General features: G+C 29.5%; 3 protein-coding genes, 2 long non-coding RNA genes and 2 pseudogenes across 6 annotated transcripts; 6 read left to right on the top strand and 1 right to left on the bottom strand.

Annotated features, from left to right (window-relative positions):
• Window positions 1-45,729: 45,729 nt before the first annotated feature.
• On the bottom strand, window positions 45,730-134,334 carry LOC126855607 (septin-2-like; annotated as a pseudogene).
• LOC126855698 (ubiquitin conjugation factor E4 B-like) lies at window positions 79,352-82,870 on the top strand (annotated as a pseudogene).
• On the top strand, window positions 89,375-185,560 carry LOC126855608 (uncharacterized). The gene is made up of 2 exons (XM_050603421.1): window positions 89,375-90,562; window positions 184,383-185,560. Exons 1-2 carry the CDS (start codon window positions 90,210-90,212, stop codon window positions 184,693-184,695), a joined length of 666 nt encoding a protein of 221 aa, XP_050459378.1. The 5' UTR covers window positions 89,375-90,209; the 3' UTR covers window positions 184,696-185,560.
• On the top strand, window positions 101,076-178,740 carry LOC126855606 (uncharacterized). 2 transcript variants are annotated; one of them, XR_007688260.1, is made up of 9 exons: window positions 172,915-173,106; window positions 174,550-174,660; window positions 175,327-175,574; window positions 175,656-176,098; window positions 176,333-176,464; window positions 176,916-177,057; window positions 177,242-177,403; window positions 178,000-178,304; window positions 178,398-178,740. XR_007688260.1 is itself a non-coding variant. In XM_050603420.1 (6 exons), the coding sequence occupies exons 2-5, from the start codon at window positions 102,870-102,872 to the stop codon at window positions 178,225-178,227; spliced, it is 690 nt and encodes a 229-aa protein (XP_050459377.1). In that variant the 5' UTR covers window positions 101,076-101,251; window positions 102,849-102,869; the 3' UTR covers window positions 178,228-178,304; window positions 178,398-178,740. The 2 variants fall into 2 exon arrangements, 1 of the variants encoding a protein (XP_050459377.1); XM_050603420.1 differs by lacking the exons at window positions 172,915-173,106; window positions 174,550-174,660; window positions 175,327-175,574; window positions 175,656-176,098; window positions 176,333-176,464 and adding exons at window positions 101,076-101,251; window positions 102,849-103,027.
• Window positions 104,135-106,169, top strand: LOC126855630 (uncharacterized). The gene is made up of 5 exons (XR_007688273.1): window positions 104,135-104,337; window positions 104,452-104,578; window positions 105,281-105,422; window positions 105,668-105,804; window positions 105,956-106,169. It is a non-coding gene; the product is annotated as an uncharacterized LOC126855630 (long non-coding RNA).
• Window positions 156,406-157,518, top strand: LOC126855626 (uncharacterized). Its single transcript, XR_007688269.1, has 3 exons — window positions 156,406-156,538; window positions 156,878-157,019; window positions 157,211-157,518. It is a non-coding gene; the product is annotated as an uncharacterized LOC126855626 (long non-coding RNA).
• A 7,387-nt stretch (window positions 185,561-192,947) lies between the features above and the next one.
• Window positions 192,948-195,653, top strand: LOC126855604 (uncharacterized). The gene is made up of 2 exons (XM_050603419.1): window positions 192,948-193,978; window positions 194,752-195,653. Coding segments are annotated over exons 1-2 (705 nt in total). The 5' UTR covers window positions 192,948-193,977; the 3' UTR covers window positions 195,456-195,653.
• Window positions 195,654-203,131: the final 7,478 nt, after the last annotated feature.

The following is a 203,131-nucleotide window of genomic DNA, read 5'->3' as shown; positions in this document are numbered from 1 at the left end:
GTGATTAGAAACAACTATTCGTTAAAATAGATTAACAAACCAATGGAGAGGAGGAGCAAAAGGGTTTAATAAACGTCGGACAAGACCACGCGACGCTCTCTCTAACGTTCCAAAGTTCAGTCTTTCGGGCAGTCTCCTTATACTCGGTCGAGAATATAGCGCCAAGAGTGCCGTGTCCTCGCGAAAAGACTTTGTGACGTACCTTAAGCACTCAAGACTTTATCGTGAACCGATTCCTGCCCTCAGTGAAATTCGCGTTAAGATTTTATAGTGCGTTTAGTGTTACAAAGACTGTCCGAACCAATCAACCTTATTGTGAACACTGAGGCAGTCAACCTCCACCCGACGAGCTCGAGAGCCAAAATCTACAGGGTCGATCACGTTATTTTATCATCGCACTCAACAAGTAGTAAGTGCTTAAATTCTTCAACTAATTAATCCAAATAATTCTTGGTTAACCATCCGACTAAACCTTATTCAAAATCCTGTTATATTGACCATTAACAATTTAGAATTATTTATTAAAAGTAAATTATTATTATTACATTTCCTTCCCATACTTCCGAAATTCTTTATCAATCACCAAGGGTCGTTCGCATTTTGCGGAGCTACCCGTGATTCTCTCACTCCTTCTCTCTCTGACTTTCTCTTACTCTCTCACTCATTCTCCTTATAAATCATCAAGGGTCGTCCGCATTTTGCGGAGCTACCCGTGATTCTCTTACTCTCTCACTCATTCTCTTTATCCATCACTAAGGGTCGTCCGCGTTTTGCGGAGCTACCCGTGATTCTCTTACTTTCTCACTCTCTTTATAAGTCACCTAGGGTCGTCCGCATTTTGCGGAGCTACCCGTGATTCTCTTACTCTCTCACTCATTCTCTTTATCCATCACTAAGGGTCGTCCGCGTTTTGCGGAGCTACCCGTGATTCTCTTACTTTCTCACTCTCTTTATAAGTCACCTAGGGTCGTCCGCATTTTGCGGAGCTACCCGTGATTCTCTTACTCTCTCACTCATTCTCTTTATCAGTCACCAAGGGTCGTCCGCGTTTTGCGGAGCTACCCGTGATTCTCTTACTTTCTCACTCTCTTTATAAGTCACCTAGGGTCGTCCGCGTTTTGCGGAGCTACCCGTGATTCTCCTACTCTCTCACTCATTCTCTTTATAAGTCACCCAGGGTCGTCCGCGTTTTGCGGAGCTACCCGTGATTCTCTTACTTTCTCACTCTCTTTATCAGTCACCAAGGGTCGTCCGCGTTTTGCGGAGCTACCCGTGATTCTCCTACTCTCTCACTCATTCTCTTTATAAGTCACCCAGGGTCGTCCGCGTTTTGCGGAGCTACCCGTGACTCTCTCACTCTCTCTGACTCTCTCACTCTCTTTATCAGTCACCAAGGGTCGTCCGCGTTTTGCGGAGCTACCCGTGATTCTCTCCCTCTCTCACTCTCTTTTATACAGTTACTCAGGGTCGTCCGCGTTTTGCGGAGCTACCCGTGACTCTCTATTATCTCTCTTATTATTTAGTTACCAAGGGTCGTCCGCGTTTTGCGGAGCTACCCGTGACTCTTTTATAATATCTCTCTCTCATTATTCAGTTACTCTGGGTCGTCCGCGTTTTGCGGAGCTACCCGTGACTCTCTCGCTCTCTCACTCTCTCTTTCTATTAACTACCAAGTTTGTTGCAAACCTCCAAGAATTATTGCGGATTTATTTTTTTGTTATATATATATATATATATATATATATATATATCCTCAAACCGTTTTTTTATTTTTATTTATTATTATATCCTCCTTCAGTGGAAGGAGCAAATAGGAAACGATCCTCCCGTGCGTCGGTAAAGCGTGCGCGTAACCGTCGAAATAGACGGCTTAGGAAGAGGTTGGCTCGGGCTCAGGCGGAAACTAGTACCTTAGGCAATGTTAACATTGATATCAACACAAACATAGCCACTACCGACACTCCTCGCTCCCCAACCCCGTTACTTCTCCTCCACCCCTCTCTACCCATTCAAGATCGGAGTCGCCCACCCCCTCGATCATTATTTTAGGTGACTCCCCCTATTCTTCCCCTCATCGCCCCCCTCACCAAGAAGACCCCCTCGAACTACGGGGTACTGACAGCGAACCAGAGATAGTATCTACAGAGACCGAAGACTCGTCTCGGTCCGAACGAGAGCCGTCATCCCACTGGCCAAACTTTTCTGAGGATTACCTCTACTTCCGGACATTGGCCCAGTTCCCCCCGATATACGACCCTCTTCCGGACGGAGCCATTTGCATAGGGCCCGGTCCGGTGGACCGCGAGGAATTCCTGACTGCACTGACCAAGGCCCCACCAGACACCGTAATCCCGTGGTTCGTCCCGGGGTCTCACTATCCTGTCGCTGTTCCCATAGAAGTCCTCTGGAGACAATTCCCCTGTATCCTAGAGGAGATCTCGTAACACACACACACACACATATACACACAAAGACACATAAATATTAAATAATAGTTAATAAGCGATATATATATATATATATATATATATATATATATATATATATTAAATGTTTAACAAGATAAACTTAATAATTTGTTCTCATTCTTTGCTCACTTATTTGCTCTAATTTTTCTTTTATTATGCAATAAATGCAAAATTTGATATGTAAACAATAATACTCTTTTTCTTTGCTTAATCCCTTTTCCTCTCTCATATCCCGAGATCGCACAAGGTCCCGTCCCGGGTAATAAGGATTTAGTTCCTTTACCGAAAAGGGGACCATCGAACGAACGGCCTACTGACCGAGTAAAAGCGACCCTTCCGGTCGTTGACCTGTCACAGGCCCAGGTCAATTCGTTCGACTCCGAGACACTCGTTGTCTAGCGTTTGTCTAGCGGAGTTAAGTGGGTTACGCCCTCCCGCTGACTCTGACTCTTAAGGGTCTGGACGTAACAATAGTATAATAAAATTAATTTGCAAATTATCAGAATTTAAAATTCTCTCTCTCTCTCTCTTATACATTATTATTTAAGAAAAATATTATTAAAATGTAATTAAAAATATCTTATAAATGTAAAATTTTAAAACGTCTTGTATAAATGTAAAATATTAAAAAATTATTATATAAAAATAAAAAGACTTAAAAGATAAGAAAGTCCAAAGAAACAAAATAGCGAAAAGAAATACAAGAATGTTAATTTCAAATTATTATCTTATCTCAGGTAACAAGAATTTATAAAATTTCTTAAAAGCTGTAACTCGACTATGTTACATTTTATTCATATTAGCAGGTAAATAAGATATTTGACAAAGTTGAAATTTTCAATTCAGATAACATTGAAAGAAAGCCATTTAAGTCGTAAGTCATAAATCTTTTCTCTATTATGTAGCAATAGTTTAGAAAATATTTTCTAGAAAAATGTTGCACATGCATGCCTTCATTCATATTGATAAGGACAAAGAGGGATATACCTTTGTTCTTTCCTGTGTCCTGATTGGTCATTGATCATTAGTCAAAGTTAAGGTACGTTTATAACTCGAAAGAAAGACTCTCTCTACAGTCTTAGTACATCTCTCAAAACAAACAGATAAATTTTTAAGACAATATTCGTAGAAGACGCATTACAATAAGACCAAGAGAAAGTTAGAGCAAGCAATCTCATGCTTACATTTGTATATAAATAAATATAAAATATATATAAAAATTAAATTAAAAATTAGTGATATGTTGCACTAGTGATATTAATTAATGAAATCAGTGATACAAAACCGTAAGTAACATTTATCGCAAGATTTTTTGTGCATTGTTTAATTTTTTGCGACGGCTCCAATAATGAAGTTTCCTCACGGTAACTATTTATATTCTGGAAAATGAGAGCATCAGCATCGTAAATTTAATGAGATTTAGCTCAACGAGTACAAAATTCCAAAAATTGTTACATGATAATGGATTGTGTGAAAGAAAATTTTGTCAGAAGTATTTTAATTTTTATATTAATTTTATTCCGTCGATTTTCGTGGTTCAATGGAGTATCTCCGGAAACATTAATAGTCAACAAATAAAGTTAAAATTATTATGTTGTTGTTTTATTTAATTTAAGTTGTGCCAATTGTTTTTTATTAAATATAATTAAAACTGTTTCAGATGCTACAATTTAATACAATTTTAGTAAAAAATCAAAATTTAGTAAAGCCGAAATCTTCATGCATTTAAACTCGATGAATCACAATAATCTATGTTCAATTTCAAGTTCCACGCCGTTTGATAAACATAGCTTGCTATTGCTTGTAGCTAATTATTTATTGTTTTTATAGATTATAATTAATCTTTCTTGCCTAGATTTTATTTTTAAATTATGAATAAAAAATTATCTTATTTTTTATTATTTTTTATAATATGTTAAAAATATCTATGTGAGTCGTTTTTTTTAAATAAATTAATTTAACTTATTAAAAAAAATTTTTATCATTATATTAATGCACTTTTTCATTTCCATATTATTTTGATATTACGATTAAAAAGAAGTATATTTTGTAGTGAAAAAAATAAAAAAAAGCACTATTTTAAAAGTTCTTATAATTTTTTATAATTTAATTTTACAATTTGCAATAATAGAATTATATATAAATATTTATCTAGTTAATAATATTCAAACATTTTTTTTTCATTTATTTGTTTAAAAATTATTTTAGTTTCAAGATTTACTTATATAATATTCTCTTTTTTATCTTTCATAAATAATTATCTTATAAAACTTATGAAATGCCCCTTTTTTGAAACTTTTTTTCCAATCCTATGATTTCTAAAATTTTATAAAGCATTATACCTAGTATCAATCAATTATACCTAATAGATTATATCTTTGCAGATTGTATAGTGAATATTCCTTTTATTTAAAAACTTTTTTTTAATTATTATTTTTATTTTATGGCATGTATATAAAATGGCATGTATGTAAAATTAAAATATTCCTGCACATTTAATTTTTATTCCATTTCTCTCATTTAAATGCAATTTAAAGAAATAAATTTAAATAATGCGAGATTATCACAGCAAGTGCATCGCGATAACATATTGTGTATATGTGTATGTTGTACAAATTGATATTAATTGCTATTATCTTAATTATAATTCGATTAAAAAAGTTAATATATTTATACATCTTTTTTTTTAATTTATTGAAAAATCTATATTATTGTTTAATATAAATTTTCAAATTTGTTCCGAATATTAATTTATATGTAACTATGAAATTAATATATAATATATACTTTAAAAACTATATTTTCTAAAATTTATAGCTGATATTATAGCTGATATGGCATTGTTTAATATAATTTATAAAAATTTTCTTTTTTAATTTTAGCTATTCTACTATGGAAGAAAAATATAATACAGAAAAACAAGAGAAAATATTTGGCCATATCGATTTCAAAGAAAAAATTAAAACAGGATTATATTATGTCCAAAAGTTACAGTATTATGCATTTATAATGTCCAAAAATAAATTATATAATATTGACAAAAAACAATTGGAACTTCTTTTACGTTCAATTGCTGAAAATTCCTTGACGTATTATTTTGTGTGGGATGAAATAAATAGAATTTTTGCACAAAAATCATGGTAAAAAATTTAATATAATAAATTGCTTTTAACATTATAAATTATATTATGTTATATTATATTATTGTAATGTAATTATTATATAATTAATATATAACTTTTTTCAGCCAGCTGTTTTCCGATTTGACACGTGAATATAGTTTTAAATTAATTTTTTATTATTTGAAACAGTGTCGATTTATACATAAGCAATTAAAATTTATGAATATGCCGGAGACAAAATTACTTTTGGAAAAACAACTTACGATTGTAGCACAATATTTTTACCCTCATGTGTCTTATTCGGTCATTAAAACATGGTTAGATGATGTAACACAGACAGTTATATTTCATGTGAAAAATAAATATCCATCTCATTCAATTTGCTCTACATCTTTAGAGCAATTTTCGTCGTGGAAAGATAACAATGTTAATGATAATTTTTGGGGCGAAACGGAATCAAGGCAAATAATGTGTGTTATCGAAAAATATATATTTTCTAAATTAGAAATTCATAAAATCTATCGATTATTAATGATATCAGATCTCGAAGCCAAATATATAAAAAATGTAAGTTATTTTTAAAATTATGTTAAATTATAATAATAATCTGTTATGCATTGCGCAAATATAACTATAATTTTATATCTTATAAATATTTAACATATCTATAACTTTTCTAATATATAATTTAAATTTTCTAATTATCTATAATTAGTTAATAATCTATAATTTAACAGATTGTAGGATGTTTTCGAAGATATCTATTGACTGCTATGTGCCACATCGTAGCTAGAAGACTCGGCATATATAGCGTTCTGATGATAATAAATGAAGTAGATATTGCAATCGTATGGAAACCAAAACAGTAAGTAATTTTAATTTATTGTTAAAACTTTTTCAATCTTTCTGGTATATATATACACAAACTTTTTTTATAAAGATATCTCTATGCTTTCTTAAGTTATTAATTTGTTTTAAACTAATAAAAGAAAAATTTGTAGCATAACATGATTTCTTTTTGAACATTGTACAAAACGTTAACGCGCGCGTTATATACACATACAGAAAAATAATTAAAATTTTTTCTTTTGATAAAAAATTAAAGTCATCTTGAGATTTTTATACGGAATAATATAATTTCTATTATAAAAATGTTTCTTTTATTTATTTTCTACATAAACATATTCACATATTTAGATTTAAAAAAAATTTTTAAATTCTTTTATAAATTGTATTTCATTGATAAAAACTACTAATTTTTTATAACTTTAGATTAAAACGTATAAAATAACAAAATAAATTTTTGTGACAAAACAACAAATATAATTTATTTAGTCAAGCTTAATATATAAAAAGTATAATTTTTTAAAACATGTTACAAAACTATTTTTTATTTTAAACTAAAAAAATTTGCTGTCAAATCTTTTTAATAATTTTAAAAATGTAACTTATTGCGCAGTTGAAATTTATGCACAGCATTTTTAATCAATCTATCAAATGCTAGTGCAATTATCAGTGTTAATTACAATGAATATTTTTTTTATATGTTTAAAAGGATATATATATATATATATATATATATATATATATATATATAATGTATGTATAAATGTTTTTTATATTTTCAATGATACAAATAGTTGGTGTATTGGAGAGTATTTTTACGTAAGCGATGATGTCAAGCTTTATCCGTCAAACATTATTAGAGGGAGATACCCGAATAATGGACTTTTATCATACTATTCAATGAGTTCATTAAATAACATTTGGGTAATTATACATATTAATTTAATAATAGTTAATAAAAATAAATTATTTTTGTTAATAATATGTTAATTTAATGGTTTTCAATATATTTTATTAGCATTGAGTAAAATAAATTTCTTTTTATTTTTTTTCAATAATCGACATTTTTTACATGTTTTTTTAGATAACACAGAAGATGATAACATTCTTTTATCAAAAATTACTTAATAATTATAATTTATATTATAAATGGAATTTTAACATCTTTTTTAATTTTTTATATCGATGTTCCTTGAAAGATAATAAAAACATAAATATTGAAAATGAATTTAAAAATATTACAAATACGATAAAGGTAAGTTATATATTATGTAATGTATATTATATAATTTATAATATTATATAAATATATAATATTATATAATGTAATTTAATATATTTATATATAAATATAAAATATGTTATTAATTATAATGATTTATAACTTAAGTAATTACATTATTTTTAAAACTGTTTGTGTGACGAAATATAGTGAATTTGAATTTTGTTATTACTTTCCACAGATTAGATATAATGCTGTGCAGAAACAAATAAAAGAAGGCCGAAAAGGTTAAGTTTTCGGTTGGCATAATTGTAACGCATAGAGATTATTCCTCTAATGCAAAAATCAATCATAACGGCGTAATAATTGGATGGCATCCTACATGCAATAAAAATTTTTGCACAGATTAAAAAGAGTAATATGTTTCCATATTTGTGTTTATATAAACAATATCATGTCTGCATATGTCATCAATTTGCAGACAGTACACAAGAACCGCATTATGTCATTCTCACTGAGATAAATAAAATATGTTACATTGAACAAAGTATGAATATTAGTAGCATTCTTATATAATCTTATAAATCACATATGAATTTTATGATCATTCACCTGTACAACGTTAAATATGTTTTATTATTTTAGGTCAGCTATCGATATAGTTCACCAAGAGAAATTGATAACGTAGAAATTGGAAGATGCTTTTCTAAATTCGTAGGTACTCATTATGTACCGAACAAAAGCTTAACAGAACGTTATCCAAACGATACCGCTGCAATAGACAAAATACTTGCTAAACAGTAGTTTTCATCATAATGTATATAAACAAATTTTTGTATGTGGATGCAGAATATCATTTTGTAAATCTTACATTGTAAAAATATTTTTTGTAAATGTTGTTTAATTGACTTAGAAAAATAATTTATATCGCATAAAATTCTGTGTATAACTTATTAATATACTTAAAATTAAAAATTAAAATGCTAAGTTTTAAAAAGAGAGGTTTATTGTAAATAAATGATTTCGATATTTTATACATAAAAATATTAAAAAGTTTTCATAAATAAAAATTGTTAGCCTTAGAGATTCTCAAAATATGTAATTATAAATGTTTTATAAGCATTTTAAAAGATGTATTACTAATTCTATGACATTATTTAATATAATTTTTGAAAGTTGAAGTTTTTTGTCTTATTTTTAGATGTTTTAAAGCGAAAGAAATTATAACATAAATACGCTGAAAAAGAATTGTTTTATTATCTAAATTTTAAGGAATAAATAGAAGCAAAAAGTGCAAAATATATGAGAATCTATAATATTAAATATTTCTGATATCTTACAAAAATTTTTGTATTTTAATAAATAATAGAAAAATATTTATTTTTGCATCTCACAATTGTGAAAATTTTATGATTTATTATCTTGTTATTAACATGATTTGAATAGAAATTTTACACATTTATTATGATAAAATTCAAGAACCTAAAAATTGTTATTAACATTGCAAATTAAAGTAATTATTTTGAAGTAATTATTGTAAACTTGTATAGTAAATGTAAACTTTCTTCTGGCACCGAGCTGCAATTTAGAGAAGATATTACTAAAAAGGTAAAAAAGGCCAAGTATACGTGCCAGTTGTGAAAAACTATTATATGCATTTATGAAACAAAGTTAAATTATTGATAATAATAACTTATAAAAATATATGTTACTTTTCCATCAAAAGTAGTATAGGGGCCACTATAGCGAGACAGGAATGTCCCCCTTTTCCCCCTTGGCGCCAGCCCCCGCTGTGATCCCTTCCCCCTGTCCCCTGGGCAGGTACCTGAGAAAAAGAGTGGGGACTCGTGGACGTCCACGAGGCGATTTTTAATTTTAAAATTTTTTAAGAGTGGGGAGTCGTGGACGTGCACGAGGCAGTTTTTTATTTTTATTTTTCCTGGGCTGGAAATACTCGGGCTGGAACCTGGGTCTTCTGCTTTTCTGGTCGGGGTCCTAGTGCGGTGGGCTAACTGAAATCTTACAAGAGTGAGAGTTAGATGTGGCATTTAAGCGAAGAGTAGGTCTCTCCGGCCCGGGGACCGAGCGCTCCGATTGGTTTGTCCTATAGTGGCCGGCTGTTTGATTGGTTCCGACGAGCTGGAAAAACGAGAGAGAAAATAGAGTGAGAGAGAGAGAAAGTGGACAAGATGTCCGAGGTGTCAGAAGCCGGTAAAATATCGGCCGCCGAAGACAGCAGAGATGTCCCATTGCATTCCTCCTCCTCCTCCTCCTCCTTCTCCCCAGCCCTGTGGAAAATCGAAAAATATCGCATGACATACGGTATCTCTCGCCTTCGAGCGTCCTTACGGAAAAACTTCGAACTGCAGCGAGCGCGTCGCCCGCGTCTCTCCTTCTTGCTGAAAAAGAAAAATCACCTAGTGCGGAATTATCAGTTATCAAGATATACAAACGTAATACGAAGCGTTCATGATCGGACATGATCGTCCACGCCGGTCGAGTCATGCAACGCAGGTAGACGCGATGTCGTCATCGGAGGCGATACGCTAAACTTATAAATAACAATATAGATTTTTTATTAAAAAAGAATATATAAATTAATCTTAAAAAATTATATTTTTCATAATAATAGATAGTAATTTGTAGACATATACACAATGCAATTATTAACTGTTGCTGTAACTATTGCATAACTAGCAGCTATAACTATTGCCGCGATAATCTTATCGTTATGCTTTTTCCTTCAATTTAAATAAGAGAAATCAAGTAAAAACTAAATGAAAAAAAATATTTTCTATACTACACATACTATTAAAATGAGAATAAAAACCGGAAGGAGATTTTAAGATACAGCAAATCACATAACCTTTATAATCTTCAAATAGATATAATGGATTACTATAATACATCTGTAGTACCAAGCATCAAAAGTTGAAAGTTGCAAAAAGATTTGATTATTTAAATGAAAAATATAATTATTTATGAAAAATAAGAAAATATTTTAAAAGTAATATTTGAAATAAAGAAATATAAAAAAGTCTGAATATTATTACATAAATAAATTTTTATACATAATCAACACAACATTATTTCAAATTTTAAAATTAAAATATGAAAATTATAAGATCATAATTTGAATATAGCGTACTTTATGTTTTATATATAAAATGAAATAAACTTCTTCTTAACCATAAAATGAAATAAAACAAATATAATAGAACTGATTAATACAACAATTACAAAAATTTATTTCTGATCTTCTGAACATTTTTAATAATTTAGAATAATTTATTGTAAAATGGCACACATTGTTAAGCATGTTATAACCAAAGGAAATACTAAAACATAGAATAATACTTTATGCTTATAATTTAATAATAAATCTTAAGTAAAGAAAAGTTGAAAATATAATCTATGAAAGTATAATCTATGAAAATAATTAACTACGGATAATAGGAAGCTATGTTTATCAAATAATTTGCAATACATTTATGAATATATAGATTGGATAATGACTCATCAAACCCTCAGATGTATGAAGATTTTGGTTTTACTAAATCTTTATTTTTTACTACAATCCTATTAAATTGTAACATCATAAACATGGTTAATTTTCACTAATTCAATCAAACACATACACACAATATAAATTATTGAAATAACAACTAATAATTTTAGTTTTACCTTTTTACAATTTTCTAATTTTACTATTGCTTTGTTAGTGCACAAAAATCTATCGAGTGTATATATATAAATTAGATTCGATAGATATAAAATAGATATAAGAAAATTAAAAATAGAAAAATATCTCTGATAAAATTTCTTTTCCCAAAACTTGCAAAGCAATGTTATTTGCCGGAATCTCTCACACTTGCACTTAAAATTCACAATATCCTCCATGCTGATGGTTTTGTTTTCCAAAATAATAGTAATTCCCTCTTCGTGCAATTGTGTTATAGTAGCCACTGGAAAAAATTTAATATATATAATAATTCACAAAACAACTGGCAACAAGCGTTATTAACTTTTTTTCACTTTTTCGACTTTGTAACACTTTATACATATATATAATATATTTGTATGTATATGTAACGAATTATTGATGGATATAATGATGAATATAACAAAAATTGATGGATATAATAGACTGGAATTCTGATTTACATAAAATAACTCTGCATCATTTCCATTGTTTGTATCATTGAAACTATAAAGAAACATTTTTATATACATATATGTGCGTTTAAACATATAGAAAGAATGTTCATTGTAATTAAAATTTATAATTTTTCTAGTATTTGCAATGGACTGATTATAAATGTGTAGAAATTTCAGTTGTCGCAACAAGCTACATTTTTAAAATAATCGAAGAAATTTGACATAATATTATTTTCAATATCAAATAAAAAATAATTGTCTAATATATTTTAAAAAATTATATTAAGTTTCTTTTAAATAAATTCCATCGGTTATTTTGCATTTTATCATTCCATACATGTTAACACAAAGTTATAAAAATTAACAGCTTCTATCGGTAAAATATAATTTATGAAACTTTATTTTTTTTAATCTAAATCTGTGAATATATTATGTGTGAAATAAATAAAAGACACATTTTTGTAAAAAAAATCATATTGTTTCATTTAAAAATTTTATAGTGACTTTGATCTTTTACCGAGAAAAAGTGATTATTATTATCTTTTTGCATATGGATATATAACGTACGATAGTATAATGTGTTAGTGTTCGAGAAAAAAATATTTTTATGTTACGATCTTTTGTTTCATCAAAACAAATTTTATTATAACAAATAAATATTCTAAGAAATCATTCTAGAAATCTATATAAAAATTATACAAAGTGTCTGATAGTAATTGCCCCACCCATAAAAGTAGAGCGGATTAAACCAAACAGGAAAGTTCTTTAACATTTTTTGTGAAGCTTGATCCGCTCTATCTGTACGGTAAGGCAATTATTATTAATACCTATATATTGAAAGAGTTTTAGCAATACACTAAAGTCATATTTACTATTTTGGTTTCCATACAACTCCAATTACGTTATTCCTATCTTCATATGTTTTCAGAAAGCACAGTATGCCGAGTCTTCTAGCTACGATCTGATACGCGATAATTAATAGATATTTTTGTAAATATTCTGCAATCTATATTAAATTATATTAGAAAAATTGCATATTGAAAATTGATAAAATATGAAAATTATATAAATATAGAAAATTCAATATAATTAAATTTGTGCAGTGCATTATGGATTACTATCACAATTTAAAATAATTTAAAATTACTTACATATTTCATATCTTCGGCTTCAAAGTCTAATGTTGAGGAAATTAATAATTTATGAAATTCAGGAATCTCTAATTCGGAAAATATATATTGTTTGAGAACACACATAATTTGCCTTGATTCTGTTTCATCCCAGAAATTATCATCAATATTATAATCTCTCCAAAAAGAAAATTGCTCTGAAGCCGTAGTTGTAAATTGAATGATTACTATATTTATTTTTCAAACGAGATAGTACTGATTGCTATTTCATCTAGCCACGTTTTTACAGACACATGTGGTTGAAAATATTGCGCTATAATCGTAAGTTGTTTTTCCAAAAGAAATTTTGTCTTCCGCTTTAACATAAGTTTCATTTGCTTATGTATAAATCGATACTGTTTTAGGTAGTGACAAGTCAGCTTCAAGTATTATTCACGCGTCAAATTGGGAAACAATTCGCTGAAAAAGATTTATATATTGCATATACAATAATTTCATTAATTTATAATGTCAATAACGATTGAATTTTTTACTATAATTTTTGCGCAGAAATTCTTTCTATCTCATCCCACACAAGATAATACGTCATGGAAATTTGAACAGTTGAACGCAAATGGTGTTTGAATTGTTTTTGTCAATATCAGTTAACTTATTTTCGGACATCAAAGACACATAATTTTGGAACTTTTGAAAATGTTATAATCCTGCGTTTAGTTTTTCTTTGAAATTGATTTGATGAAATATTTTCTTCTATTTCGTTTTGTTATATTTATTTTCTGCAGTAGGACAGCTAAAATTAAAAAAAAAAAAACAGAAAAAGGTTTTATTTATATTAAACAACGCACACAATATCAACAATAAATTAAAAATGATATGTTTTTAAAGAATAATTAAATTTTATAATTATATATAAATTAATACTTAAAACAAATTTTAAAAAATAAATAAATATATAAATTTTTTTATTTAAGAAAAACGATATGATTTACTTTTTTAACCAAATTATAATTATCACAATAATAACAGATCTATATAATCTGATATTTTTTCGTGTTCTTGAAAAACGAGTAAGTTTCTTGGAAACTTGGTATTGATCGATGTATATTACAATGACTAGTCAAGTCTTTACAGGCATAAAAATTTCGGCTTTACTAAATTACTTTTTCTTATTACATGACGATTTCTTATTACAATTATATTAAATTGTAACATCAGAAATATACTTTTTATTGATTCAATAAGCATACACACATACACACATACACAGGCATACACATGAAATAGATATAAATAAATTAATTTCAATAAATTAAATTATATAATAATAATATAAAGTACTTATAAATAAAAAATACCTCTGATAATATTTCCTTCCGCAAAACTTGTTGGATAGTGTTATCTGCTGAAGTCTTTTGCACGTGGACTGAAAATTCACGATATCCTCGAAGCTCGTTCTTCCCAGAATGATAATAATCACATCGTCGGGCAAATCTGTTATTGTAGCCATTAGAAAAATTCAGCAAAATAACTGACAATGAGTATTATTTATTGGTTTCGTATCACAAATTTTATTTATATACTTATATACATATATAAATATAAGTATATGTTTTACGTCTGAAACGTGCACCACCAGTTTGATATGACGTAGACTCAGAGCACTTTGCTCAGCGTTGTAGAAATGCTTCGAAACGTTTAAACAGATTTCTAGTTCTCTATGGTTTTGATTGGTCAAAAATAAAACTGAAAAGGTAAAGCAAGAATGAGTAATTCTTGGAAAAAAATTTCACAACAATTTCTTTTATCACTTTTCTAGAGATTTATGGCGTTTAGGCGTTTTGTTTTAATTATTTCAAAGAGATTTTTCGCTCTTTTCATATTTTCGTTTGTCCATTGTTATACAATGAAAAGATAAGAAAATTTTGTTTAGGGATTTTAACTGATGGTGAATTTTGGGGAATTTTGAAAAATTATGTGGTTAACAAGAAAAGATTTCTTTTTCCTATAAATTATTTTCAAAATTTGAAAAATTATATAATGTTAAAAAAAATTACTCGTAATCTTGAAGGCAATTTCATAATTCAAGGATGACATCAGTTTTAAGAGATTAATTTTCGGAAATAGTAAATCAAGAGAAATATACAGGGTGTCCCATAATTCGCGGATCATCTTTAGTGTGCATATAACGCATGTTAAACTGGTTAGGAAACTCTTCTACCATTTTGCAATTTTAAGGACAATTAATAAGAAATTAATTAAAAGATAGGCCAATCCGCGCTTTGTACAAGCACGCGATGAAAGACATCCTACTGTAATGCGATACTAGGCGCGCAGCGAAGCTGGTGAGAAGAGTGTCCTACATGCTCGTACGTAGCCTTCGTAGAGCAATTAATAATGTTTAATTATTTTATTATTATATATTATTTAATTCTTAATTTTTGAATTGTAAAACGTAATGTTCTCACACACTTACAAAGAGACAACATTTTTTCTTAATCAAAGATTTGTCGAAATTAAATCAATTATTATCTTTTGTTTCTTTGTTTGTTCAAATTTTGAGAAAGAAGTGAAATTGTGTGGTTTTAATAAATTATTTTATTTTTCAAAATACAAAAATTTAAAAAGTAATCATAAATTACATATAAAACAAAAATATATCCACTTATTAAGTTTTCTGTAAGATTTATAATTTGTTAATATTAGCTTATTGCCATAATGTACGATGTAGGCGTAATATATAATAAACGATGAAATAAAATCAGATGGGCACTAAAAATTAATATCACTTGACTTAAAACAATCAATAACAGATAATAGATATGCGTATAAGTATAGTTATGAGCCTGCGAGTTTTACATGAGATTATTGGCAAACTTTGATCGCTCAGAAATTATTGCATTGTCTTAAAATTTTTGTATTAGAATTTTTTACTCTATTTTACCTCTAATACACGCTAATAAAGTATTGTACGGAGGTTGTGAGATACCCTGCATATGCAATCAGATTCATAATGAGAGCTAAATTGAAAAATATTGTTGAGGAAACTGTTGTATATTTTAAAATAATAAAAACTACTGTTTAGTAAGTATTTCAGCTATTGCAACAGTATCATTTGAATAACATCTTCTTAAGCTTTCATTCGGCACGTAATAAGTCCCTTCAAAATTGGAGAAGTATCTTCCGATTTCTATGTTACTAATTTCTTTTAGTGGACACATCAATGGTTGATCTAAAATGAAAAAAATATATAAGATATAATAGACTTTTAAGAATATAATTAACATAAATAAAATAAAAGGTTAATACAAGCCAAGCGCGGTAATTGGGGCGCAAAGATAATTTATTATAATGTCAATTTAATAAAGCATAGAGAGTAAGTTTCGGTTCCATTTTTCAGCTTAATTTCTTCATTCATCTTCAAGCTATATTAATAAAAAATAACCAATAATAAGTTAACATCGATAAAACATTGAAATAAAAATAAAGGCAATAAATGCATAGCTAAGTTAAAGATCAAGTCGACATGAGAGGACTACAATAATATTTTATTCTTTTATTTATTTTTTTTTATTTTATTTATATATATTTATTTCTATCGCTTTTGACTTGATCGCTTTTAACTTAGTGATATATTTATTGCCGTTATTTTTTATATTAATTAGTCTTTTATTTTAATTTTTCACCAGTGTTAATTTATTATTGATTAATTCTTTGTTAATATTATTCTCAAGATGGCCCAAAGAATGACACGGAAACATATACTCTGTGAGTGTATATATATTGACACATTATATTAAACTATTCTTGCGCCTTAATTATTTGTATTGCCCTGTTATTTAAAAATAAAAAAAATATATTTTACATTGCACAGATAAAAGATTATAAAACATATTTTTTAAAAGAACGCTACTACTAATTATACCTTGTCGCACATAACACATTTCATTATTCTCAGTGAGAATAATGTAGTGCAGTTGATGAGCACTAGTTGAAACTTGATTACATTCACAGATATGATAATGTTCAGAGCATTGTCGTAGATGTGGGAACTTAATAGACTTGTCTAATTTATCTTGAAACTTTCTGTCATATTTACGTCGCTATCCAATTATTACGCCGTTATGATTATTATAGGGATCTCGCCATGTATGCGATACAATCATTCCAACAGCAAATTTAACTTTTCTTGCCCTTATTTTTAATGATTTCTTCTCTGCGTTAGATTTAACCTGTAGAAACACAATAGCAAAATTTAATCGATATCTTGTTACGCAAGTAATTTTTAAAATATAATGACTCAAGTTATAAGTAATTGTAATTAATATAATTTTTTATATATTGCTATATGAATATATTATATAATATGTTATAATCTACCTCTATTGTATTTGTAATATTTTTATATTCAATTTCAATATTTATGTCTTTAATGTTTGTCAGAAAATATTGCCCTATAAAATTGAAGATTTTGAAATTCCACTTGCAATATATATTATGATAACATTCTAGTTTTATACGGTAAATTATCATCAACTCGCGTATCATCTAAAAAAGACAAACAATATAAAAAATTTGTCTACAGACAAAAAGGAATTGATTATTCTTACTCATTAATTTTAAATGTATTGAGATTTATTGAATTAACGTGTTATTTACAAGATTTATAATTGACTGTTATTTTTATTAAATTAAATTATTAACATTTTATTAATTACTTAAAATTAGTATAAAAAGTTATCAACTCAAATATATTCTGATGGCTCCATCAGTAAATATTCATTATTCGAGTATCTCTAATAATGTTTGATGGATAAAGTATATTGAAATTCTGAGACATACAAAAATACTCTGCATTATCCCAATTGTTTGTATTATTGAAAATAAAAGAAGCATTTATGTACAAGGTACACTTAAACATTCTGGCCAGACTTTGAGATTTTATAGGAAATTTGTTTCTGAACAAAAATTTCCTATAAACAAAAGTTGAAAAATACTTTCCTACAAAGTTATAACTCAAAACCTCTGAAATCATAGTTTTGTATTTTATATTTTTGCAAATATCAGAGAAAGAATGCGTTTTTAACAAAAAATATCAAAACAAAAATTGTAGATAATTAAATTATCTTTTAAATGAAATATAAAATGATTGTAGGATATTTCATAGGTTTTGAGATAACCATTATCAAATGTACAAAATAATATTATTTTGACTATCGACAGTAGAGGATTTTAAAAATACTCATATATATATATATATATATATATATATATATATATATATATATATATATTGAATGAGTTTATCTAATAAATTAAAATTATGCTTACTATTTTGGTTTCCATATGACTGCAATAACTATTCCATATATTCTCAGAATGCAATGTATGCCGAGTCTTCTAGCTCATGATATGATACGTGACAGTCAATAGATATATTCGAAAACATCCTGAAATCTATAATAAATTATATTAAAAATTTGTGTATTAAATATTTATAAAATACAAAAATTATATTTGCACAGCCAAAAACAAATTATTATTATAATTTAAAATAACTTACATATTTTATGTATTTGGCTTCAAGATCTAATGTTATTAATAATTGATGAATTTCTAATTCCGAAAATATATATTCTTCCAGAATACACATAATTTGCTTTGATTCTGTTTCATTCCAAAATTGTCATGAATATTGTTATTCCGCCAAAAAGAAAATTGTTCCAAAGCGGTAGAGCAAATTCAATGAGCGGGATATTTAATTTTCACAAGACACAGTACTGCACTATTCCATCTAGCCATGTTTTTACGGTCGAATAAGACACATGTAGCTGAAAATGTTGCATCACGATTATAAATTGTTTCTTTAAAAGAAATTTTGTCTTCGGTGTAATCATAAATTTTATTTGCTTATGTATAAATCGATACTGTTTCAGATAGTAAAAAATTAGCATAAAGTAATATTCACGTGTCAAATTGGAAAACAGTTTATTGAAAAATTTACATAATAAATATAAAATTAGTTACCTTAATAATTATAATATCAATAACAATCCATTATTAACTTTTTCACCATGATTTTTGTACAGAAATTCTACTTATCTGATCCCACACGAAAAAATACATAATGGAATTTTCAGCAATTGAACGTAGAAGGCTCTCCAATTGTTCTTTCATCAGAATCACATAACTTATTTTCCGACTTCATTCCGATTTCAAAATCGCATAATATTGTAACATTTGGATATAATATAATCCCGCTTTAATTCTTTCTTTGAATTCAATATTGTAAACTATTTTCTTCTGTTTTTCTTTGTTATACTTTTTTTCTCAGTAGGACAGCTAAAATAAAAAAAAATTGTTAAATAATATATAACGCTAATATACATATAATAACACAATAAATTTTAGAAAATATACTTTTAATATTAATTTATATATACTTTTAAAGTATATATAAATTTAATAATTATGTATAAATTTATAATTATGTAAATTATGTAAATTTTATAATATACATTAGTGTTCAAAACAAATTGAAAAATTCACAAATAGCGATATGGATTTTTCTATTTGTAAAAAATATATAATTTACTCCTTTAATCAAACTATAATTACAATAGTAATAGATTTGGCGACGCCATCCAAGATCAAACTCATAAAATCAGTAAATAGATCTTTTACACCCAACAACTTTTGTCTAAAACAGTTTTTATAAAACTTATATTTATTCAGATATTTTGAAGTTCGACCTTTTCGAACACTCTGTCTGCCGTAGCGATGTAACGACCTTAGGTCCATTTGCAAAAGTGATTCTTTTGGTGCCCCCGACTGTGAAAGTCTGTTGGTTGAATTTCCGAACACCCGTTATATTGATTATCTTTTACATGCGTAAAGATTTCGACTTTATTAAATCTCGATTTTTTTACTGCAATTTTATTAAATTGTAAACATCCTTAATTTTCACTTTTTAGATACACACACACACGCACACACACACACACGCACACACAGTCACACACAAACTTAAATTAAGATAACAACATAATAATTTCAACTTTTTACTATTTTTTTTGCATTAAATTTGTTAAATTAACGAAAATCGCCCTAGTGTTAAATAAATATAATTAAATTAAAATAAAGAATTTATAAATAAGAATATACCTCTGATAATATTTCCTTTCCTAAAACTTGTTAGATAGTGTCATCTCCTGGAATCTTTACACGTGGACTTAAAATTCATGATATTCTCCAAGCTGATGTTTTCTCTTCTAGAATGATAATCACATCGTCGGGCAAGTATGTTATCATAGCCATCGGAAAAAATTCAACACACAAAACAACTGGCAAGCGTTATTTACTGATTTTGTATCACTAATTTTATTTATATACTTATACGTATATATAACAAATCACGAATGTATAAATGCACAAAATTTAGTGTAGCTTCTAAGACTGTCGCCATGTGACTATAACGTGTGTTCGTACTTCGTTTGGAGTAGATTCACTTTGCTCAATGTTAAAGATGTTTCGACTGACCAACAAGAAAGAGCAATTAGATTTGTTGGTTTTGATTGGTCGACGAAATTAAAAAGTCAGATAAAAGAATGAATAATTCTTTCTAATCTCTTTTCATTGTTCTAAAGATTTATGGCGTTTTATAGATAAGATTATGCTCTAATGTTATTTCAAAGAAATTTGTTGCCCTTTTCATATTTTCAATTGGCCTATTATTACAATAAAAATTAAGAAAGTTTATTTGAGAATTTTAATTGGTCAATAGCTAAAATTTTGAGAAATTATTAAGTAATTAACTATAAATTTTTTCCCTATCACAAATTATTTTTGAATTTAAAAATTATATATAAAATATTAAAAAGAATTAATTTTTTCTTTTCTTTCTTTTTTTGATAATATAAATAAATTTTAGATTTTCCATAAATCTTTATCTTATCTCTACTTCACGTCATTATGCTTTTATCAAAATTTCTTTTTTTTTGTTATGTTTTTCTATTGACTTATTCTTCTCTAGATATGAATATCAATAAAACTTTCGTTACCTGAGACTAAAACAATTATTTTATATACAATTATTTTAAGTACTTTTTAATCTTTACTTTCTTGACCAGTCTTCTTTATTTTTTAAATCTTTTTTTATCTTTGTCTAAGAAAAAGATCCTCGTATCATATACAATTACGCACATCGTATCATGTACAACAAAGAACAGACTGATTCGTTATCTAGTACACAGTCTCCTTTAAAATAGTTCTCTCCTTAAACAATGCAATTGGTCTAACGTTTTTTATTGTTGGAACGGTTTTCAAAATTATTCTTCGTGAGATTATTTGAAGCGTTCCATTATATACATATATATATATATATATATATATATATATATATATATATATATGCATATTTAAATATAATATATTATATTATACAATATGTAATAAAGTACCTTTATTGTTTCTGTAAAGCTTCTGTACTGAATTCCAATATCTTTATATTGCTCTAAATCGTTTAAACTTTGGCTTTCATAATTATATAGGATTTCAGACAGGATATTTAAATTTCTTTTAAAAAATATGTTATTATCTGATTATTGAAATATGAAACGTGACATTATCAATCGTATTATCTGAATAAAAGACAGATTTATAAGCAAAATTTAATTACAAATATAAACGTACAAAGAATTTTATTATTTTTATTCATTGTTCATTTTAAAATTTCATTTATTTATCTATTATTTATAAGATCTTTAACTGAGAGATTAATTACAATAATTGAAAGATTGTTCTTTTTATTAACAAAATTAATGAAAAAGTTGCCAACCTGTATATTATTGAGTGAACAATTTTCAGAGTTGGAATTTTCATCTATTCTTTCGTTTATTTAAACACGCTCTTCATTCAAATCACTGAAAATAATAAAAAAATACATTTATATGTACATATATATATATATATATATATATATATATATATATATATATATATACGTATACATAACGTATACATACATGTACGCAAATACATATATAAAGAGTGTTCATCGATATCAAAAATTTTTCTAGTATTAATAATAAATTGATTAAAAATGTTATGTATAAATCTGTATCTCAAAATTATTACATACAATTGCATGTAATTTTTTTTATATACATACATAGATAAATATATAATTAACTTTTATTTTGTTTATCTAATAGATATGTTTATTTATGTGAATATGTATATAAAATAAATTTAAAAAATCTAATTTTATAAAAGAGATCTAGTGCTGAAATTATACTTACATTTCTGCTATGAGATAAATATAATCATCAAACATTGATTTCAAAAAACTGCATATGCCAAATCTTCTAAGTACGCATTGACAAGTAATAACTATTAGATGATATTCAAAAACGTTCTGAAATTTATATATTATAAATTATATAAAAATTTTATATTATGCAAATATTTATATAAAATATAAAAGACAATTATGCTCGTGCAGTGCATAACTAATTATAATTTAATAAAATTTAAAATATAAATTACATTATCCAGAAATTTTTCTTGTATATTGAACGTCATAATTAGTTGACGTAATTTATTGACTATTATGGATCGGAAATATAGAGATAAAAATATTTTGGATTTATCATCCATTTGCTGGATTGTTTCTGTTCCTTTCCAGAAAAGATTTTATTTTTATTTTATATTATATATGTAATATAAATTTTTATATTTTATAGAGACATAAATTAATTTTATTAACTAAATTATCGCAATAGAGTAAAGAATAATAATCTGTAAACATATATGCGATACAATGTGTTACTAAGACTAAATATATAAAAATACTTTTAATGTGCGCGTACAATTAAAATAAAAGAAAAACTAAAAAAATTTAAATAAAGAAAGTATTTAATTTTAAACATCCTTTAATAATTAAAACTGATTATCATGCTTTATAAAAATATGATATATATAAAATTTGCAAACTGTTAAGAAAAAGGTTATATCATAAGTCTTAAAGAATATAATTATTTATAAAAATTAAAAATAATATTAAATAAGTAAATCTCAAAACAAATTAAAAATCATAAAACAATCAAATGTAAAAATGTGTTTTCTTATTTGAATATTATTATAAATTACTGGTCAAATCAATTATTAATCAAATCTTTGAATACATTAAGATTTTACTCTTATAAGATTTAATTCTTTATAATAATATTTTATAGGGTAAATGTTACGTTTAGGGAGGCAGCCCCGATAACCTTGACCTTGACTATGTTGTTAAAGTCATCTTCATGAGTTCATTCATTTATGTGTGCTAAATCGAACGCGTAGGCGTGGGAAAATAGAGTTTCTTCCCCTGCACCCTTCTCTAAGAAAAAACTATTAACAACATAAGTTATTAACAAAATAAGTATTATAGATACAATTTACATCATAGGAAGCACGGGTGCACACACACACACGCGCGCGCGCACACACACACACACACACACACACACACACACGCGCGCGGGGGGGTGTAATGAAGGCCTTCGGCTACAATGTAGCATGTACTTTGTAAGTTGCAAAGCGAGGTCCACCCTGGGTCCCACCTACCGGTGGGGATGGTGCGGGAGGGGCCGAAGGCCCCTTGTATCCCCGTGTGTGTGTGTGTGCACGTGTACACTTTTTCTTCGTTCATTCATGTGCAAGCAAGTATTCCTCGCTACGGCACACGTGACTATCATTTCACGAATTATATCGCAGAATTTTTATTTAAAAAAATACATAATTTTGACGAACGCATTGAGGCTTTTTTTAAAATAATGAGTTCTATGTATTCATTAGATCGTTTAAATACTGATTAAAATTCTCATTTTTTTCATACTCATCGATTATTTCTTATATCAGATTCCTATGTCCATTCATGTATTTATTTATTCCACACATTCAATAAATAACATTTTAGTTAATAGCGTGTAGAGGGAATGTACACAATGTAATTCTGTGTACAGAAAGCTCTGCGCATGTACACAGTTCACTTTTTAATTTTCAGTTGTCTTTGTATTGTCCTATACAATGAAAATCTAAAAAAGGAGGGTATGCAGTTCAGGTAATTCGAGAAACATATAGAGATCGTTGAATTTGCCTTTTTCAGTTTTATTTGCTGGCTTTTGAAAATCATAGTAAAAATAATTTTAGTATTCAGGAAAAGGACATTTGAGACATATTTTAAACAAAAGAAAGTAACGATTGATTTCATCACTTTCTCGAACCATCTCAGTAAATTTTTTTGATAATGTTTTTAATAAAGTTTTGGCTTTTATTTGCACTAAAGAATAAATTAGATTTTTTTTTATTTTGGGAAAAAAGCTTGGTTTTTTTATAATGATTGGAAAGGAAAGAAACTGCAGGTATTGTATATATGCATACATAGAACGACTTTTAAAAAAAACAACGCAGATGAAAATATGCGATAACTAAAGATTAAATGCGCTAATTAAAGATAAAACAATAATTATAAACAAAAATGATTTTTATGCTGATAATTTGGAAATGATAATGAAGCCTACATAAACAATGAAAATTTACAACATACAAAAATGATGCATCACAAATCAAAAGCAAAAGCGAGGTATCCTTATCATTTAAATATAGCTTTTATTATGATTCAATCAGTGAACTTTCTCTTATACTGAAATGCTCATTTATAGATAAAAGCAAATGTGACGAGAGAAAGAAAGTAAAACAATGTAAGTCTATTTTTCTTAATGCTCTGCTGTAGAGAGAAAAAATAAATCATACATATATACAGAGAAAGAAGATTACATGTTATCTGTTATTTGTTTCTCTTTTTGTATCTGTCTTCTTACAATACATTGAACATTTCGATACAAATTACCCTAAAAAAATTACCTTTTTAAAAAATGCGCATTGGGGCGGCGATGATGACGGAGATGTATCTTAAATAAAATTTTAGACATTTTGACTTTCCATTATATTATCTCCGTTCATGATATAGATAGAAAAAAAATAAAGACATTTTTGTTACATAATTCAAATCCAAGCTATCAATTGAGCCTACTAAAAATATGATCGGTTCAGCCGTTATTGAGGTCCGATAATCTAATATACTCTAATATACCTTGCCGATTTGCATGAAGATACCCGAAGTGCTTCGCATTGAACTTGGCGCAAGACACTACCGTGTCTCTTGATCTGAAATCGGCAATAAATAACAATTTGAAATTTGCATCTTTTGTTTTTTATCCCTTCTTTTTATTCTTGAATATATTGTTTTTATAATTGTTTTCTTATTTTTATATGAAAAGGTTGTAAAAAGAATTGCAGTTACGAAATGTCTTAAAATATAAATTGAAATAACTTTTCAAAAATGTTACATTTTATTCTAATTTCTTCAAATAATTTACAAAACGGTGTATATTTATAAATCATAAATTTTGATTGCTTGTTAATTAACTTTGTTATTTTTTGTTATAAACTTATATATTCTTAATTTTAAACTAACTTAACATTATTACTTATAACTATAATAATCTTTACTTAAAAAATATATATTTTTCAAAAAGTCTTTTATGCAGAAAACATTGAAATTCTTTAAATACAATAATTATTTCAAAATCTTGCATTTTAATTATTTAATTAAGATAAATATCAATCATATATATATATATATATATATATATATATATATATATATATATATATAACTTAATATAAAGATTAATATGAAATCTAATTTAATGAAAATATCATCAAGATTATTGAGAGATTTTTAAAACGTTATAAATTATATTACAAAATTTATATTGTGTGAATATTTATATAAGATATAAAAGACATGATTATACTCGTGCAGCGCATAATAAAATATAATTATAGATAATTTAAAGGATGAATGAGTCACAAGCAAGGGAACAACAACTGTTAAATAAATTTAAAAGAATAGATTTAATAGAATTTAGAATATTACGTCCAGACTCTTGGAAGGATGAGTCACAAGGAAGGACGCAATAACTATTTCAAATATCCCGAAATCAAACGTCTTACGGGCATAAGAATCGGGTCGAGCGAACTCGAAGGTTCGGAAAACTGGTAAACGACTAGATCGCTGTTATTCTGTTTGTTCGAACGTTCACTCGGTAGTCCCTTTTAGTCAGAGAATTTAATCCTTATTATTCGAGATGGGACCAAATGTGATCTTTTTGGAAATGAGAGAAGAGAGAAAGAAATATTTTTAATTAATTAACAAACATTTTGGTTTATTCAAAAATATAAGAAAAGTTTAAATTTATACATGTTCATACATTTATACATAATAAGAAAAACTAATCCTTATCTGAGCGTATGTGTGAATGTATATGTATGTGTTCATTTATTTGCGAGTGTTACATTTATGCGGAAGACGTCTGTCAGAGTGAGTAAGGAGCAGATTCTATCATTAATATTTAATTCTGACCGGTTATTATACAATAATTTTGTTAATAGGTAAATAAAATTAAATAAGACTGATCTGAATGTAATGAACGTACAGAGCGTAAAGAGAGCGAGGACTTTTGAGTAGCTCTTTTTATAGGGCTTTTTTTAAACGTGTGTTTTAATATTTTGAAGGAGATTGAATTAGAAATTATCTCAGTGTCCTCATTAGGCGGGGCGTTTCTCCTCTTGTGCACGTGATTTGATTAGAAAAAGTCTTATTTCTTTATGATTAGGAAAGAATTTATTTTTCTTATGATTACTTTTATCAAATGGTATGACTCTATTTGTTAAGTATTTCGTTAGAAAAATTTATTATCTTTTCGATACTGCTTTATTCTTCCGCCGGAAAATTCTACTGCAAGGGACATTTATCAATTTTTATTTATTCGAGAGAATCGGCACGGTTACTCATAGATATACAATTATTGACAAGTGACTAAGAGTTTACGAAACGCGTAGCGTAGGATGCTTTATTTATTAAACGATTCATTTTTATCATCAATAGACGATTGCCGCAATTTCACGGAAGGAAGAAATCATGGAGCTGCCAGGACGTAACAAATGTTGGGGAAAACTCAACATTTGCAAAAAGAAAATAATTTCTTCCTTTCGCGGTTTACTAAAGTACAGTAATTTGTGTGCATTTTGCGCATGCTGATTTGCTTATTAAGAAAAAGGAAAGAGAAGGCAAATTTTAAAATCCTTTTTTTTCTTTCGTCCTTCTTTGGCAAGAATATATATTTTTTTAACTTGTTTTCTTAAATTTTTCGCAACAATGTTTGTAAGAATTTTCACAATAACACTAACTCTTCTTATACTATCGATAATTTTTGTCGCAATAACGGTAATTCTTATTTCATAAATTTATTTTAAAATTCTTGTTACAAAACTATCTTTTCTCATGTATGTCATTGTAGAATATAAGAAGAAAAACGAGATATCATTGTGTTACCTGCTCAAAGTCGACGCTCTCAAAGTTTTGTCGCCTTGGTATAAGGGATTTGTTTCGTCAATCTGCTGGTTATCTTCCAATCATGATCGTTGGTTGTTGCAGAGTTGCACTTGTAGTTGCAGAATTGCATTGTTGCAAAGTTTTCATATACGCTGTGCCGCTTGGATTTTATTTACTGAGATTGCTCCTTTAATTAGCTGTTGATTGAAGGGCCATATGTTCGTCTGCAGATGCTTCACTTGCTCGAAGCTGGATAGTTTATCGCCAAACAGCATAGCGATTGCTTATTAGTTGCTGGAATCGATGATATGATTTTTCCGTAACATATCTTCTAGTTCGTTCTTCCTTTCTATTTTTCCCTTTTTTTGATGATCAGGTAATATTACTCTAAGTATATATTTTTTATTAGAAAATATAGTTCTGGTTATTTTATATACATAGTATATAATAACTGATCTAAATGTTATGTTAATAATGTTTCTTTTAATTGTAAACTTTTGATTGTAATTATTATTAAACGTGGTAATATTTTTAATGTTTATATGCGTTTAATACTAAAAATATATGTGTGTGTATATAATATATGTTTCTATATGTTTTAGTATATTGATTAATACGTGATATAATGTAATACATTCGCTTATGTTCTTTCTTATTTTAAACGATGGGAAATAATTTTACCTATAATGTGATTGCTAAGTCAAATTTGTTCTATTATTTCGTATGTTCTCTTATGTCTGGTAAAATATAATTTTTCTTTTTTCTTTGTTAAAATTATTATTATCGTGATTCGTTTTCCGATTCTAAGTCCATCTGAGAATTCTCATAATTATTTATTAATTTTGATGTATGAAATTCGTAAGCGGCTTGGATGTACAATTCGACTATTTTTTTTTTAATTCTAATTTTTACGTTATTTTTATTTAAAATTTCTAAAATTTTATAAGGCCCAGTATACTGATCTCCAAATTTAACTGGTTTTGGACCTTTTAATAAAAATACTTAATCTGCCGTTTTAAAAATTTGCGGGTTGATTTTTCTATCGTAATAATTTTTTCATTTAATTTTGACCTGAATAACATTATCGCGTGCTTTTCCCTGAATTGCGTGAAGTTGAGTGACAAAATTTATTAAATATTCATCGTAATTTGCTAATTTATCTTCAGGAAGTAGAAGTTCGTTTGATAGAATACGTGCTATCTTTCCAAAAACTAGTTCGTAGGAGTGTGCTTTGTTGCTTCATGTACACTTGTATTATAATTAAACATGGCAAGGCTGATCCATCTCTCCCATTGTTTTTGTTCGTTCGCGTATTGTTTTAAATATTCGCCTAATGCGTGATGTGATCTTTCTAAAGATCCGTTTGACTGAGGTTTGATAATTTTCCTCTCCAAGGATTTTTGAGTCATTTAATTTTTTATTTTTCCTTTTGATTTTATTTTCATTTTTAATTTAATTTTGATTTATTATTTTTTCTTTGTCTTCATGGAAAATTTCTTTGATAATTCTTTTCTTCATTTTGTTTTCATTTATTTTATTCTTATAATTATTGAATTCATCATATATAAATGCGTAATTAGTTTCGTCTTTTTCGTTATTTGTTATTAATTTTTTCTTCTTTTTCCTTATTTATTTGTTTTTGTGGCCTGCTCAGACCTTCAGGATTTATGATCGTCTAACAATTCGCCCAACGATTTTAAGCGTAAAGTCGGGACATGTACTTCTGCTTCTTCGTCCAAAGTATTTATGACATATAAATGTGCTTTTCCCGAAATGTTTTCCACGTTGGTATCTTCCAAATAAATTCCGTGTGCCACCTTTAATCGAGATATATAGCCCACCTTTAATTCAGGATTTTCTATCCGTACATAAAATAATGATTCGGATCGCGGAGCTACTACGATGGCTTCAGGTGATAAGAACGGTACGTTGATTCCGGAAACATTTAAATGCCCTTGCGTAGTCTATTTTTGATGAAGTTTGTTTCAAGAAATCATTTCCCAATATACCGAATTTTGAAATCGTTAGATACAATATGAAATATTACTGGTATTTCAAAAATAATTGGCGTGATTTCACCTAAGATGTATACCGGATAATTATTTATGCCATTTAATTTAAGAATATTCGTGTAATTAATATTTATTTCTTCAGGAACAAGATTTTCTTTAGTTATATTCGGTCCAGATCCAGTGTCTAGCATAACAGTTATACGCGTAGTCAAGTTATCAATATCTATTTGGACGGCAGGCACCCGACTCTGTTTATCGAGATTTAAGGTCACGGGCCTTATGTTCGTTCCGTTCTTATCCATTTGGCTACCTGGTCTTTGGACGGGTGCGGCTCGCGTTCGGACCCCTGCTGTGCACCCGATGTCGAGGGGCCGTTGTAGTTTCCCTGATTATTTTCCTTTTTCCGAATATTATTTGCACGACGTAATTTGCAATCCTCGAGAAGATGACCTTTGCAATAGCGAACAAAATAAAGAGTTCTTCGATCCCGTTTGTTGGTTTATTCTCGCTCGACAATCTTTAGCAATGTGTCCGAAATTGTCGCAAATTTGACAAGTTACGCGAATTTTATTTTCTGCAAAACGTTGTTCGTTTCGTTTCTTCCAGCAATTGTTTGCAGAGTGACCGGGTTTTTCGCACCATTGGCAAATTACTGAGATTTTATTATTACTAGTATTAATTTATCGACAGGATTTAGCATTATGACCGGATTTTGAACATAATTGACAAATTATTATTTTTCCTTGAATTGCATTTATTGGTCGATGAAGTTTTGGATCGCAAAAACGGTATTTCTCTGCACCGTGCCCGCGTTTTTACAAATCTGATAGGTAAGAATTGAGGTCCCTAAGTCTGTTTACTAACTTGTTGATTTGTTTGTAAATATTTCTTACAGTTACTACCTACATGGCTTTCCTTATAACAAATCTGACAAATATCTTTTACCCTATTGATTTTCTGTCTACCTGCACTATTGTTTGTCCCCTGTCGTAAATCTCTTATCGCTCAAAACTCTCTTTCTATTTTTAAAGCGTCGGTTATTGTCGTGTACATCTAAATTTTTTGTAATTCGCTGCTCGATTTCTGGTTTTAATCCTCTAATAAAGCACTTGCACATATCTTTTTTAATGAAGCTTTAATATTTTGGTCCGATAACAAGGTTTCTGAACTTCTATACGCCTCTAATATTTGTTTTCCAAGCAGCTTGACTTTATTACCATAAGTAACATCTTCGTCATTTTTGATATACACAACCCAATTCCCCTTGTAATTGATAGACATTTTTAACTGGTCCATAAATTTGTTTTAAATATTTTGTTAATTGTGAAACATTATCGAAATCGTGATCTTGTATGGTTCGACGAGCTTCTCCTATTATTCTAGGAGAGGCTTGTCGATTTTCTGTTATAACCCGAACTATACAAATTGATTAGTAAACATTGTAAATATAAGTTCAATGCCTTGTACTGTTTAAGAATTATTATGATTATAAAGAGTAAAACAATAAACGATTCCGCTCTATATTTAGATATTTTCCCAAATATAGAATATTCTAAAAAAAATTATTTTACAAAATTTTTCTTAGATAAGAGTTATTAAATATACAATTCTGTTTTATTGATTTAGAAATATAACTTACCTTACGCCAATCTTTTTAGCTCCATTTACAGAACTTAAAATTTCAGTTATTTCACTTCACAAACATGTGGAATCTTTTAAGATAAACGAAGATGTCAACTTTCCGCTTAATAATTCCGGATTCTTATTTATGTATTCTGTTAATAGCGTTCTTTGCTCATGTGTAATATTTGCACATCTTTTTTTCTTTGCAAGTTATTCATCTACAATATAGAACAACATTCATATAAAAAAAGTGATAAATGTATATATGTAATTACCTTTAATATAAAAGATAAAACATGTTCGTCGATTGTATAAACGTGCTATTAAATTTGAGAATTAGAGTAAAAATAAATTAATGTCTAATTATTCGCATTGAAATAATACATAGCATTGATCGATAACAGATTTTGAATTCGATCTCATTCATCTCATGTCTTTTAAAACAATGCAAGATTAAGAGTTTGATAAAAATTAGATATTTAAGATCAAAAACGAAATTGCAAATAAATTAAAAAACAAGATTACAAAAAGAATTACAAGATATAACTCATAGTAAGCACAAATTAGGAAAAAGATAAGTAAAAGAAAAGATTTGGAAAAAAATTAATATATTGTGTCCAACAAAAATATTTCACTAAAATTATTTCTACAATTTGTTAAGCCCATGTTAGACTGTGTATTGAAAATTGAAGATTGAAAATGAAAGACGTTCAACAAATCATAACAAGAAGAATTAAAATTTCTTCATTCTTATTAATCAAATTTCAAACTTCAATTTTCAATGCGTAGTCTGATACGGACTTTACGTTAATAAAACTAATTTCTTAATAAATTATAATACAATCTTTCAAATTTACAATTTATTAAAAAGATTCAATATATTTTTGTTTATTTTAACTTAAATAATAAGTGACGGTGATTCGAAAATAACAAGACAGCTGTGTTATACAAAATATTGCATCGTATATTTAACAGCTGATAATAATTATATATATTTAACAGTATATATATATATATATATATATATATATATTTATATTTATATATATATATATATATTTATATATATATTTATATATATATTTAACAGTATAATATTTAACAGTGATAATAAAGGCAGTAATACGTAAAAAAATATCAATGTAATATAAAATATAAAAAGTTTGTTTCATATACGAAAATAAACAAAAATTATAATTATAATTAATAAATTATGTACAAAAATTTATCCCATTAAGATGCATACCAGCAAGAATGCTGATGATTTGTGCCATCAGATCTGAATTTTGTATAACTGACAAAATAATACTGACATTGATTGTGACCATGACACAGTTTGCTCATAGAGCGATACTACATAGAGCATTGTGCTTATTAAATATACTTATATTTGTACTTTTGCTTTATTGCCTCACTATAACCCCTGAAATAAGAGAAAGGAAATGTGTATGCGAGATGCTAGAGCGAACAATGAAGAAGGTAGGGAATGCAGTGAGCTTACAAAGCATGGAACCAGAAAATGGAATTCTGACCGCTGTGGAATTCTGACCGCTGTGTTTCAAAAGCATGGAACAAAAATGGAATTTCGACCGCTGTGTTTCAAAATCACTGTCATTATTGAAAACTTAGTTAATATAACTAATTGTAAGTATAATATAAATTAGCATTAAATAAATATAAATAAGTTTTATAGATTTTCAATACTGGGAGTAAATTTTGAAGCACGGATTTTCTCTCAAAAAATCAACAAAAATTATTTTGTTTATAGTTACCATTTGTTCATTTGAAAATATTTTCTGCAAAACGAGCTTTTTCGTAAAATAACTACATTTTTACAAAGTTTCCTGCATTTTGGACAATTTTAAACTTTATATTCGAATTTAGTAGGTTCAAAATAATATTATAATAAAATAATATATACCAATGTAGACCACAGATACAATTTCCTTTATAAATAAATTTTGATTTTATTTCAATACCGTTCTTTGGTATGTTCTATTTAATTACATATACAAGCAAATAATAAATCTTTATTGTTGAATTCACACTGTAAAAATATGTGTATATAAAAATATGAGAAGTCTTCTTTTATAGTTCCCATTTAAAATTTAAAATTCTTTATATAAATTTAAAATTCTTTATATAAATTAATCTGTATTGATTTATATAAAAATAAATTTTATATAAATCCAATTTATATGGCCTATATTAATATGCAATAATGTATAAAATATGTCAGTCATACGCTAAATTATATTTATATTATTCGTAATTATTCGTTATTAAAAGCTTCTTTCTACCAAAGATGCTTCAGTCATCTTTGTGCATGCTATTTTTCACATAACTCTATTTCAATACAAAAGATAACATAAGATATTATTCAATTAACACGTGTCTGTTCTCTGAGATGATATACAACCATATTTCAATCTTTGCCATTTTGCTAGTTTATCTCTCACAGCGATTGCCAGTGTCTCACAGCAAGTAAGACAGCCGTCTCATTATAATAATTAGAGTAAGGTGTATAAATCTAATATAAAATAAATAAGTCTAATATAAAATAAAAATTCAAAACTAAAATGCAAATTATTTTATATATAGTATTACAAATAGATTTCCTCTCGCAATCAGTGCTTTTGATGGTGATGGAAAAATGTGTAGGGAGGAAGAAATACCCTTCTTTTCCAACTTAAATATTCTATATTTTCAAATACAACATAAACTGCAAAATAGAATTTTATTAAATCAATTTTATTACCTTCAGATATATAAATTAAATTGCGAAAAAGTATTTGGTCGAATATTGCAATGGAAACTAAATCAAAATAATAAATTGAACTTAAATTTAATCTTACTTATATTTAAGTTTATCTAACTTAAGTTTATCTAAATTTATTTTCTTGCAGCAGTTTGATTATATCGAACTATATTAACAGAAACCGTTATTAAAATCTGTTATTTCTCCGAAATTTCGCCTGTTCGTCCAACCGTCTTTTTTTACGTTGTACAATTTAGTTTCTTTTCTTCGATCTCCATATTTAATAGCTCTAAATTTAAAATAATTATTAAGGAGAATTGTCTTAAAAATCGATTATTACAAATGTAATAATCATCATCATTTTCAATTTTGTTATTTGTAGAAGTGGAAAATATGTATTATTTTTTAAGCAATCTAACTTTTCAGTTTTTCCTTCCTTTCTTTAATAAGCTAGCACTGGTGAAGATAAAAGATGCTTATAATGTTATATTTGCACGTACTCCACTAATCTCTAATATATTAATTTAATGTACTCATAGCGCAATGAGTTTTCTTAGGCACATTCACCATTTATATAGTCATCATAAGTATTCGCTAAAATTTTCTGTTGGTTGTGGATCGTTACCGTGATTTCATTAAAATTATCAATTGCAAGAAGTGACGGCGGAAGAATTTTAACGGCAGCGTGTATAAGTTAAAATATTATAAACATAATAAATATGTACAATATATGAAATATATGATATATTATAAAAGATAAACTAATTTTGGCTAAAGTAACGGCAAAAATATTATAGTCAAGATGTAAACAAATGTCAGTCAATTTTCTAGATAATATCCTTAACAGTTTCCTACATTCTAGCAATCGTTCCACTTTTGAATTTTTATACACAAATCTACATAACTTTTGCTCATTAAAATTCAGCATGATACACAATTGTTCGTCTAATTCTGGTTGTACAAACTGGTTTTTAATATCGACTGTTAAATAATGAAAGATGACAATTGTTTCATTGGCAAATTTAAAAAGTAAAAGCTTTTTCTCATCTGCCACTAGTTAGTGCTACGTCTTATAAGTTAGAGGAACAAACTGAGCAGAATCAATCCTAATTAATATTTTATTTGTTGCTCATTTGTTGCTAAAAGTTGCCAAAGAAAAAATTTTCCATTCAAAATCGGAGTCAGGCTTTCAATGTCGGTATAAAACTTCGTGAAATACGACGCCAGAAATGTTTTGGATATAGGGTATGCCATGACTTTACACTAAAGAATTTCCATTTTTCCCTGTGTACATTAAAACAAGAATATCAATGTAATATAAAATATAAAATATAAAAAGTTTGCTATACAAAAATAAACAAAAATTATAATTATAATTAATAAATTATATACAAAAATTTATCTCATTATTAAGATGCATACCAACAAGAATGCTGATGATTTGTGCCATCAGATGTGAATTTTGTATATAATCTGACGTAAACACGATGACACGTAACAAAATGATAAGCGAATGATCCATATTGCTTTCCATTATTTCAGGACAGAATCTGTAAATAAAAAGTTCCGTTATAATTATTAATAAATTATAGATAAGCATTATGTATAATTGTGAGATTTGATAAAGTAATAAAACTTACTCAGATGTGAATAACAAGAATTTCACTATGTTTCCTATGTACCATTCCGGTAGTGCGGTGAAATTGCGCGTAACTTCCTGAGACAATGGAAGTTCGAGAAGAGGATTACCCGGAGCAGTCTGCGTCAGAATACTCAGCAAAACTTTGGCCATTGATGCATAAAAGTGGAAGCATCTTTCCAAAAGATGGGATTTATCAAACCTGCCTCCACACATAATTTGGATTTAACCAATTGCTTCAACTCTTGCGTCCATTGTTCTTCGATGAAGTCTTCTAAGCCCGTTAAAAATTATCTTCCCGTTGGATTTTTGCAATTTGGTATTCGTCGACCTTTTTTGTTCTTCCTGTAAGTCTCGCAATCTTTCCCGATATGTTTGCAATGCCGGTAATAGCGCTATATGATGATAATGCAGCGTGAGGAACCAACATTTTGTCATAAATGTCATGGTTTCATCCTTCTATGTGTTCTCCAATTGTTTCTGCAGCTTCTTGCAAAGTGAGTAAGTCTTGTGTCCTTCTTTATTTCGATAAATGTTGAAGAATTAAATGGATACAGCGGGTCTACAGTATTCAGCTCGATCTTCATAGAGAACATTTGTAAAATCGATAATAGATTCAACATGAATCCATCTTTGGTTAAAGACGAAGCATCTTCCTTCGTCTGTATTTGCGCGCGTTTCTCGTTGTAACGCAGCAACACCGTCAAGTATTCAAGGAACCAAGTTGGCCAACTAACTCTCTTTTCTACTAATAACTATTTTAAAATACAAATATAATAAATTTTAATAAAATATAAAGATAAGCAAAAGACTGCGTTCTTATTTTTCAGAGATTGTTATATTTTCGGCATTAATTACACACACGCGCACACACACACGCACGCGCGCTACACACACAGTATATATATATATATATATATATATATATATATATTAAAAATATATTTAATGGATATGATTTGATTGATGAAAAAAACAGAAGAAAATAAGAAATATATTTAAGGAAAAATAACTATAAAAATTTTAAAAGAAAGAGCAAAGAATTGAAGCAGCTTGAAAAGTTATTTATGCGTTAATATACAGTGCGTGTCAAAAGTTATGAACAGCTAATTATTTTAAAAATGATTTATTTTAAAAATGTTAAAACAAAAGTTGTAGAGGTCAAAAAGCTATCAGATGCTGATAGCTTTTTAATTGATTTTCATATGATATTAAGAAGCGTTATCAAGATCAACATAAAAATATCTTAACATAAAATCTTAAACGGAACCTTCTATTTTTCACAGCATTGTTGTGTCTCAGGGAGGCACGGAAGTTTTGGATGTTGTCGACCACTTAGACTTAGGAGCCGGGAAGTAACAGAGGATGTTTTTAAGAATTATAGTTCCGTTTTTTTTCACTTTTAATAAATTTTATTTGATTTCTTATATTTGAATTACTTCTTCTTGCTTTTCGTTCTTCTCAACAGAGAATGCGTATCGCGGTAGAATTACGTTGTTGACACGAGCCTGATATCTCGATTACCGTTGCGAGATCAGCTGTTGCTTCCTTTATAATAATTCGTTTCATGTGATTGATTTACATGATGCAGTGGATGATAGTCGATACTGCTTCAATTGCAGGAATCGATTGTATCAAATCTTTCCATGTAATATGTGCCCAATTTGCACACAATAAAAGAAGAAAAATATGGAAAACACCGAACAGACTAAACACGATCTGTTGGAGCTATTGCACCAAGTCGCTAAGCGAATATTTCGCGTGGGCATAACGATGCGAAGAATTTATCAAACAGCTCGAAGAAGAAAGCAATCGTGTCAAGCGTCTGCGACTCTCGATCGGAGTTCAACAATCTTTAGTGACCAGAATCGCGCGACTCGAGGATGTAAACTCGATCACAGAGACAGTTTATACCTAATGGTAGTGATTATAGTGGTAACAATAACGCGGAAAGACTCGTTTGGCAAGAGATCGATATCGCGTTCGAAAATCGGATATTGACCGGTGTAGTGATTAACACAAACTATATGGAACGTCAATTTTTCGAGGACTTCAAAGACATTGTGCTCGGACACGAGCAAAACGTGATAAGAAAAATTTTAATGTGAAGGTGAATACTGTGTTCAACAGCGAGTTTGTGACAGGTGACAAGCGCGCAAATAAAAGCATAAATACGAAAAACTATTTCGCACGTTCGATTTATGCGAATGGTTCGAGCGGTGCGTTATCGAGTCCACTTTAGCGTCGCTCGAAGAATTTCAAGAACGCAACAGTGGGTGAGCTTTGTCGCGAATACTTTAACTATAAACATAAACAAGTATAATCCAATGCGCGCGAGATGTCACGTAAAATTAGCGCGGGAGATAATGAAGAAGAGGCGGTAATAAACGTGCAGTCTAATGACAATGCGTGTTTCGCGTGGTCAATGATCGCTGCTCTGCATCCAGCTAAATTAAAGTGGATCGAGAATCATCGTATCCGCATTACACGATAGTATTGAATCTCCAGGACATTGAGTTTTCAGTAACTGTTAATCAAATTAAAAATTTGAAGTTTATAATAATATTTTAATAAATGAATATAGTATCGAGGAAAAGAACATTGTTCCGATACGTCTAAGCGAGTTAAAGAAAGACAGACAAGTTAATTTGCTATACATGCAAAATTTGCAAAACATCGGACATTTTGCGTGGATCAAAAATTTATCCCGGCTCGTGAGCAAGTGAGCAAACATAATGGTCAAAAATATATTTGCGATTGGTACGTATATTTTATATATTTTTTCTTTTTGTTAAATATATGCATATAAAAATTAATTATTTCTATTTTTACAGATGTTTACACTATTTTGGATTGGAGAACAAATTACAGTCCTTGGATTGTCGAAAAATGAATGAGTGCGCCATCTATTTACCGAACGAAAACGACAAGAAAGAAACTCGAGTTTAACAATTACAATAAGAAAGAGTGGCAGCCTTTTGTCGTATATGCTGACTTGGAATGCGTTTTGAAAAAGACAGAGGGAGAAAAAATTACATGCGTGTACGAGGACACATTATCCGCGTATCATTCTCGTCATAATACCGATTGCGTTTCACGGTTCGTCGAAGAACTTAAAATTTAGCGCATTGCGTAAAATTATTTTAATCACAAATGTCCTCATGGTAAACGAGTACGCGATCATTGCCATCTGACCGGGCGGTACTGAGGTCCCATGTATTCAAATTGAAATTTAAATTATAAGGAAAATATAACTCTTTTACATTTCAATAGGTTTTCATAATTTATCCGATTACGATTTACATTTTTATCAAGGAAATAGCTACAGCTACAGTTCGAAGGGAGAATTGAGTTACTACCGATAACAAAAGAAAAATAAGTATCTTTTACAAAAATGTTAAACTTGTAGAAGAGGAATCAAAAGTTATATTAAATTGCGTTTTATAGATTCATATAAATTTCTTTCAGCCAGTCATGACAAATTGGCATTTTTTTAAATAAAGACAAACTTAAAATTTCAAAATCGAACTTTCATAATGTACAAGAAGACAATTTCAATTTATTAACACAGAATGGCGTCTTTTCGTACGAATATATTGACTGCGTCGACAGACTGGAAGATACATGTTTACCACCGCGCGATTCATTTTACAGTTCTTTGACGCACGCCGAGACTGTCTGGAAGCGGTTCTCCATTCAAGCGCTAAGAGAATATACAGCGATCTTTACTTAAAACAGATGTCTTGTTATTAGCAGATATTTTTGAAAATTTCCGCGAAATGCATTAAAAGTTATGGCCTCGACCCCGCGTATTACTTTGCTCTCCCCGGATACACGTGGGATGCCATGTTGAAACATACAAATATTACGTTCGAATTACTTACTGATATCGATATGATTATGCTTATCGAACGATGAATACGCGGCGGTTTAAGTCAATGTTCCGACAGACACGCGTATGCTAATAATAAGTACATGCTAATAGTAGTACGATCCACTGAAATTTTCATCGTATTTAATGTACTTTGACGTCAATAATTTGTACGAATGGGCAATGTATCAATCATTGCCTTATGCCGACTTTCGATGGGTTGACGACGTGTCCAATTTTGATACATCATCGATCGCGCTCGATTCGCCTATAGGCTACATCCTCGAAGTTGATCTCGAATATCCGCAACATCTTCACAATGCACATTTTGACCTACTGTTTTGCCCGACATGCGATAAACCTCCCGGTAAACGGGAGGACAAGCTCCTCGCGACATTATAAGACAAGAAGCGTTACGTGATACATTATCGCAACCTGCAGCAGTATACGCGTCACGGTCTTCGCGTAGCAAAGATTTATCGCATATTGCAATTTTCACAATGGCTCCGCGATTACATCAAACTTAATATAAAATTCCGAACACTCGCGAAAAATGATTTAAAAAATTTATACAAATTAATGAATAACGCGGTATTTGGCAAAACGATGGAAAATGTGCGCAATCATGTTAAGGTAAAATTATTAACAAAGTGGGATGCAAGGTACGGTGCAGAAGCAATGATCGCAATTTAATTTCCATAGTAAAAGCGTGTTTTCTGAGAATCTGATTCGTCGAATTGCGGAATTTGGAAGTAAAATTTAACAAACCAATTTACGTCGGTATGTGTATCCTCGATATTTTTAAAACATGTTTGTACGAGTTTCATCACAAATATATGTTACCATTATATCGCGACAATTCTCATGTACATCGAGACAAATAGTTTAATTTATCACGTCGAATGCGACAATGTATATGAGAATATAAAACGCGATATCGATAGATTTGATACGAGCAATTATCCAGCTGACAACGCATACAATATACCGCTTGTAAATAAAAAGTACCGGGCTTATTGAAAGATGAAAATAATAGCGTGATCATGATCGAATTCGTTGGACTTAGAGCAAAAAGAGGCGAACAAATTTGGCGAGAGGCGATCAGGGTATAAATCCATTGGATGCGGCGTGATGTCGCGAGCACGACATTGCATATTCTCGGAGCACTGATCTCACCGAGAGATCTCACGCGGCTGAGGATATTCGCCGAGAGGGCGCAAAGACGCATCGTCGCGAAACATTCGACTCTGGGTGAGAGAACCACAGCCACAACTGTTTGGACAGTGAAGCTAAGACAAGGATCAATATGGGTATGCAGACGAAAACAAAACAAAGACGGAGAGAAAGACGGTGAAGAAACGGATACTTCCAACAGCGAAACGAAGTGGTGTATTGCCGATTTTACCGATATTGTGCTTGGCAAAAGCGGTGAACGATAGCAAAGCCGCGCGGCGTCAGCTGAAGGAGCTGCAAAGCCACAATCGCGCGATGGAAAATCACGGGCTATATCTCGCTCTCCGTACAAATATAGATAGTGGCTGTATCTCTGTCCGTACAAACATGGAGAGGGAGTAGTAACGAAGAAAAACATCAAAGAGGTGTTAAATAAGCCTACGGGCGTGACAACGAACATAGAATTAGAACAACTGGCAAAACGTATGCGGATACCATTCTTTAGGGGCGTTTTATGCGTGATTCTTTTACCGATCGGTGGTATACATCGAAACAAGATGCGCATCGTGCATTTGGATAACATGAAAAGACCAGGTATTCATTGCATGGACTACGCAAAGAGGGAGAATCGCGTTATATATTTCGACAGTTTTGGCAATCTTCAACCACCGAATGAATTGATGCGATATTTCGAGCAGAACGTGATGAATATACAGTATAATCACACATCTGTTCAAATTTACGATCAGAGCATCTACGGACAATTGTGTCTGCGAAGTTTCTTCGTACTGTCGACAACGATCATGATTGTGAATTTAAAGCCTAATGCTCCGTTAAGACTCAGTATTTGTTAAACAGTTTTTTCGATATGTCTACGACATTCATGCTGACTGAAAAGAATAGCGTCCTCGCGGCACACTACCAGCCATAGATTTGAGCGATGGTGATTAGCTCGTTCTAACGAATTTTGAGACTTATCATACGATGCCAAACGTGAATTCCTCGAATAATAAATTTTATTTTGATAAAATGATACGGAAATTACGATTCTCGAAGGATAGTATGAGATACATGCCATACATGAGTTTTTGAAATGTGCAATTTTACGAAAACTACAGAATATTCGATAATGTGTCCGTGCTAATTATAATACGATGAATAGCGAGATATCTTTCAGAATAAACTTTGACAAACCCAACAATATTGGATCGCTGCTAGGATTTTCGAGCCGTATACTGCAACCAAGACAGTGGCAATCAGACATATCGATTAATATCATCAACGTAAACATTATTCGCATAAAGTGTAACGTAAACGCGAGTGCGTACAGCAGTGGCAAACGCGTTCATACGATACATGAATTTTCACTGAGCGTGCCGCCAGGATAAGATATCGGAAACGCCTGTAGATCATTTACTTGCCGATCATCGCGCGGAGCATTACGGATCTAACGATATGCGTCACGGATCAAGATGGACTATTACTCGATTTTCGAGGAGAAGAGACCACCATCAGATTGCACATATGACAACAACGAAATTAGCGTGCGATACATGAGATGCTCGTGTTGAACGACTTGAAGAAGAACGCGAGAGATAATAATAGCTTTACGATATCAATTAATGATATTATCCAATCATTATCATCATTAGGTTGTGCTAAAAAGACGAGAAAGAAGCTCAGCGCGTCAAACGTTGAATTTTTACCATCTTTGGGATTCGCAGTACGAAATATCTGAGAAATCATGACAGATATTCTTAACATCAGAGGCCTTAACATCCGGTCTTTGACGATCGTATCGTCAAGATCGAGACTCATACTTCAACACGATGTTTGAGTACAGCGATAACATATAAATATCCATACAACAGAATCTGTATACATTGCCGTATGAAAGTTTTCTATACATCGAAGGAAAGCTAACAATGAACAAACCAGCTGAAGGATCTTATGTGTCACTGGGAAATAATTGCATCGCGTTCATGTTCGATGAGATTCTACAAATTCGACGGTGTGGAGATTGATCGTAACAGAAATGTGGGAATAACTAGCACACTCAAGAATTATGTAACGATATCATCCGATAAAACTGTGATTATGAAGAACGCCGGCTGGGATACTAATACGAATGGATACTTTAATTTTTGCGCATCATTCTACATGTTATTGGAATTCTTTGAAGATTACAAACGCGTAGTGATTACATCGTCACAAGTTGATTTTGATACGATCACGTAACGACAACAATTGTCTAATTGGAAATTTGGCGTTGGAGCCTGTGATTAACATATTCAAGATACAATGGCTAATACTACACGTTATATTGAATGAGATCAACAGCTGTCGATGCTGCACACCTTGGAGAGCGGACCTCAGCATAGGTTTACGCTCGTGGGATCTGTACGAGTTTCCGCTATTGCAGCATACAACCAAACATTCGTGACCAATTAAGACCGCGACTCTGCTGGAAAAGTCGCGATACGTTGTCTTCGCTCTGCAGACAGGCCGGAAAACGTTATGTCCGAGGATACGAGTCAATTCGATGATTGCAAATTGAACAACGTGAAACTCTGAACTTGAAATGTTATCCGTACGATGATATGAATCTAGATTTCGATAAAAATAGATGGTCGATTCTGTACGACATGTTACATTACCAGCGTTTCTACAAGAACTATTACGGATACGAGTATTTCGAGCCGTTTCTCACCGTCACGTAGTGTCTACTTAATGGTCCGTTTGTGATCATCGATTGCTCTCGACAAAACGAGTCGGTCAAGAGTGCAACCGTGGATGTAAGATTGAAATTCGAGTGTAAAGAGAACGTGCCGATGAATACCACTGCGTACTGTCTCATGATACACGATCGTAATTCAATATCCATTGACCGTTGTGCGCAAAATCACCTAGTGTGGTGAATGAAACGATATAAAACCTATAATACATCAGGATCAATTGCAGTCTTCTTTTCGATGTGCTGATATAAAAAATTATGTCCATACCAACGTTCGTGGATCTGAAAGGATTCTTCGTCGGGATGAAATTAGTCGTAAAGGAGGTGGTGGTATTGAGAAAGGGGACCGTTTTGGCGCATTACATTTTTATATATCCTATGCCATGGAATCATCTTACAAGATCCGACAAGTCATGTGCTTCCTGGCTGATTGCGAATCACTATGAATTACGATGTGAAGACGGAAGCGTGTCGTACAGCATAGCTAAACGTTTGATTATATCGGCCGTGCTTGGTTGACAGAAGAGGATGATGAGATACCGACTCTTGTACGGCAAGGGATGTCAGAAACGAGAATGGCTGATGGATTTACTTGAGAATTATGCGAAAGAAAACCTAATCATCGAGACTTTGGATGCTGATTATGAAGATATTGAATCTTTATATAATCTAAATGTTACTAATACTATATGATGGTTACTAATACTAAACATGTTAAGAATTGCGCATTACAGAATGTATTAAAAATATTTAACTGGTGCTCGCAACGCCAAAAGAATTGCAATATTTTTAAAAATAAAAATTGTAAACATTAACATGTTTTATCTCTTATTCTTCCCATTCTTTTCCCCACAAGTCGTTGTTAAGAATTCTTTTCAATTGGCTGTCTCTCCCTTCTCCTAAATTTTTAAATTAATAAACTTTTAATTTATTTTTAATTTTTAAATTAATAAACATTGATCTCTCACCACATCATACTTGTCTTCACCTTCTCCTAAATTTCAAAGCATTAATGTCCCCATCACATCGTAGTTTTAAAAAATAAGCATCACATATGCTCGGGTAAATTTTATACGATCAGTGTCGTGTCGACAGCTCTACTTCTCATAACCACTCTAATTCTCATAACCGAAAGACAAAAATGTATTCCGCTGAAGGAAGCAGCAATAGTGGTAAACGCTCCGCTGAAGGAAGCAGCAATACTGTTAAACGCATGAATTATTATGTTCCTCGAGATAAAATTAAGCCATACAAGAAACCGCTTGTTTTGTAAGTATCACGAAATGTTTCATATATTTTATATATGTTTTTTCCATACTTTTCCATATTTAATTGTATTCTTTTAAACGTGATAACCCGTGGTATACCACGAATTTTGGTACGCAGATTTGCATTGACGCGTACGGCGTATAAATACTTAGACATTGGAATCAGTGTGGGATCTGAGTTTTTATGGAATTACATCTTGGCCATATTCGAGGAAATCACATAATATTACTTATGAAACGTGGGAAATGTTCATCAAAAGACGTATCGATATTGAGTGATTTCTGCAGTCGAATACACCTTCGTCGCTAAAAATTCAATATTTAAAAAGGAGCATGTTAAAATACATGATGCAAATTTTGTAAAACTTAAAATAGACGATTCTTGCTTATACATGAAACCAGCAACTATATTATTTTTATTCGAACTTGAACATTACGTTAATCACGAATATTTAAAATTGTACGAGAACACAGAAAACATAAATGCAAACTTTGATCAATTTGTTCGGTGTTTACAAAGTAATATGTCTAGTGCCATGAGAGAACATGCAGTCAAAATTTTGCGCGATGTTTGTAATAAAATATCTTTTATAGATTGCGAATTAGTAGCTTATGCTGTAGATGAACTTTGTGTGAAGCCTTAAAATGAGGTGATGTATGAGTAATATAAATAAAAATATGTAAAAATTAAAAAGATAATTATCTATTTTTCGGTTCCTTGTATGCATATAAGATAGATATATAATTGCGGCGCGACCGGTGGACGAGGAATAGCGATGTGTTTGCGTGGACGTAGAGAGAGATAGCGTTTGCATGTATAGTGAGATAGGGTAGTGCGAGGCATCTATAATGTGTGGCAAAGGATAGCGCGAGGCGTTCGCGTGGACGTGGAAGAGGGATAGAGCTAATGAGATTCTCAATGTATGGAAGAATGATAGCGCGAGGAGAACATAAGACGATGTGTTAGAGAGGGATAGCACGGGGCATTCGTAAGACGGTGCGTTAGAGAGGGATAGCGTGAAGCGTTTGTAAGACGGTGCGTTAGAGAGGATAGCGCAAGGTGTTCGCAAGGCGATGCGTTAGAGACGATAGCGTTCGCGTGGACGTAGGAGAAGAATAGCGCTAGCATGCATGTGATAAAGGGATAGCGTTCTTTGTCCATATTTGAATGATAGCATGCATGTGTAGGAGAAGGAAAAGAAGATGTAGAAATAATTTTAAAACGATTATTTAATAATAATAATAATATTTATTTATATAACTCTATGTGTATGTAAAATACATATAAATGTGTGTGCGTGTATAAAATAAAAAAATAATAATATAAAAATAAAAAATAAGATTATAAAAAAATAAAAATTTTATTAGAAAATTATAAATTTAAGATTATATATTTGTTTTATTATAAGATTATAAAAATTAAAAACGAAGACGCTCTACCTGAAACAGAAAATAATAATTTTTATTAGCTAATTATAATATTAATTTATTATAATATTAATTTATAAATTTTTAAAAAGATACATTATTCTGCTGGGGTCGCCCGACTCTCTTCCTCTTCCTCCTTCGACTCCCAATAATCTTTTTTCTCATACTGCTCAATTTCGAATAATTGGCGCAAATAAAATATATCTTCAAAAATATGGGGATTTACGTCAACACATTCGCGGCCCTCTCGTGTATCGTCAAAATAAATTTAAATGCGATCAGCAGAAATTTTCGCGCCACCATCTCATATAATCTCTGTATATTATATCGATGAGAGCAAACTGAAATATAATATTTAATTAATAAGTATCACAAATACACACAATATATACATCATGAAAATACTGAACACTTCGTACTCGATTATAAAACATATTTATTGCAACCACATTTTTAGTCTTACAACCATTTTTAAAACTTAATTCACTGCACGTAATTGACTAAACCGCTGTCGAACACTTTATGATGGACACGAAGTTGATACGATCTCGATTACATTAGCGCTCTAAGATGGTGAGAAAAAAGATGATGTGAAATATAGCGTACGCGTATAGGAAAAGGAAAGAAGAAGACACCGCGAAAGGAATAGCGCTAATATAGATGTAAGAGAAGGATAGCGCTAATGGTATTTTGGCAATGTGTTAGAGAGAGACAGCGTCCACGAAGCGTTAGATGTAAAAGAGAGATGACGTGAGATATTTACGTACAGGAAAAGGATAGCGTTCGGGTTCGAGAGGCATAGCGTCCATGTGTGGAAAATATGAATGTGAGAAAGACGGTGTTCCTAAGACACTGAAAGAAGGATGATGTGTATATCTGGATATTGGAAAAGGAAAGAACGAGGCACAGAATAAATAAATAGGCGCAAATAAATTAGTTAAATTGGCTCTAAATTAAATGTGTTAAATTATTATGTATTTATTATCTGTTCTAATTTTATTCGTCTTATGGTTATAGATTTTTGAGTATTTAAATCATTTTGTAGTTTCGGTTTTTCTTTGCTATTCTCTCAACTGAACTTTGGTAATATAATCTATAAAAAGAGAAAGAGAGAGGAAATATTGATAGCTTTAAAAATGCTTGAAAAAGGGTACATACATAAGCATTGATTTAATCGCATTATAGAATTCAATGAGAGTATCATTTGTGCGCATTTATGAAATAAAACAATATGATAATTATTATTTTTTATATTTCCAATTACGTTCCCAAATGTATGAATGTGAGAAGAAGTAACGTTCGTAAGACGCTGAAAGAAGAATGATGTATATGAACGAAGTATAGCGTCTGGGTATAGGAAAAGAAAAGAACGAGGCACAGCAATAATTAGCACTTTTTAAATTAAAAATAAATACAATTACATTTATTTAACTAACTGTGTGTAAACAAATACATATAAATGTGTGTGTGTGCGTGTGCATGTGTGTGTGTGTGTGTGTGTGTGTGTGTGTGCGCGTGTGCGCGTGTGTGTGTGTGCGCGTGTGTGTGTGTGTGTGTGTGTGTGCGTGCACGCGCGATGTTGATGAATGATATTAACTTTGGTATCCAGTTTTTCATGCATACTACATCAATGGACTTCAAGCTAAAAGTATAAATATATATATAAGATTAAAATAATTTATTTATTAATAATAAATGTAATTTATATAAGACTAATGGATACTTACCCATGATCAGTAGGACATATGAAATAAAAGGCAGATGTGGATACGACTATCATGATAAGTTGCAAGATTACGTTTCATTTTTAATTCTTCCTGCAAATAAGCTTCAAATTGTGCATCTATATAATCAACAACTGCTTTAAAACTGTCTTCCTTATTAATTTGATCACCATAACCAACTGTATCAACAATAGTTAACTTTAGTTTAACATTACTTTCTTGCAGTTCATGCTTTAAGCTTTACTGATGGCAAATTATGAGGGCTAGGACTAGATTCAAAACTTGTATTAAAGAGGGAATCCATAAGCGTGGATTTCCCAAGTCCAGTTTCACCTATTGAAATATATAAATTAAGTTTAAATATATATCATAAATTATTACATAGATCTATATTAAATAGATATATAGTATAATATAATAAAAATTATTAAAATTAATTTAACATTTTTCATACCAATACAGAGAATATTGAATAGAAAATCCATTTTGTACTGATTTATTCACCAATTGATGATTATTTTGCTACATAAAATTTCTTTTATTTTGTTAAAAAGTTTTTATTGTAATATATTTTTAAAATTTCTTTTTAAATTAATAATTGATTATAGGAGATGTATTTTTCTACATGTATACTAAGTACATATTTCAATATAGAAATTCAGATTTATTACAAATTAATTTAGGAATAAACATTTTTGATTAAATATATTTTTTCTTTATTCAGATTTCTACATAATATGAATCAAATGTGATCATATAATCCTTAGAAAAATTTTTGGTATGTATTTGATTAAATATACTCTAATAAAATATACAATAATGTAAAATCAGATATACAGTAATTAAAGTAATAATACTATTATTATTAGATAATGCAATTAAAATGTGTGATTATATTCAAATGGTATAAAAGATGTATGTGATAAAATATTCTTTACTTCTTTTTGCTTTTGTCTAACGTTAGCGTATGATGCTGGGGTTGCTGCGCAAACTGCGCTTTTCGTCTATTAAATTCCAGTACATCATCTTCAAGTTTCTTACGACTTTCTTCTAATTTCTTTTTTTCTTCTGTATGATCTTTCTTTAATTTATCAAATTTATTGTGCAGCTAAAGTATAAAAAGATCAATAGAAAATATAACAATTAGCAGCTATACTAAAATAATAAATATAATAATTTAGCATAGATTGATACAATGAAAAATTATTACCTCTTTTTCTGCCTCTTTTAATTCAGCTTCTTTTCCTTAACTCGAGCAACAAACATCTGTCGCATTTCATCTTCTTTTTGCTGCAATTCTTGTAAATGAATGGATCTCTTTGCTTCGCATGTCTGTTGAAAACTTACTGGTTTATTATCACTATCAACATCACTGAAACCCATCTGAAAATTCATAACAAGCGACAATAAAAAATTTCCAATTTAAAATATTAAAATTTTAAAATTTTCGACAAACAATATAACATACTTGTTCTAATCTCTTCTTTCGATAAAGTTCATAATGACGACAGTGTGTTTTTCACGCATGTCTTCCATATTAGTGCTTATCAGCATCTCGCGTAATTTTACAAAATCACAATGAGATTCGTTTTCAACTATAATGTTTTAATATATAGTATTAATATACAAACATTTTGATTTTTGTTTCAAAGTACAGATACTGTGAATAAAATTTATTACTTTACCTTGGACTGTACCCCATGGATATTGACGGGAACGCATCATTTTGTTGCCTACGCGAACAAAATCCGCACACACGCACACGCACATGCACACGCACATGCACACGCACACGCACATGCACACGCACATGCACATGCACACGCACATGCACACGCACACGCACACGCACACGCACACGCACACGCACACACACATACACACACACATCATTCAACATCATTTCTGTATATACATACACACCTAAAGGAACATTATTTCTGCCATTGCGTGTATACAGGGTATCCCGAAACTTTGACACACCCAAAGTGTAAAGGTAGATTGGGCCAAACTGACTCGAAAAGTCCTGTCCCACATAAACTTCGATTCGGGATGGCTGCTGTTCTCACTCTCAGGCTTCTATCTTCTCATACTCGTTCGCGTCGTGTTCGCAACGAAATCGCAGGAAAAATGACGAGAGAGGATATGTGTATCTCTCACTATCATCTCGAACTTTGATATATGTGTTTTATTACTAGGAAATTCCTTTCCGTTTAATACATTTTCGCATTAAGAGAGTTTAAAAGAGTTTTCCATCTCGAAAAAGAATTATTATATCCTATTTATTAATTATAAATATTTTTTTTATATGCTTCCTACAATCATTTTATTGAAACATTTTTAATATTGTTATACATAACTATAACAGGATATCTAGATCTGTACATACAAAGCTGTGTGTCATAAATCCAAGGGTGTTGGCTCTCTTTGGAATCATCACATAACTGTACATCAAGTTGAGCATTCCTTCAATGCATTTCATTCGTTTATCGACACAATTGCTACTTTCTTTTCTTTCTCTCTTTCTCTTTCTTTCTCTCTCTTTCTTCCTTTCTAAAATACAATGATGACACATAATTCTAATTATTAGATGGAGTCTATGCTGCGTACTCTAAAATTGTCAGGTCATGTTGGATTTGACAGTTTACCCAGTCAATTGGTGAATAAATCAGTACAAAATGGATTTGCATTCAATATTCTCTCTATTGGTATGAAAAATGTTAAATTAATTTTAATAATTTTTATTATATTATACTATATATCTATTTAATATAGATCTATGTAATAATTTATGATATATATTTAAACCTAATTTATATATTTCAATAGGTGAAACTGGACTTGGGAAATCCACGCTTATGGATTCCCTCTTTAATACAAGTTTTGAATCTAGTCCTAGCCCTCATAATTTCAATTATTAGATGGAGTCTATGCTGCGTACTCTAAAATTGTCAGGTCATGTTGGATTTGACAGTTTACCCAGTCAATTGGTGAATAAATTAGTACAAAATGGATTTCTATTCAATATTCTCTGTATTGGTATGAAAAATGTTAAATTAATTTTAATAATTTTTATTATATTATACTATATATATATTTAATATAGATCTATGTAATAATTTATGATATATATTTAAACCTAATTTATATAGGTGATTCATCAAATAGTAATTGTTTCTAATCACGCCCTTCGATTTTTCCTAGGGCGTTGCTCTAGATTTTTAGATCATAGGTATTGGTGAAGACCTTCGCTGAGTTTTGACCAATGGAGAGTAGTTGCTATCGGGTAAGGGTGAGGCTTTCGTTTTACGGATTGAGTCATGCCCAGTTCGCCTTATTCTTCTAGGTTGACATTTTACAAATTTATGATAAACAGATAACATAAGAGGGTGGTCTGGCAGGCAAGCATGTGGTGTCAAGTGTCGCGAGTTTTCAACTCCGGATCATCTGCGAATTGTTCTGGACCTCGCTCTCCTTGTTTAGAGTTCTTGGGTCTGATACTTGAGCTTGAATATCTCGCTATCTGTTTGTCATTCGCTTCCACATGGTTTTAGATTTCTAACGTTTGACCGTCTGTTATCTTTTGTTTAAAATTCTCGAACCTTCAGAGTTGTAACGTTTAAATTTATAGATCTGCTTTTATATTTGACTTTCGACAGCGAGATTACACAGTCTTGCTTCCCAGACTTCGCCTGCTTATTTTTTCTGTCGGACGTAGTTACGTTCTATTTCTTAGAACGTAAATTTATGTCGTTAACGGATTTTTGATGAAAGAAAACAACATGCTGTCTGCAGGACGCAATAATTTATATATTAGAAAAAAAGTATTCGTGAAGTCTACCGGACGTAACACTATCGTGAATTCAAAAAGTTCTAGAATTTTCGAGAGGCGGTTTTTCGAACTATCGGGTCGACTATAACAATGATTTGCGATAATAGAACTAAAAATGTTGTATTTTTGTTTCTCTCGGATGACCGCTGCGAGGCCTGCAGCGATATCATATCGATGCCGCGGGGCCTCTCGTGATTTGCTGTGCGAGACTGACACAGCGCTATCTAATAGGCGCTCTGTTCTGGACGGCAGCGAACGCGCTAAATTTAAGGCGCGCTTGAGCCGCGCATTATCGCGGCGCCGAGAATTCGCGCAGTTAATGGCTTGCATTTGCGAGCATTGAGTTCGATTTCGAACAAAATAAAAAATCGTTACTAAAACCGTTAAATGCAATAAAATTTTTACCAAGAATATTATTTAAGTAGCAATTTAATATTTTTGACGCCCAAAATAATTTTGGTTACTTTAAATTCCAAAAAAATGTTTTTAATTTCTTTCAAAATTTTATCAATACTAACAAGTATGTATGTTGCATAATTTTTTGATGCTTTACAACTGTGTATATAAGTTTGAACAAACAAAATATTGGGGAGGTCCCATTTGTCCACATTCCCGATTGCCTACAGCTTCGTTTGCCTACAACGTTTTGCCGACAGCTTCAATTGTCGACATTCCCGATTGCTTACAGCGATTGCCTACAAGCATTATTGTACACATATAAAAATTAAAATACAAACATACGTTTGTACACATGTCATTATTGTGCACATACACATTGTACACATGACATTATTGTGCACATACACATTGTACACATGACATTATTGTGCACATAATATAAGAAATTCATATTAACGTTTTGTACACATGACATTATTGCGCATATACACATTGTACATATTCGTATGATGTTAGCCGACGACTAACACTTTTATAAAATAATTATGTGTGAAATCAATTGTATTTTGTAGATGTAGTGCATTTATTTTTGTTTGTTAGTTTATAATTAATTTTTAATTAATTATTTAATTGTAGACTATGAAAGTAGCCGACACGTACTATAAAATTACAAAAATAGATGTAAAATCGATTGTATTTTGCTTGTAGATGATTGTGCATTTATTTTTGTTTGTTAATTTATAATTAATTTTTAATTCATTATTTAAAGTTTGAAATATATCAAAGTACATGCATGGACAGGAAGCACACGTGCACACACACACACACATACTAACGGTAGGGGAGGAGGTGAAAGGGGGCCTTTGGCCCCCTTCCGCACTCATTCCGCTGATAGGCTGGGTGGACTTTGCTTTACATTATAATACAATTGATTTCACACATAATTATTCAAAAAGAGTTAGTCGTCGGCCAACATTATACGAATGTGTACAATGTGTATGTGTGCAATAACGTCATGTGTACAGAAGGTTAATATGAATTTCTTATATTATGTAGGCAAAGCCTAGACGAAGCCTTCTCAGAATATCTCGCGTTTGAATATATTGCCGCTAAATATGCAATTTTTGCGTATTTGTTGTTGCGTAACCGTTGAACTTTGACAATGTATAAAATGCATTTAAATTAATCATATGGTTGTATTGTCTATCACTCATTTTTCCCGGAAGTGACGCTGTTATATTTTGAGTAGTTATTATACAGTTCATATCTGATTTAACATATAGTATGGCACGTTTCGCTCTATGATATAAATTATCATCGAATTATCCAGTTTTCATAATTTTGTTGTTACTAACATCGTTTTATAGTATTAATTTCAATAAAAATTATTTAAAAATTGAACGTGGTTAGTACAAATTTTTCTATTTCACATATCTTTTTTAATTTTTAGTAAATAATCTTAAAGATTTTTTCTGTGTGTAACTGAATTATGTGCACAATATAGTGAGCATACTTAGAGCATATACAAAATAATGTTTATATATTTATGTCTTCTTTTTCGTCTAAATATTCTAAACATCTGCGTTATGTTTTTATTCTGCTAATTTTTTATTTAATCTGCTTTTCTATCTTAAAACTTAAAATACATAAATTTTTGCATTGTTTAATAATAACAATGCTATATTTTATGTTTTACTCCCGACTGCTGCCAACCGTAGGTTGGCGAAAACGAGGAGTATGTACGTTTCACCGAGCTCGGATCCTTTGTTATCGGAGTTCTCGATAACTACAGCGTAGTTTGATACAATCTTTTAAACATAAGGTTGTTATTAATCAAGGAAGATAAAGAGCGTACTATTATCGTTATTTATTTTATTAATAAAAAGTGAAAAACAATATGATTTCGTCTACACGTCCTCTCATTGGCTGCCGATTATATCTAAGAAGCAAAATAATTCACCAATGAGGTTCGTTCTAAGCATGCGTCTAGAGAATAAATTGGTAACATTTGTATTTACATGTAGAAGTGATAATGATGGGATGATGTTAGGTTGGACCGTAACCTGTCACACGTGTTGTTGTTGTGTCAACAGTGTATAGTGTTGTGTCAACAGTGAAATAGATATATAGATATATAGGAGGAATAATTATTATATATGGATATATCGAAAGAAAATATGAATTCACAAGTAAGTTTTTTCTTCCTTCTTTTTTCTATTTATGATTATTTATTTTTTTGTATTTCTATTTATGATTATTTATTTATTGTTTTTTTTATTTTCTATAGGAAGAAGATATGACATACATGGAAAATATGAACATTTCTAAAAAAAGTAAGTTTTTCAATAATTAATTTAATTATAAAAATTATTTATATAATAAGCTTCTGTGTAGATATATTTAATGTCTACGCAGACAGAAATATACGTATACCCTGGATATATATATATATATATATATATATATATATATATATATATATATATATTACAACAATAAAGGATAAAAAATTACACTTACCATATGCTTCAATGTACAAAATATGTATCATATATTTTTCCAACTATTTCTGCTGTAATCATTAATAAATATAATATAATAACGATATATATATATATATGTATATATATAAATAATACATATACGTATAATGCGTTTTTCAAGTGATTAAGTGAATCGGTAGTGATCTATTGTGAATAAACGCGATCATTATAATCGTTATAATCATTAATCAATTTATCGATTCACTGCATGAGTATAAAAGTGTAAAAGTATCGATACAAAATAATTGATAAAAAGTTTGTGCTATTCGCGGCCGTGCAGCAATTATTTGTTTAATTATTTTATTTATGAAAAATCTCTACAAGGTAAGAATAAGTGAGTGACTGAACGAATGAGAGGTCGAATGAATGAGTGAGCAGCGAGCGAGCAAGCAAGCACCGGTGTGAAGTTAGCACCGCATTTTCAAAAATCGAAAGTTTTATAGAGAGTTCTATTTGCACCCCAAATAGTTCTATAGTTCCTGATAGGTTTTAGAAATAGTTCCGGCAAAAAACCTAAAAAAATTGCATTTTGAAAATATGAGGTGCCAACTTCCCGTGGCACCGCAAAATGCGAAAAATGCCATTTAAATCGTCGTATCCTATAGTTCTCGAAGAGTTCTACAGTTCCTGATAGATTTTAGTAATAGTTCCGGCCTCTAAATATTTTTAAACAATTTTTGAATCTCAGAGCTGGCACCTCATCTTCCGCTAAAAGTGGCCAGAACTTTTTCATCTTTGGTTTTACAGCTCCGGACGTTAATAATAATCGATAGAACTCTTCGGGGTGCAAACGGAACTGTCATCAGAACTCCGAAATCCCCAAAAAAATTTTACCCCTCGGGACTTTGAAATTTTCTAAGAGCGTATAACTAAAGTGTCCAGAACTTTTTCATCTTTGGTTTTACAGCTTCGGACGTTCATAATAATCGATAGAACTCTTCGGGGTGCAAACGGAACTGTCATCAGAACTCCAAAATCCCCAAAAATTTTACCTCTCGGGACTTTGAAATTTTCTAAGAGCGTATAACTAAAAGTGTCCAGAACTTTTTCATCTTTGGTTTTACAGCTTCGGACGTTGATAATAATCGATAGAACTCTTCGGGGTGCAAACGGAACTGTCATCAGAACTCCGAAATCCCCCAAAAAATTTTACCTCTCGGGACTTTGAAATTTTCTAAGAGCGTATAACTAAAAGTGGCCAGAACTTTTTCATCTTTGGTTTTACAGCTTCGGACGTTGATAATAATCGATAGAACTCTTCGGGGTGCAAACGGAACTGTCATCAGAACTCCGAAATCCCCAAAAAAATTTTACCTCTCGGGACTTTGAAATTTTCTAAGAGCGTATAACTAAAAGTGGCCAGAACTTTTTCATCTTTGGTTTTACAGCTTCGGACGTTGATAATAATCGATAGAACTCTTCGGGGTGCAAACGGAACTGTCATCAGAACTCCGAAATCCCCCAAAAAATTTTACCTCTCGGGACTTTGAAATTTTCTAAGAGCGTATAACTAAAAGTGGCCAGAACTTTTTCATCTTTGGTTTTACAGCTTCGGACGTTGATAATAATCGATAGAACTCTTCGGGGTGCAAACGGAACTGTCATCAGAACTCCGAAATCCCCAAAAATTTTACCCCTCGGGACTTTGAAATTTTCTAAGAGCGTATAACTAAAAGTGTCCAGAACTTTTCATCTTTGGTTTTACAGCTTCGGACGTTGATAATAATCGATAGAACTCTTCGGGGTGCAAACGGAACTGTCATCAGAACTCCGAAATCCCAAAAATTTTACCCCTCGGGACTTTGAAAATTTCTAAAGTCTCCAAGAGGGTCAAAACTTTTGGGGATCTTTGAGTTCTGATGACAGCTTCCGATGTTGCAATCTCGATAGAGTTCTATCGATTATTATCAACGTCCGAAGCTGTAAAACTCAAAGATGCAAAAAGTTCTGACACTCTTAGTTATACGCTCTTAGAAATTTTCAAAGTCCCGAGGAGGTAAAATTTTTGGGGATTTCGGAGTTCTGATGACAGTTCCGTTTGCACCCGAAGAGTTCTATCGATTATTATCAACGTCCGAAGCTGTAAAACCAAAGATGAAAAGTTCTGGACACTTAGTTACGCTCTTAAAAATTTTCAAAGTCCGAGGTAAAATTTTGGGATTTCGAGTTCTGATGACAGTTCCGTTGCACCAAGATCTATCGATTATCAACGTCCGAGCTGTAAACAAAGATGAAAAGTTCTGACACTTAGTTATACGCTCTTTCAAGTCAAGGTAAATTTCGAGGATTTCGGAGTTCTGATGACAGTTCCGTTTGCACCCCGAAGAGTTCTATCGATTATTATCAACGTCCGAGCTGTAAAACCAAAGATGAAAAGTTCTGGACACTTTTAGTTATACGCTCTTAGAAAATTTCAAAGTCCCGAGAGGTAAAATTTTTGGGGATTTCGGAGTTCTGATGACAGTTCCGTTTGCACCCGAAGAGTTCTATCGATTATTATCAACGTCCGAAGCTGTAAAACCAAAGATGAAAAAGTTCTGGCCACTTGTAGTTATACGCTCTTAGAAAATTTCAAAGTCCCGAGAGGTAAAATTTTTGGGGATTTCGGAGTTCTGATGACAGTTCCGTTTGCACCTCGAAGAGTTCTATCGATTATTATCAACGTCCGAAGCTGTAAAACCAAAGATGAAAAAGTTCTGGACACTTTTATTTATACGCTCTTAGAAAATTTCAAAGTCCCGAGAGGTAAAATTTTTTGGGGATTTCGGAGTTCTGATGACAGTTCCGTTTGCACCCCGAAGAGTTCTATCGATTATTATGAACGTTCGAAGCTGTAAAACCAAAGATGAAAAAGTTCTGGACACTTTAGTTATACGCTCTTAGAAAATTTCAAAGTCCCGAGGGGTAAAATTTTTGAGGATTTCGGAGTTCTGATGACAGTTCCGTTTGCACCCCGAAGAGTTCTATCGATTATTATTAACGTCCGGAGCTGTAAAACCAAAGATGAAAAAGTTCTGGCCACTTTTAGCGGAAGATGAGGTGCCAGCTCTGAGATTCAAAAATTGTTTAAAAATATTTAGAGGCCGGAACTATTACTAAAATCTATCAGGAACTGTAGAACTCTTCGAGAACTATAGGATACGACGATTTAAATGGCATTTTTCGCATTTTGCGGTGCCACGGGAAGTTGGCACCTCATATTTTCAAAATGCAATTTTTTAGGTTTTTGCCGGAACTATTTCTAAAACCTATCAGGAACTATAGAACTATTTGGGGTGCAAATAGAACTCTCTATAAAACTTTCGATTTTTGAAAATGCGGTGCTAACTTCACACCGGTGCTTGCTTGCTCGCTCGCTGCTCACTCATTCATTCGACCTCTCATTCGTTCAATCACTCACTTATTCTTACCTTGTAGAGATTTTTCATAAATAAAATAATTAAACAAATAATTGCTGCACGGCCGCGAATAGCACAAACTTTTATCAATTATTTTGTATCGATACTTTTACACTTTTATACTCATGCAGTGAATCGATAAATTGATTAATGATTATAACGATTATAATGATCGCGTTTATTCACAATAGATCACTACCGATTCACTTAATCACTTGAAAAACGCATTATACGTATATGTATTATTTATATATATACTATATATATATATATATCGTTATTATATTATATTTATTAATGATTACAGCAGAAATAGTTGGAAAAATATATGATACATATTTTGTACATTGAAGCATATGGTAAGTGTAATTTTTTATCCTTTATTGTTGTAATATATATATATATATATATATATATATATATATATATATATATATATATATATATCCAGGGTATACGTATATTTCTGTCTGCGTAGACATTAATTATATCTACACAGAAGCTTATTATATAAATAATTTTTATAATTAAATTAATTATTGAAAAAACTTACTTTTTTTTAGAAATGTTCATATTTTCCATGTATGTCATATCTTCTTCCTATAGAAAATAAAAAAAAAAACAATAAATAAATAATCATAAATAGAAATACAAAAAAAATAAATAATCATAAATAGAAAAAAAGAAGGAAGAAAAAACTTACTTGTGAATTCATATTTTCCGATATATCCTATATATATAATAATTATTCCTCCTATATATCTATATATCTATTTCACTGTTGACACAACACTATACACTGTTGACACAACAACAACACGTGTGACAGGTTACGGTCCAACCTAACATCATCCCGTCATTATCACTTCTACATGTAAATACAAATGTTACCAATTTATTCTCTAGACGCATGCTTAGAACGAACCTCATTGGTGAATTATTTTGCTTCTTAGATATAATCGGCAGCCAATGAGAGGACGTGTAGACGAAATCATATTGTTTTTCACTTTTTATTAATAAAATAAATAACGATAATAGTACGCTCTTTATCTTCCTTGATTAATAACAATCTTATGTTTAAAACTACTTATGTATCAAACTACGCTGTAGTTATCGAGAACTCCGATGATAAAGGATCCGAGCTCGGTGAAACGCATACTCCCTCGTTTTCACCAGCCTACGGTTGGCAGCAGTCGGGAATAAAACATAAAATATAGCATTGTTATTATTAAACAATGCAAAAAATTTATGTATTTTAAGTTTTAAGATAGAAAAGCAGATTAAATAAAAAATTAGCAGAATAAAAACATAACGCAGATGTTTAGAATATTTAGACGAAAAAGAAGACATAAATATATAAACATTATTTTGTATATGCTCTAAGTATGCGCACTATATTGTGCACATGATTCAGTTACACACAGAAAAAATCTTTAAGATTATTTACTAAAAATTAAAAAAAAGATATGTGAAATAGAAAAATTTGTACTAACCACGTTCAATTTTTAAATAATTTTTATTGAAATTAATACTATAAAACGATGTTAGTAACAACAAAATTATGAAAACTGGATAATTCGATGATAATTTATATCATAGAGCGAAACGTGCCATACTATATGTTAAATCAGATATGAACTGTATAATAACTACTCAAAATATAACAGCGTCACTTCCGAGAAAAATGAGTGATAGACAATACAACCATATGACTAATTAAAATGCATTTTATACATTGTCAAAGTTCAACGGTTACGCAACAACAAATACGCAAAATTGCATATTTAGCGGCAATATATTCAAACGCGAGATATTCTGAGAAGGCTTCGTCTAGGCTTTGCCTACATAATATAAGAAATTCATATTAACCTTCTGTACACATGACGTTATTGCACACATACACATTGTACACATTCGTATAATGTTGGCCGACGACTAACTCTTTTTGAATAATTATGTGTGAAATCAATTGTATTATAATGTAAAGCAAAGTCCACCCAGCCTATCAGCGGAATGAGTGCGGAAGGGGGCCAAAGGCCCCTTTCACCTCCTCCCTACCGTTAGTATGTGTGTGTGTGTGTGCACGTGTGCTTCCTGTCCATGCATGTACTTTGATATATTTCAAACTTTAAATAATGAATTAAAATTAATTATAAATTAACAAACAAAAATAAATGCACAATCATCTACAAGCAAAATACAATCGATTTTACATCTATTTTTGTAATTTTATAGTACGTGTCGGCTACTTTCATAGTCTACAATTAAATAATTAATTAAAAATTAATTATAAACTAACAAACAAAAATAAATGCACTACATCTACAAAATACAATTGATTTCACACATAATTATTTTATAAAAGTGTTAGTCGTCGGCTAACATCATACGAATATGTACAATGTGTATATGCGCAATAATGTCATGTGTACAAAACGTTAATATGAATTTCTTATATTATGTGCACAATAATGTCATATGTACAATGTGTATGTGCACAATAATGTCATGTGTACAATGTGTATGTGCACAATAATGACATGTGTACAAACGTACGTTTGTATTTTTAATTTTATACGTGTACAATAATGCTTGTAGGCAATCGTTCTGTAAGTAATCGGGAATGTCGGCAATTGAAGCTGTCGGCAAAACGTTGTAGGCAAACGAAGCTGTAGGCAATCGGGAATGTGAACAATCCTCCCCAATATTTTGTTTGTTCAAACTTATATACACAATTGTAAAGCATCAAAAATTATGCAACATACATACTTTTTAGTATTGATAAAATTTTGAAAAAAATTAAAACATTTTTTGGAATTTAAAGTAACCAAAATTATTTTATGCGTCAAAAATATTAAATTGCTACTTTAATAATATTCTTGGTAAAAATTTTATTGCATTTAACGGTTTTAGTAACGTTTTTTATTTTGTTCGAAATCGAACTCAATGCTCGTAAATGCAAGCAACAAACTGCACGAATTCTCGGCGCCGCAATAATGCGCGGCTCAAGAGCGCCTTAAATTTAGCGCGTTCGCTACCGGCCCGAACAGAGCGCCTATTAGATAGCGCTATGTCAGTCTCGCACAGCAAATCACGAGAGGCCCGCGGCATCGATATGATATCGCTGCGGGCCTCGCAGCTGTTATCCGAGAGAAACAAAATACAACATTTTTAGTTCTATTATCGCAAATCATTGTTATAGTCGACCCGATAGTTCGAAAAACCACCTCTCGAAAATTCTAGATCTTTTGAGTTCACGATAGTGTTACGTCCGGTAGACTTCACGAATACTTTTTTTTCTAATATATAAATTATTGCGTCCTGCAGACAGCATGTTGTTTTCTTTCATCAAAAATCCGTTAACGACATAAATTTACGTTCTAAGAAATAGAACGTAACTACGTCCGACAGAAAAAATAAGCAGGCGAAGTCTGGGAAGCAAGACTGTGTAATCTCGCTGTCGAAAGTCAAATATAAAAGCAGATCTATAAATTTAAACGTTACAACTCTGAAGGTTCGAGAATTTTAAACAAAAGATAACAGACGGTCAAACGTTAGAAATCTAAAACCATGTGGAAGCGAATGACAAACAGATAGCGAGATATTCAAGCTCAAGTATCAGACCCAAGAACTCTAAACAAGGAGAGCGAGGTCCAGAACAATTCGCAGATGATCCGGAGTTGAAAACTCGCGACACTTGACACCACATGCTTGCCTGCCAGACCACCCTCTTATGTTATCTGTTTATCATAAATTTGTAAAATGTCAACCTAGAAGAATAAGGCGAACTGGGCATGACTCAATCCGTAAAACGAAAGCCTCACCCTTACCCGATAGCAACTACTCTCCATTGGTCAAAACTCAGCGAAGGTCTTCACCAATACCTATGATCTAAAAATCTAGAGCAACGCCCTAGAAAAAATCGAAGGGTGTGATTAGAAACAACTATTCGTTAAAATAGTTTAACAAACCAATGGAGAGGAGGAGCAAAGGGGCTTAATAAACGTCGGACAAGACCACGCGACACACTCTTTAATGTTCTTTTCCCTCAAAAAGTTTATCAGTCTCTCATCTCTTAACTGCATCTCATTCCAAGATATATTTGGTCAAAAATTTGGTCAAAGTGCATCGTGTGCTGTGTAAAGACTTTGCGCCGCAGAATTATAAGGACCTGAAAACTTCATAGTGACCCGTCTCTTGATTCAAAATTTTATTATATAGTGTGTTTATTAATATAGTGGATCTTGTGTTATAAAGACTTTGCAAACCAGCTAAGAACCTTACTGTGGTGAGAAAACCAACCTCCATCCGACGAGCTCACGAGCCAAGGTCTACCAGATTATACTTACAAACCAAGTATCATCGCACTCGATAAGTAGTAAGTGCTTAAACTTTTCAACTAATTAGTCCAAAATAATTCTTAGGTTTAATCACTTAACTAAATTTTTACTGAATACTTAACTAAATACTACGATTATTAACAACTTGGAATTTTCATTAAAATTAAATTATTATTATTACATTTCTCTTCTACTTCTCACTCTCCCACTTTCTCTTTATCAGTTACCCAGGGTTGTTCGCGTTTTGCAAAGTTACCCGTGACTCTCTTATTATCTCTCTCTTATTCAGTTACCCAGAGTCGTTCCCGTTTTGCGAAGCTACCCGTGACTCTCTCATTATCTCTCTCTTATTCAGTTACCAAGGGTCGTTCGCATTTTGCGGAGCTACCCGTGACTCTCTCTCTCTCTCTCTCTCTCTCTCTCTCTCTCTCTCTCTCTCTCTATCAATTATCGAGTTCGTTCGCATTCATCAAGTGCAATCCCAAATTTAAATTAATCTCCTAGCGAGTTCTAACTCACGTAATTATTTATATAAAAAATTTCAAATACATATATATTAAATTAATATAAATTAATATTAATAAATTAACACAAATATCGAATAAAAATCTATTAGTCAAAAAAAATAAGATCGAGTATTTATTCAAAAATCTAATGATTAAAATAATGAATAATACTATCCAAAACTAAAAAACAAACCCCAAGAATTATTACGGATTTTTCTTTATATCCCCAAACCGTTTTTTTTATTTTTATATCCTCCCTCAGTGGATGGACTAAACCGAAAACGATCCTCCCGTGCGTCGATGAAACGCGCGCGTAACCGGAATAGAAGGCTTAGGAAGAGGTTGGCTCGGGCTCAGGCGGAACTACCTGAAACTAACACTTCAAGCGACATTAACGTTAATATTAACATCACATATCCACTGTTGACACTCCTTACTCCCCAACCCCAGCTACTTCTCCTCCACCTCCCTCTACCCGTTTAAGATCGGAGTCGCCCACCCCTCTATTATTATTTTAAGCAACTCCCCTATTCTTCCCCTCATCGCCCCTCTTACCAAGAAGACCCTTCGAGAAACTACGGGATACCGATAACGAAGGCGAATCACCTCTCTCCCAGCTTCCCGATTCAACTCAGAGGAAGTATCCTCAGAGACCGAAGACACGTCTCGGTCGAACCGGAACCGCGACCCCACCGACAAAGGTTGTCCGAAGACCAGTTCCGCCTGTGGATATTGGGTCAGTTTCCCCGATCTACGACCCACTTCCAGACGTAATCATCCGGATAGGGCCCGGCCCGGTGGACTTCAAGGAGTTGCGGACCGCATTGACGGAGGGCCTACCCGACAGCGTAATCCCGGGGTGTAGACATCTTGTCGCCATTCCTATCGAAGTCCTTTGGAGGATTTCCCCTTCTACCTGCATCTTAGAGGAAATCCCATAGAACACACACACACACACATACACAAAGACACATACATAAGAAATAGTTGATAAGCAATATACACTAAGTAGTAAGCTAAGAACAATGTTTATCTAGATAATCCAAATAATTTGTTCTTTTGTTCTTATTTTTCTTTTTATTATAAAATAAATGTGAAAATTTGATGTATAAATAATTTTCTTTTCTTGTTTAACCCGTTCCCTATCTCATCTCCCGAGATCGCACAAGGTCCCGTCCGGGTAATAAGGATTTAGTTTCTTTACCGAAAGGGGACCACCGAACGAACGGCCTACTGACAGAGTAAAAGCGACCCTTCCGGTCGTTGGCCTGTCTCAGGCCCCGGTCAATTCGTTCGTCTCCGAGACACTCGTTGTCTAGCGTTTGTCTAGCGGAGTTAAATAGGTTACGCCCTCCCGCTGATTCTGACTCTAAAGGGTCTGGATGTAACAATAGTATATAAGCCCTCTCGGGGACCGCCGCTCGCAGTCGAACGAGATCTTTCCGTGAAAGTGTGAATCTTTGTACGGAGACGTTCGCTTTGTTAAAGTTAAAGAAGCTCGCTTTTCTTTATACACCATCGCTTGTGGTTCGCGTATTTATGCGTTTCTGAGAGTATTCGTAGCTTGCGAATATTTGCTACAAAATTCCTTCCGACCGCGGAACTATCCGTCGCTCGCGGAACCAGCCACCTCTCGCGGGAATTATACTGTTTAATAAGACTCGATTAACGCTTGTAATTATTTATTAATTTTAATACAGACGTTTTGTGGCTCACAGTTCTGTATATTAATTTCACCCTTTCCTGACTCGTCACTTTCACACGTTCACTCGCGCACATATTTTTTAAAAACATTTAATTTTTTAAATATTTTTTTAATTATTTTTAAAATAATTATTTGAAAATCATAAAAATATAAAAACTTAAAATTTTATAACGCATTTAAATATCTATTTGTATATTTACATGTATGTAGGGTGTAGGCGCGAAGTAACAACTGTATCACCATATGCAGATAGAGCAGGTTATCGAGTCAGAAAAATCCTTTACTATTTTGAGATTTTTGCAATAATTGAAAAGAAATTAATTTTAAAATCTATCAATTTGCACGGATATAAACGCATGATGAGAAAAGACATTTTTAGATCCAAACACCGATATTATTTTGGCTTAAAACTTTTGGCTTGGTAATAAACAATATTATTTGACTTTTGACTTTAGACTTTAGATTATAATTTAATCTTTGATTAACTTATATATTTAATAACACTTTTCTCTTTTTCTATAATAATATATATTATTCTTAACAGATTAATTTATTTATGGACAGAAAAATGGAAAACAAAAATTGAAAACTTATGTAGAAATATAAATTAGTAAAATTTCTCTATTAATGTATATAACAATTTGTAATTCCTTATAATTAGAGTTATAATTATTTAATTAATTATAACTATTATAAAATTTACAAATCAAAGAAAAATAAAAACGTTTTTGTTACAGTTACTCATATTATAGTTCCAAAAATCTGATTCTTATTTCCGAATAGTATTAAACATAAGAAAAATTTTTGTTATTAATTTTTGTTGAATTGTTATTTAATTCAACGAGTAAAAGACATTTATTACAAGGAAGCACATTTAGCCATCAAATTTTAACAAGATGCTATATTTTTTTAAACTTTGGACAGCAGAAGTTTAATAAAACATATGAATAATAATATGTATTTACATATTACAAATAACATAATTTTGTGATGCTTTACAATTTATATAGTAGTTTTACATATTATAATTTAATAAAAGAGATATATGATTTATTAAATATATTTCCTTGAAACGAAAGAAGTGCGTGTTGCAATATTGAAATATATTCTTGCATCATCGTATTTTGATTTATTAATTTACTTGAATATTCAAAATATGTAAATATCCGATAAATTTCCACGGGCTAATTTAAATTAAATGAATAATCTATTTTTTAAATAGATCGGATATTTTGAATATTCAAATAAATTAATAAATCAAAGTACGATGCAACTTGTTAAAATTTGTTGTATTCTCTATTTCAAACAATTAAGAATTAAGATTCTTAAAAAAATCAGTACTTATTCTGCCCATATAAATGATTGCTAAAATAATGATCAAATTTGATCAGTAAATGAGTATGCATTATAATAAAAGAGAAAAATTTTATAAAATATAAGTTAATCAATGATTAAATAATCTATAGTAATATGTAAAGTAGAAAGCCAAATAATATTGTTTATTACTAAGTTAAAAGTCTTAAGTTTCACTTAAAGCTAAAATAACATGAGTATAATTGAGCCTAAAATCTCTTTTCTCGCCACGCGCTTATATTCGCGCAAATTTACAGATGTTTTAAAATTAATTTCCCTTTAATTATTGCAAAAATAACAAAATAGTATTTAACTTTTCTACTCAGGCTAACTCGCATACGGTGATATAATTATTATTGTGCGCTTGCACCTACATGCACAGAGAAAAAGATTTCTTTAAATTTAAAACATTTATTTGTTTCATTTATATTTGTTTCGTTATAAAATAATTATAACATTTCATATAACATAATTTTATACATTATTTTATTGAATAAAAATTAAATAGTTTAGTTGTTTTAAACCATATTGTTTGACGTAAAAATAATTATTATTTGGAATAATGCTTTTTAATTAAATAATATTTGTTTTATTACACTGAATATACATTATATTGTTTGATGGAAAAATAATTATTATTTGAAGTTATAATTTATTCGCTTACCGCGATGCGATGTGCAATTCACTATACACATATTCAAGTTTTTGTCATATATACGCTTTTATGACAGAAACTTGAATATGTATATAGTGAATAGCACATCGCATCGCGGTAAGCGAATAAATTATAATTTCAAATAATAATTATTTTTCCGTCAAACAATATAATTTAATGTATATTCAGTGTAATAAAACAAATATTATTTAATTAAAAATCATTATTCCAAATAATAATTATCTTTACGTCTAACAATATGGTTTAAAACAACTAAACTATTTAATTTTTATTCAATAAAATAATGTATAAAATTATGTTATGTGAAATGTTATAATTATGATACCTGATGACCCTGTATACAGGGTGACCGGCGTCAATCGCATCACCGTCCGCAGAGGTAGAGCAGGTAAAACTGAAGAGAAAAGTCCTGTACCACTTTGCTATTTTCGCAATAATTTTCGAGAAATTAATTAAAAAGTATCGGCCAATGCGCAAGTATTAGCGCGTAGCGAGAAAGGATGGCCCTCGCGCTATTACAGTTACTAGGTGCACGACGAAGCGAAGGAGAAGTAAGAGGGGCGGGTAGCAACGTCGTTTACATATGAGCGTCGCGAAACATTGGATTCTCGTATCGAAGATAGGAAATATTATTATGCTATCATTTCCGCACCACCTTACGATAAATAGCACGGCGCATTTTTTTTAAAGTGGTATCCCCAATAGGTCTCTATCTACTCTCATATTTTAATGGCTAAAGTTGCTCAAAATGTCCTCCTTGTTCTCTCAAGCAAAATTCGGCCCTCCTAATAATATCGCGCGTCGCGCGATATGTCATTTCCGGCGTGATAGTACCGAAAACTGTGAGAATTGCTTCTCGTACCTGAGCTTCTGTGCTATCACGCCTATCCTCGACTAAATTTTTAATATAACCCCATACAAAATAATCCAGTACGTTAAGGTCTGGTGATCGCGCTGACCAAAGAATTGGACCACCACGTCCTATCCACCTTTCGGGGTAATGCGCATTTAAAAATTGGCGAGCCTGCCGAGAGAAATACGCAGGAGCACCGTCGTGTTGGAAAATCATTTCTGCTCTTACGCGGAGGGGAACATTTTCAAGTAGAGCAGGCAATTCATTTTGTAAAAAATTTTCATAGATCTCTTTATTTAACCGAGGCGGTAAGAAATATGGACCGATCTGAAAATTGCCAAAAGAAAGTTATTAAAGCTACAAAAGAAAATTCTTTAGATTGCTAATAATGAAAAATCTACTACTTTTGATTTGATCTGCCATTATTCCTGCCCATACGTTTATGGACCAGCGATATTGATATGCGCTTTGACGAATAGCGTGCGGGTTTTCATGTTGCCATAGTATCAAATATATCAAATAATTATTGAACACGCGACTATTGAACACGCCGTTTGGCGTAAAAGTCGCTCCATTCCTTCATAATATGCGATCCGGGAAAAAATTATTTAACCAATATTGCGCGAGAAACTCTGCATTTATTTCGCCGACCATTAATATTTGTTACAAAAATAACGTGAACATTAAATAAAGATAATAATACCTTCACAAAAGTAGATGCGTTGTTCATAATCACCCGCTAAAAGTTGCTGCACCCGCTGGAAATGATACGGATGCAATCCGTTCTGGCGTAGAGTACAATGCACCACGTATCGCGAGAGACCAGCATCTGAGCCACACGACTCACGCTGTTCCGGGGATTCTCCTCAAACGCTCTCAAGATTCTTTCTTCAGCGTCCACACGATGCACTAGTACACCATGGTTTCGCCGATTCAAAGAGTTCCCGTTTCTCTCGCGCTCCAAATACATCTTAAAATGACATTATTGTCAGGATGTCGCACACGCTCGGGGAATCGCTCTGCATATGCAGACGAGCCGCGGCACGAGCGTTTTCTCCGGCTACTGCAAACACAATAATCATGTCAGTATACTCATTAGTAGTATACTCAGCCATTATTTTAATTTCTTGAAAGATATAACGAAACATGCACGGCAGATACTGAGCACTTATTGTTGCGGAGCAACAAATAACGAGGTCAAAAGAAAACCAACAAATGAATGCTATTAAATTTTTACAAACGTATTCTTTCAAACTCTTGTGCCGGGACATGTCTTTATACGGAGCGATTTTTCGGCCAACATTCTGACAATAATTTTGAAATGTATCCGATACAGAGAAACAGAAGCTTTTCTATTAAATCGGCGAAATGCTAATATGCATCGCATAGACGATGAAGAGAGAATTCTGAGAGCTCGAGAAGAAAGCGAGCGCAGTGTGTTTCGGATGCTCGGTCTCTCGCGATGGTGCAGTACTCTACGCCACAACGGATTGCACCTGTACCATTATCACCAAATGCAGCAACTTTTAGCGGAAGATTATAAATAGAGCATCTACTTCTGCAAAGATATTATCTTTATTTAATGTTTGCATTATTTGTAGCAAATATTAACGGTGAAATATATGCAGAGTATTTTGCTTAATATCGGCGGAATAACTTTCCCATATTATGTACGAACAAAGCTTTTACACCGAACAAAGCTTTTACAACGAACAATTTTTACACCGAACAGCGTATTTAACAGTAATTTCTTGAAATGATAAAAAAAATCCATACGCCATTAATTGTCAGCACACATATCAATATCGATGATCAATAAACGTGGGCAGGAATAATAGCGGATCAAATTTTAAATAAATTTCTTTATTATTAGTAAGTTAAAAAACTTAATAAGTTAAAATTTCGCAGTTTTAATAACTTTTTTTGGCAATTTTCAGATGAATTCTTATGTCTTATATCTCGTTTAAATAAAAAGGTATACATAAATTTTCTACAAAATGAGTTGCTCTTCTCGAAGATGTTCCTCTTCGCATAAGAGCATTTTCCAGCATGACGATGCTCCTGCACGTTTTTCTCGATAAATCCGCAAATTTTTAAATGTATATTATCTCGAAAGAGGGATAGAACATAGTGTCCAATTATTTGGCTAACGCGGTCATTAGATTTCAACGTACATGATTATTTCATATGGAGTTATATCAAAAATTTTAGGCATGATAGGCGTGATAGCATAGAAGCTTAGGTACGAGAAGAAATTCTCGCAGCTTTCGCGCTATCACGTCGAAAATGGCATATCGCACGACGCGCGATAATATTAGAAGGGCCGAATTTTGTTCGAGAGAACGGGGACATTTTGAGCAATTTTAGCCATTAAAATATGAGAGTGGATTAGACTTATTGGGGATACCACTTAAAAAAAAAAATGCGCCGTGCTATCTACAGCAAGCTGATGCGGAAATGATAGTATAATAATATTTCCTATCTTCGATACGAAAATCCAATGTTTCGCGACGCTCGTATGTATGACGTTGCTATCCGCACCTCTCGTTCCTCCTTCGCTTCATCGCGCGCCTAGTTACTGCGATGGCGCGAGGGCCATCCTTTCTTGCTACGCGCTAATACTCGCGCGCATTGGCCGATCCTTTTTAATTAATTTCTCGAAAATTATTGCAAAAATAGTAAAGTGATACAGGACTTTTCTCTTCAATTTTACCTGCCCTACCTGCACACGACAGTGATGCGATTGACTACCTCTTATATTAATGTTATATAACAGTAATTTATATGAGTAAGAAATTACTACTAACGTGTATATAACTTGATACATTCGTGTTATGTTGCGTGTTACATTTCGTTTTATTATAACAATATAACAGTTATATATTCGTGTTTGCTGAGTTTTATTATCTAGATCAACGTTTATTTATGTAAATGATGATTATACAAGCACACTTTTTGTGCTATTAAAATATCTGATACATAAAAGAGATGTAAAACAATACTGTATTACTAAAGTCGATGTTTCTCCGTGAGAGTGTTTACTCAAAATATGTACAAAATTTTATTTTTAATACCGCTATCGAGAGAGAAGTAAAATGGTGAGAATTTTATTATGTTAAACGGGATTGTCTGTGATTATAATGCGAGAATGATACATCTTAAGTATATTATAGCTTATACGATAAGTTATTTCAACTTATTACAGGCTACCGTTAAAATTTTCTTTCGTCATCACTTCTTGCAATAAAATGATAATCTTAATGAAATCACGGTAACGGTTGATGAGACAACACAAAGAAAATTTTAGCGAATATTTATGATGACTGTATAAATGGTGAATATGCCTAAGAAAACTCATTGCGCTATGAGTACATTAAATTAATGTATTAGAGATTAGTGGCATACGTGCAAATATAATAATATAAGCATCTGTTATCTTCACCAGTGATAACTTATTAGAGAAAAGAAGGAAAAAACTGAAAAGTTAGATTTGCTTAAAAGAAAATGATACATATTTTCTTTTTTTACAAATAACAAAATTGAAAATGATGATGATTACAATTGTACGATTTTTAAGACAATTCTCCTTAATAATTATTTTAAACCTAGAGCTATTAAATATGGAGATCGAAGAAAAGAAACTAAATTGTATAACGTAAAAAAAAAGAAAAGACAGTTGGACAGACAGGCAAAATTTCGGAAAGATAACAGATTTTTCTGTTAACTTAGTATCGATATAATCAAACTGTTGCGAGAAAATAAATTGTGGAGACCCCTCATAATATATCTACGGTGTGCGCAGACATATTGGACCTACAATTTAACGTCGGTTCCGAACGGACTTAATTAATGGCGTGCTCATGGCAAGATACTAAATACTACTACTACTTCTCTCAGTAGATTTGCCATTGCCTGCCGAGAGGTAGCGATCGCGAATCCCTACCGATATATTTTTAAGCTCGGACTGGATTTGAACTTGAGACCTTTGGCATAAGAAAGCAAACACACAGCTCTCTGCGCCACGATCGCACACATAAGCAAATTGATTAAATATAATTTAAATATAAATTTATATTAAGATTAAATATAAATTTAAGTTCAAATTATTATTTTGATTCAGTTTTCATTGCAATATTCGACTAAATACCTTTCTCGCAATTTTATTTCGGAGAAATAACAGATGTTTCTGTTAGTATCGATACAATCAAACTGCTGCGAAAAAATAAATTTAGTTTAGCTTAAATATAAATAAGATTAAATTTAAGTTCAATTTATTATTTTGATTTAATTTTATTGCAATTTTCGACCAAATACTTTTTTCGCAATTTAATTTATATATATGAGAATAATGAAAATTGATTTAATAAAATTCTATTTTTCAGTTTATGTTGTATTCGAAAATATAGAATGTTTAAATTGGAAAAGAAGGGTATTTCTTCCTCCCTACACATTTTCTCATTAAAAGCACTGATTATAAAAGAAAATCTATTTGTAATACTGTATATAAAATAATTTGCATTTTTAATTTTTAATTTTTATTTTATATTAAACTTATTTATTTTATATTAGACTTATGCACTTTACTCTAGTTATAATGAGACGGCTGTCTTACTTGCTATGAGACACTGGCAATCGCTGTGAGAGATGAACTAGCAAAATGGCAAACATTGAAATGTGGTTGTCAACTCAGGAACAGACGCGTGTTAATTGGGTAAGATCTTATATTATCTTCTGTATTGAAAGAGTTCTGCAAAAATAGTATGCACACATTCTTCTACCAAAAATGACTGAAGCAATACTGCTCTTTAATAAGATCAGAAACAAAAAAAGTACGATAGTAGCGATGAGAAATTATGTACATATATATAAGAAATATTATTGAAAATTTTTCATCATTTAATGATTACGTAAAAGTATTTAAGATAATGAAAGTGCGTAGATATGTAACAGATTATTTTGGATTATATTTTGGAGAAAGCATTTCACTCGCTATAGAGAATATTCTTTAAGAGAGAAGAGATATATACACATATATTTTTTCTATGTAGATTCGTTTATATAAAAGTTATCATTACATCTCATAAGTCGTATTAGTTGTTTGAAAGAGAACAAATCAATTTTTTTAGTATTATATATTACTTGTTATGTTAGGATGCTCCTTCAAAATTTTTATTAGGTTTCAAAAATGAATATAAATAGATCATATAGAAAGTAATAATTAGACTTTAATTTATTTTTACTCTAATTCTCAAATTTAATAGCACGCTTATACAATCGACACAAATGTCTCTATCTCTATATATTAAAGATAATTATATAAATTATTTTACAATTTATCAGATGTTCAAATATTAAATTTTGTCAATAATTAATATTTTTGCATTCATATAATATTATTTAAAATTATATTATTAAAAATTATATTTTGTTTCATATTTGAATGGTTTTCATACATTTTGCTTGGATACTCTTAAAATCTTATGCCTTATAAAAATTAAAATATAATTTTTATCAAGATTATTACATGATCCCCATCAATTAACTACATGTCTAATCACTGTCATTTATTTTCTTTAGTTAAAATATACTGTTGCGATTATAGCATGTATAAAAGTATATACACCTTGTTAAATACTATTTGCATAGATAATACTTTAAACCTTTTTTATATATAAATTTTTATCTATTTTACAAAGTTTAAATATTACAATGCGATAATTTGTGATTTAAACAAATTTTAATTACATATTATTGTTTTATTTAAATTAAACACAGTTTTTTTATTTAACAAATATATATAAAGTACGATTTCGTTTCGATTATTATATTTTTATTCCGAATGCAGCTAGGACAAAACTACATATATATATCACTGCATTCTAATAATAGTAGAGCAGTGTGCTTATTAAATATATTTATATTCGTATTTTTACTCTATTGCTTTACTATATCTTGGTAGTTGATGAAAGCGAGTGGTTGCAGCACCTCTCAACTCCTCTATCTATCTTTTTCTGTCAAAAATGTCAATAGAAAAGGATTTATTTTGTTCGGAGTTACCAATTGCTCATTAGAAAATATTTGCAAAACAAAATTTTGATAATGATGACGATGATCATATTTAGATTACATTTAGATTTTATAGTTATTTATTAAAAATTATTATTATTTATCATAATAAAAAGCGCGCCTGTTGTTCTAGTATGTCTGTAAAAATAATATTCATTTTTGCTCTTTTTCTCTCTCTCTTTTGAGAATGCTTCAGCTGTACATTAGTAAAAAAAAGATCAAAATTAAAAAAATATATATGTATATATATTTCTTATTTTTATATTATTGTTTGGAAAATTGAATAAATAGATCTAGATTAAAAAAAGAATTATAAAATTAAAAATAATATATATATATATATATATATATATATATATATATATATATATATATTTGACTTTATAAAAGAAGAAGTTGTAATTAATATTTATTTTAATTTATAACAAAAACTTTTGATCATGTATATCTTCTGATATTAATTGCAAGAAACAAAAAATACGAGTAAAATAAAGAAAAAATAAAGAAGTTTTGTTACCATGAATATTTTGCTATAATTTGTAATAAGTAATTTATAATCGAATAAGTGGATTTAAATCAAGTTTTGCATAAATGTTTATTATGGTTTTATCAATACACGTAAAAATTTTTATTTTTGCTGGCAATGTTTTTTTCTTGTCAAATTTATCAATAAATATTACAAAATAATACGTGATTTTCTATATAAATAAATATTATATTTATGAGCTATAAGAATAAATTTTAAATTTAAATGATGGCATTAATCTAATTAATAACACAAATTAAACAAATAATAGCACGAATTAAACAAATAATTGTACTTGTCACAAAGAAACTGAAGAAGGACCGGGATGCTGCAACCGCTCATTTTCCAAAATTCCACATTTTTCTATGTTCTGTAGGCTCGCGCCGCGTTTTCTGCTTTTTTCTTGTTTTCTATAACAACTCGCATTTATATTTTATTTCCATTATTTCTATATACAAACAATAAAAAGCAGACAACGTAGCGTAAGCCTGCATAGCCTGTATAGATAAGTTATAAAATAGAGGAATTTTGAAAAGTGAAAGTGAGCGATTGCACTATCCTTTTCTTCCTCATTCTATCTCTTTCTCTCAAAAATATGAGATAACGAAGGATTTATTTTATTCACAGTTATCACTTGCTTGTTAGAAAATTTTTTCCGCAAAACAAAGTTTTGATAATGATGATAACATTTAGATTATATTTGGATTTTATAATTATTTATTAAATTGTTTATTATAATAAAAAGCGCGTACGTAGCGTTGTTCTAATTTGTATATAAAAATAATATTTGTTTTTATTCTTTCTTTTCTCTCTTTTGAGGATGCTGCAGCTGTACATGCTGCAGAAAAAAACTTTCAAAATAAAAAAAGAACATATTACTTGGCACCGTATAGGTAAATATGGTACGTCCGTCAATTATAATTTCAACGTGATATAAAAAATCAAAATTGTTATAATATATCTAAATAGCTGAATATTTATTTTTACGAGATAATTAATAATAATAACATTTTTATTAAAGATTGTTCATATTATGGAGAATTTTATAGTATTTTCGAATAAATAGATTAATCCAACTCGGATTAATCGCTTATTATACAAAATATTATACAAGATATCCGATTATTTTTGACACACTTAAAGTATGAAGGTACATCAAACTGAAAAAAATCCTGTTTCATTTTTTCTATAAAGTTTAATAAAGGAATTATTATTAGTAGTAGGAAAGATAGGCCGCTTCTAGCTCACTTCGCTCTTAAGAAACGCTGTAAGAGTAAAAGAGACGGGTATATAAAAAGTAAGATAGAATGATATCTCGGAGGTGAGGAGACGGCACGGCGGTAGGAGAGGCGGGGTACGTTAGGCGAGGGAGGCGTGGGACGGGGAGAGTGTCGCGCGCGCCGTCGTCGGCGAGGGGTGGAAGAGGGGCGAGGGGGTGTGGTTTCGAAGGACGATTCGCGGTTTTCTTATCGGCGCGGCTTAGAGCGCGATGCGTCTAATTAGAGGGCGATGCGTCGAAACGAAAACGGGATACAAACATCTGGAAGTCTGCATCAACGTCAGTCGACCGTCATTCGTGGAAATCGTTCTCGGAGACACCCACGGTAAAGAGATCTCGCTAACGCCGGATACGTGGAAGGAGCTGCTCGATCTACGATCCACGCTCGTGTCGTACTTTCATCCCGACGAGCGCGAGGAGACGCGCCCCCCGGCGCCGATATACATCGGTCAATTGACGCTTCGATTCGGCAGACTGAACAATCTCCGAATTCTCCATCTCGAGACGCCCAATACTCGATTAGCTATATCGAGAAATACCGTCGTATACTTATTACATCTGGAACATTGCATTAACTGCCCCGTTACGTCCTTGAACTGTTCAACCGCCTACACCGACAACAAGCTGGCTCGTTTCCTCGACGTCGCGGCGGGCGTTCGCGACCCCGCGCTCATTCCCGCGTCGATACGCGACAGCGAGAGCTTCGACCGCAACTGATCGACTGCGAACTACAGGCTCTGTTCTTCGGAGATTCGTAACACTATCTACGTATTTGCATCTTTGTATTATTAATATATTACGAAATACTTATACGCACGTTTATCGTAAATTACACATGTATCACGATACAAAATAAAATAGTTTACAACTCGAAACGACGCGATTTAACTCCCTCGTCTCTTTTTCCTCTCCCGCGAATAATCTATCCTCCTCTAATTAGTCCCGCGCCACACCTCGCTCAAATTTTATTAAAAATATCTATAATACTTTATCGTTTAATATGCTAAACCGTAACATTACACTATAGTACACAAACGCACATTGTATATCATACTCGCGTTTTATCCTAAATAAATATTATTATATAAAAGCGTTAATTATCTCCGCGCTTCCTCCTAATTCATCGACGCTCTACGGCTCTCCTTATGGCCGAACGACGAGAGAGCCGAACGAGGCCATTATCTTCGCTTCTCGCCGGACGTCGCGACGCCTATTAATAAGCGGCGCGCTCGAAGCAGCGCCCGTAAAGAAACCGCGATCGACGCATCGCCCTCTAATTAGACGCATCGCGCTCTAAGCCGCGCCGATAAGAAAACCGCGAATCGTCCTTCGAAACCACACCCCCCGCCCCTCTTCCACCCCTCGCCGACGACGGCGCGCGCGACACCCGTCCCACACCTCCCTCGCCTAACGTACCCCGCCTCTCCTACCGCCGTGCCGTCTTCTCACCTCCGAGATATCATTCTATCTTACTTTTTATATACCCGTCTCTTTTACTCTTACAGCGTTTCTTAAGAGCGAAGTGAGCTAGAAGCGGCCTATCTTTCCTACTATTATAATAAAAGCGCGTACGTAGCGTTGTCCTAATTTGTATATAAAAAATAATATTTATTTTTAATCTTTCTTTTTCTCTCTTTAGAGAATACTGCAGCTGTACATGCTGCAGAATAAAAATTATCAAAATAAAAAAAAAAAACATTACTTGACACAATAAAGGTAAATATGACACACTCGGGCCCAATTATAATTTCAACGTGATATAAAAAAATAGAAAATGTTTATGTAATATATTTAAATAGCTGAATATTTATCTTTTACGAGATAATTAATAATAATAACATTTTTATTAAAGATTGTTCATATTGTGGAGAATTTTATGGTGTTTTCGAATAAATAGATTAATCCAATTCGGATTAATTAATCGCTTATTATACAAGATATCCGATAATTTTTGACACACTTAAAGTGTGAAGGTACATCAAACTGAAAAAAAAATCCTGTTTCATTTTTTTCTATAAAGTTTAATAAAGGAATTATTATTGAATAAAGTCTGGCCAATCACTTCTACTTTACACCACCGTAACAGCTGAGCGCTCTCGCACACTACTAGGCGAGTGGCTCACCAACGTGCGGCCTGGCGATAATTGGCCAAACTTTATTCAATAATAACTCCTTTATTAAGCGTTATAGAAAAAAATGGCACAACACTTTTCTTTTTAGTTTGACCTGATATATCTTCATATTTCGGATGTGTCAAAAATTAAATGTGTCGGAAATCCTATATATTTTACTACGAATTAAAGTCTTATTAACAAAGACAATGCAATGACATCATTAATAGCTCTCAAAGCGATTAAACATGGTACTTTCAAAAATGCTATTAGATTTTAAGAAAGACTTGGTGAACATTTTTTGAAAGAAAACGAAGAAAAAAGCAGTACAGCGGTATATAAAAAAGTTTTCGAGCCGTTGGACCAAAATCAGTCCAAAATGTACGGAATTTTTGTCCGATCCATGATTGTTCTCTTGTTAAATAGAGTATAAATTCTTTAAAGTGAAAGATGAACTGAAGAATTTTTCGAATAAGACTCTGATATATAATACGAAGAAAACTATAATTTTGATATGATTTATCACATGCAGTTTGAGTACAATACGACTTAACGATAACCGTCGGCTTATTAGAGCGAAATATATATTTTATGCTTGCTTTTTATTCATTTGAGCATAATACGATTTAACAATAACCATCGGCTTATAAAGACAAAATTGATCTTTCATTATGCTTGCTTTCTTTCGAAAATGTGCATAGAATTTCTGTTCACAATATAGGGATTAAGACTATAAATAATGACAAGATAAATATTTATAAATTTTCAAAAATATATTACTAAATAAGAATCTAAATGGTTTGGTAAAAAGAAGAAAAGATTTAAGAAAATTATTTCGAGATTTTTTGCAATAACCTAATATTAATATAAAACAATAGTATTTGAACATAATTTACTTGAAAAATTAAAGTTCAGAAAAAGGCGATCAAAGTCAAGCGCGATTTATAAAGCACAAGTTTTATTTTGTATAAGACCTTCTATGAAAGAGATAGAATATATGAATGCTCTTTATTTTAGCTTTTTATTTAGTATTTTTATTTTTTATACTTATTTTTTATTTTTATACTTATATAATTTTCTACTTTTTAATTATTTACTTATTCTTTTTTAATTTTGTGATCATATTCATCATTTTTAATTAATCAATTTATTTATTTTTAACCAACCACAGGACCATGCGACTGTTTAGTTTATTTATCTCGAGAGTCTTATATCTATATTTGCTTTTACTCAAGAAAATATTGTTCAAACACGAATTTCTATAATCGGTTTTGAAAAATGAATTCTATCGTTTCAAAAAAATAATCTCAAATTGTGCAACATTTGTGTTCTCGCATAGATACACATAATATATCTAGATTAAGGGGTAAACCGCTGACTAAAATAATGTACACCAATGCCCACTAATGCCCAATTTGTGCATTACTGCCAAATTTTTTATTTTATTTTTATTATATTTTTCTATTTTATCATATTTTTCTATTGCCCACTAATGCCCTAGCAATGTCTATTCTAGTAATGTCTAGATAATATCCGAGCAATGCCTAATAATATCCATTAATGTTCTAGTAATGTCTCGATTCTATACACCGTAATGTCCTCAGCGGTTTACCCTTTGATTTAGACCGTGTAGAAGAGTGGGGGTAAAGATGCACGTAGAAAAGAATAAACTCTGTTTCGTGTCTCTAGCGTTCTCTCTTGCACGTGCGTAGCGTAGCGAAAAAGAGCGCTATGCTACGTGCTAGCAAAAAAGAACGTTGAATCGCAGCAGAACACGCTCCAGTTCGATAACTTTTTACGATCTGGATTTTAATAACACAGTGCGTTATCTCCAGTCGGGGACTTCTCCACTAAAAAGAAAGGTGCCAATCATGTCCCCCTTCGCGGAATTCGGAATTGTCATATGTCATGATGTCAAGATAGATATCGAAGAAGAACTGAAAAGCGCCAATCTTCAGATCGATGTGAAACACTAGCAGAATTATTCCAAGAGCAAGTAAGTGATACTGATTTTTTTAATCGCGGAATGATTAAGAAAATCAAATGGCATTAATAAAAATGATATATTAATATTGACAGATATTGGCGCAATTGAGTTTACGATATCTAGAGAATCATTGCACCTGCCTGTGAAGTTTTTATACAGGAATGATTCTACGTAAGAATTTTCAGTCTGCTTTGTGCTTAAGCTTGTCACTTGTTGGATACACGATAAATGGATGCGTTCAAGAGAAAAAATTGCTTTGCTACTGTTGTGAAATTCGTGAATCTGATTGGTATATGTTCTTAGATTTAGCCAAGATTAAGAGCATACTCCAATTTTATTCACAATTTTCATTACAGTTGCAAAGCAGCTTTTTCTGCTAAACGCAGCCAATGTATATTGTTTAAAACATAAGTGCACTGCAGTAGTAGAGCTTAGATTTTAATGCTATAGAGCCTATATGTCAAATGTTATATGTCAAACAATAACATAGATATTATAATTAACATAGTATGGATATTGAAATTAACATAGTATAGACATTGTAATTAACATAGTATAAGAATCTTGAAGTCATTATAATAGTATTTTGATTTAATTTTTTTTAATAAATATATAATCTTTTCTGAAAGATGAGAGGATATATTATATATAATATAAGCAAATATATTATATAAGCAAAATTGTTGACAAGCCAGAAAGAATTGTTTCTTTTTTTTACTTTGACGACGCTTGATGTAATCAATCTTAATCTGCGCATATTATTTGCTAAATTATAATGAATAATAACTACCACTGAATCATATGCTAAAATATAAGCTTGCAAAATCTTAGCCACCACTTTCAAAAATATTGAGAGTTAAAAGTAAAATGTTTAGAACAGTAAATGTATTAACATTGAATGAGTTATTTTTACTAATAGAATTACTTTTAGTAATGGAAATTAATGATATATGTTTATATTAATATTTAATGCATATGACTAATATTTTTATTTAATATATGTTATCTAGTTTGGAAGAGGAAACAAAGGATTTGCAGATAGAAGAGCAGAATGCAATGATAGATAAAAAACGCAACAGTGATTTGCAATTGCCGACGGAGTACAAAGAATTTGCAGAGGAAGATCAAGATTTACAGAAAAATGATGTTCGATTGAGAGCATTGCCCGATGCTTTGAAACGCCAGGAAAAGCACCAAATGGAGTGTGTCATATCACGTGTCTTGCACGTATCGTGGAAAAAGATTGCGGGAAGAAGCATATTTTTGCCACGCACGGCAATAGCGTACAGACAAAAAAGGAGACTGCTCAACTTTGATGATTTGTTTATCAATCAGATAATGCAGGAGGTTTTGTTTATGTTTTCGGGAGAGTAAAATCTGTTGAGCAACATCACGGTAGTAGATATTTTATTGGGTTATAACGGCAGCCAAGCGAGTCTTCCGATGACTTCTCCGTCTTATCCATCACCGATGTCAATACTAACAAGCAGCAACTCCATCGCACCACAAACGAAAAATTTGAATTACTTATTAGATTGTTATTCAAGAATTGCAACTGCAAAAAGGAAGCAACCAAAGGTATATATATATATATATATATATATATATATATATATACCTTTGGTTGTTTCCTTTTTCAGTTGCAATTTTGAATATATATATATATATATATATATATATATATATATATATATATACATATATCTTTAAAATTAGATAAGATTTTATTAAAATAATTTTTATTTTTATATTTTACAGCGACCCAGTGCATTTCCTATTTCCGATGTACTGACGATTTTGAAAGAGAAATGTGTTGAATATTCCAGCCACATTCTAAAAGGATTGGTCGACAATTGCCAAAGAGCTATTCCTACGTACTCTACCCATCTTCTTTATCCGCTATTATCGCAGAGCTTACCTCGTGGCTATCTTCGCGACCTCATGACTAGCACACGGATCCAAGCAGATTTAATGAAATTTTCACTCCAGTCTTGCAAAGCTTGTTTCTCCTGCAGCGGGCGAGCTCGGCTATACGCACAGAAGACCGATTAATGTATAATAACTAAGCAAATTGATCGAAATTTGCTGTGGTCCAAGCAACAATATACGTCCGATTTGTTTTTTTTCTGATAATTAATCAATTTCTGATAATTATTCAATTTTTGCCTAATGTTGTGACATCAATAGCCGGTAGAGAGTTCACAACAAACTCGTTCCTGGGACTATTTCTTTCGGTATTGATATTTACCGATAAAGTGGCAGAAAAATTATTCAGCGGTAATTCTGTCACGGATAAATCAGTGATTCTCATGTTGCAGCGAAAATTGCAGAGTACCAGAACGTCGTTGTACAAGATATTTGATACGATACTCGCGAATAACAAGTGCCGCGATGCTATCTTTGAATATTTGACGGTATTGCTGCGTTACAAAGAGAAATGCTCGCAAATACGGACGAAGGAAGATGCTTCGTCTTTAGCCGAAGATGAATTCATGTTGAATCTATTATCGATTTTACAAATGCTCTCTATGATGATCGACTTAAATACTGTAGACTCGCTGTATCCATTTAATTCTTCAACATTTATCGAAATAAAAAAGGACACAAGACTGAAACTCACTTTGCAAAAGGCTGCAGAATGGCAGAACAATTGGAGAACACTCATGGAGGGATGAAACCGACATTTATGACAAAATGTTGGTTTCTCACGCTGCATTATCATCATATAGCACTGTTACCGACATTGCGAACATATCGGGAAATATCTCGAGACTTACAGGAAAAACAAAAAAGTTCGACGAGTACCAAATTCTAAAACTCCAAAGAGAATATTCTTTTAATCTTTTAACGGGCTTAGAAGACTTCATCAAACAACGATGGACGCAAGATTTGAAGCAATTGTTTAATCCAAATTATGTTCGGAGGCAGGTCTGATAGATCCCATCTTTTTGAAAAGATGCTTCTAAATTTTTGTATATAATTTATTAATTATAATTATAATTTTTGTTTGTTTTCGTATATGAAGCAAACTTTTTTATATTTTATATTACATTGATATTTTTGTTTTTAATCTACACAGGGAAAAATGGAAATTCTTTAGTGTAAAGTTATGGCATACCCAAAACATCCAAAACATCTCTATCCTATATCCAAAACATCTCTGGCATCGTATCTCACGTAGTTTTATACCAACATTGAAAGCCTTGACTCCAATTTCAAATGCAAAATTGAAATACGTAATAACATAAATATAATTATTATGGGAACCAATGCATCGTATATCTATGGTTAATAAGAGTAATAACGACAAGCATTTCATTGAATTTATCAAAATGATGATAAATGATATTACTTTGTTGATTCAAAAGAGTCTGGAATTTCTCAAGCGTGTGTACGAGATGGAGGACCTTATGCCCGACTGTCGCGAGGACAGCTCTTTCGCAGGAGCAACAACAATTGAACACGAAGCAACTAGTGGCAGATGAGAAAAAAGCTTTATACTTTCTTAAATTTGCCAATGAAACAATTAACATCTTTCATTATTTAACAGTCGATATTAAAAAACCGTTTGTACAACCGTTTCTACAACCGTTTGTATCTATTTTGCAGTTGTATTTGAAAATATAAAACGTTTAAATTGGAAAAAAAGGGTATTTCTTCCTCCCTGCACATTTTCCTATCAAAACGCACTGATTACGAGAGGAAATCTATTTGTAATACTGTATATAAAATAATTTGTATTTTTAGTTTTGAATTTTTATTTTGTATTAGACTTATTTATTTTACATTAGACTTTACTCTAATTATTATAATGAGACGACTGTCTTACTTGCTGTGAGATACTGGCAATTGCTGTGAGAGATAAACTAGCAAAATGGCAAAGACTGAAATGTGGTTGTATATCAACTCCGAAAACAGACGCGTGTTAATTGGATAAGATCTTATGTTATCTTTTGTATTGAAATTGAGTTATGCGAAAAATAGCATGCTTCTACCAAAGATGACTGAAGCATCTTTGGTAGAAAGATGCTCTTTAATTACGAATAATTACGAATAATATAGATATAATTTAGCGTATGACTGATATATTTTATACATTATTGCATATTAATTATAGACTATACAAATTGGATTTATATAAAAATTTATTTTTATATAAATCAATACAGTTTAATTTATATAAAGAATTTTAAACAAAATAGGATAACTATAAAAGAAGACATCTCATATTTTTATGTACACATATTTTTTACAGTGTGAATTCAACAATAAAGGTTTATTATTTGCTTGTATATGTAATTAAATAAAACATATCAAAGAATGGTGTTGAAATAAAATCAAAATTTATTTGTAAGGGAAATATATGAAATTGGTCTATATTGGTGTATATTATTTTATTATAATATTATTTTGAACCTGCTAAATTCGAATATAAAGTTTAAAATTGTCCAAAATGCAGGAAACTTTGTGAAAATGTAGTTATTCTATGGAAAAGGCTCGTTTTGCAGAAAATATTTTCAAAAGAACAAATGGTAACTATAAACAAAACAATTTTTTGTTGATTCTTTCGAGAGGACATCCGTGCTCCAAAATTTACTCTCAGTATTGAAAATCTATAAAACTTATTTATATTTATTTAATGCTAATTTATATTATATTTACAATTAGTTATATTAACTATAGGTTTTCTATTGTTACGTCCAGACCCTTTAAAGTCAGAGTCAGCGGGAGTGCGTAACCTATTTAACTCCGCTAGACAAACGCTAGACAACGAGTGTCTCGGAGACGAACGAATTGCCCGGGGTCTGAGACAGGTCAACGACCGGAAGGGTCGCTTTTACTCGATCAGTAGGCCGTTCGTTCGGTGGTCCCCTTTTCGGTAAAGGAACTAAATCCTTATTACCCAGGACGGGACCTTGTGCGATCTCGGGATTTGAGATAGGAAACGGGTTAAACAAGAAAAAGAAAATTATTTATACATCAAATTTTCACATTTATTTTATTGTAACGATGCATCCCCCCATCGTTCCCGACACGTCGCCTGTTGGAAGTCTGCCGCCCGGCGAACACCAGCCGGGCAGGGGCAGAGGCGCTTAACGCCCTATTTTTAAAGCTATGTTTATGACAAACACTGTTTGTTATAAACAACCGATCGCCGAACGGCGCCGAACGTTTCCGGCGAACGCCGAACGCTCGACGCCAGAGGCCCCGCGTCGTTTTCCCCACTTCGAGGGGGATGTGAACGGCGCGGGTGTCGCGACCGCTCCGGAAGGGTATAAGAAGTCCGACCGACTACCAGACCGTACCAGACCGGCACCTGAATCCGCTCGAGCAGTATGCTCCGAGATAATACCAGAAACCGATCCAAGCCGTTGAAACACAGTGAATCGGAGGTTGACGAGTTCGCAGCCTCCGTCGAGTATTCTCGACTATTTGTTCTCGAGACGAATCCCGTCTTAAGACACATCCGTAAAGGACAGAGAGTGGACGAGTTCGCCGCTTTCCTCGAGGATTCTCGAGCATTTACGATCCGTACATCTGACCGTTCGAATTCCGCGCACAGACGCATCCCACGATCTCCATCTGGGAACACGCGCCGCGTCACCGACACCGACGCATAAGAACGACTACAGGCCTGACACCCTGCAGTCCGCGCCGAACACCCGGCCGCATACCTCACCTCGCGTATCTCGCACGATATCGCTCAACGAGATATCGAAGCATTGACACGTCAACACGCGCCCGCCTTACCGCGCGCACCTCGCGCCTACGGGCACACACCGACAACACGCGCCCGTCTCACCGCACGCGCCTCGCCCGCGCCACGAGCCGGGCCCTTTAACCAGACCCGCAAAAACACTGTCTAGACCGGCGTCATAACAGTGCGCTATTATTGTATCGACTAGTATAAAGATTGTAACAGCTGACCATTGCCTTCGAGTGGCAAATAAACGACGTACATACCAACTCACGTACAACTGTGTTTCAACCCCTTCACGAATCCTGATCCCGATTGCGCTGTCCGCGCACGCGAAACCGCACGTGAAGCGGCCCGTTACATACATATACATATATATACGTTTAAGCATATAAAAAGAATGTCCATTGTTAAAATTCATTTCTCTACCATTTGGAATAGACTGATTAATAATAATGTTATGTATAAATTTCAACTCCGTAAGAAGTTACATTTTTAAAAATTATCAAAGAGATTTGACAGCAAATTTTTCGGTACAAAATAAAAAATAGATGCCCAACATTAAAAAAAAATTTACAAGCGTTTTTAAATTATAATATTATTACAATAACAATAAAATTATAATTATAATAATTTGTTATTTTGCACATAAAATCGTTTTGTCATTCCGTACATATTAACATATAATTAGAGTAATCTAATAATTTTTGTCAGTAAGATATAATTTATAAAATGTGTTTTTTTTCTTAAAATCTAAATATAAGTATATTTACGTATAAAATTAATAAAAAAAATAATTTTGTAAAAAAAATTATATTGTTCCGTTTAAAATTTCAAGATGGCTTTGATTTTCTATCAAAAAAAAAATTTCCTTATTTTTCTGTATATGTTTGCATAACATATAGGAAGTTATTTTATTCATCAAATCAAATAAAAAAAATATTTTTATGCGAATTTTTTGTTTTATCAATTTTAAACAAATAAGTAATGTTAGAAATCATAGAAATATGTTTTTATGAAAAAGGATATATATATACATATACTTATATATAATTTGAGTATATATATCCAGAAATATTGAAATAATTTTAGCAATGAATTAAAGTTGTACTTACTATTTTGGTTTCCATTTGACTCTAAGAGAATCTTCATATTTTGAGGGGTATGTATGCCGAGTCTTCTAGCTATGATGTGATAGTCAATAAATGTTTTCGAAAACATTCTGCAATCTATATTAAATTATATTAAATAAATTGTATATTATAAATATTTATAAAATATAAAAAGTATACTTATTAAAATAAATTATATTTGTTAAAAATTATAACAACAAATATCGATTAGGTGGAGGATTTGGAGGAGGTGCAAGAAAGGTGGTCCATGGGTAAAATGCGGTATTTTAATATAACGGTTTATTATAACTAAATAATGGAATAAAATATAAAGAAAAAAATGTTCGTCTTTTTATTGCGATGTTAAATCTGGGACTGACTTTGTAGTCGCGCGGAAGAATGTCAAGTGCTCCCTCGCTCGATCCACTTGAACGCGTTAGAGCACGACTCGATATCACCGAAACATTGCTCAAAGATCAATTTTTTTAGAAATTTCGATTGCTTGGGTTAGAAACGTCGATGAACAACGAAAGAGCTCAACGACCCAACAAGCTCTGTATCAATATTAAATTATTAGTTAAATGATATTTATGGAAAAAATATATAATAAATTACTTTATTTTTTTCATTAAAAAAATATGTAAAAATATGAATATCTAAAACCATTTAACATGATAAAAGTTCTATATATATATATATATATATATATATATATATATATATATATATATATAAGGGTGGATCAAAACAAGTATAGTGTCCTTAAAGGATCGTATTCCCGAATGAATTCTGAAACAATTTTTCTTTTACGAAAATTTGATTTGAAGCTTAGTTTTCTAATTATAAAAGAAATAGTGAGCGAATGACGGGATGGGTACATATGATAGGCAGGGATGGTGCAACTTCCATTCGATGCAGGCGCTTACGCGAGGCGCTCGTTATAACTGATCAAGCGCTACCCGTCCTGTACACACAAACACTCACTCACTCACTCTCTCTCTCTCTCTCTCTCTCTCTCTCTCTTTCTCGCTCTCTAATGTTGCTTGCTTGCTTGCTCGCTCGCTCGCTCGCTCACTCATTCTTCGCCCTCTCATTCGTTCAGTCACTCACTTATTTTTACCTTGTAGAGATTCTTCATAAATAAAATAATTAAACAAATAATTGCTGCACGGCTGCAAATAGCACGAACTTTTTATCGATTATTTTATATCGATACTTTTACACTTTTATACTCACGCAGTGAATCGATAAATTGATTAATGATTATAACGATTATAATCGCGTTTATTCACAATAGATCACTACCGATTCACTTAATCATTTGAAAAAACGCATTATACGTATATGTATTATTTGACATGGAGAACGCCCTACGACACAAGGCAGGTTATGTCGATACTAGCGCTGCCCGTTGCCGATTGCAAACACCGCTAGTTAGAACAATCGTTCGTCTTTAAAGGATTGTATTCTTGAATAATTTCAAAGATGATTTTTCCTTTACGAAAATTTTGTCTGAAGCTTAGTTTTTAAATTACAAAAGGAAATAGTGAGCGAATTACGGGATGGATACGCTGTAGCGCTCGAGTCAACTGTAGCGAGCGCCTCGCGTAAGCGCCTGCATCGAATGATAAGTTGCACCGCCCCTGCTTACCCGTCCCGTAATTCGCTCACTATTTCTTTTTATAATTTAAAAACTAAGCTTCAGATCAAATTTTCGTAAAGGAAAAATCGTCTTAGAATTCATTCAGTAATACGATCCTTTAAGGACACTATACTTGTTTTGATACACCCTGTATATATATATATATATATATATATATATATATATATATATATATATATATATCGTTATTATATTATATTTATTAAAGATTACAGCAGAAATAGTTAGAAAAATATATGATACATATTTTATACGTTGAAGCATATAGTAAGGGTGATTTTTTTTATCCTTTATTGTTGTAATATATATATAATATATATGTATATGTGTATATATATATATATATATTGTATAATACATGTTATAATTAAAACTTTTTTCTGCATGTATAGAAGAATAAAGAAACATGAGGGCAAAAAGAAAATGGCATCATCGCTACACATATTGGCAGCAAGGTTGCGCCTTATTACCTTTGAAGACAAAGGATAATGGACATTCTCAAATTTAAGAAAGAATATATCAAGAGTACAAGCAAGAATGAAAATAGTATTTCAAAAAAAAGAAGAACATCAAGAAATACAATTTACTCTTAATTTTTTTTAATTAAAATGTTTTATTATATATATATATATATTTCTTTTGAAGAGATAACAATATTGATGATAATTTGTGGAATTAAAATTGAATCAAGGCAAATTATGTGTATACTCGATGAATATATATTTTTGGAATTAGAGATGAATGATCCATGAATTATTAATGATATCAGATTTTGAAATCAAACATATGCAATATGTAAGTTAGTCTAAATTATATTAAGTTATAATAATACTCTCTTATGCGCTGCGCAAATATGACTATAATTCTTATATCTTATAAAAATTCAATATGTAAGTTTTCTATATAATTTAATTCTAATATTAATTTATAGATTGCAGAAAGTCTTCAAAAATATCTATTGACTTTTACGTATCATATCGTTGCTAGAAGACTTGGCATACATACTGTTTTGAGATCAAATAGAATAGATATATCAGTCATATGAAAATCTAAATAGTAAGTATAATATAATTTTTATTTATTGCTAAAACTGTTTCAATATTTTTGGATGCATATTTTTTTATAAAGGAATTTCTATGATTTCTCAGGTTATTTATTTGTTGAACTAATAAAACTAACAAAACAAAAAAAAGTGCATAGAAATATTTTTCTTTTTTGAACATTTAACAATACGTTAACATGCGCATTTATACATATATACATACACAAAATAAAATAATCAAATCTTTTTCTCTTGGTAAGAAATTAAAGTCATCTTAAAATTTTTATATGAAACAATATATAATTTCTTTTAAAAGAATATATTTTTACTTATTTTGCACACAAACATATTCATATACTTAAAGTTAAAAAAAATAATGCTTTATAAATTATATTTCACTAATAAAAATTAATTTAATTTTTTATAACTTCTTATTAACATGTACAAAATGATGAAACGACTTTATATGCAAAATAACAGATGCAATTTAATAAGTTAATTTATTTAATTAAAACTGTTCGAGATTGTCATTCCATCTCGAACTCAGCATGTAGTTGCCGCGCGACCGCGACGTCGCCGCGCGCGCGATGCGAGGCGGCGTTTTAGCGACCGAGCAAAAACGCGCGGCATCAATAAACACCGTCGCCCTTCTCGAAGGATCCAAGATGAAATTGTGACAAACAAGTCGCATAAAAACGGTCGGCGGAAATGAGCAAATTTCGGGAGCCTTCTGGATCCTTCGAGAAGGCGACGACTTTATAAAAGTGAGCCGGCGGCCGCAGTCCGCGCAGTCCGCTAAGAACAATCGACGTGTTCACGCTATCCTAGTGATAACAGAAATTCGGTTTCGTGGAGAAATATTGATATATTTCAGTGCCGTTGTGTGACTACCGGAGTTATTTCGAGACAGGCGATTTATCGCTTTTCATCCGCCGCGTGCGAATTACGATTACAGTCGTGTGACACGCGTAATCTGTCGTGTGACTAGTGTACATACATAGTGTGCATCGTTCTAGACTTAATCGCGTTGCGATACTCGCGGGTGTATCTGTCTGTTGTCCGTCTCACTTCGCGCTTAACTTTCCGCGGCACGCTCGCTCACGCGTCCACATCACATTCGCGCACATTTGCTGGTCCTTCGAGCCGGATCTCGCTGTCCGGTGCGGGTGCAGTGAGTGCAGTGTCTGTGGTCTTCGTCGGAGCTTCTCCGGTCATCTCATTCTAAAAGACAAAGATGAGTAAGGATATGGACTCAATAACTCGAGTGCAGCTGAGCCTATACGGGCGCATTGCACGCTCGTATGACAACTTGCGGAAGACGGGGTCCGCCAATATAACAGTCGGACTGGTGGAGTCACGCCTCCAAGCTCTCGAGGCCAACTGGGCGAAATTTGAGCACAACCACGACAAGCTCCTCGCTACCGGAGAGTCCCTGCGCGAGAGTGACTATGTCAAAAAGGACATACAAGCGGAAGCAGAGGAAGCTTACCTCACCTAGAAGGGCATGTTCCTGGATACGCTCCGCCGTCTCAGATCCACGGAAAGAACCGAGGTTTCCGCTGCTGGAACACCTTCGTCACAGCCGCCGCGAACAACTTTGCCGAGGATACAACTTCCTCAGTTCTCCGGGCTGTATGAGGACTGGCCGTCGTTCCGCGACCTCTTTCATTATCTCATTGGGAAGGATGACTCGGCCGCCAACGTCGAGAAGCTTCACCTCAAGGCGTGTCTGAAGGGAGAAGCGGAACTCCTCATTCGCAGTCTGCCCACGACAGGCGAGAATTTTGATCGCGCGTGGAAGGTTCTCATGGACTATTACGAGAACAAGCGCCTGCTCGTGCGATCGTACATCGCGAGGTTTCTGGCGATTCAACGGGTAAAGGGTGAGTCGAGCACAGATTTACGTAACTTTTATCACGGCGTGGTCGAGCTCGCGCTCACGCCGCTGGGCGACGGTCCGCCGCTGCGGATCTCGGCTTTCGTCAACACGCCGCCAACACGATGGCCTCTCGCCCGGATCACCAGCGGGCATCCAGGAGACGATGGGCGAGTCCGCGTGGTCACCATCCGTACTGCCACTTCAGAGCTGACGCGCCCTATCGCCAAGATAATCCTCCTGCCGGAAAGCCGCTCCGACGAGCAAAACGAGCCCATGCATGGCGGTTGAACAGTCGCTCGTCCGGCTGTAAGGAAAGAAAGGGAAAATTGACGCTCAAATTTAACTGCGAGATTTGTATCTCAGTGTCACTCCACTTTCCCTTTCTTTTCACTCGACGAGTGGTGCGCGAGAGGACACTGCACGGTGCAAGCACTCGCGCTCGACACTTCATCCGTCGCGTCACACATGCAAGCTTTCGTATATCTCTATTGTATCGTATTTTCATATATCTATGTTGATCAAATAGAGAGAGAGAGAGAGAGAGAGAGAGAGAGATACGCGCTCGCGAAATACACACAACAATCGAGAGCGATTCATGAGCGTTCGGTGCATTTAAAAATTCAGTCACGTAGAGGAAACGTTGACAGTAGCGTTGATCACTGTGATCGACGAACTAGGAAGCGAAGGATATCTTTTTGTAATCTCCTTCGTCGTCATCGAGGAAACGCGTTTTTCTGTAAATCATATATAACATACAGTGTATGTAATATAAACTGCAATAAACGCGTGAGAAGGTCCTACGAATCACGGTTTAAAAAATAGAAAAATTTTGTTTTATTTGTACAATGTGTTTGATTTAAATGTGTATACAATCAGTTATTTTTTTATATAGTAGAATTATTTTGTACTCATACTTAAAAGCAACCGAAGTGACAATATCTTATGTACAATTATTGGTATCTTACCTTTTCAAATTTATCATAAAATACTTTACAAAACTATGTTATAATTGAGATATTATTTTACTTAAAAAATAAAACTGTAATAATAATAATAATATTTAAAAAGTATTTAAAATAATATTAAAAATAATATTTAAAAATTATTAAAAAGAAATATAAAATATTAATAAGGATAATATTATATTTAAAAAAAAATAATTCAAAATTTTTGTTTGGAATTATACGGATCTTTTTAAACAAATATCTCTTTTATTCACAAAATATCTTTTATAAATCTAATGTTTAAAAAAAAAATAACTGCGCATACACACTTAAATTAAATACACTGTATATACACGTGTATATTTTCTTTTATTTTTTATATCATATAAAAAATTACATTAAAAAAATGCAATAACATTCTTGAGTTGAAATTTTTCTTCTATTTTCAATCACAATTTTTTCGTTTATAAATTCTAAAAAATTTTGCTCTTTGGTTTAATTTATACAGAAATTAAATTCCTTTTAAATAGACATTAAACAAACAATTTTTGATTCTCTCTTGGAATTTCAACTAAACTGTAGATTAATTAAATAATTTCAAAATATAAAGTAACCCAAATCAAAATAGATTAAAAATTGAGATCAAAAGTAGAAACCGAAGAATCGATCGTCAATCAGCTGATCCGCCTTCGTATACAAAAGTATACGCAATTCATTATCGCGGCCGGATTATCGCATCGTGTATTATAAGATCGACGAAAGGAAGGGCTTTCCCGAACGATGAATTCGCGCCGACATGATAGCGCGTTGGCGTGTCAACGCCTTCGATTGGAGACGGGACGAGAGGAGAGAGAGAACAGATAGGACTCTCTCTCCGGATGTTAAGTACTGCGTACGGCAAATAATATACATCGACGCTAATAAAAGATAATACGATATAAATCGAGATGTATGGAGATGTCGGCTACACGGCCAGTGGATATAATAACGTATACATATGTGAGTGGATATGTGCGTGTCACATATACTCACACATACATGCGTATAGAAAAGTATTTCAAAATTTTTATTTCCAAGTAAACTATACTTTTATAACTATACCATTGCTAAAAAAATTATCGCATCTGCATGCGTGCACCTACGTTTTAAATAAAAATCTATCAAATCAAAACTTTTTTTTACTTTTGATATAGAGAAATATTTACAAAAAGAAGCAAATAATATGGAGAGAAGAAATTTTTTTTCTAAATTTTATTGCTTTTTATTATGTACCAAATAAAAACCTAGCAAAACTGTATCAAAAATTAATAATACAAAATCAAACAACATTTATTGCAAGCTCTTTTCTACATTGTTGAATTTTTTCTACAATAGCTACAAAAGAATGTTTGTTCAAAAATTACTATCATTTTAAAAGATATGAACATCAGCATTAAAAATACACAATAAGTTTTATCCCTATAAAAAAATTTTATCAGAGCTATTTTTTCGTTTTCATATCTTTTACATTAATTTTATTCAGTTGATTTTTGTCGCCTAATAAAACGCTTTAAAAAAATTATAATAGTAAAAGATAAATTTAAAGCTATTGCATTTGTAGCTTATTATGTTAAAAATTTAAAGTTTTGTTGCTTTACTACACATTGCTCGTTAATAATTTGCTTCTGATATTATAAATTAATACGATTGAAATAAAAAATCAAAAAGTAAGGCTTGAACTTTTGAGATACATAAAAATGTTCGTTGATACAATTAATTTTTTTTCTATTTGGACTGCTCAGCGCATTGTCAGAAGATAACACAATGAATGACACAAAGAATGAAGCAGGTAGTAAGTATGCTCTTCTTTTTCGATCTATCCGTATGATTCATTTCTTACCTTCTTTAGCGTAGCATTAGAAAAAAAATAATAATAAATTGTTTTTTTTCCTCGTCTTAAATGCTTTCATCTAAGAATGAGCCTTCCAGTATAGAAAAATCACTATAGAATTTATTATAAAAGTTATAGTCACACACACAAATAAAAAAAAATATTCACTGTTGTTTTCCATATGTTGTGACGTATTTTTATATATTGTATATTTTCTTTTTTTATCTTGCCTTTATTGTCATTAAAATCTTATAAAACCATAAAAATCATTTTCGTTTATAATTATTTTTTATTTTCGGTTATTGCATGTTTATATATACACCACTTTTTTAAAAGTGCCCGCCTTCTATGAGATGTATGCATATATGCTAAAAATTTGCTGTGATAGCTCGAAAATGATAAAATCAACAGATACTTTTTTTTGTTTAAAATGTCTCAAATTCTTTTTTTAAATACTAAGATAATTTTTATTATATTTTTCGGATTCAGCAAGTAAAATTAAAAAAGAAAGCGAAGTCAACGATCCCTGCTTTCCCAAACTACCTAAATTGCACTATCCTTTTCTTATTCTATTGCATAGCAGAATGACAATACAAAAGTAACTAAACATCAGAAGAGCGCAAAATCTTTTGAAATCGAAAGAAGAGTTACTTGTTATCATAGTCCAATATTTTGAACCAAGTGTATCTTTCTCTGACATAAAAAAATGACTAGATGATATTGCGCAAGAAGTATTATATCGCTTTAAAAATAAACATCCTACACATCCAATATTCACGACATCTACTCAGCAAATTTCTTTTGGAGAAATAACAATATTGACGATCATTTCTGGAAAGGAACAGATGCAATCCAAATTGATGATATATTTAAAACATATTTATCTGTAGATTTTTCAATAGTCCATAAATTACATCAACTATTGACATTAAATATAGAAGACAAATTTCTGAATAATATAATTTATATTTTAAATTTTACTAAATTATAATTATATATTGTTGTGCGCTGCACAAGCGTAATTGTCTTTACATGTTATATAAATTTTCATATAATATAATTTTTCTAATATAATTTATAACACAGATTTTAAAACATTTTGAAAACTATCTAATAGTTATTACGTGTCACTGCGTAATTAGAAGACTTAGCATATGCAACGTTTTAGAATCAAGACCTGATGATTACATTTATGTCGTAGTACAAATATGAGTATACTTTCAACTCTTTTATTTTAAATTAGATTTTTTAATTTATTTTATAAACATATTCACATAAATAATTTGTGGCTCTATCTTTTAAGGTAAAGATTGTAGAAAACATTTTTAATCATTTAATTTCTAGAGAAATTTATGATATCGATAAACACCCTTTATATATGTATGCATGTATACATATATATATACGTACAGATAAATATTATATTTTTTATTATTTTCGGTATTAGAAGAGAGTTGAATATAGAGCATGTTCAAATAAATGAAGGAATAGAAAATTCCAATTCTGAAAATCGTTTACATAATATTGTACAGGTTGACACTTTTTAAGTAGTCATATTAATTTTAGCGGTTGTATGTGAAGGATAAATGAGGAGGACAATCTCTCAATTATTTATATAGATCTTAAATAATATGTTAAATAAATCAAATTTTATAATAAACAATGTTAGAAAAAATAATATTTTTTTATATGTTCTTATTTGTTACCAAATTTTGTTTATATATCTCTTTTTTTAGATAATATGATTGATGATGTCACATTTACTTCAACTGACAGATAATAATATATTTCACAAGTGGAATTTAAATATTCTTGTACGAAATTCTACATAATTATGAAAGTCAAAGTTTAAACAATTTAGAGCAACAAAATAAAAATAGTGAAGCTCAGTACAGAAACATTACAAAATCAATAAAGGTAGTTTATTACATTGTATAATGTATTATATTTAAATATGCATATATATAATTAAATATGCGTAATAATTTATGTATGTAAAAAGAGTATATTGATTATAATTGATTATAGTTATCGCATTTAATCTTTACTTATCGCATGTTTAAATATACATCATTTTTTAAAAAGTCCGCGTTCTATGAAATGTAAGCATATATGCAATACCCTCAACTTTTTCCTTTTCTGTCACTATAAAAAAACAAGTCATCTACAAAAATAAAAATAAATAATTTATTTTTAATGCAAATAAAAAAGCCATGAATTTAATAAAAACAAATTGCTTTATAAAAATTATAAAAATTATATTAAAATATTATATTAATACTAATTATAAAAAATTGCTGTGATGGCTCAAGAAAATCAAATCAACTGAGACTTTTTCCTATTTAAAAATTTTTTCTGTCACAATTTTTCTTAGATTATTTTTACTAGCTTCGGACTCAGCAAACAAAATTGAAAAAAAAGACAAACTCAACAATTTCTGCCTGCTTTCCAAATTACCTGAACTGCACACAATCTTTTTCTTATTCTTTCATTGAATAGCAGAAAAACAATACAAGCGTAAAAATCAAAATGGCGAGAAATCTTTTGAATCGCAAAAAGAATGAAAACAGATATTCTCGAAATTTTTCTTCAAAGAAATATTCTTTTTGCCTTGTCCTTGGGGTTTCACTGACTAAAACCAAAAAATCTTTGTTTCCTTTCTTCTGATTAGTAATTCTAACATTTCAAAACGTTTCTAACACGAAACAAAGTGCATCTTTGCTATATGCATTTAGACTATATGAAACAAAGTGAATGCATGAGAACAGTCCTAGGAATTATGATAAATTTTGCGTGCAAACATACGTGATTTGTTACATATATAAGTATATTAATAAAATTACTCATACAAAACTAATAAATAATTAGACTGGTTGCCAGTTGTTTTGTATATCGTTAAATTTTTTCAATGATGACTGCGATAACATATTTGCCCGATGAAGTGATTATCATCATTCTAGAAATGAAGAGCATCAGCTTGGAAAATTTTGTGAATTTTCAACCTACGTTTAAAAGATTTCGTCAGATAACACTGCCTAACAATTTTTGAGAAATGAAATATTATGACAGATATTTCTTTATTTATGAGTTCTTTATATTAATTTATTTATACTTGTTTTATCCTCGATTCGTGTCACACAATAAAGCATCTTCGCTAAAAGAAATGTTAAAAATGTAAAATTAAAATAATTATATTGTTATTTTATTAATTTAAGTTGTGTGCGCATTCTTGTTAAGAGTAAATTGAGTACGTTTCTGATGTTACAATATAATATAATTGTAAAAAATTGAAATCTAGTAAAGCTAAAATTATAACGCGTTTAAAAACTTGATTCGTAATAAAATTCGTCGATTACATCCAAGCATCATTTAATAAGAACTTTAGTTTACACACAGTGAAAAACATGAATAAACATTAAATCAAATGCTGTTACAATTTTTAATATTTGAATTTTTAATTTTGCAATAATACAATTATGTGTAAATATTAATCTATAGCAATTTGTCATAATATTTAAATAAAAAATACTTTTCATTCATTCGTGTTATGATTTTTGATTTGTTTCGACATTTACTTATATAATATTATTTTTAATTTTCATAAATGATTATATTTTTTAGGACTTATGATATAATCGTATTTTTCTCTTAAAATTTTCTGTACATTTTTTACAATTTTATAAAACATTGTGTAATCAGAACTACTTAGAGATATTAAAGATGAAGTGCGTTGTTTATTTTAAAATTTTCTTTCAGTTTCTCTTTTTATTTTGGCACGTGTGGATTAAAAATATCCTTACACGTTTAAACTCGATAACATATTGTACTATATTGTATATCTACAGATTGTCATTTTTTGATTTATTGTTAATTTGATTAATAGTTAATTATTTAATTTGGTAATTAATTTGATTAAAAAATTAATGTATGTTCCATTAAATATATATATATATATATATATATATATATATATATATATATATATATATATGTTTCTATTCATATTTCTATAATTCTTATATTATTCTTATATAATTCTTATATATATATATATATATATATATATATATATATATTTTTTTTAAAGAGTATATTGATCAAATAAAGTTTATAGCTCAAATTGTCATTTATTATGTAGTCACATTTATTATAATTTTTGAGAATTGTTTATTTTACTTTTAGATGTCCCATTGCAAACAATAGGTATGATCCATAGGTAATTTTTAACAATTTACATTTTGAAGAATTAATAATGAAAGTACCAGGAATGAAATGTATGAAAGAGCTACTAAATTATGTGATTTTGATGTCGAAAGATAAGTTGTCGGATACAAAAAAAAAATGGAATGTCTTCTGCATTCCATAATTAAAAATTCTATAATTTATAACTTTCTTTTAGATGAGTGAAAATGAATTATTCGTGCAAAATTATCATGGTAAAATTTAATTATCTAAATTGCTATTAGCATTATAAATTAATGTAGTTATTATACAATTAATAGATAATTTTTTTTCAGGTTTAACAATTTGACATTTAGATATAACTTTGATCTAATATTCAATTAATAAACAAGTGTTTATACGACCAAACTGGCAATTTATTGTTTGATTATTATATCACGACGTTTCGACCATATGGTTTTGGTCCTTATCAAGTGAAACTAAAATAACAATACAATAAATAATGATAGTCATATTACAATGAAATAAATAGAATTAAGCACTTACGTTATAATTAAAAAGTAGAAAGAGAAAAATCGAAATGTCAAACTGACATTGTGTCAACCACTATGTTTGGAATACTGAGATCAACTAAACGACCTTTATTAATTTATCGTATATTTTGTTTAAATTCTCTGTATCTTTTTGGGAATTAATAGTGTTGTCAAATTTTTTAATAAAAAACATTTCAGCTATTTCTCTCTTTCTTACATGTTTTTCGTTATGTAGAATATCAGGCGCTGACCAATCGAAGTCATGATCAAATTTTAATTTGTGTTTGCTAATTACGGATAGATTACTTTCGTGCATTTTTACTTTGCTACACAATTACTGGCGACATTTTTAAAATTAAACATAATAATATTCAATTGTCTAAAACAATATCGATTTATATATAAAATATCCAATTTTATGAATAAACCAAGGAAAAAGCAGTTTTTAGAAGAGTTATTTATTATCGTAGCTAAATATTTTGAGTCAAATATATCTTGCTCAGTCATAAAAGAATGGCTAGATGATATTGAGCAAGAATTACTACACCGCCTTAAGAATGAACATTCTATACATCGAATATTCACGACATCTACTGAGCAAATTTTTTTTGGAAAGTTAACAACATCGATCATTTCTGGAAAGGAACAGAAACAATCCAGCAAATAGATGATAAATCCAAAATATTTTTATCTCTATATTTCCGATCCATAATAGTCAATAAATTACTTAGTCAATAAATCAACTATTTATGACGTTCAATATACAAGAAAAATTTCTGGATAATGTAATTTATATTTTAAATTTTATTAAATTATAATTAGTTATGCACTGCACGAGCATAATTGTCTTTTATATTTTATATAAATATTTGCATAATATAAAATTTTTATATAATTTATAATATATAGATTTCAGAACGTTTTGAATATTATCTAATAGTTATTACTTGTCAAAGCGTACTTAGAAGATTTGGCATATGCAGTTTTTTGAAATCAATGTTTGATGATTATATTTATCTCATAGCAGAAATGTAAGTATAATTTCAGCACTAGATCTTTTTTATAAAATTAGATTTTTTAAATTTATTTTATATACATATTCACATAAATAAACATATCTATTAGATAAACAAAATAAAAGTTAATTATATATTTATCTATATATGTATATAAAAAAATTACATGCAATTGTATGTAATAATTTTGAGATACAGAATTATACATAACATTTTTAATCAATTTATTATTAATACTAGAAAAATTTTTGTTATCGATGAACACTCTTTATATATATATTTGCGTACATGTATGTATACGTTATGTATACGTATATATATATATATATATATACATATAAATGTATTTTTTTATTATTTTCAGTGATTTGAATGAAGAGCGTATTTAAATAAACGAAAGAATAGATGAAAATTCCAACTCTGAAAATTGTTCACTTAATAATATACAGGTAGACAACTTTTTCCGTTAATTTTGTTAATAAAGAGAACAACCTTTCAATTATTGAAATTAATCTTTCAGTTATAGATCTTATAAATAATAAATAAATAAATGAAATTTTAAAATGAACAATGAATAAAAATAATAAAATTCTTTTTACGTTTATATTTGTAATTAAATTTTGCTTATAAATCTGTCTTTTTTCAGATAATACGATTGATAATGTCACGTTTCATATTTCAATAATCAGATAATAACATATTTTTTAAAAGAAATTTAAATATCCTGTCTGAAATCCTATATAATTATGAAAACCAAAGTTTAAACGATTTAGAGCAATATAAAGATATTGGAATTCAGTACAGAAGCTTTACAGAAACAATAAAGGTACTTTATTACATATTGTATAATATAATATATTATATTTAAATATGCATATATATATATATATATATATATATATATATATATATATATATATGAAGCGGACGCTTCAAATAATCTCACGAAGAATAATTTTTAAAACCGTTCCAACAATAAAAAACGTTAGACCAATTGCATTGTTTAAGGAGAGAAATATTTTAAAGGAGATTGTGTACTAGATAACGAATCAGTGCGTTCTTTGTATATGATACAATGTGCGTAATTGTATATGATACGAGGATCTTTTTCTTAGACACAGATAAAAAAAGATTTAAAAATAAAGAAGACTGATCAAGAAAGTAAAGATTAAAAAAGTACTTAAAATAATTGTATATAAAATAATTGTTTTAGTCTCAGGTAACGAAAGTTTTATTGATATTCATATCTAGAGAAGAATAAGTCAATAGAAAAACATAACAAAAAAAAGAAATTTTGATAAAAGCATAATGACGTGAAGTAGAGATAAGATAAAGATTTATGGAAAATCTAAAATTTATTTATATTATCAAAAAAAAGAAAGAAAAGAAAAAATTAATTCTTTTTAATATTTTATATATAATTTTTAAATTCAAAAATAATTTGTGATAGGGAAAAAATTTATAGTTAATTACTTAATAATTTCTCAAAATTTTAGCTATTGACCAATTAAAATTCTCAAATAAACTTTCTTAATTTTTTATTGTAATAATAGGCCAATTGAAAATATGAAAAGGGCAACAAATTTATTTGAAATAACATTAGAGCATAATTATCTATAAAACGCCATAAATCTTTAGAACAATGAAAAGAGATTAGAAAGAATTATTCATTCTTTTATCTGACTTTTAATTTCGTCGACCAATCAAAACCAACAAATCTAATTGCTCTTTCTTGTTGGTCAGTCGAAACATCTTTAACATTGAGCAAAGTGAATCTACTCCAAACGAAGTACAAACACACGTTATAGTCACATGACGACAGTCTTAGAAGCTACACTAAATTTTGTGCATTTACACATTCGTGATTTGTTATATATACGTATAAGTATATAAATAAAATTAGTGATACAAAATACCGCTAGTAAATAACGCTTGCCAGTTGTTTTGTGTGTTGAATTTTTTCCGATGGCTATGATAACATACTTGCCCGACAATGTGATTACTATCATTCTAGAAGAGAAAAACATCAGCTTGGAGAATATCATGAATTTTAAGTCCACGTGTAAAGATTCCAGGAGATGACACTATCTAACAAGTTTTAGGAAAGGAAATATTATCAGAGGTATATTCTTATTTATAAATTCTTTATTTTAATTTAATTATATTTATTTAACACTAGGGCGATTTTCGTTAATTTAACAAATTTAACGCAAAAAAAATAGTAAAAAGTTGAAATTATTATGTTGTTATCTTATTAATTTTAGTTTGTGTGTGACTGTGTGTGAGTGTGTGTGTGTGTTTGTGTGTGTGTGCGTGCGTGTGTTTGTTTGTTGTGTGTGTGCGTGTGTGTGTGTGTGTGTGTGTGTGTGTGTGTGCGTGTGTGTGTGTGTGTGTGAGTGTGTGTGTGTATCTAAAAAAGTGAAAATTAAGGATATTTACAACTTAATAGAATTGCAGTAAAAAAAATCGAGATTTAATAAAGTCGAAATCTTTACGCATGTAAAAGATAATCAATATAAAGGGTGTTCGGAAATTCAACCAACAGACCTTCACAGTCGGGGGTACCAAAAGAATCACTTTTTGCAAATGGACCTAGGTCGTTACATCGCTACGGCAGACAGAGTATTCGAAAAAGGTCGAACTTCAAAATATCTGAATAAATATAAGTTTTATAAAAAACTGTTTTAGACAAAAGTTGTTGGGTGTAAAAAGATTTATTTACTGATTTTATGAGTTTGATCTTGGATGGCGTCGCCAAATCTATTACTATTGTATATATATATAATATATAGTATATAAAAAATATATAAATTAAGAATTAAATAATATAATAATAATAAAATAATTAAACATTATTAATTGCTCTACGAAGACTACGTACGAGCATGTAGGACACTCTTCTCACCGCTTCGCCGCGCGCCTAGTATCGCATTACAGTAGGACGTCTCTTCTCGTCGCGCGCTTGTACAAAGTGCGGATTGGCCTATCTTTTTAATTAATTTCTTATTAATTGTCTTAAAAATCGCAAAATTGTAGAGGAGTTTCCTAACCAGTTTAACATGAGTTATATGCACACTAAAGATGACCCGCGAATTATAGGACACCCTGTATATTTCTCTTGATTTACTATTTCCGAAAATTAATCTCTTAAAACTGATGTCATCCTTGAATTATGAAATTGCCTTCAAGATTACGCGTAATTTTTTTTAACATTTTATAATTTTTCAAATTTTAAAAATAGTTTATAGGAAAAAAAAAAATCTCTTGTTAACCACATAATTTTTCAAAATTCTCCAAAACTCACCATCAATTAAAATCCCTAAATAAAATTTTCTTATCTTTTCATTGTATAACGAAGGGCAAACGAAAATATGAAAAGAGCGAAAAATCTCTTTGAAATAACTAAAACAAAACGCCTAAACGCCATAAATCTCTAGAAAAGTGATAAGAGAAATTGTTGTAAAATTTTTTTCCAAAAATTATTCATTCTTGCTTCACTTTTTCAGTTTTATTTTTAACCAATCAAAACTATAGAGAAATAGAAATCTATATAGAAATCTGTTTAAACATTTCGAAGCATTTCTACAACGCTGAGCAAAGTGCTCTGAGTCTACATCATAACAAACTGGTGGTGCACGTTTCAGACGTAAAACATATACTTATATAAGTATATAAATAAAATTTGTGATACGAAACCAATAAATAATACTCATTGCCAGTTATTTTGCTGAATTTCTCTGATGGCTACAATAACAAATTTGCCCGACGATGTGATTATTATCATTCTGGGAAGAATGAGCATCAGCTTCGAGGATATCGCGAATTTTCAGTCCACGTGCAAAAGACTTCAGCAGATAACACTATCCAACAAATTTTGGGAAAGGAAATATTATCAGAGGTATTTTTATTTATAAGTACTTTATATTATTATTATATAATTTAATTTATTGAAATTAATTTATTTATATCTATTTCGTGTGTATGCCTGTGTATGTGTGTATGTGTGTATGCTTATTGAATCAATAGAAAGCATGTTTCTGATGTTACAATTTAATATAATTGTAATAAGAAATCATAATTTAGTAAAGACGAAATTTTTATGCGTGTAAAGACTTGACTAGTCATTGTAATATACATCGATCAATACCAAGTTTCCAAGAAACTTACTCGTTTTTCTAGAACACAAAAAATATCAGATTATATAGATCTGTTATTATTGTGATAATTATAATTTGATTAAAATAGTAAATCATATCGTTTTTCTTAAATAGAAAAATTTATATTTTTATTTATTTTTTTAAAATTTGTTTTAAGTATTAATTTATATATAATTATAAAATTTAATTATTCTTTAAAAACATATCTTTTTAATTTATTGTTGATATTGTGGCATTGTTTAATATAAATAAAATCTTTTTTGTTTTTTTTAATTTTAGCTGTCCTACTGCAGAAAATAAATATAACAAAACGAAACAAAAGAAAATATTTCATCAAAACAATTTCAAAGAAAAACTAAAAGCAGGATTATATCATGTTCAAAAGTTCCAAAATTATGCGTCTTTGATGTCAGAAAATAACTTAACTGATATTGACAAAAACAATTCGAACACCATTTGCGGTCAACTGTTCAAATTTCCATGATATATTATCTTGTGCGGGATGAGATAGAAAGAATTTCTGCGCAAAAATTATAGTAAAAGATTCAATCGTTATTGACATTATAAATTAATGGTATTATTGTATATGTAATATATAAATCTTTTTCAGCCAATTGTTTCCCAATTTGACGCGTGAATATTACTTGAAGCTGACTTGTCACTACCTAAAACAGTATAGATTTATACACAAGCAAGTGAAACTTATGTCAAAGTTGAAGACAAAATTTCTTTTAGAAAAACAACTTACGATTATAGCGCAATATTTTCAGCCACATGTCTCTTATTGGGCTATAAAAACGTGGCTAGATGAAATAGCGCAGACAGTATTATCTCGTCTGATGGAAAAATATCCAGCCCATTCAATTTTCTCTGCGACTTCAGAGCAATTTTCTTTTGGAGTGATAATAATATTGCGGACAATTTCTGGAATGAGACAGAGTCAAGGCAAATTATAGATGTTCTCGAGGAATACATATTTTGTGACTTAGTGATTTATAAATTGCCTCGATTAATGAAGACATTGCATTTCGAAGAAAAATATATAAGACATGTAAGTTATTTTAAATTATAATAATAATTTGTTTTGCGATGCGCAAATATAGCTATAATTTTTATATCTTATATAAATATTCAATATATAATTTTTTAATTGAATTTAATATAGATGCCAGGATGTTTTAAAAATATTTACCAACTCTTATGTATCACACCGTAGCTAGAAGACTCGGCATACATACCATTATGACGATATATAGAGCAGTAGCTATTGCAGTTATATGGAAACCAGAATAGTAAATATAATTTTAATTTATTTCTAAAACTCTTTTAATATTTCTAAACACATACACTTTTTATAAAGATATTTCAACGGTTTATTAGAATATTTATTTGTTTTAAAATGATGAATGAAACAAGAAAAAAGATTGCAATGTAAAAATATTTTTATTTCGAATATTTACCTTAATATGTGTGTAACGCGATAAGGTTTAATTTAAAATGTATTGAGACTCATTTAAATAAGGTGCTATTTATAAGGTTTTATCGCGCTCGTTATGCACATGTAGAAAAATAATTAAAATAAATATTTCTTTTATTTATATTACAGATAAACATATTCATATATTTAGATTTAATAAAATAATGTTTTATATATTTTATTTTACTGATAAAAACTATTAATTCTTTATAACATATACGGAATAATAAAATGACTTTATTTATAAAATGCAACTTGTTTAAAGGAAAATTTAAACTTGAATAATTTTTTAACGTATGTTTGACAATTAATTTTTATTTTATATTAAACAGAATCTGCTGGTTTCTCTTCAAAAATTAAAAAATGTAATTTGTTGCGCAATTAGGATTTATGAATTTTCATTCAATTTATTGCGAATGCTAGAAAAATTATAAGTTTTAATTACAATGAATATGCTTTCTCTGTATGTTTAAACACATATGCGTATGTATATAAATGTTTTTTTTTTTTTTTTTAGTAATATAAAGAGTTGGAATAATGCGGAGTACTTTTATATGAACCATAACTCCAATTTACCGTATCCATCAAACATTGTCAGAAAGAGATGTCAGAATAATGAACATCAACTAAATTTGTCGGAGCCAATAGATTATATATGTGTTAGTGAATTTTTATATTTAATTTTTTATATTAATTTTAAGTAGTCAATAAAAATAATAATCAATTAAAAATTCTGTAAATAACACGTTACTTTAATGAGTCTCAATTTTTTTTTAACATTTTAAATCAATAAATGAAAATAATAAATTCCTTTTTGTTTTTGTCTGTAATCAAAATTTTTTCACATGTCTGTACTTTTTTTTTTTTTTGATAACACGAGAAATAATGATGAATATTGTTCAAGGATTTAGGTATAATCACGCTGTACATTACGGGTGGAAATTTAACATCTTCAACAGTTTTCTTGTTTCTTGCACTTTTAGAAATGTTGAGAGCATAGATATTGAAGTTGAATATAAAAATATTACAAAGTCAATAAAGGTAGATTATAACACATATAATGTAATTTAATAATATGATTTTATTATTATATCATAATATGATATAATAATTATTAATAACTTAAGTCATTATTTTAAGAAATGCTTGCGTAACAAAATATTAATTGAATTTGCTGCTTACTCCTCCACAGATTAAATCTGACAAGAAACGCTTTACAAAACGGACAAAGAATATTAAGTTTGCCGTTGGAATGATCGTGAGGCATACACGGGACGATTATTCCTCTATCAATAAGCATGACGGTGTGATCATTGGATGGCATTGTACGTGTAAGAGAATATTGAATGCTGTTATGTTCCCATTTCTATATCAAATCTCCAATTATCATCACATTTTTAAATGTCATTTTTAAGCAATGCCCAAATGCACTACATCATTCTCGCTGAAAATAATCAAATATGTTATGTACCAGAAGGTATGATTACATGTCAATTTTATATTTTCTGCGCGATCTGGAAATACCGAGCAATTCTTTATAGTTTTTGAGAGCTGAATCCAAATCCGCAAGGCAAAACGGTCTGCCACGTCAGTTTTTCGAGAAAAATGTACTTAAAGTCCCTCAAAACATGCTTCTGAATATTTTTAGCAGACAAACCTGATGCGCAAGGGTCTTCAAACGAGGATCAAATTTAAATTGAGCTGTCAAAAATCTATAAAAATTACTTGTTTTTCTAGACCGCAAAATCATGCAGATTTGTATTATTAATATTCTTTTCATAATTCACACACACACACATATATATATATATATATATATATATATATATATATATATATATATATATATATTTTACGATCTTTTATCTGTATAATGTAAAATATATCTTTTTATTTTAGATCAACTATCAATATGTCCATCAAAAGAAATTGATAACATAGAAATTGGAAAATATTTTTCCTATTTTGAAGGCAATTTTACGTACCAAATGAAAATTTAAAAGAACATTATCCAGAAGATATCGCTGCATTAACTGGATTACTTATCAAACAATAGTTTTATTACCTTAAAATGTACAATATAATTCTTTCAATAATATTTCTCAATTTAGCTTTTATTGTAAACGACATATGTATAAATATTCTTACGATCTTATTTACATTTCTGTGAAACGGTGTTATTCTGCTTATTGCTGTGAAAAATAAAAATGATCTCTGCAACAACGATTGCGTTTTCAGCAACGGCAAACATATTAAAATTGAGTCAGCCAAGTAGTTCGGACACGTTATTGACAGATTCGTTCTTTTAAACTGTTTCTTACTGTTTCCTGTGTTATTTTATTTTATAATAAAATTTTTTAAGTGAGTTTTTCTCTTTCTGAAAGTATTGATGATGAGCGTGCTTTTGATTAATCGATATCAATTCGAGGATGTAACGATATACACACGGCTATATAGAATATCAATTTATAAATTTTGTAAATCTTACATTGTAAAGAAATATTTTTGCTATACATTTAATTGAATAAAAAAATAAAAATTTAAATAGCATAAAAATCCATGTAAAATTATTTATATGTATTTAAACATTGAAAAATTAAAATGCAAAATTTTGAAAACAAATCATCGTAAATAAATGATTTTTATATTTTATGCATAAAAGAATTTCGACAATTTTTTTCTTATAAATAAAGATTATTGTATAACTTTAAAGATTCTGAAATTATGTAATTAAGTTTTATAAGTATTATAATTATGACATATTGCTAATTCTATGATATTGTTTAATATAATTTTTAAAAGTTAAAGCATATTTTGTTTTAATTTTAAATATTCTAAAGCGAAAGAAACTATAATAAAAATAGAAAAGAAAAAATTGTTTTACTCAAATATATTATTAAATTAAAATTAAAAATATGAATTCTCAGGCAAAGTCTGAGCTACGAATATTGACATTTGTCTATTCCAATAATGTCACGTGTATTTCACGATCGATACATGACTATATTTAATAGATTTTTCCAATATTTTACAAATAAATAATTATAATTAAATATAAAAATAGTAAGAAAGAGACAAAAAAAATTTTGATAAAAATACAATAAAAATAATATAAGTTAAAAATTTACAGAAAATTTAATACTTGTTTCTCAAAAAATATGTATTATCAATATCACACATGTATTATCACAATATATGTCATAAATATGTATTATCAAAATAAAAAGGAAAGAAAAGAGAAGAAAAATTATTCTATAAAAACTCAAAAGCGATGAATACACTGATAGATTGTTAATCAAATCCTTTTTTTTTTTTTTGCCTTTAAAATGTAAGCTGTCAGCGTATGAGGAAATGATAAGAGTATACATTATTCATATTGGTTACACTTCAAACTATGCAACTTTTATTTTTAAAAAAACTGTGCAATAATTTTGTTGAAAATAAAAAAAAAAAAAACAATCTGCGTGTTTCTCTTGATTTATTATTTTCAAAAATTAATCTTTTAAAACTAATGTTATTCTTGAACTATTAAAACTTGTTTTTGAAATTACGTGTAATTCCATTTTAACATTTTATAATTTTTTAAATTTTGAAAATAATTTGTGGAAGAGAGAAAAATCTCTCTAATTAACTACATAATTTTTCTAAATTCAAGCTATTGATCAATTAAAATCCCTAGGAAAGTTTTCTTCTTTTTTTATTGTAATAACAATAAGCAACTGAAAATATTGAAAGAGGAGGGGAAGAAATCCTTTTAAAATAACATCAGAGCAAAATTTTAAACCCCATAAATCTTTAGAACAATGAAAAGAGAGACTGTCTGGAATTTTTTCAAAGTATTATTCATTTTTGCCTTGTCTTTTTACTTTCACTATTTTTTGACCAATCAAAATCAAGAAATCTATGTTCTCTTTGTCCTGATTGGTCGGGCAGACGTTCCGAAGCATTTCTAGCATTTAGCAAAGTGCATCTACGTGCACATCAAACGAAGTGCATGTTACAGACGCATGGCGACAGTAGAAACTAGAAGCTTTGTGAGTTCATATTCGTAAAATATTATTTATACATATAAGAACGGAAACAAAATTAATATCACAAAATCAGAAAATAACTTTCATAACGCTCAGTTGTTTTGTGTATTGTTGAACTTTTTCCAATGGCTACGATAACACAATTGCCCGACGATTTGGTTCTTATTATTCTGGAAAACGAAAACCTTAGCGTGGAGGATATCGTGAATTTCAAGTCCTCGTGTAAAAGATTCCAGCAGATGACCCTATCCAACAAGTTTTGGGAAAAGAGATATTATGAGAGGTATCTTTTACTTATAAATTTTTTACTTTAATTTATTTATACTTATTTTACACTCGGACAATTTTTGTTACTCAACAAAGCAGTTTTTTTTCCTAAAAAAAAATAATAAAAAAGTAAAGTTAAAATTATTACGTTGTCATCTTAATTCAAATCAGGGGTATGTGTATGTGTGTGTACCACAAACACATGTAACCGTTTTTTTTTATAACTTTCAAGCTTTATAGTTTTTACAATTTTATATAACATTATACATGCAATCAGTTATATCTATTTAGAGATTGTAAAGATTGAACATATATTTTATTTTTAAATTTCCTTTTATTTTTTTTTATTTTGATAACATGTGCAGACTGAAAAACCTTTTTACACATTTTACACATTTAGTCTTCATTAGATTTCTTTTATTTAAATATGATTTAAGATAACAAACTTAAATAATGTAAGATTATTTTAACAAATGTACTTAATAATACATTGTTCATATATATGGGTATCATAAAAATTGTAATGTAATATTATCCATTACTATAATAATAATTATAGTTTGTCTAAATAAGTATATCATATATCTTTTTTCTAGAAGAATCTACATTGTTATTTATAAATTTTTTACTTTGTTCCAAATATTAAATAATATGTAATTATAAAATTTATATATTCTTTAAAAAATATTTTTTCTTAAAATTTATTGTGGCAATGTTTAATATAGTTTCTACGAATTCTTTTTTTTTTTTTTGTTTTAGATGTTTTACTGCAGAAAAAAAAGAAAATTACAAAAGAAATTCTTCATCCTATCGATTTCAAACAAATATTATATTATGTCCAAAAGTTACAATATTATGCTATTATAATGTCGGAAAAGATGTTATATGATACTGATAAAGAACAATTAGAGAGTCTTCTGCGTTCAATTGCTGAAAATTCCATGATATATTATTTTGTGTTGGATGAAATAAATCGAATTTCTGCTCAAAAACATGGTAAAAATTTAATAAACTAAATTATTATTAAAAATTAATGTGACTATTGTATGTAAAATATATATAATTTTCTTTTCAGCAAACTATTTTCCAATTTAACATGTGAACATAACTTTCAATTAATTACTTACTATCTGAAACAGTATCGATTTGTACATAAGCAAATGAAGTTTATGAATTTGCCGGAGGCAAAACGGCTTTTGGAAAAGGAACTGACGATCATGGCGAAAAGTTTTCAGCCACGTGTGTCCTCTGCGACCGTAAACACGCGGTTAAATAATATAACGCAGACAGCACTATCTCGTGTGAAAAATGAATATCCACGTTATTCAATTTGTTCTACGGATTTAGAGCAATTTTCTTTTTGGAGAGACAACAACATTCATGAAAGTTTCTGGAATGAAACTGAATCAAAGCAAATTATGCGTGTTCTCAAAAAATATATATATTCCGAATTAGATATTCCTGAATTTCATGAAATATTAATGACGTTAGATTTCAAAGCCGAATATATAGAATGTGTAAGTTATTTTTAATTATTTTAAATTGTAATAATAATCCATAATGCACTGCGCAAATATAATTGTAATTTTTATATCTTATCATCGTTCAATATACAATTTTTCTAATGTAATTTAATATAGGTGGCAGAATATTTTGGAAAACTTCTATGCATTATCACGTTTCACATCGTAGCTAGAAGACTCGGCATATACAGCTCTCTGAAAACAGAGAAGACGAATATTCGAGTTAAATGGGGACCAAGATAGTAAATATGATTTCCGTCTATTATTAAAACTTTTTCAATATATATATATATATATATATATATATATATATATATATATATATATATAGTGTACAAATACATGTTTTTATATAATTTTCTATGATTTCTTAGATTAATTATTTGTAGCATAAAAATATTTCCTTCTCGAACACATTATGTGTCATGTATATATATATATATATATATATATATATATATATATATATATATATATATATATGTACACATACAAAGAGATAATACTAATCTTCCTTTCTCGGTAAAAATTAAAGTCATCATAAAATTTTTATATGAAAAAGTATAATTTCTTTTACAAAAATAATTCTTTTATTTATTTTAAACATAATATATTCATGTATTTAGGTTAAAAGAAAAATAACGTTTTATAAATTATATTTCACCGATAAAAGCTATGAAATAGCTTAACGCGTATGAAATGATAAAATGACTTTATGCAAAATAATCGATGGAATTTATTATTTAAAAAAAAAACTTGTATAATTTTTTAAAACATGCTAGATAATTATTTTATATTGAAAAAAATTTGGTGTTAAATCATTTCAATTATTTTTAAAATGTAGAATGTTTTAAAACAGCCTGTTGCGAGAATTAAAATTTCTGCACATTTATAATCAGTCTATTAGAAATGCTAGAAAAATTATAAATTTTAATTGCAATAAACATTCTTTCTATATGTTTAAACATGTAACATATATATGTATATAAAAATGTTTCTTTATAATTTTAACAGTAATGCAGACACTGACAATGATGCAGCTCTCGGTAAAAGTGCGCAAATGTATAGATTACTACCATCACCACGACCACGACCACGCACGTATTTCGATTTCCGTGAAAATCCATTTGAAGATCTTTTCGAGATAGGGTATCCACACTGTATTAAGGTTGACAATTTTTTTATATTAATTATTAAATTTTATTATATCATTTATTATTTATTATATCATTTAATTATATTATTTAATTTTTTATTATATCATCTAATTTTTTATATTAATTTTAAATTATTAATAAATATAATAGTCAATTATTTATAAGTCTTGTAAATAACATGTTAATTCAATAATTCTCTTTATTACATTATCTTCTATCAAAAATGTGTTATCAAAATTTTATTTGCATGTCTTTGTTTTAGCTCACAAGAAGGATAATAGAATATTTCAATAGTAACCTTAAAACGGATCATAAAAGTACTATACAATGAAAATACAATGCAATACAATTGAGTTGGAAACACTTAACTTTTTATTCAAATATTTTATGACAAAATGATAAACACGTAAATATTGAAATTGAATACAAAAACATTACAAGTACAATAGAGGTAGGTTATAACACATTGTACAATTTAATATATTCATATATATGAATATATCTATATATGAAAAGAATATATTAATTATAATTATTTATTCAGTTATTACATTATTTAAAAAATTACTAGCATAACAAAATATTGATTGAATCTTTCATCTGTGCAATATGTAAAATATATATATTTTTTTTTAATTTTAGTTCAATATGTTACCCAAAAGAAATTAATAACATAGAAATTGGGAAATACTTCTTCAGTTTCGAAGGTACTTACTACGTACCGAATGAAAACTTAAGACAATATTATCCAGAAGATATCGCTGCAATAGCCGAAATACTTGCCAAACAATAATTTTTATTACCTTAAAATATACAACAGTTCTTTCAACAACATATTTTTTCATTTAGCTTTTATTGTGTATATACATATGTATATTATATACACACACATATATATTTATATGCATATACATATATATATATATATATATATATATATATATATATATATATATATGTATAAATATGAAATATCATTCTATAAATTTTTTGTAATCTTACATTGTAAACAAATATTTTTTATTTAATTAAATATAAAAATAAAAGTATTATATTCCATAAAAATCTATATGACTTATTATTATGTACTTAAAAATTAAAAATTATATTCAAAATTTTGAAGAAATTAAATTTTATAAATATTTTAAAAATGCATTATTAAATTGATTGTTTAATATATTTCTTGAAAATTAAAATATTTTTGTCTTAATTTTAGATATTCTAAAAGAGAAAAAAATTAATAATACGAACAGAAAAGAACAAATGATTTTATTATTAAAATTTTAAAAGCAAATAGAAGTAAATGCAAAATATACAAGAATTTATAATATTGAATAATATTTGCATAACTGATTAATTTTTGAAATTTTATACATCAAAAGACAAAAGAATAGTTTTCATTCGCAGAAAGTCACGGAATGCCTTCCTAACATATATATTACTTTATTAAGATTTAGATAAGCTCTCTAAAATTTGATATATAAATCTCATAATTTATATTTTATTTAATTTATTATATTATTTAGTTTGTCCTTTTCAAGTTTAAGTGTTTTTTATTATATTTATATATTTCTAACAATTGTTGCGCTGTATATATAATTCTTAGCTATATATATTTATTGTTTTTTATTACATTTGTTTTCTCTTACCTCATTTTGCTATTACAATCTATTTTATAGTTTATTAAAATCTTCTTAATTATCTTAGATAACGTAGGTCTTTGAAAAAAGAGATCTTTGAATTTGTAATATCGGAAAAGACGTTCCTTCGATATCTATTATGACCTACGGAAAATTCAATATCTCCGATGTTAATGATATAAAGTTGAATATTGTTATCATCTTGAGCACATACGCGCAAGGATAATTTAAGAAAATAAATGCATATATTATTTTGAGACTACATATTCCTATCGAATTCTTTATCTTTTAATTTTTACAATAAGGGAATTATTTGCTTTCCGCTTGTCAATAGGTGGCTTTTAAAACGTGGAATATCAGCGGAATAATAAGAGAGGATGGTAATTGTATTATCTTTATTAATTGTTTTTTGGACTGCATATTATTTTTAAAAAAACATTAATCTTGTTAAAAAAAAAATATATTTTTCGCAAATGTTTCTCTTGATTTATTATTCCCAAAAATTAATCTCTTAAAACTGATCTCATTCTTGAATTATTAAAACTCGCCTTTAAGATTACGCTTAATTCCTTTCTAATATTTTATAATTTTTAAAATTTTTAAAATAATTTTTGGCAAAGAAAAGATTTCTGTCGTTAACTGCATATTTTTTGAAAAACTGTTGATCAATTAAAATCCTCAAACAAATTTTCATATTTTTTATTGTATAACAATGGACAATTGAAAATATCAAAAGGCCGAAAAAATCCTTTTAAATAATTTTTACAACATTAAAGCAAAATTCAAAACGCCAAAAATTTCTAGAACAGTGAAAAGAGATTGTCTCGAATTTTTCTTCAAAAATTAGTCATTCCTGCCTAGCTTTTTAGTTTGACCAATGAAAATCAATAAATCTACGTTTCCTTTATCCTGATTGGTGAGTCAAGCGTTTCGAAGCATTTCTAATACCGAACAAAGTGCATCTGAGTTTGCAGCAAACGAAGTGCATGTTACAGACACATGGCGACAGCTTTAGAAGCTACAATAAACTTTGTGCGTCTACACATTTGTGATTTATTTTATATATACATATAAGTATATAAAAAATTATAGTGCAAAACCAATAAATAACGTTCATTGCCAGTTGTTTTGTATATTTCTAATGGCTAAAATAACAGATTTGCCCGACGATGTGATCATTATCATTCTGGGAAGGACGAGCATTAGCTTCGAGGATATCGCGAATTTTCAGTCCACGTGCAAAAGATTTCAGCAGATAACGCTGCCCAACAGCTTTTGGAAAAGAAAATATTATCAAAGGTATGTTTTTATTTATGAATTCTTTATTTTAATTTATTTATATATATATTTTACACTCGGACAATTTTCATTAATTAACAAAATATTTTCACAAAAAATAATATAAAGGAAAGTTAAAATAATCACGCTGTTATCTTATTAATTCAAGTTGTATGTGTGCCACAGGCATATATAGATAATACACATACACACACACACGCATGCACACGCACACGCACGCAAACATGTTGTTTTTTAAATTATTTAAAATTATTAAAAATATAAATTGCAAAATTTTTTGCTCTTACATTTAGTGAGTCTTTCATTTTTGTGTTATTTTGATTTTGTAATAAAAATAAGTTTAATTTGTAGTGTAAAAGAAAAAACACTAAATTAAAATAATCTTCTAATCATTTTCAAATTTAAATTTAAAAATTTACAATAATATGATTATGTATAAATGTTTACTTATATAATAATATTCAAATACTTTTATTACATTATTCGTTTCAAAATTGCCTTATAAAATATTCATTATATCTTTATTGAATAATTATATTCCTTCAAAGTTATGATGTAACGTATTTTTTTTTTATTATCAAACTTCTGCTCCTTTTTACAAATTTATATATTATATAACATTATATGCAATCAGTTTTATCTTTAGAAATTGTAAAGATAGAACATATATTTTATTTTAAAATTTTTCTATTCCTTATTAAATTTATTCCTTATTAAAAGTTTTTTATTTTGATAACATGTGCATAATGAAAACATTTTTACACAATTAGTTTTCACTCAATTTTTTATACTTAAATATAATTTGATTAAATAAGTAAATTATATATATATATATTTTTTTAAATGAAAAAATTTATATTGATATTTATAAATTTTTATTTTATTCTAAATATTAAATTATATGTAATTATTTTATATTTATATATTCTTTCAAAAATATATTTATTAAAATTTATTGCTCATATTATGGAGATATTAAATATAATTTTTGAAAATCTTTTTTAGTTTTGGCTGCTGTACTGCGGAGAAAAAGTATAGCAGAAAAAACAAAAGAAAGACTTTCATCATATCAATTTCAAACAAATGTTATATTATATCGAAAAGCTACAAAATTATGCGCTTATAATGTCGGAAAATATGTTACGTGATATTGACAAGGAACAATTGGAGCGTCTTCTGCGTTCAATTGCCGAAAATTCCATGACATATTATTTTCTGTGGGATGAGATAAATAGAATTTCTGAATCTCAGAAATCATGGTAAAAAAATTAATAAACTAAATTGTTATTAATATTAAAAATTAATGTGACTATCGTATAGTTAATGTTTAATTTTTCTTTCAGCGAACTGTTTTCTAATTTGACACGTGAATATTACTTTAAGCTGATTTTTTACTTATCTGAAACAGTTACGATTTATACATGAGCAAATGAAATTTATGATGATGCCGACGACAAAACTGATTTTGGAAAAACAACTTACGATCATGGCGCAATGTTTTCAGCCACATATCTCTTATTCGGTCATAAACACGTGGTTAGATAACATAACCCGGACAGTACTATCTTGCCTGAAAAATAAACATCAACGTCATTCAATTTGTTCTACGACTTCAGAGCAATTTTCTTTTGGAGAGACAACAACATTGAGGATAAGTTTCTGGAATGAAACAGAATCAAAGACAAATTATGTGTGTTCTTGAGAGAATATATATATTCCGAGTTAGAGATTACATGAATTGCATGAAATATTAATGACATTAGATTTCGAAACCGAATATATAGAATATGTAAGTTGCTTTTAATTATTTTAAATTGTAATAATAATCCATAATGCACTGCGCAAATGTAATTATAATTTTTATTTTTATTATTGTTCAATATACAATTTTTCTAATATAATTTTATAGATTCTAGAATTTCTATTGACTATCTCCTATCACATCGTAGCTAGAAGACTCGGCATATACAGCTCGCTGAAAACAATAGGAGATACTATTAGAGTTAAATGGAGACCAAGGTAGTAAATATGATTTTTGTCTATTGCTAAAACTTTGTCAATACATATCCTACACGTTTTGATATAGAATTTTATGATTTCATAGATTAATTATTTGTAGTGTTACGTCCGGTAGACTTCACGAATGTTCCTTTTTTTTATATATACTAATATATAAATTATTGCGTCCAAGAGACTGCATGATTGTTTTCTTTCATCGAAAATTCGTTAATGACATAAGATTTGTTAGTGACATAAATTACGTTCTAAGAAATAGTCTACGTCCGACAGAAAGAATAAACAGGCGAAGTCTGAAAAGCGAGACTGTGTAATCTCGTTGTCGAAAGTCAAGTATAAAAACAGATCCATAAATTTAAACATTATAACTCACTCTAAAGGCTCGAAATTTTCAAACAAAAAAATACAGATAGTCAAGCACTAGAAATTTTAAACCATGACAAACAGATAGCGAGATACTCGAGCTCGAGTTCGGATATCAGACCTAAGAATTTTAAACTAAAAAAATAATAAACAGAGCACAAAAACAATGATCCACTGATGATCCGGAGTTGAGACTCGCGACACTCGACGCCGCGCGCTCGATTGCCAGACCACCCGCTTATGTTATATGTTTATCATAAATTTCAAGTAAAATGTCAACTTAGGTGATTACAGCGAACTGAGCATGACTCAATCCGTAAAACGAAAGCCTCACCCTCGCCCGATAGCAACTACTCTCCATTGGTCAAACTCAACCAATACCTATGATCTAAGAATCTAGAGCAACGCCCTAGGAAAAATCGGAGGGCGTGATTAGAAACAACTATTCGTTAAAATAGATTAACAAACCAATGGAGAGGAGGAGCAAAAGGGCTTAATAAACGTCGGACAAGACCACGCGACACTCTCTCTAACGTTCTAAAAAGTTATCAGTCTTCCGGGCAGTCTCCTCATATACTCGGTCGAGAATATAGTGCGAAGAGTGCCGTGTCCTCGCGAAAAGACTTTGCGACATATAATTATCTTAAGGACCCAAGACTTTTATCGTGAACCGATTCCTACCCTCAGTGTATTTCGAGTTAAGATTTTATAGTGCGTTTAGTGTTATAAAGACTGTGCGAACCAATCAACAACCTTATTGTGAATACTGAGGAAGTCAACCTCCACCAGACGAGCTCGAGAGCCAAGATCTACAGGGTCGATCACGTTTTTTTTTCTCTCAAGTCAAGTATCATCGCACTCAATAAATATGGAAGGAGTAAATAGGAAACGTTCCGTGCGTCGGTGAAGCGTGCGCGTAACCGTCGAAATAGACGGCTTAGGAAGAGGTTGGCTCGGGCTCAGGCGGAAACTAATTCATCAACCGACGTTAACGTTATTTTCAACATAAACATATCCACTACCGACACTCCTCGCTCCCCTACCCCCGTTACTTCTCCTCCACCCCTCTCTACCCATTCAAGATCGGAGTCGCCCACCCCCTCGATCATTATTTTGGGTGACTCCCCCTATTCTTCCCTCATCGTCCCGCTCATCAGGAAGACCCCTCGAACTACAGGGTACTGACTACGAAGCAGAGGAAGTATCCACAGAGACCGAAGACTCGTCTCGGTCCGAACGGGAGCCGTCATCCCACTGGCCAAACTTTTCCGAAGACTACTTCTGCTTCCGGATATTGGCCCAGTTTCCCGATTTACGACCCACTTCCGGACGGAGCCATATGCATAGGGCCCGGCCCGGTGGACTGCGAGGAATTGCTGATTGCACTGACGGAGGGCCTACCAGACACCGTGATCCCGTGGTTCGTCCCAGGGTGTAACTATCCTGTAGCTGTTCCTATAGAAATCCTCTGGAGACAATTCCCCTTCTACATGTATCCTAGAGGAGATCCCATAACACACACACACACACACACACGCACGCACGCACGCACGCACGCACGCACGCACGCACGCACGCACGCACGCACGCACGCACACACACACACACACACACACACACACACACACACACACACACACATATACACACAAAGACATATAAATATAAAATAATAGTTAATAAGCGATAAACACTAAGCTAAATGTTTAACTAGATAAACCTAATAATTTGTTCCTTGCTCTCATTTTTCTTTTATTACGCAATAAATGTGAAAATTTGATATGTAAACAATAATATTCTTTTTTTTGCTTAACCCTTTTCCTATCTCATATCCCGAGATCGCACAAGGTCCCGTCCCGGGTAATAAGGATTTAGTTCCTTTACCGAAAAGGGGACCATCGAACGAACGGCCTACTGACCGAGTAAAAGCGACCCTTCCGGTCGTTGACCTGTCGCAGGCCCAGGTCAATTCGTTCGACTCCGAGACACTCGCTGTCTAGCGTTTGTCTAGCGGAGTTAAGTAGGTTACGCCCTCCCGCTGACTCTGGACGTAACAGTAGCATAAAAATATTTTCTTCTCGAACACTAACACAACATTACGTGTCGTGTTATATATACACATACAAAGAGATAATAATAATCATTTTGTTCTCTAAAAATTAAACTCACCATAAAATATTTATATGAAGTAATATAATTTCTTTTCAAAAGTGATTCTTTTAATTATTTTAAACATAATATATTCATATATTTAAGTTAAAAAAATACGTTTTATAAATTATATTTCATTGGTAGAAACTATTAATTTTTTATAACTTTGTGTTAACATGTATGAAATGATAAAATGACTTTATGCAAAATAACCGATAAAATTTATTTTAAAAAAACTTGTATAATTTTTAAAATATGTTGGACAATTATTTTTTATTTTATATTGTAAAAAATTGAGGTCAAATCACTTTGATTATTTTTAAAATGTTTTAAAAAGCTTTTATAACAACTTTTAACAATCTTTTAAAACAGCTTGTTGCGACAATTGAAATTTCTGCACATTTATAATTAATCCATTGCAAATGCTAGAAAAATTATAAATTTTAATTACATATAGAACATTCTTTCTATATGCTTAAACGCATATATATATGTATATAAAAAGTTTCTGTTATAGTTACAGGAAATAGGAAATAATCAAAGATGCTTTTATTTAAATTCGAATCCCCTATTTTGCGCATCAGACGTGCTCAGTTTTATAAATTGTCCAATTAAATTCTATTTACAAACGCTTCCATGTTTAAAGGTTAGTAACTTTTATATTAATTTTTATATTAATTTTAAATTATTAATAAATATAACAGTCAATTATAAGTCTTGTAAATAACATGTTAATTTAATGAATCTTAGTACATTTTATATCAATGAGTAAATATAATAAAATTTTCTTTATTCTATATGCAATCAAAAATGTATTATCAAAATTTTATTTGCATATCTTTTTTTAGAAAACAAAAGCAATAATGATATATTTCCATTATAAACTTAAATATTATTATAAATTACAATTTAATTGGAATATCAAAATCTTCACTGTTTTACGGGATTTTTTTCAATAATAACTACGAAAATATTGAAATTGAATACAAAAAATTTACAAGTACAACAGAGGTAGGTTATAACACATTGTATAATTTAATATATTCATATAAATGAATATATCTATATATGAAATGATTATATTAATTATATTTATTTATTCAGTTATTACATTATTTTAAAAATTGCTTGCATAAAATACCGATTGAATTTTGCTATAATGTTTCTACAGGATAAATCTAACACAGTGGAGAAATCATTAAATGTGTGGACAAAAAATGTTAGATTTGCCGTTGGAATGATAGTAATCATTTGCATAATTGTAGATCATCTTGATGGCGTAATAATTGGATGGCATTGTAAATGTGACAAACAATACCTAAATAAATTATACAAGAATAATTATTTTACACATTATTGCATAGCAACTAATGACGTCTACTCAGAAGCACTATTTTATGAATACGAGATTTTACCTATTGTACTTGTGATAATGTTGCACTATATTATTCTCACTGAGAATAAAAATAAATGTTATGTGCGACAATGTATGATTATTAATAGCGTTCTTATAAAGAACATATGTATTTTATAATCTTTCATCTGTGCAATGTAAAATATAGTTTTTTAAATTTTAGATGGAATACGGCCTTGTCAGCCCAAAAAATCGATAACATAGAAATTGGAAAATACTTTTCCAGTTTCGAAGGTACACATTACGTACTGAATGAAAACTTAAGAAAACGTTATCCAAAAGATACTGCTTCTATAGCCAAAATATTTGCCAGAATACTGACAATTAGATAATTTTATTATCTTAAGTACAACAGTTCTTTCAACAACATATTTTTAATTTCGCTTTCATTGTGTATATACATATGTATATCATTTTATAACATTTGTAAATCTTACATTGTAAAAAATATTTTTGCTGTAGATTTAATCAAATACAAAAAAAATAAAAATATAATTCTATAAAAATCTGTGTAACTTATTAATTTGTACTTAAAAATTAAAAAATTTATACTCAAAATTTTGAAAGCATTATTGTAAATAAATGATTTCGATACTTTTATACACGAGAGAATGTCGAAAAATCTCTACTCATATGTAAAATATATTGTTATATAGCCTTAGAGCTTTTCAAAATATGTTATTAAAAGTTTTATAAGTATTTTAAAAACATATAACTCTATTGTTTAATATAATTCTTAAAAATTAAAGTATTTTTTATCTGTGTTCTCAATTTTAGATATTCTAAAGAAAAAGAAACTGTGTAATACGAACAGAAAAAAAGAATCATTTTAATCAATTTAAATTTTAAAATTTTAAATTTTAAAAGACAAATAAAAGGATGTGCAAAATATGTAAGAATCTATAAATAATAATTGTATAATATTTGTATAATAATTGTATAGTATCTATAAATAATACTGTATAATATTTACATAAGCAATTAATTACTGAAATTTTACACATCATAAGACAAAAGAATAGTTTGAACTTGTAGAAAATTACGGAATGCCCTTTAGCATGTACATTAATAGATAAGCTTTCTAAAATTTCATATATACATTTCATAATTTATATCTTATTTAATTAATTATATTTTTAGTTTATCTTTTTCAAGTGTAAATGTTTTTTATATTCATAATATTCCTAACAATGTCGCGCTGTTCTTCGCTGTATATATTTATTCTTATTGATTTCATAATTATTTATCTTCTCACCTCACCTTGCTATGCTCACGATCTATGTCATCATCTCATGGAAAACCAGTGAATCTGATAGTCTTCTCTCAAATTTTACACAAGTTTGTTTCACATTTGACATTATTTTTGTATGTGGAACGTTGATTCTTTTCTATAAGCATTTATGTCAATTTATGATTTTATTGTTACTCTCTCACATCATTCTTTTACATAATTTATCTGATTTTGAAATTTATTTATATTTAAAAAAAATTTACGTATTGACAGGATCATTTAGATAATTTAAATTCTAAAAATTTCCAATCTAACAATCGAGAAGTTAATTAATGATCCTCATAATGACACAGATAACGTACATTCTTATGATATAATGATATGAAATATAGTAAGAGACATTAGGATGATATAAGAAATCTCCGTCTTTGTTTTTGCGATTATGTTTTTTATTAATCGACTAACATCATGACTAAGACCATTAATCAATGATGGTCTAATTTTATTAATTATATTTTCGTTAATGATGGCCTAAGAAGGGGCCAAAACTCCGTCTTTATATTCTATGTTTTTTGTTCGTATAATATAAGCATTTGAAAGAATGATAATAATATTATCTTCCTAATAAATAATATTGCTTTTTGGCCTGCGCATTAAATTTAAAAAAAACTGTGCATTGATTTTGTTATAAAAATACACATTTTTGTGTTTCTTTTGATTTATTCTTGAAAATTAATCTTTTAAAACTAATGTCATTCTTGAATTAATAATAACTCGCCTTCAAAATTACGAGTAATTCCTTTCAAACATTTTATAATTTCTTAAATTATAAAAATAAATTTATGACAAAAAAAAGATGTTTTTTTAACTACATAATTTTCATGTTTTCAAGGTAAAAATCATTTAAAATTGTCAAAAAATTTTTTGACCCTTTTATTGCCCTTTTAACAATGGGCAACTGAAAATACATGAATTTCTTTTGAAATGACACTAGAGTGAAAGTTCAAATAAAGCCATAAATCTTTAGAACAATGAAAAGAAATCTTTTGGAATTTTTCTCTAAAGAATTACTCATTCTTGCCCTTCCATTCTACTTTTACCTTTTAGTTTTACTACCTACGTAAAACCAAGGAATCTGTCTTTTCTTTATTCTAATTGGTAGGCGAAGAAGAAAAAGTTTCGAAGAATTTCTAACACTGAGCAAAGTACATCTGAGTCTACATCATATGAAACGAAGCGCGCGTTACAGACACATGGCAACAGTCCTGCAAGATAGAAATTTTGTGTGCGTTATGCGTGATTTGTCATATATATATATAAACATATAAATAAAATTAGTATTAAAAACCAGCAAATAACGCTCAGTTTTTTTTTGTGTTGGATTTCTCAAGTGTTGGATTGTTGAATTTTTGAAGTGTTGAATTTTTAAAGTGTTGAATAATTGAACTTTGCTCCAATGGCTACAATAACACAATTGCCAGAAGATGCGATTATTATTATTCTGGAAAACGATACCATTAGCGTGGAGGATATTGTGAATTTCAAATCCACGTGTAAAAGATTCCAGGAGATGACACTATATAACAAGTTATGGGAAAGAAAATATTATCAATGGTATTTATAAATTATTCTTTCAATTTTAATTTATTTATATATATTTTAACTCGGACTTAATTATTAATTTTTAAATTTTATTTATTTCATAATTTTAACATAATTTGCAATCAGTATCTAATTAGAAATTATAAAGATACATATATGTTTTATATTGAAAATTTTCTTTCACTTTTTATTCTTATTTTGATAACATGTGCAGAATAAAAACATTTTTACACATTTAATTTTCACTTAATTTCTCTAATTTAAATATGATTTAAAATAACAAACTTAAATAACGCTAGATTTTCGCAGCAGATGTATTCATTAAAATACATTGTGCATGTAAATGTATCATACAAATTAATATCCATTACTTTTATAGTAATTATAATTTGGTTAAATAAATAAATTACATATCTTTCTTTTAAATAAGAATCTATATTATTATTTATAAATTTTTACTGTTTTACTTTTTTACTTTTTTTAAAATATTAAATAATATATAATTGTAAAATTTATATATTCTTTAAAAAGTATATTTACTAAATTTATTGCTGATATAGTGGCAATATTTAATATAATTAAAAAAATTTTTTTTTTTTTATATTTAGCTGTCCTACTGCGGAAAAAAATTATAGCAAAGAAAAACAAGAGAAAATCTTTCAATCACACATGGATTTCAAACAAATATCAGAAGCAGGAGTACATGATATGCAAAAGCTACAAAATTATGCGCTTACAATGTCGGAAAATATGTTATGTAATACTGATAAGAAACAATTGGAGTGTCTTCTGCATTCAATTGCTGAAAATTCTATGAAGTATTATTTCGTGTGGGATCAGATGAATGGAATTTCTGCTCAAAAATCATGGTAAAAATTTAATAAACTAAATTTTAATTGAAATATAAGTCAATTATTGTATTGTTCTTATTGTTTAGGTAATATATATATATTTTTTTTCAGCAAACTCTTTTCCAATTTAACATATGAATATAACTTTGAGCTAATTTTTCATTATCTGAAACAGCATCGATTTGTGCACCAGCAAATTAAATTTATGAATATGCCAACAGACAAAGTCGATTTTTGAAAAACAGCTTACGATCGTGGCACAATATTTTCAACCACATGTGTCTTGTTCGATCGTAAAAACATGGTTTGATAGTATAGTGCAGGCAGTACTATTTCGTCTAAAAAATAAATATTCATCACATCCAATTTGCACTACTACTTCAGAGCAGTTTTTTTTTTGGAGAAACAATAACATTGAGGATAATTTCTGGAATGAAACAGAATCACAGCAAATCATTTGTATTTTGGAAGAATACATATTTTCAGAATTAGAAACCTATAAATTGCGTCAATTAATAATGATATTGGATCCCCAAGGCAAATATGTAAAATATGTAAGTTATTTTTAATTATAATAATAATTTATTATGCCTTGCGCAAGTGTAATTATAATTTTTATATCTCATCGATGTTTAATATATAATTTTTCTAATATTTTCTAATAATATTCTTCTAATTTAATATAGGTTCTACAATATTTTCGAATATATCTACTGATTGTTACATATCACATCGTAGCTAGAAGACTCGGCATACATAGCATTTTGAAATTAGATAATGTAGGAGATATTGAAATCATATGGAAACCAAAATAGTAAGTATAACTTTATTTAATTGTTAAAACTATTTCAATTTTTCTGCATTATTATGTATACATTAAAAAATAAGGTTGAATAATTTTTGATTACACCTTGTATATATATATATTATATTATATAAATTACTAAAAAATATTCATATTTTAATAAATTTATATTTTAATAAATTAATAAAAAATTTTATATATTATACTGATAAAAACTATTAATTTCTTATAATTTTGTATTGACATGTACAAAATGACAAAATAAATTTATATACAAAATAATGGATACAATTTGTTTAAAAACTTTTATAATTTTTAAAACATGTTGCACAACTAATTTTTATTTCATTTTTTTCTTTTTTAATTTGCTATCAAATTTTTTAGACATATTTTTGAAAATGTAGCTTGTTGCATAATCAAAGATTTATGTATAACATTTTTAATCAGTCTATTACAAATGCTAGAGAAATTATAAATATTAATTACAATACATATTTTATATGTTTAAATTCATTTAATATGTAAATATTCTTTTTGTATTTTTAGTGATACATCCAATTGGGATAATTGGAATAATTCAGAGCGTTTGTACATAAACTATTATCAAGATTTTCCCTCAAGCATTACCAGAAGGAGATTTCAGAGTGTTGATTTAAATAACTATTCATCTGATGTTATGCAATCATCAAATTATATTTTGGTTGGTAATTTTTGTATTTAATTTTTTATATTAATTTTAACAATAAAAATAACAATCAATGTCTTGTAAAAACACATTAATTTTAATGAGTCTCAATATATTTTACCATGAGTGAAAGTACTGAAATTCTCTTTATTTTTTGTTTACAATTAAAATTTCTATTTAACTTTTTATTTAATTTTATTTAAATTTTTATTTTATTTTTATTTAATTTTTACGTTTTTCAGATAACGTACGAGCTAATATCTAAACTCAACAATGTATTGAGTTATTATATAAATAGCAAATGGGACTTCAACATCATCTTAAATTGTCTATCTCGTTATTCAAAAGATTTTGAGAAAATATGTATTAAAAATGAATACAAAAATATTACAAATACAATAGAGGTATAGTTAAGTTATTGCAATATATCTCGTATAATAAAATATAACATATTTATATATACAAAATGTATGAAAAGATTATATTAATTATAATTATTTATAACTTAAGTCATTACATTTTAAAAATCGCTTGATAAAATATTGATTGAATTCTGCTGTTACGTTTCTACAGATTAGATCTAAGAGAGTGAAGAAACAATTGAAAAGAAGGACAAAAAGAATTAAATTTGCCGTTGGAATGTGCGTAACGCATACAATGTTCGGTCACACCCTTGATAATCATGACGGAGTGATCGTTGCGTGGTATCATCGATGTAACATAATGTTGCGAGATAAATTTGAAAAGATTATTAAGTTCCCGTATCTCCGTCGGCTCAATAGGCATGATGAGGTTTGTAAATGTGAGAAATTTTCAAAAGATTACTACTAACCGCACTACATTATCCTCACGGAGAATAATGTAATATGTTATGTGAAACAAGGTATGATTATTATTGACATTCTTATAAATCATATATATGTTTTATAATTTTTCATTTCTACAATGTTTATGTGGGTGTCCGATCGTATATCTTTTTTTATTTTAGATCAATTATCGATACGTCGTTCAAAAAGGATCAATAATATAGAAATTGGAAAATATTTTTCGAGTTTTGGAGGTACGCATTATATACCAAATGAAAACTTAAGACGATATTATCCAGAAGATACCGCCGCAATACCTGCTATACTTGCGAAATAATAATTTTTATTATCTTAAAACGTACATATATATATATATATATATATATATATATATGAATATAGAATATTATTTAAAATTTTGTAAACCTTACATTGTAAAAAAATATTTTTTTCTGTAGATATAACCAAATGTAAAAATAAAGATATACATTCCATAAAAATCTGTATATTATTTATTAATATATACTTAAAAATTTTAAAATAAGATTTTAAAAAGATTTTTGTGATTTTGATTTTTATACATAGAGAATTTAAAAATATTTCTTTTCATAAGTAAAGATTGTTATATAGCTTTAGAGATTCTCTAAAATATTCTCTAAAATATATAATTAAATTTTTTATAAATATTTAAAGACATGTATTACTAATTCTATTGTTTAATATAATTCTTGAAAATTGAAGTATTTTTTTTTAAATAAACTTGACTTTAGATGTTCTGTAAAGCGAAAGAAATTATAATACAAGCAAAAAAATCATTTTGTTATTTAAATATTAAGGAAAAAATAAAAAATATCAAGAATCTATATTATGTATTTTCTGCTGTCGAACAACAAAGTCTTATATTTTAATATAAAAGCAGATATTTCCTCCTGTATTCTAAAATCGTGAATTCTATGATTTATTATTTTTTTATGGATATAATCTAAATAGAAATATTTTTTAATCGTTAATATAGTAAAATAAAGAAACTAAATTGTTATTAATATTAAAAACTAATGCAATTATTGTAGAATTAATATATAGTAAATGTAAACTTTTTCGAACAACCAAGTTACAATTTGTAAAATAAGCATTATTTTTGAAATAATTTTCTGATATTTGAAAAACAATATTGTGTTTCATATACAAGCAAAACAAACTTCAAACATTTTCGCAGCTTTTAGACTCGCACTTTTCCTCTTTTCTTAATATTTTCCTTTCATCCAACATACAATTATATGACGATACAAATCTATATTTTCTTCATTTTTCCACTTTCTCTCTCTCTCTCTCTCATTTTCTAATACATCATCTCTATTCTCTTCCTTCATCTTCAATCATATTTTGATTCAGAATATTTCCATTTTAATTCTTCTATAACACTTTTACTAATTTTCGTTTTTGTTTATTAATCCTACATACATACATACATACATATACGTCCATGTACGTGTATGTCTGGGCGTATGCGTGCGTAGATGTGCGAAAGCACGTGTATGTATGTGTAATATAACAGTAATATCTGTATATCATTTTTTAACATATCGAGAAGCCATAGAAAGGCGTTGGTTCGGCAAAAGAAAAAGAAAAGAGAGAGAGAGAGAGAGAGAGAGAGAGAATGATGCGAGTAGAGCAAGGGAGATTACTTTATATCGGGTTGTGGCGAAGTCGAGGCTGCCGTGCCGACCACGACTTGACATCGCTGACCCCGGCTGGCGTTTCACGATACACGAAGGATTCTTCACCGAAGAAGAAACGACGCGAGGAGATCGCTACTTGAGCGATGGTTGGGGGAGGGGAGGGGAGGAGGGAGGCTGTGTTAAGTAGGCGGCACGATCCTCGACGGATTAATCGCGGTAAGTGTGAAGCGAGGCCGCACGGTAGGTCTACCCGGCAGCGAACCGTTGCTAATTCGCGACCGAGGAGAGCCGCCACTTTGAATGCCGACACTTGCGCGAATTTAAGATTCCTTGCGGCTGCATTACACCTTAAGTCGCGGGAAAGGTATCCATCAATGTGATGTGCCCCAGGCTTCGCGGTTATTTATGGAGAATCCTCTTCGGCTTATGTACAAACGCCAAGCCTGATTCGTGACGGGAAATTGAACCGTTTAATCGAGTTAAAATTCTGAGCACATGGAACAGAGATTTTTTCACTGAACAATTACCTCGGAGATTTTTATCAATATTAATGTTATTTACTTATTATTTATTACTTATTACTATATAATACTATATAATACTATATAATACTATATAATACTATATATATATATATATATATATATATATATATATATATATATATATATTACTATATACTAATTACTTATTAACTATATATAAGTTAATTTGCATCTGTAAAATGTCGATGAAAATAGAAAGCTCCAATTTTTATTTTGTATTCAAGAATCTTGTCATTTTTGTTAATAAAAAAGATCTTAATTTAATTATCTCGTTGCTTAAATAAAAATTTATGGGAAATATTCCTGACATAAATTCACAACAATAAAATCTGATTCATGATAAAAAATTGAACCGTTTAATTGAGTTAAAATTCTGAACACATGGAACGGAGATTTTTTTCACTGAATAATTAACTCAGAGATTTTTATCAATATTAATATTAATTTTCATCTGTGAAATGATGAAAATAGAAAATTCCAATTTTCAGTTTTGTATTTGAAAATTTGTAATTTTTGTTAATAAGAAAGATCTTAATTATCTCGTTGATCAAATAAAATTTATAGGGAATATTCCTGATATAATTTTACAATAATAAAACTTGATTCATGATAAAAATTTGAATTGTTTAATCAAGTTAAAATTTTAAACACATGGAAGAGATTTTTCATTGAATAATTAACTCGAAGATTTTTATTGCTATTAACTCTAATTTCCATCTACAAAGATTAATGAATAATCGTCTCGTCTCTAGTTTTCAGATCTGTATTCAAGAAACTTAGAATTTTTGTTATAACCAAAGATATTGTTTAATTATTTTCTTGCTCAAACAAAATTTATAGGAAATATTCCCGATATAAATTCAACAAAATTGATAAGAAATATGAAATATGAAAAGAATCTCCATTTTACAATTTTTAAAATTTTAATTTGATTAAACAATTCATTGCTTAATCAAATTGAAATTGTAAAAATTTGAAAAACGCAGATTTTTTTATATTTTATATTAAACAATAAATTATTTAATTGAATTAAAATTCTAGAAATTGCAAAAATGGAAATTCTTTTATTATATAATTAATTTAGAGATTTTTATCAAATTTTAATTTTTTTATCTAAAAAACGTCGATTATAAAATACATAACTTGTTTAGAGTTATCATATTATCCGAAGACACTTCAATTTTTGATAAAGAACAATGAGATACGTGTATTAACGTTTAATCATCTCATTATTTAAACAAAATTGATAGAAAATATTTGCGTAACATAAATTTAACAATAAAATCTAATTCATGGCGGAAAATTAAACGGATAAATGAAAATTTAAATTTTAAGAAGAAGAATTTTTTTCATATTACATAATTAATTCGAAAATCTTTTTTTATCGAATAGCGAACTCATCTCGAATCCTCGCAAGATATTCGGATCCCTGATAACGACGAACTCTCGCGAGATATCTCAACGTTTAATTACTCCGCTGCCTCGACTCGTACAATGCAGTTATTGACGAGTATATACCCGTTCGGAGATAAGTAATGGATAGGCGTGCGGGGTAATCTGAGAGATATGGGTTGCAAAGTATGAAGCCGCACTTTCAGTGTGTCTCGAATAATCTATCCAGCGAAACGCATCCAGGCGTTGCTAATTCCAGCGTGCTGGAACGCTGGATGTGTATCTTCGAGTGATACCCGATTCTCTCTCTCTCTCTCCTCTCTCTCGGAAGGAAGGGAAAAGTGTGTGCGACTTTGCTCTCGCGCTTTGCCTGACACAACCCGAGAGAGAGATATTCGATATTACATATTCATATAATACTTTTAATCTTTGCGCGCAAAATCATTTTCGCCGAGTCCGCAATTAACGTGCGCGGGAGGGGGAAGTGGGGGAGATAGGGGCGGATGGAGGGAAAGGGAGAGAGAAATTAGAGCGCCGTTAGAAAATCAATGTTCGCAGGATGTTGCGCTTGGCAAATTATACGCCACATGCAATTTATATTCTCTCGGACTTTTGCAAAACCCAAACTACACACTCATCTCGTTGTTTACGATGTCGGCGATGATTTGAGAGCGATCGGTTGCGAAATCGAATGATTAAAATGGCGCGAAAATGTTTGCGTTGCGTGATGCATTGTTTGATTATACGATTAGCGAGTTTGTGGCAATTTTTTAAATATGAAACAAGTGACCGATCTGTCGATTACATAGTTTGAAGAAAAATAATTTTTTTTTCCTTTTTTAAGACACGTGAGGGAAAATAATTATTTCTTGTTCATTCTTCTGACGTTGAGTACGATTTTGATTTTTGTAAAGCACAATTATTTACGTGACAATTTTCCAATAAATTTGATCGCAAAAAAATATTTTTATGTATTTTATATATTAAGATATATGACACGTTGGAGAAGTTTTGTTGCCATCAAAGTTAAGTACATTGTTAAGAAAAAATTATGATTAACAAAATATTCATAATTAAATATGGGATTTATTTTGAGAAAAAAAATGCAAATTAGATTATTATAGAAGATTTTTGAATGAATTTTGAATTATATTTATTTAAATTTAAAGACTTTTTGCACTTTTTAAATATACGTAGAAAAATGTATGTATAAATTTTGAATTTTTCTGAATTTTAATTAAAATATGTCAAAATCAAATGAAAAATGCATATTTAGTGACTTAAAAATTTGTTTGACAGCTGAAATATCTAACAATATATTTTAACTACATATTGCAACTAAATTTTTATTATATTATTATAAAAATTATTATTATAAAATTATTATTATAAAATTATTATTATAATATTATTATAAAAATTTTTATTATGTTATTATAAAAATTATTGTTTTTAAATAAAAATTTTTATTACATTATTAAAAAAATTAATTTTATTATATTATTATAAAAAAATTTTATTATATTATTATAAAATTTTATCGTCATTTTTTCTTCTGTATGTTTTTATTTAATTGCATTATTTTAAAATCTACCATTTATTGAATTTATTATCTTTAATCGCCTTTAGCGTAAGATAGGAAACGGAGTGACATGAAACGCATCGATTGGAAGCGTTTATGAAGCAATTCGGCGAATCGGAACGAATCCGGAACGTCAGAGTCGCGATTGATTCGTAGAGCGTTCTTGCGAGCACCTTCACCTGGAGGAGTGGACATCCTTGAAGACCTCTCTCTCTCTCTCTCTCTCTCTCTCTCCTTGCTACCTTTTTTTATCATGTCAATTGTCGTATATAGCTGATATTCTCAGCTGCTCGAATTGAGGGGGATCCAGAAGGGTCAAAAAGTGCAAATTTTAACGAATTTTTCTGCAGGAATTATTACCTTTATTTCAACAGGACTTTGATTAATATCTTACACGTGTATTATATAGAGTGAGTGTTAGATAAATTTTTAATTAAAAATATTAAGACATTGCGCCGGCGCAATCTGTAATAATTTGCAGTAACTATCGTAGCTTTCATATAGTTTATTTGAAAAAGAAATTCAAAAATTTATAAAATATATTAACAAATCTAGTCTTTGTCGTAGCCGATTTTAGAGACTTTCAATTTTGACTAAATGACAGATTTCTGAATTTAAATTTTTGATAAAAAATTGTTTATATTTGATAATAAAAAAATAAAAATTCTTAAAAAAGATCTCCATAAAAATCGCTCTCAAATTAATTTCTCTGAAAATATAAAATGAAATTCCAGCCAATAGTTTGCGAGATCAATCGAAGAACATGATACCGAGGAAGACGTTATTAATTATGCTTGTCGGATATCGGGTCAATATCGTTTATCGACGAACTTAATCATCACTCGAAGCGTGCCCCTTACTGACAGCTCAGTCCGTGAAACTTAATAAACGCACGATGCGGGCGTTTCAAAAAACTTTGCGGAGAGAGCTACAATAATGAGAGGATAAATGTTGCGAATCAAACTCGAACTCCTCGTGGGTCCTCGTGATTTTGCAACGTGCTTATTGTACGTCGCGTCATCGACATGTATTTGCGCAAAAGTTATCATCGCCCGTGCAAATGGACGTTGTAAGAAAATATTTTGGGATACACAGGCGTTCGCAGGTGATTGTGACTTCGTCATTGTTGTTGTTGCACACGCTGACAGTTGCCGAAATCTCTCTCAAAATACCCTTCTCGCTTCTCTCCTCTCTCTCTCTTCTCTCTGTCTTTGGTTTTACGCTCTTAACCAGTTTAAAAGAGGCGTTCTCGAAAAGTGGACGTCATGTTGTGATGGTCAAAACGAAGAATAAGACCGTGGCTAACCTCCTTTGTAATCTTCATTCGAAGCTCCCCTTCATTAATTTCGCCTTAATCCGATCGCGACCAGATCGGATCTCCTCGCGGTGTAATGTATCCGTTTACTCTCTCGCGCGGCATATGAGAACAAATTTATTACAACCGTTCAAGATGTTCGATAATTTAATCTTTTTTCGGTAATCGGTAAATGCAATTAGTCAGAGAAAGCGTTGATGTATTTTAATCTCGAACTTTCATGATGAAACGTCATTACAGAAATTACTCGAGATTACTCCGAATACAAACGTGAATATTATAAATGAAAGGTTTCGATATGCAAACGAATTATGTTATTTGACATGTGGGTATCTGTTTTTAAGATATAATTTGAGGAAAATCAAGAACTTAATTTTTGAACAAAAAATATGAATGTTTATCATAAATTGCTCGATAAATATAATATATATATATATATATATATATATATATATATAAAATTATATATATATATATATATATATATATATAAATTAATAACAATAAAAATAAAATAAAATATAAATAAAAATAAAATAAATTTTATAATTAAATTAAATTTTATAATTTAATAAATTATAATTTATTATATATAAAATTAATTATACAATAAATTAATTATACATAAAATTACAAAAAAATTAAATTTTAAAATTTATGTTTATTAAAAATATAAAATAACAAGAAAATACTTTTTACATGTTATTGCTGTTGCTATAATTTTCTTGTGTGTAAATTTTTAATTTATTGCCCAAATTTATTTATTTTGTTTACATGCGGAAAAAACACGCATGAAGATACAAGATTTCAGTGTCGATGGTTTCTTTGTAGCTTACGTATCGCAACAAAACAATTTTCGACGAGCAATCTAGCTTCAAGTCTCAATAATCAATTTTGTTTTGGCGGTTAAATGTCACTTGCAGGAGACAGACCGAGGCGACTTTGAAATCAATTTTGATTAATTTCTTCCCACCGGCATTCTATCTCCATCTCAATTTTATCGTCGAGAAGATGCCGAGATAACCGAGGTCCTTTGATGACGAGAACGCCCGTTCATTCAACCGCGCCCCGTCCCGATCATTCCGTTTTGTCATTGTATCCACGACAGCTGATTAACATTTAAATTCGATAGAAATTATCACGTCCGTGAAAATCGTGCGTGGCGGAGCCCCGAGGACCCATGAAACTGTGACACGCGTGAGACTCTTTCTCTCTCGAAAGAAAGAGAGAGAGAGAGAAAGAGAAATGAAACAGGGCCTCTTCTCTCTCGTCGAAACGTACATCTTGGGATATCGAGAGGCCTCAAGGGCAACGATGAAGAGTACAAGTTCGTAAATCATTCGGGGCTCCATCAGTCGAGTTTCTTCTCCCTCCTTTCTCCCCATCCCTCTTTTCTTCCTCGCGCAAAACTGCGTCTGTAATTGGCTGCGAACTAAGCTTAATTCCTTCGGCTGTCAGTGGATGAGATTTGTCGATTATTGATTTCCCGATGATAAAAATTTGCAGACGATTTTGACGAGAGAGAGAGAGAGAGAGAGAGAGAGAGAGAGAGAGAGAGAGAGAGAGAGAGAGAGAGAGAGAGAGAGATTAATAAGGATTAATTCGCGAATATCTGGCGAATGTAAGGAAACAAACAAACGCAGCACGATCGATTTTATACAGACGCGGAGAGTATTAAATTGTACGATTGATGTGATTCGATGACGATTATCGATGTTGTTGCTGCACCGGTTATCCCGGCGATTGCCCGGCGCCGCTTTTTCCGGAAGTGCACCTGAAGAGTTTCTTCTCGTCAGCTCGAGAAAGTGAATCGGCAAAGGATAATTAGTAGCGAAATGAACGGTGGAACGATTTATAAAAGGGAGAGAATAATCCTTCAATTTGACAGTTTCTTCTCTCGTTTTCTTTACAACTGCGGTGTCGTTTTCGGAGAATTTTGCATCAAGAAGAAAGTGAGCGGCGTCTTTATACATTGTTTCTGATATGCTAGTTAAATATAATATAATTAATTATAATAATTATTCAAAGACTCGAAAAATTGATTTTTTTTTTTTTTTTGAAAGAAAGATGCCTAAAGAACGTGTCTTCCAAACTTTATTATTTTTATTTATAAAAATTCCGCAAAATTGACAGAATTATAAGGTTTATGAATAAGAGAGCATGGGCACGTGAATTTTTAAATGGATTTGTAAAACTTTAAATATGTGTTTCTCTAAAAACTCTGTTTTCAAAGTTGGTGTGACGGATATTTTGAAAACTGGATGGAATAAATAATTTCAATTTTTTTTTTTTTTTTTAATGGAAGAAAACACATTTTGGGGATATTGAATTTAAACAAAATTAAGAAAAATAATAATTAATACTTTTATGACTTTTAAGAAATGAATAAGTTGCAGCAAAATTGAAATATTTTATTCTAAAATTACACTATTTTGTTATTTTTCAATTTTTTCAATAAAATAAGACAGTATCCCATAAATATCCTACGTGCTATTTTGCGCTCTCTCTCTTTCTCTCTTCTCTTCTCTCTCTTTTTTCACTTTAGGGAGGGAAAAAGAAAGAAATAGAAGGAGAAAGAAACATCAAATGCCGCCTTAAATTACAACTAAATAATCAGCATGCATTATGCGCGCGTGATTCATATAGTTACGCGCGAGACGGTTAACGCTCTATATCCGGCTTTTTATCGCTCGATGCGATGTATTTTCCAACCGAGTCTGCGAGACTCGGTCTATGGTTAAGTTCCTTTTTCCACAGTGGTTGCCACGGCGCAATCGGTGTCCTGTCTCAATCGGGACACCGATCGATTACTCCTTTCCAGAGAAAATCCTGCACAACGCCCGCGTACGTGTGTCTATACCAAGGAGAGAATGAGCTGAGATAAGCGCCGACAAGCCGCGATGCAATTACCGATACCGCGCGTCGATCGGTTTTGCAACGAAGCCCGATCGTAATCGCACGACTTATCGATCCTTTCCTCCCCCTCACGAAGAATTAGATCGTCAGCGCAACGCGCTTAGCTAACGCATAAACGGCTAGAGAATATGTGCGTTATATACATATATTTTCTTCGGATTCCATTTATTGTTTGCATTTTTTTTTTTACTTAATTATTGCAATTTTTGTTACTATAAATATTTTCTCGATAAATCAAATAATAATTCTACACTATTGTATTCTCTTTCTCTATCTTTCTTTCTCTATCTCTCTAAAGGATTCTTCTTTCCGTTTAAATATATAAGTAAATAAATAAATAGATAAATAAAAAATTAATAAATCATTGAATAAATAGATAGATAAATAAAAAATTAATAAATAGGTAAATAAATAGATAAATAAATAAATTGGTAGATAAATAAATAGATAAATAAATTGATGGATAAATAAATAGATAAATAAATAAATTAATTAATTAATTAATTAATTAATAACAAAAATTTTTTGAATTATTAAATTGCAAGTTTGATCTGCATTTCGTAATTAAATATCAGAATTAAATTCCGTGAAATGAACAAGATTATTTCAAATTGTCAATTTTTTTTCGAGATTTCTCTATTTATTTTTTTTTAAAGATACCATGTAACAGAAAAATACTATTATCGTTGTATTAAAATGCGCGCAGTATGTAATTTATATATCGCGCATGACTCTCGCATTTTACGAGAGGTGCATACGCTTTTTTGCTCCTCGTGGAATTCTTATAGACTCCTGTGTACCGCGGCGAGACCGCGTTTCCACAATATCGTTTGCACGCACATTATAAACGTATATAAGTGGCAAATCAATTTTCTGAGATTGCGTGATACGTCCATGGGCAGTGTCTCTTTCAAACTTAATAAAGGAAAGAAGCTTGAATTATATGCGCGCGCGCGGAGGGAGACGACCGGAAACTTACTCATTCTCCCGGTCTCATTTATGCGATGATTGTACGGCCTTGGTATATACTTGGTATACGTACGGAAGGTCAGAGTTACGCACCTCGGCACTTTCGTAATCCGGTTTTATAATGCGGCTGTCAGATAGAGAGACAGAGTACATACTTACCGCGTTAAAATCTCCGAGCGCGTACGAATGGAGAAAGAAAATGACATTTGCGTTACCTGGAAACGCTCCGTGATTCCCAAGAATTTTAACAATTGCACAATTGCTAAGAGAACGCCGATAGAGATCAGGTTTTTTTTTTTTGTTGTATCGTATTGTAGTAACAAGAACAATAAACTCTTGTTACAAGGAAGCGAAGTTTTCAAGACTATTGCTTCGTGTCAAGAATTTAGTCTTTATTTTTATACCAGATTTCTTTCATGTAACTTTCTCTCTGCTCTATATATATTTATGTTTTTTTTATCTATCCGTGATGGATGATGGAAATAATCTAAAGAAAGGAATTTAAACAATAAATTTTGTATGTAATATTAATTATAATTTTGTAATAATGTAACTTATATATATATAATTAATTTAAAATAATATAATTTTAATACATAATTTATAATTTATAATGTAATTTTAAATTAATTAAAAAAATTTATAAATAATATATTTAATTATATATTTTTATATACATGTATAATATATATATATATATATATATATATATATATATATATAATTTACATATTTATATAAATTAGAAAATGAAAATTAGAAATTTTTGACTGATATATAACTTCTGCTACTAATTATAGTCAGGCACATATTTCTTCTCTGAAATGCTCACATAAAGAAAGTTGTTTGATGGAAGAATTTTGAACCGAGCATCCGCCCATGACATATCGATACATCAACGATCGAATTAAAATCATTAAAAAAAAAAAAGTAAAAAGATAGAACAAAGAAAGCGCGGCGTAATTACGGAGCGAAACGCGTGGACGCCCGCGGGACCGGCTTTACATATACGACCGTCTTACGGTCGTAAATAAAACTATTTATGAGCGCGTCAGCGTCGTCCGTATATACGTATGTCCCCGTAATTATGTGCCGCAGCGACGAAAGGATCCGTGAAGTATCCGGCTTTGATGGATTAGGCCGATTTGAGGAAGCGTGTGTGTTCGACGCGATGACGGAGCCGCGAGCACGCGAAGATCGATTAACGCGCATCGATCGGGGTATATCGATCGAAACGCGGGATGGTAATCGATCGTGTTCCGTGCCCGATTTTTATGCGTAATAAGAGGGGGAAATAAGCATTCGCTGAATGATAGCTCGTGAAACGTGGGCGAGAAACAGTTTTGCGTAACAGGCTTCTATCAATTCTTTGATATTTTTCAAAAATTAAAAAAAAATTATCCCATCGATAAAACATTTCCCAACAGCTGATAGAATCTGGTTTTTCAACTAATCTAAATGTACGCGGTTACATTAAATGTCATATATTATTTGAAGTATTCTAATTATTTTAGTTATTCTATTTTATAAACATTGCATAGGAATTATCTATGCAATGCGTATCACTTTTTCAATCAATTGATTCGCCATCGATATGTCTCGTATATATCGTTTCCGCTTTTAACTATCGATCGAAGGCATCAATAACAAGGCTCTAATCTATCGGGTGATTTGCAAGAACATCGCGAGAGCGTGAATTGATCGGCGAAGATCCAGTCGCTGAGTCTTCTAAGTGACATAACGGATTCAAACGAGCGCTAACGGGTTAATCAGGGAAAAAGAAAAATTGTGGCAGCTAATGCGTTTACGAACATTACAAATATTAATGAAATGCGTGTACGAGAGGAATTTTATATCTAGGATAAACGCGGGCGCCTACGTCGCGCTCGGTCGTTGATAGCCGGAGGTTGAGATTAACAGTGCTGACGTCTTGCAGGTTTTACTTCATTGTCAGTTTTACCTCGCGGGAGTTTAGCGGATGCCTCGCTCGAACGCCCTGTATGCTGAAAAGTGTAGAAATATGATGTTCATAACTGTAGATCGCACGCGAGCATGATAGGGAGAGTCTCCTAGGAGGTCTTCGAGTTCTGCAAGGCAATGAAGGCGATGAATAAAAGATGAGAGGGATTTGTGTTTCAAATGAGTTTATAAATATATTTTTAGATTTATTTGATTTATATTTTATTTATATTTTATTTATATTTTTATTTTTATTGTAATTTCTTTCTCTTAGCATCTTATTCTGCGTTTTTTTTGCTTTTTTTTGCTTATGTTGAAATTATAATCACATTTTTGTTTTTGTATTAAAGATATTGTTTTTTGTTTATAAATAAATAAATACATATTATTAATATCTCCGCGATTCTTTTAAATTTAAAAAATTCTGCATGAAAGAAATTGATTAATTAATTAAATGTGTTTAAACTTCTTACACAAGTGTATTTTTTCCTCAAAGTGTCATTTTATCGTATATTTAATTTATATAAAATTTTAATTTTATTTTTGATACATATGTTATTGGAATAGATTCTCAAAATTAATGCAACTTAGGTTAAAAGTTAAAAAATGATGCATAATAAAATAGATCAATATCTACCTAAAAAATGTAAATTAAATATTTTTCTAATTTATTTTGATTTTCATTTATTTATAATCATGAGAAAATGATCAAAATTTGTTTTAAAAATCAAAATAAATTTTTTAGTAATAACGTATTTAATGACAATTATGTTCTAATTATTTTATTATATTTGTATTATAATTTATTCTTAACTTTTTCTATCAAAAGATAAGAAAATACCGATAAAAATTATGCTAAAAAATATAAAATGTAAAATTACGTATACAATTTATTTTACAATTTTTGAATAAAACTTAGTTTATTTTATCCATCATCCTTAAAGCAACGGATCCTCCTATAAAAAAAGACAAAGAAAAAAAGATTTAATGTAGCAAATTATTCAAGATGTAGCTCCATTATCGAGCGAAGTTTTACGACCGTTTTCGCGGATGGCAACTTTGCGTATCGGAGATGAGACGAGGTTGAGTCGAAAGCAGAGGCCTCGAGAGATAAATCGCATGAAACGCGCAAGCGGAAACGAGCGAAATTAATTGCGATATTTCATACTACGGGGTTTTACGGGGTCGAGGGGAAGGAGAGAGAGAGAGAGAGGATATAATAAAAGAAAAGTAGTCCCGCGCGCGATGTATTATTCGCGATATATCAGGCCGGTTATCATGATTCTTATCCGCTTTTTACAGGACTAATGCGAATCAAGAGATTACTGGTGGATATAACGAGCCTCGGTGAAACATTGGAAATTTTTGATAGATGTAATTAATTTTTTCAGAAGCGCATCTTGCTTTCCGAGTTGAATACTAGCCTGGCTTTTTAATTTGACGTCTATTTTTATTACACATGGCGGTTTATCGTTAAATGTAAATATTAAAAGTAAAATAAATTTTGCGTTTTATTAGTTTTATAGACAGTATTATATTTAATAAATATATTTATAATAAATAAATAATAAATAATACATAATACATAATAAATAATAATGAATAATAAATAATAAATAACAAATAATAAATAATAATAAACAATATATAAATATATAAATTGTATTATGAAAAAATTCTACAAGCATCTAAAAATTAATTTGCTATGACGTTTACGTTACGGCAATTTAATTTCCTTTGTAATCAAAATAATTTAATATGTAAATTATATACATACAACTGTCAAAAAATTTATCTTAAAATAAAATCTTTTAGACGCATTAAAATATTGAACGAAAATTTATGCAGAATTTATGAAAATATTATTTCGAGCTTCGACTTCGGAATAATGGATCGTTCTTTATTTCAATTCGGCGGTCATCATTAGCGTAACGATGATGATGCCCATCAGATGCTTAAACGGTTAATCCGATAAAGGCGCATTCAAGGAAGTCCCTTTGTCCGTAACTAAGGATCGACGAAAATTTAAGACGCGTCTGAATGGACATAAATTGGGACGAGTGCGCAATTTTCGGCGCATCAGGAGCCATTTCTTCATCATCCGTGATCTTGTTAAGCGCGAGGAAACGTGAAAAACGGCATTTCTCAACCCTGTTGTGCCTTCATACAATTCAGTATATATATCAATTGATGTAGATGAATTGCCTCATCTGGACCGGGACGGATTCTGCAACCGTTTATTCTACCGATTGTCAGAGTTTTAAATCTACGTTTCTCTTTCTGCAAACTTTCTACTCTAAACTTTAGTGACTTTTTTATGCTTATCTTGCCGTTTGATTCTTATAAATATGTTAGGATATCAAGATTGTTTATTCGATATAATTTCTTCAGTGAAAGCCATGATTTATAATAAAAACATTATAAAAAAAGGAAATTTACTGAGATGGCTCGAGAAAGTGATGAAAAATCAATCGGTACTTTCTTCTGTTTGAAATATGTCTCAAAATTTGTCCTGGACACTAAGATTATTTTCCACTAATAGTAAGATTGTTCGGATTCAGTCAATAAAAGGAACCCTGCGTGTTCCCCAATTTACCTGAACTGCAATCCTCTTTTACTTTGCATTCTTTTATTGTGCAAGACAATACAAGGATAACTGAAAAACAAAAGTCCCTTTGAACAAAGCCATAAATCTCAAAAGACAATATAATGAAATTCTTGAAATTCTTTTTCAATGAATTATTCTTTCTTATCTTATCCCATTAGGCTTAGTCCACAATTAAAACCTAAATTTATGGTTAGTCAAACGTTTCGAATTCATTGAACAAAATGCATCTCTAATCTAACCTATACTTATGATGTCATGTTTTGTCGAACTAGCAATTCTGTTCAGACTCTTACTGTAGGTAGGATTGCCAATCACCACCCAATGGAAATTCATGCAATAATCCAATTTTCTGCCATGCAGAAAAATTAAATAAATTTCTTTAGCTTTGATTAGCTATTGTTGGTGCGATGCCAATGCCAAGCTTGGACTGATTTTGTATCAATTTCTTTTCTTCCTAAAATATTTTTATTACTTAATATTTTTTTATTTTTTTTCAAAAATATATATTTTATGTTTATATCACGCTATAATTTATATTACAAATTTTGTTCTTCTTGCTGAAATACTTTTATTATTCTTTTTATTTTCATTTTAAAAGATATATTTTGTTTTAACAATTGGTAAACGTCATCTTTTATTTTAATATGTTAAACGTGTTAAATATTTTAACAAATGTTAATTATATGTATAAAATTTAAAATATTTAATTTTATGTTCAAAAATAAAAATGTGTCTTATATTAAATAATAATAGTTTAGTAGTTTTTATTTTATTCATTCAAATTCTGTAATCAAAATTGTTTAAAAAGTATTGTAAATAATTTTTAATAAAATTATGCATTTAATTTAGTTTTATGATTACTGTTTTAGTCCGATTTTGTCCAAAATTTTGTTTCGAAAGATGAAATGTCCTATAATTTATATCTCTGGATTTGGCAACCCTAGGGATCTAGTCTAGACAAAATGAACGTTACAGACGCTTGGCGACAGTTTTAGAAGCTGCAAACTTTGCTCACATTTCTGATTCATTATATATATATATATATATATATATATATATATATATATACAGGATGTCCGATAATTCGCGGATTACCCTTTAAGGAAAGGTAGAGGGTGTTATTCTGAATAGAAAAGTCCTGTACCATTTTGCAATTTTCTCAATATTTAAGAAAATATTAATTTTAAAAGATCAGTCAACGAAGTGCCGCGAAAAGCTCGCGGCGCGAAGATGTTTGCCAAAAGAGATTAATAATATGGAGATAGGACAATTCTTTTCTAGATTTGATGGCTCTTCCTATGTTTTAAATGAATGGCTAGCAAAACTGTTATCAAACAGTACCATCGCATTTTGCGAAGTGCATCTTGCTACTCCGTTTTGTTGATTATGTCGTTAAAGTAATTTCCACATTAAATCTTAAATACTTATATGTAATGTTCATCGAAAATAATAAAATATGTTATGTAAAAGAAGGTATAAATATTAATAGCACTCTTATAAATCACATATCTTTTATGACCTATCATATTTGTAATGTAAGATTTGTTTTTTTTTAGATTATATAGGAATATGTTTTCCAAACAAGATTTATAATTTGGAGATAGGATGATACTTTTTAAATTCCGTGATTTTCATTAAATGGACACTTAATGTATAATTTTAGAAAAATGCCGTTGAAATTTGCACCGAACTTCACATTCGATAATCTTGATGTTTTCTTTAATGCTAATATTTTCTTTAAATTTAATTACATATCAATTTTCATATTAATTGTTATATCTATTATATATAAAATTTTCTTTAGATAAATAATAAAATGCAAAAATTTTAAATAATTATTAAATGTAAATAAAGAATTTCAATGTTTTCTGTATGAAAAACCTTCCGCAAACAATTTTTCTTTTATAAAAATTATTATAGCAATAGAAAATAATGTCAGTTTAAGATTGAGAATATATAAATTTTAATAAAATTAATTAGCAAGCATTCGATATTTTTGAAAATATGCACCGTTTTATAAAATATTTGAAAAAAAAATTAAAATAAAATGCAATACTGTTGAAAAGTTTTCTCAATTTAAATTTTAAAACATTGTAAATGCAGATTTTGACAAATCTTTTATATAAAAATAAAAAAAATTATAAAAACAAAAAGTGTACAAACAAATAGAAGAAAAAACAAACAAAAGATGTAATTTTCAAATAAGTAATGTAAAAAATTTTCAGATTTTTATTTTACTGCGGATATATTGTTTGTTAACAACTTGCTTTTAACATCATAATTTAATGCGATTGTATAAAATCAAAATATAAAGCTTGAAGTTTCGAGACACATAAATAGAAATGCTCATTGAAACAATTAATTTATTTTATACCGGAATGTTTAGTGCATTGCGGATACAAAAAACAGATAGAAAGTGTGTTCTCCTATCTCTGTCCATCTGTATAATTAATTTATTTCTCTCTTTAGCGTAGCATTAGAAAAAAATAAATTTTAATTGTTTTTCTCTTTTACTTGTCATAATTGCTTTTATCTATAAATGAAGCTTTCCAGTGTAATAGAAAGCACACTGTTAAATATATTATAAAAATTATATTTAAATTAAAAGAATACTTCGTTGTTGTTTTCCACTTGTGTAAATCATTCTTTTTGTACACTGTATACTTTTTTTATCTATCTATTCTAAGCATTATTGACATCAATAATTTATAAAGCATAAAAATTATTTTTGTTTATAATTATTGTTTTATTTTTAGTTATGGCATTTAAGCTTTACTTATCGCATGTTTAAATATACATCATTTTTTAAAAGCCCGCGTTCCATAAAATGTAAGTATATATGCAATACCCTTAACATTTTTCCTTTTATGTCACTATAAAAATAATAAGTCCTCTACAAAATAAAAAATAAATAATTTATTTTTAATGCAAATAAAAAGTCATAATTTTAATAAAACAAATTGCTTTATAAAAATTATAAAAAATTAATATATTAAAATGTTATATTAATACTAATTTAAAAAAAATTGCCGTGATAGCTCAAAAAACGATAAAATCACCGAGACTTTTTTTCTATTTAAAAATTTTTCTGTCTCAAAATTTTTCTTAGATTATTTTTACTAGCTTCGGACTCAGCAAACAAAATTGAAAGAAAAGACAAACCCAACAATCTCTGCCTGCTTTCCAAATTACCTGAACTGCACACCATCTTTTCCTTATTCTTTCATTGAATAGCAGAAAAACAATACAAGTGTAACTTTTCCAGTCTACGTGTGAAATATTCCAACAGATAACTGTCCAACAAATTTTGGGAAAGGAAATATTATCAGAGGTATTTTTTATTTATAATTTCTTTATAAATTATTATTAATTTATAAATAAGTTTATATTAATAATTTTTATTTTTGTGATTATTTTAATTTTTTAATATAAGAACTTTATGTTATGGTGCAAAATATAAAAAAAACACTAAACCAAATTTTAGTACAATTTTTTATATTTTAACTTTAAAATTTGCAATAATGATATTATGTATAAATGTTAATTTATAATAATTTATAATAACATTCGAATAAGAAAATACTTTTCTCTTACATTTGTTTGTTTTACAAGTTTTTATTTGTTTCGAGATTTACTTATATAATATAATTTTTAGCTTTCATAAATAATTATATTTTTTGAGACTTATAATGTAACCATATTTTCTTTTTGAAATTTTGCAATCTTTATAACTTTTACAATTTTATAATTTATCATTATATGAAATCAGTTTTTTCTATTTAAAGATATTAGAAATTAAAATAAAAACTTTTATGTATTATATAATACAAATATTATATATTAAATATTGTATACGTAATTAAAAAATTTATATATATTTTTAGAAGAGAGTATTTTAATCAAATAAAATTTATAGCTCATATTATGATGTTGTTTTACATAATTTTTGACAAGCTTAATTTTAGATGTCCTATTGCAAACAAAGAGTATAATGTAGACAAAAAGAAGAAAATTTTTGATAATTTAAATTTTAAGAACAAACAATAACAGGAATAAAATGTCTGAAAATAGTACAAAAGCTACAAAAGTATATGATTTTGGAAAGTAAGCACTGGTATATAAAAAAAGAAGAATTAAAAAGGCTTCTACATTCCATAGTTGAAGATTCTCTGCTTTATTATTTCATTTATGATGAGCACGATCGAATTATTCCTGTAGACTTTTCATGGTAAAATTCAATAAATAAAAAACTTAAATTAGCTAATTTATAATTAGCATTAATGTAATTATTGTACAGTTAATATGTAATTTTTTCAGGCTAGAGAATTTGGCACATATATTCAAATGTCATCTAATATTTCTTTGTGTAAGATATCAAATTGATTATGAGACAGATAAATCTAATGTAAAGACAAAGTATTTTTTCGACCATTTGATAGCATCATTGTTCAATACTTCTTATTATTAAATTTTAAAACATTATAAACACCATTTAATAGGAGTAAAACAGGATTGAAAATAACAATTTGACTTTAAAATTTGATTGTGGAAGAGAAATATTACAATAAAAAAACAATATTAATATTTTAAGCTAACATATTAATTTCACCGTATCAAAATCATAACATTTAAACCTTGTGATAAATAAAATCAAAAATAAATATAAAGAAAAATGTTACAATCACCCCTGATTCCGGATCGATTAGAACACTATAAGGGGTCAATAGTAAAAGTAAGCTTTTTTATTTTTTTTTATCTTGCCAAAAACATGTGACATAACTCATATTTTTTTGCAGCTACTCGAATATCTTTTTATTTATATTCTCGTATGTCTGTTTATAGTGATATGATATATCTTGTACATGTAAATCCCTTTCTAAGTCTTTTATGATCCAAAATAAAATAAATTGCATTAGACAAGTCGGTTATAATGTTAAATTCAACCCCAAACAGATATAATATAATAGACTATGCTTTCGAACTATGATTTAAAGTATTTAATGATAAAATGTCAAAAATGAATAAGCAACGTCAATATAATATGCAAAAATAATTAAACTTATATGTAAATAAAAAAAAGTACTAATTTATTTGTAATAAATTTTTTTTTCATTCTTAGATTTGTAGAGCGCAAGCGACAGGGATATTTTTAGAAATATATTTTTTTCTTTTAAATTTTCCATTCTCACTATTTCTTCGTTAACGTCCGGAGTCGAAAATGTGCTTTTATTTTTGTGATCTTAATTTTCAATCTAATATCTACGTTTCTTTACTATTTCAGAAAATATGTTTATCTCTATTCACAGATCATCTCATTTTGTGAAATTATTTAATCTATAACTTTACCAAGAATTCTTTTTTTTTAAACTTTGAAATGGAAAAACTATTTATTGTAAAAATAGGAATATAATTATGTTACATTATTCTATATATATATATATATATATATATATATATATATATATATATATATATATATATATATTGTGACGTTGCCGTCTCGCGTGCGTCCACCGGATCTCTCTCCGATCGCTGAGCGCGGAAAACGCATCCGCGCCAGTCTCAAAACATTAGAGCCATACCGAAATCTCCAGAGGGGCGTTATTGGTCGGACTTATTTCGTCTTTTCAATTTTCTTATTATTTTATTATTTCGATGCAACACGGGAGCCTTACCGGAGGAGCGTGAAAACGGTCGCAACAAAAACAACGATCACAATAACTCGGAAGACGACCTTCGAGAGGATGAAAGGAAAAAGGAAAGGAATTATCAATCACCGAATTCGGAAACGAGGCGAGAAGCGCGAGAGGACAAGGAGGACGCAGGACCGTGCGGAGACGTGCCCCGAGGGATCACGAAGGAGCTCCATCATGTTCGCGATATCGGGATCGCGTCGTTCTGCCGTCGTGGCCGAAATTTAGTGTTGTGTTTGCGTATGAGCTCCACTCGGAAGTTTTTGCGATTAATTTCGTTGTGGCGTAATTGTATTAGCGACACGGCCCCGTCGGCAAGAGATCCGAGCCCCGAAACGTCTCGAGTGTTGGACTCAATAAATATTGCGCGTTGTATATCGTCTGTATCGTCTCTCTGGAAATCGCGGACCGAGACTACGGCGTAATATATTAGTCGCGTAATTTCGCGCCCGTCTAGCGTCTAAATCGTGTATGTGTGAGATCGCCGAGTGCGAGTGTGTCTCGCGATTATGTATCCCGATGTTAACCGTCGAGGATGAGTGCGTTTTGCGCGAATATTTCTGTCGATTATTTTCTTTGTCGAGTCATATGCGTTAGAATGAATGAGTGATAGAATGCTTTCGCGGAGGGTATGAAATATCATACTGAGCGCTGCGAGCTAGATTTGCGCGGTGCATATTAGGGGTGCACTGGATGCCTGTGATAACCGTACGGCATGTTAGACTAGCGAGCGAAATATTATCGATCCATGAAGGATCCGATAATCGACCCGGTATAATTGCGCTCGGGCACAGGCTCGATCGACCCTGATTTAACGGCGTCTTACTTTCGGTGACGCTACGGCGTTTCTTAACATCCAGTCTCGCTTCCGCGAATTTATTGACACCGGGCATACCACCGTTAATCTTTGTTTATCATTCGGACGCATCTTTTCTAAATTAATAAAACTATTATTTCCTTGTTACGCTTGACGAATTTAATTTCTTTTACGCGTATTTGTCGTTCTGTCTGTGTCACCTCTTGCCTTCATATATCATTCGTCCAACATCCGCCCTGCCCCTCTACCGTTAGGTGAGCTAGTCCGTTCGCGACAAAATCGAGTTCTTTCTTCACGTCTTTTTTCCGCTTATCTCGCGTATTTGACGAAATTGAAACGTGCAAGAGCGTATCTGGCGCCCAATTTCAATTCTCGCTAGTTTTACGATTTCGTCACGGCCCGCGCGGAACACCATCCACCCCGTTCCCTCCTGGCGTGTAACCATTCCTCAATTCGTTGTGTTTTTGTAGACGATCCCCTTTTCCCATATCTCCCGACCGGCGAATCGTACTCCCGTTCGCCGGCGCAGCGGAACATCCGCGCGACGGAGAGATCGCGATGGCGGACGTGCGCAGAGTTCGCGGAGGGAAAAGTCGTCGCAATATATATATATATATATATATATATATATATATATATATATATGTATGTATGTAAAGTGTTACAAAATCGAAATAGTTAAAAAAGTTAATAATGCTTGTTGCCAGTTGTTTTGTGAATTATTATATATATTAAATTTTTTCCAGTGGCTACTATAACAATTACACGAAGAGGTAATTACTATTATTTTGGAAAACGAAATCATCAGCATGGAGGATATTGTGAATTTTAAGTGCACGTATGAGAGATTCCGACAAATAACATTGCTTTGCAAGTTTTGGGAAAAGAAATTTTATCAGAGATATTTTTCTATTTTTAATTTTCTTATATCTATTTTATATCTATCAAATCTAATTTATATATATATACACTCGATAGATTTTGGTGACTAACAAAGCAATAGTAAAATTAGAAAATTGTAAAAAAAATAAAACAAAAATTATTAGTTGTTATTTTAATAATTTATATTGTGTATGTGTTTGTTGAATTAGTGAAAATTAACCAAGTTTATGATGTTACAATTTAATAGGATTGTAGTAAAAAATAAAGATTTAGTAAAACCAAAATCTTCATACATCTGAGGGTTTGATGAGTCATTATCCAATCTATATATTCATAAATGTATTGCAAATTATTTGATAAACATAGCTTCCTATTATCCGTAGTTAATTAATTTCATAGATTATGTTACGTTCGGTAGATTTCACGAATATTTTTTTTTACTAATATATAAATTATTGCGTCCAGCAGACTGTATGGTTGTTTTCTTTCATCGAAAATCCGTTAGTGACATAAATTTACGTTCTAAGAAATAGTCTACGTCTGACAGAAAAAATAAACAGGCGAAGTCTGGGAAGCAAGACTGTGTAATCTCGCTGTCGAAAGTCAAGTATAAAAACAGATCTATAAATTTAAACGTTACAACTCTGAAGGTTCAAGAATTTTAAACAAAAGATAACAGACAGTCAAACATTAGAAATCTAAAACCATGTGGAAGCGAATGACAAGCAGACAACGAGATATTCAAGCTCAAGTTCGGGTATCAGACCCAAAAACTCTAAGCAAAAAAAGGAGAGCGAAGTACAGAACAATTCACAGATGATACAAAAGGACTTAATAAACGCCGAACAAGACAACGCGTCTCTCTCTTTTTTTCTTCATTAAGGTTTACCCGTTTCTTGATTGCATCTCACAGTATATTCCGAGTTATACTTGATTAAAATTTTTTCATAGTGGCATCTTGTGTTTTTATAAAGACTTTGCGCTGCAAGAACTATCCGAAAGAACTAAGAACTTTATAGTGCTGAGTGAATCAACCTCCATCCAACGAGCTCGTGAGCCAAGGCCTATCAAACCACATTTTATAGACCAAATATTATCACACTCGATAAGAAGTAAGTGCTTAAATTCTTCAATTAATTAGTCCAAAGTAATTCTTGGGTTTAACAATCTAACTAAATTTTTATCGAATGCTTTTGAAATACTACGATTATTAACAATTTAGAATTATTATCAAAATTAAATTATTACTATATTTCTCTTCTACTTCCCATACTTCCGAAACTATATTACCTCTCTCTATCAGTCACCAAGGATCGTTCGCATTTTGCAGAGCTACCCGTAACTCTCTCTCTTTCTCTCTTTCTCTCTCTCATTCTCTCTCTCATTCTCTCTCTCTTTCTCTCTCTCTCTCTCTCTCTTTCTCTCTCTTTCTCTCAGTCACCAAGGGTCGTTTTCATTCCCCAAGAGCGATCCTCAATTTAATTTAATCTCTTTGTGGGTTCTACCTCACATAATTATTTATATAAAACCCAAATGCATATATAATAAATTAATATAAATTAATACACATTATATCGAATAAAAATCTATCAGAAAAAATATAAGATCGAGTATTTATTCTAAAATCTAACGATTAAAATAGTAAATAATATTATGCAAGACTAAAATTATTTTCTCTTCTTTAAATCCCAAGAATTATTTCGGATTTCCTTATATCGCCAAACCGCTTTTGTTTATTATTATTATATCCTCCCTCAGTGGAAGGAGTAATCCGAAAGCGATCCTCCCGTGTGTCGGTAAAACGCGCGCGTAACCGTCCGAATAGACGGCTTAGGAAGAAATTGGCTCGGGCTCAAGCGGAACCACTCGAAATTAACATCACAAACGACACTAACGTTAACATTAACGTTAATATACTTACAACTGACACTCCTCACTCCCCGATTTCTGCTACTTCTCCTCCAGCTTCCCCTACCCGCTTAAGATCAGAGTTGCCCACCCTCTCTATTATCATTTTAAGCGACTCCCCCTATTCTTCTCCCCATCACTCCCTTAACCAAGAAGAATCTCTCGAAGAACCACGGGATCAACTACGAAGGCGAATCACCTCTCTCCCCGGCTTCCAGATTCAATCCAGAGGAAGTATCCTCAGAGGCCGAGGACACGTCTCGATCCGAACCGGAACCGCAACCCAACCGACAAAAGTTGTCCGAGGACCAGTTCCGCCTCTGGATATTGGGCCAGTTTCCTCCGATCTATGACCCACTTTCAGACGGAATCGTCTGCATAGGGCCAGGCCCGGTGGATCTCAAAAAGTTGCGGACCGCATTAACGGAGGGCCTACCCGACAGCGTAATCCCGTGGTTCATTTCGGAGTGTAAATATCCCGTCGTCGTCCCTATCGAGATCTTTTGGAAACAATTTCCCCCTTCTACATGCATTATAGAGGAAATTTCATAAAACATACACACAAAAATACATAAATAAGAAATAATTAATAAGTAGTATATACTAAGTAATAAACTAAGTAATGATGTTAACTTAAATAAATGTAATTTTGTTCTTTTTTCTTACTTCTTTATTAAATAAATGTGAAAATTTGATGTCTTTAAAAATATAAATAATTTTCTTTTTCTTGCATAACCCGTTCTCTATCTCATATCCCGAAATCGCACAAGGTCCCGTCCTGGGTAATAAGGATTTAGTTCCTTTACCGAAAAGGGGACTACCGAACAAACGGCCTACTGATAGAGGAAAAGCGACCCTCCCGATCGTTGACCTGTCTCAGGCCTCGGTCAATTCGTTCGTCTCCGAGACACTCGTTGTCTAGCGTTTGTCTAGCGGAGTTAGATAGGACGCCCTCCCGCTGACTCTGACTTTAAAGAGTCTGGACGTAACAATTATACTTTCATAGATTATATTTTCAACTTTTCTTTACTTAAGATTTATTATTAAATTATAAGCATAAAATATTATTCTATTTTTTAATATTTTCTTTTGTTATAACAATGTGTGTATTATTTTACAATAAATTATTCTAAATTATTAAAAATGTAGTTCAGAAATAAATTTTTGTACTGTTGTATTAATTAGCTCTATTATATTTGTTTTATTTAATTTTATGGTTAAAAGAAGTTTATTTTATTTTATATATAAAATATAAAGTACGCTATATTCAAATTTGTCTTATAATTTTTCATATTTTAATTTTAAAATTTGAAATAATGTTATTGTTGATTATGTATAAAAATTTATTTATGTAATAATATTCAGACTTTTTTTATATTTCTTTATTTCAAATATTACTTTTAAAATATTTTTCTTATTTTTCATAAATAATTATATTTTTTCATACTTAAATAACCAAATCTTTTTGCAACTTTCAACTTTTATGCTTTCCACAAGGTATTATAGTAATTCATTATATCTATTTGAAGATTATAAAGGTTATGTGATTTGCTGTATCTTAAAATCTCCTTCCGGTTTTTATTCTCATTTTAATAGTATGTGTGGTATAGAAAATATTTTTTTCATTTAGTTTTTACTTGATTTCTCTTATTTAAATTGAAGGAAAAAACATAAATAAGATTATCGCAGCAATAGTTATAGCTGCAGTTATAGCAATAGTTACAGCAACAGTTAATAATACATTGTGTATATATGTCTACAAATTACTATCTATTATTATGAAAAATATAATTTTTTTTTAAGATTAATTTATATATTCTTTTTTAATAAAAAAATCTATATATTGTTATTTATAAGTTTCATAATTTGTTCTGAATTTATATATATATATATATATATATATATATATATATATATATATATATATATAATTATTAAATTTATATGTATTTTAAGAAATATAATTTTAAAAATTTATTGCTGATATTATTGCGTTATATAACATTTAAGTATTTCTTTTTTCTTAATTTTAGCTGCCCTACTGCGGAAAAAGTTGTATAACAAGAAAAATAGAATAAAGTATTACATCATATCGATTTGGAAAAAAAAATGCAAGCAGGATTATATTATATCCAAGAGTTACAATATTTTGCAAACGTAGCGTCAGAAAATAAATTAAATAATACTGACGTAGAAAATTTAATGCGTTTACTGCGTTTAATTGTAGGAAATTTCATGATGTATTATTCTGTGTGGAATGAGGCAAATCGAATTTTTGAACAAAAATCAAGGTAAAAAATGCAGGAAATTAAATTGTTATTGACATCATAAATCAATGTAATTATTGTATTTAATATGTAATTTTTTTTCAACAAACTGTTCAATTTGACACATGAATATATCTTTAACCAAATTTTTCGCTGTTCAAGATATTTTCGATTCATACATAAACAGATGAAATTTCAGAAAATGCAGAAGAGAAAATTTTTTTTGGAAAAACAATTTACAATTTTAGCGCAACAGTTTGTGCCACATGTGTCCTATTCGATCGTAAAAAATCGTAAAGCGTGGTTAAATGAAATAACGGAAAGAGTACTATCTCTGAAAATTGAATATCCGTCTCATTCAATTTGCTCTACGGCTTTAAAGCAATTTTCTTTTTGGAAACATAACAATATTAAGGATAATTTCTGAAATGAAACAGAATCAAGGGAAATTATGAGTGTTCTCGAAGAATATATATTTTCCGATTTAGATATTGATGAATTGTATGAATTTTTAAAGCTAACAGATTTCGAAGTCAACTATATAAAGGATGTAAGTTATTTAAAATTATGTTAAATTATAATAATATAATAATATGTATATAAATGTAATAATAATATAATAATAATAATTTTAACATTTGTTATGCGTTGCGCAAATAGTATAAGTATTATTTTAATAAGTATAATTTATTTTAATAAGCATACTTTTTATATTTTATAAATATTTATAATATACAACTTATTTAATATAATTTAATATAGATTGCAATATGGTTTCGAAGACTTTTATTGACTATCACGTATCACATCATAGCTAGAAGACTCGGCATTCATATAATGTGTGATGAAAAATAGAGTAAAAAAGAGAAAAACAACAAAAATATTTCCTAGAATGAAATATTTTAAAGCATCTCACTCTGGTCAAACAAACGTACGCATACAATTAGGCTCACAATAAAGGTTTGTAGAAAAAACGATTTTACGCTATCTCATTTAACTGAGACAGAACCATATGCGAACTTTCCAAAAAATAAAAAGAAAGATAGCTGTTGTATAACAATGGGCAACTGAAAATGAAAAGGGTGGAAAATTTCCTTTGAAGTATTAGAGTAAAATTTCAAATGCCATAAATTCCAAGGTCAGTGAAGAAAGATTATTTCAACCTTTTTCTTTAACGTATTCCCTCTTGCCTGGCTGTTTTAGTTTGACCAATGAAAAGCAAGAATTTTTTTTTTTTTATTCTGATTGGTCAAACGTTTCGAATTTTTACCTGGGCAAAGTACTTCTGAATCATACCAAACGGAGCGCACATTACAGTCGCATCGCAGCAGTCGTAGAAGCTTCTTGTGAATTATTATATATATTCAATTTTTTACAATTATGGCAAATATAACGCAATTGCCCGAAGAGGTAATTACTATCATTTTGGAAAACGAAACCATCACCATGGAGGATATTGTGAACTTTAAGTACACGTGTAAGAGATTTTGGCAAATAACATTAACTCGCAAGTTTTGGGGAAAAAAATTTTATCAAAGGTATTTTTCTATTTCTACTTTTTTTATATCTATTTTATATCTATCAAATCTAATTTATATATATATACACTCGATAGATTTTTGTCACTAACAAAGCAATAGTAAAATTAGAAAATTGTAAAAAAGGTAAAACTAAAATTATTAGTAGTTATTTCAATAATTTAAATTGTGTGTGTATGTGTTTGTTGAATTAGTGAAAACTAAGCATGTTTTTGATGTTGCAATTTAATAGAAAATTGTAGTAAAAAATAAAGATTTAGTAAAACCCAAATCTTCATACATCTAAGGGCTTGATGAGTAATTATCCAATCTATATATTTATAGATGTATTGCAAATTATTTGATAAACATATCTTCCTATTATTCGTAGTTAATTATTTTCATAGATTATACTTTCATAGATTATATTTTCAACTTTTCTTTACTTAAGATTTATTATTAAATTATAAGCATAAAGTATTATTCTATGTTTTAGTATTTCCTTTGGTTATAACATGCTTAACAATGTGTGCCATTTTACAATAAATTATTCTAAATTATTAAAAATGTTCAGAAGATCAAAAATAAATTTTTGTACTCTTGTATTAATCAGCTCTATTATATTTGTTTTATTTCATTTTATGGTTAAGAAGAAGTTTATTTCATTTTATATATAAGACATAAAGTACGCTATATTATTAAGAGATTTGTAAATTTATATGTATTTTAAGAAATACAATTTTAAAAATTTATGGCTGATATTATGGCGTTATATAAAATTTGGGTATTTTTTTTTTCTAAATTTTAGCTGCCCTACTGCGGAAAGAAAATATAACAAAGAAAAACAGAATAAAGTATTGCATCATATCAATTTGGAAAAAAAAATGCAAGCAGGATTACATTATATCCAAGAGTTACAAAATTTTGCAAATGTAGCGTCAGAAAATAAATTAAATAATACTGACGTAGAAAATTTGATGCGTTTACTGCGTTTAATTGTAGGAAATTCCATGACTTATTATCTTGTGCGGGATGAGATAAATATAAATTTTGCACAAAAATCAAGGTAAAAAAATTAGTAAACTTGTTATTAGCATTACAATATATAATAAGTTAATATAATTAATTATTATGTATAATTTGTAAATTTTTTTTAGAAAATTGTTTTTCAACTTGACACATGAATATGCCTTTAAAAGAATTTTTAACTGCTTAAAACAATACCGGTTTTTGTATAAACAAATAAAACTTATGAATATGCCGAAGACGAAAAATATTTTGGAAAAACAATTAACTATCGTAGCTCAATATTTTGCGCCACATATATCTTATTTGGGCGTAAAAACATGGTTAAATGGAATAACGCAGACAGTACTATCTCACCTGAAAATTAAACATCCGTCGCATTCAATCTGCTCTTCAGCTTTAGAGCAATTTTCTTATTGGAGAGACAATAATATTGAAGATAATTTCTGGAATGAAACAGAATTAAAGCAAATTATGTGCGTTTTAGAAGAGTATATATTTTCAGAATTAGCAATACATAAATTGCACCAAATATTAAAGACAACAGATCTCGAAGCGAAATACATAAAATATGTAAGTTATTTTAAATTATGTCAAATTACAATAATAATATAATGATAATAAAAGTATGATAACAATTATCATTATAATAATATCTGTTGCGCAAATATAACTGTAATTTTTATATTTTACATATATTTTATATACAATTTATTTAATAAAATTTAAAACAGTTTGCAGAATCTTTTCGAAGATATTTATTGACTATCACGTATCACATCATAGCTAGAAGACTCGGCGTACGTTGCTATCTAATAAAATATGAAAATAATATTGGAATCATGCGTGAACCAAAATAGTAAGTAGAATTTCAGTTTATTGCTAAATTTTTTTTAATATTTCTGGATATATATACTCATATTGTATATAAATATATATTATATATGCACATTATTTTTTTTTAATTTTCCTATGGTTTCTTGCTTATTTGACTTAAATGGAAAACGAAAGAGAATATTGTAGCATAAAAATATTTTTTTATTTAATTTAACAAAACAACTTCTGTATATTATATGCATACATACGTAAAAATAGTAAAACGTTAGAAAAATTATGAGTCTTAATTACAATGAACATTCTTTCCATATGTTTAAACATATATGTATATGTACATATAAATTATTGTTCTTATTTTCAGTTATACAAGTATTTGGTATGATGCAGAAATTTTTTATCTAAATCCCAACTCCAATCTATCTTACCCATCGAACATTATCAGAGGATCATATCAAAATGTACTTTATTCGGAGGAAACTGTGAAATTATTCAATGATATTTCGGTTGGTAATTTTTTATATTAATTTTAAGTAATTAATAAAAATAGCTATCAATTATGAATCTTGCAAATAACGTTAATTCAATAATGCTTAATTATTTAAAGTCAATGAGTAAAAGTAATGATTTTTTTTATTATGATTTTATTTTGATTTTATTTTATCTTTAAACAAAATTTTCTTTATTTTTTTTTTAGGTGACAATTTTTATAATGGAAGATTACTGCACAAAACTAAAATGTATTATACATGAGTACGATTTCAATTTTATTTCCTCTTTATTATACCAATGTTTTGCAGAATACGAGTACATTGCAGAATACATGAATATTGAAAATATATACGAAATAATTATAACAAATTCACTAAGGGTAAGTTATAACACATCTTATAATGTACTATTTTATATATTTAATACATCAAAAAATTATATTAATTATAATTACACTAGTTTACAAGGTATTGTACGAAAGCATTTGAACACTGTTTCTAGAGTAATATTCAATATTAAGCACATATCTGCCATCAAAACATTTCTATCGGTTCTGATTTTTGGGATATAAAAATAGTCATTTTTATAATATGTAGTGAACTTTTGTTGAATTTAGAAACATATTAAAATTATTGAACTTTAAATTTTTGTTACACGTTTGCACGATATTTTTGTGAACAAATGCGATCCAATATAATGAAACTGGAAGAACAAACTGCAAGGCTAGTAAATATATTTAAAAAAATTGTCTCAATGAAATTTTTCTGATGGCAGATTTAAATTCAAGGCAGATTCAAATTCCCACAATACATTAAAAAAAATTTATTTTTGGCATTAAAAGAAATGTGAAATTTGTAAACTAATGTTATTTATAACTTATGTTATTTATAACTATGTTATTTATAACTTAAATTATTGCATTATTTTAAAAATTGCTTATGTAACAGAAAATTTATTAAATTTTGTTATTATATTTCCACAGATTAAAAGTTCCGTGTCTGGGGAGAGAGTGGACTTGAGTGTGCTGGGCAATAGAAAAATATAATAAAATAGAAAAATATAATAAAAATACAATAATTAATCCGAGTTGGATTAATCTATTTATTCGAAAACACCATAAAATTCTCCACAATATGAACAATCTTTAATAAAAATGTTATTATTATTAATTATCTCGTAAAAGATAAATATTCAGCTATTTAAATATATTACATAAACATTTTCTATTTTTTATATCACGTTGAAATTATAATTGGGCCCGAGTGTGTCATATTTACCTTTATTGTGTCAAGTAATGTTTTTTTTATTTTGATAATTTTTATTCTGCAGCATGTACAGCTGCAGTATTCTCTAAAGAGAGAAAAAGAAAGATTAAAAATAAATATTATTTTTTATATACAAATTAGGACAACGCTACGTACGCGCTTTTTATTATAATAAATAATTTAATAAATAATTATAAAATCCAAATATAATCTAAATGTTATCATCATTATCAAAACTTTGTTTTGGGGAAAAAATTTCTAACAAGCAAGTGATAACTGTGAACAAAATAAATCCTCTTATCTCATATTTTTGAGAGAAAGAGATAGAATAGAGGAAGAAAAGGATAGTGCAATCGCTCACTTTCACTTTTCAAAATTCCTCTATTTTATAACTTATCTATACAAGCTATGCAAGCTTACGCTGCGTTGTCTGCTTTTTATTGTTTGTATATAGAAATAATGGAAATAAAATGTAAATGCGAGTTGTTATAGGAAACAAGAAAAAAGCAGAAAACGCGGCGCGAGTCTACAGAACATAGAAAAATGTGGAATTTTGGAAAATGAGCGGTTGCAGCATCCCGGTCCCTCTTCAGTTTCTTTGTGACAAGTACTATTATTTGTTTAATTTGTGTTATTAATTAGATTAATGCCATCATTTAAATTTAAAATTTATTCTATTATTCCATTATTTAAATTAAATTAATGCCATCATTTAAATTTAAAATTTATTCTTATAGCTCATAAATATAATATTTATTTACATAGAAAATCACGTATTATTTTGTAATATTTATTGATAAATTTGACAAGGAAAAAACATTGCCAGCAAAAATAAAAATTTTTACGTGTATTGATAAAACCGTAATAAACATTTATGCAAAACTTGATTTAAATCCACTTATTCGATTATAAATTACTTATTACAAATTATAGCAAAATATTCATGGTAACAAAACTTCTTTTATTTTACTCGTCTTTTTTGTTTCTTGCAATTAATATCAGGAGATATACATGATCAAAAGTTTTTGTTATAAATTAAAATAAATATTAATTACAGCTTCTTCTTTTATAAAGTTAAAAATTATATTATTTTTTAATTTTATAATTCTTTTTTTAATCTAGATCTATTAATTCAATTTTCCAAACAATATAAAAATAATATATATATATATATATATATATATATATATATATATATTTCTTAATTTCGATCTTTTTTTTTACTAATATACAACTGAAGCATTCTCAAAAGAGAGAGAGAAAGAGAAAAGGGTAAAAATGAATATTATTTTTTACAGACATACTAGAACAACAGGCGCGCGCTTTCTTTATGATAAATAATAATAATTTTTAATAAATAACTATAAAAACTAAATGTAATCTAAATATGATCATCGTCATCATTATCAAATTTTGTTTTGCAAATATTTTCTAATGAGCAATTGAACTGTGAACAAAATAAATCCTTTTCTATTGACATTTTTGACAGAAAGAGATAGATAGAGGAGTGGAGGGATGCTGCAACCGCTCGCTTTCATCAACTAACAAGATATAGTAAAGCAATAGAGTAAAAATACGAATATAAATATATTTAATAAGCACACTGCTCTACTATTATTAGAATGCAGTGATATACATATGTAGTTTTGTCCTAGCTGCATTCGGAGTAAAAATAATTCGAAACGAGATCGTACTTTATATATATTTGTTAAATAAAAAAACTGTGTCTAACAGTTTAACTGACAAAATAATACTGATATTGATTGTGATCATGACACAGATCTGCGCGGCCTCACCGCTTTCACGTAGAGCGAAACTGCATAGAGCATTGTGCTTATTAAATATATTTATACTTGTACTTTTGCTCTCTTGTCTCACTACAGTCCTCACTATAGGTAAGAGAAGGAAAATGTATATGCGATATGCTAGAGCGAATAATGAAAAAGGTAGGGAATGCAGCGTCAGCTTTCAAAGCATAAAATGTGGAATTCTGATCGCTGTGTTTCAAAATTCACTGCCAGTATTGAACATCCATAGTTAATATAACTAAATATAATATAAATAAGTATTAGATAAATATAAATAAGTATTTTATAAATTTTCAATAATGGTAATAAATTTTGGAGCACGGATTTTCTCTCAAAATAATCAATAAAAAATTATTTTACACTTATCATTTGTTCTTTAGAAAATATTTTCTGGAAAATGTGCCTTTCCCGTAAAATAATTACATTTTCACAAAATTTCCTACATTTTGGACAATTTTAAGCTTTATATTCGAATTTAGCAGGTTCAAAATAATTTATTATATATACTAAAATAATATACAGATAGATCAATTTCATATTTCCGTTACAAATAAATTTTGGTCTTATTTCAACACTATTCTTTGGCATGTTCTATTCAGTTACATATACAAGCAAATAATAAACCTTTAATGTTGAATTTACGCCGGAAAAATTTGTGTATATAAAAATATGAGATATATCCTTTTATAGTTATCCTATTTTATTTAAAATTCTTTATATATAATCTGTATGGCCTATAATTAATATGCAGTAATATATAAAATATGTCAGTTATACGCTAAATTATATTTATGTTTTTCGTAAGTATTACTACTGCTCACATTATTTTAAGTATAGCAAAACGCATATTATTCTTTAAATTACATGTCATGTATAATTCGATTATATATACGTATATTAAAAATCACAAAATAAGTAACTTATATATAATATCACAAAATGAAAATTTGATTATGTTCAATATTGAAATACAATAGAAAAGTTTATATAATCGATGTAAAAATCTCTCGTACACATTTAATATTCAGAAAATCTAAAATTTAAATAAAACAATAATATGTAATTAAAATTTGTTTAAATCACAAATTATCGCATTGTAATATTTAAACTTTGTAAAAATAGATAAAAAATTTATATATAAAAAAAGGTTTAAAGTATTATCTATGCAAATAGTATTTAACAAGGTGTATATATATTTATACATGCTGTAATCGCAACAGTATATTTTAATTAAAGAAAATAAATGACAGTGATTAGACATGTAGTTAATTGATGGGGGATCATGTAATAATCTTGATAAAAATTATATTTTAATTTTTATAAGGCATAAGATTTTAAGAGTATCCAGGCAAAGTGTATGAAAACCATTCAAATATGAAACAAAATATAATTTTTAATAATATAATTTTAAATAATATTATATGAATGCAAAAAAATATTAATTATTGACAAAATTTAATGTTTGAACATCTGATAAATTGTAAAATAATTTATATAAATATTTTTAATATATAGAGATAGGGACATTTTTGTCGATTGTATAAGCGCTATTATATTTGATAATTGCTATTATATTTGAGAATTAGAGTAAAAATAAATTAATGTCTAATTATTACTTTCTATATGATCTATTTATATTCGTATTTGAAATCTAATAAAAATTTCGGAGGAGCATCCTAACATAACAAGTAATATATAATACTAGAAAAAATTGATTTTTTCTCTTTCAAACAACTTATGCGACTTATGAGGTGCAATGATAACTTTTATATATACGAATCTACATATGAAAAAAATATATGTGTATATATCTCTTCTCTCTTAAAGAATATTCTCTATAGCGAGTGAAATGCTTTCTCCAAAATATAATCCAAAATAATCTGTTACATATCTACGCACTTTCATTATCTTAAATACTTTTAATCATTAAATGATGAAAAATTTTCAATAATATTTCTTATTTATATGTACATAATTTCTCATCGCTACATATCGTACTTTTTTTGTTTCTGGTCTTATTAAAGAGCAGTGTTGCTTCAGTCATCTTTGGTAGAAGCATGTGTGCATACTATTTTTCACAGAACTCTTTCAATACAGAAGATAATATAAGATCTTCTCCAATTAACACGCGTCTGAGTTGATATACAATCACATTTCAATCTTTGCCATTTTGCTAGTTCATTTCTCACAGCGATTGCCAGTGTCTCATAGCAAGTAAGACAGCCGTCTTATTATAATAATAAGGTGTCTAAGTCTAATATAATATAAATAAGTCTAATATAAAATAAAAATTAAAAACTAAAAATGCAAATTATTTTATATACAGTATAACAAATAGATTTCCTCTTATAATCAGTGCTTTTTGATGAGAAAATGTGTAGGGAGAAAGAAATACCCTTCTTTTCCAATTTAAACATTCTACATTTTCAAATACAACATAAACTGAAAAATAGAATTTTATTAAATCAATTTTCATTATTCTCAGATATATAAATTAAATTGCGAAAAAAGTATTTGCTCGAAAATTGCAATAAAAATTAAATCAAAATAATAAATTAAACTTAAATTTATATTTAATCTTAATATAAATTTATGTTTAAATTTATATTAAATTAATTTGCTTATGTGTGCGATCGTGGCGCAGAGTGTGTTTTGCTTTTCAATGCCCAAAGGTCTCAAGCTCGATTCCAGCCCGAGCTATAAAAAAAATATATCGTAGGATTCACGATTGCCACCTCTCGGCAGGCAATAGCGGCAAACCAACTGGAGAGTATCTTGCCATGAGCACCACACCCCTTTAATTAAGACGTTCGGAACCGATGTTAAATTGTAGGTCCCATATGTCGTCTCTGCGAGACGCGCACACCGTAGCATATGTTAAGGAGTCTCCTCCACGCTTTAAAATAATTATTAAGAAGAATTGTCTTAAAAATCGTACAAATATAATAATCACCATCATTTTCAATTTTGTTATTTGTAAAAAAGGAAAATATGTATTATTTTCTTTTAAGCAATCTAACTTTTCAGTTTTTTCCTTCCTTTCTTTAATAAGCTATCACTAGTGAAGATAACAGATGCTTATATTATTATATTTGTACGCCACTAATCTCTAATACATTAATTTAATGTACTTATAGCGCAATGAGTTTTCTTAGGCACATTCACCATCTATACAGTCATCATAAATATTCGCTAAAATTTTCTTCGTGTTGGCTCGTCGATCGTTACCGTGATTTCATTAAGATTATCAATTGCGAGAAGTGACGGTGAAAGAAAATTTTAACGGGAGCCTGTAATAAGTTGAAATAACTTATAATCTAATATAACTTATAATCTAAATATATCGTATAAGCTATAATACACTTAAGACGTTCTCGCATTATAAAATGCATATATGCAAAAAATTTGCTGTGATGACTCGAGAAAATGATAATATCAACCGATACTTTTTTTTGTTTAAAATGTTTCAAAATTTTTTTTAAATACTAAGATAATTTTTACTACAATTTTTGGATTCAGCAAGCAAAATTAAAAGAGAAAGCGAAGCCAACGATCTCTGTTTTCTCAAGCTATCTAAATTGCACATTATCCTTTTCTTATTCTTTCATTGCATAGCAGAATGACAATACAAAAGTAACTAAACATCAGAAAAGCGCAAAATTTTTTCAAATCGAAAGAAGAGTGAAAAAAAAGTCTTGAAATTTTTCTTCAAAAAATTTAATTTTTGTTTTTGCTCTTATGGGTTCACTGATCAATCAAAACCAAGAAATTTATATCTTTTTTTATTCTGATTGGTAATTCTATCGTTTCAAGTTTGGAAAATTTCTAGGGTTCTTAACACGGAATTAGTGCATCTTTGCTATACGCTAGACTATAAAAAATGAAATGAACGTATAGATGCATGGGGACAGTCCTAAAAGCTACAATAAATTTTGTATGCCCACGTGTGATTTGTTATATATATAAATTTATAAATAAAATTAGTGACACAATACCAGTAAATAATTAGGCTTGTTGACAGTTGTTCTGTACATCAATTAAATTTTTCCTGATAGCTACAATAATACATTTGCCCGACAATGTGATTATCATCATTCTAGGAATAAAGAGTGTCAGCCTGGAGGATATCGTGAATTTCAAGTCCATGTAAAAGATTCCAACAAATAATATTGCCCAATAAATTTTGAAAAGATATATTATTACAGATATTTTTTTATTTATAAGTTTCTTATATTAATTTATTTATATTTATTTTACTCGATTTGTATCAGTCAACAAAACACGAAAAAAATGATGCAAAAAAGGGTAAAATTAAAATAATTATTAACTTAAAATTGACTTAAAATTAAAATTTAATTAAATTAACTTAAAATTATTTTATTTAATTTAATTAATTAAATTAAAATTAAAATAATTGTCGTCGTATTAATTTAAATTGTGTGCGTGCGTATAACTGTAAAAAATCAAAATCCAGTAAAACTAAAATTTTAACGCGTTTAAAGACTTGATTAGTCTAAATTAAAAGATTTGTCGATTACATCCAAGCTGTGCATCATTTAATAAGAATTTCATTTTAAACTTTGTGTAAAACATGAAGAAACTAAATCAAATACTGTTACAATTTTTAATATTTTAATTTTTAAATTTGTAATAATATGATTATGTATAAATTTTAATCTATAACAATTTGTGTAATATTCAAATAAAAAAATACTTTTTTTACATTTATTTGTTTTATAATTTTTTTATTTGTTTCGAGATTTACTTATATAATATTATTTTCAATTTTCATAAATAATTACATTCTTTAGGACTTATGACATAATCATATATTTTTCTTAAAATTTTATGTTCAATCTTTTTACAATTTTATGAAGCAATATGTGCAATCAAAATTATTTAGAGATATCAAAGATTAACATACTACATTTATCACAATTTTTAAGAAATGTTTATTCTAATTTTAAATGTCTTATTGCGAACAATAAGTACGACATAGACAAAAAGAAAAAATTTTTAACGATTTGCATTTTGAAGAACAAATAAGAGCAAGAATGAAATGTATGGAAAAACTACAAAATATGTGTTTTTGATGTCGGAAGATAAGTTGTCGGGCACGGAAAAAAATAAATTGAAATGTCTCTTCTGCGTAATTAAAAATTTTATAATCTATTACTTTCTTTTGGATGAGCAAAAACGAATTATTCGTGCACAATTATCATGATAAAATTTAATAAACTAAAATGCTATTAGCATTATAAATTGATGTAGTTATTATACAATTAATAGATAATTTTTTTTCAGGTTGAACAATTTGACATTTAGATATAACTTTGATCTAATATTCAATTGTCTAAAACAATATCGGTTTATATAAAATATTCAATTTTATGAATAAACCAAGGAAAAAGCAGTTTTTAGAAGAATTATTTATTATCGTAGCTGAATATTTTGAATGAAATATATCTTGCTCAGTCATAAAAAAATGGCTAGATGATATTGAGCAAGAAGTACTACACCGCCTTAAGAATGAACATACATTCTATACATAGAATATTCACGACATCTACTGAGCAAATTTTTTTTATAAAAGATAACAACATCGACGATCATTTTTGAAAAGGAACAAAAGCAATCCAGCAAATGGAAGATATAACCAAAATATTTTTATCTTTACATTTCCGATCCGTAATGGTTAATAAATTACTTCAATTATTTATGACGTTAAATATACAAGACAAATTTCTGGATAATGTAATTTATATTTTAAATTTTATTAAATTATAATTATTTGTTATGCGCTGCACAAGCATAATTGTCTTTTGTATCTTATATAAAATATTTGCATAATATAATTTTTTATATAATTTATAATATAAATTTCAAAACCTTTTGAATATTATCTAATAATTATTACATGTCAATGCGTACTTAGAAGATTTGGCATATGCAGTTTTTTGAAATCAATTTTTGATGATTATATTTGTCTCATAGCAGAGATATAAGTATAATTTTAATACTAGATCTCTTTTATAAAATTAGATTTTTAAATTTATTTTATATATATATATATATATATATATATATATATATATTTATATAAATAAACATATCTATTAGATAAACAAAATAAAAGTTAATTATATATTTATCTATATATGTATATATTAAAAAAATTACATGCAATTGTACGTAATAACTTTGAGATACAAATTTATATATAACATTTTTAATCAACTTATTATTAATGCTAGAGAAATTTTTGATATCGATGAATACTCTTTATGTATGTATTTGCGTACATGTATATATACGTATATGAATACATTTATATGTACATATATATATGTACATATAAATGTATTTTTTTATTATTTTCAGTGATTTGAATGAAGAGCGTGTTTAAATAAACGAAAGAATAGATGAAAATTCCAACTCTGAAAATCGTTCATTCAATAATATACAGGTTGACAACTTTTTCCATTAATTTTGTTAATGAAGAAAATAATTTTTCAATTATTGAGATTAATTTCTCAATTATAGATCTTATAAATAATAGATAAATAAATTAAATTTTATAATGAGCAATGTATAAAAATAATAAAATTCTTTTTACGTTCATATTTGTAATTAAATTTTGCTTATAAATCTGGTTTTTTTTTTTTCAGAATGCAATTGATGATGTCACGTTTCATACTTCAACTGTCAGATAATAACATATTTTTTAAAAGAAATTTAAATATCCTGTCTAAAATTCTATATAATTATGAAAGCCAAAATTTAAACAATTTAGAGCAATATAAAAATATTAGAGCTCAGTACAGAAGTATTACAGAAACAATAAACGTACTTTATTATACATTGTATAATATAATATATTATATTTAAATATGGGTATGTATATACATATATATACATATATATATATATATATATATATATATATATATATATATAAATCTATATAAAGAGAGTACGTTGATTATAATTTTATCTAAAACTTAAATCATTATAATAGTAATAATAGTTTAAAAACTACTTGATAAGATATCGATAAGAGTGATAAGATAAGATTGAATTCTGTTGATATATATTTTTCATAGATCGCATTAAAACAACCGGTTAAGAAAATGAATAAAAATAACAAATTTTCAATTGGAATGATTGTAAATCATTCATCGCCATCTCATCTTCTTCCTCACATAGAAAACTGTTATCACGAGGATGTAATAATTAAATGGTGTTCTAAATATGATCCAAATTTCCAAGCAAAATTGTTCAAGAGTCATATGTTTCCATATCTATGCCATCAAAACACACTACAAAAATCATCGCATCTGCATATGTGAAATTTGCACATGTTTCAGATCAGATTTTACCGGTGACGATCAACCTTATTACCTAATTCTTACTGAAAATGATAAAATATGTTACGTAGGAGAAAGTATAAGTATTATTAGCATTTTTATAATTCAGATATTTCTTATGATCTGTCAATTATGTAAAATTTGTTTTTTATTTTATTTTATTTTATTTTAAATTACATAGAAAAATGTTTACCAAAAGAGATTAAAAATATGGTATTTTATTTTAAATCACATAGAGAAATGTTTACCAAAAGAGATTAAAAATATGGTAGGATGATTCTTTTCTAGATTTGTTGGTTCCTCTTACGTACCAAGTGAATGTTACCAAATACCATCGCGTTTCGCGAAGTGCTTCCTATTACTCCGTAAACTTGTTGATATTGTCGTTAATTTTATTGTTTCCCACAATATAAATTTAGGATATGATACTACATTTAATAAATGTAAGACTATACTTTCCTTAATTCGGTAACCATTATTATGTATCAAATAAAAACATAAATGTACAATTCTAGAACAATACCATTAAATTTCGCAACGTACTTCAAACTCAATAATCTTTATGATATTTTCTATAAATTAAATTTCATATTGTATTTTATATCAGGTTTTACATATATTTACTTAATATTTTTTTTAATTAGATAAAAAGGGCCAAACTTTAAACTGACTATTAAATATTATTATATTCAATTCAATATGTAGGGAGAAATGTATATATATATATATATATATATATATATATATATATATATATATATATATATATATATATAATATAAATTAAATAATGATAAATAAATTAAATTAACGATACAAAATATAAAGTAACATCTACTTGTATGCATCGTTAAATCTTTTTTGCAATAATTACAATAAAATGTCCGAAATAATAATTATCATTCTGGAGAACATAAACACATCAGCATTAAGGACACCAAATTTTACCTTCACGTGCAAACAAATTTCATTAGACAAAACTGAATAACAGCTTTTCGGAAAAGAAATTTTATCAAAAGTACTTTTTTGTTTTTATAATTTTTATTTTAACTTCTCTCAATTGATTTTGGTCGCCTATCAAAACGTTATTGCAAAAGCTAATAGTAAGAAAATAACTTCAAAGATATTGCATTTTTAATTTATTATGTAAAAAATTTAAGATTTTGTTATTTTACTGCGGACATATTGTTTGCTAACAACTTTTAACATTATAAATTAATTATGATTGTAGTACAAAATGTGAAGTTTCGAGATACAATAAATACAAATGCTCATTGAAACAATTAATTCTATTCTATACTGGAATATTCAGTGCATTGTTAAAAAACGGACAAGATAAAAAACAGCTAGAAAGTGTGCTTTTCTTTCTCTGTCTATCTGTACAGTTCATTTCTTTCTCTGTTTAGCATAGCGTTAGAAAAAATAGGCTCCGTTTGTTTCACTCTTTTTCTCTTGTCGCACATTTGCTTTTATCTATAAATGAGTCTTACAGTATAATACGGAGTTTACTTTTAAATCACATGATAAAAGCTATCTCAAATGATAAAGATACCTAGCTATTGCTTTCGAATTGTGTTATTCATTATTTTTATTTTTATTTTATTAAATTATATTATAAAAATTTGTATATTGTAAATTTTCTTTTCCTATCTAGATTTTATTATAAAGTTTAATTTACTATATTATAAAGTTTTATTTGCCATTATTATAAAGTTTTACCAAAGCTTTATTTTTAAATTATGAACGTAAAAACGAAATTTTCGTTTATAATTATTATTTTATCTTTAGTTATCAAATGTCAAAAAATGCGTCATTTTTTTAAAAATATCCGCGTTCTATGAGATGTGCATATGCAAAATCTTCTATTTCTCTCTTTTTCCATTACTATAAAAAAACAAACTATTTATTCAAAATAAAAAAAAAATATTAAATTTATTCTTTGGCGCCAAGTAAAAAACATGATTTTAATGAGAACATAAAAAATATTTACACGAGAAATGATTTGGAAAAATAATGAAATCAACTGCTATCAACTATTTTTTTTCTGTTTAAAATATGTCTCTAAATATTTCCTGGAAACTAAAACTATTTTTATTATAATTTTCGGTTTCAGTAAGTAACTGAGAAAATAGGCAAGTTTAATCATCCTTGCGTGTTTCCCAAACTACCTGAACTGCCTACTCTGATACCCTCCTTTCCTTAATCTTTTATTGTACAGTAATACAAAGACAACTGAATATTAGAAAAGGACAGAAATCCCTTTGAAATAACATTAGAGCCGTAAGCCATAAAATTTTAAGAACAGAAATAATTCCCAAAATTTTTTTCCCAAAGAATTATTCATTCTTGTTTTGCCTCTATTATATACACATTCGTGAGCACATAAATTATTACATTCATTATATTTACATGTATATATATATATATATATAAAATTAATAATACAAAATCAATAAATAATTAGACTGGTTGCCAGTTGTTTTGTATGTCGTTAAATTTTTTCAACGATGATTACGATAACACACTTGCCCGATGAGGTGATCATTATCATTCTAGAAAAGAGAAGCATCTTATTGGAGGATATTGTGAATTTTCCAGTCCACGTGTGAAATATTCCAACTGATAACTGTCCAACAAATTTTGGGAAAGGAAATATTATCAGAGGTATTTTTTTATTTATAATTTCTTTATATTTATTTACAAATAAGTTTATATTAATAATTTTTTTTTTTGTGGTTATTTTAATTTTTTAATATAAGAACTTTATGTTATGGTGCAAAATATAAAAAAAAAACATCAAACCAAATTTTAGTACAATTTTTTATATTGTAACTTTAAAATTTGCAACAATGATATTATGTATAAATATTAATTTATAATAATTTATAATAACATTCAAATAAGAAAATACTTTTCTCTTACATTTGTTTGTCTTACAAGTTTTTATTTGTTTCGAGATTTACTTATATAATATAATTTTTAACTTTCATAAATAATTATATGTTTTGGGACTTATAATGTAACTATATTTTCTTTTTGAAATTTAGCAATCTTTATAACTTTCACAATTTTATAAATCATTATATAAAATCAGTTTTTTCTATTTAAAGATATTAGAAATTAAAATAAAAACTTTTATGTATTATATAATACAAATATTATATATTAAATATTGTATACGTAATTAAAAAATTTATATATATATTTTTAGAAGAGAGTATTTTAATCAAATAAAATTTATAGCTCATATTATGATGTTGTTTTATATAATTTTTGACAAGCTTTTCTTAATTTTAGATGCCCTACTGCAAACAAAGAGTATAATGTAGACAAAAAGAAGAAAATTTTTGATAATTTAAATTTTAAAGAACAAACAATAACAAGAATAAAATGTCTGAAAATGCTACAAAAATATATGATTTTGGAAAGTAAGCATTGGTATTTAAAAAAAGAATTAAGAAGGCTTCTGCATTCCATAGTTGAAGATTCTCTGCTTTATTATTTTCTTTATGATGAGCACAATCGAATTATTCCTGTAGAATTTTCATGATAAAATTCAATAAATAAAAAACTTAAATTAGCTAATTTATAATTAGCATTAATGTAATTATTGTACAGTTAATATGTAATTTTTTCAGGCTAGAGAATTTGGCATATATATTCAAATGTCATCTAATATTTCTTTGTGTAAGATATCAAATTGATTATGAGACAGATAAATCTAATGTAAAGACAAAGTATTTTTTCGACCATTTGATAACATCATTGTTCAATACTTCTTATTATTAAATTTTAAAACATTATAAACACCATTTAATAGGAGTAAAACAAGATTGAAAATAACAATTTGACTTTAAAATTTGATTGTGGAAGAGAAATATTACAATAAAAAAAAATATTAATATTTTAAGCTAACATATTAATTTCACCGTATCAAAATCATAACATTTAAACCTTGTGATAAATAAAATCAAGAATAAAAGAAAAATGTTACAATCACCCCTGATTCCGGATCGATTAGAACACTATAGGGGGTCAATAGTAAAAGTAAGCTTTTTTTATTTTTTTTATCTTGCCAAAAACATGTGACACAACTCATATTTTTTTACAGCTACTCGAATATCTTTTTATTTATATTCTCGTATGTCTGTTTATAGTCTGATATATCTTGTACATGTCAGTCCCTTTCTAAGTCTTTTATGATCCAAAATAAAATAAATTGCATTAGACAAGTCGGTTATAATGTTAAATTCAACCCCAAACAGATATAATATAATAGACTATGCTTTCGAACTATGATTTAAAGTATTTAATGATAAAATGTCAAAAATGAATAAGCAACGTCAATATAATATGTAAAAATAATTAAACTTATATGTAAATAAAAAAAGTAAAAACTAATTTATTTGTAATAAATTTTTTTTTCATTCTTAGATTTGTAGAGCGCAAGCGACAGGGATATTTTTAGAAATATATTTTTTTCTTTTAAATTTTCCATTCTCACTATTTTTTCATTAACGTCCGGAGTCGAAAATGTGCTTTTATTTTTGTGATCTTAATTTTCAATCTAATATCTACGTTACTTTACTATTTCAGGAAATATGTTTATCTCTATTCACAGATCATCTCATTTTGTGAAATTATTTAATCTATAACTTTACCAAGAATTCCGTTTTTTTAAACTTTGAAATGGAAAAACTATTTATTGTCAAAATAGGAATATAATTATGTTACATTATTCTATATATATATATATATATATATATATATATATATATGTATATATATATATTGTGACGTTGCCGTCCACTGGATCTCTCCGATCGCTGAACGCGGAAAACGCATCCGCGCCAGTCTCAAAACATTAGAGTCATACCGAAATCTCCAGAGGGGCGTTATTGGTCGGACTTATTTCGTCTTTTCAATTTTCTTATTATTTTATTATTTCGATGCAACACGGGAGCCTTACCGGAGGAGCGTGAAAACAGCCGCAACAAAAACAATGATCACAACAACTCGGAACGACGACCTTCGAGAGGATGAAAGGAAAAAGGAAAGGAATTATCAATCACCGAATTCGGAAACGAGGCGAGAAGCGCGAGAGGATAAGGAGGATCCTCGCGCTGTGACGCAGGACCGTGCGGAGACGTGCCTCGAGGGATCCCGAAGAAGCTCCATCGCCGAGAGACACGGCGGGAAAAAAGGAGGTCCGCGAGGGACACCGTGGCGTTCCTCGCTTCCGAGATCCCGGGACTCGCCGAGGCCATCTCAGAAGAGTTTCGTGAAAAATATTGATCGCGATCTCGGGGGTGCGCGCGCCTCCGGTACGATCATGAGCGTGCCGCCAAACGACTGTCTCGCGTGTTATCGCGTGATTGGCCGTGATAACACGCACCCCGATTGCGCATCCCCGGCTGGCCCGGCGTTACCGATTCTAGATCGCGGTGTTCCCGGGTCAGACTGGCGCGAGCATGTGCGAGAGTCGGACATGTCTTGGACGAGAACGAATTGTGCGAGCGAAACAAGCGTAGGCGTGCGAGGAGAGATCTCGATCGAGAGCGAGGAGTGCGAGAGAGGTTGCGACAGGACCCCGGGAGGACGAGATCGAGCGAGAAGAAGCTGCCGAACCTTCGGACCTCCGAGAGGAGAGCATCGTTACCGGTGAGGCTGTGCACGCGTTAGCCACGCATGTTCGCGATATCGGGATCGCGTTGTTCTACCGTCATGGCCGAAATTTAGTGTTGTGTTTGCGTATGAGCTCCGCTCGGAAGTTTAGCGATTAATTTCGTTGTGGCGTAATTGTATTAGCGACACGGCCCCGTCGGCAAGAGATCCGAGCCCCGAAACGTCTCGAGTGTTGGACTCAATAAATATTGCGCGTTGTATATCGCTGTATCGTCTCTCTGGAAATCGCGGACCGAGACTACGGCGTAATATATTAGTAGCGTAATTTCGCGCCCGTCTAGCGTCTAAGTCGTGTATGTGTGAGATCGTCGAGTGCGAGTGTGTCTCGCGATTATGTATCCCGATGTTAACCGTCGAGGATGAGTGCGTTTTACGCGAATATTTCTGTCGATTATTTTCTTTGTCGAGTCATATGCGTTAGAATGGATGAGTGATAGAGTGCTTTCGCGGAGGGTACGAAATACTGAGCGCTGCGAGCTAGATTTGCGCGGTGCAAGTTAGGGGTGCACTGGATGCATGTGATAACCGTACGGCATGTTAGAATAGCGAACGAAATATTATCGATTCACGAGGGGTCCGATAATCGACCCGGTATAATTGCGCTCGGGCACAGTCTCGATCGACCCTGATTTAACGGCGTCTTACTTTCGGTGGCGCTACGCCGTTTCTTAACACCCAGTCTCGCTTCCGCGAATTTATTGACCTCGGGCATACCACCGTTAATCTTTGTTTATCATTCGGACGCATCTTTTCTAAATTAATAAAACTATTATTTCCTTGTTAGGCTTGACGAATTTAATTTTTTTTACGCGTATTTGTCGTTCTGTCTGTGTCACCTCTTGCCTTCATATATCGTTCGTCCAACATCCGCCCTGCTCCTCTACCGTTAGGTGAGCTAGTCCGCCCGCGACGAAATCGAGTTCTTTCTTCGCATCTTTTTCGCGCTTATCTCGCGTATTTGACGAAATTGATACGTGCAAGACCGTATCTGGCGCCCAATTTCAATTCTCGCGAGTTTTACGATTTCGTCACGGCCCGCGTGGAATATCTTCCACCCCGTTCCCTCCCGGCGTGTAACCATTCCTCAATTCGTTGTGTTTTTGTAGACGATCCCCTTTTCCCGTATCTCTCGACCAGCAAATCGTACTCCCGTTCGCCGGCGTCACAGAACATCCGCGCGACGGAGAGATCGCGATGGCGGACGCGCGCAGAGTTTGCGGAGGGAAAAGTCGTCGCAATATATATATATATATATATATATATATATATATATATATGTAAAGTGTTACAAAATCGAAATAATTAAACAAAGTTAATAACGCTTGTTGCCAGTTGTTTTGTGAATTATTATATATATTAAATTGTTTTCAATGGCTACTATAACACAATTGCCCGAAAAAATGATTGCTATTATTCTAGAACACAAAAACATCAGCATAGAGGATATTATAAATTTTAAGTGCACGTGAAAGAGATCCTGACAGACATAATACTGTTCTGCAAGTTTTGGGAAAAGAAATATTATCAGAGGTATTTTTCTATTTCTAACTTTTTTATATCTATTTTATATCTATCTCATCTAATTTATATCTATATATACACTCAATAGATTTTTGTTCACTCAACAAAACAATAGTAAAATAATTATATATTTTTATACTTAAATATCCAAATCTTTTTGTAATTTTTAACTTTTATGCTCTCTACAAATTGATAAAGTATAATAGTAATTAATTATATCTATTTAAAGATTATAAAGATCATGTGAACATTTCTTTTATCTTAAAATCTTTTTCTCATTTTTAATCTCATTTTAATAGCATATGTGGAATAAAAAATATTCTTTCTCAATTAGTTTTCACTTGATTTCTCTTATTTATATAAAGGAACTTAAATGATGATAAGATTATTGCAGCAATAGTTATAGCAACAGTTATAACAATAGTTATAGCAATAGTTAAAAATACATTGTGCATATATGTCTATTGTACAAATTAATATTTTCAGATTAAATTATATTTTTTAAATAAAAAATCTAAATATCTATTTATAAATTTTATAATTTACTTTGAATTTTAATGTATATGTGATTATTAAATTTATATGTATTTTAAAAAATATATTTTTAAAATTTATGGCTAATATTGGCGTTATGTAATATTTGAGTATTTTCATTATTTTTTTTCTTAATTTTAGCTGCCCTACTGCAGAAAAAAAGTATAACAAAGAAAAACAGAATAAAGTATTTCGTCATATCAATAAAAAAAAAAACAGGATTATATTATATCCACGAGTTACAATATTATGCATACGTGACAGCAGAATATAAGTTAAGTCTTACTAACGTAAAACATTTGATTTCTACTGCGCTTAATTGCAGAAGATTCTATAACGTATTATTTTGTGTGCGATGAGATAAATAAAAATTATGCACAAAAATCAAGGTAAAAAATGCAGTAAATTAAATTGTTATGGACATCATAAGTCAATATAATTATTGTATTTAATATGTAATCTTTTTTTAGCAAACAGTTTTTTAATTTGACACATGAATATAACTTTAAAAGAATTTTTAACTGTTTAAAGCATTATCGATTTATATATAAACAAATAAAATTTATGAATATGCCGAAAACGAAGATTCTTTTGAAAAAAACAATTAATGATCGTAACGCAATATTTTGCGCCACATGTGTCTTATTCGGACGTAAAAACGTGGTCAAATGGAATAACGCAAACAGTACTATGTCGACTGAAAATTAAATATCCGTCTCATTCAATTTGCTCTACGGTTTTAGAGCAATTTTCTTTTTGGAGAGACAACAATATTAATGATAATTTCTGGGATGAAACAGAATCAAAGCAAATTATGGGCATTCTCGAAGAATATATATTTTCGGAGTTAGAAATCCATAAATTGCATCAATTATTAAAGACAACAGATCTCGAAACAAAATATATAAAATATGTAAGTTATTTTTTATTATGTCAAATTATAATAATAATATAATAATAATAAAAGTATATGATAATAAAGTATATGATAATAAAGTATATAATAATAATTATCATTATCATTATAATAATTATTATCAGTATAATAATTATCATCATAATAATTATCATTATATCTGTTGCGCAAATATAACGATAATTTTTATGAATGTTTTATATACAATTTATTTAATGAAATTTAATATAGTTTGCAGGAAGTTTTCGAAGACATTTATTGATTTTCATTTATAACATCATGAGACTCGGCAAGAAGACTCGGCGTACGTTGCTGCGTAACAACGTATAAAAATGATATTGGAATCATATAGAAACCAAAATAGTAAGAATTTTAGTTTATTGCTAAAATTTTTTTAATATTTCTGGATAGATATACTCATATGGTACATAAGTGTATATATATATATATATATATATATATATATATATATATATGTATGTATGTATATTTATACAGTATATACACATTTTTTCATAAAAACATTTTCCTGATTTCTTGCTTATTTGCTTTAAATTGACGAAAGGAAAGATTATAATAAAAAATATTTTTTTTATTTCATTTAACAGAACAACTTCTATATATTGCATACGTACATATGGAAAAATAATAAAATGTTCGGAAAATTATAAGTTTCAATTACAATGGACATTCTTCCTATATGTTTAAACATATATATATATATATATATATATATATATATATATATATATATGTATGTATATGTATGTATATGTATGTATATGTATGTATAAATTATTGTTCTTATTTTCAGTAATGCAAGTATTCGGTGTAATACAGAATTCTTTTATCTATGTCTGAACCCTCATCTATCTTACCCATCGAACGTTATCATGGAATTATATCCAAATAATGTATTTTCTTCTGCGACTGTTAATTTATTTAGTCATATTTCGGTTGGTAATTTTTTGTATTTAATTTTTTGTATTAATTTTAAGTAAATAAAAATAATCATTAATTATGATTCTTGCAAATAATGTTAATTCAATAATGCTTAATATATTTAAATTCAATGTGTAAAAGTAATGAATTTCTTTTTATTATTTTATCTTTAATCAAAGTTTTTTTACTTTTTTTTAGGTAACACATTTTATAATGAAAAATTACCACTTCTATCTAAAATATTATCAAAAATATTGCAGGGATTTCAATATTATTTTCATTTTACTATACCGATATTTTGCAGTAGACAAGCCCATAAATATTGAAAATATATACGAAATGATTATAGATACAATAAAGGTAAGTTGTAACACATCGTATAATGTACTATTAAATATATTCATATATTTAACAAATGAAAAAATTATATTATTTATAATTATACTAGTTTACAAGGTTTTTTGTCAAAGTATTTAAACACTGTTTCTAGAGTAATTTTCAATAGTAAGCACATATCTGCCATCAAAACATTTCTATCGGTTCTGATTTTTGGGATATAAAAATAGTCATTTTTATAATATATAGTAAATATTTGTTGAATTTACAGAAACATATTTTAATTATTAAACATTAATTTTTTGTTACGCGTCTGCATTATATTTTTGTGAATAAACGCGATCCAATATACTGAAACTGTGAAGAAAACTGGAAGGCTACTAACTTGTTATGTCTAAAAAAATTGACTCTGATGGCATATTATATATATATATATATATAAATTCAATCCCAAAATTCATCCCAAAATACATTAAAAAAATATTTATTTCTCTTCTGGCATTAAAAGAAATGTGAAAGATTTGTAAATTAGTATGTTATTTATAACTTAAATCACTACATTATTTTAAAAATTGCTTGTAACAAGAAATCTATTGAATTTTGTTATTATGTTTCCACAGATTAATTCTGACAAAGTCAAAAAATCAGTAAAAAGAAGGACAAAAGAAGTTAAATTTGCTGTTGGAATGATAGTAAGGCATACGTGGAAAAATCATCTTTTTAATGGCCATGACGGTGTAATTATTGGGTGGCACAATAAATGTGACGCAATGTTCCTAAACAATGTAAAGAGGCCTCCTTTGCTTTCCTTTCTACAATGTTTTGAATTCAATCATTTGCGAATGTGAGAAATTTTCATCCAGTGCCTATCAACAGTACTATATACTTCTCACCGAGAATATTGAGATAAGTTATGCGCAGCAAGGTATAATTATTTTAGTAGCGTTTTTACAAATCACATATGTAATTTATGATCTTATATCTGTATAATGTATAAACACATTTTTTTTTATTTTAGATCATCTATCAATATGTCCACCAAAAAAAATAAATCATATGGAAATTGGAAGATATTTCTGCAGTTTCGAAGAGACTCATTACGTGCCGAATGAAAGCTTAAAAGAAGAATATCCAGAAGATATCGCTGCAATAACCAGAATATTTGCCAAACAATAGTTTTTATTAAAATATCCAGCTGTTCTCTCAACAATATTTCTCAATTTTATCTTACATTATGAATGTGTACGTGTACGTGTACATATACAATATATATATATAAAATTTTATTTTATAAATTTTGTAAATCTTACAATATAAAAAAGTACATTTTATTGTAGATATAAATAAAAAAAAATAAAGATTGTATTGCATCAAAGTTTGTGTAATTTATTAATATGTACTTAAAAATTAAAAAATTAAAATGAAAATTTTGAAAGAAAATTATTATGAATAAAATAAGTTTCGATATTCTGTACATGGAAGAATTTCAAAAAATTTTCTTTTATAAATAAAGTTTGTTAAATAGCTTTAATGATTCTCAAAATATGTAATTAAAAGTTTTATATGTATTTAAAAATATTATATTGCTAATTATATTGCTAATTATTTTTTATATTTAATAATATGAGAAAAAAGAAATTTTGATAAAAGCATAAATAAAAATAAGATAAATATTTATGGAACATTTAAAATTTATTTGTATTACTTGTATTATAAAAAAAAAAAGAAAAAAAAAGAAAACAAAAATTATTTTTATTAAAATTTCAATATTTGTTGACACGGCAAATGCAAACACAAAATGAAACAGCAATGACTCTCCGCAGCTAATACTAATTCTAAAGCAATTACTTCATGGAGATACTTACTTAAATTTTGAAAATAATTTATGGAAAAAAAATTTCTTTTGTTAACTACATAATTTTTCAAAATTCAAGCTGTCGATCAATTAAAATTCCCAAAAAAACAAATTTTTTTTGTGTCTTTTTATTACAACAATAGGCAAACTAAAAATAAAAAAAAAGCGAAAAATTCCTTTAAAGTAACATTAGAGCAAAATCTTAAACGCTATAAATCCCTAGGTCGGCAAAGAAAGATTGTCTCAAAATATTTTAAAAAAAAATTACACGTGTATTTATTATTGTCTTTTTTTTTTAATTTGACTAATCAAAACCATGAAATCTATGTTCTCTTTATCCTGATTGATAGGTCAAACGTTTCGAGAATTTCTAACATGAAGCAAAGTATATCTACATATCAAACAAAGTACGCGTTAAGAAATACAGACGCATGGCAACAGTTCTAGAAGTAACAACAAACTTTGTGCGCTCATGTTCGTAATTTGTTATACATATTCATATAAGTATACAAATAAAATTAGTGCTACGACACCAGTAAATAACGCCCATTTTGTCACTTGTTTTGTGTATTAATAAATTTTTTCTAATGGCTACGATAACAGAATTGCCGGACGAAACAATTACTATTATTTTAGAAAAGGAAAGCATCAGCTTCAAAGAAATAGTGAATTTTAAATCCACGTGTAAGAGATTCAAGCAGATTCAAGCAGAACATTATCCAACAAGTTTTGGGAAAAGAAATATTATCAGAGGTACATTTTTATTTCTAATTTTTTTATGTATATTTTAATATTTATTTTATTTAATTTATTATAATTTATTTATAATAATTTATTTATATCTATAAGAAAAAAATTAGCTGCCATAGCTAAAAGCTGCGTGTGATAATTAGATTTGAGTCGTAATATATAAACCGTGAACATCTTATCTGTGATATTTATTTATTTGGTGCAACAGCAAACATTTATGCTACTTGATACTTATTTAGACAAAATCGACAAAATAGCAAACCGTTTTGCAGTGATTTAGAAATTTATTTTACAAGCCATGATTAGCTACGGTAGTAAAAATTTTCTCTTCCGTATATTTTACATGTAATCAATTTTCTTCATTCAACAAAAGAATAAAATGAAAAGGCAACAATAAAAAAGTAAAAGTAAAGTTATTACGTTGTTATCTTATTATATATATATATATATATATATATATATATATATATATATATATATATATATAATTTGTGTCTGTGCGTATACGTTCGCACGCGCACGCGTTTGTATTTATAATATGTGTCTATTGAATCGATAGAAATAGAAAATAAGCATGTTTTCGACGTTAAAATTTAATAAAATTGTAATAAAAATCAAAATTTAATAAAGCCGAAATCTTCATACATCTATCTGCTCGATGAGTCACTATTTAATCTACATCGATCAATTCCAAATTTCTCACCATTCGATAAAAATAGCTTGCTATTGCTTATAGTTATTTATTAATTATTTTTATAGCTTTTAATTTCAACTTTTTTATCTAGGTTTCATTATTAAATTATGAGCATAAAAATTATTTTATTTTTTACTAGTTTCTTTGGTTATAACATGTTTAAAATTGTATGTGCATAGTTTTTCTAAATAAATTCTTTTAAATTGAAACATGTGATTTTAAAACAACGCATCCAGTCAACTAAACTTTTCATTAAAAAAAATTTATAATATTTGCTTTGATACTTTTTAACATTTCAAAAGATAAAAACTTTGATTATTTTGCACAAAACAGGAACACATTTAATTAAAAATGATCATGGACATATGTTGTTTTAAAAATACATAAGATGTATATTATTTGTAAACAATATAAATTGTTTAGGTATGAGTATAGTTTATTTATTAAATAAAACCACATTTATGCATAAAAAATAATATTTTATCATTAAATTATTCAAATAATTGATTTTTGTTATAATTCTTTGATTAAGTCATCTATGTTTGTTCTTGCATCTAGGCTATTGAAAAATTTCTTCACAAGAGCCTCGTTAAGCTTCTAAAGAAGGTAATGTCGGCGTGTTAGAACTATTATATTTTTTTAGACGAAAAGTGCATTGAATCAATTCGTCTCTTTTTCGTTATATTACATCTAGGACTTTTTTTATAAAATTTAAATCGATAAACTGATAATTAATTTTTATTTTATTTATGACACTTGCATTTGTCGATTACATTATTATTAATTTTATTATTAATGTTTTTTGAGATTAAGCTCAGCCAGTCAATTGTTTAAATATTAAAGTGCGCAATTTATGACTAAGATATTCACTCATACATTACACTCATTATTGTATATGCATTACAATTTATGGCATAAGATTTTAAAACAACACAAGAGATGGAAAAATGCTTTTTCTAATGAAATGAGAAAATAAAAAAAAGTGTTCAAACCACTGATAACGCGTTCAAGTTAAAACTTTAAAATTTAAAACGTTTTTTTATTTATTGTATTATTTGTCTATGACGATTTTTCGTCGAGTTTCAGCGGTTTAAAAATATCCCTTTTTTTAACATAAAAAATGTTTGCTATATTTTTTAGAGTATATATTTTTTAGAAAATTAATTTATTAAAATGTATTTATGTGTAGCATAGTTTAATATAATTTTTGAAAATTTTCTTTCTTAATTTTAGATGCTCTACTGCGGAAAAAAAATATAATAGAGAAAAAGGGGAAAAAATATTTCAAAGAAATACTAGAAGAAGGATTATATTGTATCCAAAAGTTACAACAATATACGTTTTTGATATCTGAAAATAAGTTATATGATATTGAAAAGAAACAATTGGAACATATTTTATGTTCAATTGCTGAGAATTCCATTAAGTATTTCTTTTTGGAGAGATAACAATATTGATGATAATTTGTGGAATTAAAATTGAATCAAGGCAAATTATGTGTATACTCGATGAATATATATTTTTGGAATTAGAGATGAATGATCCATGAATTATTAATGATATCAGATTTTGAAATCAAACATATGCAATATGTAAGTTAGTCTAAATTATATTAAATTATAATAATACTCTCTTATGCGCTGCGCAAATATGATAATAATTTTTATATCTTATAAATGTTTAATATGTAAGTTTTCTATATAATTTAATTCTAATATTAATTTATAGATTGCAGAAAGTCTTCAAAAATATCTATTGACTTTTACGTATCATATCGTTGCTAGAAGACTTGGCATACATACTGTTTTGAGAATCAAATAGAATGGATATATCAGTCATATGAAAATCTAAATAGTAAGTATAATATAATTTTAATTTATTGCTAAAACTGTTTCAATATTTTTGGATGCATATTTTTTTATAAAGGAATTTCTATGATTTCTCAGGTTATTTATTTGTTGAACTAATAAAACTAATAAAACAAAAAAAAGTGCATAGAAATATTTTTCTTTTTTGAACATTTAACAATACGTTAACATGCGCATTTATATATATACATATATATATACACATACACAAAATAAAATAATCAAATCTTTTCCTCTTGGTAAGAAATTAAAGTCATCTTAAAATTTTTATATGAAACAATATATAATTTCTTTTAAAAGAATATTCTTTTTATTTATTTTGCACACAAACATATTCATATACTTAAAGTTAAAAAAAATAATGCTTTATAAATTATATTTCACTAATAAAAACTAATTTAATTTTTTATAACTTCTTATTAACATGTACAAAATGATGAAACGACTTTATATGCAAAATAACAGATGCAATTTAATAAGTTAATTTATTTAATTAAAACTGTTCGAGATTGTCATTCCATCTCGAACTCAGCATGTAGTTGCCGCGCGACCGCGACGTCGCCGCGCGCGCGATGCGAGGCGGCGTTTTAGCGACCGAGCAAAAACGCGCGGCATCAATAAACACCGTCGCCCTTCTCGAAGGATCCAAGATGAAATTGTGACAAACAAGTCGCATAAAAACGGTCGGCGGAAATGAGCAAATTTCGGGAGCCTTCTGGATCCTTCGAGAAGGCGACGACTTTATAAAAGTGAGCCGGCAGCCGCAGTCCGCGCAGTCCGCTAAGAACAATCGACGTGTTCACGCTATCCTAGTGATAACAGAAATTCGGTTTCGTGGAGAAATATTGATATATTTCAGTGCCGTTGTGTGACTACCGGAGTTATTTCGAGACAGGCGATTTATCGCTGTTCATCCGCCGCGTGCGAATTACGATTACAGTCGTGTGACACGCGTAATCTGTCGTGTGACTAGTGTACATACATAGTGTGCATCGTTCTAGATTTAATCGCGTTGCGATACTCGCGGGTGTGTCTGTCTGTTGTCCGTCTCACTTCGTGCTTAACTTTCCGCGGCACGCTCGCTCACGCGTCCACATCACATTTGCGCATATTTGTTGGTCCTTCGAGCCGGATCTCGCTGTCCGGTGCGGGTGCAGTGAGTGCAGTGCCTGTGGTCTTCGTCGGAGCTTCTCCGGTCATCTCATCCTAAAAGACAAAGATGAGTAAGGACACGGACTCAGTAACTCGAGTACAGCTGGACCTATACGGGCGCATTGCACGCTCGTATGACAACTTGCGGAAGACGGGGTCCGCCAATATAACGGTCGGACTGGTGGAGTCGCGCCTCCAAGCTCTCGAGGCCAACTGGGCGAAATTTGAGCACAACCACGACAAGCTCCTCGCTACCGGAGAGTCCCTGAGCGAGAGTGTCAAAAAAAACATACAAGCGGAAGCAGAGGAAGCTTACCTCACCTAGAAGGGGATGTTCCTGGATACGCTCCGCCGTCTCAGATCCACGGAAAGAACCAAGGTTTCCGCTGCTGAAACACCTTTGTCACAGCCGTCGCGAACAACTTTGCCGAGAATACAACTTCCTCAGTTCTCCGGGCTGTATGAGGACTGGCCGTCGTTCCGCGACCTCTTTCATTATCTCATTGGGAAGGATGACTCGGCCGCCAACGTCGAGAAGCTTCACCTCAAGGCGTGTCTGAAGGGAGAAGCGGAACTCCTCATTCGCAGTCTGCCCACGACAGGCGAGAATTTTGATCACGCGTGGAAGGTTCTCATGGACTATTACGAGAACAAGCGCCTGCTTGTGCGATCGTACATCGCGAGGTTTCTGGCGATTCAACGGGTAAAGGGTGAGTCGAGCACAGATTTACGTAACTTTTACCACGGCGTGGTCGAGCTCGCGCTCACGCCGCTGGGCGACGGTCCGCCGCTGCGGATCTCGGCTTCCGTCAACACGCCGCCAAGACGATGGCCTCTCGCCCGGATCACCAGCGTGCACCCAGGAGACGATGGGCGAGTCCGCGTGGTCACCATCCGTACTGCCACTTCAGAGCTGACGCGTCCTATCGCCAAGATAATCCTCCTGCCGGAAAGCCGCTCCGACGAGCAGGAAAACGAGCCCATGCATGGCGGTTGAACAGTCGCTCGTCCGGCTGTAAGGAAAGAAAGGGAAAATTGACGCTCAAATTTAACTGCGAGATTTGTATCTCAGTGTCACTCCACTTTCCCTTTCTTTTCACTCGACGAGTGGTGCGCGAGAAGACACTGCACGGTGCAAGCACTCGCGCTCGACACTTCATCCGTCACACATGCAAGCTTTCGTATATCTCTATTGTATCGTATTTTCATATATCTATGTTGATCAAATAGAGAGAGAGAGAGAGAGAGAGAGAGAGAGAGAGAGAGATATCGCGCTCGCGAAATACACACAACAATCGAGAGCGCTTCATGAGCGTTCGATGCATTTAAAAATTCAGTCACGTAGAGGAAACGTTGACAGTAGCGTTGGTCACGGTGATCGACGAATTAGGAAGCGAAGAATATCTTTTTGTAATCTCCTTCGTCGTCATCGAGGAAACGCGTTTTTCTGTAAATCATATATAATATACAGTGTGTATAATATACAGTGTAATATACACTGCAATAAACGCGTGAGAAGGTCCTACAAATCACGGTTAAAAAAATAGAAAAATTTTGTTTTATTTGTACAATGTGTTTGATTTAAATGTGTATACAGTCAGTTATTTTTTTATATAATAGAATTATTTTGTACTCATACTTAAAAGCAACCTGTGACAATATCTTATGTACAATTATTGGTATCTTACCTTTTCAAATTTATCATAAAATACTTTACAAAACTATGTTAAAATTGAGATATTATTTTACTTAAAAAATAAAACTGTAATAATAATAATAATATTTAAAAAGTATTTAAAATAATATTAAAAATAATATTTAAAAATTATTAAAAAATGTATATAATATTAATAGAGAGAATATTGTAATATTAAAAAAAAAATAATTCTAAATTTTTGTTTGGAATTATACGGATCTTTTTAAACAAATATCTTTTTTATTCTCAAAACATCTTTTATAAATCTAATGTTTATAAACAAAATAACTGCGCATACACACTTAAATTAAATACACTGTACGTGTATATTTTCTTTTATTTTTTATATCATATAAAAAATTACATTAAAAAAATGCAATAACATTCTTGAGTTGAAATTTTTCTTCTATTTTCAATCACAATTTTTTCGTTTATGAATTCTAAAAAATTTTGCTCTGGTTTAATTTATACAGAAATTAAATTTCTTTTAAATAGACATTAAACAAACAATTTTTGATTCTCTTTTGAAATTTTTTAACTAAATTGTAGATTAATTAAATAATAATTTCAAAATATAAAGTGACCCAAATCAAAATAGATTAAAAATTGAGATCAAAAGTAGAAACCAAAGAATCGATCGTCAATCAGCTGATCCGCCTTCGTATATAAAAGTATACATAATCCATTATCGCGGCCGGATTATCGCGTCGTATATTATAAGATCGATGAAAGGAAGGGCTTTCCTGGACGATGAATTCGCGCCGACATGATAGCGCGTTGGCGTGTCAACGTCTTCGATAGGAGACGAGAGGAGAGAGAAAATAGAAAGGACTCTCTCTCTCGATGTTAAGTACTGCGTACGGCAAATAATATACATTGACGCTAATAAAAAATAGATATAAATCGATATGTATGGAGATGTCGGCTACACGGACGGTGCTTGTATGGCCAATGGATCCGACATGAGCGGTCGCTTATTATGCGCCGCTGAAGGAACGGACAGGGTCGTATCATGGTGGTCCATCTGTATGCTAATCCGCATCCTTGGCCGAGGAAATCACGCTTTACCGAAAGCTCAACTTTGTTTTAAGCCAGCTCTTCTCTCTCTCTCTCTCTCTCTCTCTCTCTCTCTCTCTTTCTCTCTGCTCCGCTCGGGGCTAGCTACAACAAGCGAGAAAGTCGGATCACTTTCATCTCGTTGTAATTCATATCAACACGTAGCGCATCGCATCGTGATGGTTTAGATTGTATCTACATCTCGCGTTTATTATTTTATTCCGAGATATAGACGCTCCTCCATGGAGTTGCTGCTTGTCAGTATTGACATCGGTAATGGATAAGACGGAGAAGTCACCGGAGGACTCGCTTGGTTGCCGTTACAACCCAATAAAATGTCTACTACCGTGATGTTGCTCAACAGATTTTGATCTCCCAAAAACATAAACAAAACCTCCTGCATTGCCTGATGGATAAGCAATCAAAGTTGAGCAGTCTCCTCTTTTGTCTGTACGCTATTGCCGTGCGTGGCAAAAATATGCTTCTCCCCGTAATCTTTTTCCACGATACGTACAAGACACGTAATATGACACACTCGATTCGGTGCTTTTGCTGGCGTTTCAAAGCAACGGGCAATGCTCTCAATCGAACATCATTTTCCTGTAAATCTTGATCTTCCTCCTCAAATTCTTTGTACTCCGTCGGCAATTGCAAATCACTGTTGCGTTCTTTATCTATCATTGCATTCTGGTCTTCTATCTGCAAATCCTTTGTTTTCTCTTCCAAACTAGATAACATTATTAAATTACAATATTAAATAAAAATGTTAGTCATATGCATTAAATATCAATATAAATATATATCATTTATTTCCATTAGTAAAAGTAATTCTATTAGTAAAAATAACTCATTCAATGTTAATACATTTACTGTTCTAAACATTTTACTTTTAACTCCCAATATTTTTGAACATGGTTGCTAAGATTTTGCAAGCTTTTATATTAGCATATGATTCAGTGGTAGTTGTTATTCATTATAATCTAACAAATAATATGCGCAGATTAAGATTGATTACATCAAGCGTCGCGTCATCAAATACAAAGTAATAAAAAGAAACAATTCTTTCTGGCTTGTCAACAATTTTGCTTATATAATATATCCTCTCATCTTTTAGAAAAGATCATATATTTATTAAAAAAAATTAAATCAAAATACTATTTTAAAGACTTCATGATTCTTATGTTAATATATGTTAATCTATATTCTTAATCTTAATTATAATATCTAGGTTATTGTTTGACATATAGCATGGGTTCTATAGCATTAAAATCTAATCTCTACCACTGCAGTGCACTTATGTTTTAAACAATATATACATTGGCTGTGTTCAGCAGAAAATACAGTTTTGCAACTGTAATGAAAATTGTGAATCAAATTGGAATATACTTTTAATCTTGGCTAAATCTAAGAGCATATACCAGTCAGATTCACGAATTTCACAACAGTTGCAAAGCAACTTTTTCTACTGAACGCATTTATTTATCGTGCATTTAACAAGCGACAAGCTCATGCTTAAGCATAAAGCAGACTGAAAATTCTGACATAGAATCATTCCTGTATAAAAACTTCACAGGCAGGTGCAATGATTCTCAAGATGTCTCAAACTCAGTTGCGCCAATATCTGTCAATATTAATATATCATTTTTATTAATGCCATTTGACTTTTCTAGTTATTTCGTGATTAAAGAAATATTGTGAAAAAATCTAAAAAATATTGTGAAAAAAAATATTGTGAAAAGAAATATTGTGAAGAAATATTGTGAAAAAATCAGTATCTCTTACTTGCTGTTGGAATCATTCTGCTGGTGCTTCATATCGATCTGAAGATTGGCGCTTTCCAATTCTTCCTCGATATCTATCTTAGTATCATGACATATGACAACTCCCGCGAAGTTAATTTCCTCGAAGATGCATGAGGACATGATTGACATTTCTCGTTCTAGTTGAGAAGTCCCCGACTCGAGATAACGCACCGTATTATTAAAATCCAAATCGTCAAAATTATCGAATTGGAGCGTGTTTCGCAGCGATTCGACGTTGCTACTTGACGACGATGACGACGAGGTGGTGGTGGCGGTTGTCTTTGTTCTTGTTTAGCTCCATTGCCTTCGTTGAGAATTACGGTTAGAAGCACGCGGTTTCTAGTTAGTGATGTATTACGACTAACGTGACAAGATCAAGATCAAAACACTGAGGGAAAAGATAAACCATTGAGGACACTACGGTGTATAGAGTCGAGGCATTACTAGAGCATTAATGGATATTATTAGGCATTGCTTGAATATTATTTAGATATTACTAGAATAGACATTGCTAGAGCATTAGTGGGCAATAGAAAAATATAATAAAATAGAAAAATACAATAAAAATACAATAATTAATCCGGGTTGGATTAATCTATTTATTCGAAAACGCCATAAAATTCTTCACAGAATAAGCAATCTTCATTAAAAATGTTATTATTAGTAATTATTTCATAAAAAATAAACATTCATATTTAAATATAATACGATTCCGATTTTTTTATACCACGTTGAAATTAATTATATGATTGAGATGATAATGATATAATTGGCCCACGTATGCCATATTTAATTACACGGTGTAAGAATAATATTCTTTTTTTATTTTATTAATAGTTTTTTTTTTGCAGCATGTACATCTGCAGCAAAAGAGTGAAAAAGAAAGAATAAAAATAATATTATTTTTTATATACAAATTAGAACAACACTACGTATCCACTTTTTATTGTAGTAATTAATTTAATAAATAATTATAAAATCCAAATATAATCTAAATGTGATCATCATCATCATTATTAAAATCTTGTTTTGTGGCAAATATTTTCTAACAAGCAAGTGGTAACTGTGAAGAAAATAAATCCTTTGTTATCTCATATTTTTGAGAGAAAGAGATAGAAAGAGGAGAAAAAGAATAATGCAATCGCTCACTTTCACTTTTCAAAATTTCTTTATTTTATGACTCATCTATATTTATCTATAGGTTATGCAGGCTTACACTGCGTTATCTGCTTTTTCATTGTTTACATATACTAATAATGAAAATAAAATGCATTTGCTAGATGTTATAGGAAACAAAAGAAAAGCAGAGAACGCGGCGCGAGCCTATAGATTATAGAATAAAAAAAATGTGGAATTTTAGAAAATGAGTAATTGCAGCATCCCGGTCCTTCCTCAGTTTCTTTGTGACAAGTGCTACCATCTTTGTTTAATTTGTGTTAATAATTAGATTAATACTATCATTTAAATTTAAAATTTATTTATGTAGGTTATATGGGGCATTATTTATGAAGTGATTCATTCAAATTTTCAAAGTTTCTTTAATCATGCTGAAATTTGCATAAATTAGTCTTAATAAAAGTAAAATTGTTGCCTAAACTTTTTGACTCGCAATAAACAGGCTCTCTATAAAGGTAGTCATCTCGCGAAAATCCAAAGTTTTATACTCTGAATCAATGTTAAATTCGACAATGTTTAAATTTGACTATCTATTATCGATTAAAAACTTGTAGACATTTTGTGCTAATGCAAAAAAATCAACCTTTTGTGCTAATGCAAAAAGCAAGCAAATTGCTTGCAATATTCGCGAGCATCTGTCTTTGCTTAACTTTCGGTAAATAACAAGAATGAATTGATACCGTGAAATCTTTCTATTATTGTATTTCTAAAATTAAATGATCAATATTTTCGTTTCTTTTTTTAATTAAGAATTTCTAAAATGTCCTTATACTTTGCATTAGTTATTCATTATTTTCTTATCATTTTTTTAATTATTAAAATTTAAAATATGAGATTTTCGTTTTGCGTAATATGACATGTATAAAGAGTGCAACTTTTGATAGCGATTATTTCGCGTTGGAGACGGTCAATTATTTTTAAGTTGTATAAACGTATAGACCACATTTATTAACATATATTTAAATTTTCAAATTTTTCTTAATTGCCATTTGCGAGATAACTATCTTAACAGGAGCTTGAAGTTTTATCATTTATTGCTGTAGCGTCCAATTTCGAATGCCAATAAGTTCTAGTAGATTACTCCAATTTTAAAAAATAGATAGTGGTAGTTTTGAAAGATCTTTTTATGCTCTGTAATCTTATAAAATTATTTCTTTTTTAAAATCAAAATTTAAGATTTTCACGGTGCAGCTGAGACGCTGTTTCAAGTGCAGTCTGATCTGATCAGTTCTATTACTAAAGAAAAATATAATTTCATCAGCGTAATTTCCAATCTGAAAAATGCAATCTGAAAAATCTTAAATATAAATTTTAACCGGTTTTCTAGATATAATTTTTTAAGCATTTTGTAACATACCCATATTAAGTTTCTATATGTATAAAAAGATAAATAAAAAGAGATAATAAATTTATATTAAAATAATGCCCGTAGAATTTATCGTGATTTTCAATCAGTTTGTCATTGTCAGTTATATATCTTGTTTACGAAAATATAGTTTATTACGTAATATTTTACTTAAACAAAATATCAGATTAGAAGTGAGAAAGAGAGAAAAATGGAAAGCTTGGGATGTATCTTTTCTGTATTATATATATTGCTAATTATATAACTGACAATGACAATGACTAAAAATTGTAATATAAATTTCACCGGCATTATTTTGGTATAAATTTATTATTTTTTTTATTGATCTATTTATTACAAGCAGTAGAACTGATCAAATCATCAGTCTGCATTTGCAATAGAGTTCGAGCTATATCATGATAATGGACTTGTTCTAAAACAGCTTGTATCTTGAAAACTAAAAATTTGCCCATCTTGAGTCTGGGCTCGTTTTAAAGGGAAAGATTTCTATTTCTTTCAAAAAAAAAAAAAAAAATAAGGATGTCCAAATTTCAGAAAAAAATACAATTATTATTTTGTTCTTCAAAAATCTTAATTAAATTTTGGTTTAAAAAAATGATTTTATAAGATAAAAGAATGTAACAAGACTGTTCGAAACCACTACCTGTTTTTTCTGAAACTTATCGGCATTTACGCGATAACACAAATGATAAAAATTCAAGCTCTTGACAGAAAACCCATTGGACGCGAGCCAAAAGATTTGGGCAAGATTTTACTTTTGGTAGGACTACAATTTGTGTATTTGTAAATTTTAATCAAAAAATTTTGAAAAATTGGTGGATCACTTCATAAAAAATACTACATACATAATATTAATTCTTATAGAAAATCACATATACTTTTGTAGCATTCATTGATAAATTTGACAAGAAAAAAATATTGCAAGCAAAATAAAAATTTTTACATGTATTGAAAAAATCGTAAAAAACCGTAATAAACATTTATGCTTGATTTAGATTCTCTTATTCGTTTAAAAATTATTTATTACAAGTTATAGCAAAATATTTGTGGTAAAATCTGCTTATATTTTAGTCATAGATATATTATATCTAGACCAAACGTTTGCTTTTATGTAAAGAGTGGGAGTAAAGTTTACGTAGAAAAGAATGTACTTTGTTTTGTGCTCCTTGTGTTCTCTCTCGCACATAGCATTGCGGTCTCTTTTGCTATGTTACGCGCGAGTGAGAGAGAACTCAAAAGGCTCGAAACAGAGTTTATCTTTTCCTACATGCATCTTTATCTCAAGTCCTCAACACTCGGTTTATGTATTATGTTTATGCAAAAACAAAAATGTTGTGCAATTTGAAATACATTTTTTGGAACAATAGAATTTATTTTTTTAAAACCGACTATAAAAATTCGTGTTTGAACAATATTTTCTCGACTAAAAATATAAATATAAGACTCTCTCTCTCTCTCTCTCTCTCTCTCTCTCTCTCTCTCTCTCTCTCTCTCTCTCTCTTTTCCCTCCTCCCCTTTCTTTTTTTGTGAAAGTTAAACTGAAGGAACTCTGATATTATGTTTGACAAATGTTCTCGAAGACTCTGTAATGTAAAGAAAGTAGTTTTGGTATGATTTACATAACATGCAGTTTGAGTTGACGATACGATTTAACGGTAACGTCGGCTTATAAGGGTAAAACTTATATTTCATTTAAAAACTATTATCTTGAGATTTTGGTCGTATAAGCATGGTAGTTTTTGAATATATTTTCTTTACTTGAAAAAATATTTTTTGAACACGAATTTTTATAATCGTTCTTAAAAAATTGAAATTTTATTGTTATTTTGAAAAATAAATTTTTCTTTATGATCTATCGTGTCAATTATTCACAGTTGTTCATAATTTCATTTATTGTGAACAAAAATTCTTTATACATTTTCGACGGAAAGCGAATAAAATTAAATGTATATTTGTACTTATGAGAGAAAGCAGAATGAGATAAAAGTAAATCACGAGAAATATAATTACTACTTTTATAATAACTACTGTTGTGTTTGTTACATAGTGCGAATTGTTTTAAAAATTAATGCTAGAATGTGTTACTTCCGATAGACTTCAGGAATATTTTTTTTTCTAATATATAAATTATTGCGTCCAGCAGACCGCATGGTTATTTTCTTTCATCGAAAATCCGTTAGCGACATAAATTTACGATTCTAGGAAATAGTCTACGTCCGACAGAAAAAATAAGCAGGCGAAGTCTGGGAAGCAAGACTGTGTAATCTCGCTGTCAAAAGTCAAATATAAAAGCAGATCTATAAATTTAAACGTTACAATTCTGAAGGTTCGAGAATTTTAAAGAAAACAAAAGATAACAGACGGTCAAGCGTTAGAAATCTAAAACCATGTGGAAGCAAATGACAAACAGACAGTGAGATATTCAAGCTCAAGTTCGAGTATCAGACCCAAGAATTCTAAGCAAAAAAGGAGAGCGAGGTACAGAACAATTCACAGATGATCCGGAGTTGAAAACTCGCAACATTTGACACCACATGCTTGCCTGCCAGACCATCCTCTTATGTTATCTATTTATCATAAATTTCAAGTAAAATGTCAACTTTGGAGATTAAAGCAAACTGGGCATGATTCAATCCGTAAAACAAAAGCTTCACCCTTACGCGATAGCAACTACTCTCCATTGGTCAAAACTCAGCAAAGGTCTTCACCAATACCTATGATTTAAAAACTTAGAGCAACGCCCTAGGAAAAACCGGAGGGCGTGATTAGAAACAACTATTCGTTAAAATAGATTAACAAACCAATGGAGAGGAGGAGCAAAAGGGCTTAATAAATGTCGGACAAGACCACGCGACACACTCTCTAACGTTCTTTTCCTTCAAAAAAGTTTACCAGTCTCTTAACTGCATCTCACTCCGAGATATACTTGGTCAAAAATTTGGTCGAAGTGCATCGTGTGCTGTGTAAAGACTTTGCGCCGCAGAATTATCCTAAGGACCTGAAAACTTCATAGTGACCCGTCTCTTGATTCAAAATTTTATTATAGTGCATCTTGTGTTATAAAGACTTTGCGAACCAACTAAGAATTTTACAGTGAGAGAACCAACCTCCATCTGACGAGCTCGCGAGCCAAGGTCTACCAGATTACACTTTACAAACCAAATATCATCGCACTCGATAAGTAGTAAGTGTTTAAACTCTCTCTTCAACTAATTAGTCCAAAGTAATTCTTGGGTTTAACCACTTAACTAAATTTTTACTGAATACTTTCGAAATACTACGATTATTAACAATTTAGAATTATCATTTAAATTAAATTATTATTATTACATTTCTCTTCTACTTCTCATTATCTCACTCTCTCTTTATCAGTCACCAAGGGTCGTTCGCATTTTGCGGAGCTACCCGTGACTCTCTCATTATCTCACTCTCTCTTTATCAGTCACCAAGGGTCATCGCAATTTGCGGAGCTACCCGTGACTCTCTCTCTCTCTCTCTCTCTCTCTCTCTCTCTCTCTCTCTCTCTCTCTCTCTCTCTCTCTCTCTCTCTCTCTCTCTCTCTCTCTCTCTCTCTCTCTCTCTCTCTCTCTCTCTCTCTCTCTCTCTCTCTCTTCCTATCAATTATCAAGTTCGTTCGCAATCCCCAAGTGCAATCCCCAATTTAAATTAATCTCCTAGCGAGTTCTAACTCACGTAATTATTTTCATATAAAATCCAAATACATATATATTAAATTAATAAAAATTAATATTATTAAATTAACATTAATATCAAATAAAAATCTATTAGACAAAATATAAGATCGAGTATTTATTCAAAAATCTAATGATTAAAATAATGAATAATACTATGCAAAACTAAAATTATTTACTTTTCTTTAAACGAATCCCAAGAATTATTTCGGATTTCTTTATATCGCCAAACCGTTTTTTTTATTATTATTATATCCTCCCTCAGTGGAAGGAGTAAACCAAAAGCGATCCTCCCGTGTGTTGAAACGCGCGCGTAATCGTCGGAATAGACGGCTTAGGAAGAGGTTGGCTCGGGCTCAGGCGGAACCACCTGAAATTAACACTTCAAGCAACATTAACGTTAATATTAACATCAACATATCCACTGTTGACACTCCTCACTCCCCAACCCCAGCTACTTCTCCTCCACTTCCCTCTACCAGTTTAAGATCGGAGTCGCCCACCCCCTTTATTATCCTCTTAAGCGACTCCCCCTATTCTTTCCCTCATCGCCCTTCTTACCAAAAAGACCCCCTCGAGGAACTACGGGATACCAACAACGAAGGCGAATCACCTCTCTCCTCAGCTTCCCGATTCAACCCAGAGGAAGTATCCTCAGAGACCTCAGAGGACATGTCTCGGTCCGAACCGGAACCGCAACCCCACCGACAAAGGTTGTCCGAGGACCAGTTCCGCCTCTGGATATTGGGCCAGTTTCCTTCGATCTACGACCCACTTCCAGACGGAATCATCCGCATAGGGCCCGGCTCGGTGGACCTCACGGAGTTGCGGACCGCATTGACGGAGGGCCTACCCGACAGCGTAATCCCGTGGTTCGTCCCGGGGTGTAGACATCCTATCGCCGTTCCTATCAAAGTCCTTTGGAAGCAATTTCCCCCTTCTACATGCATCCTAGAGGAAATCTCATAGAACACACACACACACACAAAAACACATAAATAAGAAATAGTTGATAAGCAATATATACTAAGTAATAAACTAAGAACAATGTTTATCTAGATAATCCACATAATTTGTTCTTTTGTTCTTATTTTTCTTTTTATTATAAAATAATTTGTTCTTTTGTTTTTATTTTTCTTTTTATTATAAAATAAATGTGAAAATTTGATGTATAAATAATTTTCTTTTTCTTGTTTAACCCGTTTCTTATCTCATATCCCGAGATCGCACAAGGTCCCGTCCCGGGTAATAAGGATTTAGTTCCTTTACCGAAAAGGGGACCACCGAACGAACGGCCTACTGACAGAGTAAAAGCGACCCTTCTGGTCGTTGACCTGTCTTAGGCCCCGTCAATTCGTTCGTCTCCGAGACACTCGCTGTCTAGCGTTTGTCTAGCGGAGTTAAATAGGTTACGCCCTCCCGCTGACTCTGACTTTAAAGGGTCTGGACGTAACAAATGTAAAATTGCAAAACATTTCGCTTCGGAATAATAATATGAATGCATGTGCTAATAATAATATAATATACGGAATAATAATACGGAATAATACGGAATAATAATATAAAAAACTGTGCTATATATTTATTTAAGCTCTGCGATCATTTGCGATTTTTGTACGGATTTTGTCTTTCTCTCTCTCTCTCTCTCTCTCTCTCTCTCTCTCTCTTTCTCTCTGCTCCACTCAGGGCTAGCTACAACAAGCGAGAAAGTCGGATCGCTTGTTGTAATTCATATCAAACCTCACACGTAGCGCATCGCATCGTGACGGATTAGATTGTATCTACATCTCGCGTTTATTATTTTATTCCGAAATATAGACGCGCCTTCCTCTTTTCATTGTGCGATGAAAAGTTCGTTTGTCCTTAAGGCCTGTTAAATTCAAAGCAAAAATTAAATTATAATTTGAATTGAAATTAAATAATATTAATAATTATATTAATATCATATTAATATATTATATTTTATTAATATTATAATAATATTTAAATTAATATTTTTATATAATTGAATTAAATTATATAATTATATTATATTTTAAAACTAAACTAAAATTAAACCAATTTTAAATTAATTAATTTAATTAATTAAACTTTAACTAAAAATTAATCTTTAATATATTTATTTCATTATATTTTAAATAAAATTAATTAATAAGAACAAAATTAATTATATTTAAATCAAACTTTACGAGATATTGCGAGGGTACTTAACGATAACAAAACTCTTTGAGCTTAAGCAAGCTTTTTATCAAACTAATTAGTATTAATTAATAAATATCTGAAAAATCTGTTTTTAATCGACTGATTGAATGCCAATTGTTATTTTTTTGCATAAACTCGCATTGCATCGAAGTATTGTCCGAGCAATTTCGACGATAATTTAAGATGTAAGAACGCCATGTCTTTTGGAGCGACTTCGAAAGAGTCGGCTCTCTTGGCCGTTTCCTGAACGCGAGTTTGCCTCGCGCTTTTACTTAGGCATTTAAATGCAAATTCTTTTCGATGGCAGGGAATGTGTTTCCAGCTAGAAAACGATGCGAAAGAATGTCGCCCCGGAACTCAAGCACGCGCTTTCGAAAGGTACTACACAGACTCGCAAAAGGGACATCGCGAATGTTATCTGAGAAAAATCCGAATGTCCAGCTTAGAAATATTCCACTATTGTCACACTGAAAAAAATGAGCTAAATTCCAAAAATTTTTATTTAATAAAAATTATTTATTTAAGTGCCTACTTGCAAAGGAATTTATTTCAATCAAGCAAATATATTTAAATTAATAAAATATATATAAAGTAAAAACAAAGTATGTTTTTATTTAATTAAATAAAAAGAAAAATTTGTTTGTTAACATTTTATATTAAAATATTAAATAACTAATTTTAAAAATTATAATTTCTATTATATGTGCGATAATAATAATAATAATTTATTTGTATTAATAATATTAATAATTTATTTATTATAACAAAACGTTTTTGGAATCAAAATATATATTTATTTATGTAGAAAAAAACAAAATTAACAAAATGTATTTATTTAATTAAAAAAATTTTATTTTTAGTGTAAATGAATTATTTTATTTGTGTTATATATGTATGTGTGTGTATTAGTATTATTTAAATTACGAGACTCCGATAAATCAAAAAAATATAAAAGACGAAATGTAGGAATAATATTATGAAAAGATTGTAATAACATAGAAGCTATTTGCGATGCGATAGAATAAGAGCTGTTTTAGCAAGCGTGATGAATGCTTAATGTTGTATAAAGTTAAAACAAAATATTGAGGTGGCACACGTTACATCGTTTTAGAAATGATTCAAAAATATGTTTGTTTAAAATGTTTTCTAATTGATTTTTAGAAATGTTTTTGTAAATCATAATGTCCACTCGAAAAATGTTAAAAAAACATTTTTTCAATATTTATGATGTATCTTATAATTTTAAATTAGCATTTATACGTTACTTCCCGTAAAATTTATCCGCAAAAATTATAGTGTTATACAAAAAGTTAACATTATACAATTTGATATATATGATTATAACTATGTTAATTATTACGTAAAATATTTTTTAACTTATCTTGATTAATTATCTTGATTAATCTTGACATATACATATATTAAGTATAAAGACAAAATATGGCATCTTTCTCCTAATTATTTTTGACCATATTTAACTTTGAAAAGTAATATTTTTAATTATGTAACAATGATACACAAATGAAAATTATAACTTTGCATCTACAAATTTTTACTATGGCAAATAATAAAATATATTAGGTAAACGTTAGTTTTAAATTCTATTATGTTGTATATAATAATTTGTCCTATAAAATTATGATGGTTTATCAATAATACAAAAAATAAATTGTTATTTAAAAGTGTATTATAAATTAATGAGAATTAGAATTAATTAAAATTAAAATTTTTTCTCCGTGTAACAACGGTGTAGTTTGAATGTTTTCCAAACAAAAACTTGCATTTGGAACATGATAAGTGCTTTTTAAACTAGACAAGTACTTCCAGATTTCAATATTATTTGTTTGGTGGACATATTAAAATAAATATTTAATGACACGCTTATGTAATTTGATATAATTTGATATTTTTTATTCATTTTTTTAATTTGCGTCTAAATATTACAATTTTAACTCTAAAATCTTCAAAATACATCAATATATTCATAAAAAGTTCTGTTGCAATATAACATACAACAAATTTATACATTTTAATGTGATGAACGCTTCTGTTTGGCAAATATTCTAGCTATTGCAGCGGTATCGTTTGGATAATGTTTTTTTAAATTTGCATTCGGTACGTAATGTGTACCTTTGAAATTGTAAAAGTACCTTCCAATTTTGATATTTTTAATTTTTTTCGGTGCACAAATCCGTAGTTGGTCTAAAATAAAAAATTATACACCCACATTTACATTGTATATAAGCCACCATAAAACACATATGAGTATGTAATCTATAAGAATGCTACTAAAAAGCATACCTTCTCGAACATAATATATTGTATCATTATCGGTAAGAATAATGTAGAGCGGTTGACGGTCTGAAACTTTTTCACATTTACAAATGTATATACATCAGACGTTGTAAATTTGGAAATATAATAGTCCAATATTCCAATTTATCTTTTTCATTACATTGGCGATGCCATCCAACGATCACGCCGTAATACTTTTTGGTACCGAGCAAGTTATGCTTTACAATCCACAGCAAATTTAACCATTTTTGGCCTTCTTTTTAATAGTTTCTCTACTACAGTGTCAGATCAAATCTATAAAAACGTAATAATAAAGTTTAATCGATATTTTGTCACACATGTAATTCTTAAAATAATGTAATGTAATGACTTAAGTTATAAATAATTATAATTAATATAATCTCTTTAGATATTGATACATAAATATATTAAATTATATTATACAATGTGTTATAATCTACCTGTATTATATTTGTAATATTTTTGCATATAGTTTCAATATTTATATTTTCTTAAAATTGTATATTGAATTGTATATTATAAGATTATAATTATATAAAAATTATAGTTATATTTGTGTCGGGCATAACAAATTATTATTATAATTTAATATAAATTAGAATATCTTACATATTTTATATATTTGGTTTCGAGAGGTGATAACATTAATAATTCATACAATTCATGGACCTCTAACTCCGAAAATATATATTCTTCGAAAATGTATATAATTTGTTTTGATTCACTGTCATCCCAGAAATTGTCATCAATATTGTTATCTCTCCAAAAGCAAATTGCTCCGAACTTGTAAAAAAATTGAATGATTTGGATAGCTATTACTTAAACGAAGAAATACTGTCTGTGCTATTTTATTTAACCACATTTTTATAGCCGAATAAGACACGTGTGGCACAAAATATTGCGCCATAATCGTTAATTGTTTTTCTAAAAGCCATTTTGTGGTCGGCATTTTCCAAAATTTTATTTGCGTATATATAAATCGATATGTTTGAATGATATTGTTTTAAGCAATAAAAAAGTAAGCTTGTACGATGCACTCATATGCACAATGTATTATCGAGATCGCATCTGCTACAATAATATAGCATCCTTTAAGTTTGTTATTTTAAATTATACTTAAATGAGAGAAATCGAGTGAAAATTAATTGTATATGGATATATTAAATAAATATTCAATAAATCTCTAAATAGATATAACTGACTTGAAAGAACTTGTAAAACCATAGGACTTGAAAGTTTTAAAAAGAAAGTACGGTTACATTATAAGTCATAAAAATTATATTTATTTATGAAAAATAAAAAAGTATTTTATAATTATATTGCAGTGGAATTAATATAAAACTTTGTAAAAAGTAAAATATTTTTATAAAATTTCTTACACAATTTGTTATCAATTGTTAAAATCTCACATGTGAAACCAAATTTTATTAGGTTTACGGTCTCCTGACTGCTCTTGCAAAATTTGTAATTAATAATTACAGTGTAATGTAATGATTATTACTTTCCATATATATAATAATTATTGATATTTATACTCTGATCACGAAGTGGATCACACTTTGCACATCTTTGAACAGAAAAATTCTAGTAGAAAAACTTTAATGTCGTAAAGCTTCTGTAATCAGAGTTATGACATAAAATAGCAATTTATGATTGATCTTATTATATTTAAATTTATGTGTGTGATGTGTTTGCGAATAAATATAATATTATTTCAAACTTTTCTAAGCTTAATTTTTTCTTTTTACCTTGTTCTTTTTGTTTACTTGTTTGGTTTTGGTTTATTTTTAATTATTATTTGTTTTATTTTTGTTATTATTATTTTTGTTCTTATTTGATTTTTTTGTTCTTATTATTTATTTTTTATTATTATTTCATTTTTTATTTTTTTTTTGTTCTTATTATTTACTTTTTTATTATTTCATTTTTTTTTATTTTGTTATTATATGTAATGTTATTAAATGTAATATTTTTTAGGCAGCATTTGGGAGTTTTTTTTTCAAAAATTTTTTATTATTTCATTCTTTTGAAAGCTATTTAAAAACTTTTTTAATTAAAAAATTTTCTATAGCGCAATTGATTTATAGCTGCGTTGCTTTTTCAATAAGTTTCTTCTTCTTTTTTCGCATTATCTACAAAAAACATATATATCATAATATCTGTTTTAACTGTTCTGTATATACATAGTGTCCTAAAAATTTTGACACACCCGAAGTGTGAAGGTAAATTGGGCCAAACTGAGTCGAAAAGTCCTATACCATTTTGTAAAAATTCACAATAGTTTTTGCGTTAATAATTAAAATATGTGAGCTAATGAGCGCGTTGGAAAGCAGTAGGCCGGTATCGGCAGGCATGTATGACGGATTATTTGTGTGCGTCTCTTAGTAACAAAAGCATCATCTAAGCGAGAGGTGGAGTCACGCTGTCAGCTCTTGCTTAGATGATACCTTTGTTGCTATAAAATAAGTAATGGTAATAGTACGCTTTTTATCTTTCTTGATTAATAACAAACTTATGTTTAAAAGATGATCAAACTACGTTGTAGTTATCGAGAACTCCGATAATAATCCGATCCGAGCTCGGTGAAACGCATACTCCCTCGTTTTAGCTAACCTACGGTTGGCATCAGTCGGGATTAAAAAGTGTCTGTTTACATTTCCGACGAAATTCCTTGGGTTCATCCGCACATTTATGAAATTACTTACATATTAATTAATAAAAATTATACACACATACTTAATATTTGAACACTTTACTCAGCCATAACAGATTTTTATTGATATGAAAGAATGCATAGCGCAGTGTCGAGATAACAAATCAGAATCGCGAAAGAGAAACAACAATACTTGCGAGTATCTAAAACGTCTTTTTTTAAAAGTCGATAATATATTAATTTTTTGTTCGACTATCTTTTGTTTCTTTGACATTTATAATTTTGTTTTCAAAGAGAATTCGCTCCATCTTAATTTTATCAAAAAACTCTTTAGCCGAATTTTGCAGGCCTTCAGATTTACATAACTTTTTTTAAAAAAATTTTGCAAGAAATAAGATAAATAATAATTTGATGATACAAAATTAAATATATTGAGTAAGGTTCGATATTGTTCAAATGGAATATAATGTCTTTTTTGCCTTCCAATTCTAGAGCTAGCTTTTTGTCTATTCTTGTCTTCAGTTTATCTAATTGTATGTAATATCTTTTTTCTAGCTTGCATTTTTATTTATACGATAATAATAAAGTATAATGCAAAATTGTACCTCAGTTTCTTTAATTTTCAAATGCGATAAATACAGTCAATTTTCAAGTGCGTTTTTTCAGTCACTGTGGATTATAAAAAATATTAATTCTTTTAGAGATTATATATGCAATGTACAAATATATAGATTTTTTGGCCAACCTAACATAATTAAATAGATGGATATTTGTAGATTATATGTACAGCATGTAAACTTTATAAATATGTAATATACATATATATGTATTTTATATAAATATATATATATATATATATATATATATATATATATATATGTATGAATGTATAATTATATGTAAGAATAATTTAGAATAAAATTAATATAAGAATAATTAAATTACCTTTGTGGTAGAATCTATCGCACTTATTCTGTTTGAGGAATCAAATTTGCTCGATAAATTTCTCGCACCAGCTTTATTTAATCGAAATAATAGTACAAATTTTTTATTGCTTAACTCGAAAGGATCTTCTTGAATATGAAATCTTAGTCTCTTTTTCTGGGATGTCCATATTTTCTAAGGCGCCCATAATTGGTGCGTTTATTTTAATATCTTCTAAATTAATTTTTGCAAAAATTGTACGTTTTTTACATAATGGCAGCTTTCCGATGTACATACATTATTATCTTTGCTCTTCATCACTACCTTTTTCAATTTTCACTAAAACGAATAAGTTTCTCTTGAAACGTATGGTATAAACTATTTGTTGCATTGTGCATGAAAAATTGCATACACGTTGCACTTGCGATTGTCAAGAATGCTGTTCTAGAAGAATTTCACATTGCAATCATTCGCAACTTGCCATTTACGTATACGTAACTATTTCAACAATAGAGCCCCTGGCTCTCATTTGCCATTTTTTATTTAATTA

Source organism: Cataglyphis hispanica, chromosome 16 (genome assembly GCF_021464435.1).
Source record: "Cataglyphis hispanica isolate Lineage 1 chromosome 16, ULB_Chis1_1.0, whole genome shotgun sequence".
Classification (NCBI taxonomy): domain Eukaryota; kingdom Metazoa; phylum Arthropoda; class Insecta; order Hymenoptera; family Formicidae; genus Cataglyphis; species Cataglyphis hispanica.
Note: the sequence above shows the minus strand (reverse complement) of the source record. Positions and strands in the feature narration are given on the sequence as shown.

Coding starts and splice junctions, on each gene's coding strand:
- LOC126855608 (XM_050603421.1), top strand. CDS start 90,210: ATGTTCCTGGATACGCTCCGCCGTCTCAGATCCACGGAAAGAACCGAG. Junction 90,563..184,382: donor GTGCGATCGTACATCGCGAG/GTTTCTGGCGAT, acceptor GTACATCGCGAG/GTTTCTGGCGATTCAACGGG.
- LOC126855606 (XM_050603420.1), top strand. CDS start 102,870: ATGGCTACAATAACAAATTTGCCCGACGATGTGATTATTATCATTCTG. Junction 177,058..177,241: donor ATTTATTTAGTCATATTTCG/GTTGGTAATTTT, acceptor ACTTTTTTTTAG/GTAACACATTTTATAATGAA. Junction 177,404..177,999: donor TGATTATAGATACAATAAAG/GTAAGTTGTAAC, acceptor ATGTTTCCACAG/ATTAATTCTGACAAAGTCAA.